A 246,461-nucleotide genomic window follows, 5' to 3' on the forward strand; every position below is an offset into this window, starting at 1 on the left:
AATTACTGTATCTTTGATCAAATAAGTGCAGCCTTAAAAGACTTCTTTCAAAAATTTTGATACTGAAAAGTATTTCTTCTTATTAAATAATTACTATTGCATGTTGTGTATTTTAAAGCCTTTGTAGACTCTAAAATCTCTTGAAATAAATCTCACATTTATGCGGAGCATTTCAAATCACTCATCTACGAAGCTGAGTTAAACAAATGACATACTACAACCCCGTCTGTGAATATAGAGCAAATCATGTGATCCACAGGCCTCGAGGTAGAACTAATCAACCAGTTTGTACAACCCCTATTGTGTGGTGTATAAATGAAAACCTATATATAATGAAAAAAAAAGAAAGACACTGAAAGGAAATTACACTGGCAGAGCATAAATCATATTAATTATAAGGCAACACCATAATAAGGACTCGTGGAGGGAAAATGAAATGATCAAGGCTCATCTCTTGCTGGAGTTAATGAAAATACTAATTGCCTGATGATAAACTGAGAGTAGGGAGAGAGAAAGGGAGCACATTTGTAGTAATCGAGAGGTGATAAAGTTTCCATTTTATGCTGAGTCATTCTGTTTGACTGGTTAATTGAGCATCACTGCACAGATTTTATTGGTCAATTACATCCCAGCATCTGATGACTCAAACTGTACCATGCTCAATTATTTATTACTGATACTTTCGGTCCTGGAATGGATGCTAATTACAGTGATTTTACCATGAGTAAAGAGTGTCCTAAAACCTCCTTAATCAGAGTAAAATCACTGTAACATGCAGTGGGAACAGAAAATACGAATAATATAAATATGCAACATAATACAAAATGTGCCACATACACTAATATTCAAAAGTTTGTAATGATTTTTAAGTCTGTTATGCTCTCTGCGGTAGCATTTATTTAATACAGTAAAATTGTGAAATAATATTACAATTTAAAATAACTGTTTCGAATATATTGTAAAATGTAATTTATTCCCGTGATGCAAAGCTGAATTTTCAGCATCATTACTCCAGTCTTCAGTGTCACATGATCCTTCAGAAATCATTCTAATATGATGATTTGCTGCTCAAGAAACATTTCTGATTATTATCAGAATTTAGTGTCTGCTTTACAGCATGTTTTTCACTGAGCATTACTGGAGGGTTTTAGTGCAGTTGATGGTGAGATTATCTAGTCCCTGCCTTCAATCAAGAAATACACTGAACTCCACGACACACACACACACACCTAGATCATCCCTGCAATCATCACAGGGACCCTCTCATGCTGTCTTTGTTTAATTTGCAGTTAATATCAGATTTTGCCCCATTGATTTCCTCTCTGTGTTTTCACTCTAAATAATTCAGTGACATTCTTCACCTCTCTCTCTCTCTCTCTCTCTCTCTCTCTCTCTCTCTCTGTATAGTCATTTAATGCTCAATAAGTGGGTTAAAATTGGACAATGGTGGATGGGACCGTTTTGATGTGTGGCGGTGTGGATTTTGTCCCCTTGAGGTGCGTGGATGGGGGTGTCAGGGGCCGTAATATGGGGGAGCTGTGTAAATTTAGACAGACGACAGAGCCGCAGTCAATCAGGGCAATCAAGACATACATCAATAGTGGTTTCCCCTGTTTGAGCAATGGATAATGGACAGAGAACAGAGAGAGAGAGAATATAGTGAGGCTGAAGTCAACGACTTCACACAACAAACAGTGGCGCTCAAAAACTCCTTGTTGTACCCAATGTATTCAACAAAATATTACTGGTTAAAGAAGATGCGGTATTTTACTGTAAAATCACATTAAATGTCCTATTAGATGTTTAAGCAACTTCACACAACAAACAGTGGCGCTCAAAAACTCCTTGTTGTACCCAATGTATTCAACAAAATATTACCGGTTAAAGATGATATGGTATTTTACTGTAAAATCACATTAAATGTCCTATTAGACGTTTAAGTGACTTCACACAACAAACAGTGGTCAAAAACGTGTATTCCACAAAATATTTATATTATGTAGTACAGTTTTTCACCATAAAGAGTACTTTACAATTAAAAGGTTTTTACCGTAAGTTTTATAGTCTTTTACTGTTAAAATTCAAATAATTTTATACCTTGTAGTGCATGTCAGACGGTCCACTGATGATGTTGTTGGTGTCAATCTGACCTCTCATTCTCCTTCATTTCCCGCCCTCACCCTGACAGCTTGATCAGGTCGACCGGCGTTAGGGGAGCGTTGGGCCGGCGTAGCGAGAGCGTGAGGGCAAATCCAGCTCACCGGGGCTCCAGCCGTACCTGTCAGTCTCAGACATGGGGGGGGCTGGAGGTGTCCCTGGTGGCCTCTGGTTAGAGACAGTTCTCACTCCCGATGACCCGCGGCCGTCTCGCCCAGACACAGAACCGACATGCTAATCAATGATGGTCTGTCAGGATGACGGGCTGATAAGACGAGACGAAAATGACTGGGAATGAACTGCAGCCGTTTCAGGGTGTTGCAGGTGTCTGCTCTGGTTTGGTCTAGAGGAGTGCTAGGAAAGTAATGCTATATTTGGCCAAAGATTTCCTTCACGTGTGCAGTCTGAGGAGTTTGTCAGAATTAATGTGTGTTTAACGTGCACAATAATAATGGCCAATAATAATGTGTGTGTGTGTGTGTGTGTGTGTGTGTGTGTGTGTGTGTGTGCGTGCGTGTGTAACATAATCTAATGGATGATATTTCAGTCTGGCAGCAGGATGTTAATGAGATCACACACTCACCCTCACAAATACCCACATATTTTTACTTTAAAAAAAACCTTTAACCTAGTCTAAACCTACTTTGTTTACCCACTCCAACACACATTCTATACAAGCTATAATGGGACATTTGATAGACCCAGCACGTTTTGTTTTTCTGTCATAGTGTGGACTTTTGATTTCTGTCGTCGTTATACTGATCTATTTATTAAGATGTTTAATTTCCCCTAACCCTAACACTGCCAGTAGCCATTTAGCATTTTTATTAAAGGTGACCTACTATTCTCTTTTTCTTGATTTTGTTTTTGGGCTCTTGCTTGAATGTTCAAAAATCATTATTGCAGCACCTCTCTTCCCAGTCTGTTAGTAACGCTCTGTTTAGTTCCTTCTCTATGAAGCCCCTCCTTCTCAAAAGCTCAATGTGCTCTGATTGGTCGGCTGGACCAGTGTGTTGTGATTGGTCAACCGCTTCGAGTGTGCTTTGGGAAATGCCCTTACCATAATGGAGTGTTTCAACACATTACTAATGGGACTTATCCAGGCCCCACCCCTGCATTTGCATATGCCTTGGGCGGGAATTATTTAAATGAGGAATATTGTGACATGTTCATTTCCAGAAGGAAACTCAAGACTATAATGGAGGCGTTTCAGGGAGTTCAGAAACAGTGACACTGATATAGAGAATAACTCCTGCTGGAGGGACTTTGTGATTTCTAACTTTGCGGACCTTTTTCATGCTCAAACAGCAACATTACACACTAAAGAAAGATGAACATGGTTAAAAGCATAATAGGACCCCTTTAAGACATTATTTCATGATTATTAAGTTGGAATTTGGAAGGTCATTTCAGAATTTACAATCCCCATTTAGCTGCAACATGACCCACACTGCACACAAAAATCCTTTTTTTCTGATAAACAAACATTTTTAGAAAAATAAAAGTAAAAAAAATACAACTCCACAAATTTCGGCTTTAAGCCTTTTATTTTGCGTACGCATACATTATTACATACAGTATTTTTATGGGTCAATTCAATATAATCGTCCTGATACACAAACTGTCACAGATCAAAACAAACACTGTTACTCTGTTGCTGACATTGGAGACATGATCAATTATTCATTAACTTCTTCTCAATAACTACCAAAATATTTAAAATATTGTTATTTAATAATTCATGCACAGAATATGAATTCATGCACAAACTCATGAATGATGTCACAGAGTTCAACAAACAAAAAAAAAGAAATATCTTTTATTAATTTTAAATTCAAGCAACATTTTGATGTTTTATGAAGAAAATATGAAGGATGATTGTCAGACCGTTGCTGTGCAGTGACTGTTGTGAGTGGTTGTTAACCAGTTGCTAGGGTGTTCTGTTTGGTTGCATGGGCGTTGCTAGGTGGTTCCGTAATGATTTTTGACACTATAGTCCATAAGTTGTTGTTTTTTTGAAGTAGTTGTACAGTTAGTACACTTGAAGTAGCACACATCTCTTCATCAAGATAAATGTGATTTGGGGATGTATTGTAACACAAACAACACAGGATGAGTTACACAGGGAAGTAATACTTAGGGATAGAGGTTTGTTCAATTGACTAAACCTTAAAGTGATTTGAACCGAGCTAACAGGGAATGCTCTCAACTTTAGGTAAGGTTCTCCTAAAGTTATGAACAAACGTTCTTCCAGTAACGTTTGTTCAAAGTTACCTGGTCTTTAATAATGTTCCCAAAAACAATATTTATACATCGTTCATGAGTGTTTCTTTATAAAATGTTTTAGTTGGATGGTTGTCTAACATTTTTTAAATGTTACTACTTGTATGGGCAGAGAACGCTCAAGAACGTTCCCATAATTTTTGAGTAATGATAAAATGGAATGTTTCCTTAACGTTCACATAACCAAGAATTAAAAAAAAAAAAAAAAACATTTAAAGTGCCCCTATTATGCTATTTTAAAGGTTGCTGGTTTTGTTTTGAAGTCTACAATATAGGTTTACGTGCATTTAAGGTAAAAAAAAGTGAGAATTTATTTTTCTCATAACAAACACTGCTACATCACCTCTTTTCTCACTGTGTCTGAAACGGCTTGATCAAGGATTCAGTCTCTCTAAACCCCTCCTTTCCAAGAGCCTACTCTGCTCTGATTGGTCAGATGACTCAGTCTGTTGTGATTGGTCTACTGCTTACAGCATTTGTTGGAAACGCAACTCCCATTACCATATCTGAATTTCAGCTCCGGAGGCTTCCTCAGAGCTTGATAAATAGTGACAGGAACAGGAATGATGTCATAATTTTACCATATCAATTTGAGAGTGGGTCCTCATACTTTGGAAGTGCATGCAAAGCGGATTCGCTTTGGCAGCGCAGAAAACAGTGTCTTTTCGGCATGTCAACAACATGAACCGAACTCTGAGCCTGAGGGGCAAAGTAGACGTTGTTTGCGGGCAGCCAATGAAGACCATGGGCTGGCATTATGCAAATTAGTTACAAACCTACATAGGTTCAAACAGGAAGTGAGACTGGAATTAATGACGCCTTGTTTCAGGCAGTTCTACAAACAATGATCAGTGATTTATAACCATTTATACAGCTCTGATTTTGTCATGTGTTGAGATGTTTCATCTCTCAAATAGCAAATAAGTGTTGTGCATGCTGACTGACTGCTAAAATACACATCCAACTCTTAATGCTCTCTGTGTGTCTGTCTCTCCTTCTCTCCGGGTGCTGTAAATGAGTTGGGCTAACCTCTCTGACCACACTCTTTCCTGTCTCTGCTGAACCACACATCTCATCAAATATTTAATGTGCTCGGGAGTGACCGACCTCTCTTCTCCTCTCTTCTTCTTTTCAATTCATTTTTTCCACCCATCTATTCCACTGTCCCTTTCCTGTCAAGTTCAGTCCTGTCCTCGTTCTGATCCTCTCCTCGAATGCGTTGTTCTTAAAGAAACAGTTCACCCAAAAATTAAACTGTCAATGCCTCAATGATTGATTCAGAAAAACAGTTGCTGATTTCTGAACCACATACTTCCATTACTACTCATACTATTTCTGCCACAGAAAGATGTGGTAAAAGTAGTACGGGTAGTATACTAGTATGCAGTTCTGAATTCAGCAAGTCACTTGTGTTTTTCCTGAAAAAAATCAGTATCTTTGAACAAATTTGTTGAATGAATCATTCATTGACAGTACGGGTGAATCGGAACTGCATACTACTAGCATACTATTTTTTACCATATCTTTATATGGCACATATTAAGGGTAGTATGCTAGTGTGGGATTCCAAATTTAGCATGTTTTGTACCTGGAATGAATTGGTGTGTTTGAACTAATCTCATAAATGACTCTCATAAAGGCACTTGTTTCGTTCCTCTCGCATACTCTGTTGATTAGGTACTCTTTTTGAATAATACTTTCTTTGCGAGCTCTAAAAAAGTATGTTCTGTATATAGTATGAATGTGCGTAGTATGAATGTAACCCGGATGTACATTCGCCATGTTGTCATTATCATGTGACCTACCAGGATCAGTTGCTTCGCTTCACTGCCATTCACAAATCCTCTCCCGTGGCCTCATGGGATAGTAAAGTGTCCATCGTATGCACACTTCAGAATCTAACCAGAGGTATAGGTCATCCAGGTAGGTTTGGCCTACTATTTTATGAGTACTGTGAATTTGGACATGCTTTTTTGTTGCATGCTGTTTTCCTCCTTCTATACAGTAGGGAAGTATATGATTTCGGATGCAGCCAGTGTGTTTCAGCAAATCATTTGAGTCAATGACTCACTCATAAAGAAAATCACTTGTTTTGTTTCTCCAGTGTGTTTGAACGAATTGGTCGAATGAATGATTCAATGACTCACTCATAAAGATAAAGCCACTTCCTTCCACCTACTGGTATAATGATGCATCTGCAGATATAACCTGAATAACTGAGCATATAAACCAGAATCAGGAAAAAACTGCTTTATATTTTAAATTCAGTACTGATTAAATGTTTGGGGTTGGTTAATTTTTCATGTTTTTGACTCTTGTGAAATTTTATTACAATTTAACAGAACTGTTTCCTATTTTAATATATTGTAAAAATGTAATTTATTCCTGTGATCAAAGCTGAATTTTCAGCATCATTACTCCAGTCTTTAGTGCAGGGTTCACCAATCTCGGTCCTGGAGGGCCACTGTCCCTGCAGAGTTTAGCTCCAACCAGCTCCAACACACCTGTTTGAAAGTTTCTAGTATGCCTAGTGAGACCTTGGCTGCGTTCAGCCCCGACAAAACGTTGCACAACGTTTTTTTAAACAGAAACGGTGATGCGTTGAACACACTGTTCTGATGACGCAAGAGTTGCAACTATGGCAGCTGAGAAGGCCATTCTTTGTGTTCTTTGTGAAGAATTTTCAGAGCCTGATGAAGTCGGTATAAATATGTGTTTAATACTACAAAATATGCCTGATGTTACAGTTACTGCACTTGCCGCCCAGAACAAAAGAGAACATCCCAATCGAGTGAAGGGATTGCTGAAACTGAAATGGAAGCACACATCTTACCTAATTCAGACTAAAACACATCTATTTAGCCTCACATACTGACTTTATTTGTAGTTCACACTGTTTTAATACCCTGTATTTTCTTTCTCATTTTTAGGAAAATCACTTAATTACCATTGTTTATTTCTATACCAAATGTCATACACTTGCAATGAAGCTAAAAATATAAACAACTACATCATTATGTTGATATCCTATATTTTTACAATAAAACTTACGACAAACATGTCTTCTAATATCCTCAGTTGTTGCGTATACCGAGCTGCATCGAACACATTTGTAAATTACTTTCCTTGAACCCATTGTGCGAGTTCACTTTAATACCACATGCTTTATATACATGTTGCTGCTGATTGGACTGCAGTTCTGACACACCCACCAAACAAGAGAAAACGTATCTCAAACCCCGTTGCACACCGGTGCACGCCGTTTCCAGGAAACATGACGTTCAACCCGGAAACCGTAGCAAAACGTTGCGCACCGTTTTGAACTTGAACGTGCCCCTTGATTAGCTGGTTCAGGTGTGTTTAATTGGGGTTGGAGCTAAACTCTGCAGGACAGCGGCCCTCCAGATTGGTGAACCCTGCTTTAGTGTCACATGATCCTTCAGAAATCATTCTGATATGCTCAAGAAATATTTATTATTATCAACGTTGAAAACATCTGTGCTGCTTAATATTTGAGTAAAAACTGATAATTTCTTTTGATAAATAAGATGTATTTATTTATTTAAATATAGCTTTAAAATTGTGGTCACTGCAAACTGTTTTTATATTAAAAAGATCTGTGTGAAGATTCTTCAAAACTTTTTTTATTATTCCACAGAGGAAATAACAGTATATGCAGGTTTCTTGTCTTCTCTTCCCTATTTTCATCCCCATCTATCATTTTTCTCATTTTCTACACAGTCTCGCTCTCATCTCTTCATCTGTTGTCACATGACCTCTCCAGCCTCTCATTTCCTGCCCTCTCTCATCATCATCATCATCATCATCATCATCATCTGCATGTCTGATGTCAGTTCTGATGTCACGTCCACCGGCTGACGCCGACCTCAGACTGCAGGACATTCCAGCCTATTTCATTCCTCTTTTTGCATATGGTTGGGCATTCTAGCACAGTGCCACCAGATCTGCGGCCGGTGTCTTGTTTAATCAACACTGATGAATATTTGATGGTGTGGTGGTGAGCACAGGGGTGGCCCAGGCCGGTTCTCTCATTATCTACACACACACACACACAGCCTCCATCTCAGCCGGCACCACACACACACACACACACACACACACACACACACAAGGCCTTTAAGCCTTGAGCACGAAGTTTCAAACTTCCACTATACTCAAGCTGATGAATATATTCAGTCATTCATCGCCAGTTCACGCTTATCCAGATTGAAATGTGACGACTCGATGAGTTTATAGTGGCACAGTGTCGGCCCGTCCTGTCAGATCTTGTTTGGGATATGTTTCATGCATAATGTATCGCATTAGGTCTATCTTTACCTCTGCGTGCAGACATCTGTGATCGATAAGCCATTCATTGGGATAAATGATCAGCTGCCTATTTTTTCCCTTGTAAAGATCGTGGAAGTTTCTACTAGAGATGTTTGATGTCGTTCCACAGACAGTATTGGCTGGTGATTCCACTGCTGTGTTAATATCCTCAGTGGTTTAGCAGAATTAAGAAAAACGATTCATCTTTGAAAGAAACGTAAAGAAAAGAAGAAAAGGTCCTATATAGAACCTTAAAAGGGTTCTGTCAGGCACTTCATACATAGAACCTTTAAGGGGTTCCCATCATGGGTTTTAGTTTTAATTAATTGATTTTGTTCATTATTACATCATTAAAGGGCCTATATCTAAGGATTTCCATATATTAATGTGAACAGCTTGTAACAAAACCTAAAAAACTAGACTTTCCATGATTTCTTAAGTTGTCTATGAAAGACTGATTTTTATGTGAAGGACTCAGGATGTTTTTGCCGGGAAAATCAAAAGGATGTGACGTTTGCGCGCGCTCCTGAGAGTCTCTCCTCTTTTCCATTCAATGACTTATGAAACGAATGCTTATAATGTCCAGGATAAAGCAGAAAGAGTCATTCTGTACTATAGTCTAATGTCAATGTGTCATGCAAAGAAAAGGGAATAGTACAAACTATAGTCTCACAAAGCCAGATCTATATAGTCTCAAATTTACTTTATAATCAAACTATCATATCAGTGTAATTTTAGGATATACCTCCTCTGTTGAACATGATGCCGGCTAATTGCAGAACTTGTGCAAACATTTCCACATCGCTATGATCAGATGTGTTTTTAACTGCTGTTTTTCTTCCACTGTCATTTTGTTGTGTAGCTATTTATTGTTATTGAGGAAAGCGCGCAGTATTCATCTAACATTGCTTTCAGCAGCGTGGACGATTTCTGGATGTTGGTTAACAGTTTATTGCTGCAAAAGTGAGAAGAATGGAAAAGAACTTCACGGTGACTATATATCGTAGCATTGAATCACACTCAGTCTCTTGTACGTTACACGAGCAATAAGTTGCTGCCTGCAGTTCACTTAACGGCCAGTGGTGTCGCTAATAACAAGGGTTTCTGAATTCTACAAATAGCCCCTTTAATTGTAATTACATTTTATGAATAAAACAGCTCTTACACAATTTATCACTAGAAAAATAATAATTTAAACATTAAATTAAACGTTATACTCGTTAAACATGATGTAAAACATTTCTGCTTATATAGAACCTTTTGGCAAAAAGAGTTCTTTCAAACTGAGTCAAGAACCCTATAAAGAACCCCACTGAAGTGTGTAGTGACACACATTTTTCCATGGTATTATAAATATTAAAATTAAATAGGTAATACAATATTAAAATGTCTATAATCTTTAAAGAAACTGCTATTCAGTGGACAATCTGATTTTAAAAATGATTTGTGTGCATTAAGGCATAAACCCTAATGCAATGAAACTCAAAGATATCTTAATGGAGTTCTCAGTTATGACACATTTGAGCATCAACTTTGTCTTGGATGTTTCTCCATAAATAAAAATAGACACAAATGAGACAAATGTTAAGATCAAGTGAGAATATAGAGCTATATAGAATTAATTTGGATAGATCATTTGGTCTTGGGATGAGAAATGTTTGAATTCTTATTGAACTCTTTTGATTGCAGACATTTGTATTTTGTCAAATCTGTGTTTTAAGACATCGTCTTAGAAATCTTAAAAATCTCTTTTTTTAAAAGCCATATGAAACTGCTGGGGTCTTTTTTATTCAGAAAAATCTGAAAAACAGGAGCCAGGGGCAAAAGTCTCCATTCTTTGCTGTCTGAAATCATTGATACATCTTTTTATTTTTTATTTTATTTCTTTTGTTTTGTTTTGTTTTAATTATCTTGTTCACTGCATCATCTGGAAGCGTGGTAGAGAAAACTAAAATCGATTTAGAGATGTATAATAACACGTCATCCACAGTTTTCCAGCACTTTCTCCACGCTCTCTTTGGGCAATCAAACGGCTTCAAAACTCAATCTGAAGGGCCCATTTGTAAACAGTGTCACCCAGAGCTGGTTTGTAAATATCTCCACGCTTTGGTGAAGAGGGATTGCTGGAACAAACGATGAACTCCAGAGGCAAAATGAGGATAATGATGAGGGGCCAGTGTGTTCAATAGAAGGTCAAAAAGTGCAGGGCCCGGGGCCATGAGAGCGTTAAAGAGACAGGGTGAGAGAAAGCACTTGACATTTATACAGCCCATCATAAAGAAACAGACTGACAGCTACTCTAACAATCCAATGGGAGAGTCAGATCAGCCACCATTCTCACGTGCTTAAAGCTACAGCTGGATAATGTTTGGCAGGAACCTTGCTGGCTCTTTAATTTCTGTCAGTTTGTTCTTGAAGGGGAGTATCTGGAGTCGAGCTGTCTGCAGTATTTGATGCGCAGATAAATGCAGAGAGCGGAGCAGGTTTTGATCTGCATAAAGACTTTAACCTCTATTTCCTCTCAGCTGCAGTAAATGCCGCGTGGGGTGTGTGTGTGTGGGGGGGGGGGGGGGTCAACCTTGCTTATCAAATATTTTTCAACTTAAATGACGGATTTATTAAACAAATAGGTTTTTGGTCTGTCTCTGAACCCCTTGTGATTGAAATATGGCGTTGTGTCAACAGCCCGCCTCCACTCGAGGCCGGCGAGATGCTGAAGATCACTGAATAAATACAAGTTTGAAATGAACACAGATCCGGAGGATTCGCTCTCCCAACCCCCTGTCTGACATTTCCGTCCACAGGCCATCCTTCATGGACATTGTTATAACCGAGACTGAATGTGCTCTGTGTGCACGTGTTTCCCATAAAACAGGCTGCTTTGGTTGCTAATCGACAAATTGCTAATTACATTGCCTATTAAAATAATAACAATAATAAAAAGTTGACATCATAATGTCATCCTATAGTCATATAAAAGATTATTTGTTTATTTAAATGTGTTTAAAATTATAGGTAGCCTAAAAATATATTGGGTTGCAATATATTTTGTAACAGTACTGAGTCAAATTAATTAACAACATGTACTTACTACAGGGTTAGGATTAGGGTTTGGTTGAAGGTTAGTTGCATGTAATTATGCATAACTTAATGTTATTACTATTGGTAAGTAGTATATGTATAATGCCAAAAAGTTGCATACTGGCTAAATCATTTTAAATTTCCTTAATACAATAAGTGAACATTTATGGCTGATAAATAATTTCCAAATCTGAGATTAATAGTTTTATTTCAAGTTCACCTCATATCTGCATTAGATTTTTTTCTGCTCAGTGGAAGAAAAAAAAAACCATCAAACAATTATTTTGAATTACTTTTCGGCTAGAACAATTATAATTTCTTTTTATCGAAGGTTAGAATGATAATGATCACTGCTCGTTTAACCGTGCAAAACCTAGACAACAGAAGAGACCTTTTTTCTCTCTCTTTCACATCCATCCACAGAATGTTTCTCTTTTCGCTTTAAATGGGTTAGCCGGTGTTCTTGTTGTTGCTGTTTGTAGCAGCTGAACTTTGAGGGTGGGATGCTGTTGAGTTGTGTTGATGAAGTATCTCTTGATTAATAGATCCATGAGGCAAACCGGCTGACATATGGCTCATGAAGCAGCTGGGATCTGTACCTGCGGCATCCCCTCCGGCCATTAACATATTAGAGGCTTTAGTGCAGGCAGAAAGACAGCAGCAGCCTAGAGCTGTTTGATATAGACTCTCAATAATGCATTACTCTTCAATCTGCGAGGAGCTGTTCGTGGTGCTGAAATATGGCGCGTGCGCTTCTCAATAGAAAAACGTAGTTCGAAGTTTTAAATTAATATAAAAAGGGGTTGCACTTTATTTTACAGTACGTGCACTTTCAGACTTACAGTGTTCTTAAGTACTGAGTAGTGTAAGGTAATATGGGTTAAGTTAAGGTTTAGGGGTAGGTTCAGGGTTAGTAAGTGTCATTACTACAATATGTTCATGCGAAACAGGACTGTAAAATAAAGTGCTACCTAAAAACGGTGTGGGAGGGATTAGCGAAATTAAATTAAAAAAGGAGTAAAATGAAGTCTCCGACATCACTGTAAAAAGCAAGCTGCTGCTAGCTGACTTATTGAAAGAAAAAAAAAACATATATATATATATTTTTTATTATTATTATTATTATTTTATCATATTAGCCTATATTATTTTATTATGTAGTCAGGTTGATGCAGTCGATTATTTATTTGACTTGTATAAACGAGTTAATTTAGATTTTACCTTGAATACATTTTAGATTATTTAACAAAATATTTTATAGTGTGAGGGAAGAAACGGATTCGATATCAAAACTGAATCCCAAGGCAAACAGCGAATAGCCGAATAAAAATTACAACAGCAATAAAATTACAGAGAATCATTTTTTGGAAAGATTGGTTTGTAGAAATTTTCTATATAAAATAGAAGAAAAAAAGACTGTATCTGAGGTGTGAGCAGTGTTGGATGCCATAAACTCACTTAAAGCTGAAAATGAATATTTCTCTCACTTAATATGCTGTCGCGCCAGGAGAGCGTCGAATTGCAAAACGATCCAAAAGCAAGACTAGATTGGGAGACTTTCAGTGCCAGTCAAATCATCTTTTCCCAAAGAAAATGTCCATATACTCACTGCGTTCTTCTGTTCGTTGCCAAAAGCCAAACAGGAGCAATAAATGTTTCTTTCTCCAGCAGCAGCACTGCATCTGCGACCTGCTTTCATCAAGTGCTTCCCTGAAAAACCCCGATAGCTGTCTGAAAATATTGCATTTTATATCAGCAAAGCGCGATTAATATTGCATCACCTACATATAACATATCTTTTTTAAAGGCAGCAAAATGTAAAGCTCCCCTCCCCTTCCCCCCTGAATATCTCTTCAATATTACAGTGAGAAAGATCTGCAGTGTCATTTGTTTTTTTTATGAATAAACAAACTTTTGAAATTAGACGCGTTTCTTTAGTGAGACTGTTTGGAGACGGCCTGTATCTCAGGCTTCATGAAATGTTTATTATCAGTTCGGCGGGGTAAAACCCCTCATCTCACCTACAGCCTTCAGGTCTGTTTCGAGGAAATAATACCAAGAGTTTTCGGCTGCTATTATAAGCTGATATCGAATCGCAGAATTCTATTCAGATGGAAATCTAATGTAATGCTCATGTTACCTCATTTAGCAGACACGTGCATGGCCAAAAATTCCATTTGTTTGACACACTAACACCCCATTAGGGCGCCGATAACAATTACCGAGCTTTTTAATTAGTGTCTTGTTGTATTCCGTTTATTAATTTTCCAAACCACAGAGCATGAATTATTTAATAAACCGTAGTAAGGGTATAGGCCTATTCAAATGTAATGCTAAAGGAGAATCATGGCCGAAATCGTGCGACATTTATTAAAAAGTATTATTATAATTTTTTTTATTAGGCTATTTTTCATTAGACCATTTTGTATCTTATGTATTTACAATTTTGTCTGCAATTTATTATGTTTAATTGAAGACATTTTCTCGTCTCGTCAGTAAAAACGTGAATTTCGTGATAAAAAAAAAACTATTTTCACTGGTCTAACGGAATGCAGTCTGAGAAATCCAGATCATGGAAATGAAGAGCAATAAAAATGTATAAATAATGCATGTTTCTGGAGTAATGACTGTATATCAAATATTTGTGCTGATTAGAAAGCCACTGTAAGACAAAGAAAGAAAGAAAGAAAGAAAGAAAGAAAGAAAGAAAGAAAGAAAGAAAGAAAGAAATGCTATTGGATCCAGGGTTTGGTTAATATTTAGTTGATTTTTTTTTTTTGCGCCATTGCATGTTAATTATCTTTCACGTTTTAATTATGGCATACAACTTTTAAGTCCATATTTTCGCTTTTTTTCTTCTAATATGTATTTTAAATGTAATTGTGCCATATATGTATCTATAACTGTGAACATGTGTATATCTCTGATAATTTCCAATCCTAATAAACATTCATATTTTATTTCATTTCTCATTTATGTGTAGGCAAAATATAAACAAGTAGCTAAATATGTCTGAGATTTGTCTGTGCTGTAGAATAAGATACACCCCAATGACAGCCTCCACTTTGATTTTCCATCGTTTATTTAGAAGATCGCCGGGACTGGAGCCCTGCAGCTGGATTTGGCTAACAGAATGAGAGAAGTTTGGATGAGAAGATGGAGAGACAGCAGACTGTTGGACAGGTGCACAGGTATGACAGAGTGATGCGCACGTGGCCGCTGTTTGTAAACATACGTGTGCACAAAATAAAATCATTACAACCTTTTTTTTTTTTTTCTCAGGAACAATTAACACGACAAACAACGTTGTGTCTTTATGTGAAAACAGGCATTAAACAGTGACTCACACCATCCACAAAGGTCTACCAGTAGATACTCTATGTAGTGCTTGGTACATTTTTTTTTTTTCTTTCAATGCATAGAATGTTTGCACTGCAAACCAAAGTATACAAACCAACGAAATTATATTTCAGGACAATTTTGCTTTGTAAATATAATCATCTTTATCATGCGAGTTAACTAATATCCGCAGAGGAAGAATTCTGATTTGCCAAAACAATAATAAATAGACTAAATCATAAGTAATAAAATAAAAATAAAAAAACTGGGAATTCAGTTTTGCACGGTGAGCAAGTGTCATTTGTACGTATATTTATATATATACACAAAAGCATTAGAATATATCTAACCAATCTAAATAACAGTAGATTTCAGTGCAATTTCAACAAATACGAGCGGTGGTTGCCACCTTTATTTAAAAGGGACTCTGTATACTTTTCTTTTCCTGTTCAGTTCTGTATTCATCAGAGCAGACCTTTGAAATACTGAATGTTCATCAGCAAGACTGTGGAAATGGGATCTGCTTTTAACACATTTAATAATCAAAAATATAGCAGTTCCCTGTTACGAATGAATAAGTACACAAATATGCTGAACATAAATAAATAAATCAATACATAAATAAATAAATAGGATAGAATTAAACTATGAGGTAATCCATCAATGGCTATTTTTCGTCATTCGGAATAAACGTCATTGGGGCAACAAAAATAAATGTAGAGTTGAACCGCAGAAAAGTAGTTCGTCTGGATTACCTGTTATTTGCATACTTCACATTCACCAGTACAGTGAAAAGAAACATGAGTTGTGAAAATCAAACGGTACTAATCATGAGCACACGCGCTTGAGCCAAAGCGATTTTCCTTGGTCCCCAAAAGTCAGTTTTTCTGTTTTGTTGTTTGTTTCCCTACACAAGTATATAGTCCATCAGTGAGCCGCGGAAAATTTCAACCTCTTCTGTTTTTGTCTTTGGTTGCAAAACCATACTCGCACCACGTTCTTTTTGAGGTCCAATTTCTCGGCTATAGCCGCGATTTTCTCCGAGGACGGCCGAGGCTGGACCGCGAAATACGCCTCCAGAGATCGCTTCTCCGGGGCCGCTATGGAGGTCCGCTTGCGCTTCTTCTCGCTGCCGTTGAAAATGTCGGGTTTGCTCATTTTCTCGCGCTGGGCGCCCTCGGCCTCCTCCAGCCACGCCTGGAGGATGGGTTTGAGCGCGATCATGTTGTTGTGCGACAGAGTTAGAGACTCGAAGCGACAAATGGTACTTTGGCTCAGGGAGCCCACGCCTGGGATCTTCAGGTTGGCCAGCGCGCCCCCCACGTCCGCCTGAGTCACCCCGAGTTTGATCCTCCGCTGTTTAAAGCGCTCCGCGAACGCCTCCAGCTCCCTAGGGTCCGTGTCCGAGTCGTTGATGGAGGGCAGTCCGTTGTTGAGGAGTCCCGGCGCGCCCTGGTGCGCACCGCCGTGGTGGCCCGGTAAGAGCCCGTGGTGAGTGAGCGGCGAGTTCATGTTCATAGCAGCCTGGTGGGACAGGTGGGTGAGCCCGTGCATGTGTGAGTGCGGGTGGGCCGACGTGGAGATCAGGCCCCCGCCGCCGCCTCCTCCGCCTCCTCCACCGGCCCCTTCGTGACCGCTGGGCATCAGCGCGAGCGACGGGGAGCTGATGTGCTCCATGAGGTCGGGCGGCTCCAGGTTCTGGTGGTGGTGGTGGTGATGGTGGTGGTGGTGGTGGGCGAGTGGCACGGTGGAGGTGGACGAGCATGGCACGGTGTTCATCGTGTGGTACGTGGCGTCGGGCTTGAACGGGTGACTCTTACCCTGGGACACGGCCATGTCCACGGCCGCCAGAGCTTCGGCGCGGGCCAGGAGCGTCTCATCCAGACTGGCGAAGATGTTGCTTTGTAGCTGGAGGAGTCGGAGAGAGAGAGAGAGAGAGGGCGAGAAAAACAGAGAAACAGAAAGAAAGTGGAGATGTCAGCTGGGGAATAGTGTCAACACATAACACAGAGAGAATATTCCTTTTAAGAGGCTTCCAGTCATAAAAATTAATACAAAAAAAGGCTGAAGCCTGAGCCTTCAGTGAGCATGCCTTCAGAAAAGATCACAGGCGTGCGGATGATTGCTGTGGAATACATGAAAAAAACATTAAGGCAGAATGTGCGCCTCCAGCGCTCCTCCTCGCGCGCAGAGGAGAACGCAGGAGAAAAGCAGAAGTTTGGAGCTCGTTTACCTGTGGAGTCTGCAGACAGGCTCTCCTGATCGCCTCCGAGCTCGAGTGCAGAGTTGTGTACTTGTGCTCAGGTAAGCTGGGATGCATGGCGAAATGCGCCTGTTTGCTGTTCATGGACATCATGTTTGCGCTAGATCCGGTTTAGATAAAGTGCACGAAAGGAGGATAAAACCCAAAGCGAGAGAGGCCAGGTCCTCCCGCCTCCTCTTCTGGCGTCGGGCGGATGCGGTAGCGCTCGCTTGCTTGCTGATGGTACAGAGAAGATGCCCGCAGTGTGTGTGTGTGCGTCTCTGTTTGGCTCTGCTGTGTGTGGATGAGGAGCGCTCTTACACCTGAGTCCCTCACATCTCGTCCGGCAGCCTCGCCTATTCTCGCGAGACGAGCGCGATTGACTCTCTTCTCCTCCTCTCTTCTCATATCATCGCGCCTCTTCTCGTCTCATGTCCTCCTCGAACTGTAAATCGGCCTAATGACGGAGAGGGGGGCTTCCATACCTGTGGATTCTGTGCGCATGCGTGGTGCCTTCACTGATTTAGAACGTTGTTTGTTGCTTTAAACGGAAACAGTGTAACCGCTAACATTCGATATGCAAATGAGGGCTGACTGTGTAAATGTCTGAATAATAGATTTGTTTTTCTTCTTCTTCTTTTTGTAAAAATACATCCAAACTAATCAGACACTTTTAAGTTGGGCATAATTCAGTTTTTTTTTTTAAATAAATAATATTAAAATGTTTATAATAAGCATATTTATTTTAATGAATGAAATTAAAGCAAAATGGAAACATGAAATATATAGTTTATCTGCGAAATAATATAGCCTAATTCATTTTATTTTATTTGTATTAATCGTTTGCAAAAAATAAAATGCATCAATAAATTGTAACCATTGTTGATTCCATATCTATTCGTTTATTTCAGTTTCAGGAGAATTTGCAAACGTGAATATTTTAATTTAGCTAATGTTTATGGTTGCACCGCGTTGATTCATTACGCAACAGATAAGATGAAGGGAAAAAAGAAAAAAAGAATTAATAATTGCATAATATAAATATATAACGAAAATCGTTTTAGACATTTTAGATATAAATATTCATACATTAGCCTACAAATGACGTCAACAGAAATTCGCAGACATCAAAATATAATCTGTATTTATATCAGATATATATTGTATATGAATATTTAAATTTCACTCACGTTAACGCGTCATGGTGGCATTGCCTTGATTGATTACGCAACTTTAACTATCATGTATATTTCACTAAACTCTAATCACTGCATGAATTTTTAATTTTTTTGAAGTGTTAATTCACTAGCATTAATTAATTCTTTAAAAGACTGTGAAGGATGTGGGTAGTAAATGGATTTGTTTAGTATTCTGGTGAAGACACATGAAATAATTCAGCACTGAACACCGAAAGACAATGTGTTTGCGTGCACTATTACTAAAATTACGACGTTTACTGTTGTTATCATAACACTAAATTAAAAGGTTTTGAAAATGTGAAAATTAAACTATAAATTAAAGGCATACAAAAGTTTTTTTTAATTTAGATAACACCCAGGTACAAAAACATTTACTAAAATAATGAAAAATAGAAAATGACTTAATATTTTCAAATTGTATGCACAAATAGCATTTATTGTTTTCACAGTTTAAATACAGATTTATTCAGAATGCCAGGTAATGAAATTCGATAGAAAAAAATATGTTTAATTTCAAGAGAAAAGTGTAATGGTAACATCTTATCCCCTCAGGATACTGAAATGGTTTTTATATCATACAGTAACATGATCCAGCGCACACTGCTGTCATCATAATGAACAGTGAGGCAAATTTGTAATAAAAAGCCCTGATGGAACAGAAAGGCTGTTAAATCTTGTTGTTATCTTGAAAAGTCATTGAAATCATGCTGGAAGATCATGCTGTAAAATACTGGAAATGTTTCTGCTTCTACTTTAGTTTGGAGAGTTTGGAGGGGCTGGAGATGGACAATCCTGTGGGACACTTGCGTTTGGTGGGCTGGCTGGGATTTTCCACCGTATCTCCAGCTATGTCACTGACCTCAACATCACAATGGGTGGTCTCCTGTGTCAAAGATGTGGTTTGGTGCTCTCCTGCTGTTCCAGGATCAGCCAAGAGGTTGCTACAGAAATCCAGTTCTGGTATTTGGGTGGCATCAAAGTCTGGCGAGCGTGAGGATGAGGATGATGCCAGGGGAAGCTGAGAGACCTGACTGTTGGAGCTCTCACCCTCAGCCATCATAGAGTCCAGCTCAGAGATCTTGTCCAGGTACGCTGCATCCATACAAGCCTCACTGTTTCCCATAGGGTCCTCGGACGGCTCCAAATTCTCTCTGTTTTCATCCAGACGGGGCAGCTCAGGTCCGCAGTCCATCCAGCCTCCACACAAGACCTCTCTGTCTGAATTCACAGCGGTCTTCTGACTGAAAGGGGCGCCTTTGTTGCCTTGGAAGGATTCTGGGCTTTGGCTGATTGAGGAAGAGCTGGCTGGGCCCTGGCAATCATCAAAACTCAGTCTTCTCAGGTAAGTGAGAGGTTTGAGACCTAACTTTCGGTCACTGCACACCACAGGACTCTTCAAGCTCAGAGATCTGAGAGCCGAGGAGGGTGTAGAGGGAACCGTAACATCTTTGAGTCCATCCTTCAGTGGACTCAAGGTCCCTCCTAGAAAACACGCATCAGATGTAGTCAGGAGGTGCCCGTGGTTGTTGGGAAGCTCTGAACACTTTCGGTCCAGGTCTGTACAAACAGAAGTTTCCTCCATTTCACTCAGGCTCCTTCGCATCAGGGCAATCCTTTCAATCCCTCCGTTTTGAGTCCCTCCAGAGGCAGCGTTTGAACAAACACTTTCTTCAGACTGAGGGTCATCCCTCTGGTTCTGGGCTTCAAGCTCTTCGATGTATTTATCGCTGCGCTCCAGAGCTCTTTTCAGCTGGGCCACGTCCCGCTCATACTGATGAATTTTGGCCTCGAGAGCTGCGACTGTATACCGGCCAAACCTTAAAGTAAAACACAGACAAACCACAAATAAAATCAACTTTGAAAGATTTGAGTTACTAATACTGTGTAAATATCCATAAATATAAAAAAATAATATTTTATTTGTTGTTGTCAATGTTTAATCTAACTCAAAATGCAAGTCAGTACACTTCACCAACATTGTATAATGAACATTGTGCTTACTTTTGAGGAGATCTGCTGTCCACTTCTGCTTTCAAGTGCATATTTTCCTGGATTAGGTCGAAATTTTGGGACCGCAGAGTTTTGTTAGCCTGAGGGAAAGAAGCATGTTTCTTTCAGAATAGTTGCTCTTTTTTTTTTAAGCACAGAAGACAAATAACACCCTTTCCCATATTTCCAATGGTCAGTGAAAATGAGAATATAGAGAAAAGCTGGGACTATATACATATGCTCTAGATGTGGACTAAGCACCAAGCCATTGCAACCTCATCTCTTTACTGTAATATGATATAGATAAGGGTTTTTCAACAACTGATACCAATGCTGATGTTTAGAGAGTAGCCCAAATAATGCCAAAAATATGTATAAAATAGTTAGATGATCGCAAATGAGACAATTTCTCACATTAAACAAATTTCATTTGACATGTTTCCTCAGAATATACAACAAAATATTTGACAACAGAAAATTATTATCCACTGACAAGAGATTGAAAATAACAATGACCAAGTGAGCACAATCAATGCAGATTATCTCAAAACGGCTAAATTATGGGGCGATATTTCTAATTTTGCACTTTTTTTGGCCAGTGTCTAATCTCTTTTTTCTTTTTTTTTTAAACAATTCCATTCATACTTCCTTCAGCTTTTCGAGGTCCTGTTTGACATTCCTGTAGAGGTCATTGGCAGCTCTCAGCTTATTGGCCGACTCCTCCAGAGCGCTCGGGTCAACAGTACTGCTTTCGCTCTGAGGAACCAAGACCGTGCTCGGTTCCAGAGCTGTCTTAAGTTGCATCTCAAGGCTCAGGTTTTTGCTTTTCAAGTCCTCGTTCTCTTTCAAGAGGGTTTCGATTTCATCCTGTAAGACAGATGATTCATAAGCTCTGGCTTTCATTGCATAGCTTGGTCCTTTTTTTACACTGCCCAGCAGTGAGTTGAAAAGTTGGAAAAGGAAAAGTTGCTGTTTGGATTTAAATAGTCAAATGCTTAAGAGTCTATGATTGGATCAGTGATTATTATGTTTCTAGCATGTTAGTGTTTGGCAACATTTCTTGTGTAGGTTTTCATTTCTTAAACAAATATGTAGGAAGACACATCATGGCCAATGTCCAGATTCATCAGGATCAAACTGTGAAAGAATGGTTGGGAGGAGCATGAAGAATCATTTACACATATGAATCAGCTCCTCTGAGTCCAGACGTTAAACTCATTGAAAGTCTTTGGGATGTGCTGGAGGAGACTTTACACAGTGCTGGACTCTTACATTGACATTACAAGATCTTGACAAAAAATGTATGCACCACTTGATGGAAATAAATGTTGTGATGATGTTATTTCCATCAAGAGGTGCATTGCATTGTCATCCTGGAATATGGCCATGATGTGTCTTTCTACATGGTTGTCTAAGAAATGAAAAGCTACACACTCCAACAATTATGCTTAGAAGAACGGTTGCCAAACATATAACATGCTAGAAACATAATATTCACTGCAACAATGATCCAATCATAGACTCTTAAGCATTTAAATCCAAACAGCGAAATTTTTTGGCCGGACAGTGTATTAAAACGTGTTGAAGATCACATGAAATCCAATTTGGAGTCTAGAGGCATAAACTCTACTCTAAATGATATAAGAAATTTCAATGCAGGAAAGACATTTGTATTTATCAAACCATTTCATTGGGTCTTTGAGAAAAAAATACCTCATATTCTCGCAAAAGCAGCTCCCCTCGAGTCTTTCGGAGGCGTCTCTTCACAGAAGAGCTCTCATTGGATTCACTGTCAGTTGTGGCTCCTGTGAGCATTAACACACACACACACACAGAGGAGAAAGGAAGAGAGATAATTAATCACATTCATCCTACCTAAAACAAACAAAGTTCTATAGCTTACATTGAAAAAATAACAAGATATGATTGTGAGGTCTCATTACCAATGATTTCTCTGCAGGGGTTTTCTGGGGTGATGGCCACTCGACAGGTGGGACATTGACTGCTCTTCTCCAGCCAAACTTTGATACAGTTGGAGCAGAACACATGGTTGTTGCAACAAATGACCGGCTGACGCACCTTTGAGGTGTAGATCAGAGCAAACCAAAAGGTAAATGCAACATCATGACTGTTAACATTAAAGGGATAGTTCACCCTTAAATTAAAATTCTGTCATCATTTACTCACCCTCAAGTTGTTCCAAACCTGTATGGATTTATTTCTTCTGCTGAACACAAAAGAAGATATTTTGAAGAGTATGGGTAACCAAACAGTTGATGGGCCCCATTGACCTCCATAGTATGGGGAAAAAAAATACTAAGGAAGTCAATGGTGCCCATCAATTCATACAGGTTTGGAACAACTTGAGGGTGAGTAAATGATGACAGAATTTTCATTTTTTTGGGTGAACTATCCCTTTAACATTCCTGCTTATCTAGTCCATATCATCTGACATCACCCTCAGTGATTATTTCAGGAGCACAGTGTTCAGGTGAGTGCTGGAATTGTCAGTTTTGTTAATTTGTGTTTTGGGAGAAAACTCAATCAGATTTAGAAATAAGGTTTCTAAATCTGATTTAGAAATAACGTTTCTGTAACTCAAAAAAGCGATAGTTTTATTAGGAATACAACTATCGCTGTTTTGAGTTACAGAAACGTTATTATCTGTACATGCGCGTATTTTTACACAGTATCTTCACTGATAGATGATAAAAGAACTGTGTATTACATTAAAGTGGTTTTAATTTAAAGACCGAGATGCATCAACAATCAACAAACATGAAGTACACGCGCGCACTGCACGACTTTGTGTTCAACTTCTGCCGTATTTAAACTAAGTGTATTAAAAGTGTTACCTTTCCGAGGCAAATCTGGCAGGATATCGGTAAAGTCAATGAAAGAGTGACGTTTGGAAAACTTTGCGCCATGATTTAGTCCTCCACAGAGATTAGAAACATGATCCAAAACTCCCTCCAACAGAAACAAAGTAACTAGCAGCACACGCGACTACGGCAAGCGCAGAGTACTAAACTACAGCGAAACGCGTCTGTCTCAGACTACTGTACGTTCTCACTGTGGTGAGTAGTGTTAGACGATTGTGGTTATTAATGCTTTTACAAAGCAAAGTTTTGTATTTATAGAATTTATGGTCTCTCCACGAATTCCTCCGTATCTAGTATATCACATTTACTGCTAAAAAATAATCTTGACGTATTCCTTCAGTTACCAACAGCAACAACAATGCTGTGTTCACGCCATGTCGTAATTACGGTAGTTTCGAGATGACAACAAATATCACGATATCAACGTTGATATCGTGATATTTGAACGATATCAACACCTAAATGAATATGCAGGTAGGAGTAGGAGCTCTCAGAAAATCCTCAGTTTACAAGCTGTAATTACGAGTTCTACGCGGACGTGAACGCTTTATACAAGTTGGAATTTCGATCTCGTAATTACGGTAATTACGAAATAGCGTGAACGCACCTAAAAATAACACATTTATAATGATAAAAACATTATTAGTAGTTAATATATTAATAAGATGGTTGTTTTGGTTGTGGTTGTGCATTATTATAAGCTACACTTATTATAGTCTGTGCTTAATTCTTTATTTATGGTATTTTATGGTAGGCTACAAGGTGATTATTGCTGCAGGTAGACCAACTTGGTCAGTGTAGCCTAGGCAAAACATAATTGTTGATGTAGTCATGTTTGGGAGGAATACATTTATGTACAGTATATGGCCTGAACAAATGTAGCCTATTTATACTTGAATAAATTGCATCTTAAATCTTAAATCACAGTCTGGTGTCTGAGTGATCAGGTTGCTCTTAAGGGCATTGACACTTGGTATTTTCACAATGAATCACTATTAGATCAAAATATTTGAAAAATAAAATGTATAGAGTGACCAAACGTCTAAATAGCAATTAAAAGCCAATCTGTGTAGATTTTTACTACTCAGAATGCTTCTCTGTCCCTCCTGTTCTGCTTATACGTCTCTTTACGCCGGCTCTTTGTTTCAAGAGTTTTATTACAACAGTGTAAACCGTTTTACTTCATTTTTATTCGATCTCATAATTCATTGGTCATCGCCAAATGATGGCTTTATTATCCCATAATGACAGACCCAGTGGCTGAGCGCTTGTGAGATAACTTCATTAGCATCGAACTGATGCAAAACAATGTTGTACATTGATTGCATCAAGCGGACTATTGGTGCTGCGACTACATTACTGTCATTTGTTGCAGGTCTGTCATGTCAACACAGCCCATGGAGACTTCACTTTGTCTAGACTATGAGTAGTCAAACTGTACGCCAGTAGGTCTGAAACTCAGATTTAGACATCTGCATGTAGAATCATTCCTGAAGAGAGAGTTTGCACACATTTGCAAGCAAAGGCCAAACTGCTGAGCACACTCTTACATAATAACATAAATTTGCCTTGTTTTCTTATTTTTACAGAACCACCTCCCCCCTTTTGTCTCTCCTGTCAGTGAGATCAGCATCTCAGAAATACACACAAAAATCGCTTGCTACTCACTTTATCGTTCGTAAGTGGAACAAGAGCTGTGTCAACAAGAGACGTCCATTTCATCACAAGTCTCCAGTGAAATGATTCATCCAGAGCAGTTGGATGACACAAAAGTCTGCAAAAGGGCCCATTCGGAGATGACGTTGCTAATAGAGAGGTATGGGTTGATTTGATTAGCTGAGAACTCATTTATTATATTATACACTACTGTTCAAAAGTTTGGGTTCGGTGCATTTAAAAAAAAAAAAAAAAAACTTTTGGAAGTCTTTTATGCTCACCAAGGTTGCATTTATTTGATCAATAATACAGTAAAAATGGTAATATTGTAAAAAATTATTACAATTTAAAATAACTTCTTTCTATTGTTATATATCTTAAAGTGTAATTTATTCCTGTGATCAAAGCTGAATTTTCAGCATCATTACTCCAGTCTTCAGTGTCACATGATCCTTCAGAAATCATTCTGATATGATGATTTGCTGCTCAAGAAATTTTACTTATTATTGTCAACATTAAAAACAGATGATACATTTTTTTAGGGTGCTTTGATGAATTGAAAGCTCAAAAGAACAGCATTTATTATTAAAAAGAAATATTTTGTAACATAAATGTTTTACTGTCACTTTTAATCAATTTAATGCATCCTTACTGAATCAAAGTGTTAATATCTTCTTTTTTTTAAATCTTACTGACCTCAAACTTTTGAACTATAAGCATGTTGATTATGGTCAGTGTGTTTGATGCATAACAATGTGTTTGAAAGACCAATGAGAGGTAGAGAAGTCTTGTGAAATTTGTTTGAAAATATTTATTTGCAATTGCACGTGTACAAATCTAGTTCAGATCATATTATCGGAACAGTTCAGATACTCTAAAGATTGTATTTTGCCCACATATGCTTCAGACAATGGTTTGTAATCTTTCCCCCATTAATTGGTGACAGTCAATTAATCACAGCTGGTTGAGAACCGCAGGATCTATTGATCTTGTCGGAGGCCTTATTTTTCATCCCTTAAATGACACAGATCGGCACATTTGCCTTGGCCGGGTAATGGAGGGTGGCGAGCCAGTGACCCGTGTGTCAGGCCTACATGTGTCCCATGCTCCCCCATCATGAAATGGCATCTTTACCATTTAAACTGGAAAGGTTTAGACTGCCCTAAGAGCAAGGCGCTGGGACAGGCCTTGCTCCGCTGCTCAGCTGACCTTTCTGTTTAAAGCTTAATCACTGGCAAATGCTTACATTAATTAGCCTGCCCTCTATCCCTCTTCCTCTATCCCCCCTCCCCGTCCACACACACACACACCAACGTGGCCATCATGCCAGTGGTTTTTGCGTCGCTGGCAAACCAGAATGAGTGTAACCTACAGTCGTGCACATCTTGAGGACATTAAGACATTTCCCCCGCACTCCTGCAGGCTCCGTGTATTGATTAGCGTGGCCCCTGACCGCGATCGCTGCGGTGCGAGAGAGTGTGTCATGGAGATGAGGGGCCCCTGCTGTCCATGAGGCTCTTTCCTAAGCCACAGTCGAGCCGCAGCTGACGCCCCCTCCACAGCTCAGGCACCTTTCATTGCCCTTTCGCAACCCTGCCCTTTAAAAGTCGGAGTGGCATCCGGTTCTTTACATTTTGTATCATGTATTGAAGCTCACTGCATCTGGAATTATCCATTATGTGTCAGAAACTGTGCTTTAAGCTATAGCAAAGGAGGAGTAAAAACATCTTTGGAGACGTTCAAACCAGATGTGTTCCCGCGTAAAGATTATTTGTGTAATTCGTTTTTGTTAAACCACTCCAGCTTAAAACACAGACCCCCAGTTTCACAGACATGGTTTAAGCCTAGTCCCAGACTAAAATGCATGTTTGAGTTGTTTTAACTGGAAGCAACCTGCATTGACAAATCTTAAAATATGTCAGTGCCATTGTATTGTCTCTCAAGATGTACACAAGTAATGTTTTTTTTCTAAGGCACGTTTATAAAAGCTACTTAAATGCCCTAATTAAACTAAGGCCTAATCCTGGCTTAACCTAAACCCTGTCTGTGAAACCGGGCCAGAAAGAACTATAAATAAGTATTCTGTGGGATGATTCCTCTTTAAAAACTTTGCTCTGTTTGTTATCCTGACCAGGGACGGGGCCAGTAGTTTGTTCAACCAATGACAGATGGGAAACGTGTTTGGAAACAGGCATTATTTCTGCAGTTCTGTTTGTTGACGGCTTGTAGCTGACAACATCTCGTGACAATTCGTAATTTTACGTTTTTTGTGAGAGAACGCAAAAGCATTGACTTAATATATATATTATTATTTTTTTCACCACCATGTCCCTTAGGGGCTCTGTAAGTATTGAAGAAATTACTGACTTTACAACAAATATTGACTACTGTTCAATAGATAAATGTATTTGAAAGAGGTCTCTTATGCTCACCAATGCATTTCTTTGATCAAAAATACAGTAAAAAAGTTGTAACGCATTTGAAAATGTAATGTGATGCAAATCTGAATTTTCAGCATCATGATGCCAGTCTTCAGTGTCACATGATCCTTCAGAAATCATACTAATATGCTGCTGCCGCTCAAGAAACATTCCTGATTATTATTACTGTTAAAAACAGGTGTAGAAACTGAGATACATTTTTGTTTCAGGATTCTTTGATGAACAGAAAGTTCAAAAGAGCATATATTTGAAATGGAAAGCTTTTATAACATTATAAACATCTTACTGTCACTCGCTGAATAAAAGTAATAATTTCCTTCAAAAAATAAGAAATCTTACTGCCCTTAACTTAAGCAGTAGTGTAGACTTAGAGCTCTCTTAAGACGCTTGTCCTGCCCTCAGATTCATCTGATTAGATCTTTTTTTACAATCTGACATTGATCTGCAGGGTTGCATGTCAAAAGTGGATTTTTAAAAGCTATTTTTAACTTAGACACAAATAAAAATAAGAAAAAGAGTGACAGCGACCAAAGACATCTATATGGCGCATGCAAGTTAAGCATAGACTAAACACAAGAATGCATTCTCTAATTCAAAGACCAGGCACAAAATGAATGCATGCATAAAAACACTTCTCTAATGGAGAGCGTGGGATGCCACCCCAATTGTTAGTATCAAAGTCTGTTCTCTAGCTGTTTCCCACCACCCCCTTCCTCTCTCTTTCTCTCTCTCCAGCCTCAAATTTATTCTCCTCCGCGGGTGCAGTTTTAGTGGTGGGCCATGCGTCGCTGTGCAGAGAGGAGCAGCGTGCGCTGGTTTTATTGCATTGCCTACAGGCTGGTTGAGCCACACGACTCGCTCGTGCCGCCCCCCCCACCCCTCCACACCACAGATGAGGCTCCACTCAGCCCCGACAGTCCTGGGCTCCGCTACACCCCTCTTCCTCCATCCGTACCTCTCTCAAGGGGCCCCTGGGAGCCGAGGGTGGATTATTATGGAAATACTATCATCCACTGGCCCTCTGAAGCTCAGCTGGGCAGGGCCATCATTACATGCACTGTGGCAATCTGTTCTGGGAAGGGCGAACGCAAACGTCACGGCACAGATGAGAGTGGCATGCATAGATCACAGAAAATGTGATTAAAATGTGTGCGGGTGAAGAATGCAAAAAACATCATGTGGGCATCTTATATCAAGTGCCTTCAAAATGACCTCCATAAATTTTGTACTTTTTGCCTCCGGTTTTATTAGGGCGTGTAACTTACGTGTAAATAAGACTATAAATACATTTTCATCTCAGATATTTTATGTCCACCTGCATTACAGCCGGTTTCTCCGCATCACAGGCCTAATGCTGTTGTGTTACAGCGCTGATATCAGCGTAATCTGTGCGGCAAACGTCGCCGGTTTTGTTCCTGTCGAGGAACGGATGGTGTGTCCGTGTATCAATCATAGTCTCCGGTCTGAGCGCTGACCAGCCTCTGAGTGATTGCGTTTAGTTCCTTACGAGATATTTCTGCTGTGCTTGTTATCAGATTAACCCGCCCACTGAGGCTTATCATTCACTGCCCAATAAACGGGGTCAGTCACATCCATCAAATTACTGTACTCGCGCTTTCTGCCTCCATCTCCTTTACTTGCTCAAGCAAAGCTTATTTGTGAATGTAAACAAAACAGTAACATAATCATCACTGGTTCAACCTGAGTTATAAAATCCTCATTTCATTTATTTGTAGCACATATACTGTCATAGATTTGTAGAAAAAGTCGATAAAAGAGCATAACATATTCTCATGCTTAAAACAGAGGTGGTTGGCTCATGGAATTTGTCACAATGATCCATTAAAAATGCATAGAACCTCATTAACTTTTGCAGAGACAGAAAGCTCTGTCTTACAATCTTTCTTTTTATATCACTTCTTTTTATATATTTTTGCAATATTGGATTCAAGGCGACAGCTTTATGAGTCCAGCATGTGATCTTTTGAGTTTAGCGTGTGAAAAAACTTATTTTTGAGAATATGCAAATTGAATGTTGAGATAAAATATTTGAAATTTAAATAAATAAATAAAAATTGTTTATTTCTTTTTATTTATTTTAAATTGTTTGATTTGTTTAATACTTTATTTCGTTTTTTTTTTATAATTAGAATTATTTTATTATTATGCAGTTTTTTAATTAATGAAGTTAATTTGTTTTACCGCAGGGCTGTTTAAATGAACTAGGCAAAAAAAAAAGTGATTAACACTGATGAAAAATAAAAAATGGTTAATCACATCACTAACCATTAGACACACTGAATATACATTTTCCAATATAAACTGTAACCTAAAATCTTAGTGTTAATTAACATGAGCATAATTGACATGCACCAATCTCCAAAATGAAAAAGTGCTCATTTTTAAAGTCACTTCTAATTGTGGCCTCACGGCATGTGCGTAGACATGCAAAACACGCGTCTTGTAATCAAACACACTCTGAGCATAAGGGCTTATTAATTATTAGTGCCCACTTGACTTCATATTGTGCTGCTGGTGGCCTGGTCAAAGATTATAATTACCACTTTGCTGTTTGTATCGTATTCATCTCCTCTTGCCTATAGTACTGTATTACTCTCAGCATCTCCCCTTCTCTCTCTCTTTCACTCTCTCTCTTTCTCTCTCTCTCTCTCTCTCCCGTACACAAGACCAAAAGTGCAGGCACATCATTTATTGATAAGACAAAAAGAATGTAATGAAATTATCAATGTTCTTGAATTAATTATGAACATGATTAAGAAAGCTAAAATCTCAGGAGCCGGGATCTCATTACCCATTCAGTCTCAGGGATTGCTTTCATTCAGGGAGAGGCAAAAGAAGCCGTCCACCCGGCCCGGCTCGAGCAGTCGTCTCTCGCCCCAGCATGGAGCTCCTCTTCACCCTGCTTCTCTGTCCCTGATTTACTCCCTCCCGCTCCGTCCTGCTGGAGCCAAATGAGATCCACGACCGCTGGCACGCAGAGAGGTCCTGACCTTCCCCTCTAGATACCAGCTCCTCACTGGAGGTAAGAAACACAAGCTGGTTTTACTGGAGTTTAGCAGTCCTGGGAATAGTCTGTTTATACTGGATGGTATTGTTCTAATTGTGGATAATTGCTTATCTACTTTTCTGTTATTTAAAGTTTTTTTTTAGTGAAGCTGTCTTATGTTTGTATGGAGGGTGTGTGTGTTTCTTTAAAGTCTGAGGACACACATACAGTGTAAAGTGTAGTTTTTAAAATCCATTGAAATTTAAGTTTGGAATTTGCATATTGACTTTTATTAAAGGAACAGTAACATTTAAGGCCACAGAATGTAAGAGGCCATGCAAACTATCATTAAACATGAGTGCTTTGACTGGAATAATTTCAGATATATTTAAATATGGTTATTGAGAGTAATTTCTGGCAAATTAATACATCTAATTGGCATTTTATATATGTATTATTATTGCTCTGCAAAATTAAATTGGCATGCTTTATGAGTAAAGTGCAGTTTTTTTTCAAACAGACTTCTGTATAAAGGAAAATTCTTAAAATGTCTTCTGGAGTTGTAAATGTTTTGTTCGGTCCGATAAAGCATTCAATCAGTTTTGTATTAAAAGTTTTCCAATTTTCTTCGGGTGTCTGTCGCGTCAGTCATTCAGGATCTTTGCATTATTATCGTGCCTTCGCTGAGTATTTATTTTTTTACCTGCTTGTTTATAGAATGAGTCGCTCTTGTGGAGACGAGTGTGAGTGTGAGAATGACAATTGGTAGTTTTTTTGTTTTTTTTCGTTTCTTTGGTCACATGGGGAAATGTGCGCCAGTATATGGGCGTCCCCAAAGGAATGGAGCTGGGGTTTCAGAGTCCCATCGCTCCCAATGTCTCTGTCTTTCTCCCTTCCTGTCTGTCTTTCTCATATCCCTGTTTTCTTGCCTCTTTTTTCTTTCTCTCAATCTCTTGTGTCTTCCCATCATCAGGCTCCAACACACACACACACACATTTACTGCACTCCTGCATTGTAAAGCCACTCCATAAGGGAGCGGTGTGCAGTTGGTGGAGAACTTGTCGCATTGTGATGATACTTTCTCAACTATTTTGAGGCCCTGCAGTAAACATGTATATGTGTCCTGATGTCTTTAACATGACCTAAACAGCTAAGAACACACCAAACTGTCATTATTCTTCTAGATGAGAAGGTTTATATGTATGATATTCGTGTTTTGCCCGGTCTCCGCGGATAAGAAAGCCTGTGGAGGATAATGAGAGCTCTCTGGCCTGAGGATTGATCCGTGTATTGGATCTCACATAAGACTGCTGTTACTGGATATTACCCAGCGCTATCGGCCAGCCGTGATGGCCTCGTGATAAGAAGTGCTTACCAAAGGGGAAGCTCCTACAGGGCAGATACGGTTTCTCAGCCGCCCTCAGGGGACCGTCAGCCTCATGCTGCTGAGCTCAGGAACTTTTTACCTCATCAAGTAAATTCAGACCCTTATCTAGTTACCAAGCAGGCCTCTTCCAGTCGAACAAATATTTCTGCCCATTGTCACTGTCCGTGCTGGGAGCAGTCACATTACAGGGCAGCTGCTCTTCATTGATAACCTGGGAAATTTGGGAGGTGATGGATTTGTTTGGGTAATTAGAAGCTGGAAAAGTAGTGGACGTGCTAAACTTTATCTCTTAACAGTCTACAACACGAGTGCTTTCTCTGGGAGTCATTACTTTTAAGATCCGAATTCACGTGGGACGAGAATTCCCAAAACAAATTATTCAGAATTTACAGTCTGGATTGAATTTGTTGAAGTTTTTACGTCCTTTAAAGATAATGGCTCTGTTGACAATGCAATCTACGTCCTGTAGCGCAGTTTAGTGTGTTCTGGACCTCTAAAAGATGCTAAGCTCTCAGATAATGAAGTGGTCGGCACGTAATGTGCCATCTCGACAGTTTCATCGGGAGTTTTTCAGCCCTTCGTCGCAGCGTTTAGGGCCCAGCAGAGAGGCGATGTAGCACTCGCGGCAGAGTTTGTTTCCACCGCTGCGGCAGAATGAGCCAGGTGGCATCTGGTACCCGTTGCCTGCCAGCGGAGGAGGGCCCAGATGGCGCGTTAAGCAGGCTAATTATTTCGACACAAAACTCTGATAACGCAGCCCGCCAGGGTCCAGTTTCCCTCTTTTGAATCTTACTCACCGGGCTTTGTCTCGGAACCGCCCTCCCTCTCTTCCAGTGAATGTGTCCTTGCGGGGTTGAGTAACTGGATCCCACAAACTGGTGGTAAATTGTGAGCGATCCCATGCAGTGGGAGGTGACAGCTGTAATGTTAGTCCTGCGAGGTGTCGTGGTACAAAACCACACACTGGTTTTAGTCAATTACATTAATACATGGATGGAGGAAAGAACAAAATCCTAAAATCTGTTGTGCTTCCACTTGCTTTTATCTGAAATGTAGTCAAACTTTGCTCAGACATATCTTTAGGAAGGGTTGAACTGTGAGCCGTGGCCTAACACTGTGTCTCTTAGGTAATGAGCTCATAAACAGGTTGTTGTTCTTATAGGATCACTGACATCAGGGAAGAACCATGGTTAAATGCAAATTAATGCAACTAAACATATACTAACTAGGAATATTCTCGATCAAAAGTGACTTTAAAGACTTTTATAACATTAAAAATTATTTCTATTTTTTTTTAAATGTAGTTAAAGAAAGAATCAGATGTGATCAGTCTTATTTAGTCTTTGCTAAATAAAAGTTTTAATTTCTTCTTCTTTTTTAATCACTTACCTCAAACTTTTGAACGGTAGAGTATCACAGTTTCCACAAAAATATGAAGCAGCACAACTGTTTTCAACATTGATGATAATAATAATAAATGTTTCTTGAGCAGCAAAAAAACAAAAAAAAAAGCATATTAGAATGATTTCTGAAGGATCATGTGACACTGAAGACTGGAGTAATGATGCTGAAAATTCAGCTTTGATCACAGGAATAAATTACATTTTAAAATATATTCAAATACAAGATAGTCATTTTAAATTGTTAAATTTTTACTGTATTTTTGATCAAATAAATGCAGCCTTGTTGAACATAAGAGACTTTGTTCAGAATCTTCAAATCTCAGACCCTTTTGAACGGTATTGTATAATCATGTATAGTTATAATAGAAAAATAAATAGGCTTCAACTTTTAAAATGGTGGGTGAAAATGCTTCCTTTGTCTTTTGTTGTTAGCATAAAAGATTGTGTGTCCAGTTAGACACTAGCCAAATTGGGCAGATATTATGTATTGGATAATTTGCAGAAAAAATATACTATTTGTGCCGCCCAGAGAGTTTTGTACTGTCAATAACATGAAAAAACTGAAATTCAAACAGAAATTTTCCGTTTTTATCTACATTAAAATGGACAGTAAGCTACATGTTATTTGACCAACAGCTCATTGTAATAAAAATATTGATCAATATTGTTAAATGTTTGATTTATAAGGATAAATTTGCGTACTTTTTGTACTGTATAAATCATTTCCGATAACGTAAACAGCAATAAAAGTAGGAAAAAGGCCCCAAAATTGTATTGATGGGTAATATAACACAAAACGTTTGCCACACAATATTTGAGAGCTCAGCACTGTGGGCAAATAAAAGCGTAGTTTTGGCGGTGAATGGTCACCATTTCCCCATCCATTGACTGGGCTGTTACTGTCCAGCGATAGGGCCACTGAGTAATGGGTCAATAAAGGCCAAGTCAGTGCAGAGCACCTGCTATCAGAGCACCGCAATAATGCCGCAATACCTCTCGCTTTCCCTTAAGAGACCGCGGACCTCGTCATGCAGTCCAATCCAAAGTCCTTCTCATAATAAGGGTCACTTACTAAGTCAACATTAAAAGCCTATTCCATTAGGAGTCCAAAATTACACTGGACTTTAATGTCTTCAAACACCAGCAGTTAAGAGCGAAACAGCTCATGTACATTAGCAGCACATGTTGAAATAGTCATGAGTTTATTATCGAATCACATGTTTGGCAACACAAATGTTTTTATTCATGGCATACATCTGTTTCCAAGTCATGCTTTCCACATGCCTTATGATGGCTCTTTTGGGAACTGCAGATTGTAGAAAAACAATATTTACTGCACGGTGAATTTCCACCTTTGAGTTAAACCCTTCATTGATTGTGCATTGGGAGGCCGTCCCCCCCAAACCATCCCCCCTCCTCCTCCTCCTCCTCTTCTGGTGGACAGAAACACCTCCACCTCAATAAAGACAAGGTGCAGGCCTCCGACTGATAACCTGCTGACTCCTACATCACAGGTTTCCCCTCTGAAATTGAGTCCTACATCATGATCAATTGGTTGATGTCATGGATGAGTAATGCTACTTTACACACGTTATCCCACACACACATACACTTTAATTAACACACTTTCACTCAAACTGACCATTTTCCTGGGCTTAAGCAGAGGACATACAGTCCATTATGTAGGATTTTGTCCGGTACACATATTTTGGTTCCGGTACAGTCTTAAATTAAAATAATTTGTGTGAATTGTTTGCTCCAACCTACAATTCTAGCATCATATTTATTTATAACATAATGAAAACCTACAAATTATGCTTAAAAGCCTATATTGGGAGATTTGTAGGACAGCATAAAGTAACCATGCACTCTGTAACTATTAGTTTATTAACTGTATTATTTTTATGTGACATGTATGCATTCTTGCATGATATTTTAACAGCAATCTTTATAGTGCACAGTGCATCAAATACAGTAATACATCAATAGCAAGCTAGTGCAAATCATATGTGCAGATAGAGAGAAATGTCAAATTATTTTATAAAAAAATTTCTGAATACTGCTGCAGTGACATAACACTTTTAATGTTCATTTCATCAATGATTTTGAGTGTCCATTGATTGAGAGAGACAGTGCAATTTATATTTATTCTCTATATCAGTGTCACTGTTTCTGAACTCCCTGAAACGCCTCCATTGTAGTCTTGAGTTTTCTTCCGTGAACGAACAATATTCCTCATTTAAATAATTCCCACCCAAGACATATGCAAATAAAGGGGTGGGGCCTGGTTGAGTTAGTTAGTGGTGTGTTGAAAATCGCGGTTTTGGTAAGGGGCGGGACTTTTCCCAAACACACTCAAAGCGGTTGACCAATTACAACACACTGGTCCAGCCGACCAATCAGAGCACATTGTGCTTTTCAGAAGGAGGGGCTTCATAGAGAAGGAACTAAACAGAGCGTTCCTGGCAGACTGGGAAGAGAGGAGCTGCAATAATGTCAAATATGGGGAAGACAATGTGGTTTTTGAAAAAATCAAACATGAAAACATAATTTAGTAGACCCCAAAAACAAAATCAAGACTGAAAAAGGGCATAAAATGGTTTCGGAAACTTTGAAAATCGCGAAATTAAATACAAAGTAATAAATTAAATTAAATTAATAATTTATTAATTTAATAAATTAATTAAATTAAAATTAAAACTAAAATTAAAAAATTAAAAACTTTGTATTTAATTAAATTAATTAAATACAAAGTAATAAATCAAAGAGGACAATAAAGAAAAGAGTCTGTCATAATAAAGTTTTCTGAATAACAGGCATATCAGTGTTCTTCAGAGACATTTGTGCTGCACAGTATTTGAGACGACTGCATTATAAAACACTATGATCTCTGAATTTGTGACACCCTCTGTGTGAAAGTTAATCATTTTCAGAGCGTGTCATTGATCAGTATTACATCTGGAGACTGGCCTTCTGCCTTTTCCCCAGGAGTCCTGATTCCCTGTGAATTAGCAGCAATAAAGCTATAAAACTGTTCATTTATAACTCCACATCCCTCCGCCTCTCTCTTCCCTCTCTCTTCCCCCTCCTTCACTCCCTAAAGTGTCTCCCATCTGCTTTTGGGACTGTCGCTTGCCGTCTTACAGCAGGAGTGAGATAAGCACAACATTTTCCTGTCGATATGTTTCTATTAGCCTCCGACGCTCCATCCATCAGGAAAGTCTTCTGTTTTTTCATTCAGTGCTGAATTTACCAAACTTACAGCCTAGTTTGACTGTAGGGAAGAAAAAAGAGAGATGTGATGTGTTGAATGTCTGATCTCAGGACAACTTTTGCTGGACTTTATGCATTTATAAAGTGTTGAAGATACATAGTCTACAGTCAGATACACAACGATACACAAATGAAGTACTCGAGTAAAAGTACAGATACCCTAATAAAATATGACTCTAGGAAACGTATAAGTACTCATTTTCAATTTTACTTGAGTAAAAGTACAAAAGTTATTGTTTTTTAATGTACTTAAGTACTGAAAGTAAAATGGATTGATTGATGAACCATGTTTATAATTTATTCTGTCCAGTACTAGTCATTAGTCAGCAATAATAAGAAATATTAGTGCAAATGTTTAATATGCAATGATGTGCAAATAAGCAAACTTTTTATTTTATTACCAAAACTTATTAAACATTATACTTATTATTATACTCATTAAACATTTTACATCAGATTTAGTTTGCAACTGACCTAAATATGATGAGTAAATTATCATTTACTAAAATTCGGCATTAGTAATGTACATTTCATGCCACTCAAGCTCCTACAATATCGCAGTTCATTTTGAGCGAATCACTGAATCAGTTAGTTGTTGACTTGTTGACTCCAGAACAGCTGCGATCGAATCAGTCCGATTCGTGAATGAATCATTCAGTGCAATTTGTGAACCAGTTCAACAGGTTCATTGGGAAGAATCGGCTCATCCATGAATTGGACATCGCTATCGTTTGGGTATCAGGTGGTGATTTCTTAAGAATTAATGAGGAATGATATGTTTTTATGAAATGAAGTGCTTTGGAATGTAGCAAAGTAAAATTTTCCCAAAATAAAAATACTCTGAACAAGCACAGATACTTGAAAATTGTACTTAAGTACAGTAACAAAGTAAAAATATCGAAATCAACATAGCCTATACATTGCTAATTTTTTCAGTTTTTTCACATCAGTCTATTCTTGTGGTATCCGCTATTTCAGATAAACCCGTCTCTTAACAGCACCTAAAAAAACACTTTTTTGCATTGTAAGAAACCTTTTTATGTCTAAGTTCTTCACTTTTTACCTTTTAACAAGTACTTCAGCCATCAAAATAGGCATGATGTGAAGGACAAATGGACTTGTAACAGGGTGGATTTTCAACAAGCCATTAGTGTCAAGTATCTTCATCCGTAATCCACTTTAAGAGCATGAAGACAGAAGCACAAACCCCACTGAAGAGGACTAAATCAAACATGCTCTATTGATACTGCCAAAGGTCATGACCTGGAAATGATGTCCCCTTTTGGTCTCTAACCTTTACGCGTGGTTGGGCTATAATGACGTTGCAGAATAGCAGCGAATATTGAGATGTAAGTGACAGTTAGTGTTAATGTCTCATTTAAACACAATAGACGACACAAGTCACAGTGAGATTGCTTATTGATTGCTGGTTAACCGTTTGGATCATGGAATCTGTCTATTTGAACGGACTGTTTTTGTCTTTTTTTAAAGCTCATGAGATTCTGTCATCTTTTACTTGTTCTAAATCTGTATTATTACATTTTTTGTGTGGAATATGAAATAAGATATTTTGAAGAACTGTCCTTTTGTCCAAACAGCATTGGATCCCACTGAATTTCATTATGTACAAGATAAAATATAAAAATTGCTATGAAGAGCCAAACCCTCCAACTCTGGGGCAACTGAAGTGAAGATCAGTTGACAGCAGCATGCAGTTATCTGCATTTGTGTGTGTGTGTTTTGCCACTGTTTTTGCACACAGGAAGATGAAAGATTGATTCCAGACAGATCTCTCCTCCACCTGTGGTTCACCTCAGATCGTCTTTTAGCATTGAGATGAGAGATTCGTTTTAAAGCACACTCTTTAAGGGATGGCCTACTTCCCGTAACGGGCCTCAGTTTGAAACAAAAGCACTACAGGAACTACATCTGAAGCTATTGATTCAGTAATGTCATAAGAGAGAGGGGAACGCAAAGCATGAATGGGCTGTTAAACAGCAAAACCAGAGACAGCCGAGTTACTCACACTGCGCTCAGGGCTAAATATGAAAGATTCATTTTGGAGTTTTCTCACTTGTGAATGCTGTACGTTTCTGCCTGCTACGCTGATAAATGCAAATCCCACAATGCCAGCAGATGTACACATATACACACACACACACACACACACACACACACACACACACGCGCACAGATACCTGTATTGTGAAGATATGAGCATATGGCTGTGAACGACATGTGGGTTTCCAGGGGACAGTTTTCCAGATGTATGCAGACAAAAACATGTCACATGTCTCTCTCTCTCTCTCTCTCTCTCTCTCTCTCTCTCTCTCTCTCTCTCTCTCTCTCTGGCAGGTGTCTTGTACACACTGACTGTTTAGTAATTGATAATCACAATGCCTGTGAGCATTAAGCAGAGCAGTGAGGACCCAGATCTATCTATCTATCTATCTATCTATCTATCTATCTATCTATCTATCTATCTATCTATCTATCTATCTATCTATCTATCTATCTATCTATCTATCTATCTATCTATCTATCTATCTATCTATCTATCTATCTATCTATCTATCTATATTGATTATGATTATCTATTGATTATTCTGAATTTATTAGAATTTTCCATTCATTTTCATTCTACTTCCTTGCAGTCAAATTTGAATGAGAAATTCCGCATCTTCTTGCCACTTTAATTAAAATTCAGGAATTGAAATTGAATTAAATTGTATTGAATTCTAAACGTATTCATATCTAAATTGTGCACAACCCTGGTAGCAGGACGAGCTACTAATGTTTAGTATGAACAATATTAACAGTGATGCTCTATAGTGGAAATATTAAAGACAAAAATATAAATAATATATTTTTTTACATTCAAATCCATTAGCTGTCATCTAGTGTGTGACAAGTGAACTAAGGTTAAGCTAGTGAGTGAAATGGTGTTTTGTGTCACAGCTCTTCTTTTATATCATGTATGGCTGAAATGCTGTACTGATCAATTGTCCAGGACCGGAACTATCTGATTTATAATTTCTGATAAGAACTCCCTCCCAGCCTTTACCGTTATATTCAGCCCTCATTATATCATATTTACCCCAAACCCCCTGCAGCCACCATGTAATCCGCAGATAATCACCCCGGCAGCAGTTTTTCTTCCTGCCTTTTTTGTTGCAATCGCTTCTTTTTCTTCAGCGTTTTTTTTCCTGCTGTTACTGGTTTCTCAATTCTCCACAGGAAATCCAGTCTTCTAACAGGTCATTTAAATGCTGTCTCTCTTTCACATTATTGATCGGGCGGCCGGCACGGACGAAGGCAGGGTCCTTGAGATGTGTATCTGTCTGGTAAGGGCAGTTGTGTCTACCATGAGCTGAGACACGGCTCTGACCTTGTGCTGATGTGCTAATACTGCCAGAGGAAGAGTCTTTAAGATTTTTTTTCTTGTTTTTTGTCTTATACTCAACAAGCCTGTGTTTATTTGAGCAAAGGTGCAATTGTTACAGTGTAATTATATATTTAAGTACTGAGTAATATTAAGTAACTACATGTACTTACTATAGGGTTAGGGTAAGATGTTACCGACTTTTGTAAACACAAAATAGGATTAAAATAATGTTGAGTGCTATTGTTTGCTTTGTTTGACACAAAATACTAGTTTACAAACCTAATTCTGCCGAATCTGTTAATGATTAATGATTCATGACACACTTATAAAGACAGTTGCTGAACTCAATTTCAATTCCTGAATTAAAACAAATTGGTTACATTTTATTTTGATGGTCCCCTTTAGACATTCTGTTGGCTAAGTGTTGCACCTACATGTCAACTAACTCTCATTAGAGTATTAGTAAACTGTTAGAGGAAGGGTTAAGATTAAATTGACATGTAGTTGCAAAGTTGCTTATAGTGAGACTCAGTAAGAATATCTGTTGGGGAGCATCAAAATAAAGTGTTAGTAGATACTAAGTCTACTAGTTGACATGTAGGAGCATGACTTGTAGTCAGCAGAATGTCTAAAGGGGACCATCAAAATAAAGTGTTATTACTTTTGGCAGTAAAATCAAATAATCAAGAAAAAGATGACAATGGCCGATAATACTTCCTGCTCAGTCTTCACATTGTAAATGGATGGTCAGATCAAGCACACTACATGGGTACAGTATTCCTCACTGCTGTAAACTGCACATTTTGCCAAATGTAGTATTCTACAGTATGCATATTTCAAATATGTGACCCTGGATCACAAAACCAGTCACATGTCGCACGGGTATATTTGTGGCAATAGACAACAATACATTGTATGGGTCAAAATTATCCATTTTTCTTTTATGCCAAAAATCATTAGGATATTAAGTAAAGATCATGTTCCATGAAGATATTTTGTAAATTTCCTACCGTAAATATATAAAACATTTATTTTTGTGAGTGAATGCAGCACAATCGCGAACATAAATGGACAACTTTAAAGGTGATATTCTCAATGTTTCAATTTTTCAATTTTTCAATTTTCAAATAGTTGTATCTCGGCCAAATATTGTCCCATCCTAACAAACCATACATTAATGGAACAATTATTTATTCAGCTTTCAGAATATGCATAGATCTCAATTTAAAAAAATTGACCCATGTGACTGGTTTTGTGGTCCAGGGTCACATATATCCTTTAAACTGTTGTTGCAAATTACATACTATTTGACAGTACTAAAAGAAGCCAACAGTATATGTGCATGCAGTAAGATGTCATAAGCTCGTATTCCATTCGGAACATTTTCAAACATTCTTTGAATATCCCACTTGTACAACAATCTCCCATCAGCAGTGTCTTTATCATTCGTATGATTAATATAATAACTCACACATGCTTGTTTTTCATCTCAGAGGCCTTCATTTCCCGGCCCACTGTTCCTTTCTGTTTTCTTTTTCAAATGCTCATGCTATGAAGCACATTCATTAATAACCAGCCTTTGTTCTGAGAGATTTCCATTATCGCTGCAGAAATCTATCACTCTGCATTTCCATCTCTTAACATGCCAGTTTTAATGAGCGACTGGGACTCCAGAGCGATTCATTCAGATGTAAAACTAATGGAACGAACTCTGCCCGGTATTTTACTGAGAGAATTGGGAAAATGGGTCCTTTTCCTTTATTTCTACATTGATTCATAAGATATACCCTAGAGTGGGTTAATCCTGAAGCCTCTTTTGCAATATCCACTAGAGATATGAGTTTGTCCTGTCTGTGAGCAGCGCGGCATCTCTGGCCTCCAGGCAACCCGTGGTTTGTGGATAAGACTCCATTGAGCATGGCTTGCATGCAAAAGGGTGAAAATGAAGGCCTTGGTGTAGAAAGGAAATGGCTCTAGCCTACTGACTACAAATACAGGGTTATATTAACCCTGAAAAGGGGCATTCAATGTTATATATGCTGCAGTCGCGTGTTTTCAGTGGCCTTTATGAGAGTTTGCTCTCTAGGTCAGTGCTTCCCAAACAGGGGTGCGTGTAGCCCTTGCTATAACACACAAATTGTTCGATAAAAATATAATTCAGTGGTCAAATATAATGGTCATGCATATTTTTCAACATTGTTAGTCATTTGAATTATTTGATTCGTTTAAAAATGCTGCTTCATTCAGGATTTGTCATTATATGAGTGAGTCAGTGAATCATTCACTCAGCAGATTTATTCAGAAACATTGATTAGTTCAGGAACGAAACACCACTACTGTGTTACTTGGTGATGTGCTGTGGCTTCGTTTGGATCGGTTTTCATTGGCGGCACAAAAACAGACAAAGTAACTGGCAATATTGTGTTTAAAATGCAAGTTATGGAATATTTACTTGTTTATTAAACTGGTTCTTTATTGGTCACATACTGTAGTGAAATGTCCCACAGAGCAAAAACAAACTATCTAAGAACTAACAAGGCATTATTTTCAAACATACATAATAGAAAATTAGAATATATAAAATCACACAATCATACTGCCGTCTGGTTACTCCAATAACTTTCTAAGTTCTAACATGAGGTTTTGAACCAGCAACCGAAGACCCTGATACTGTTGTGTAAGAAATATAAGAAATGTACTGTAGTGAAATGTTTTTTTTTTCTCTTAGTTCCCTGTCCCACAGAGCAAAAACAAACTATCTAAGAACTAACAAGGCATTATTTTCAAACATACATAATAGAAAATTAGAATATATAAAATCACGTCTGGTTAATCGTTAATAACGTCCACGTTTGGTCACGTCTCCAATAACTTTCTAAGTTCTAACATGAGGTTTTGAACTTAATAGCTAAATTCCTAAATGTCCACTTATGCAAAATTTGGACTTTGCGAAATCATTGTAATGCAGCCAAAGATAAATTATGAATTTTGTATGATGCAAAAAAATCATGCATGAACAACCCAGCAGTATTTTACATAACTCTCTGTTGAATTTGTGGCCTAATCACCAATATATATAAAGACACCACCGTCTTTAAATTTGAGCATGAAATGCAATGACCCTAAAATGGCATGGAAACTGTTGTAAAGGTTGGGTTTTATTGTTGCAGTGTAGTTGTAAGCACCACGGTTTGTTAGCCAATCAAATTTGTATCAGTATTGGATTCCAATGGTTCTTCAGAAAGCAGTTCAGTGATAATGTGTAAACGGTTATGCTTATCGACTTAACAAATAGTATTATAAGAGGAAAACAGACTGGAATTGCTCCCCTGTGCATAGAGAATACATACTCAAGAAAGACTATCTGCTCGTATGATAAGACTCTTTTCTTACTGATGATGTGGACATCATTACCGTTGGTGATATGCAGACTTTAAGTCTATATTCAGTAGACAAATATTATGGTTAGTGCAATTATGATTTGGTTTTATGGAGGCATTGTGTGAAAACAGATTCCACCATCCCTAGTATTAAATCAGAATAAAGACATTTCTGAAAAATGTTTGTTGCAGAGTTATTATCAGTAACTAAAACTAAAACCATAAAAAAACACTCACGCGTTACACTGTCAAAAATGATATGATCAATATGTCATGACAGCATTTGTTTTTACATTAACTTTTCAACTTTAAGGTACGTTATACAAGATTCAACTCATTTTATCGTGTTTTCATTGTCAATTTAATATAATTAATGTAATATAATTTAAGTTGAAATTACTTGTACAGTCAAGTTGATTGTACTTAAAATTTAAGGCAGCAATTTTTTGTACAGTGCACTTAAAATAAAATAAACGTTAATCGAAATAAAATATTTTTTTATTAACATAAACTTATTTTATTTCAGCTAGTTGCAAAGGCAACATTTCTCATTTCCCTTTAGTTTAACTTGAACTAAAACTAAATAAACTAAAAATAAAAAATAATAAAACTATATCACTGTAAAAAATGTTGCTGCAATTAGTTATAACAGCTAAAAATATGTTGAGATAACCTAAATATCCAACTAAACTAAAGTGAACTAAACTTAATATTTTAAGTCAAGCAAGAACACACTTTTTTAAGTTAAAACAACACATTATTTCTTATTCTAATGTTGAATTTTAAATAATAAAAAAAAATGATTGCTGTGATTATTTATCATAGTGTAGACATTTAAAAAAAATACTAAATATTAAAGTAAAAAAAATTAAAGTAAAATCTAAACGTAAATATTAACAAAATATCAATGGTACTAAAAAGCTCTGTCTTGTCAGTATCATCTGGTCTGTTGCTATAGGCCCACAGTCTACTGCTATTTTATTAATTGTTGTACTTTCTAGCACCCAAACAACATCCTGGCCGAAACTTTCTAGTGTCTGTTGACACGTTTAGTCATGAAATATTTCTTTTGAGTGTTTTTGCCCGTCATTCTCTCTCTTGATAAGTGCTCCAGCTAATTCAATCCAGACGGAGGGCTGTCGCTGCACATCAGTAACAACCTGGACCAACATGTGCCATTATAATACAGGACTCTGGCCTTGCATCATATGAAAAATATTAATGGAAAAAAACATATCCTATAGCATGAATGTCCTGTAATGTGACAAAAATGACCTTAAAGGGGAAATAAAAGAATCTATCACTTATGGTCTTTCTCATCCACAGAAATACCACCCTTTTCCCACTGTGTCCAACATTTTGCACTGTTTCTAGATCGCTCGTGACATTCCAGCACTGATCTTATAGCTGTCTATTAATCTAGAGCATTACGATCCTGCAGTCTCTCTGCAAACAGCCAAGCAGCCCGGAGAGGCTCGTTCAGTCTCTCACCGGCCCCAATCTGATTACACCGCTGTGAGGAGCTGTGGCCCGGGGCCAGGAGCGGCGCGGCCCCGGATGACGCCTCACACCTTTCCAGTGTGTCGTAATTATGCCGTGTGGTGTCGAGCAGGTGCCGACAGATGTGCAGTACAAGGAGCCCTGAAGCAACGTGATCCGGACCTGTGAAATTTTATAGCGTTTAGATCAGGCAAATGGGTATCACGTTAAATTAATCGAGCGGATAATATGACGTATGGAATTCCAGACAACACTGGATAAAGAGCTTGTTTTGAATTTCAGGAATGAACTGATAATGTTGGATGGAAATGTTTCATTCTTAAAGAGTTCACCCAAAAATGAAAATTATGTCATTATTTACTCCTCAAGCTTAAATTCAATCTGTTCTTCATATAAAGTGATCGAGTCTCTTCAGAAAATTTTAACCGCTCGATTCATATGGATTAGTTTTACGATCTCTTTACGAACTTTTTGAAAGTGGTAGTTGCGCAGCTGTCAATGGAGGGACATCAAAAAGATCTTCATTTGTGTTCCGGAGATGAACGAAAGTCTTACGGGTTTGGAACGACATGAGAGTGAGTAATTAATGACTACTATGAACTATCCCTTTAAGAGTGAATTTCCTGAAACATCTGGAATTCTGGTATTACTTTGCTTGAATCAAAAATTAAAATGTGCTTAATTCTTTCAAAAAAAATAAATAATAATAAATGATTATATTGTTATTTTAGATTAAAATAAATCCTTATATATATATATATATATATATATATAAATTCTATTTTTTTCTTCTTTTTTTATGTTGTGTTTGATTCAACATCTCTATGGACTTTTTTTAATCATACCGTTTATAGGGGTCGGTAAGATTTTTTTAATGTTTTTGAACAAAGTGTCTTATGCTCACCAGGGCTACATTTATTTGATCAAATTTACAGTAAAAACATTAATATTGTGAAATATTATTACAATTTTAAATAATAATGTTTTCTATTGTAATATATTTTAAAATGTATTTTATTCCTGTGTTGAAAGCTAAGTTTTCAGCAGCCTTTTTTTATTTATTTTTTTATGACTTAGTTTCAGTAGCCTGGTAGAATGATGAATGCATTTTACAAAGTGAAAATATTGCCTGTAGTCTCTCAATTAATATGAGGTTCACTGGATGTATAATTCTTAAAATGTTTGGGTTTTTATAATGAATGGCAGCTCGTCACGTCGCAGGATCTGTCAACTTTCCAATGTAAACAGGCCAAAAACAAAGAGTGCACATGAATGTGAGATGTGAAGAATGGTATTTAATAAGATGTGAGACACTGAACCAAACTGAAAGTGTGGAGTGAATCACAGATGGCACAGAATCAGGAATGATGACTAGTGTTGGATTAATTATGGAGTCTATGGCTATTGTGTTGAGTGAGGATCATCAGAGCTTGTGGCTCCTAACAGGAAGTGTCACATCCACATCGGTCAGAGTCATGTAGTTCCTGAAAGCGTTCAGACAGTTTCTACATCTCTCACACTGCTGAGGCATGACGGCTTGTTCACAGCTGACGGTTGCAGGACTAATGTTGTCCTCAGATCCTGCTGGGAAGTGCCTATATGAGTTTGAAAGTCCTAACTGCTTTGCAATGTGATGTCCATTTTATTCCAAACAAACATAAATGCACATGTTCTGTTTTATCACTTCCTGACTTCGGCCTACACACACATTACAGTTCAAAAATATGGAGTTTTTATTTATTATAGTCTCTAATGCTCACCAAGGCATTTATTTGGTCAACATTACACAGCAATATTGTGAAATATTTAAATAACTGTTTTATTATATGTTAAAATGTCATTTATTCCTGTGATTTTCAGCATCATTACTCCAGTCTTCAGTGTCACATAATCCTTCAGAAATCATTTTGCTGCTCAAGAAACATTTCTGATTATTATCAGTGTTGAAATGCTTCATATTCTTGTGGAAACTGAGACATATGTTTTTTTCAGGATTCTTTGATGAATAGAAAGTTAAAAAGAACAGCATTTCTTTGAAATAGAAATCTCTCATTATGAATGTCTTTACTGTCACTTTTGATCCATTCAGTGTGTCGTGCTTAATTCAAGTTTTAATTTCTTTAAAGAAAATTAACTGTAGTGTATATAAATGGTATGTGTGTATTTTTTCAATGTGTTTGATTGATCTTGTCCCAGTTTAATGTAAACAAAGAAACTTATATTACATTATATTGTAAGTGGGGTTTCATCAACATTACTCTGTTTGTTTGAACAGCCTGATGCTGTTTGTCTGAATACCCAGCCTGGTCTCATTGTTAATACGTAGGTATTAATACGTAATTTTCAAAGATAGAAAACGTACTTTTTTGTACGTTTGGATAGATACTGAAACGTATAATATGGACGTATCTGCAACGTTTAAACGTAACATTATTACGTTTTTACAGCTAAAAAACGTAAACTATTTACGAATATTTCATATCATAAAGATAACTGTATAATTTCCTTTTTACCATTTTATAGATTATAAATGTAAGATCCGGTAAACCCTACTCCCACACCTAAACATACCCATTTTATTGACAATATTAAAAGGATAAAACGTAATGGACAGATGTGTGTAGGGAATTGGGAGTTTTATTAACAATATAGCATTCAAAAATAGTTTGAGCCACTAATCCTACCCCTACCCCTAAACCTAACAATTTCTTAAAACTACGTTGGCTAACTTACAATTATAAAGAAAAACAGACAGACACGTTACGTATAATCACAATCATTTATTTATTGAGAAAATGTCAAAACCGGTACCAAAAGTCGTTCACATGACGATGTGTCGCAGTCCTCTCTGGCAGTATATAATAGTTTTGTATGAGGTAACGTTACAGAGCAGAATTTAAGTTATTAATCCATGAAAATGTTAATCCGGTTTCGGTTCGCTGTTCGCTCTGTGAAGGCGCGCGCGCTTCTCCATTTCAAATGTAGCACACCAACTTAAACACGGCATGTCGCAATCTGTGACGAAGCATGCGAGAGCCAATGAGCGTTTGATATCACTGCCGTAAAAACATGTCGTAACGCTTCGGGCGCAATTTTTGAATTTGAGCGCGGGATTTGACGTTTACGGTCTCTGCTGAGAATGGAGATGAAGATCGCTGGATAAAGGGCTGAATTTGGATCTGTTTCTTGCAAACAATGTATGGATTCTAAAGATTTGGATTACATCAAGCTAATAAAATTGATGTCTTTTGTGAATTTATGTTGTGTTTTAGTGTATTATGGGTCTATAGGAGAAAACGCCTTTTGTGTCTCACGGTAAATAAACCAAATATTACAAAATGGTTAAACGATTAAAGAAGGTATTTTTAAGGTTTTAAAGTGTAACATTAGCCTAGAAATCTAGACGCACCCTAGCGGCAGCAAAATGTATTTCGCAGCCAGGTGGGTCTAGCAACTCTCAATAGACCTTCTAGCTGCAAAAACCTAAATTGGGTCAGGCCAATCACGTCGTGTATAGAGTAGGCGGGGGCGGGCTTAACATATGACGACAGAGTTGCGACGGCTGCCACTTGAAAACAAAGAATGGCAGCTGCTGATGGAGAACAACGGTCTTTCGAATCGGCTTTGGCCGCGACTCTGGAGGAAGTTTTTCTTTGAGAAAAAGAGCAAAGAACGGCACTTAAGTCATTCTTAAAAAAAGGAAGATGTGTTCGTCGTTTTGCCGGCCAGATATGACAAAAGTTGAATCTATCAACTAAGCTCCGCTGTTGGGAAAACGCTCTGGTTGGTTGAAGCGCTGTCCTATTGCGTGCAGAGGGAATTTGAAAGACAGCCGTTTATCCCGCCCCTCGGATTGAGCCGTGTCTATGGTGAGTTGCCAGACCCAACATCTTGATGTAGGTCTGGCTTGCCAGGCTAGTGTAACATTATTCTTGTTTAACACCATGTAGGCTAATCCTCCAAAACGAGTTTGCAGCAGAAGGCACGAACAGAGCAAAATGTTATTATTTATGAGTAGCCTAACGTTATTATATGAGTAACGTTAAACTGTATTAATAAATGCGACTGAAAAATTAATTGATAAGACAATTGAATGCAATAGAGTCAAAACATTAATGCCACGATTTGAATATGCATAAGTTAAATAGGAATACGTACAAATTTGTACGTCGGTAAAGTTGTTTAATACATAAATAAATTACGTTTTTGTGCTGTCAATTACGTGCATTTTATACGTTTTAGTGCTGTAAATACGTCAGTATTATACGTTTCTGTGTGTATAAAACGTAAATAAATGTAAGTATAGTAGAACTACACTTTACGTAAAAATACACACGTATTCTCATGAGATCACGTTGGAATATCTGTACAATAGAGGACAATTGTTTGAAAAAAATAAATACAATCTGTAGTTTTAATTATGACCGAACCAATTAGATTCCGCCATTTTTAACGGACTCAAAAATACATGAATATGTGAATGCATTCACATGTGCTCATCTTGTAAATATATTTATCCCAACACACCCTGAATTCAGACGAATCTTTAAAAAATGAATTTAAAGTCACCATGAAATCAAAACGGACAATTCTTGTTTTTATGGAATATTGCTGTATTCATTATAAATGATTTATCCAATTTATATTTTTTCATGTGCCCTCACAATCTTTAATCAAAATAACTTCCCCTCCGTCTTGCAGTGCCATCTCTTCTCTTCTCTGATGACACGTTTACTGGCTCGATGGCGGGGCCACCTGTCACTCACATGACATGAGATCGACCAATAGCAAACCACAACCATCCAATCAATTCCTCATAGACAAAATCAAGTCCCGCCCAACATTTGTTCTTGTTCAAGAAGCTACTTGACTCGGATATACGTCACAATAGGGAAGAAAAGATTATCACAGTTTCCGTTTAATGCTGGCTGCTATCTGATTGGTTGATCAGCACAGCCAATCGACCACAGGACTCATTTGAAGAGCTTTTGTCGCACAGTCTATATTTCTTTTGCAATACCTTTCATGTGCTTTAATAATCATAGATGTGATGTGATCACATCCTCTGATGGGTGATGCCATGGCTGATGATGTAAGCGCTCTTTATTTAGAGCCTTTATCTCAGAAGAGCCCGCAGTAACACAGGGAGGATTTCATTTCTCTCTGCGGACGGGACAGGACAGGAGGGGAGGAGGGCATATCTCTTACAGTGTGGCCTGGGCGGCACAGGACAGATCTCTTTACTTAGCAGCTAATTGATCGAGGGGAGGGAGGATGTGGAGTGTGTGTGTGTGTGTGTGTGTGTGTGTGTGGAGGGGGTCGAGAGGTTGATGGTATATGTGTTCTGCCCCATCAGTGTACTCACTCCCCCCTAACCCTGCTATTGATCATGTAATGGTATGATCCGCAAGCCTTAACCTTCTAATCTCATCTGGCTGCTGCACATCGGTGCCAAATTCTGTCGATTCACCTACAGATGGTAAAGGGAACGTAAAACGTAAAATTGCAATGGCAGTGTTGCAGGAATGTGGGAGGATTTCTTTGCCTTTAGGATAACGGACTCTCCATTTCCTGCAAAAGGTCACTCAGTTAAAGTAAAGTACTACCGTGGAACTGTTAATTACTAAATTCCTTCTAACATTCAGGAAAGTAGGCTACATTAAATCAGTGGATCTCAACTTCTGATTTGTACAATAAACAACTTTTCAAAAGCAAACAAAATGTTTTTAAGATCGAACACTTCGATTTATTAATGTTAACTGCATAGGCCCAATAATGTACAAAATTATTAACTTGACATGAATAGAAAAGCTGAAAGCTGTAATGCATTCATGGTGTCAGCAGCCAATAATTCACTGTCAAAATAAACTGTGGTCGGCAAAATGATAATGTTTATCCACTCTTGTACTTAATCTGGGTTTATTTTTACTTGTATTTACTTATATATTTAGAATAGATATATTCATGGTTTTTGAGTGCATGGATGAATTCACAGCAAAATATTCTGTAAAAGTTGTAAATTAATCAAAGATTATTGGAGTAAGTTTTACCAGAAAATATTTTTCAGTCTTTCAAATTTTCACATTTAATTCAATGTGTTACTTTCCGTTTCTTTGTAATTATTTGTGAAATTTACTAGCAATTTCTAAGTGAAAATTGTTTCAAATAAAATTCTACGAGTTTGATTGGACATGCAATTGTCAACAGCCGGAGTGTTTTCTCTTGATTTATTTTGCTGTCCAAACTATATTATAAACTGTTATATGGTTGGTTGTATGTTTAGTTGCAGTAATTGTATTAATTTATCATAGTTTTTTTCCCCCTTGTGTTCTCAATTCTTAGACCAGTTTAAAACCACTGCTTTAAAACAAATAAAACATAATTAAAAAATAATAATATAAGATTAATACGACCTTGGATTACCGCTCTTGCAAAAACTACCCTGGTATTGTCATCATGGTACTGTCCAAAACTATCTAGACCAGTAATACAAGATTATTGGAGTAAGTTTTACCAGAAAATATTTTTCAGTCTTTCAAATTTTCAAATTTAATTCAATGTGTTACTTGCCGTTTCTTTGAAACAATTTTCACTTAGAAATTGCTAGTAAATTTCACAAATAATTACAAAGTAAATCCTACAATCATTTTTGTTCAGTGAGTTTCATTGGACATGCATTTGTCAACAGCCGAAAATATGGGAAGTGTTTTCTCTTGATTTATTATGCTGTCTATATTATAAATATTACTATATAATTACAATTACTTATTAGTTTCATAATATAGTTTATAATTACTATATTGTAAACTATTATATGGTTGGCTGTATTTTTAGTTGCAGTAATTTAATTATTTTATCATAGTTTTTTCACCTATTCTTTGACCAGTTGAAAACCACTGCTTTAAAAAAAACTCAAAGTAGAAAAAATAATAATATAAGACTGGATTACTGCTCTTACAAAAACTACCTTGGTATTGTCATCATGGTACTGTCAAAAACCATCTAGACCAGTAATACAAGATCCTATAAATCTGTCTAGTCTAAGGCAAGTGTAAAACGGCCCGTCTCTCCAGGTCTTCCTAAAACCCAAACACTCGTTTGGCGTTTGCTGTGATGTGAGCATGTGGGCGGGAACTTCTTGTGCGTGAAATAAAACCTGGCTGGAGTGGCTGCAAAGACGCGCGCGTGTGTGTGTGTGTGTGTGTGTGTGTGTGTGTGTGCGTGCGTGCGTGTGTGTGTGTGTCTACCTGTTTGTATTGAATAGTGCCCATTAATAATTTAGCTGCATGGCTGCTGGCTATTATTACAGGAAAATAGTGCAGTGCGTTTGGACACATGCCTCCTGCTTGTAAGTCAATAGAGAACAGTTCACCCAGTAGGACCAGGACAGAACACTCTCAAACTCGTGACAAACCTCCAGCTTTATGTCTTTGTCTACAGTTTCCACTGTAGAGCACTTTGAATTGCGTGGAATGAAGCTCATTATTATCACAGTGTTATTTTATTAATATACGCTGGAGAGTATCTCATAGGAAAAAAGGTTTTATAAATGTTTGTGACAGCCAGATTAATAAGGGGAAAAATCCTTTTGTTTAAAAAATGTGGCTGATCATATTCTGTGCTCAATCGTGTTTTGCATGAGAAAACATTTTATCCTAGAAAACCAACTAGGTTAAAGAAAATACACCATTAAAAAGTTTTAAGTAATTAATATACTTTTTTTTAATCAAATGAAATCAGTAGTATTCAGCAAGGATGCATTCAATTGATCAAAAGTGACAGTAAATACATTTATAATGTTACAAAAAAATAACCTTTTGACCTTTCGAAGAAACCTGAAAAAAAAGTATCGAGGTTTCCACCACAATTAAGCAGCTCAACACTGATAATAATAATAATAAATGTTTCTTAAGCATGAAATCATCATGTTAGAATGATTTCTGAAGGATCATGTGACACTGAAGACTGGAGTAATGATGCTGAAAATTCAGCTTTGATCACAGGAATAAATTACATTTTACAATATATTACAATAGAAAAATTATTTGGAATTGCAATAATATTTCACAATATTACTTTTTATGGGCTACTGTATTTTTGATCAAATCAGAATGGTGAGCATAAAATCCTAAAAAAATGTACCGACCTCAAACTTATAACAGTATGTATGACCCAGATGACATTAAATACAGGTTATGGGTTTGATACAGTCAAATCTGGGTCCCTGAGAACCAGAGATCTAAAGCAATGACATTCATACATATTTAAGTGTGGCTTAACTGTGCAAATCCACTGTACGGGCATTTGTGCATGAGATCTGTCTTAGAGGAACTCTCATCTGAAATCTTCAGATGGTGAAGTGTGTTTCCTTCCTCTCATATCTCCATTCCTCTGTTCTCTCTCTCTCTCTCTGTGTATAGAGAAGACCATTTGTTTCTTTTTTGAGAGTGTATGGATGTTGTAGTGTGTGCTGGGCTGTAAGGTGAAGGGTTTAGATTGAGGGCAGATTTTGGCCAGTTCTGTATGTTTGATACGGTCTGTTATCGATACCGGGCCTGGATGGAGTCGAAATTGTTTGGCGAGTTAATAGCGGTTTGATGATGTCACTGTCAGTGACCTGGGGAAAAATTGACCCCTGTGCGGAAAGAATCGCTAAAATGCCACCCGCGCAATTACCAACTACAGGCCCCAGCGGCCCGCTGCGTTTTGTTTTATGTCCTTCAGAGACACACTCGCACACAAGCTCTTACGCATGGATAAAGACTCAATCCTTCGCCGCCTCCCTCCCTCCCGCACACACACACACACACATGCATCTTCTAACACACTTATTTACAATCAGAAACACAAATACTGGTCATTTGCATGCTGTCTGATAAAGCCATTCACATTAGGTTTATCAGTGACCTGCATTTAAGTGTGTGTGTGTGTGTGTGCCGTCAACAGAAATGGGGCAGTTACTATGACGATGAAATTTCAGGCGCATAATTTATTCATTAAGTGTAAGACAGCATTACATCACCTCGCACTCACTCTTTTCACGATTTAGAGGCACTTTTCCCTTTTTTCATGTCGTTAATGTGGCTTTTGATAGGCCCGTTTGGAAACAGGAAGCTTTTTTGGTTAGTATCCAATAAATGTTGTTGACAATCAGTGGGAGTTTTTATGACGGCGTTTTGCGGCACCTGCCTGCATTTGTAACGCTAACAACTCTCATATGATCTGGAAACCACACAAATGCTTCTAACATCGTTTCTAGGATGTTTGCGAGCACATCCCTCTTCAACATAACAGTCCAAATAGGCTTGTAGCACATCTATTTGTTTTATCTGTGTATTGTTTTTTTTTCTATCCCTTTCTGTCCTTTAAAAAGAAAAGACGGAAGAAGGAGCGGAAAGAGAAAATCCTCAGGAGGCATCTATAATTCATGGCTTAGCTTAGTGGCTGGGAAAGAGCGCCATACTGCTGTTCTGAGCTTTATTTGCTGATACCCCCCTTTTCTCCACGCACTTCCACTCACTGGCTTTACACGGCCACGGATTGACTTTACACGCAGGCAAAAGTTGGGTCAGCACAGGTGCAGGTGCAGGGTTCAGGCTCTGGACTCCCTCAAAAATGTGCAATTCTAACTATTTTTATTAATTTGCCTGAGTTTTTATTTCAATCAAAGTCATTATGCAAAATCATAATTGGTACACACTCTCATTTGACTTATATTATGCATGCAAATTTGTTTTAAGCATTTCAACTGGCGAGTCAGGACCCCAAATGGGGTTTACCAGACAGGTTTCCCAGACATCGACATAGTGTCGTGTGGATTCCATGTGTACCAGATGTGGACCGGATCTGGGCCGTGTGGATTCCATGTGTACCAGATGTGGGCCGGATCTGGGCCGCGTGGATTCCATGTGTACCAGATGTGGGCCAGATCTGGGCCGTGTGGATTCCATGTGTACCAGATGTGGGCCGGATCTGGGCCGTGTGGATTCCATGTGTACCAGATGTGGGCCGGATCTGGGCCGCGTGGATTCCATGTGTACCAGATGTGGGCCGGATCTGGGCCGCGTGGATTCCATGTGTACCAGATGTGGGCCAGATCTGGGCCGCGTGGATTCCATGTGTACCAGATGTGGGCCGGATCTGGGCCGCGTGGATTCCATGTGTACCAGATGTGGGCCGGATCTGGGCCGACACTATGTTGCTGTCTGGGATTGTTCTGATTGGGTCATGGACAGGAGCGACGAGCAGTGCTTATGCAAACAATAAAATGCAACTAACCACCAAAGTTAGGATAGTTAAATCAACAGATTTCAGGATTTTTAATAAAAGGGAGAAGAAAATGTTTCCCACATTGTTTGGTTTTGAAACTTGATCCTGTTTCGGTGCAAATTCTGTCACCTGCGGATAATCAAATTGTTAATGATTTTGCATGTTGTTGGGACTGTGCAGTTCATGGAGAGTTGAATACCTTTCTTTCTTTCCTCTTGTGTGATAAGCAGTTGTGGTGCTGTGTCGGGTCAGCTCTTGATGTCCTGAAGCAGGAGCGGATGGGAAGCACCGGTTTAGTGTTGAACTCAGATGAATGCAGTTCCCTCTCTGTTTGGACTGCTGTCCTCCCGTCATGAATAATAGAGTTGAGGAGTCCCGTGCGTGTGCCATGGCATTGTTCACAGTTTGTGTCACACCAGCGCATGGTTAACTAGGCAAAACAAAAGCTTTTCAATATTTCAGTGAGTTTGAGCTGCACACACGTTCACACACACTGAGACATGCAGAGCTTTGACAAATAAATCATATTTGCATACAACACAATGAAGTTCAACTAACTTTTTTAATTATTTAGAAATGTATTTGATTTGATTTGGATGATGAATGCAACGTTTTTAGCAATGTACGCAATTAGCAAAAACGCTTACTAAATTTAGCTATACCTTTTTAATCATATGAGTCATTTCTACAATGCAGTATAATCATCTTACGTTGTTGGATAAATAAATATTTGATACGTATTTTATCAGAATCACAATTACATAATTTAGTGACGATATGAATGAATTTGAAATATTTTCAATTCTTTGGTTTAATGGAGATGGACACATAAAACTGGCTATTTCAAGTGTTTCAAACAAAACAAAAATCTTGAGAATATTGTTTAAATTGGTTTAAAAGTACTCTCTATCTTTCTGTAATCTATTTGATTATTCTTTTGTGTAATCAAAAAAAAAAGAAGCAGCAAAACAAAACAATTTCTGTATTTACATCATTCTCCAGGAAGTGACATCATTTTGGAGGGAAAACAGCATCAGTATTAGCAATAGATTTGATGAATTCTGTGATGTTTAGTGGTTTTATTTGGTTTGTCTCATGCTAGAACATTCAGTCTTGTTTGAGAAAATTATTGAAATTTGTATAATATCAAAATTTCAAAATGCTAAAATAATCAAGCAATGAATTTAGCAAGTTATTTCCATTCGGTTCATTTTCTTGCCACTGTGTAAATAATTTTAACAATTAATAAAAAAGCTTTACTTAATGAACTTTAAGTGTCTGAACTTGACCATTTATGAATAACGATTCTACATATATTACAACTTCTTTACCAAAAAAGTTTGATGTTTAAAAGGTAAAGCATAACAGATTGACTCCCATCAATTTTCAGCAAAACTAACTGATAAAGGCTTTTATTAGAAATGAAAAGATATGGAACATTTGGGATGTGTGACACACACACAAAAAGTGTGCTGCAAAATAATAAAATTTTCTGCTCAAAAATCCTGACTTGTATACCTGTTTAGTGGTTATACTTTTTAATGTAAAAAAAAACATGTTTTTCCAGTATCCGCATAAAATGATGTTATTGACTTCTATGATGTATCCTAAAAGCCAGATGAATTAACCACAATGCTGTGCTGGACTCAACTCTTTGCATTTTGATTCTGTTTCATATTCCATGGAGGCGTTTTAGTCTTAATGTGCATCTAACAGGAGCTGTCTTTGATTCTGGATGGACCCACTGGCCATATATGAAGCCAAAGCTTCTCCCAGCCCTGATTATGGCTCATGGTGGTATTGTTATGCAAATGTCGCTTTGCATTATTGAGCTGAAAGACTGTCAGAGTGCAAAACAGCCAAAAACTCTAAAGACTAAAGAAATGTGATTAAGCATATAGACTGTGCATACATGCAAACACTCACATTAAAAAAAATGTATGCATTTCACATTAGCCGATAAAGCAGAAGTGTGTCAGTCAGAGAGACAGATTCAGATACTATGGCTCTAACCAGGGGCCCTTAATGGCCCTCACAGCCTCCCAGTGAGTTCCCTGCTAATTACTCACTGCTTAATTGAGCCTGACTCAACATGCTTTAAATGAAATTCACACACTTTTGGCCTCATCCAATCAGAATTTAGATTTGGAGCTATGCGCTTTAAAATATATTGGTTCTGGTGAGAGGTTGTACACTTAATAAGGCATGCATCTGTTTTCATGTGGAGGTTCTGGTCCGAATGACATCACCCCTTCAGCTCAGCCCTCATGAGATGACCACATTAAATCAATGTATGGATCCTGCCACCTACTGCCAATACTGAAAATCACATCCAACAGCTATTAAGTGAAAAGCAATGTGTGCTATTCATCAACACACTCACACAGGCTTGAGAGATAATGAGGAGATTTACTTTGTGCTTCATAATATTTAAGGATTTCAAAGGCGTTTAATGTTTCACTGTCAAATTGAAACATCTTGCATCTGATATTTGAAATGAAAATCTTTTTTTTTTTTTTTTTTTTACCCAGACAGGTTTTATAACGCCTCATTGAATTAATTTGGTTGTGTTCATGCAAAACAAATGTTAGATGTGCCATAACAAGATGTGTGCTTTAAAACAGAATATTGCTTGAGTTTTTATTCACAGAATAATTTAATCATTGAGTCAAATGGGAATTATCACAAAAAATGAACCTTAAATCTTAATCTATTATGTATATTATATATATAATATGATTATATAAATACAGTAAATCAATATAAATCAAATAAATACATTTAATATATAATATTGAAGATATTGATTAAATAATAACATATACACTAAAAACATTTTTAAAGAAATCTTACAGAAAAAGTCTCTTATGCTCACCAAGGCTGCATTTGTTTAATCAAAAATACACTAAGAACAGTTCATTGTGAAATATTATTACAATTTAAAACAACTGTTTTCTTTGTGAATATATTGCAAAATGTAATTTATTCCTGTGATCAAAGCTGAATTTTCTTCAGTGTCACATGATCCTTCAGAAATCATTCTGATATGATGATTTGCTGCTCAAGAAACTTTTCTTATTAAATACAAGTATTATTATTATTTTGAAATGTCGTGTATTGATCTGTATATTTAATGATACTGTGTGTTCAATGCACTGTACGTACTGTATGCACTAATACAGAGAGACTGGCCTCTATTGGACATCATCTGCTATTGCACCTACATTAAGTCAAGCAATGGCTGATGTGTATGATTCATTTTTGATCTAATTCAGCCATTTCTGATCTGAAGTGTTACCCCAGTGTAAATACACACACACTAGATCAGATGTGCAAAGTTCATTAGCAGCTTTGGTGACAGTATTGACATGTTTCAAACCGTACAGGTCTTCATGTAGATCCAGCACGGTTTAACCACTGGGTTAACAAGCTCTTTGATCCTTAAAATCTCAATATTGCTCATGGAAGCATAAAATGTATTTCTGATCAATGTATTTGATTCATTCGGTTTGACTGTGGCCTTGTTAACCAATCAGGGTTGAGCTCAGTCGTTGGACAGTAGTAGTGGAGCAGTGTTGTGTTTTTCCTTTAAACAGGAGTTAATAACTGTACTCGAGAAGAGAAACACACACACACACACACACACACAACTTCCACATTACACACCAGGGAACCTTTGCAGACACTTATGTTACACCAAAGTCTCAAAATGAAAGAAACGCCTAGCCGTTATTCAGAGCGCTTAATGATCTCATATCAGGGTGTGTGTGTGTGTTGGTGTGTTTATTTGAAATTTAGCTGCGGGTAAATAAAGACAACAGCACAGCACTGTAGACATCCACAGGGGTTGATCTTTACGGCTCTCAGATCGCCTGTTCACACTCAGTTTGAGGATCCACTTTTATGGCACACGATGACTGTTGGTTTAGCGCTCAGACTTGTTAGCAAGTGAACGCACAGGCTGCTTTTATGCTTTTGCGTCAGATCAGTGCCTATTTCTTGAGGTTTTGACAGGTTTGTTGGACACGTAGATGTCATTATACTTTAGATTCCCATCCCCAGAGGAACACTGTTTTGATCAGATGTTGCTCAGGAGATTTTAAGCCAGCATGAAATCAAAACTGACCATTTTTTTAGGGAATATTTCAGTATTTATTATAAATGAATTATCTATTTTCTTTTAAATTCATGTGACCTCGCGACCTCAAATCAAAATAAGTTATCTGATGCTTCTCTTCCTGATGACATGTTTACTGGCGTGAGGGCGGGGAAACCTGTCACTCATGAGTTCGACCAATAGCAAGCCACAACTATCCAATCAATTTGCTATTGGACTAAATCAAGTCCCGCCCAAAAATATTTCTTGTTCAAGTAGCCATTTTACTTGGATATGCATATGCGTCACAATAGGGAAGAAAAGACTTTCGCAACTTCAGTTTTTGCCGAATTTGAAGGTAGGTATGTGATTTTTGGAAAGGCTAGCTTTGAAAGCATAAGATCCCACCCTCCCAAAGAGAGTCTCAGAGCGTCTCCAAAACCATGTCTACTGCAAATCACACATAATAATGAACATAAAAAACTTAGATAGCTCTGACCTGTACCACCTGACTGCTGCAGATTCATTTCGGCGTTGATCCCAGAAAGCAAAATAGTGTCGGCCCAGATTCGGGCCACATCTGGGCCATGTGGAGTCCACGCGTACCAGATGTGGGCCGGATCTGGGCCGACATTATGTTGCTGTCTGGGGTTGATATTTGAGTCATGATCCGCTCCAAGTATAACATCACTGGTTTCCATTTCTTCCAAATTACGATAGTTATGTCGTGAATGCAAAGCTAAAAGCTTAAAAGCTAAAGACCTGAAGTCTCCAATTGCTCTCCATTAAATCACATTGCTGTGTAGAATGAATAATTAACATTTCAAAGATATGCCATTTGTGATTTTTATGTCTGATAGAATAAATGTTGCTCAATATCTTTTATTTATCTCTGAACCATGCTGTACTGAACCTTTTGTGTCGTCTAATAGGCAAACAAAAGCTTTGACGTGTCTCATTCAGCTCCTTGGAAACTCTTTATTGCACAGGCTTCATTCAGGTCAGCTTGTTAAGTGGCTAATTACACTGCAAACACAATAACGGCTGACACGGGACGCTTGTGAGAGAGGGACCCGGAAACTCTTCAGATAGCTGACACACACACACACACACACACAAGTACATTAGCATGTCCTAATGTATAGGGGCGTGGCCTGAAACCTGAATACACACCACAAAATAAGGACTTTGGGTACTCATAATGTAGGTCAAACCACACCCACACCCACACACCCACACCCACACCCACACCCACACCCACACACACACACACACACACACACACACACACACACACACACACACACACACACACACACCCACACCCACACCCACACCCACACCCACACACACACACACACACACACACACACACACACACACACACACACACACACACACACACACACACACACACCCCTGACCCACACTAACAGTTTAGAGTGAGTTTAACCTTAAAAAGCCTTTATTCCATCTACAAGTTGAGAATATGGGTGATGAATGAAGCTAAAATGACCTTGATAATTTTTCTTTTTGCAATAATATTTATTTGTTTATTTATTCATTAATTCATAGAACTCTTCATATCATTTGTTTATAATTTCCGTTTTAAATAAAACATTTGAGTGATGCCACAAACAAACAGTTGAATCTTAACTCATTCTTATGAGCCGATTCACGGAAGTGAATCAAACTTTCAACTTGTAATGTTTAGTTTGTTTGTGAAGTCAATGTGAAGCACAGTTTGAAATCCATTTTTCATGCATAATTGGAGAAACGGGATATTTTGAGAGTGCAAAATAGTGTCGGCACCGAACCGGGCCACATGTGGTGCATGTGGATTCCACGCGTAACAGATGTGGGCCGGATCTGGGCCGACACTATGTTGCTGTCTGCGTATTCAGTAAGACAAAAAGCTTTAACAAGACTAGATATTGTCGTTTGGGAATTGACTGAATCGTAAAAAGCAAGCATTACATATTAGAACGCAGCGGATGCAGGAAAGGACAAATACGAGACTTAGTGACATCAACCATAAAGCTGCATTTTAATAAAAGCTTATGAAGACAATCATTTGTTTTCCTTTATCACTTGGGTAGAAGAATCATGCACATTAAGATAAATAAAAAGAAAAACATGCATTAAAAAATAAATAATTAAATAGGGTCCATTTTAATTTCATGTTGCGTTTAAATCAGTGGCGCTATTAAAACCTTGTCTTGTGAAACCAGTCTAACCGCACGGCCTCTAGGAAATTGAACGGCCAAATAAAAAAAACATTGCAAACTACTGCGAATATTCAAAATATCACCCCGGCCCTAGATGAGAGCATTTATACAAAATCTAATCTGAGATTCCTTCATCTGAAATGAAATACAACCAAATTTGTGCTGAGACACCCAGCGTTCCCTACATACACAAATAGTCCAGAGCCTCCAGACAGCGTCTGAATTAATCTCAACAACAGCATGAAAAACACTGCTTATTGATACTGAGAGCCTGTGGGAATGAAAGACATGTATGTGAGGAGGACAGGAGACGCTCTGCTCTTTGTTGACAAAGTTGGGTAATTAGGGGCAAGAGCCCATTAAAGGAGAATATTCAAAGGGTGATAAATGGCTTTAATAAAGGAGCAGTGTATCCCTTTAACAGAGACAAATCCTCCCCATCTTTCTCACGCGCTGATAAAACACGCCACACACACATCTCTTTCATCTCACCTGCCCTGGACCCAAAGCACTTCGGTGTGCCTTCTGTGTGTGTTTCTGCTTGTGTTTTTACAAACGAACACTACATCGCGAGCGTGGCGTGCCTTTCTCAGATATAAATCTTGTACACGGAGCGCACAGACATTAATTAGGTCCATAAAAGCCTCTCTTTGCTTGCTGGGTAGAAATCTGACAAGCCAAACACTTTAAAGTTTTGTGAATCATCTCTTGCAAATTGAGCGGCGAGGAAGCTCACAGGCCGAGAGGAAACGGCAAAGAGAAGCTCTTTTATGAGTCCGGCATCTGGCCGGAGCGCTATAGCACATCTCTTTTAGGGCCTGTCGGAATATCCCCACAAAAGCCTAGAGATAAACCTGAAGAGAACTGGAAAACAAGGACAAATGAGAAAGAATGGATGGGTTATGTCTGGTATTGCCATACTACTACTACCTGAACTGGTATGCATAGTGTGTGGCATTTTCTGCAAGCATGCACACTGTATATTTGCTGAAATATGTAGTACACAGCTGAACATACTGAAAATATAAGGTCAAGTAGTGAGCATTGCATTGTGGCTTTTGCAATGTGCTTTGCATGTATACAGCATATTTGGCAAATGTAGTAGGTCATCCTGTTATATCATGCAAACCAAACAGAAAATTCACATACTGTGCTCAGAAAAATATAGTAGATAGTTTAGCAGTAAGTGGTTTTCTGAATGTATAACAGATGCATGAAATTCTCTGACAATACACGTGTAGACTTCTGTTGTTTGAAATATTTGTCTTTGCATGCTGCATACAACTTTGCATAGTATTTAAATAATTATATATATTATGCAGTATACAATGCATACTAACAGTAAAAAAATAAATAATAACAACACTTTTATTCAGCAAGGACACATTTCTTTTCTCACCAATAGTGAACAAGACAGTAAAGACATTTACAATGTTAAAAGCTATTTCTATGTTGTTGTTTTGAACTGTTTTCATCAAAAAATCTTGACATTTTATCCTGAAATGTATCATGGTTTCCATGAAAATAGCAGCACAACATTGATAATAATCAGAAATGTTTCTTGAGCAGCAAATCATCATATCAGAATGATTTCTGAAGGATCATGTGACCCTGAAGACTGGAGTAATGATGCTGAAAATTCAGCTTTGAATCACAGGAATAAATTACGTTTCAAAATACATTTAAACAGAAAGCAGTTATTTTAAATTGTAATAATATTTCACAACATTACTGTTTTTACTGTATTTTTGTTCAAATAAATGCAGCCGCGGTGAGCAGAAGAAACTTATTTAAAAAACAAAAATCTTACACAGTAGTGTACACAATCTACAATACTTCTATATGTTTACATACATATATACATACACAGTATATCACTATATATCATATTTATATAGTATATCTTTTAATCTTAATTAATTTATTCCATCATGTTTCGATTAAAAAAAATAATAAGATCAAATGAAAGTATCTTCACTTGTTAAAAATAAGACTACAGGGAACCAGATTTGCTAGAATATATATTTACCACGGTGTATTTGATACTGATTGCATATTTTAGAAAACCTGGAATGCTGTATTGACCAGCATCGAGGACAGAAACTAACTAACAAAACTAACTAACTAACTAAACTAACTAACTAACGTGTAGCATGTAGTAAGCTGTATATCACACTGACTGAACATATCCACTGAAACGTGTGTGTGTCAGTCACTGTGTAGAGATCAGGCTGTTCTGTATTCAGTGTGTGAGGAGCTGGAGTGTGTGAGGTCTCCATCAAAGCACGAGTCTCACACCTGCACTTGCACACAGGGCTTCATCTGCCATGACACCCGTCCCGTCCCGGACCCTCAGACCCTCTCCAGGGCACGGCGGACCCTGGCACACCGGAGAGATCACATCACCTTCCTGAAAACACACACAGCCAATTAGAAAACAGAAGAAATGCTAATGAACCTCCACCTCTCCATCTCTCTCTCTCTCTGTCTGTCTTTCTCCTTTTCTTTCTATCTTCAGGTTCTTCGCTCAGTGATGATTGACAGGAATTGATCTTCTCAAGGTTCAACTCATCAACTGAATGACAGCTACAGATCAAATATGATATGAATGGTAAGATAATATGGTCCTTTTTTAACACTTTCACAGAATGGGCAAAAAAAAAATGTGTTTAAAGGGATAGTTCACCCGGAAATTCTGTCCTTTATTACTCACCCTCACACAAATGCAGATCTTTCTGATGAAATCTGAGCTTTCTGTCCCTCCGTTGACAGTCTACGCAACTGTGACGCCCGAGGTTTAATTTGAACTTTCCCAGCAAGGGCAACTTTTTTTTTTAAAGCCACCGCCAGCGTTTTTGATCATTTCCACAAAAATGTTGTGGCCCTAACAAATATTTTGTTGTATGAATATCTGAATATATCAAAAGAAATAGCAGAGCCTCTGCTTTTAAACATTTTATTAATCAATCCTTTTTTTAATCAATATGAATGTGTGTAAGGTTCATAAAAAAAGCAACATTTTTTACAAAAAGCTGAGAAAATTGTTCTTTTTTTTCTGAAGACCACAATGGGCATAAGCAATGCTTCTATCACTTGTTTCTGCTTCTTCGCCTGTGTTTTGATCTGGAGATTCTGCACTCTTTCAGAAGATGAATAATAGCTTCCCTACTGTTTAACACGGAAAAGCCGGAAAATTCCGTCATTGGCTGGGAAAGAGTTAAGAAGCGACGAGAGTGCTTTGTTGGTGCTCTTGTGAACGCATTGCAGATTAATATTTAGAAAATAAAGTGGTAAATTATGTGTTTTTGCACAAAGCAAGCACACTTCGCTTCATTAAATTGAGGTTAAACCACTGGAGTCACACGGATTACTTAAACGATGTCTTTACTACCTTTCTGGGTCTTGAAAGTGGTAGTTGCTTAGCTGTCAATGGAGGGACAGAAATCTCTCAGATTTCATTAAAAAAAAATCTTAATTTGTGTTCCGAAGATGAACGAAAGTCTTACAGGTTTTAAAACAACATGAGGGTGAGTAATTAATGACAGATTTTTTTGGGGTGGGTGAACTATCCCTTTAACTCCATTTTTAGACAAACACGTGAACTTCCCACTGCCATTTTGAGGTGTGTTCAACTTTGTCAAGTGGACGAGGGAAGTTTATTTGGACAGAGCCTCGACTTTGACTGAGGAAGCGAGTCTACTCATACTGTATGTACACTTCAGGCAGATCCATAGACCACAATGCAACACGATTGTGACGTCACAACAACAGCATCATGGTGCTCACACTTAATTTACCCAAAAGTGATCAAGGGCGTTTCCATTTAAACACATTTGAGGGTTCCAACAGTAGTGGGCACTCGTGCAACGCAAGCAATGACACATCCGAGTGAATGAGACGGATGGAAGTTAGTGAGAGAAGGGCATAACATATATTAAATTTTACTTCAAAAAGGCCGCAGTGGTCCGTCATCTTAACCCACAGCTAAAGTAGATCTGCAGGTTAACAACTTTTACCAATTTACACACAATTATAAACTCATTTCGAGAGTCATTTTGCTTTTTCCCCACCAACAGGCTACTTCCAGATTAATAATTCAGTTTAATAATCAAGTCCCATTAGTGGCAGTAATACTCGCATCTATAAACTGTGGCCGTCATGACAGTGACTCAAGCTCTCCTGACTTACATAACCTTTATTAGTCAGGAATGGAGTCAGATACCTTTCCAAAATAATGGCAAACATGATAAGTGACAGTATTATCTGGGATACTTAACGTAATGTTCCTAACTCCATAGCATGAAATGATCCACTCAATAATGACAAGAGTAATGAAACGCATCGTGTTTTGAAAGCTAGCAGCATCTGTTTTCCGCATGTTAGCGATCTCCTCTTCCAGCGAGGGACGTAATTAACCTTGCTTATAGAAAGGTTGCCTATTTGAATTACTGCGTTTTTGTTATTTAGGAAGAAAATCATTTTCTCGGCTTCATATTGGATGAAATATTGCCTGAGACATAATTTTTATTCGGAAGCAGCTCGGCGCGAGATATTATTTAAATTACCTCTCCTTGGGCTAAATTCTGCTGAAATATCTCCAGTTTGATTTATCATGCAGTCACAGTGAGAGAATGAAGCATATGAGGGTTTTATTACGTCTGCGCTCCTGCATAAAATGAGTCTGACTGAATCCTGCAGTCACATTTGGACACTCGATGTGAATTATTACAGACACAAGCCTGTCCACCTGCCAATTAGACCCGCTTCATGATTCAAGCTGATTTAAATATTGTCATTTGTCTCTTTGCTCTGTCAGGCTTAGGTTTGTAGGTGATAATACATTTTGTTGTTGTGTTTTTACAGGAAACTTGCACTCATCTGTCTAAAAGATTCTGCTTAAATGCTTAGACAAATATAAATTGTACATACACGACCATTCAATTGGATAAAGAAATGAATATATGTTTATTCAGCATGAACGCATTAAAATAAGCAAACAAGTTTCAAATGATTACTTTTTATCCATCAAAGAATCCTGAAAAAAAGCTGCATCGCCGTTTCCACAAAATTATGAAGCGGCACAACTGATTTTAACAGTGATTATAATCAGAAATGTTTCTTGAGTAGCAAATCGGAACGATTTCTGAAAGGATCATGTGACACTGAAGACTGGAGTAATGATAATATTTCACAATCTTACTGTTTTTACTGTATTTTTTATTTTTTTTTAACGCAGCCTTGATGAGCAGAAGAGACATCTTTAATTAAAAATCTTACCGACCCAAACTTTTGAACGTTAGCGTATATGTGGGTCTCACGGTTATTTTTTTCATTTTTTAGTTATGTCTACTCAAACTACACAAAACAGTCCCAGCTGTCTTTTTGTAATCCAGTTGTAGATTTCAGTGCACAGATAATTATTACTGTATTTTACGAGCTGATAAGAGATAAGCAAACATTTCTGACTTTGTGAAAACTCAATTTCCCATTATTCAATTTTAACGCGAGGCCATAAAGCTGCAGAATCAGTTGTGACGTGTTGCCCTTTAAGACTGTCATGTTATATTACCTTGCAGATCACATTTCATGAGTGTCTCATTAAAATAAACTCGCTGTGTTTTATGTGCACGTAACAGACAGATGTTGAGCTTTTAAAGTGTGATGAGACAGTCCTCGAGGACACATCAGGACATTTGTCTGGACTGTCATATTCAGGGTCTCAGAGTGGGACAAGTTTCGAAACTGATGAAATCTCGGCACATGTTGTGTCCAGTTTGCATATTTGGTCAAAATGAAGTCAAAAGATGTCGCTTTGTGTTTGTTAATTGTTTATGGATCACGTTCATAGTTAATGTGATTTCTCTGAACTTGAGGACAACTACCTCTTTCAGCTACTAAGATCACCAAAAGTCAGTCAAATACATAATGTACAGTATTTCAAAGCAGCTTTACAGAAAATAGAGGTACTAATATCAAATTTCCACAGGTCCTCATTTAGCAGTTTTGTTTGCAGCTTCATAGAAAAGTATGCCTTAATATATTCATCTTTACTTAAAGCAACAGCAAAGCACTTTTCCTCTTCAGTCCCCCTACAGGTTGGAAGCGGAATTGTCCATTACCGCTGTCGTAAATAATTTAGCCTACCGTCGCACGCACACTATTTATCCAGCACCGGCTTTGGAAATAATGATGTCCAGAGACAAGGTAGAGTGTGTTGCATGATTTTATGAAAGTATGATGTATTGCGACATCAGAAACAAAGAAAAACAAAATAATGACATTGCTTGCTATTTTTTTGCTATTGTAACGCTTGCCGTAAAGCAAGTCAAATTTGTAGTTTCTTATGTCTCATTCGAACTACAGATCCGCTACCCGATCTAGCGGTTATAGCCGAATCCGATAAAGGGTCGCAAAGCGAATGCAGAAGTGCCGTTCACCCTGTTACGAGTTGATGGACCACTGAAACCACTTTGGAAACATTATTTTAAAGGTCCCGTATTATGCCCCTTTTCACAAGATGTAAAATAAGTCTCTGATGTCCCCAGAGTGTGTATGTGAAGTTTCAGCTCAAAATACCCAACAGATCATTTTTTACAGCATGTTTAAATTGTCATTTTTTAGTGTGTGCCCTTTAAATGCAAATAAGCTGCTGCTGCACGGCACAGGGGGCGGAGCTTCATGAGCTCGCGCTCAGTCTCTCAGGACAATCTCATCTCACGGAATGATGATAATATCAGAAACTCTCAGTAACGGTGTTCATTTCGAGTCGGACAATAATGCCTACAGAGTCAGAGTGCTGTATAGAGATGGAACAGGTATAGTTTAGTAGTTTAATTACGGTTATAACGTATTTGTCATCTGCTTGTATGTATCCATTATTTATTAATAACCTACAAGTCTGCTGTCTGAATGATGATCAAACATATACTGATGAGTTTAATAAAGTTTATTGTACATCACACAAAAGATGAAGCATCAGTTTTACTTCAGAAAATCACCGTAAGAGCCGAGTAAACACAGTAAGTTATAAGAAGTGCGCAAGTACATAAACGAATTTCGGTAGAGTTGAGGGAGCATTCCTGTGGGCGGAGGTTAGTCAAAAAACTGTTCTAGTGACGTCATTAAAGAAGGAAGTAGAGGGATGTAGTCCAAACGGGCCGTTCGATGTAGGCGACTTCTGTTAAATAAAATATCTCGCTTGGCATTGAACTTTGAGCTTTATAATTTTACAGATATTATTTATGCTCTAACAGCAACATTACACACTAACTAAAGTTTGAAACATGGGATCACGAAGAACGGGACCTTTAAGGTACAAAAGAATCTTTGGTGTTGCTTTAAACTAATCATTTTCATTAATTGAAATGAAACTGAAATAAAATATGTATCTTAGACGAAAAACTTCCGGTAAAATCTCAACAACATAATATGTGGCAATGTCTTATGAACAGTATTTTTATGTGAAAAAAAAAAAAACATCTTTAAAAAAAATTGTTTATTCACAGTTACATGTTTTTCATATTATTTTACACTCGACACATAAAAAAATTTCGGATTTCAAAAATACAGAAAAAAGTCTGTCAAAATAAAACAGTAAAATTACATATATATTTTTACAGTGTAGAAATGTTGCCTTTGCAATGAACTGAAATAATGTTTAAGTTGAAGTACTAAAACTTAAATAAAGCTAGTTTAAAAAAACTTTTAAAAAAAGCACATGAAAATTGACTAAAACTTAAAATGAAATGATAAAAATGAAAGCTAATTCAAAATATGAATATCAAAGCATCAGATACAAGTATCACACCCAGTGGCATCAACAAATGCTGCTTAATCTTAATAATACACAAATAATACTAAAATAGCACTGGAGTAAACCAAAGCTGACTGGTGAGGAATGAAAAAATACAGTTGAATTAACGAATTTGAGCAAAAAAACTTACACTTATTACAAAAAAAATAAAAATTTGAGTTCCACCTGCCAGTCAGGAATCCAAGTGTTCCTTCTAATGACCCTCATAAAGCCAGTGGAAGAGGCCCGGGACCCGGGACCCTCGGCCCTCGGCTCCGCACTGAATTATTGAGCGTGTCGTGGAGGCTCTGTCCACACAATGAATTACAATGTGAATCCTGCTCTAATTATGACTCTTTCAGATGGCAGACGGGGGAAAATTGAACCTGAATATTTCATAATCTGCATCTCCTCTTCAAATGAGAGATCATTTTGGAATCGCATGCTAATTTTTGTCACGGCCCTGAGTTCCCAATAACAGTAATTGGAAAAGTCTCTGAAGGAGTCGTTCATTACAGCCGGAAATGATTAGCGCTGATGAAAACTACAGTAAACCTCCTCTTTATACCAGCTGTTGTCATTTTCTGCTCCATAACCGTTTATGAATATAGGCCTAAGTTAATATTTAAAAAAAATGACAAATGTCTGTACTTGTAGCAGAAAATTACATGAACATCCCTTACAAAAATTCAACACAACCATAGTTTTCCATTTTCTTCCAAAATAAGTTTCAGTAATTGTGTTTGTCATTTTTATAATGACAATATAATTTTTAATTTGGTTTTAGTTCATCAAGTTAAACTAAATGAAAATGGACAATGTTGCATTTGGCAACTAGCTGAAATAAAATAATTTAAAGGTTTTTATATATTTTTTTAAGTAATGTTAAATTTTTTGTGTAATGTTTTTTTTATTTTTTTTTTATGGTTTTAGATTTAGTTTGAGTTAAAATAACCCTGTCATCTACATTAAATACAATTATGTCTTGGATAATCTCCTTCTGTCATATTTGTCGGTTCATTCACAATGTATTTAGTATTTAGATAAGATGATTATCAGTATAAATGTGCTCTGACTCTTCTCGTAGAATGCCAGTGTTGTTTTGAAGTTATCTGTTAACTGAGTATTGACTCTCCCCTGTGTGTTGTTCTGTTTGTCTGTGTGTGTGTGTGTGTGTGTGTGATGAGAGCGAGAGGTTACAGTTAAGGTCACTGTTAATGCTCACGGGACACTACAAATAAACCAACTGGAGCAAGAACAAGGTGCATGTCTAAATTTTACATGTTGTGGAATGTCAAAGCCATGAATTAATAAAGATCAGATAAAACCCTTTGTGTGTGTGTGTGTGTGTGTGTGTAAGTCACTCAGTCTTTTAACCCCAGTCAGAGATGTCAGAGCTCCTCGAGGTAAAGCAGAAGGAAGTGAAGGAGAGGGAGAGAAACAAGTAAAGCTGTAGGAAAACAGCAGCGAGGTCAGAGGGACGTGAAAGATCTTGTTTGTAAGTAAATATCTGAAGGTGTGCCGATGTAGTGCCAGCTGATGGAGTGAAAGAGGCCTTCAGATACCAGTAACCTAAAAGTCTAGTTTAAAATATATTAAAAAACACTTCATTATGTGTTTGAAAAACATTATTTTAAAGTTCTATATACTCGTATGGTGTAACCATCCAGTAAAAAATAAAAAAAATAAAAAATAAAATAAATAAATCACATACACATACTAACCCTAACCTATACATATATACACACATACATACACAAATACATACATTTATACACACACATATACATATATATATACACACACACATCTTGAATACATGTAAGTGCTGTTCACTACGGTTCAAAAGTTTGCGGTTAATACGTTTTGGGTTTTTTTCATGTTTTTGAAACAAGTTTCTAATGCTCACAAGTCTGCATTTTTCTGATTAAATATTTTGTAAAATATGCATTGTGATTTTTTTATTACAATTTAAAATCACTCTTTTCTATTTGAATATATCTTAAAATGTAATTTATTCCAGTTATGGCAACGCTGAATTTCCAGCAGCCATAAATAAAATTTAAAATAAATAAATAAATAATAATAAATAAAAAATAATAATAATAATAATAAATATATATATATATATATGTGTGTGTGTGTGTGTGTGTGTGTGTGTGTGTGTGTGTGTGTATATATGTGTATATATATATATATATATATATATCCTTAAAAAAACACTTACTGACCCCAATCTTTGAACAGAAGTTTACTATAAACCTATGTTGTATAAACCCAATGTTGTCATTTCACAACTTATCGAATTCATTCACATTTTAAAGCGGCGCTATGCAGCTTTGCCGATTTCTTCGCTGTTTTCTCGCTTTTTGCTCACGGGTTTCTCTATAGAGCTCCCCCTACAGCTTCGGAATAGATATTTGACAACACTGTTGTCAAAACTCGTTGGCGACTCTTCCCCCTCCCATCTTCTCCCTCTGGTCATGTGCATTTGTTTTCGAAGAAGCCGGCGAACGCACCGAGCCATTTTCCACTGAGGTATGTATGATACACAGAAGGCTAGCATATAAATGTTTAGATAGTGTATGTGTGCAGTGCCGTAAAGCAATTCGTTACATCGCGAGACCTGATATCACGCGATACTTCCTGCCCGCCGGCCCATAGTTGCAAGGGTGGTTTTTCCACTCACAAGCGCTCGGGGGGTGCGAGAAGACCACCATTCAACCTGAAAACAGTCATATAACCATTCCAATGACTCCGAAGCTGTTCGGTTAAGATAAAAAAGTTACTTAGTTCACCTTTAATACTTCTAAAATAGTTCTAGTTCTTTAGAAAAATTTAAAGAAAACAAAACATTGATCTGAAGAACCCATAATGAAGAAAGAACCATTTAAAATGTCAAAATAACCTTATTTTTAAATTGTACCCTTTCCAAATGTTAAAGGTATTGGGTAAGGCAATTCTGGTTGAAACTTCAGTCAGGTGGTACAACTAGAGCTCTGGAAGTTGTTTAAGTTCATTATTATTGTAATGTTTTGTGCTTTGCGATTATGTGTCGTCTTTAGTGACGCTTTACAGACTCTGCTCTGGCTGTGTGTGTTCATGTGTTTTGAAGGAGGTTTTGGAGACGCTCTGAAGGAAGGGTGGGATCTTATGCTTTCAAAGCTAGCTTGCTATTACTAGTCTCTCTGAAATTGCCTACCCTACCTTTAAATGTCATAATTACTCCATTTTGGGCTTGTCTCATTCTCAGATTTTTTAAATATCCTCTCTCTATATATAATCACAGCACACTCTTTTGTAGAAAAAGCTGATTGGACTTGATTTGACATTTTATGACTGTCTGATATATTATTGATACCCATCTATACTGAATGCTGCTAGCTGACTTTTTTTCTCCAAAAAGTGTGATGTGATTTGTGACAAACGTTTTAACCATAGACAGTAAAAGAAATGGACACAGCGACCCCATTGGATTCAACAGAGAAAAGTGAAGTCAATTAGAAGCTCTCACTTCCTGGGGGTCGAGCGTACTGCGCAGACTCAAACTGAGCTTGACGACGTAGATGTGACGTGAGCAACCCTTCTGTCTTCTAGTAGCTGTGCCGAGAGAAATCTGAATCATTCCCTTCCGAAACTTGCAGAGACGGAGAGTGTGAGTAGGAGCTGTCCATGAGCTAGGAGCAGGAGCAACTTTTGCTAAGTATTCTGATTAATTATTTTGTCATTTTGCCTCCACGTCCCCCCGATTGCCCGCGAGCTTCTCCTCCCGTCTATACGGTAATCTCTCTAGTGTGCGACAGAGAGTCGCGTGGTTATGACGCAATCGTTAGCCTATTTTTACAAAAACGGCTTCTACAGGGCCATAACGTAAGATACAAGGTAATGGAGCTTTTTATACATTTTCGTGTTTCTTTAGAAATAAATAATGGACAAATGGAGTCTTTAAACGCCTCAGATGTAAAGTTATTCGCTGTCAAAGTGACGCCAAAATGAATGGGAGTCAATGGAATGCTAACAGCAGGTGATGGTCCGCTAATCAATGGCGGCTTCCGGGGAAGCTTCAATGTTTTCCGAAACATTGGCCCCCTGGTTTTAACATGGATGTTAAGTTTGAAGAGTTAAAGGGACAGTTCACCCACACATTTTAATTCTGTCATCATTTACTCCCCCTCAAGTTGTTCCAAACCTGTACGAGTTTCTTTATTCTGTTGAACACAAAAGAAGATATTTTAAAGAATGTTTGTAATCAAACAGTTGACTTCCAATAGTAGGAAAAAGATACCATGGAAGTCAATGGTTACCAACAGTCTTCAAAATATCTTTGTGTTCAAAAGAAGAAAGAAACTCGTACAGGTTTGGAACAACATGAGAGGGAGTAAATGATGACGGTTTTCATTTTTGGGTGAACTGTCCCTTTAACAGCCAAAAGATTCACTGTAATATCACTATAGAGTCCAGAGCCATGTCTACTGTTCTTCTGCCTCACTGCTTCCAACAACCAGCCCTCTTCTTATCAAGAACCATTTTTCACTGTAGGCTTCTAGACCAGAGCACACACACTGATTCACTATTCTCCCATCGACCTCTCCTCTCCTTCACCATGCAAATCAGACAGGAACAAATGTCCTGACTCAGTGGGGACCCTCGACCCGAAGTGTTTAACTCCACAGCCTCCCATCTCACTCATTCCCGTCTCTTTGATGTTCTTTAAATGAGCTTTCCAACTCCACTTCAATTTTACAAGGCCATTATGGGGAGATATAATGTGAGGGTTAAATATATCGGGGCAGACATTATGTGAAAATAATTAGTGCTGATGAATAATGCACTAATTCAGCTGATGAGGGATGGTTAGCAGAGTAATGGAGTGAGGGGAAGGCGGTAGCTTGACAAATGAAATTAAAATATTTAAACACTGCTTTATGATATTACGGGAGAGATCTCATCATCATCATCATCGAATCCCTCTCACCTCCGGCACGGAGCGCACGGCTATTACGGCTGACGGCTCTATTCGAGTGACATGTTCACGGTAATGTGACATCCATAAGTCACACGGCCCATTCGTCAACGTGAACACAGACGACATCAGAGCAAGGACAAGACTCGCGCACACAATCACGTGTGTTCTCAGATCAGAAAAGTCTGCAAAAACAGCTAGACCAGCAAAGAATAGGACAAGGTCATTATGCTGGTCTAAACTGGTCAGCTGACTTTACACATTCTGATTATAGTGATTTTTCTGGATGATATAGCGATATCAGTTACCATTAAGTGAAGTGTGGCACTGGATTGAAACATAATGACTTGACAAAGTTTCAAACACTCATCTTCTTCGCCATTGGTTGAACTGATAATCTTATGCTGTCTTCAAGTGCACCTGGGAAATTCGTACCATAGTGGCGGGAATTTGTTATTACGACATGTCAGAAACATAGAAATACAATACAAAACAAACCCAGCTAACTATTCACCAGCAAAATATGAATTTCTATCACTTGTTATCAAAATTAAATGTTTTTGTTACATAAAGCAAACTGAAAAAGTTGAGTACTTTAAACCATTTACTATGGACTTGCTTTCCGCTCACTGGTCTATAAATTACAGATATATATTATTGTTAACATTATAGATCAATGTTTCCACCATGTTTCATATAGACACTCCATATAGATCTCTCAAATCGCATATCATCTAGAATTCTGTGTTTCCCACTTGTAAATATGACTTCACCTGTTCATTCATGATATTTTCTACTCTATTTGAAGGGTGCATCAGGTCCAGTCAAGCTACGCAAACAATCCGATTGCAATTCCATTTGCTGCCACTAGTGGTGCAGAAATTACACACTTCTTATTTAAAGGAATACACCACCGTTTTTTGAAATAGGGCTTATTCACTTTCTTTCCTACATTTAGATAGGTGGGCAAATGCATTTTTGTCTCAGTGCATGCATTGTTTTAGTTTGACAGGGTCGGCGCTAGCTTAGCTTAGCATAATGAATGGAATCCTTTGTTGCCAGCTAGCATGTCCTGAGTAAAAGTGATATAAAATTTTTTAAAAACCCACCTAATTACTTCTTGTGGTCTGCGTATTCACAACAAGTACAAATAGTGATGCAGATTAACACTAGGCGATTTCCTAGGCAGATATTGACTTATATATTAAGGACTATATTAGGAAGAAGCACAGGCGAAGCACTGCTACTTGGGCGTGATATCTCTGCGCCTAAGCAGCAGTGCTTCGCCTGTGCTTCCCCCTAATATAGTCCCAAGTCAATATCTGCCTAGGAAATCGCCTAGTGTTAATCTGCATCGCTATTTGTACTTGTTGTGAATACGCAGGCCACAAGAAGTAATTAGGTGGGGTTTTAAAAAAATTTATATCACTTTTACTCAGGCCATGCTAGCTGGCAACAAAGGATTCCAATCATTATGCTAAGCTAAGCTAGCGCCGACCCTGTCAAACTAAAACAATGCATGCACTGAGACAAAAATGCATTTGCCCACCTATCTAAATGTAGGAAAGAAGGTGAATAAGCCCTATTTCAAAAAACGGTGGAGTGTTCCTTTAACTTAACCTACTGGTGTGTTGACGGGTTAATAAGAATGTTGTTCACCCCTAACCTCAGCCCTAAAATCTGGTAGATAGGAAATGGATGTTGATCTAGGAATATATCCTGCTTGACATTTTTATTTTCTCAATAAATGTAAGTAAAAAGAAAAAGGAAATATATTGGGGGGAAAAAGACTGGGAAATGTTGCAAGTTTGAATCAAACCTGCACATATGAACTCTGATATCCAGGGTAGGTACCTTAGTAGGTATTTGCTAAATCAGTTATCACCATTACTATTAAGACACTAAGGACGATAACTAGGCCTATAAAAAACAATAAATATATAGTTCTAAAAATCATTCAAAATATGAAAAAAAAAGTAGTCTAAACCACAAATATGACGGTAACAGCACAGAGTAAAGATATCATTGGAATAATGTTCAAAATTATGTTTTTTTATAGCTGATGAACAATAAAAACATTGGCAGCCAATCAGAATCCATCCAGCTTTAAAGAGCTTGAGCATTTAAAGCGGCAGACGACAGAACATGGCATAGGTTAAAGCAGGTCATGACTATATGTTAAGATATATTTTAGAAATAGATATACTTTTAGTTATCCCTTAGGGGGAAATACTATATCTATCTCCAGTTGATCATGACAGATGTGAATACATGAGGTTAAATATCTTCCTCTGTGGCTCTTTGAATACTCATCCGAATCAGAGCGCGCTAATACAGCGGGACCCGGGACCCGAGTTATTTACGACGGAGCGGCCCACCTCATTCCCCTCGTTACGATCACATTTTACACCCATCATCTGACAATGAAGTGGCTGCACAATAAATCCCTGCTTCACTGCCATTTCCCAGTAAATTGCCTGTACAGAATCAATATGGCGGACGAGGCTGCCGCGTCCAGATAAATGACAAGAGTATCGATAGATGGAGGAGAGCAGAAGAGTCAAACAGACAGATGTGTGTGTGTGTGTGTATGTGTGAGTGTGAGTGTGTGTGTGTGTGTGTGAGTGTGAGAGAGAGAGAGAGAAGGGAAAAGACAGTCACAAGAGTACAATGAACACAACATTACTGAAGAAAGTTAAAGTTGCTGCCTTAAATTTTCCAAGTACATTTAAAGTAAGAGTTAAAGTAAAAACATGTCATAACTTAATGATCATGTTTTTTTTGTTTTTTTTTTACAGTGTAAAGACATTGACAGTTACAAATGATTTCTATTTAAAATTAATGTTCTTTTGAATTTTATATTCTTTAAAAAATCCTGAATTTTTGTTTTTGTTTTAAAGAATCCTGAAAAAAAATAATGGTTTCAACAAAACTATGAAGCAGCACAACTGTTTACAATAATAATAATAATAATAATAAATGTTTCTTGAGCAGCTAATCAGCATATTAGAATGATTTCTGAAAATTTAGCTTTGCCATCACAGGAATAAATTACATTAAATTATATTCAAATAAACAGTTCTTTTTAATTGCTATAATATTATTTCACAATATTAGCCTATACTGTTTTTACTGCATTTTTTCCCCAAATAAATGCAGCCTTAGTGAGCAGAAGAGACTTCTTTCTGAAACTTACCGACCACAAACTTTTGAGAGTACAGTGAGCTGAATCTGAAAATATTCTTTAATTTGATCTTTCAACAGGATTAAAGTGACCAAAATGATGAAGACAGGAAGAGATGCCACAAACAATCCTGAGCCAATGATGAACGGGATGCCTGAAATTATAAAAAAAAAAAAAAAAAGGAAAAATCTTCAGTTTCAAAATGCATGTGACGTGTTCTTAGAAATGTAATTTTTGTATTTGTCAGATTTTTTTAAAAATTATTTTCTGTAGGTATTGATTGAATGTTTCTAAAACGTCAAGAGGTTTAACCATTAATTAAAATGTTTTCTAATATATTTATCGAGAATTATATATTTTGTTTTTTATACATTCATATTTTTAAACAAACTTCTCCATTGCTTTTTAAGAATTAATAATTATACCAATATACTAAATAAAGTTATTTTTTATTTGAACCTTTTAGTTATTTTTACTTTAACCTTTTAGTTAGTTTTACAAAAATATAAAAATAAATGTTAATTCAGAAATTGATAATGTTCATCATTGTTTTCTGTATGAGCTGAATTGTTGTAAAATCCCTTTAACAAGAGCCAGTTCCATAATGACATCATCCAACAGGAAGTGACATCAGTTTGGAGAAAAAACAGAACAAACATCAGTAAGTATTAGCAATGGATATGATCAATTGTCATGTTGATTGCATCATCCTGTTTGATAAAATATTACAAATAAAAATCATACTATCAATATTTCAAAAGATGGTAAAAACGATATATTATAATAATACATCATTAACTGAGCAATGGCTCTTTATGTCCATCCTGCTCTTCTTCTTGTGTAAATAAATACGTGTTTGAGCGTGAAACATTTTTTATGGAAATACTTCCACTTAAATGACAACACAAACATACACATTTTTAAAATGTTGTAGAGTTTGAAAGGTAATGCAAAACTGGAATGGCCCTTAACAAACATTTGTATGGTCCTTCTAGAAGTAAAGGAGACCTGGTGAACTTTTGAACACTTAAGAACGACTCAAACCATATCAACTAACTATTCACTCTAACTTTATCAAACCAATTTCCATTCAGTTAGAATGAATGTATAGTAATCAAGTGCCAATGTCTGGTACCAATATGGCTTCCGGCACCTCTAGATATACGAGCGTTGAGGTCTGATAATCTTAATATCTGCAAGATATGGTTGGCCGTATATTAGAATGAACAACTGTGAAGTCAGGAAGAATCATTACTGGCCTTGAGCTGACTTACACTGAAGCTGATATTTCTGAGAGCGAGAGACGGAGGCAGAGAGACGGGGGAAGCATCGTCTCAGCTGGCACTTTTTATTAAGCTCATATTTTGCGACTGTCATTGGCGCTGCATTTGACTTGTAAAACAGACCTAATTACAGGCCCCAAATATGCGATTGGCACATCAAACGGTAAGCTACAGTGACGGCCTCCCCTGTCCTGGCTCTCCTCTCGCTCCCGCTCCTCCTGCCGCACTAAAGCCACTGATTATGAGAGAAACATTAAATGGGAATTACTGCAAAACAATTTACCCGTAATGTAGCAGTCATATCTGCGCAGGCACAGGAAAAACGACTCAAATATAGTCGGATTAATAATACATGCTTTAATTAAACAGCTTGAAGGTGCATATAACAGGGACAGGAGACGAAAAGATTGAATCTCCATGCGGCAGATCTGAACAGATGACTCGCGGTGAGTAAATATGCACCCATGAGCAGTCAAAGAAATCATGATAATTCACAAGATGTTAGACTGAGTGATAAAGGTCATTCCATTCATGATCAGAAAGACATGATGAAGCATCTGAGATGGTGCATGGTGATAAGAAATCATAAATATATGGTATATGGTACAGGAATTGACGTGCTCTTCATTTGTATCAGGTTCCACATTACCCCAAAGAGTAAAGCAGACAATAAATTAAAGAATATATATTAATATGTGTTCTAATACTTTTGCAAGAACTTATGACTACATATTTGATCTGATAATGATTTGATTTTTAACAGAATCTGACGTGTTATAACTAGGGCTGTGAAACGATTAATCGCGATTAATCGCATCCAAAATAAAAGTTTGTGTTCACATAATATATGTGTGTGTACTGTTCATAATTAGTGTATATATGTATATATATATATAAATGTATATATAAATACACACACATGCATATAAATATTTAAGAAAAATGTGTTATTTATATATAAAATATTTATATTTATTTATAAAACAAATTATATATAATATATATACAGTATATTTAAGCAAATATTTCTTAAATATATACATGCATGTGTGTGTGTGTATTTATATATACAAAATAATTATGCACAGTACACACACATATATTATGTGAACAAACTTTTATTTTGGATGCGATTAATCACGATTAATCGTTTCACAGCCCTAGTTATAACCATTCAGTTTGGTTGGAATTGATTCAGTTTCAATTATTTTGGTCTAGTTCATAATAATCTTCAAATAAATGCGTAATGGAAAGGACTAGACTGGAAATTTGAAGTTGGTGGGTTTTATGAAAAAGAAAAAAAAAAATGAAAAAGGCTTGTGTTTTGTGTATGATATTGGTTACCATAATTAGATTATTATGATTAGATTATGCAATAATCTGCCAGATCTACAGTATATTGTCTCCATGATGCATCAATGCTTTTTACATAGTGTCTACCAAAATATCATAGTAAGCACTGTTATTGTTTCTACAGTATAATCTTGAGAAATTAATATGATCTCCATCAAAGAGTGTTACACGCTTTTAGAATCGTTGTTTCTTTTGTTTTTACAATGAAGTAAAAAGAAATGTAGGAACTCTGCTATTCAGGGAAAAACTATGTTGACCACGCTTAATTTCTAAAGTATGCAACTAATAATTATGGACACAAACAAACTGATTTATCTTTTCAGAAGAAAATGTGTGTGGTACTTGCCCATGTTAGACCTTATATTATGTTCCGGAACATTTTTAGTTGACGGAAATACTGGGATGTTTTTCTTAAAGAATTGTGGGTTACCCATTATTTTAAGATGTCCTGTTACAGTGTAATTATACTGAGTAATATTAACTTTGTAGGGTTAGCACTGGTTTACGGTTAGTTGCATGTAATTAATTATGCATAACTTATAGTTAGAGCAAATGGTGGTTTGTTGTCTCACTAGTTGCGTCATCAGGTCCTGCGCTCCTATTGGTTTATGATTTGCCGACTGTCGTAGGAGAAGTCACACTACAGGACTGTGCGTCAAATCTTCTAATGGGCCTTTCACACAGGACGCGGTATGCGCGGCGCTGCGCTATAAAACCCATTCATCTCAATGGCTTGCGCCGTGCAAGGACGTTTTGTTGCTGCGTCGACCAAAGCGCAAGCGCAGCGGTGCGCATCATTGGCGTGCTCACGCGCACGCCGCGGTCAAAGTTCAAAATAGTTCAACTTTTGCCGCTGCGCTCTGTGACGATTACCAGCGCGGCCAATAGAATCGGGGGATCCAAACAAGCACGGACATCAAAATGGATGAAAGTAAATTATATTAAGACATCGTATGGTATGAACGATCGTCTCATAGACAGACAGATTTACATTAAAAATAGTTGTGTTTTAACAGTCAGGTAACTTGTAGGTAGACAATGTGTGTAAAGTTTTTTCGCGTTGTATCTGAAGGGCAATACCGCGCATACCGCGTCCTGTGTGAAAGGCCCATAACACTGCCACAATTTGATCGCAACGGTCATTAATCGGCCGTTGGCTAATATGTCAAACTAGTGATCAAAGACTTCAGATTTTGGCCTAGGATCAGAGGAATCTTTTAGGATTCTCAACATTTGTCCCAGGCCCTGTTTACACCTGGTTTTAAGATGTGTTTTGGTCGATCGGATCAAAGTAGACGAGAAAGACATTCCCGTTTACACCTGGTGTTTTAATCCATTTCTTTTGTCCACTTTCAACCACTTCTGTCCTGATTTCTTCGAGGAATAGGTCTATGGGCTGGTAAATAAATCTTTTCTTTTTTTTAAGATCTTTCGATCTAATGGACAAAATAACCTTGCACAATTTACATATGAATGTGACCCAAGACGTCAGAAAAACACACAGAGATCATCAGCTTTAGTTTCTGCTCTGACAGCCACAAGACCAGCCGAACGCTGGGAGTGTGTGTTAGAAATCAGGAATGGGGAGAGAACATTGTGCTTGGTACATTTTTCATCTTCAAACCAAACTTAGATCTTCAGTCGACAAAGTTTAAATCCCGTCTGGCTGGAGCTCTTCCCATAATGTTTACGCATTAGTTCAGTAGACGGAGAGTAGACGGTCTTTTGTGGCTGTTTGAACACATTCGACCACGAGCGTTTACACTATGAAAGCAATCCAGTCAAATGTGTTTTCGACTCCCTCTGGAAGTGGTCAAAAGTGGACAAGCTCAAAACCTGTATTTAGCTTCATCCACTTGTGATCGGATCTTAATACCAGATGTAAACAGGGCCTCAGACGGCCAAAATCAGTGTGAACCTGGCTTTAACAAATACCATTGATGATAGAATATTTGTATTATTGGCACCTGGCTGATAGATGTGAATAAAGGTCTGGTGTGTGTATCCATGTGCTCACAGGTCTGTATACCAGCACACTCTCAAACACAAGCATTAGAGCATGTCTTCTGAAATCCTTCCTCTCTAATTACTGTGTGAGGTGAGTACTGAGACCAGACCTGTGTGCGTGTGCTGTTATTGCTCCAGATAATAAATTGCGTGCTACATTGATAAACTAATGCAATTACAGGCAGGGTCACAAAGTCAGCTAATTTACAGATAGCAGTGTTTGGGGGTGGAGGGGGATGTTGAATAGCCCCTGGGGTCCTGATGCAGTCTCTTTATTTCCACTCGGAGTTTAAAACAGCGAAGTGCAGCAGGATTGATCCTTCGAACTGCGTCGGACTGACCGTTATAACAACAGAAGGTCAGAGATCTTTAACAGAGGCCAATTATTTTTGCAGATAGCATCCAGACAAAAACAGGCTTAGGAATCAAAGCAAGTGATTGAAAACTTGCTGCAATAACCAGGATAATTATTTAATTGCTTTAAGAAAAGTTATTTAGAGAGGATTCAAGTCACATCTGGTCAACTTTCAGGATCAAATTAAAAATAATCTAAAAAAAGTAAAAAATAAATAAATATGTATTTCACCAACATCACTCCATATTCTTTATCTTCCAGTTACGGTAACATAAGGAACCTAAATGACTTGAGATCATTCTAATCTGTCATCTTGTTTCCAGAATGTGTTTGTAATGTAATGTGACCTTTGACCCATAATTAAATTGACATCTTTAACCTTCGTTACAGCCTGTCACATCTGTGCAAATCAGAATGTCAATACATCATTGGGTTTACATTAACTGCACAACACACAAGACAGTCTTGGAGTGAAGTACACATATAGGGACAATCAACAAGGTTTATAGCTAGTGTGTGATGTAATTTTATTATAACTTATTAAAGCTCTTCAGTAGAGTAGATTTTGCACTGTTGTCGTCATTATGGCTACATTTGCAGTAGATCGACACTTTTTCTCTAGTTCTTTGATTGATCTCTGAATGGCAGTGTGCTGCAAATATGCAGTTGTGCACAAACGTTTACATACCCCTAGCACAATCTGCAAAATGTTCATATTTTTTACAAAATAAGAGGCATCATAAAAATTGCATGTTATTTCCTTAGTACTGTCCTAAAAAAGGTATTTCACATAAAGAATATTTACATATAGTCCATAAGATAAAATAACTAAATTGAGAAAAATGGGCAGTTTAAAAAGTTTACTTACCCTTGATTTGTAATGTGTGTTGTTACCTGGATGATCCTCTACTTTGTGTGTGTGTGTGTGTGTGTGTGTGTGTGTGTGTGTGTGTGTGTGTGTGTGTGTGTGTTGTTCATGAGTCCTTTGTTCATCCTGCCCAACGTTCTTCAGAAAAATCCATGACCAGGGTAAATTGTACTTATTTTGTCTTCTGAATAAAATGCGATCATGTAAATACCAAAGTGTTGGATAAAAGCAGCAAAATAGCTAAATCAACTGCAAAGGATTAGTTCAAAAGGTTTGACGTTATTGCATAATAATTACAATGTAATAAGATGCAATAATGATGAATTGTATCACAGAGTATTGTCCAATGAGCAGGAAAACATGCAACTCACAAAAAATTCTGGCTAAAGCTCCATATTATATGAATTACACTCTTGTTGAATCTGCATAAAGTTAATTTTCACAAAATAAGAGGCATCATAAAAATGTCATGTTATTTCTTATCTAGTACTGTCCTGAAAGGTATTTCACATAACATATGTTTACATATAAAAGCTGCAAACATTAACTGAAGCTCCAGAAGGAAACACGATGCATTAAGAGCCGGGCGTGAAAACTTTTGAACAAGATTGAAAACAATTTTTTATTTTGTTTAAAGGCCCTTTTTTTCATTTAGAACAGCTCTTCAGAAGCTACAGAAGATAGTTACACATTTCCCAGAAGACAAAATAAGTACAATTTACACTGGTCATGAATTTTTCTGAAGAACGTTGGGCAGGATGAACAAAGGACTCATGAACACACACACACACACACAAAGTAGACGATCATCCAGGTAACAACACACATTACAAATCAAGGGTAAGTAAAATTTTAAACTGGCCATTTTTATCAATTTAGTTATTTTATCTTATGGACTATATGTAAATATTCGTTACGTGAAATACCTTTTTTAGGACAATTTGCAATTTTTATGATGCCTCTTATTTTGTGAAAAAATATGAACATTTTGCAGATTGTGCTAGGGGTATGTAAACATTTGTGCACAACTGCATATTTGCAGCACACTGCCATTCAGAGATCAATCAAAGAACTAGAGAAAAAAAGTGTCGATCTACTGCAAATGTAGCCATAATGACGACAACAGTGCAAAATCTACTCTACTGAAGAGCTTTAATAAGTTATAATAAAAATGACATCACACCAGCCAATGCATATTTAATTAAAAAAAGGGTTTTGCATGAACGCATGCGTGAATATTTACACTGACAGACTTCACTGGGGTATTTTTAACACAAGCGACGGCTGGATCTGCCCGCGGTCTCGTGTCCTGTGGCACCGAGACTCACGCACCCCTGACACCAGTATCTGGGATGATCCATTGCCCCTGGCAACACAGGGCCTATTCCCAGAAGCCCCTCTGATTTATGGAGCTAATTTTGCCATGTTGCTGGGGAATCTGGGATTTGTGGTTCAGCTGAGGGCAGTTGTCTGCATGACAAGGCCACTGTAAAGTTCAAACAGCCAAAGCTTCTGTCAGCACCTTTACCGACGCCACAGAGTGAGACAGATGGAGAGACTCTTGACAACTCACCCGGAGAGAGACGTGCGCAAAAAAAAGACAAGCAAGCGCAAAACACAACTACAGTAATCTGTCATTACTAGCGCTGTGTTGATATTCCTTATACTTCTGTAAAATTGCAATTAATTCATCTTAAATTATTTTTACCGTGGTCCCACTAGGGGGCCTCAGCAAACGCCCAGGGGTGCCTCAATAACTTCATTTTAATAATTTACTTTAAATATTTAATTTTAGTTGTACTGATCTTAATTAAATGCTAAAAAAATACTAAAAATAAGAATGCACAAATGTTAAATTGATATTGTATTTGTTTTTGTTTTTTTAATACAACAGAAGCACATGCTAACTTAAATAGGAGAGCCTTTGAATATTGTCTTGGTCATACGGGGACCTTGGAGTCAAAAACTGATGATACACATACAAATTGCAGGAGAGCTGAAAAGCTCTTGCAAAGTTAGCATTCTGTGGCATACAAAAATTCAAGTGTGGTGATCTGCAAATTCATATGATGAGAATATGCAAACCAATATACAGTGTAGTATGTAAACATCATAGATTGAACTTTTAGTCAATTTGAAAGAGCACAAATGGTAATACTTCAGTTTAGTGTCCTTGTCACATGTTACATGTACTTAACAATAACAGATCATTTTGCATAACAAGCAACTAACCCTAATCTTATAGTAGGAACATGCAGTTAATATTGCAATGTAAAAAATTATTGTAATTTTAACGGTAAAATATTGTAAAAATGCGCCATTTATATATTAGCATTTACCTTCTTGGCTTGTGGAAAAGCTGCTTGTTCACGTGATGAATCATGTGACTTTGACAACCACGAGAAAAATTTGGTGATGAGAGTGTATTACAAAGGTACAAAACCGATATTAGTACAGGTTGGTATATTAACTTTATCAGTTAATGAAATACAATTTGGTAACACATTAATAACAGTAAATTATGCATAATTACATGCAACTAACCCTCAACCAAACCCTAATCCTACCCTAACCCTATAGTAGGTACATGTAGTTAATTAATATTACTCAGTACTTAAATATATAATTACACTAACAATGACACCTTAAAATAAAAGTGTAACCTACGATTTCTTTTACTGTAAAAATGTTCCTACTGTATTTTTTTAGTACATTTCTGCCAACCACATCTGCCTGTTTTTTACTGTAATTGTATAATTACACTGTAACAAGGACACCTTTATATACACATTTAAGTACAACCGCACAAACTTTAAAGCTGAGAGTTTGCAGTGTGGCAGGAATGTTCCAGATTTTGAATGCAAATCATTTGCGATTTATTATTATATACAGAAGCCCTAGAGAGTGACATCATATCTAGTTCATTGCATTGCTGGTAGAAATTTTGAATGCTCAAAGTCCAAAATTAACACACAGAACAACATTGCAAAAATTTAAATTATTGTCATTATTTACTCACCCTCATGTCTTTCCATATAAAAACATATTCTTTTGTGCTTGTGCTTTTGTGCCTAGTGTATTTGGTACGACATGAGGACATTGGACAAAGTAACCCTTTAAAGGTTTAAGTTTACCATGTATTCTTGGTTATACTTTACTATAAGTAATTTACACTGATAAAACTAATCTAATTTAAGCATTTTAAATTTGTCAAATCAGTGATGTCATGGTTGCATATGGCAGCTAGTACTCCTGTCTACCATTCATCTTGCTTTACTGGATCATTTTACCAAAAGAAAAAATAAATTATGCATTCTTGCAAGCAGTGGCATTTGTTTTGTCTATACCGACTGCCGCCCAGTGGCATGAAACCCAGTTCAGGGAAACTCAGTCTTCCTGTTTCTCAGATATCCAAACAAGAAAATGCAGCCACATAGATTTCTCCTCAGGCCTGTATTATGATGTAGAGTTCGAGATTTAGTCTCAAACTGAGCTCTGCACGTCTGGCCGAGGGGGTTTGTTTTTTTTAAAGGATGTCGGGGATAAACACTAAATTAATCATGTTTTGGCTGAACTTGCTGGGGACTGAAATTTGCTTATAGAGGCTCGTGATCACATAAAATATTAAAGACTTCTTCTCAGCACTAGCAGAGGGTACGAGAGAGGTTGGGCAGGAGGAGGCCACCGTCACCCATCGCAGACCATAAAGACGAGCACATTTTAATGAAACAAACCAATAAATGAGACTTCAGAAATGAATGTGGGTTATATGTAAATTCACATAAGCAGGACAAGTTATGATTTTGCATACATTAAAGGGATAGTTCAGCCAAAAATGAAAATTGTCATTTACTCACCCTCAAGTTGTTCCAAACATGTATGAGTTTCTTTCTTCTGCTGAACAACACAAAAGATTATAGAAGTCAATGAATACGGTCAACTGTTCTTTAAAATATACCAACATTCATTAAATATTTTGTGTTCAACAGAAACAAGACATTTACACAGGTTTGGAACAACATGAGGGTGAGTAAATGACAATTTTTCATTTTTGGGTGAACTATCCCTTTAATTACCTAAATATACAAGATGGAGACTAACAATATAAGTCTCGATGCCATTCTAACACATCATTTACTTCACCGGTTAAGAAATAAACCCATTTATCTTACTGACACAAATTACAGATTAAAGAGTCTTTACAAATGACGAGGCCAATGTAAACGCGTTAGCTGAAGCTCTCCGACACGCTATAAACTCGTTAGCCCACGTTTTCTGTGGTAAACACATTACGTGGGTTATCCCGCCGGAAACGCATTCGCCTCATGGACTCACAGCTCACGATGAGTCCCAGTTTAAAAAATACATCACTTCATTACAGAGTAGTCAGGCTGCGGGAGTCCCTCAGATTAAATAGCTCTATTTAAGAATCGCGATTTACATCCCTCACACCGTGAAAATCTCCATAGTAACGACACACTAACTGACCCAACAAAGCTTATTAAAATGTTATATTACACTGGTATAGAGGTCAAAGGTCAACTTTTAACTAGGGGAGGAATGGGACACACACACACTCACTTTAGGCCTGTGCGTTGGTGAGAGATCAGGTCCAGGCCGTGGACGGAGGGGGGATTGGGAGAAGATTGCAGCATGAGGTCGTGTAGGAGGGGGATCGCGTCCACTTAAGGGCCCCCTTGCTGGGCCGGGGCGAGGTTTAGTTGGTGGGGTAAAGCTGAGCTTCATGGCACACTCCAAGTGCAAATCCAATTCTTCACAATTAGCTGAGTTTCCATGACAGGCACCAAGGTGGGAGAGCCACATCACCGACTGCCACAGCTCTGATTGGGTAATTCGTTCTCCACTATGCAAATGTGATGCTCGGTGGTTGTAGGGGGCGCCGGATACAAGTAACCAAGATGGTGTGATGGCATCAAGGGTCAACAAATATTGTAAAAACAGGTTTTAGTGTCCCTGTGGGAAAATAGGTGGGCAATTTTATCATAAGTTGACAATGAAATGTCCAAAAACTAGAGAGAGGCCATCAAGAACGCAACGAAATCCATACCGACATGTTATGTTTCGGTGATCCGATGTAGTTCAACCTTCATCCATAATAATTGTATTGCTATTGCATCATCACACATGGCCTAATGGGCAGAAATGCACAACAGTTACAGTTAGTCACCAAAACAGAAAAAAGATTTCAAAAGAAATGTATAATATATACAAATAATATTGCTTACCTCATTTCATGCTGTTCATGCTACATACCTGCTGGTACTGTAGTGCATGGTGAATTTAGGAAATTTGCTCTTTTTGTGAGGATTTGGGGGTGGGGGTTTGAAATGGTCTTTATTCAGCTGTTCAGATTTTTTTTTTTGTTCTCAATGCTGCTTTTGCAGCAGAGCTCTCAATATTTTTTTCTTTTTTTTGCAGCTGTTATTTTTTCTAGACCATTTCAATTCTTTATTTTTTTTACATTTCAAAATTAAACTCAAGTGATGAATTCAGCAGCAAAGAATTCATACAAACCATTAAAATTCATACATAAAATATGTACACAAAAGCTACATCCTCATCGGGCTGATTATACTAAGGAAAGCGTACAACATGTTTCATAACAATGCTTCAAAAATGCTCTGCTGTGGTCTTTGAAATTGAAACATTCTCCATATTACTTTCAAACTGTAACATTTCCAGAACTGTTCAAAAGAAATTTGGGTCAACATACTGACCGTAAAAAACTAAAAATAAGAGCAAAAGTTAATCAATGCTGACACGATACAAAACAATCGATGAGGGTGAAAAACCAAATCACTCATGAAATTTCACAACTCAGTTATTCAAATTCACAGCCTTTTGACAGATGATCTCTATGTGCTGCTCAGGTTTGATAAGTAAAATAAAAAAAGCGAATGAAATGTAAATTAGAATTTTAAAAACAACCATTTCAAAAACACAGAACTCAAGAGTGGTGCAGTGCAGCAGGACTGGACAGAAGACTTCATCTTCATCTACGCCATGAGCGCGACTCGTTATCGTCTTCCTCTTCATCATCGTCCTGCAGCAGCGAATCGTCCACCAGCGAATCCTCTGGAAACTGTAACCAATCAGAAAACACACTCAGAACCAAATGCATGCTCAATGATGAAACTTTTCCAGGAGGTCAGTCACAAATTGCTGGTCTAAGTGACGTTACATACCAAATGTTTTGTGCTTACGCCATGGGTACATTCACTCTATATGTGAGCTCTATGTAATCAGAACTGTTATTTACACTCAATGACAACGATCAAACAAGGAGTAATACGAAAATATACAGTGGCATGTGTCCAGTATTTATTAGGCAATACAAAAATGTTTACAGTTGCTAAGAAACATCACAACTTTCCAAAATAGAAAGTAATTCTAAGGTTGTGTGGTCACAGGTGTGCATGACATGTATTGGCTAATTTGGGCCTGTTTACACCTGGTCACTTCATGCATTTTCTCTGATCGGATAGCTATCCGATCGTGAGAAGACCAGGTGTAAATGCCCTCCGAAACGCTTTAGAGTGGTCTGAGATGCATTCCAGACGAAACTGGACGAGTGCAAATGCATCTGGTTGTTGAAACCACATATGTAAATTTTGCTCCTCCCAAAAATGTTAAAAAATAAACGTGAGCGTGTTTATAGGCTATATGACATGTTATAGCCAGATATGACAGCGCTGCTGTAACATGCATCAGTGCAGATGAGTAGCTGAGCATCTCTTCACCAAGCCAACGCACAAACTGCCGCAAATGAAGTCGCAGACGCTCAACACACAATCATCTTCATTAACAGAAGTGAGACTAGATGATCTTACCAGTGCTGATGCCGCTCTCTCTCCTATTGCGCTCTTTGATCTTGAAATTAGCTGATGATAAATAAAATGCAGCTCATATCTGTTGCTTTCGTTGACGTGAACTAAAATTTGCATATAGCGCGGAAATTGAAGTTCGGATTTATGACCCAAGGGACCAGGAGTAAACAGGCCCTGTGTAACAGTTGTAAATGTGGCTCATCCAATTAGAATTTAGAGTAAGAACTGTTTTATAAAAGTAGTTATCTTAGATAAAGCTGTACATGCACTGATGACTGCATTTGTAATAAATAATCTGATATTTTGGTTTGTGACTAATATGTTCCAAACAACAACAAAATTAAGATGAAGAACCTTTCAGTATGTAAAGTATTTAAGCTATTGAACAATCCAAAAATGTGTATACCGCAGAACTTTTTAACATATACAACCGTTCAAAAGTTTGGGGTTGAAACGATTTTTTCATGCTTTTTAAAGTCGTCTCTTATGCTCACTAAAGTTGGATTTATTTGATCAAAAACATTAAGGGAAAAAAAAAAAGTAATATTGTGAAGTATTTTTATAGCATAAAAATATATTTTTTATTTTAATGTGGTTGAAAATGTAATTGAAGACTGGAGTAATGATGCTGAAAATTCATAAGTGTCGCATGATCCTTCAGAAATCATTCTAAAATGCTGATTTGATACTCAAGACACATTTCTGATTATTATTATTACCAATGTTGAAAACAGTTATGCTGCTTCATACTTTGAAGAAACTGTGATGCATGCTATTTATTTGAAATTTCCGTAACATTGTAAATGTCTTTACCATCACTTTTGCTAAATTAAATGCATCCTTGATGAATACAACTATTACATTTCAAAAGATTCTTACTGACTCCAAACTTTTGAGCAGTAGTACATCAATTTTGCTTCATTTCACGCAAAAATGATTATGTTGTAATACATACAGTTAAATGACTTTCATACCTAATAAAAGAAATACAAATAGCTACAAAAAAGACTGACCAAATACACTTCAAGTGAACAGTGATGAAGGGCGTACCTCCTCATCCTCAGGTTCAGCCTCATCCAGGTCTGTTGTGTTGAGGGAAGCCGTGGGCTTGTGCCAGGCCAAACGCAGCTCCTGATTATTTAACCGAATGCCGTGGATGGCCGCCTGAGGAACAGAGTTGAAGTTTAGAGTCCACATGAAGGCGTACATGTACATGCACATATGCATGTGTGTGAATATGTTAGTACCTGTTCAGCCTCTGCGCGGCTTTTGTACGTAATGATGGCACTAAGACTAGAATCCTCCATCTGGCAATCTTCAATCTCCCCATATTGCTGGAGGTTAGTGGGAAAAGTGGTTATGAGTATGAGACATCTCTCATAAGCAGTGTGATGCAATGTGCCCTTTAAAGATACTCACTGCGAAGTGCGGCAGCAGGTCCACTCGATCTGCCTCAGTGAAACCGCTGATCTCTAAAGCTTTGGGTCGATGATCCACCACAGCGTGATTTGGAGCTCCTCTCCCGCGCCCTCGAATACCTCGGCCGCGGCTCCTCATGGACCCCCGACCCCTGGAGTGGGCCCCCCTCCCACGTCCTGAGGTCAAAAGCCCCCTTTTGGCAGCCTGAATATAAAGAGCAGATCTAATACAAGCTTACAGAGTTTAAGTAGCACTGTACTGCCACCCGGTGGAAGGTCTGAGAATGAGTATAAGAAATAAACCAAAACCAGGAAGTGTTCTTTGCCAGATTTGTTTACAACCTAAATCACAATTTGAATAAAAGTTTTTTTTCTCATGCTACTAGCTACACACTGCAAAGTTTATGGATTGACATGCATATATAAATGTAAAATTGAATTTGAAAATGCCATGCGTTGTCAGTGATAACCATTGCAATGAGACAAAAAAAAATATATATATATTTTGTTTTTAGATACTACAAGTCAAAATATATATATATATATATATATATATATATATATATATATATATATATATATATGTGAATTAAGTTTTGCAATCTAATAAACCTGCTACTTGTTCTATGTAATGTGTGATGTGCTTATTTGCTCTTCAGGGGTTTCTTTGTCCATTAAAGAATTTTCTTTGTTATTGCAACAACCACCACTTTTTGTAGAAAAATTGCACTTTTTTTCTATACTGGTACAGTGGTGCCCTCAAGTAAATATGACTTAAATTGTTCCTTTAGTCTTCATTTCGTAAAAAAAAATGCAGTAAGTGGTGACTTAAGTCTAGATTCATTTTTAACTGTGTTGATTTTGCAGTAAAGAATTATATTCTATGTAACAATCCAGACCATGTCTTTTTTTCATGAGGAGCAAAAAAGTAATACCTTTTTAAATGTTTTGAGAGCAAATGCAAAAGTATCAAGATATACATTTAATATTATCTTGGAAAAATCTACAGAGACATACATTTTAGCTATAAATACAAGAAATAAATAAAAAAGTGAGGTGAAGAATGGAGTTTTTGTCTCCTTGTGAAATACCTCTAACTGCAGCTGAGTGTATTTGATCTTGAGTTCGGCAGTATCCTCTCCTGCCTGTACTTTCTTATAAAGGTCCAACTCTGTGTCCAGGAGCTCCTTCTGGGCCTGCAAACGACATGCATCAGGATATACATGTGCAGGATAATTCATGTCTTGATTATCATGTTTTGTTAGAGTGTGTGTGTACCTGGGCTTTGCTCTTGAGCGTGGTCTTCAGGACATGAGCACTGGACAGTCCTTTTATCTCCTCCTGGAGTTTGGTGATGCTGTTGGTGAGGGTGGTGAGGGTCTGCATGATCAGAGCTTTATCCTCCACCTTCATGGACTTGTTCTTCTCTAGCTTAGATATCAGCAGCTGAAAATGACACACACAAGTCTCAGTCAAAGTTATTAATGCCAAACCCCAGCCAAAAAAAAGACGAAACACAGCACGCTGTTAAAAATGGAGAACATTAAAGTAAGTGATTACACGTTTATGTATAGTGTTATCTGCCGCGTAAGCCAAAAAACAAAAACAAAGACGATGTGACCGTTTACTCAGCGAGATTACTCTGGCGTCGAGTAATGATGCTCATTAAATATGCCCTTGTATCCAAGTTGCACCAATCACATCGGGTTATCTGATATAGGCGGGCCAGAGGCGAGATGACGACAGCGCTGTGACGTCGAAGTCATTAGTAAACATTGCAAGATAGCTTTGGATGAACACCAGTTGTTTGAAATGGCTTTGGCCGCTACAATGAACGAGTTAGACTTGGCTTTTTATCTAAAACAGGAACAGAAGACGGCGCTCGAATCGTTCCTTTGCAAGAAGGGCGTTTTTGCTGTTTTGCCGACCGTATACGGCAAGAGTCTAATCTACCAGTTAGCTCCGCTGGTAGCTAAGCGTATGGGGCTTGTTGTGATTGGTCGTATTGTTATCCAATTGCGTGCAGTGAGATTTTCAAATGCATGCTTGGTGCCGCCCCTCGAGCTGGCCGATTTTCATTAGTCGATGCCAGACCATTAATCTTTCAGATTTAGGTCTGGATTTCCAGGCTAGCTGTTCACACTGTCATGAGATAAAACAGATCTGAATCACATGCGAGCGAATCTGATTTGGGCCACATTTGCCTGCAGTCTGAACGTAGCCTTGCATTGGTTTGAATCAAAACACAGTAAAAACAGTAATATTGTGAAATATTGCCATTTAGGGTAAGGGTTAACTTTTCTATTTGAATATATTTTAAAATGAAAAATATATTCAGTGAAGGTTCAGTGTCACATGAACCTTCAGAAATCATTCTAATATTCTGATTTGCTGCTCAAAGTTAACATTTCTGATTATTATCAATGTTGAATTGAAAACAGTTGTGATGCTTCCTTTTCGATGAATAAAAAGTTCAATTTTGATCAATTTAATGTGTACATGCTGAATAAAAAATACTTTTTAACTTCTTCAAAATCATTAAAACAGAGCTGTTCAACTCAGAAAAGAAAAAAATATTTGGTTGCTGTCACTAATTAATATAACATATGCACAACAAGACAAAAGGGGAACAATTAATGACGCACCTTCTGAGTCTGAATGTGCTTCTCCAAAATCTCCTGTTTCTTTTTTCTGACGTCCTGCTGAAGCTTCAGCGCCTCCTGGTGGAGAACAACAGAACCAGAGTTCACAAACACTGCCAAAACAAGCATACAAAAGCAAGCTACTAACAAGCACAATTACACAAACCTGTTTTCTTTTCAGGGCATCTTCAGTGCTGACCCTAGTCCCAAATGGCACCCCCTTCTGGCCAGCTTTCAGTGCATCTGGGTTATAAACAGTCTTAGTCAGGCCATGTGATGTGGAAATGACCTGTAAAGAAATAAAATAAAATAAAAACCTTTACATTACATATAAACAATTAGAAGTTTCTCAAAAGAAGCCAGTGGTTCACAATATGAAATGAACAGTCAGAACATATTCTACACAAACATGTCAAAGTAAGCTGAAATGTGGACTAGACTTTATAATAACAGTACAAAGCCTGGCTGGGGAAAAACTAGACGAAAACAAACCTTTCCTCCAACGCCAGCTGGTTTAGCGAAGCCAAGACGTTCCTTCACTGAAGCTTTGGTTGTATTCTGCAGAGAACAGAAAAACAGACATGCTGAGATCTGAGACAACGTGGAAGACAAAGCGAATCAACAACATTACAGCCTGACAAATCCACATGAACAAACACAATCACCTGTGGAGGGACGTTGGGACCCTGTGAGGGCTCAAGGTGAGCTGTGGGTAGGGGTCCGAGCCGGTCTTTCACTGACTGTTTCAGTGTGGTCCCTGCAGGCTCCTGGTGAGACTGTACGCTCTACAAACAACAAACATGGCTTCTATGATCAGATTTTGCAGCTGCAACCATCTGCTATTAAAAGCACCACTGCTGAGTGTATTGGGCAAACATCATGCCCAGCACATTAAGATCATGTGACAATATTGTAAGAATTTGCCCTAAAAAGCAAAAGGGGTGTGTACTGCAAACAGTATAAAAGTTTTTTTGTGTTGTGGAAAGAGGTATTAATGCATGCATCATTGGTTGTAATTAATGGCCCATTAATATATAGCTAAGGACGATTACTAAGTGAACTGTTCGTTATAGTGTTTAATTAGTTTAATTTTTATTCATGATGTGTTTAACAAATTCTTAAATTCTAAAACATTCTATAATAGGATTACAAAAAAAAAGGTTTTAAAATTTTCAAGTGATTTTAGTTTATGTAAAATAAATATGAATTGTATTGACGTGATTGCATGTATTGTGCATGTGTTATTTTATTTTTTATATATTATATATATATATACAGTGAGGAAAATAAGTATTTGAACACCCTGCTATTTTGCAAGTTCTCCCACTTGGAAATCATGGAGGGGTCTGAAATTGTCATCGTAGGTGCATGTCCACTGTGAGAGACATAATCAAAAAAAAAATATCCAGAAATCACAATATATGATTTTTTTAACTATCTATTTGTATGATACAGCTGCAAATAAGTATTTGAACACCTGTCTATCAGCTAGAATTCTGACCCTCAAAGACCTGTTAGTCTGCCTTTAAAATGTCCACCTCCACTCCATTTATTATCCTAAATTAGATGCACCTGTTTGAGGTCGTTAGCTGCATAAAGACACCTGTCCACCCCATACAATCAGTAAGAATCCAACTACTAACATGGCCAAGACCAAAGAGCTGTCCAAAGACACTAGAGACAAAATTGTACACCTCCACAAGGCTGGAAAGGGCTACGGGGAAATTGCCAAGCAGCTTGGTGAAAAAAGGTCCACTGTTGGAGCAATCATTAGAAAATGGAAGAAGCTAAACATGACTGTCAATCTCCCTCGGACTGGGGCTCCATGCAAGATCTCACCTCGTGGGGTCTCAATGATCCTAAGAAAGGTGAGAAATCAGCCCAGAACTACACGGGAGGAGCTGGTCAATGACCTGAAAAGAGCTGGGACCACCGTTTCCAAGGTTACTGTTGGTAATACACTAAGACGTCATGGTTTGAAATCATGCATGGCACGGAAGGTTCCCCTGCTTAAACCAGCACATGTCAAGGCCCGTCTTAAGTTTGCCAATGACCATTTGGATGATCCAGAGGAGTCATGGGAGAAAGTCATGTGGTCAGATGAGACCAAAATAGAACTTTTTGGTCATAATTCCACTAAACGTGTTTGGAGGAAGAAGAATGATGAGTACCATCCCAAGAACACCATCCCTACTGTGAAGCATGGGGGTGGTAGCATCATGCTTTGGGGGTGTTTTTCTGCACATGGGACAGGGCGACTGCACTGTATTAAGGAGAGGATGACCAGGGCCATGTATTGCGAGATTTTGGGGAACAACCTCCTTCCCTCAGTTAGAGCATTGAAGATGGGTCGAGGCTGGGTCTTCCAACATGACAATGACCCGAAGCACACAGCCAGGATAACCAAGGAGTGGCTCTGTAAGAAGCATATCAAGGTTCTGGCGTGGCCTAGCCAGTCTCCAGACCTAAACCCAATAGAGAATCTTTGGAGGGAGCTCAAACTCTGTGTTTCTCAGCGACAGCCCAGAAACCTGACTGATCTAGAGAAGAACTGTGTGGAGGAGTGGGCCAAAATCCCTCCTGCAGTGTGTGCAAACCTGGTGAAAAACTACAGGAAACGTTTGACCTCTGTAATTGCAAACAAAGGCTACTGTACCAAATATTAACATTGATTTTGGCGTTCAAATACTTATTTGCAGCTGTATCATACAAATAAATAGTTAAAAAATCATACATTGTGATTTCTGGATTTTTTTTTTTTAGATGATGTCTCTCACAGTGGACATGCACCTACGATGACAATTTCAGACCCCTCCATGATTTCTAAGTGGGAGAACTTGCAAAATAGCAGGGTGTTCAAATACTTATTTTCCTCACTGTATATATATATATATATAGTGAGGAAAATAAGTATTTGAACACCCTGCTATTTTGCAAGTTCTCCCACTTAGAAATAAATATATATATATATATATATATATATATATATATATATATATATATATGTATATGTATATGTATATGTATATGTATATGTATATGTATATATATATATATATATATATATATATATATATATATATATATATAACACATACATACATACATACAAGATGACCAGATCAAGTTTTTTGTGCCCAAGATCCAATCAGAGCACTGGTCTATATAAATGACTGGAATAAATTACATTTTAAAATATTACAACAGAAACCAGTTCATTTAAATTGTAACAATATTTCACGGTATTACTGTTTTTACTGTATTTTTGATCAAATAAATGCAGCCTACTTTCAAAAACCTTAATGTCTTAACCTTTTGACAGGTACTGTATGTGTGTTTATTTTATTGTATTTATTTATACGCGTGTGTGTGTGTGCGCGTGCGCACGTGTGTTTGTTACTAAATCAATTTGTGATAAATATATGTTAGTTAGTACCATCTTTAAATCAAATTCTGATTAAATATATATTTATATTTTTAGTGGCACTGGTCACTAATCAACCCCATATTGCTCGACAGCTAGTTCTAGAAGTTCAATTACACCAAGTCATAGTATGTTTACTGGAGGTTTTCATACCGGATGTGGCGTGGTGTGCATGTGTTCCACTGTGTCCTCTCTGTGCCAGTGTACTCTGATGAAGCGGTTGTTGAGTACCGCCTCTGTGCTCTGCATGGCCCGCTTGGCTTCTTCAGGGGAGGCAAACTGGATCAGCGCCCCTTCTGGGTCATTATTATACGCCACCTGAAACAGAGGAGATATGCCTAATAAGCCTGTACCATCAACATATCACAACTGTTGATTTCTAACCACAGGCTGATCTGATCTACAGTACCTGGAGATTGACTATGGTTCCAAACTTGCTGAAGTGCTCATTAAGTTTGCTGATGTTGTTGAGCTCATGAGGAATCTGACGGATGGACAGTTTGGTGTTTATTACAGAGTAGGGCACTTTTCTTTGAAAGCCGTGGTGGTTGGGTTTGTTGAAGTTTGGTCTGAGGAGTAAAAGGGACACGTCTCAAAATATATACACAAGGTCAAAAAACAAAAATAAAAAAATGAAACAGTCTGAAGAGATGCAACAAATGTACAATGCACCAAAAAAAAAATCATGATTATTTTATTTGGGTGCATAAACTTGAGATTTGGACTGAAGCATTTTTTGCAGAGAGAGTTTTTATAAATACACTGTAAATTTCCAGCAACATATGCAATTAAGAGGCTACAGAGCAGTGTTAATTTCGTTAACGAAAACTATGACGAAAAATGTTCGTTGACGACCTTTTTTCCCCCGACTAAGACAAGACGATGAGAGACGACACCCACGTCATTAAACGATAACTGTGACTATATCAACACATGCAATATCGTTGACGAAAAAAGACGAGACTGAAATGTGTTTAAACATTTTTAAAAACCAAAACCACTTGTTTGTGTCAAATAAAGGAGACAACACATTGACTGTTTTTTTTTACGAGCGTTCATACTTACGGTTGCCAGATTTGAATAATTATACCCCCAGTCAGAGCTTTTCTGTTAAAAGAACACGTTTTCTACCCGGTCTTTTCAATAGTATCTGGCAACCATGCGCGCGCGCTCTCGACACTGCTGAAGAAGCGCGGATGATATGAAAACACAGACAAGTAAGCTGGAGTTTAGCGATCTTCATTTGAGATTTTCTACTTAAATTAAAGTGTCTTTCAGTCGTTCTGTGTTCTGCCACGAGCCGTTTGCGCTATCTGTGCTACGTTCTGCGATCAAAATATAGGCTGATATCCAGCAGTGTTTTTAATGTTGATCATATACGAGCAAGAATGCAGTGTTTTCTGAATATGCACACGATTTCAAATGAGACATTGATTTTATACAACAGTTCAACAAACAGAAGGGTAACATTAAACGATTTACTACATTTAAAACAGTATTGTCAGTAGGCTTATTGCTCTATTTTGCAACGAAAGCCATAGCAGAACTGCAGCACACAGCGGTGATTCATGAACGATTCTGTGGCTTAGAATGAATCGTGAGATTCAATGACCCATTCATAAAAATAATGTTGTCCCTTAATGGAAAAAGTGTGACTGCAGTCTAAGTGGAAGAGAGGGGGTACCAGGGGGTAGGGCACTCTAAAAACCACTGAACTAAGGAAAAGGGGTATGTAGAATTGCACAAGTGCTACTCCTAAAGAGTGCAATGTCAATACAGCCTGTTACCTTAATTTACATTTCTTAACTGAATTGGCCTAGAGATAAAAAATTTAGGACATTTTTTGTTTAAAGACTACATATAAATAGCTACCAAAATTAATGTAGGTAACTGCAGTTTGACCAAAAGTTGACAAAAAACACAATGACTTTTCGTCAACTAAAACTAGACTAAAACTATGAAAGACAAAATGACTAAAATGTGACTAAGACCAATAAGTATTTTCGTCTCAAGATGAAAACTAAGACTAAATCAAAAATGGCTGCCAAAATTAACACTGCTACAGAGGTAACATATTGGTACATTTAATTAAATAAATGCACCAATCATGGACTGATATTTACATTTTGAAACAAAAAAAGTGCATCTTAGTTTTATGCTAAATCGTTAATTGTTTATGTAGATAATGTTTATAACAACAACTTACTTGTCAAACCAGGGTTTCTTAGCAAGAATTGCTCCATCATGCGGTCCTGCTCCTCTCTTCCTGGAGTCTGATTCTAAAACTATCCGAGTGCTGTTGTTGTTTGACATTTTCTCTGAAAGAATTACACACACACACACACACAAAGAGGGAAGTTAAAAGATAAGAAAATCTAATAGGAAGTGTATTATATTCATGAATAGGGGGTTAAGCTGAGAGGCCAGTGCTCACGGTTACCTCTGTGGGGCAGATCCACCTCACCCATGGTCAGACCAATCAGATTGGGCCGCTGAGCGTTGACTCGGTGTCTGTACATGGGCCGCGAGGTCATGCTTGGGGCTTCAGGATTATACACATCTGGCTCAAATGAGTCTACAGTTCAATAACAACAAAAACAGTTATAATTTAAAAAAAAACAATCATCAGCAATCAAAAACAATCATCAGCATTGTCATAACGTGTCCCGTGGAGATCAAGGGGAGGTGGTAGATAGGCTCAGGACTCAGACATCATCCAAAGAAGATTTTTTATTAAATGCCAGTGGAGAAGTAGGAGTGAATAGATTCACAATGATGTGTCAAAGAACAAAAATTACAAAAAAAACCCCCAAAATAAATATACACTTGACTGTATATTTGCAAACTTTGATGTATCAACAAACAAAGAAAAACAAATTGCTACAGGCAGCAAAATCTTCATGAATACATTCAGCAATATGACCCCATCTTTTCCTCCCAAGGTTCAGTTTAGACTGTCTTATACAGCCTAGAGCAGGCTCATTACACTCAAGACCGTACCAACTGCAGGGGCATCAATACTAAAAACCTTTGTAGCCTAACCATATGACCATTTAACTTAAAAAAATGTAATAATTAAAATAAACTCATTCAGTAACTTAAACTAAATGTAAACACCATAAGACATTTCTCCATGCCTACATTACCAAAGGTTAAGTTCCCTTCCCCATTAATAGAAATGGTTTAACCCAACACAAGAAAAAGGGAAGCTGTGTTCCCGCCCCTTCCTTTGAGGAGTCACAGGAACAGGAAATGGTGAGTAGACAGCATGCGGGGTCACTGTTTGCAATATGGGGATAAATACAGATTTGAAATAATAAATAACAAAAATGCGTAACTACAACTTGTCTCTGTGTGGTTAATGAGAACAAACAAAGGAAAACTATAGTAGACATAACATGTTGTGATGACCGCTGATATGTGCACCTATCTGCAACCAACTCAAACAGCATGTCTTAAACTTATTATAAATGAATGTTATAGAATAATGAACTGCACCATAGTCAAAAGAAACACAAAGCCATAAATAACAAATATAAAGAAACATAAGCCCATAAACAGTTTGTAAAGACTTCGGCAGTGATGACGTCATCTTAGCACCCGTCATCACAAGCATCTTTATTTATTTAGTATGTAAACTACCATTAAAGACTATGGATATGCGAAGACGGTTCACTCCTATAACTTGTGAATGGGAGAAACTGCAACATGCAATATGGAGGGATATGTCCCGCCTTCTACATAAAAGAACAGATCTCTGATAGGTAAAGTTATTGCGTCACTGCAGCTGCCGTTAAAAGCTCCGGTTCCCAAAGAAACCTGAAACTTGTGCTTAGGACTGCACTAGCTGGTCTAGCCTGAAAAATAAGCCTTTTTGGCACTATTTTAGCATAAAAACAACATTTATGGGACAGCTCATGTACGACTTTGTTGCTGATTTGAAATATGTTATTTAATTGTGAGTTCAGCAAGCAGTTTTTGAGATTTCAGATTCCCACATTCAAATAGGACTTGTTCTTGGATGCTTGAAATAGGTAAATACGGCCGCCGAGTGAACAGACTGTCCTTGAAAGGGACTTGACTACCATTCAAAAGTTTGATGTCAGTACGTTTTTTTTTTTTTTTTGAATGAATAGATTTTTATTCAGCAATTATGTTACAAAAGATTTCTATTTTAAATAAATGCTGCTCTTTTAAAGGAGACATATCATGCTTTTAAATGGTTCCTTTTTACATACAAATCATACATTTGTAGTCTATATAAAGCGGAACTGCAATGCTTGGGTCTGAATTCCTCATTATTATAGCTCCACAGGCCCCTTTTCTACCCCTTTTCTGATGTGTGTCTGAGAGCAACTCGTTTTGGTGCGGTCTCTTTAAATACAATTGAGACACTTCATACCCCGCCCACATTCGGTTCAACTCCACCCCGTTCGGCCATTTTTGTAGTCTGATAGCAGAGATACGATTATCTAGCGGCACAGAAACTTTTTATTCACACGTTATTAACAAAATGTCAACAACAGAAGACTTGTCCAGCCAGCCTTACATGTTCGAGCCAGAGTCGGAGCCGGAGCGAGATGAAAATGAAGAAGGTCTCTGCTCGTTCTTTCAGTTAAACATGCGCCACAAGCGCGGCAGTTCATCTACATTAGACGGTGTAATGAAGCGTGTGAGTTACTACATCCAACAACCGAACATCTTAACTTACCCTCTCGTAACTTCTGCATCCTTTAGCTTGGACTACAAAATTGCAGCGTGAAATAAAAATGGCGGATTGCTCGAAGTGTTGGGCCGGAAGTCAATGTCCTTATTTGGCAGTTCCGCTGCAAATACTGTGACGTAATAGTTCAAAAAACGTCATAGATAACAGAAAAATCGGAACAGGTTGAAAAATATGACCAAAACAGAATATAAAGATATCAACGAAGCACCTGAAGAGAATAATTTCATCTTTTCTGTACTTCTAAACACTCCAAATATACAACAAAATGCATTTAAGGGCTAAAAAAGTGCATTTAGCATGATATGTCCCCTTTAAACCTTCTGTTCATCGAAAAATGTATGATGGTTTTCACAAAAAATATTATGCAGCACATTGGTTTTAAGCATTGATATTATAAGAAGAAACCAACAAGAGCACCTAAAGGGACAGGGTGGTGGCAAAAAAAATTTTTTTTAAATCTTTTGCGTTCCCCCGAAAAACTTTGCGTTCCCTCGCAAAACCTGTTGTGAGCTCGGACAAGTGTTTCCGAGCTCCGTATGTTAACAATGGAGCGGTTCATAGCATTTTAACTTAACTCAAATTAAAAGACATGCGGTCAGTGCTTAGTTCAAGGAGTTCAGTAAAGTTGGCAATATATTCACAGAGATTCGAACTTCCCGGATCAATAACTCGTGAGCTAAACGCTGTAAAAACACTAATGACACCTATTTGCAATCATAGTAACGTAGACAACGAGCTACAACCCAATTTTCCTCAAAACGAGCTTTATAATATAAATTGGTCTCTGATCAGGCGGCTGAGAGACAAGTCCAAAGGGATCGTCTGCAAAGTGCAAACCCGAGTCCCTTGCCGCCACCTATTGCTGTAATAATGTAACCTGCACTGACTGACAACCTGTCTAAATGCACGAGCAGTGCTGATACTAGTGAAATATCAGCAGTTTTAGAAAGCCTCGTCCAGTCAGATTCGAGGATCGGAACTAACTGTTATACATATGACAATAGACCAACAAGCTTATTGTCAGTTTTATGTTCTGTTATGTGGACCCTTATTTTGACATTCTGTTTGTTTACTTTAGTTCCTGTTTCGGTTTCATTGGTTACTGATTATGTCCTTGTTTGATTCTATAGTTGTGTATTAGTTTCACATGTCTACTTTACTTTTCTTTGTTCTAACCCTGTTTATATAGACCTGTGTTTCAGTTGTTTGTGGTCAGTTCTCGTTTATGCATTGTGTGGTTTGCGTTATTCTCCTGCACGTTCATTCAGTGTTTGGATTATTAGTAAAGCCTGTTTTGTTTTTGAATCTCCGTCTTCAGGCCTGCTGACCACAATCTAACACTTATTTATAAAGTTAAAAAAAAAACTTTAATCAATAGATCGTTATCAAGAGAGACGTAATCAATATAATTTATTTTGAAATGAAGGCCGGCTGGCTATATGTTATTTCTGAGATATTCCACAGCGTTGAAGTGTGTTTTTCCTCATCCATTTGTCCATCAACTTATAGCATTAATCAAGGTTTCTTTCACCAAAACCAGTCATAATTGACATATATCCTCAAATGGGCAACCCGGTCTCACCCCAAAACGTCACGTACTGACGGGTCTTGACCAAACGGCAACATACGACGAAAAGGGTACCCCTAAAACGTCCATATGAGACGAAGACATAAGCGCACCAGCAGCGCTTCCTAGCGGTACCCTAACGCATACCTAAACCTACCCATAACCCGAATCGTCACATATGGACGTTTTAGGGGTACCCTTTTCGTCGTATGTTGCCGTTTGGTCAAGACCCGTCAGTACGTGACGTTTTGGGGTGAGACTGTGTTAAAATGGGTCAGTTAATATAAGTTCAGGCTCAAGATATGACAGTCTACATAAACACCTTCAGAGTCAAGCAATCACTGTATTACTGTATTAGACATGACACATCTATGAGCACTAACCTGAAGTGAACAGGGGTGGTGGAGGCTGTGTGATTGGAGGCCGGATCCCTGACGTGACTATAGTCGGCACAGAGCTGGTCATGGAGTTCGGAGGAGCGTCCATACCAGAGGGCTGCAGGGCCGGAAGAGGAGGAGGAGGACCTGAGAAAGAGGAACAGAACATTTATAAAAGACATTCAACAAATAAAGGGACCTATTATGCCCTTTTTCAAAGTCTTTATTTTGTTTTAGAGGTCTACTAGAATAGGTAGAATAGGACCATACAATGCAATATTAGGTGCATTAGAAAGCTAATTTAATGCATTGAAATAACTTATAATGCTACTTGAACTGTGTATAATGGCTTCAAGTAAAGTGTTACTATAGTGTCACACCTGCTACAGGCGGTAGGCTGGGAGGCATGGCGCCCGGTGGAGGCACAGGTGGCCTGAGGTTCACTGGTGGAGTCAGGAGTGAGTGAGGGGGCGGCAGACCCGGAGGAGGTGGGCCATCCACTCCAGGAAGAGGCGGAGGTTGGAAAGGTAGTATGCTGGGAAGATTAACATCCTCCACCACCACTGGATCACTTCCATGATCGAAAGGACACATGTCTCCTCGCATACAGAAGCCTTTCTCTGTCAAGACAACCAAATCAGGATGTTACTGACATAAGAAAGATGGTTAGTCTGAACACTGTTCACCGATTAGGGTGTTCAAAATTCTATACCATCATAGTCACGACAGCGTTTCCTTGGTGGGCCGCCTCTGCTGAACGGCGTGTGGTCCTGTGGGAATTCTGACCAGCTCTCAGTGGTGTTGTTCCCATGGTGTGTGGGGGCGATGACGGTGATGGTGCTACTGAGGGTGGGCACTGGGAAATGAGCAGAGGAGGTCCCGGGTGTGAGAGGTGTGGCGGTGTAGCCATCGGTGGTCGGACCCTCCTGACGTTCAGGGCGGCTGTGGTCGTATTTTGCCTTTACAGAATCTCGCTCTAGAAAGGCAAGAAGAGTGTAAAAAAAAAAAAAGCACTGTAAATGGTGCTGTAGTGTGAGATTTGTATGCAAGTACTGTACAGTTTAAAAGGAGTCAGTTTTTAGTAATAAATGAATACTTTTATACAGCAAGGATGCTTTAAATTGATCAAAAGTGACAGTTAAGACTTTTATTATGTTAGAAAAGATTTCGATTTCAAATAAATGCTGTTCTTTTGAACTTTCTATTCAAAGAATCCTGGAAAAAGTTTTCACAAAAATATGAAACAGCACAACTGTTTTCAACATTGATAAGGAGAAATGATTCTTAAGCATCAAATCATCATATTAGAAGGATTTTAAAGGATCATGTGACACTGAAGACTGGAGTAATGATGCTGAAAATTCAGCTTTGTCATCACAGGAAAATAGTACATTTTAAAATATATTCCAATAGAAAACAATGATTTTTAAATTGTAATATTTCACAATATGTGTTTTTAATCTAATAAATGCATCCTTGGTGAACATAAGAATCTTCTTTCAAAAACATTTTTGCAATATTTTTACTTAACACTTCAACAAAAATGACTGGTTTTAGTTTTTTTGATTTAAGTAAAAATATTTCATGCAGTCTATATAAATACGAGTCACAAAATATAATGCTGTTTAAAATAGTTTTAGATGGCACTATTTCATATCAAGTGCACACATACAAATTCAAATGACAATAAATATCACCACCAAAGTAAAGTGCCGTCACACCTCTGCTTCTGCTCCTAGTGCGAGTCCGTGAGCGAGTTCTCGATCTGCTGCGGTCCCGGTCTCTGTCCCGATCTCTTTCTCGGTCTCGGTCGCGAGTGCGGTCCTTACTCCAGCTGCGACTACGACTCCGAGTGAAACTGCGACTGCGTTCTCTTCTGCGGTTGTAGCGTTCTCGGTACGAGTCTCTTCTGGGTGGGTTACGGTCATACTCTCGTTTCCTGGTGCGGTCATCTTTCTTGCGTTCATCTATTCTCCTGTACATTCATTTAAAATAGAACAGAAAATACAGATGAGGTTAATAAACAAGGCAGCTTAATATATGTGCGCGTGTTAGGCATTTTGGGAAAGTTAAATGTGTATAATGTTAGTCTCACCTGCTGTCTCGGCTATACCTGGAGCTAGACGGAGGACTGTGGTTTATTCTCCGGGTGAATTTCTTTTCTCGATCCTCATCTCGGCCGAGCTGCTTGTAAAATAATCAAAACCATCAAACACAATAGAAAACAGACATCTAAGGTAAAATTTCACAATAAAACTTTAAAAGTTTGGGGTTGGTAAGATTTTTTTATGTTTTTGAAAGTTGTTGTCTTGTGCTCACCCATTTATTTGATCAAAAATACAGTAAAAACAGTAAAACTGTGAAATATCATTAATAATTGCTTTCTATTTGAATACATTTTAAAATGTAATTTATTCCTGTGATCAAAGCTGAATTTTCAGCATCATTGCTACAGTCTTCAGTGTCACATGATCCTTCAGAAATCATTCTAATATGATGATTTGCTGCTCAAGAAACACTTTCTGATTATCATCAATGTTGAAACCATTTGTGCTGCTTCATATTTTTGTGGAAACCGTGATACATTTTTCAGGATTCTTCGATTATTAAAAAGTTCAGAACAGCATTTATTTGAAAGAGACATTTTTTTGTAACATTCTAGATGTCTTTACTGTCACTTCTGATCAATTTGAAGCATCCTTACTGAATAAAAGTATTTCTTTCTTTATAAAGAAAAAACAAATCTTACTGACCCTAAACTTTTGACTGGTAGTGTTTCATCATTGAAGGACTGTTTTTTTTTTTTTACCTCCTCTCTCTTTGATTCATCTTTCTCAGTGCGCTGGTGAGGTTCGGTTCTGCTTGTGGAAGTCAGTTGCTCTGGTTGAGGTAGGTAACTCTTTGCATTCACAGCTTCAAAAAGTTTATCCACAAATAGCTGTGTCTCTGAAAACAAAATCAAACGTACGTTAATGACATCAAGGGTTCGGTTCTGACAATGCAGCAATATAAACACAGAAATAAGTGGCATGGAAGTGAAGCAGCTGTCAGCCGAATATCATCAAAGTAACTTCAGAAAATTATTAACAACAGCCACCTTGACATGATCCTACTAGTTAGGGTTCTTCCCCTGGTTTTAGCAAAAGCCACTTAGGGAACTGCACATCTTCAGAACATTATATTGGATTGTACCTTTCTGAAGGAATACATCCAACTGGTCAATGCATAGTGCTTTCAACTCCTTCTCAGATTTGTCTTTCTTCACCAAGGCAACCACATATTTCGCAAGAGCAGAAGGGTCAGCATCACATCTGCGGGACAGATACATATACTTCAGTTAGAAGATTACACTTAAATGATCTTCAGCTGCACATAAAGAGTGCAAAATGCAGTTCTGTCCTTAATATGACATCCTACGATATCTTTACAGCAAATGTAAATAATCTGTACAATAGACTCAACTACCAACTGCTAGTAACTCATAACTAAGAAAACCAGATTCAAGCATTTAGCATTCAAGCATATAGTTAATGCTACTATATTGTTGTACTAACTGCAATACAACTTCAAAATTAATATACAAAAAGAGAGTTAAATCAATGCATGAGTCAATGCATTTGTCAGTTATAGTCGCATAAAACTGAACCCACTGACATTCAGGAAGATTTCAGTCAAAATAATTATGCAGCATCAATGTGCGAGGCTCATTTTAATGCACAGTACATCACTTACATGGGTTCAAGAGTCTTCGAGAGCCATGTCTTCAAGGCATCGAGGTTTTCAATGATCATTTTTCAGGGGAGGGCTGTTTTTCTGCAGCTGTGCCCCTGTGAGAGTGGTCAACAACAGTGAGTTTGTAGTCTAGTCAGGATATAGTAATGTGTTTGTACTGTCAGGCCTCATGCACTCACTCACTCACCGCCCTCATAAACTCCGGCTGGAATATCACATCTAATTGTACAGCAGTCAGGGAAGACAGCCGGTAACTGAGAGCTTAGATACGGTGTTTAATTTAAGAGTTGGTTGTGGTTGGTTTCTCTGCCGATGTGAACGAACTGTCCGCCACACTTTCTGCTTTCTTACTTTCGAGAAATGGCGACTGTTTACTCTCGCGGGCAGATCTCGCGAGAGCACGCCGCCGCACACGGTCACTGCCAGAGAGTTTCTTAAAGGTGCAGGCAGTACCAAATCAGATTTGCTACACTGAATGGAAATATGTTTCTTTAAAAAAGATCTCAACTTTTGTGTTATTTGAATTTATTTTATACATTTTACCCAGCATGGCATGCGACCATTAACCGACATCAGACAACCGTGAACTTAATTTTATTATTATAATATTTATTAGTATTATCTAACTTTTATTATTGACCTAACTTATTAGCTAAAATATCAGGGGATACTTAAATTAGAGCAGTAGGATTTCTTTCGAAAGGAAATTTAAAAGATAAAAAAAAAAGTGATAGCATGGGGACAATCAAAGAATTATGAATAATTTACTGCCATCGTGAGAATAACATGTAATCAATAAAAAAAAAATAAGAGCATTTTAAAATGTAACAATCTAATCACAAGCACTTAATTTTTTGAATATATATATATATAAGTATATATAATAAGTATATATAACTCGTGTGTGTGTATATATAATTATTACAATTAATACAATTATTTTATTTTGTGACGTAACCCTGTATTCTTCTAATGTTCTTTATTTTTAGGACACTCTTGTCTGCATTATTATTTTTGTATCATGCATAGTCCTGTTTCACACTAAAATATATTTGTCATGTCATATATGATTCATTAATGAAAACAAAATCTAAAGATTTGCCACTGTGACCCTGTGATAAATAAAATAATAAATGATAGTGTAAAGATTCACAATGTCTCATTCTAATGATGTAAAATTACACAAATCATCAGTTCAGTTCACTATCATTCAGTTCAAAAACAACTTGAGAGTTTTCAACAGGACTTTAATGATAAATCTTCACGTATAACAAAGCATTTTCTCTGTACAGATCAAGGAGACATTTAAAACAAATTTGCCGTACCTGGAAAGTGCCACAAAAAAAAATACAATTCATAGACAGAAATAAAATTCATGCTGTACATTTCATACTGGATTCATAAATAAGCACAGATATACACACATCCATTAGTGACGGCTAAAATAAAAGCAGCTCAGTAAGTCACAGGTCTGACATGACGGACGAGTCGCTGCTGAAGTTTGTCTGGCTGTCCACAGGGGTCACGAAAGGTCATGCTATTGAGTCATTGATCATGGAGTCGAATGTCCATGACGAAAGAGAATAAAAAGGCACTCCATTCGTTTAAAGGAAGAAAAACACATATACATATAAAGAGATATGTGAATAAAAACAGCCATCTTGGGAATCTCCGGTTAAAAAAACAAACAAAAAAAACAGTGAGAATCTAAGAAAAGCAGGATTTAAAAAAAGAACAAATCCAAAGAAATCATAGCATCAATCTAGATCTCTCAGTATAACTATATGAGCAACCAGCAGAATCAGGGAGCACTTTGTGACAGGAAATAAAACAAACAACATCCCGATTTAGACTTCAAATCTAAACTTCAGCACCATTGCAAACTAAAGCACAAATATGGAAGAACATACAACACACACCAAACAAAACCAACATCCTGATAAAGACGTCTGCGTTTTGGTATTAGTATCTTCATTAATATCTTCATATTATTGATCACTTATACGTTTCAAAACAACCGTCCTTTAGTAAAGGAATGAACTGCGTCACTCAGAAAGACATTAGTGTAAGAAAATGAGAATTAAAACAAACTAAAATAAGCCCTTTCAAAAAAACACTACGGAAAAGATAGCCTCCACCAAAATACCTCAGTTATTATCACAATGTGAATGTTGTAATTTGGTATTAACAAATGGAAAAGGCTTCTTAGACTTCATATGCTTTTACCATTGTGACTATAATTAACTACGCCATTTTGCCAGAAACTATGGTTACTATGGTACATTTTTGTAAGGGAAACAAACACACACATCCTACGGTGAAGAAATAAAAACTGCATATGGAGGAGCAAGAATTCAGACGTCAATCAGTAACTGTGAATTCTCTAGAAGGCCTGGAAGTTTACCTGCATAGTAAACCAAGACTGCATGGCTTAGAAATAGAAAAGAGGAGGGGAAACAGCGTCTCACCTGACTGTCGAATTACACGGCATTGGTTCTAGCTGTCCCGTGGCACACAAGTACCCCCGCTCCCCTATGTAGTGCTCGGTTTGGATACTAGGAAGACTGCGGAGCATCGTTTAACCAGTGGAATGCTTCAATAAGTGTCATCGGAGGGACGAACCGTATTGCTTACTGTCTCACAAAGCCCTTCGAACTTTTCCCACTTTGTATTTGTAGTGTTTTATCCCCCAAAAAAAGAACTGCAGATGCAACAAATCAAACTGTAGAACTGCATATACATCCACAACATTGAAATCAAATCTTGTATTCTTCATTGTAATAACTACATCGTAATTCAAGTAATGAGCATTCAACAGTTATGCAAACACACACACAAAAAAAATAATCAACCTTAGCACTCCACACACATCAGTTTTGTTATAAAATGAAGAAGTGTATGATGTGTTGGTCTATTGGAACAGAATACGTCACACGTATTGTGAATTATACTGGTGTAAATGATCGTCCACCTGTCGAGGTCTGTGCCAAAGCAAGACTGTGCAAATAAATAATGCCTGCGTCCACTGATAAAACAGATCGAGGAACATACAAAAGATCACCTATGAAAGGCCACTGAAACTAAATGAATAAAAAACACATAAAATGCATATCCGGACATAGACAGATATTGTTGTAATGATGCTGATGATGACTGTGGTAATGGTGATTAACATAAAATGGGCGGGGCATATGTGGGCGTGGTGGAAAAAGACAGGAGGGCGGGGTCAGGAGGGTCAACATTAGGGTTTTCACAGAATTCAGACACACATAGTCAGATGGTGCCCGCACCAGTCCAACTACACGTTTACGCCAACACATACGACATGTACGAGGGAACATGCATACGGCTGGCTCTACAACACACAGATTTGCATACAGGTGCTAAAAAAGTCCTTCTTATTGATTCAGAGAGAGGAGAGCCATCCTCTGAACTGAAACAATGAATTTGGGTGATTGACAGGGCAGTGGGCCAATCAGGCGGGAAGGCTGTGATTTAGGGGGCGGGGTCAGGGCTGCTCTTGGGTGTGATACTCTGTTTCTCCAGACGAGATCTGAGTGAGACGCTTACTGGAGCCCCAGAGTTTCCTCGTAATCTGGCCAGAACGCATCTGAGGAACGGAGAGGAAAGGAGAGAGGAGAGGAAGGGGCAGTGAAGGATAAAAGGAAAGAGGAGGTGAACAGTGGGGAAAAAAAGATGATTTATGAGTGCATGTGAGATCATCTGTGCTGGATTCACTTTGAGGTTAGTTCAAAATCAAAAGGTACTTTTCAAGTGAGGCAACTCAAAAAAAGATGAGATAAGGAAATGATAATTGTATGTACTGACCATGTATGTACACAAACCCAAAGGCCTGAAATATACTCTATGAAAGTACGCAAACACAGACGGAAATGCTTTGCGAATGCATTTCAAGCGAATGGTCCTGTTGCACATAATTAAAAATGGCAAACTGAATCAGCGTTTTCCATTTTCTTTGCCTGAGGCCGAGACTAACCTCAGAAATCAATGGGGAAATAGAGTTAACGTCAAATGATGCGTGATAATTCAAGGAAATCAAGTGTGATTAACTTAAACTTGCTAAGAAAGATTCTCTACAAGCTTGTTCCACTATGAAAAACGTGAACATAGAAGACAGTTTGTATTAATGTCCGTTATAGCACCCCTTGTGGAAATGCTGAGAACGGCAAACGTACATGCTCTGAGTTACGAATTTAATTTCGGAAATCACTGATGTGTGAAATCAAGCTTACGTAGATAGAAGCGTCTGTGATTATGTACTGATGTAGAGAATGTTTCTGGCTGTATTCTCCAATCAAAACAAATCAATTCTAATCCAGAAACCCAAATGCTGCTATTCAAGCTACTGATATTTAAGAGGAAATCCTTGAGAACGCTTTGCATTGTTTGAAATATTAAAAAATAGCTTCAGTGTTTGGCATGAATACCTGTGCATTCAAGCACATCGAATAATGTCCGTAAAGAAAAAAAACAAAACAACAATCATCAAAACCCTCCTCTAATGATTTTACAGTTTTAAAATTATTCTAGAATTATCATGACACTACGAGTTATTTATTATTACTACTACCGTTGGCATTGTTAGTAGTATCATCTCTGGTTAGGCTACAACTGCTAATAGAAAACTAAGTAAACAACATTTACACAATTACCACTGATTATACAACAAATGCTCAAGTTAAAAATCATTGGCAATAGTTTCAATGCACGTTTACATTTCTATGTTTGTGTGTGTGTGTATTGTTTGTTATGTTTATGTGATTGACAGTTTGGGTATGAAATTGCTGAAAAATGTGTTCAGATGTTATCAGCTAAATCTGACAGTACTATTGTTGGGCATGTCTTAAAAAAAAACGTAATGTTAAAAATGCAGATTGGAGTTATGGTTTTGGGTTTAAATTAGTCTGTAGTCCCTATTTAGATAGCTAGGTAAACATGTGCACTTCATGTATCTGAACTTGACACCTGCTAAGTGTGTATTTGTCTCAGATGACGTCATGGCTGAACGTGTTCTGGTCTCTGAGATGCAGCAGGCGTGCGGGCGATCGCACCCGGAGTGTGTTCATGAGAGGCGAACCCTCCATCCTCTGGGTGATGTAGTTCCTGAAGGAGTTTTTTACCTCCGCGGGTTTCCCGACGCCCACCACGATCAGCTTGCCATCATTGAGTCCCACCAGCATGTGAGATTGTTCCTTGGTCACAGACACGCTCTTGATTGGCACCCGCATCGCCATCGGCGACACACACAGAGTCAGACTGCCGTGATAACCAGGAGAAAGGGTGTGTTATGATCATGTTACAGGCACACTTACGATCTGATAGCAATCATAAAACATAACAAACACAATTACTCGATTACCAAAATAATCGTTACAGTCCTAATGACACTCAAGAGCCATTACTTTCTGGCTTCAGGGAATTTAAAGGATTAGTTCACTTCAGAATTAAAATTTCCTGATGATTTACTCACCACCACGTCATCCAAGATGTTCATGTCTTTCTTTCTTCAGTTGAAAAGAAATTAAGGTTTTTGAGGAAAACATTCCAGGATTTTCCTCCATATAGTGACTTCAATGGGGTCCAACAGTTTGAAGGTCCAAATGTCAGTTTCAGTGCAGCTTCAAAGACTCTACACGATCCCAGCCGAGGAATAAGGGTCTTATCTAGCCAAACCATAAACATTTATATACTTTTTAACCACAAATGCTCGTCTTGCACTAGCTCTGCGATGCGACACGCATTACGTAATCACGTTGAAAGGTCACGCGTGTTCCGGTTCAAAAAGGTATGGTAGGGTGAAAAACTTCACCTCATTTTCTCCTCCAACTTCAAAATCGTCCGACATCGTTGTTTTACCTATTATTTATTATTTTGTAAATGCCGTTTGACTTCGTCTTTGCACGTTCGCTTTGTAAACACTAGGTTGGTACTTCCGCCTCCGTCACGCGTGACCTTTCAACGTGATTACGTAATGTGTGTCGCAACGCAGAGCTAGAGCAAGATGAGAATTTGTGGTTAAAAAGTATATAAATGTTTATGGTTTGGCTAGATAAGACCCTTATTCCTCGGCTGGGATCGTGTAGAGCCTTTGAAGCTGCACTGAAACTCACATTTGGACCTTCCAAACTCACAGTTGGACCCCACTGAAGTCACTATATGGAGAAAAATCCTGGAATGTTTTCCTCAAAAAAATTAATTTCTTTTCGACTGAAGAAAGACAGACATGAACATCTTGGACGACGTTGGGCTGAGTAAATTATCAAGAAATTTTAATTCTGAAGTGAAGTAATCCTTTAACTGCTGAAACTGCTTGGTTTTAGAAAGCTGATGCTTGTTTGAGTTCACCTGTACAGATCTCTGACAGACAGGAAGCCCTGCTCGCTGCCGATGACAACATGTTCTCCTGAAACACACATGTCTGTCACCTGCTCCTTCAGAGGAGAGCTGCACAGATGCTTCCCGTTCACAGAGTACAGGTGCAGGGCGTTCTTATCCTGCAAACACCACACACAAAGAGGATCGCTTTACATGAGCACAAAAACATGTGCGGGGAGAAGAGGAACTGAGTCGTGTTTGATACCTTCAGTGTGGCTTTGCCCTCTATGCAGGTGTGCACCACTAGATGTCCCTCCCAGGACACAGCCAGGTGCATGATGGACATGGGCAGAGAGCTCTCACACGGCGGCCGCAGAGAGCGCATGTACTGACCTCTCCGAACAGAGTGAATCATCACCGTTCCATCCTGTGACACACAAATGCCTTCATTTTTATGGTTCTACTTTTTTTCCTCCTTGAAATCCCATTTTCTGCCCAAAAAATCTGATAATTTCTTTAAATACTTTAAGGAATTATATATGTAAATGAGCTGTATTATTATTGGTTAACACAATGCCACTGTTGATGTCAAGTTTATGAATCCTGAATAGGTGTGAGAAGTAAACAGTTGCTGTGTCCCAATTCACGTATCCATCCTAAATAGTATTTAAAATTAGAATTAGTGTGTCTCAGATCATTGTATGTTGTAATGAGTACTGATACCCAGATGGTCTATTCGGACTATTTCTGTTTAGAAACCGAAGTGCAGATCATTGCACACTCTAACAGCATTGGATGAAGATTCAATTAGAACTACAATTTTATCCACATTATATTTCATTTGCAGCAATTGTGAACTTTTACAAAGATGCGCTTGGTCGTTAACTTTTAAACGCATCATTATGCAAACACAAGGAGAGTCGCTGCATGAAAGACACACGACTGGCAGATCAACGTGCGTTTCTCTCCAATACGGTAGGAAATTAAATTAAATTGAATATGGAGGATTTTAACTGTGATAAGATGATTGACAGGGCAATTAAAACAGTGACAGGAAACAGAGCGGTCTGTTAAACACAATTATGATGAAGTAGTTTGTCCCTAAGCTTACCTACTATTCAGCTACACACTCAAAAGTATGTACTTTTCTTCACAAAAACAGTACATACTTTTAGGGCATAGTACAAGTAGGCGAATTGGGATGCAGCAAGTGTTTTTGAGTGACTGTGTGAGAGACGAGTCTCACCCTTGATCCAGAGACTGCCATGTCCAACTCTGTGCTGATAGACACACTCACAACCTCATCTGTGTGTCCGTATAATACCTGCACTGGCTTAGAGGACAGACCCACCGGAGCACCTCCCTACACACACACACACCGTTAAACAGTTAAACAGAGTCCCAGCACAGCAGTAGAAATACAACCCCCTTCATATGAGGAGAGGACTCAAATGATCCGCACCTGCTGTAACACCTGCCACACCATGCAGGTGGTGTCTCTGGAGCCAGAGATCAGGTGAATCCCAAAGTGATCTGTGGCTAGGCACGTTATGATGTCTGCCGAGACACAAACACAGACACAAACATGCACAAGTTAGCAGAACTCTTTCCTGCAACTCAAGGTTAAAGTGAGAACATACAATCTGGATGCTTTTATTCATGATAAAAACAGACAGACGGAAAGAGAGAGGGGAAGAAGAGGAAGGTCAAGAGAAGCAGTGAGTTTCCATTACCCATGTGGCGGATATGTTGCCCGACTGTTTTGCCCTTGACAAGTGACGTCACTCTCAGGCTGTTGTCCCAGTGGCCTCCACTGAAGAGCAACTTCCCGTCATGAGACACAACAAACAGGTGAGCGGTGACTTCAACCCCGGGAGAGAACGGCCCTGATAGAAACCTCTGAGTCCTACAGAGAGAGAACGATTTTAAAGGAAGTGCAGGGAAGTTAGGAACAGGATGTGAGACGTTAACCGTCAGAGAGACTCACTTTGGACTGGCTACGGTGGGGTCTTTGATGAAGGTGAAATAGTTGGATATGTTCTTGTCGTAGGGCAGCCAGCCATGAGTTCCCATCAAGCAGTTGTGGCTCAGAGTTACCTTGATGACCCAAATACACGTTATTTATGATTAGAGTAACGGCATTAAAGACCATGTGGAATGGTATTTGCAATGCATTTATTTATAGTTTCGGGATTATGTATTATGGCCTTTATTGTAAAATAAACACTGTTAGGGAGATCAGGACTCCAACAGTACATAGAAAATTATATAAAATAATGATATTCATATGAATATAAAATTACTTTGACTCAAATATTTTTATTATACATTTTAATATTTTTATTTTTATTACAATGTACTTTGATAAATTGTCCACAATGAGAGAGGATAATAAAAAAATGTATGTTGGAGTGATCAGGACCCACAATACATTATCTCACTTAATAAATGGCTGCTTACCTAATAAATAAACTCAAATAATTATACACATTTACTTTTATTTATTTAAATGATATATAAATTATTTGAGTCAAAATAATTTTTACATGTAAACGTATGTAAATGCGTTACTACATGCAATGATTAAATGTGCACAATAAGACAAGGGACTTAATCAAAAATAAATAAATAAAAGGGTCAATTCAGATGTTACGCGTCTTTAAACCTGTCTGTAAGACGAGGCTAATGAAGCCCAGACTTACCAGAGTATCTGGACTCCCCTGCGAGATAAATGAATGTGATTGGTTCTTAGGGACAACAGCTTTAACCAGAGGCACGTTATCACTGATACCCTAAAACACAGAGAAGAACCTCCATCAGTCCACAGCTGTCACTCAACAGAACATCACCTAAATGAAGGACTGCTAATTCAGTCACCTCAATGAAGAATGATTTGAGTTCGGTGAGGTGCTCAAAGATGTTGAGAGGACAGGAGTCCAGACGAGTTCTCCTCTTCTCCAGCTCCTCCAGAGAGAGACGCACGGGATGGGGCTCCTGAATGCACATTAACACAGAGCATCTGTCATGTTTATGTCATCTGTACAACGGTAGCACTTTATTTTACAGTCCTGTTCCCCATGTACATAATATGTACTTATTATAGTATTAATAACTGGGTAATAACTAGGTAATAACCCTGAACCTACTCCTAAACCTAACCTTAGCCCATGTACTTACATTGTATTGCCCAGCACTTTCTTAGGTAAGTATACTGTAAGTTCACATACTGTAAAACCCATTTAACACTGACAAGTTAAAATTCTGCCATCATTTACTCACAAATCAAGTTTAAAACAAGGTAAATGACATATGTTTTGTGTGAACTATTTCTTTAAAGATGCTGCAAATGTTCAGTGATCTTCATCTGAGCTTGTAATAACACAAGCATCGGAGTGTCGTACCTTCAGTAACTGACACGGTGTCTGTCCAAAGTTACTGATCATGCCTTCTAGAGCTTTCCTCTCCTTCTCATCTGTGATGGCGTCCAGATCAACAGCCCCTAGAACAGACAGAGACCGTCTCGTTTTGCTCAATTTAAATGCTGCACTATATTAATCATATTTACACTATAAACATAAGTGATCATATGTAGTCATTATCGCAAAATAGACACCAACAGGTTGATAAGGACACTGATGTTATTTCACCCTAAAGGATTCATTTTTGTGAAAATGACAGGCTGTCAATACATTATTTTGGTTATTATATGGCTACTTACCAAATTAATTAATTAATAAGTGTGCATAAATTATGGATATATGTTGAAATTATTTATGTGAGAAGGGACAAAAAAGACATGAAACTAGCACAGCTATGTATGAAATTAGATGTCTGATTCGAGACCACAGTTTAACAGTGTTATTTTAGTATTATTTATACAGTATCATTGTATTTATTAATTTTAAGAATTAGTTTAAAGGACAATATTCATTCACCAACATCATTCTAGCACAGTAATTGTGGTATTTGTACATAAATGGTGCCTTTTTATCATGTCTAGATCAATGCAACTATGGTTTCTATTTTTAAAAAATTGCTGTAGAAATGGTAGTTTAAACATTTAATAAACTGTAGCTGTAATAAAATTAAGTCTGTCATAAATGAAATTACAACATATCCAATAAAAGTTAATGAGCATGTTTACAGGCACACCAATATGCTGATAACTACCAAAACTCAGTTTATTGAAATACAGTGAGGAAAATAAGTATTTGAACACCCTGCTATTTTGCAAGTTCTCCCACTTGGAAATCATGGAGGGGTCTGAAATTGTCATCGTAGGTGCATGTCCACTGTGAGAGACATAATCTAAAAAAAAAAAATCCAGAAATCACAATGTATGATTTTTTAACTATTTATTTGTATGATACAGCTGCAAATAAGTATTTGAACACCTGTCTATCAGCTAGAATTCTGACCCTCAAAAACCTGTTAGTCTGCCTTTAAAATGTCCACCTCCACTCCATTTATTATCCTAAATTAGATGCACCTGTTTGAGGTCGTTAGCTGCATAAAGACACCTGTCCACCCCATACAATCAGTAAGAATCCAACTACTAACATGGCCAAGACCAAAGAGCTGTCCAAAGACACTAGAGACAAAATTGTACACCTCCACAAGGCTGGAAAGGGCTACGGGGAAATTGCCAAGCAGCTTGGTGAAAAAAGGTCCACTGTTGGAGCAATCATTAGAAAATGGAAGAAGCTAAACATGACTGTCAATCTCCCTCGGACTGGGGCTCCATGCAAGATCTCACCTCGTGGGGTCTCAATGATCCTAAGAAAGGTGAGAAATCAGCCCAGAACTACACGGGAAGAGTTGGTCAATGACCTGAAAAGAGCTGGGACCACCGTTTCCAAGGTTACTGTTGGTAATACACTAAGACGTCATGGTTTGAAATCATGCATGGCACGGAAGGTTCCCCTGCTTAAACCAGCACATGTCAAGGCCCGTCTTAAGTTTGCCAATGACCATTTGGATGATCCAGAGGAGTCATGGGAGAAAGTCATGTGGTCAGATGAGACCAAAATAGAACTTTTTGGTCATAATTCCACTAAATGTGTTTGGAGGAAGAAGAATGATGAGTACCATCCCAAGAACACCATCCCTACTGTGAAGCATGGGGGTGGTAGCATCATGCTTTGGGGGTGTTTTTCTGCACATGGGACAGGGCGACTGCACTGTATTAAGGAGAGGATGACCGGGGCCATGTATTGCGAGATTTTGGGGAACAACCTCCTTCCCTCAGTTAGAGCATTGAAGATGGGTCGAGGCTGGGTCTTCCAACATGACAAAGACCCGAAGCACACAGCCAGGATAACCAAGGAGTGGCTCTGTAAGAAGCATATCAAGGTTCTGGCGTGGCCTAGCCAGTCTCCAGACCTAAACCCAATAGAGAATCTTTGGAGGGAGCTCAAACTCCGTGTTTCTCAGCGACAGCCCAGAAACCTGACTGATCTAGAGAAGATCTGTGTGGAGGAGTGGGCCAAAATCCCTCCTGCAGTGTGTGCAAACCTGGTGAAAAACTACAGGAAACGTTTGACCTCTGTAATTGCAAACAAAGGCTACTGTACCAAATATTAACATTGATTTTCTCAGGTGTTCAAATACTTATTTGCAGCTGTATCATACAAATAAATAGTTAAAAAATCATACATTGTGATTTCTGGATTTTTTTTTTTTTAAATGTCTCTCATATCAAATAATGTATTTGAAAATGTCAGCAGGACTCATTCTCCTCTCATATTTGAAGTTTCTACAACTGTGCCACTTGACCTTTGGCTGCACGAGATGAGGACCCATTTTTATATTTCTAGGGTCAAGAAAAAGTCAGAGTTTGTGATATATTTCTTCTCCTACCCTACCGCATGATTGGTTTAAGAACATGCGTTTAAGAATATAACACACTCACTGTTACACAAGAATTGGTAGCAAAGGATGTTATCGGCATTACGACTTCATACCTTCATAAGTGCAGTAATAGAAGACATTAAGGGCCTCCACTGCATCTGGGCCCCTCTGTTTATATCCAAAGATCAGATCAATCCATTCATGCAGATGGGCCGACACATACTCTGATTCCTGAGCAGACACACACAACATCCACATATCCATTATTTCTCTAAGGATAGACCTGAGGCCATCAGCCATTATGAGAGGAATCTGCAGCCAAGAGGTGACTGGGAAAGACGCTTTTGTCGTTCTAGTTTTGTAACCTTTCACAAAGCCGTCACTTTAATAGGACAGAAGCAGCAGAGCAATTGAGAAGAAGAGAGAAACGGATAATAAGAGAGGAGCGTATTCAATTACACATCCCTCCCTGGAGGCTCTCTATTGAGGTTAGTGGAGAAGAGCTGTGATGAGGTCATCAGAAACGGGCTCACCAGGGCTTTGCGGTGCTTGTAGATGAAATCCTCGGGAGATTTGGCCCATTTAGGCAGGATGACATCATTTACCCTCTCTTTAGAGATCTGCAAGCGACCCAGGTCAAATCCTACAGTGAAAAAGAGAACGAGACGATGAAGGGAAACATGACACTTAGTAAGTTGAAATTAAGTTTTTAAAAGTGAAGTATCATTTTATGTGCTTTGGAAAGGCTGCACAAATTTTGTTACAACTTTTGTGTTGGGTCATATTGACTTCTGTTTTTACATGAATCTTCAGTGTTTTTCACACTGACAATTTTTGGCAAATTGCATGGAAACCAATGGAAACAAAGTTCTTAAAGTTTCTCTGAGAAATGTTTACTCTGCTCACCGTTCTGGTTCTCCAAGAACTCCGGGAAGTAAAAGAATTCTGGGATGAGCTCTTTGACATCGTTGGGATTGTCCATGAGGGTCTGCCAGGTCGCAGGAATGGAGTGAAACTGACGGTCAGCACAGTCAAACCTGCCACAGACAATAAGACCAACTTTATTCATTTAATAGAAAAGAGGATTTTGCGAAGATATGGTTTGAAAGCCATAGACACATTTACATATGACTGCCCATGTTTAAATATCAATCAATCAATCAATGGCCAATCATTACAGATGCCAATCTTAAAGGTACAGTAGCAAATACAGGCTGTTTAATTCTAAGGATCAGAGAGAGAGAGAGAGAGAGAGAGAGACTGGAAAATGTCCATGAAAAACTAAAACAATCCTGATTTTAGTACAAGAAAACTTGATTAACAGTATATTGACTTCAGGGAAGATCTTAGAATATGAGGCCTTTAAATGAATTTCACTTCAGTGACCTTTTCTTTTCAAAGCATACAGAAAAACATTGTGACTTGGTTGACAAAAGACACAAGATAACAGACAGAAAAACGCTGACAAGGAATAAAAAGGCAAACAGCAGTAAAAGCAGAGACGCCTGACCTTCCGCTCTGCAGCTGGATGTGCAGGGATGTGAAGGGCTCGACTCTGATGAGGTAATGCATGACTCCCGCAGCGTTCGAGTAGTGCGTGCCGTAGTGGAAACGGTCTATGGTGCCCGTGGGGTCTTCAAAACTCTCATATCTGCAGATCATTTACAAGCACATTTATCAACTGCATTTATTGCTGCCGCAAAAACGACTTTCAAAACATTTGCTCTTTTCCAAAACCTAGTGAGCGGCTTCACTGTCTAAATAGGAAACTTCCTCCTAAACGAGCTCCCTACAACTGAAATGGAACCTAATACACATTATATATAAACAAAACTGTTTATGTTAGATGCGATTAATTGATTTGACAGCACTTAAATAATATTTAGAAAAATGTTAAAATAAAAATGAAAAATAAAGCTAAATAGAAAAACAAAAGCACATAATAAAATTACTAAAACTAAAATTAAAAATGATTAAAAATATATTTATAAATACTATAATAGTATGTCAATCAATCAAAATGTATTTGTTAAGCACATTTAAAAACAACACAAGTTGGCCAAAGTGCTGTACATGTCTAAAATATATACATGTCTAAGTATATAAATAACACTATTAAACAGTGAAACCTGCAGTAAACACTGAGATCTTAGTAAATATGATCTGTTAGAACTGAGAGAACAAGACAGAGACATAAGAGTAAGACAGAAACACACTTCTCTCTGACGGCTTTGGCATTCCTCTCGTTCAGCACTGCCACAGGTTTGGAGAGATCTCTGAACACACGTGGGTCTGACAGATCCAGCTCTTCTGACGTATAATCCGACAGGATCCAGGGAAACTAAAAACACGTAAGATCATTTAGGTAATGAATGAACGCTGATGTGTGAACATACAGTGATTTCACCAAGTACAGCATCGTTGTTGATCCTAGAACAACATTCCAATCAACCAGATCAGATTTGAGGGACATGTTTGCAGTTTATGTCAAATTTAGGCTTACAACCAGAGTTAGGTGCTTCTACATCAGTGTTATTCACATATCATTTCCCTCTGATTTTAGGGATGAGTTATGGGTAGGGTTAGGTTTAGTAGTAGAGATAGGGATAAGGTTAGGACTACATTTTCAGACAGGAATGTTGTTCCAGGATCAAGAAAATATGTTGATCCAGGAATCACGTGACCATACTGCAGTTGAAACAGAATGATGAGCGTGTGTGTAAATGTCACTCACCACAGGATACTGAGCCAGATCATTATACGTCCTTCCTGCTATAGTGTTCAACTGCATCAGGTAGTCAAAGTTTGAGATCTCCCTGTTCACCCATTTCTGATGACCGAGAGAAGTGAAAGTCAGTACTTACTCAGCTCTAAACGTTCAGTCTACATATACAACATCAGATCCCTAAACTGAGAGTGCCTCATACGTCTGCAGTGACCTGTGTGAGTCCAGAAGCTTTGAGCAGCTCCTGCGGTGAGTGAGTGGCCTGAAGAGAGAGCGAGCGCAGCAGCAGCATCCGGCTGTACACTTTATTACGCACCTGTCAATCAAACACAGAAACAACCTGTCAATCACACGAGATCCACCTATAGCAAACCACAACCATCCAATCCACTTCCAATGGACAAAATCAAGTCCCTTGGATATACATCACAACGGAGAAGAAATGATTATCGCAACTTCCGTTTCATGATGACTTGAAATTTTTCTGACCTCCTTCTTGAAGTTCAGGAAGTAGTTGGTCTGGTCGATGAGAAAGATCTCTAACGCCGAGCGTCGGAGGTTGTATCTGCGCAGGTGGATCTCTCTGATCTGAGACAGAGGCCATTTAAAGTCTTGACCTACACCTGAAAATCACAATGAACATCAACACCATCTCTTTCCTCACATACACGACCTTTGACCTTCACACTGCACTTTCCCCGATCCTCCTCACCTTCCTCTTTCTCTGCGCTGCTGTCGTAAAAGTAGATGTGTTGTGTGGTGAGCTCAAGCCGACCCGGATAGACGTCGACCACAGTGACCAGCTCACAGTCCTCTGAGATCACCAACTTCTCCTTCTGACCCGCCTCTTCTGAATCAGCCCTTAGAGAATGACAGCGAGCGTGAAATGAATCGTTTTATTCCACAAAGACATAATAAATTGACAATAAAGACATTTCAAATAATTTTTGTTCTTTTGACCTTTTAATTTATCAAAGAATCCTAAAAAAAAAATCATGGTTTCAACAAAAAATATGAAGCAGTTCAACTGTTTTCAACATGAATAATAATAATAATAATTGTTTCTTGAGCAGCAAATAAGCATATTAGAATGATTTCTGAAGGGTTAATGATGCTGAAAATTCAGCTTTGATCACAGGAATAAATTACATTTTACATTATATTCAAACAGAAAAAAGTTATTTTAAATTGGAATAATATTTCACATTAATAGACCCGGTTTCACAGACAAGGCTTAGATTAAGCCAGGATTAGACCTTAGTTTAATTAGGACATTTAAGGAGTTTTTATAAACGTGCCTTAGATAAAAATAAAAAATAAACATTACTGGTGTGCATCTTGAGACAAAGCAATGACACTGACATATTTTAAGATATCTTAGGTGTAAAGGGATATCACTCAACAATTCTGTCATCATTTACTCACCCTGAAGTTGTTCCAAACCTGTATGAGTTTCTTTCTTCTGCTGAACACAAAAGAAGATATTTTGAAGAATGTCGGAAACCAATCAGTTGTGTTGTGGGACACCATTGACATCCAGAGTACTTTTTTCCATTCTATGGAAGTCAATGGGGTCCATCAACTGTTTGGTTACCCATATTCTTCAAAATTTCTTCTTTAGGGTTCAGCAGAGGAAAGAAATTCATACAGGTCTGGAACAACTTGAGGGTTTGTAAATTATGACAGAATTTTCACTTTTGGATAAACTATCCCTTTAAGCCTTGTCTGCAAAACCGGGTGTTAATGGGTTGGGTTTTTTTGTGTTTTTTTTAATTAATGCAGCCTTGGGGATCTTCCAAAAATCTTTGAACAGTAGTGAACATACAAATCAGTAAACTGATTAATGCAAGTCAAAATTAATTAATGTCAAATTAATTTAATGACAAATTAATGACATTAATTAATGTCAAAATATAAACAGACTAAGCTGTTTAAACAGCAACAAAGGCATTTATATGCAAAGAGCCAAATTAATTGTACCAATTATTTTAATCTTAAATCAACACATTTACACATTAAAGAACAATTTTCAAGGTGTTTCCATGAGATTGCACTTTTTTTTTTTCACTCCAATTATTGTGTAAAAGTGATTGGCTTTTGCTCCTGTCCATCTAAACCGAGACTCACTGATTGGCCGATGCAGGATCCTCCTCCAGGAGTTCCAGGATGTCATCCTCCAGATCACTGACCTTCACCTGCTTCACCGCCTCTAACAACAGTGACTCAGCGTTTACCTGCTGGTGCTGCACACCTGAGGTAACACACACAAAACCAGTTATTTCCCCAAATGCAGTCACAAGATTCATAAAAAGTTCCAGGTTACCATCTTTATATGTGTGTATGTCTTACCCAAGTTGTCTCTCAAGGCACTGGCTTCCCTGTGGGGGTCAAAGTTGTAATTTCGCACCAGTTTGAGTCGCATACGGGAGTAGTTCTCAGCGCTAGAGAGCTTCCAGTGTGTGTCCTTCTGCTGCCTGCCAAACACAAACAGCTGCTTTACAAACCACTTTTTTTTTTTTTTTTAAACAGCCAATAGCTTTTAGTCTGTTACACCCTGGGAAAACCACATTTTAATAGTCTTTAAACATATACACATGCACAAACAGAATCCACTCCTGATCTCTGTGACATCTACACACTCACTTGTCCACCCAGGGTCCTCTTTCACAGAAGAGTCCTCTGCGCGCTGCCCTCCACTGCCTGAGGGTGGCGCTGTTTTGCGTGTGGATTTGTTTCAGCATGCTGTTGTACCTCAGGTTCTCCTGACGCCCTCGACGACTGAACGGTTCCACAAACTGCTCCTGAAGATTTTTGAGGATAATAAAAATGTTTGTGAATGTCTGATAGCCATTAAATTCTGCATTAAATTTGAAGGGAAATAATGTTCGCTGCCTCCATTCTGCTCACCAAGGCTGCATTTATATGATCAAAAATACAGTAAAAACAGTAATAGTGTGAAATATTATTGCAATTTAAAATAACCGCTTTCTATTTGAATACATTTTAAAATGTAATTTATTCCTGTGATGCAAAGCTGAATTTTCAGCATCATTACTCCAGTCTTCAGTGTCACATGATCCTTCAGAAATCATTCTAATATACCAATAAACTGCTCAAGAAACATTTCTGATTATTATCAATGTTAAAAACAGCTGTGCAGCTTCATATTTTTGTGGAAATTGATACATTCTACTTTGCCAAATTGGAAGTTCAAAAGAACAGCATTTCTTTGAAATAGAAATTCAGTAAGAATGTAAATGTATGAAAACACTTTTGTATGTGTGTGTAGATGTTGTGGTACCTGAAAGCGTATCTTGCTCTCTCCTCTCTCTCTGTCCCTGCGGTGCAGATTGAGCATGAACGCCTCATAACAGTCCTTCCAAAAAAGGGCCATGTTCTCATGACCCTGACTGAATGTCTCGATCTCATACTGCTTCATGTAGGGGATAATCTGACGAGATGGATAAACAAAATTTAGCTTTACAAACTACAGGGGGCGATGAAGAGCATGCTATTTGAAACAGAAAATAAGCATGCGAGTTCGACCGGCATGAAATCACAATTAACTGCATTTACAGCTCTTACATATTTATCCAAATAGACCCTCCACTCCGGCGAGCTGCAGTACAGCTGGAAATCCTCAAAGAACGACGGACTTCCGTTGGTGTCGGGGAGGGAAGGGAGGTGCAGCTCCATGTACAGGAGTTTGTGGACTTTAGACAGGAGGGTACGGAGAAGAGGCACTAAAAACGAGTAGGTCTCCTCCGTCCGTTCCTCGCTCACGGAGCGCCTGAGGATTCCCTCCACGCGGCCCAGAAGATAACAGGCCTCGTCCTGAGAGTCCACCGTCTTGGTTTGTAAGATGCCATTCAGTTTGGCCGTAGCCATGGCGCACACCTGCCGGAAATGAAGAACAAACAGCGTGAATAAATGAAAGATTTTTAGTATCAGATATTGGTATTGGAGCATGTTTAGGAGTATTAATACCAATAATTACTACTGATCAAAAATGTGGGGTCATTAAGATAAAAGTTTGGAGCAGACTATTTACATAAAATGCATATAAATACCAGGTGTCACTTTATATCTCCCAATAATATGTCTTAGTAAGATGAAGTTTGCATGCTTAGTTTTATGATCAAAGCTCTGTAGTTTTTATTGTGGGAGAAAAACATATAATGCAATGCAATACAACGATGATTAAGAGATGTACAAATAAATATTCCTGACCTCAAAAGCCTGATGGATCATATTGGATACTCACATTTAAACATGATAAAATACTTATGGATAATCAAGTAAACCTAAATTGCTTCCATCCAGAATATGTTCATCTTGAAATACTAACAATATACCAGTAGTTACTCTAATGTTGACTTTAACAAAAAAAAAAATCATGTACCATGACCATGAAAGTTTTTAAAATTCATCTATAAGACATTTTACTTGCTAAAAAAAACTATGAACTACCAATCAGAAGGCATGTAGAAGATTTGGTCCACTTTAGACATTCTACTAACTATAAGTGACTTTGCAACATGTCAACTAACTCTCATTAGAGTATTAGTAGACTGTCTGCTTAATATCTGCTAATACTTTTTTACATTCTACTGACTATAAGTACATGTCAACTTGTTCTACTCACCCTAACCTTACCATAAGAGTCTACTTATACTCTAATGAGAGTTAGTTGACACGTAGTTGCAAATAAATGAGAGTTAGTTGACATGTAGTTGCAAAGTTACTTATGGTTATTAGAATGTCTAAAGTGGACCATCAAAATCAAGTGTCACTGAAGAGTGTGTACAACATGTTCTTTTCAGCTTATGAGGTCTCACCTGCGGATCTTCCTGAGCCATGAACCCGAGCAGCAGCCGTAGTCCCACCTGAGACAGCTGGAGCCACTGCGTCCCTGAGGCGTACCACACCATCAGCCCGTCCATCAGAGTCACCGTCTCATCCAGAACCTTCTCAGTCCACAGGGCGGGATTCACCAGACCCTCGGCCTGTAGGAAGTCCTGCACCACGTGAAGCAAACGCACTGCATTCTCTGTGTGCTGTGGCAGCGTGGCCGTCGTCGCCTCGCGGTTATCCGTTACGGCCCATTCCAACATCCTCTCCATCAGACTGGACAGAAAGAGGTTAGCAAAACCATTAAAAGCCCAGTCAGACCACGGACGATAACTAAAACGATGAAGATATAGTTCTAGAAATTGTTCTGAATATAAAAGAATAGCAGAGAGAGTCCACACTACAACTATAGCGATAACAGCACAGAGAAACTATATAATTGGAGTCACTTTCGGAACAATTATTTTCCAGCTGATGAATGATAAAAAACATTGACAGCCAATCAGAATCAATCCTGCTTTAAGAGCTCGAGCATTCAAAGCGGCAGATGACAAAACTGCAGCACACGCTTACAATAAACAGAACAATATCTGCTGGTGTGGACGCTAATATAGTTATTCTCTGTGTGAACGGGTCTTAACACTAGTTCTAGTTATAGATTGATTCTGAGTGCTAAAATGAGAAGCAAAACATTTGATTTAATGGAAATTTTGGTTTTGGCTGAAATGCTTTTGGAGGGCCGAAATCATTGACTAAAATGGTGACGTTTAATTAGCGCTTCTCCTATAGTGCGTTTTGACTGTTTCTGTGTATATTCCGTGCACACAATGTGGATACGATACTACAGGTAAACACGTCAGCTGTGTGGACGCTAGGGCTAGGATGACAATATCGATTTCTCGTTTTTAATCGATCTTCATTTTGATGAACTGAGATCTATGCTTTTATTCTCTGCTGTTTTCAGTTGATGCATGAGCAAAACTTCACTAAATATATGTGCTTTAATAATCGTAAAAAGCTTTGTACTTTAATACTTTTGATCTGAAACAAAGTCATAGCTTTCAAATTATCAATTTTAAAATGAAATTCAAACAATAAATGTGGTTTTGTGACAGATCGCTATAGCGCCTCAGTGCAAGCGGCACATGAACAGATCATCTTTATATAATCATCATTATAGCACAAAATAAACATCAGAAGTTGTTGAAAGAAACAGAACAACCTACCGAATATAATATAATGTCACATGTAATTGCTCAAATAGTTTTAACTGCAGAAAGCCGTCAATAAAACAGCTTGTAAACAATATGTTAGGTAATGTTACATTTAATTCAGAAAAGCCATTCAATGTCCATAAACTCGTTAGCCAGCTAGAAAAAAAACTCTAGAGAAGAGCATTTAGCACAATATATGCACAATATTACATATTAATTCTATTTTTACTTCATTATTTAATGCGTGTTTGAATAAATCTGTCATGAAAACAATTACAGCCACCATTTAAATGTTTCTTTTTCAACAACTAATTGGGGAATAGACAATTATATTTATTATTATCATTAAAAAGTTGATATTAAAACTGCCTTATGTGCAATTTAAATGTTTATATAAAAAATTGTTACATTTAATTAATTAATGAATTGATTATTAAATAAAGTATTTCTGTTTTTGTTGATAATAAATGAAAACTTTTAATAAAAACTTAAAGTTTGGTTTCAGTAAAAAAAAGAAATTGTGCATCATTAGTATTTATCTGCAGTTGCAAGGAAACGATCTCGATCTGTATTCTCACCTGAGCTTGATGTGGTCGACGGGCAGCAGCAGCTCATTGGCAGTGCCCAGTTTGGTGAGGGCAGAGAACACCTGACCCCTCTCCAGCCAGGCAGTGTCATCTGACCCCTCCACACCTCTCCACATCACACACAACACGATCTCCAACAGCAGACGAGACAACTCCTCCTCCGTACGCTGGGCGGAAAATCAATCAATCAGTCAGTCTCATTTCAAATGAAAAAAAACAATGGCTCTGGCTAATAAAGGTATTTTTTCATTTCATTTAACTAGACATTTTTGGTGTGTTAACCTACAAAGTCCTTCACTTTATTACAACTACATTTAAATTATATGTAATACAATTATATTTAAATAAAGTCAAAAGTTTGATCAAAAACAGTAAAAACAGTAATGTAAATGTAATGTAATATTTTTGTGGAAACCATGATGCTTTTTTTTTCAGGATTCTATGATGAATGGAAAGTTTAAAAAAATGCATTTATTTTATAATATTTTGTAACATTATAAATGTCTTTACTGTCACTTCTGATCAACTGAGTCCTTGCTCAATAAAAATATTAATTATGAACGGAGTATAAATTATGTTAGTGTAAATGTAATGCATTATAGGTAAGAAAAAGTTTGTATAAAATGGCAGAAATAGCACTGTGATAAAAGAAAAAAAAGTTTAATAAAAATGGGTTACACTTTATTTTAAGGTGTCATTGTTATAGTGTAATTATATATTTAAGTACTGAGTAATATTAAGCAACTACATGTACTTACTGTAGGGTTAGGATAGGATTAGGATTTGGTTGAGGGTTAGTTGCATGTAATTATGGATAATTTACTGTTATTACTATAGTAAGTACATATAACATATGTAACAAGGACACTGTAAAATAAAGTGTTACCTAAAAAGGTAAATGTATTACTATTAATCACTGGAATACACAACCATTCCGCCAAGTAAATTAATTAATTACCCTGTAACAACTCTGCACATTCTTGCATTAATGTACCATGTTTTTCAATGAGACTCATCTATAAATTCTGTTTTAGAATCGCTTGATACCTTCATTATAATAGTTACTTCTTGTTGAGAACTTACAGAGGATGAAAAATGACAACACTATTTGTACGAGGAAGTGATAAATGCTCCACTTACGCACTCAGAAACACACATCAGATCTCTAGACTCACCTCGCTGTTAAAAGACTCTCCCAGGGACACATTGTCACTGAACAGGAAGTTGTCATCATTCAGAGAGGAAGCTCCGAGGAAAGGTTTATTATTCTCTAGGGGAGACGGTGTGCTAGGCATGCTACCAGGAGTCTGACTGCCACTGTCCCCGTGATCGAACAGATGCACATGGGAAAGGTCCAAACTCAAGACCCCTGCTTTCCCGCCCCAGGCTTTGGGTGTGGGCGCGTCCCCTGGCGTGTCGGAGAGAGACATCAGGTCTCCGTTGTCCAGGCTGTCTATGGACCTGCTGTCTGAGACGCTGTCTCGCTCTTCGTTCACGCTGCCGCCGAGAGTCCTGCGCTCCAGCGGCGGCTCCACACGCACTCCTCCGCTGCTGCGACTCAGCTCCAAACTCCCCAGGCTGGCCGCGTCACCTCGACCCGAACCAGAACCTCCGTCGCTCCCGGGGCTCCGGACGAGCAAGCGCATCAGAGTGCCCTGCCAACACGTCTGCTTGGAGATCTGCAGCGCCGCATCCGGATGAGACTGCAACAGCGCATACAGCTGGGGGGAAAAGAAAGAAAAAGTGTACAGGTTGAGATCATTATAATATAAATAAATATTTTTGTCCTTTTTTTATTTAATTTAGTGCACATTTGAGTTGCAGTTAAGTTTTCGTTCTTTTGCAAATTCATGTTTTTATTTTAGTTAAAGGGAAGTTCACCCAAAAATGTGTATGTCCCATGTATGAAAAAAAAAAAAAACAAAAAAAACAACAACAACAACGTTTGGTTGTTTCTTCACACAAAGCAATTATCATTCATCAGCTTTAAAAGCCTAAATACAAAGCTCAAGTATCATATGTGACCCTGGACCACAAAACCAGGCACTTGGGTCCATTTTTTGAAAATTTAGATTTATACATCATCTGAAAGCTGAATAAATAATCTTTCCATTGATGTATGGTTTGTTAGGATAGGACAATATTTGGTCGAGATACAACTATTGAAAATCTGGAATCTGAGGGTGCAAAAAAATCGAAACATTGAGAAAATCTGTTTTAAAGTTGTCCATTTAAGTTCGCGATTGTGCTGCATTCACTCACAAAAATAAATGTTTTATATATTTACGGTAGGAAATTTACAAAATATCTTTATGGAACATGATCTTTACTTAATATCCTAATAATTTTTGGCATAAAAGTAAAATTGATCATTTTGACCCATACAATGTATTGCTGGCTATTGCCACAAATATACCCGTGCGACTCGTGACTGGTTTTGTGATCCAGGGTCACATATGGATTATTTTTGGTACTTCTATAGTGTATTTTGTTCTTTTAGATGGAAAAGAAACCATTTTGAAAAAGAAGCTTTGTGCTCCAATAAAAAAAAAATTCCCCCAATAACATTAATAACTGTGATATGTACATGTGAGAACTGGAGAAAGTGCTCTAACCCTCTTGCATACGGTCAGACGAACACTGGGCCCAGATTTATGGGTCAGCTGAATCACAGCCATCAGATCTTTATAGTTCACCACAGTATCTGGAGGACAGAGAGTTTAAGGTCAAAAAGGAAAAACAACATTTCACATCACAAATTCACTGTGGCCTTTATCAATTAATTGTGTTCTCTATATAAAGTACATGTGCATAGATAAGTGCTGGACAATATAGATAAATACATCAAATCTAAATTTAAAAATGTATAAATATAATTTATATATACTCATAATTGAATCAAAGTTTTAAATGTGTGTGTGTGTGTGTGTGTGTGTGTGTGTGTGTGTATGTGTGTGTGTGTGTAAATATACATATACACACACACATTTACATATACATATATGCATTCATAAATGGGTGTGTGTAATACAGATATATATAATATATACATATATTATAAAAAAAACTTTTATGTTAGGATGTCATTAATCGATTTGACAGCACTATTAAATATATAATGATTACTATTTTTATTATATTATATTTTATATATTACACACTTCATGTATTTGCAAAGTTCCTTATAGTCAGTAGAATGTCTAAAGTGGACCATCGAAATAAAATAAAGTGTAAATTTATTTTGCCACCAAAACTCTTATAAATGTATCATCAATATATGAACCGCCCAAGCCAAGCAAGGACTCAGAGTGTGTGTGGAGTCAGGTGGTGTGTGGATTAGAGTTCATCAGACTGACCAGTAGACAGCACTTGGTGAAGGAGGCACTTGATGAGGGTGGAAGTGAGGTGGAGTTCAGAGAACAGCAGACTGAGGCCAGAGTATCCCACATCCCTCAAACGCAACCTCTGCTTACTCTTCTCATACACACGGTCACACTTCAGCATCCGCTCAAACAACTGCAAAAACACACAGAGTTTGGACTAAAGCAGCCATTTAAATGTCACTATACATACTAATAATACATCTATTTGACAAAGACAGTATCTTAAATTTTTATTTAATACTAATTTACTTCATTCTCAAATATTAAATAATGCATTATGCATTAAAGGGAGACTTCACCGATCAGCATTAAGCTTTGTATCAGTAGAAACCCGGTAGTATTTTTGAATGACCGTGCTTCCCTCCCTCATGTCCCCCTGAGACGAGAGATTTCTGTATTGTGTGTCTGGAAAAAAAACTCTGATGACGCTAAATGACGATTTTTTGACCGTGTTTACAAACTAAAGGGCGGGGCAACCTGTCACATGACATGAGATTGACCAATAGCAAACCACAACCATCCAATCAATTTCCAGTGGACAAAATCAAGTCTCGTCCTACATTTGTTCTTGTTGGAGAAGCTGTTTCACTCAGATATACGTCACAACAGGGAAGAAAAGACTGAATATTCTGGTCTCCAGACATACTCAGCTCTATTCTTCAGGGTAAGTCTATGGGATTTGTGGGCCTGTTTTGAATGGTTAGAAATCTAACATATTTTGCATGAGGTTTCACTTGCAGAACAACAAGTGATGCACATACGTTATCGTTATTTTTGGATCTCTAACCTCAAGCATGAGAAGCAAACACCTCTGATAATAATGTGTGTGTTAAGCGCACCTTGAAGACGTGCTCTCGGAGGCGGTCGGAGTGTTTGTTGTTGAGCAGCAGGGCGTAGCAGGAGTCGGCCGATCCCGGCTCAAACAGCAGCAGGAAGAGCTGGTCCCGTGCGGCGCTGGTCTGAAGAAGAGTCAGCAACAGCTCCAGGATCACACACAGCTACAACACAACACAAGCACTGCGTTCATTTCATTTTCATGTTTATTGCTAGTAAGTGATAAGAGCAGGAGAAACCGGAAGAGACATTGATTAAATGAATTGGCGGGTCAGTAAATCCAGTTTGTGGTTAAGCACATTGAGGTTTAGGAATAATTAAAATAGAGAAAGACAGACGTTCGCTCTAATGATTAGAAAGGGCAGATCAATAACAATAAAAGAGAGTGCTTCTTTCCTGGACACATGCACAAAACACTCACACAAACACTCAAACATCACGTATAACTAAAAGCTATCTTAATTCATATAGTAAAGCTAAAATAAATTCTTAAGAAATTGATAGTCAAAATAATCCAAAGTCTTTTTCTATTTAACTTAAAGTATGTAAATAATGCACTGCAGTGGTGATGATAAAGTACACTCTTTTTAAGTATGAAATAAGATTGTACACCGTTTTAATTTTACAAAATATTTCTTTTTCAAATAAATGATTTTCTTTTGAACTTTCTATTCAGCAAAGAATCCTGAAAATACATATTAACAAAAATATTAAGAATTTTCAACATTGATAATAATCAGAAATGATTCTTGAACAACAAATCATCGAATTAGAATGATTTCTGAAGGATCATGTGACACTGAAGACTGGAGTAATGATGCTGAAAATTCAGCTATATAAATTATTATATATAATTATAAATAATATAAATTATATTTTACAATATATTCAAATTGAAAGCAGTTATTTTAATTTGTAATAATATTTCACAATATTTCTGTTTTTACTGTATTTTTTATTGCCTTGGTGAGCATAAGACAAAAAATAAATAAAAATCTTACCAACGCCAAACTTTTGAACAGTGTTGTACTATTTTCAGGACACAATAATCCTAATTCCGCTAATATCTTCCTCTTCTCACCTGTTCCTCATCTCCAATGGCAGCGATGTATCCCAGAATGCTCTGGATCTCATCTTGGGTGGTACCCTTGCTGATGTAATACTTCAGAAGGCCACAGAGAGATGCTCTGATTGTCTTAATGTCGTCCTCACTCAGATCTGCATCTTTACTTCCAGAACTAGAAGGTAGAGGGAAAGAGAGAATGGATGAAGTGATGAGAAAGAGGCAGAACGGTCATGAGGTGATAACATCACAGAAAGGACTGAGGGATTGTGGGAGATGTAGTCTTACCCATAGTAAAGGCGAACTGTATCCAGCAGGAACTGCACTCCATATTTCTTCCTGAACTGCTTCCTGCTGTCTTTGATGACGGTGGACATGTACTGGATGTGACCTTCACCACGACAAACACATCATGCTCATCACTAATGTACAGGAGCCTCAGTCACAACATGTACACATCATAACTGCACAACAGTGACCGACAACTTTTCAACAGCCTAGTATTTCTCACATTCATTTTCTTCATAGGGATTTCAGAGTTTTCAAATCTCTCCTCCAGATTATGAGGAGTTTACTGTTGTTCTTCAATGGGAATTAAACATGATTTTTAAAAATTAATTTGATATCGCACTAACTTGAGGCTTTTACAGAATTATATTTATAATATCTTGAACAAAATAAAATACATAAAAATAAAAAATAACAAAATAAATAAAATAAAGCAACTCAAGGGCTAATGGTTAAGGAGGACTAGGAGTGGCACTTAAAAATAAAATGAAGGAATCAGTTATCAATGTAATAAATCAAACATAAAAATAAATAAATAAATTAATAGACATAATAAAACTTATACGTTTTAAAATTTTGTTAAATAAAATAATTAAACTTTAAATTAATGAATAATTTTCAAATTGAAATATAAAGACATATACTGTATAAAACTGTTTATATAATTTATATATATGTTTTAAAATGTAGGTTAATAAAACCATAAAGTAGAAACCATAAAATATAAAAAAAAAATTATATTGCATTTAAAAAAAACACACATTTGCCAATTGCTTTTTTATGCATTGTCAAACAAGTTATAAAAAATAAATTTTGCTATGGAGAAAATGAATGGGATTTTGCACAAACATAAATTACAGCATGAATTAAGCACACACACACACAAACAGAATGTGTGTCCCAATACACATGTATACACTATTCTATGATAATGCGAGTAGTGTGTTCACACTGAAAATTTCAAATAGAAAAAAGTGCACTTTATATACTGGGATGATGCACTTAATTAAGTCGCAGCTTTAATTACATAGCAGAGGGGGAGGGGCTATCAGACGCTGATGTTGAATGACAAAATAACCTTCTAAATTCATACACTACATGGTTGAATACATAGTGTAATATAAGTGCAGTGTCTAGTGGGACAGGACTCGAGACTGACCGATGCGCAGGGGGAAATCTCCTTGGTTCCAGATGCTGAAGTTGAACAGCAGGTGTGTGTGGAGCTGCTGCAGGAGCTGCGAGTTCTTCTCATACGTCATCTGCTCAATCAACAGCTGAACCGACACCAACACACTCACGTCCACCAGGAACGCTGGCAACTGCACACAGACACAGAACCAGACGGCTAAATCAAGACATGCAGAGGGAAAGACTGAGAATTCAAGAGAAGGAGAATCATGGGTACCTTCTGCAGCAGAGCTCCTAAAGTGGCCACACCATGCGAGTGCAGAAGTGTTTCCTGGTTTATGGGATGCCGCTGCAGGAAATGCTTGATAACCAGCAAGAACGTCGCTACGAGATTCTTCTCCAGTCTGGCCTCTGAATAATTAATGTCCACAAACATCACACGACAACATTGTTAAGATGTATAATAATCAGAAATACAGAAAAGGGGCAATTGATAAGATCTTTAAGATGCAAAAGATCAGTAACGCATTCATTCTGTCTACCAACAGCTAATAACAGTGTTATTTTAGGATTATTTACATACTCAAATTTTCACATATTTTAGTAATAATCATAAGCTTAAACACTCAAAATTCACTAAAATTGGACACTGCTTTACTATGGAAACTGTTCATTTATTACAATTTATCACAAAACTTCAAATTTGGAACACAAATTGGTTAGACAAATGGCTTTGAATTTCTAGCAATTTTAGAATATTTTAAATTTTCTAGATATACTTAAAAAATAATAATAATAATAATAATAATAAAAAATAAAAAAATAATAATATATATATATATATATATATATATATATATATATATTGTGTATAAAATATTTTCTTTTAGTTCAGTTCACAGGTTAAATTAGCTTTAATTTTTATATTTTCACTTTTCATTTAAATTTTAGTAATTTTGTTGTGCTTTTGCTATTTTTTTGTTTCTTTTTAGCTTTAATTTATATTTATTTCAGTTTTAGTTGAAGTAAATAAGTTTATTTAAAAGAAATTATGCTATATTTATATTTTATTTCAGCTTTATTTCTGTTAATTAATAAGACATTTAACAGTTTTAGTTACAACACTGTCTAATGACGAGCGTGTGCTCACCGGACGCCCTGTTTGAAGGCAGTATGACCCAGTCTCCCTCAGCGGGTGTGACTGAGTCAGGGCTGATGAACTCTGACCCCGAGCGGTCGACGTGATGTAAATCAGGGGTTAACAGAGTCAACTGTTCCAATACTGGAAGCAACACAGGAAGCCCTCCAACACAGTTGATCATGTCCTACAAAAGACGAGAGAGAGAGAGAGAGAGAGTATGAGCAGGTGTTTAAGGACAAGGAGAGTTCTGATAGATTACAAACATCAGAGATAAAAAAAAAAAAATGTATAAAGGACGGGAACGGCATACATACTTTGATATCCCAGTTGACCACTTTATTTCCTGTCATGCGACCATGCAGCATATTAGGGGACAAATCCAGACATATTGGGTTCCTACATGCCTGTATATGCAAGGGAACAATGAGACACGTGATGCGAAAATAAAACATTTTCAAGGGTTAGTCCACCCAAAAATGAAAATTCTGTCAGTAATTAATCGCCCTCATGTTGTTCCAACCCCGGAAGACTTTCGTTCATCTTCAGAACACAAATTAAGATATTTTGATGAAATCTGAGAGCTGGCTCACTCCTTCATAGGCTGCTAGGTAATCGATATCTGCCGTCCCAGAAAAGTTAGTAAAGACATCGTTAAAATAGTCCAAGTGACTCCAGTGGCTCAACCTGAAGTTTATCAAGCGACGAGAATACTTTTTCTGCGCAAAAAAACACAAAAATAACGACTTTATTCAACTATTGGTTTTCTTCTGTGTGGGCCTCTGAGTGAGTTCACGTAGTGTAACAGCGCAGCGCTTCTTGTACGTCAGAACGTAGGCTCACTATTGGCCAGCATCACACACATGACCAGTGTCGGCCAATAGTGAGCCTACGCTCTGACGTAAAACCCAGACGCGCTGCGCTGTTACACTACGTGAATCACTCAGAGAAACACAGAAGAAAATGAAGAGTTGAATAAAGTCGTTATTTTAGTTTTGTTCTTCGCAGAAAAAGTATTCTCGTCGCTTGATAAACTCCAGGTTGAGCCACTGGAGTCACTCGGACTATTTAACAATGCCTTTACTAACTTTTCTGGGATGGCAGATATCGATTACCTAGAAGCCTATGAAGGAGTGAGCCAGCTCTCAGATTTCACCAAAAATATCTTAATTTGTGTTCTGAAGATGAACGAAAGTCTTTCGGGGTTGGAACAACATGAGGGTGAGTAATTACTGACAGAATTTTCATTTTTGGGTGAACTAACCCTTTAAGTAAAAAAAAAAAAAAAACGCAAATATAACATTCTATTGTACATAATTTCTACTGTATACAGCTCAGTCCTAGGTGACCTACATTGACCTACATGCACACCTCACCTTTGGAGAATAGTGTAGCAGAAGTTTAGGTGCCAAGTCTCCGAGTTCAGCTTCTTGGCTTTTAAAGGGAGAAATACAGTTTGGTCCTGCGCTACAGAGGGCTTTGATATGACTGGCTTGGAGGGGCTCGTGGAAGACCATGACACTTCCCAGCTGCCCTTGCAGTGAGGTGGGACTCCCCCACTCACTGTCCTGAGTCCCGGCGGAAATGAGTTTGGTGACGGACTCAGGTTTGGTCCCTAGCAGCCCACCCCAGCCCGGGAGGATGGCGCCCAAAGACGTGCGTCCCGAGGAATTACCTCCGGAAAACGGAGGATCTGGGATTTGAGAGGGAGGAGGGGTCGTGGTGCGGTGACCCGCTGACCCGATACAGCATGACGTGAAGGCCTGAGAGAGAGAGAGAGAGAGAGAGAGAGAGATTCAAAGATAAATGAATTGACTGAACAGACACAGAGTTTAAAGAGGTCCTATTTTACTTTCTTTACTGTGTAATGTTGCTGTTTGAGCATGAAAAAGCTCTGCAAAGTTACAAAGTCCCTCCAGCGGGAGTTATTCTCTATATCAGTGTCACTGTTCAATCATAGACTCATTCTTACATACTAGAGCTTGTACGCACATGTACAGTCTTCAAAAACGGCTTTTTAAATCTCTTAACAAACTAAAAGACTTAAATGACATTTGCATGTATTCCAAATAAAATATACAGATTGTACAGAATGTCAGCTTGCTTATTTTGCTCAAGATGAGGATTTATTAAGCCCACGTCATAAAAACCAGAAACTCTGCTTCACAGGTGGAGAGCTGTCGTTCCAACCACACAACTTTGGAACTATGGTTTCGGGAAACACAGACTCGTTGAACTATGCTGATAATGACGGAACTTGCGACCATAGTTGGCTAACGATGCTTTCGGGAAACACACCCCAGAGCGTTTATTATTTGAAAAATAAAGCATGAAAACCTATTTAAGTAGAGGCCAAAAACAAAATCAAGACTCTGAAAAAGGGTATAATACCTTCTCTGTTCTGTTTCACTTTCTGAAATGCTGCTAGGGTGGTTTTTAAGTGGTTTTTCATTAAGAAACGGGACAGAATCGGTTGTTTCTCTCACCTCAGTCATGGTTGGGTATTTTAAAGGTGCTGATAGTTTCTGCTGTCCATCCACAAAGATGTAAACCAGACTCTGGCCAAATGGCCTCTTCCCCGGCACGTGGACTACACCAATGCTGTGCTGCAGGTCAGATACAAACATCTCATTACAACTCAATTTCACTTTGGTCTTGGACAAAGAACTGGGTTGTCCATGCTGTAACAAAATACACAAATATTTCTTTGGTCATGTGACTCACCCAGAGCGAATCACAGAAGCAGTAGTCAGGCAGCATGACGGTGACGTATTCTTTCTTAGTGCACACGGCAACCACAAGCACTCCAGCTGAACTGATAAAGGCCTCGAACCCGGTGCCGCCCGGGGTGAAAAAACTATGCACATAGAAAAACATAAGAACAAGCTTTTATAAAGCAGTCCACATAGTGAAAATGAATTAAATATTACATTTTAGGAGTATTTAGTATTTAGGAATATTACATGTAAATATTTACATTTTTCTTCAGCAAGGATACATCAAATTTATCAAAATGACAGTAAAGACATTTATAATGTTACAAAAGATTTCTATTTCAAATAAATGCTGTTCTTTTGAACTTTCTATTGATCAAAGAATCTTTAATATGAAGATTCTTTGAATATGAAAAATATGAAGCAGCTCAATGGTTTTCAACATTGTTAATAATAATAATAATAATAATAATAAATGTTTGTTGAGCAGCAAATCAGCATATTAGAATGATTTCTGAAGGATCATGTGACACTGAAGACTGGAGTAATGATGCTGAAAATTCAGCTTTGACCACAGGAATATATTACATTTTACAATATATTCAAATGGAAAACAGTTATTTTAAATGGCAATAATATCACAGTATTTTTTATTAAATACATGCAGCCTTGGTGAGCATAAGAGACTTCTTTCAAAAACTAACCTAACTTACTCCAAACATTTGAATGGTACTGTATAAACATTATTTTGCCCACTAATTTATCTTGTTTCCTTTCCCACCAAAATCACCATCACACCCAGTAATCTCATTTATTTCCATTCTTACCTGTACAACTGTTTCCTCTTCTCTCCTTTACTGGACGGGTCCAGCTGATCTTGGTCCATTGACAGCCAAGCAAAGAAGCTGAAGGCGTAGCCTGGCCATCGGAGGATAGTCGGCACGGAGATGCCAGCCATGGGCGGTGACAGATCAAAATACTGCATGGCGCTCTCCAGGCCCTGTTTACGCACCATCCCCAGCAGCGAGCGCAGAACCGGACCCACATACGGGTGAGCGCGGCCCGGTTCGTCCTGCCGCAGGAGTCTCAGTAGATTCTGGAGCTCAGTGGAACTCAGCGATTGACTGCCTAAAGAACCCAACAGCCCCACCAGACTCTCGGCACAGGCCCGGTGTAGCCGCTCGTGCCTCTCCAGAGCCGACAGCAATCTGAGAGTCATGGAAGAGTTGACGCAGGTGGCTCTCGTCCGCCGGTTCAGACCGCAGATCCGCCGGAGCCAGTCCGCAGTGAAGATCTGCAGCTCGGCAGAGTCCATCTCTGGAAGCCACTGGATCAGGAGCAGGAGAGGGTCCACGTTACTGATGCCCAGGAGGCCCACGGATGAATGTTCACCTTCAACAGCCTGTGGGAATACAAGGACGAAAGGAAAGGACGTGAGACGTGAGACGACTCCGTTCCAAAAGTAGTAGGCTGCCCACTCAAGGTAAATTTAAAGGCATCAACGTGGTAAATAGTAAGATCACTCGAGACATTTGCTAATACCAAATGTGAACAGTAGGGGTGCAATGGATCGCTGTTGCTCCGTGATCCGTATGGCTAAGTTTAACCATCATAGACTGAAAGTTTATCATTTGCATGTTTTTATTTTTTTTGCCTTATACATCTCTTTTAATTCCTTTTATAGCTGTTTTAATTTCCCTTGCTTTTATTTTGTGATTGTTTTAATTCCTTTCTGTGTAAAAACCCATTGATGTTTGGTTTGTTAGGATAGGACAATATTTGGCCGAGATACAACTGTTTGAAAATCTGGAATCTGAGGGTGCAAAAAAATCGAAACATTGAGAAAATCGCCTTTAAAGTTGTCCATTTAAGTTCGCGATTGTGCTGCATTCACTCACAAAAATATATGTTTTATATATTTACTGAAGGAACTTTACAAAATATCTTCATGGAACATGATCTTTACTTAATATCCTAATGATTTTTGGCATAAAAGAAAAAACAATAATTTTGACCCATACAATGTATTGTCGGCTATTGCTACAAAAATACCCATGCGGCTTATGACTGGTTTTGTGATCCAGGGTCACATTGTTATTTGTATACCTGAATACTACTGATAGACCTTACTTTATTTGTGTAAAGGTGACTTGACGAGAAAGAAAGAGGCAGAAAACATCATGTGACTGACTCACAAGAAAACCGGAAGTGTTCATCTCACCATATTCATGAGTTCCTTCAGCAAGTGTCTGGACGGCTGACCCAGTGACACCAACACTTCATACAGGTGAGTGTAGCCAATCCGCTCCTTAAACACTTCCTACAAGGAAACAAAGTTGGCTTTTATTTATTATTTTATAAGTTTAAATTAGTTGCTGAATGGTTCAAATTCACAAGTTCAAGATCCTTAATCAACAGATCCTGAAAGAATAAGAATAACCTGGAACCAGTCCAAAAGAATCCTAATGGATTCAAATACGAATCAAATAAAAATTCCTAATGGTTATTAATCTTTGATCTGTAACAGATCTATAACAGAAAAAAATATTATATTCACAACATAAATGTACATTTTTTAAAATCCCACATAGTTCCAAGTATTTCACGATCATGGAAATCCTGTCGTAAAGGTCCAATTTATTTTACTGCTAATTATATGCATATTTACACTACCATTCAAAAAAGTTTGGAGTCAGTATTTATTTTTTTCTTTAAAGAAATTAATAATTTTATTCTGCAAGGATGCATTAAACAGATCAAAAGTGACGGAAGAGAAAGTGCTATAAATGTAACATGTTTTAAATAACAGATTTATAACAAAAAATGTGTATTGTTACAAAAAAAAAATCTCAATTTAACATTGATGATAATCAGAAATGTTTCTGGAGCAGCAAATCATCATATTAGAATGATTTCTGAAGGATCATGTGACACTGAAGACTGGAGTAATGATGCTGAAAATTCTGTTTTACATCACAGGAATAAATTACATTTTTACAATATATTCACATAGAAAACAGTTATTTGAAATTGTAATAATATTTCACAATATTACTGTTTTACTGTATTTTTGATCAAATAAATGCAGCCTTGGTGAGACATCTGTGCTTGAAAGAAGTCTCTTATTGGCGATCACAAGAGACTTGTGATAAAAAACATAAAAACAAGTACTGACTCAAAACTTTTGAATGGTAGTGTATAAAGAAATATGTAAATTTGTTATATGTGGAATTCTATTATTACAAACCTTTGCAGCAGGAGACTTGTGCATCACTGTCGAGAGGGTTTTAATCGTTGCCACAGCAAGAGAGTCGAGTCTCCCTTGGAACACCTGATTGGAGGAAAACGCAGTCAATCAAGAGATACAGCCAATGGCTAAAGACTTACAGTGTGCCGTGTGTCCTGTTCTATTCCTGCCCTGTCGGTTCACTTTGCCATGCAAATAATGAATGAAAAGCCACGATGAGGAGCTTTGTTCATCACCAGAACCATGCTTACATGAATAGGCAGGAATAGAATCAGGCATAAATTCTAATTTATGTTGATTATCTGAGTGAAATTGTTTGAGTTCTGAGCCTCTGATTAAGATGACGTCAGATCATCATCACTGCTCAGATCTGAAACTAAAAACTCCCCATCACCAAACACACACACTTCCTATATATATACATAGACATCAAAACCCCTCCACAACACAAAAGAACTCTGTCCAGCCACGCCTTATCATGAGACTCCTGATTGGCTGATTGCAAAAATCATGTGATGTTCGTTGCAATTGGCTAGTTCATAACAGATGAGAATAAGACAAAGACCGGCTGGAGAGTGACAAGAACTGAGCAGCAATAAACAGAATAAGACATGAAATCACGGAGGTCCTTCTATACAGCGATAAGCACACACAGCTATAGGCCGATAATCTCCACCAGCAACACAAGACTGCTGAGGTCACAGCATTCAACCCTGTTACCATAACCATACCACCAGAGGAAAGGTCGAAGGGGGAACGGAACGGGAGGGAAACAAGCAAAGCAAAATAAACAGAATGAGATTGAATGATGATTATTGAAAGCATGACTGAGTAAATAAACTAAAGACCACTCCATTACAAGCTTCCACATTCACAGCACTTTAAATGCAGAAATGGACTTCTATATGATTGTTTTGATACCAAAACAGGGAAGTGCTGAATGGCTTGTGAAACAGGGCTGACCATTTACTGTATGGTGGCAATAGATTTAGACGTGACACTCTGTATTGTCAGGCCACAGTACGAAAAATGCATGCAATATGGGTGGGTAATATAAGCAAAAACGTATATTTTTGAATACAAAATTTATTACGAGATTCTTAAACATTTTGGTTGATTTATCACAATATAAACATTTGATAGAAAATGTATCCAAAAACCACTGAAAAAGTTCATATAAACTTAAAACTAGTGACAGACCAGCATATTAGCCAAATTAACATATATTAACAGAAACAGAATATATATTCCATAACATTTTTATATTATACATATATACATATTATATACATAATATATTCATATATTTTTTTTTTTTAGTACAACTTCTAAAAGCTAGTTTTAATTTCAGTTATTTATATAGTTATATAATATACTTTATTATACTGGATTGTTTATAATATATATTTATTAGTGCTGTCAAACGATTAAAATATTTAATCGCCATTAATCGCACATTTTTATCTATTCTAAATGTCCCTTGATTTCTTTTTGTCCCATTATTTTTTTTCTCATTTTAATGCTCTCATCAACATGGAAAAGTGGATCGGCTTGCTTTGTGCAAATGTTTTTTTATTGAAAACAACATTGGCATTTACTTTAATGTTCAATTTCACACTAACATTCACACTTGGAGCAAATAATCGCATTAGAGAATTCGCATCAGCTGTGTGCTTGGCCATCAAGTGGTATTTCAGACTGGACGTGCTGCGATGATAGCTCAGTTCACAGCGACAAAACACACAGATCACTTTGGTCTTGTCAATGGAACAATTTGGCAACTTTTTAAAAGTAAACTTTCCATTCAGAATCTTACTGCCATCCATTTCGGCGTCTCACGCTCGCCATCCACTCAAAACGTAACGTTAGCCCAAACAAAGCCCAAACAAGTGTGTGCGGCGTGACTGTTGTTTTGCTTCCGGTCTAGCTAGATCCGGTGTGGTGTTGTAGTTTTTCTAACGTTACTAGTTGTTGCCTAGTCTGCTTTTTATATATCGTCACCTTCCTAAAATAATTGCCTAAGTCATTTTTCAGGTTTCTCAGAAAACACACAAAAAAAGAAAAATAACTTCAGAGGTTCGTTCTTCTTGATGCAGCTCCCATCTTGAAAAGCTTGTAAAATGGCCTTTTACAATTTTAAAATCGCTTGTAAAATCTTTTGACTTAGGCCAAATAAAACAGCCTAAGTCACACTCTTGACATAGGCCATTACACTACAGGGGTAGAACTGCATGATCTGTTTTAAAATTAAAATTTTAAATTATTTTATATCTATATTATTTGTATTATATATAATTTATATTAAGATGTAAGTTCCAAGAATTAAAAGAAAAATAGTAACAATCTGCTCGTTTCAACCAGTATATCACCCACCCCTGCAAGTTTATATGTGACTTTTCTGACTCATAGTAACCCTGCTCAGGTGAGCGAGAGGGGAGGGGGTGGTGGTCTTGTCCTGGAGTGGTCATGCAGGCGGCGGGGGGGCGTAAGTGAGCGGGAGTGACAGGAAGCACATGGGCGGTACCTGAATCTCACTCTCTCCTGTCAGTAACCTGTTGGTTAAATCTTTCTGGTCCTTGTCTGCAGCTGTGCACCTAGCGTTAACCAGCTGCAGGGCAGAGCCGACCGCAGCAAGCACAGCCGGTCAGATGAGAGGAAAGGGCAAAGGGTTAAGGTTAAACGGTAGGAGGTCAAAGGTCATGACCCTAAGTGTTCCGTCGCTAAAGGACAGAAACATGCATGGATAGAAGGCAGTGCTGCAGTTTAGATACGTGTACATGCTGTAAAGTGGTAACTATGTAAGCACAGTAAGACAGTTTTAATAGCAACATACTAAAGAGACAGTTGAAACAATTTTGCACAAAGCATACAGTTCTTTAAGGCAAAGAAAAACAAACACAGGATTGTAAACATTTACACAAGAAACTGATTGGCGAGATGAATTCTCTCATGTGCATAAACACACACAGAAAATCCTGCAACTGAACAATCAGTTAAATGACAATCGATTCTGACAGGATCTAAAACACACTCAAACAGACGGATGTTCCTGTCAAACACTGTAATGAAGGTCAGATATTCATTATTAACATCCTGTAAAAGTCCCTTAGTGTCAATAGAGCTCAACAGTTGGGTTCTGGAAATTACCATTAAAAAAAAAAAATCACCATCTTAATTAACCCTAACCCTAACGTTTAAAGAATCACATTTAATTGCTGAATTCTTACACAGTTGAAAAAAAAAGTGCAAAAATTCTATCTTTCAGCTTGTCTGCAAAGGTACACCTTAGTGCCATATTTACTGTAACCCTAAAGGATGCATATTATATTAATATGTAAAGGAAATAATATGTACCCTTAGGGAATTACTTTGCACCCTTAGGGTACTTTCACTCTTTAGGGTTAGATAATTATATTTTTATAAGGATAATAAGTTATTATAATTATTAGTATCTTGTTTTGCAGGCTAATAGAGGCTGTTCAAAAGTTTGGCGTCAAAGTTTTTAATGTTTCTGAAAGTAGTCTCTTCTGCTCACCAAGGCACTTATTTAATAAATAAAAAAAACAGTAAAAACAGGAATATTGTGAAATATTATTACAATTTCAAATACCTGTTTTCTTTGAATATATTTTAAGGTGTAATTTATTCCTGTGATCAAAGCTGAATTTTCAGCATCATTACTCCAGTCTTCAGTGTCACATGATCCCTCATAAATCATTCTAATAAGCTGATCTGTTGCTCAAGAAACATTTCTTATTATTATCAACAATGTTGAAAATATTGTTGAGCTGCTTAATACCTTTACTTCTTTGATAAATAGAAAGTTCAAAAGAACAGCATTTACTTGAAATCGTAATATTATAAATGTCTTTACTGTCGTTTTGATCAATTTAATGCAGGATTAATTTCTTTAAAACAAACCTTTCTGACTGAGCTCAAACTTTTGAACAGTATTATAGGTAATGTTAGCCAGCAGCTTTCTTACCAATGTGTAAGTTACCATGAGATGCTAATCGTAGCATTAGAGCATAAGAGACAGCAGTGGTGTTTTCTGATAAGAAAATATATGAAGAAAACACAAAAACCTAGATAATAAAGTATTCACAATGGCTTATTATGGGAATAGTAGCTCATTCATTCCCACATAAAAGACACCAAGTACAAAGTCTTTTTCCCCACAGGCCTTTTTTTCTGATTTTCAAATACTGATTCATCTCAGAGTGGCTTAGAAGATTTCAAGACTCATAACACTTTACTAAAGTGAATGCTTCCAAAATAAAGGGGCCTGACTAAGTCATTGTTGAGCTCTATTTGTGCAGTGTACTGTAGTGTAGTGTAGTGTAGTAAGAGGAACTCACCTTACTGTTCTGCAGGAGTCGGGTCAGATGCTCGAAACAGTTGCTGTTGAGAAAGATGGCCTGCAGAACTGGTCGGTCGGAGCACTCAAACATATCCTGAATGGTTTCTGAGTGAAATGGAGAACAGGATTCAGATCAGCACTGCGGTCAAGTGCAGACAATTAAAATAGGAAGTCTTTTTCTTTTTAAATTGGGTCTACTAGAATAGGTTTACATTGTTTTTCACAAAACTGACATTGTTGCAGCACCTCTTTTCCCAGTCTGTCAGTAACTCTGTCTCTATGAAGAAAAGCGCAGTGTGCTCTGATTGGTCAGCTGGACCAGTGTGTTGTGATTGGTCAACCACTTAGAGCGTGTTTTGGAAATGCCCCACCCCTTACAATAACCGCGAGTTTCAACACACTTCTCTGACTAACTCAACCAAGCCCCGCCCCTTTTTTTAGCATATGCCTTGGGCATCAGTTATTTAAATAAGGAATATTGTGACGTGCTCGTTCCCAGAAGAAAACTCAAGACTTCAATCAAGGCGTTTCAAGGAGTTCAGAAACAGTGACACTGATATACAGAATAACTCCCACTGGAGGGGCTTTGTGATTTGTAACCTTTCATTAACATTGCAGTCTAGAGAAAGTTGGAAATGTAAAGAGCATAACAGGTGCTCTTTAAGGAACACAACACGAGAGACCGATCTACTCACCAAGCATGTTCACCTGTAACCCAACAAAGCGGCTCTCCCAGTGCCGAGAGCGGGGCGGCGTCGGATGACCTTTGACCTGCGCTGTGGCGGCGGGGTCTGAGTTGAGCAGTTTGAAGTAGCTCTCGAGCACGGAGCTGATCTCCACCTGTCTCTGATCGGAGCTGCTGGCCAGGAGCCGGTGCACCACCTCCCTCAAACAGCCCAGAGTCAACAGAGCCTTCCTGTCAGGAGCCTCGCTGTCCCAGTCCTCCCCATCTCCACCTCCGCTCAGACACTCGCCTGTTCCCAGCACTCCCAGCAGAACCTCCATAGTGGCCGGCGAGATGGCCAGCAGAGCGTTACGCTGTCGAGACAAAAGACACATTAAAAGAGACACAGAAAACAGAATTTTTTGCATCCCGTTTAGGGTTTGAATTTTAACGATTCCGATTCTTATCGATTCCAATAAGGTAGATTGCATTTTTTTTTTTTTTTACGTAGATATTCACATTTATTCTAGATCTTATTGCAAAATATTTAATTGTAGCTGAATACCATTAACAAAAATCAACAGGCTAAAGAATACTCACACAAGGAACTTTTGCCTTTGGTTTTAAAATACCATTTCACAACTAGCCTAACTAATATCAATTTCAAATTATTAAACACAAGTAAACACTCAGTAATTAAAAAAGAACAAATAAACAAATTAGCAATCGCACAAATAAATACAGCTGAACAAAGTTACAAATGAAATAAACAGTTTAAGATTTTCATGTATTCAGAAACAAATGGAATCAAATGGAAAATAACACTGCAATTTTATAAATAAAATATCCATTAAAAATATAGTTACAGAAGTTATTCAGTCAAGAACAGCGAGTAAATTTTCTCTTTGTCTTTTGTTGTTTGATTAACGTTATTATAGAGACGGCAGCAGGAATATTAGGCTGCTGTCCCTTTAAGAGCGGCACAAATCCAATATACTGTTATGCGTTTTCTTTGTCAACTGTTTACATTCACTTAAGACATAACCAACTGTGTTTACAAGGATATTTGGACATATTTTTGTGTGTATTTGTCCGTTCAAGTGCAAAAAGACAGCGTGCGAGTCATATTAAAAATTTGCACACAAAAGGAATCGATGAGAGGAAATTCAATTTATCGAAGTATCTGATTCCAGAATGGAAACGATTTTCAATTCCGATCCCTATTCAAGTTCGATTGCAATTTTAATTGTAAAAGACTGTACTAAATTCCGATCATCTTTCTTGCAATTAGTCAACTACAGAATTTCAAACTGGAATTGGTCTTCTTTTATTTATTTATTTGCATATGGTGGAAATATCATTTTACCACCATAACTGATGTCACTTTATTATTTGATCTAAAACTTCAACACTACTCTTTGGCTGCAGTGGTGTACACAAGTGGATATGAGCTCACCTGTCCACCCGCGACAATGGATCCAAACAGGTGCAAAAGACAACATTTCAGACTGTCCTTCAGGTGCTCACTCTCCTGAAAACATTCTGAAACACACACACGCATGAATGAAGAGGTGTCTGCTTTTTATGCAAATGACATATGGCAACAACAACATGCTGAATTATTTTCTTGTATGCATCCTGTGACACTTTACTACTCTGGGTCTCTTCGGTACAGAATGTTTTTCACACATTCCTCAGTGCTACGGACTGAGAGTGAAGTATTGACTGCATTAAAGGATAACTCTCGCCAAAATTGAACCTAGGCTCTTTTTGTAAATTTACCCGAGGTAAACTTTTGTGTAACTTAAAGGCATAATTAGAATGGAAACGCCACTTTTAAGTTTGACTATATTTTCGTTTTTGGTCAAATTGCCTTGTGAATGGGAGTGCTTGGGGCACTTCTATGATAGCATCAAAATCGCTATTTTTAAAACACTAAGAAGGCTCGACACAACATGAAACTGTGCTGAAGTATCACCAGGGGCTCTACACATGAACTCCAGCATTGACTACATTTTTTGTGTACACAAAGTTTACTAAAAAGAAAGGTTTTGTATGACTCACTTTATCAGTTAGTGTTTTTGTCAGTCAAAAATAGTCGATCTCCGAATGCACGTAACCGGGAGGAGAGTAAAGATGGAAAGCTTCTAAAGCTTAGTTCCATATAAATTCATGGATAATTTGTTGTTTTGTCGTTAGTGAAAATCAATATTGACCTTGTATTTGAAAAAGGATCCTCATATAATAATGAAATGATTCAGTGATACAGATCGACTATTTTTGACTGCCAAAATGCCGGCGGCCGGGAAGAACAACAGCTACAGTGAGTTGTTCAAAACCTTTCAAACCATTCAAAAGGCATTTTGACCTAAAACGAAAATACGGTCAAACTTAAAAGTGGCGTTTCCATTCTAATTATGCTTTTACACGAAAGTTTGACTCGGGTAGATTAACAAAAAGAGCCTAGGTTCAATTTTGGCGAGAGTTACCCTTTAAAGGATTAGTACAGTCACCAACACACTGACACTTCATGTCTCTGGCTTCACCCATTGACATAGAGATAAGCAGTGTGAGGTTATAAGACACTGAGTCCGCTTTGTTTAGAGAGCGCTGGTTATGTGTCATCGCTGAAGGCCAAATGATAAAACAGCAGATTTGATCAGTCATTAAACAAACCACAAGCCCCACGGGGTTCATCCAAAGAGATAGACTTACGGTAGAAGAAGGGCACAAACTCTACAGTGAGCGGTGCAGCTTTATATTTCTGTCTGCTTCTTTCCACAGTACTGAGCTGCTGTCTGCAAGAGCGAGCAAACAAACACAAACAAGATAAACAGACCCATTACTCACACTTCACTTGGTGTCAATGTCATTTCACACGATTATGAATCATGCCACAGAGCAAAGATTCCCAAACATTTTTGTCAGACGAACCCCTTTGCTCTAAAACATTTACTTACAGTCCATCCTGAGATTTTAAGGTAATATTTCAATAATTTTACAACACATTTGATTTGCATGTTTACAGTTCTCTGATGAACCAGATAATGGTCATATAATGGTCACATGACATGCGGGAAAACAAATAAAACATTTCAAAAGCGTTCATAAATGCAAAAGTGTAAAAGTGTTTTATAGATTAAGTTGGATTATTTTTATATTTTAATCATATAAATATTGATTGTTTTAATCATAATATACTACTTTAAATAATTAATTATAAAACATTATGACAGATATAAAATGTTAGATAACATAAATTAATTCAATACAGATGCAATATTTTGTTACTTTAAGTGGCAAGTGTGCCACAAGTCCAGGTTAATTTCTCCTGCCCTCAAATAACCTTTGACACACACACATGCACGCACACACACACACACAGAGTGGAAGGAGAAAAGCTCTTCACAAAACTTGCAGAACCAGACTAGACTGTGTTTGTTTATTGGTCAAACACAGCTGTGTTTTTCACTTTATATGCGTTTGCCTCATTTGACGGTTTGTATTTGCGTGGGTCATATTACTGAATAACAGGGAACTGCCTCTGACTGAGTGTTTTTGGTTAGCAACATATACACCATGACTTCACACACCTTCACATACAGATTCTTCACCGGCCTGTCATTACTGTAGTGTTGGATAACTGAAGCAACAACATTTACAAAGCATTTTACTGCACACAATGTAATGTATGTGGTGAAATGAAGTTATTTCAGAGGTGAAAAGTTCAAACATTTTGATAAAAGATTACAAATGCAAACTTTTTTTTCTTTAAAATAACATGCACTGACAAATCATTCACAAAAGGACCAGGAATGTATATTAAGAAAGTAAATGATTTACTTATTCAGTGAAGGATTTTCATTTAACGTTGACTCACGGCTATTTGACACATTCCAGCTCTCCAAACAACACTGGTTTATTCTACAGATTAGCAGTCTAATAATGCCCTATTCAGTGTGTATGAGGAAACTTCTGGATTAGTGCATGCTAGAACAAAGGGATTAACCATTGAGGCATTGGCACTGGTTGCATATCTCACCCGTGAATGCGATGCCTCCAGTTGTGATAAGGATCATACAGACTCTCACAGAAGGACAAAGCGTGACGGACAAACTCCTCGGCTTGTGTCTGATCAGCCAGCTCCTTCTCTTTCGTCTTACTCTTCAGCTAAATACAGAGACAGAATTGTTGATTTACTTTATTACTGAGGAACAGGAAGAAGAGAAGAAAAGAAAGATGAAAGACAAAGAGAAAATTATAAGAGAAAAAAGCTAAATGAAAAGGAAAGGAAGAGATAGCTGAAAACAGGTAAAGGAAGAGGAGAGAAAAGTAAGAGAAAATTAAAAGAAGAGAACAGGAAAAGGGCAAAAAAAAGTCGAGGAAAGTGAAGAGGAAACAGAAAGAACAAATAAAGAAGAAATTAGGAAAATAAATGAGGAAGAGGAAAGGGAAGATAAAAGAAAATGGTAAAGGGAATAAAGAGAGAAAATAAGGAAGAAGAAAAGGCAGACGGAGAAGAAGAGAAAATGAGAGAAAACAAAAGAGGAAAATAAAAAGGAAAGGAAGAGAAAGATGAACAGGAAACAGAAAAGGAGAGAAATGTAAGAGAAAATGAAAAGAGGAGGACAGGAAAAGGACAAAAAAATAGTAGAGGAAAGGGAAAAGGAAACAGAATGGCAAAAAAATAAGAAATAAGGAAAGAAATTAGGAAGAGGAAAGGGGAGAAAAAGGAAAGGATAGGAAAAGGATGAAAAAACGAGAGGAGGAAAGGGAAGAGGAAATGACATGAAAGGGAAGGAAAAGAGAAGAGGAAAGGTAAATGGAAAGGAAAAGGAAATGGAAAGGAAAAAAGGAAGAAAAAAGCAAGGAAAAAGAAAACAAAGAGGAAGTGGGAGAGGAAGAGGTAAACACATAGAACAGTTTGACCACCATCAAATAATGGTCTCAGTAGAGCCCCTTTCACACAGCGCGTTGATCCCGGGAAATTAACTACAATAAAATTGCTAGAGTGCCTTCTGTGTGAACGCAAAGGCTACTTTACACGTCACATCCTGACATCACGTGTCTTTACGGGATCTTTACGGGGTGTGTGTGAACGCACTCACAGATTCCGGAAAATCATTGGCAGTGTGAATGAACCAAAATCAAATGATCCCGGGACAAATCCAGGGACATATTATCCGCGTATTTTCCGGAATCCCTGTGTGAAAGGGGCTTAAGAAAAAATAAATGGAAGAAAGCTTGGTTTTAGAGGGAGTGTCAGACCTGTTGGATATAAAGCGTCGTCATGGTGATGATGTGGTTTATGTAGGAACAGGAGCCGATCTCTTCCACATTTGACAGGTTCCTGTCAAACAGATCACACAGCTGTCAGTGAGGAGAAACTCTGTGTGTGTGTGTGTGTGTGTGTGTGTGTGTGTGTGTGTGTGTGTGTGTGTGTGTGCGTGTGTGTGTTTGAAGCTGTATTGGATAGACCGCCGTATGACAGGACCATTAGTTCTAGCTGTCAGAGAGATTCCTCTGCCACCCCTATGATCATACATCACACACTGACTGCTCTGTGTGTGTGTGTGTGTGTGTGTGTGTGTGTGTGTGTGTGTGTGTGTGTGTGTGTGTGTGTGTGTGTGTGTGTGTGTGTGTGTGTGTGTGTGTGTGTGTGTGTGTGTGTGTGTGTGTGTTACAGAGTGGACGTGCATGTTGAATGTTTACTGAAGAAGAGAAATTTGCCCCAGGAGCAACACTATCTTTCACTATGTTTGGGGTTGGTAAGATTGCTTAATGTTTTTGAAAGAAGTCTCTTCTGATCACCAAGGCTGCATTTATTGGTCAAAAATACAGTAAAAACAAATAAAATTGTGAAACATTATTACAATTTTAAATACCTGTTTTCTATTTGAATATATTGTAAAATGTAATTTATTCCTGTGATCAAAGCTGAATTTTCAGCATCATTACTCCAGTCTTCAGTGTCACGATCCTTCAGAAATGATGATTTGCTGCTCAAGAAACATTTCTGATAATTATCAATGTTAAAAATGGCTGTGCAGCTTCATATTTTTGTGGAAATCGTGATACAGTCTATGTCTTTGCTAAATTTGAAGTTCAAAAGAACAGCATTTCATTGAAATAGAAATTTAGTAAGAATTTCTGATTATTATCAATGTTGATATTTTTGTGGAAACTGTGATACTATTTTTCATTGATGAAGAGAAAGTTCAAAAGAACAGCATTTATTTGAAACAGAAATATTTTATAACACTATAATAAATGACTGTGTGTGTGTGTGTGTGTGTGTGTGTGTGTGCAAATGAGCAGCAGCTGCCATTCGAGCAATCGCACTGTCAGACCCTGAAAAGTCTCGAGATGTCGCTGAAAGTGGAAACCACACATGAACCTTCAGCAGCAGGTGCTCGGAGAACTCATGAAACATTCAGCAGGACCACGAGTGTCCAGTTTCTGTTTCACTGAGATTCAAAGCACTTCGTATTTTCATAAGAGAGAGACTGTTAAAATGACTTCATCTTTAGTTAGTTTGCCTTTCTACCCAAAATAGCGATCTGTTTCTGTATTAGTTTTTTCTTCGTCACCCAGTTCCCTCCCATCAGTCTCAGAGTCTGACCTGCAGATGACGATGAGGAACTTGAGGAGCAGGAGGGCTAAGGTCTGCTGTTCGGGCTCCAGTCCCTCGGACGCTTTCTGCACACACTGGAGCAGCTGCAGACGCAACACCTGCAGGATGTTATCAGGAAGCAGCGTCATGACGGGGGGCGTCTCCTCCAACCTGCAGAACCAGTAGAAATGCACAACCATTATTAAATGCCCCATATGTTTTTAGTGTGGTGCTTAAGGCCCTGTTTACAGCTGGTATTAAAGGGATACTTCACCGATTAGCATTAAGCTTTGTATCAGTAGAAACCCGGTAGTATTTTCGAATGACCGTGCTTCCCTCCCTCATGTCCCCCTGAGACGAGAGATTTCTGTATTGTGTGTCTGGAAAAAAACCTCCGATATTGTCATTGATCGTCATCAGAGGCTTTTTTGTCCAGAGGCGAGAGACTACAGCCAGTAGGAGGAGCTCGTCCCGCATGTGTTCAACCCGCCCATAGGGGGATCTCACGATAAAACGCCGTCTTTTCAGTTTCGAGTCGACTAGTAGCCTAGTTGTGTCATTTTATTCCGATACTGCCCTCTGTAACCGGTAGGCGTGGCTTGGGAGGCAGCGAAGGGCAGCGAAGCAAGTGCATTCTGGGAGTTGTTGTCTTTCATCCACATGAGCCAAAAATCATTTTCTGGCTTTTCTCAGTCTAGAAGGCACCAACTTCTAAAATAATTTCACATTTCTACTACATAAATGACCCAAATTAAATACACATCATCTTTCCAGCGGTGAAATATCCTTTTAAGATGCGTTTTGGTCGATCGGATCACAAGTGGAGACGCTAAATACAGGTGTAAACAGGATCTAAAACGTTTTGAGCTTGTCCACTTTCGAACACTTCCAGAGGGAGTCGAAAACACATTAGACTGGATTGCTTTCATAGTGTAAACGCTCATGTGGTCGAATGTGTTCAAACAGCCACAAAAGACCGTCTACTCTCCGTCTACTGAACTAATGCGTGAACATTATGGGAAGAGCTCTAGCCAGACGGGATTTAAACTTTGTCGGCTGAAGATCTAAGTTTGGTTTGAAGATGAAAAATGTACCAAGCACAATGTTCTCTCCCCATTCCTGATTTCTAAAACACACTCGAAACGAAAGCTGATGCTCTCTGTATGTTTTTCCGTCGTCTCCAGTCACATTCATAAGTAAATTGTGTGATCCATTAGATCGAAAGATCTGAAAAAAACGGTATACATTTACCCGCACATAGACCCTCTCCTTAAAGGTCCCGTATTATGCCCCTTTTCACAAGATGTAAAATAAGTCTCTGATGTCCCCAGAGTGTGTATGTGAAGTTTCAGCTCAAAATACCCAACAGATCATTTTTTACAGCATGTTTAAATTGTCATTTTTTGGGGCTCAGAAAAATGCACTGTTTTAGTGTGTGCCCTTTAAATGCAAATAAGCTGCTGCTGGACGACCCAGGGGGGGGAGCTTCATGAGCTCGCGCTCAGTCTCTCAGGACAATTCTCACGGAATGATGATAATATCAGAAACTCTCAGTAACGGTGTTCATTTCGAGTCGGACAATAATGCCTACAGAGTCAGAGTGCTGTATAGAGATGGAACAGGTATAGTTTAGTAGTTTAATTACGGTTATTATAACGTATTTGTCATCTGCTTGTATGTATCCATTATTTATTAATAGCCTACAAGTCTGCTGTCTGAATGATGATCAAACATATACTGATGAGTTTAATAAAGTTTATTGTACATCACACAAAAGATGAAGCGTCAGTTTTACTTCAGAAAATCACCGTAAGAGCTGAGCAAACACAGTAAGTTATAAGAAGTGCGCAAGTACATAAACGAATTTCGGTAGAGTTGAGGGAGCATTCCTGTGGGCGGAGGTTAGTCAAAAAACTGTTCTAGTGACGTCATTAAAGAAGGAAGTAGAGGGATGTAGGACAAACGGGCCGTTCGATGTAGGCGACTTCTGTTAAATAAAATATCTCGCTTGGCATTGAACTTTGAGCTTTATTATTTTACAGATATTATTTATGCTCTAACAGCAACATTACACACTAACTAAAGTTTGAAACATGGGATCACGAAGAACGGGACCTTTAAAGAAATCAGGACAGAATTGGTTGAAAGTGGACAAAAGAGACGGATTAAAACACCAGGTGTAAACGGGAATGTGTCTCCCTCGTCTACTTGTGATCCGATCGACCAAAACGCCTTAATACCAGGAGTAAACAGGGCCTTTGTGTCATTTTGTGATGCTTGACTTCACTGAAAAAAATGGTAACACATTACAATAAGGTTCTATTCGTTAATGTTAATTAATGCATTAATTAACATTAACGAACTATGAGCAATATATATGATACAGTATGTATTAATCTTTGTTAATGTTAATTAATAAAAATGTAATTGTTCATTGTTAGTTAATGTTAGCTCAAGTCCATTAAATAATACTAATTTAAGTTGAATATTGAATAATGCATTGGTAAATGTTAAAACTAACACCCACTAAGATGAATAAATGATTTACAAAATATTTTTCATTATTAGTACATCTTAACTAATGCAGTTAACTAATGTTAACAAATCTTACTGTAAAGTGTTACCAAAAAATGTAAAAAATGTTCACTCTTTTCACAAATTTCACAATTAAATGCAAGGAAACAGCAAGTAACACATTGAATTAAACTTGAAATTTTGAAGAAAGACTGAAATATTATTTTCTTGTAAAACATGGTCTAATAATCTGTTTAATTTACAACTTTGATAAACAATTTTTTACAGTGTAGCTGCATGGAAAATAAAGACCAGCATATTGGTTTTGAATGAGCAATTGATGACAGAACAGTAATTTTACAGCGGACTACTTCTTTATAGCACCTCTGGGATTTGTAATTCTGCAATCGTGACTGTAAAGGCAAGTACTGCACTATACGAGTGTGTTCTTCCAGCAGAGAGAGAGAGAACTATACAGTAATGAAGCAGATCTGTGCGAGAGCAGCACAGCTGAAGGAGAGAGAGCGCTGAGACTAATAAACCCATTACAATCCAAAGTCTCTCTCTCAGTCTGTCGGTTCCTGGCTCTCCTCTCGCTCTGCATTACGTAATGTCATCTGACAGTATAAGCACTTCATGATCACATGACCACAGCTGGGAGAGCCAGAGTGATTTTCTCATGCCACACAATCTGCACTACCGCCACATAAATCCTTCAACACTCTCCCTCTTTCTCTCTCTCCTTCTGTCCTTCTGTAAATCTCTTACCCCCCCCCCCCACCCTTTATCTAGTTCCCCGCTCTTATTTTTTCCATGCATTCATGTGCACACACACTAACACACACACACACACAGACTGGGCTGACTGAATTCTCTGTATTGCCTCTCACTTGCATCAGAACATGATCATGATGGCAGGGCATTTGTTAAAGGCACACTATGCAAGACTTGTACCTTAATATAACAGCTTGGAAATCATTTCGATGGTAAATGAACTCGTAGTAGGGCGAATCATCCCGATAGCAAAGCGGGGGGGGGGGTGTGCCGCTGTCAAAACCAGCAATGCAGGTTTGAGAGGTTGCGCCCCGACAAATCTCGTGAGAATCACGACTTGCTTTACGGCACGACGTCACATACATCAACATATGAAGCAGCCTCTATGGAAGACACTAGCACGCATTTCAGACGTGAATCATGGCAGAGTCGACGAAGAAAACGAAGAAAGCGCGGTCGGAAGAGTGCAGAGACAGCTCTGCGTGAGTGGTATTTACGACAGTAACGTTAAATACAAGTACTCCACAGAGACTCTGTTTGACAAAAACGGAAACTGCATAGTGTGCCTTTAACTATGGGTCATTATCCACAGACACGCATGGCCGCCATATTAGGCATTATGATTTCTCTCATTTATATATGTACCAGAGGACCATCTCTGCCCTATACAGTCTCTGCTTCTGCACAGTTTCAGGAAAATCCAAGTGATTCAGGATGCAAAACTACACAGTAATCAGTGGACTGCCTGAATAAGGTGGACCAGACTTGATGCAAACAGTCAAAAATCTGGACATGCAAGACTCTGGCCCTTATTTTAGTCTAGAAAAAGCTGACAATTGGTGACAAGGACCTGTGAACTAATACGTAACCCCATTCCTGATCTGTCTTCATGAGGTTTAAGTGCCTCAGACTGATGGATGAACGTAGCTGGACTGCAGTAAAGTCTACCTGGTTGGCGGTTTCTCGAAATCCACATCTATGCATCTCTCATAGGAGCCGATGAAGATCTCCAACCAGAGTTTCAGGTAGTCCGGGTCCTTCTACAGGTTTCAGAAAACAACAGAGAGAGAAATGTTTAAAGAATTATTCATTGAAATACAATGCATTTATTAATTTGGCAGATGTAACTTTATCCAAGTTATTTGCGTTGTATTCAGGTATAGCCTACATTTTATAAGTTCATGCATTCCTTGGGAATCAAACCCTTGACCTTGACGTTGACTTACAGGAATGCATTTAGTTATCAACAGTTATCTAAGGTGTGTCCAAATGTTTGAGGTTAGTAGGTGGATTATATCAGGTGTAACACGAGATACCTGACGGATAACAAACTGGCCTGACCACATTTCTACCTGGAACACATTCCTACATTCCAGAACACAAGAGTAGTTTGACCAGGAACAACGCTCCTTAGAAATATCCACATACAAACCTGTTCACCCCGTTCAGAATTAAATCTCGATCAATCTAATGAATTTATGGAACACGTCACGCTCTAATTGATGTGGCTGGAGTGTATCACGACTCAATGTGGCCGTTTGTGAGGTCAATGCTTCAGCTGTGTTTCACTCAGACATCCAGAACAGGAAATCATGCTCAAAAATTCCTCTCGGTGAGATCATCAGAACAGCTATGCAAGTCCATGCCAAAAAACAACTCGCAATAGCTGACCAATAAGACACATGAACAACACAGCAGAAAAATGTCAGTTTTTGACTCTTAAAAACACAAAAAAGTGAGAATATGAGAAGAGAAAGAATATGTGCATAATAATCATTTGGGATCCAGAGGCAAGAGACAGATGTCTGGATGTGGCCAAAGGTGCACACACCCTGTTTATTTAGAGCTCACGCCACAGAACGGACACTGCCTCGCTCCTGATGCCCTCTCCAGCTGAAGGGTGTGGGGCGATTCAGTCACATTCTCCTACGTACTCATGCATGTCAAGTTCCCAATTAAAGGGCTTTTTCTTCCTTAAGCACTAAACATTAACTCGAAGTAGACTTTTATGCTGTATTGCACGCCCTGGGGGAAAGTATTTTGTTGTAACTTGCACACCTGAATGAGTCCTGCATTATAATATTGTTACTTGACTTGTTTGATCTTGTAAAATCAGTGTAGATTACAGTTTAAAGCCGGCATGAAACAGAAGTTGCGAATAATAATAATCTTTTCTTCCCTATTGTGACGTATATCCGAGTGAAGAACGGCTTCTTACAATAACAAATGTAGGGCGGGGCTTGATTTTGTCCGTGGGGAATTGATTGGATGGCTGTGGTTTGCTATTGGTCGATCTCATGAGAGTGACAGGTTGCCCCGCCCTCATTGTCAGAGAAAAGAAAAGAGATAATGCCTTTTGCAATTATTTTGATTATGAAGGCACATGAATAAAAAATAATGATGTGCATGGATAAATCTCTTATTATAAACAATGCAATATTCCATAAAAGACTAAGAATTGTCAAATTGATTTCATGATGACTTTAATAACTGTAATTTCAGCATCTGATAAATGACTACTTAGTACTAACAGTCTCATCCCTAAGGCTTCTTTCAGAAATGGTTATGTATTCATAGACTCTGGCAAAGAGACTGGGCAATCCAAACCCTCACTAATGCCAGGCATATGACCTACAGCCACAACACTGAGCTCACTCTAATCACATGGGCTAGACATCCGTCCATTCGACATGCCATCATAATTTGACTTCTAGTATGCAGGATAGTCTCTCCCCTGTCTGTTATCCTCTCTTTCAAGAAATTACATGCTCAAGCTTGAGATGTTGTATATTTATTTCCACAGATATTGCTGCCTCACCCCTCAATTTGTAAAAACATGCATTTACAAGCCTAGCAAACAACTAGGCAAAGGTTTAAACCTCTCAAACCTGACTCGCTGTCTACAGGCAGAAGCCTTCTAAAGGCATTGTTGTGTTAGCATGGTTGCTAAGCTAACAAGCAGATACTCAGAGTGCAGCAGGAATAAGTCCAAAGTAATGAGTTCGGGTTCCATCATCAATTAGGTTTTCTTTTTTAGTAGGTTTTTGGTATTAAATGTCTGAAATATGGTTTGTGGTTATCACAAGCTCAATGTTTTATCCTACAACGTTAAATACATTTAGTAATACTTTTTGTGAAGCTTTTACTTGCCTTAAAAAAGTGGTTGCTATTGCTAATGCTAACAAGTGGCTAAATGGGACTACAGCGGTTGTCTGGAAAATTAAACATCATCAGGCAAACAGTTAAACTCATCTAATTGCTAGTCCACTTTTACAGCCTCGTTTTGTTTATAATTGCACTCTTGCTGATTATTTTCACTCCTTCCAAACTTTCCAACATGCATTTTAAATAAAAACCGAAAGAGTTGTCGTAAGCTTACGGTGACATTGACATTGTGCAAGTGCTGTGTACTTCGTTTATAGCCTACGTTTAGCTTTTTACTTCTGAAGATTGTATTTAGGCTTCAAAAAAATCATAAAAGTTGTGTTCATTTGTGAAGTTTATCTTGGTTACAGAGAAATTTGTTGGTTTCAGAGCAGATGGAAAAATCCTATTTTGTTTTTGGCTAGGGAACCAGGATGATGCTCTTCAAATTATGGGCTGGCCCACAAAATGACATCATCCCTACCAAACTCTAACACACACAAAATAGCTTCCCTACACTTAATATAAAAAATACATATATTCCTTTTATTATAATATAAAATCGTATCTTGTTACTGATCTGGTTACATTGTATTCTGGGGTCGGTTTCTCCATGAAGGATGCATATTGCCTTTGTATTTGGGAGAAACAAGATAGCACAATTATGATGCTCACTGCTAACAGCCTTATGTCGGGGATGTGCTAATATGATGCCTTAAAATGCTGTCTAGGTGGGCAGCTCAATTCAGGTTTTGGAACAATGCGACTACTTCATATAACACCTACACATCAACCTCCATGCTTTAGCACGTGACCTAAGCGATATCCATTGCAAAACTAGGCCATAGGCCATCACCAGCTAAAAAAAGTAAATTCACAGGAATTACATTGATATTAATGCATGCATAACTTGCATAAAATGCATAAGAATGGTTTTTAAACCCTAAAAGATGAGAAATTATTTTCTGAAGCAATTCTTTCTCTGAATTGAGGTCACTTGAACAGACATCTCTACGTTTCTTCTTTCTCATCTAATATCGTACATGTTCATTTCAGTAGTCAAATAATCTTTCACAACAGGATCTCGAGTTCCTGTGAGGATCGTATAAGGATTGTTACCATGGTGAGGAAAGAGGGTATTTTGAGTGAGACGGCACAGCTTTTTCCAGTCTCTCTCTCTCTCTCTCTCTCTCTCTCTCTCTCTCTCTCTCTCCCCCCACTATCTCGGTTTTACTTTTCTCTCACGCTTAATTTTGTATCCCGCTGTCCTTATCTCCTCTCCCTCTCTCTTGCCGTGTGTGTGTGTGTGTGTGTGTGTGTGTGTGTGTGTGTGTGTGTGTGTGTGTGTGTGTGTGTGTGTGTGTTGCAGTGCCCTATGAACCTGCAAACCAGACGAGATGGCGAAAGGATAACAAGGCAAAAGAAACCAGTCAAGATGATTTACAGTATGGAGCTCATGATAAACATGCGGATTCACTTCATCAACATCTGCATTATGAGCAACAGCACAGGTGTGTAGAAGTTCTGACCTGATCTCAGAGAGGTTAGACAACAACAGAGTTATGAGTAGAATCATAATTATGAGTAGAATCATAATTGTGCCTCTTTAAATAGGACTAATGGCTGAGTACTGTACGAGTGTGTACGTGTATAAATAGCGCACTGCCCTGTAAAAGCCGTTTATAGCCATCACTGAAGGACAAGCCCTGATAATCACAGGTCTTAACTGGGTCAAAGGTCAGCACACAAGTAGCTCCGTCCCATTCACAAGACAACTGCTGCTGTCACACTGTGTGTTCAGTGACTCTGTGCAGTCTATCATTATATCAGAGGGTGTGTGTGTGTGTGTTTATGGGATCCCGACTGTAACCAGGAAACACAAAGACCAGCTTCTATTAAACTGCTCGAGTAAACAGACCACATGAAAAGAGAGCACTTTCATCATGCATGCTTCATTCAGTTTCAGTCCGTCCGGTTCTTCCTTCAATCGTTTTCATCTCGGTCTCATTCAGTCATCGACATTTGTTCATCTGGCATTCTTGTCATTCAGGCAGACAGCAAAGAGGCTAAATCACACGAAACCACCAACACTGACCATGGAGACTAACCCAATTTGGACAATAATTGTTTTTATGGGGTTGTAATGGCGTTTTATTATTTACATGTGCTAGCTGCTAATTTAATTACTGTCTGAACTGGAAACATCAGTGTTTTTTTTCTCCCACAACCCAAGAGAAAATAACCTGATCCAAATGGCCTGCTGGTTTCTAACAAACTGGATTGAATTGAATTCCAGTCTGATTCTCCAGTATATGTTCGTTTTCTTCAGTACTGGGTGAGATTATTGATATCTATGCATGTTCTCTATGTTTTGTGAAGAGATGAAACAGAATAGAGGATGTGCAAGATTGTGCTCCAAACACATGTCCCAGAATGCACAGCAAAAGCCGCTGTATTAATGTCTTTCGACATGCATAAATGTAAATCTGACAGACATATAAAAGTTATGATTAGGCTGCATTAGCGTGCTTAAGAGGAAATGTCACTTCACGCTGCGTTCTGAAGATCACAGGCTGGTTAATGCATGAGAGCAGAAACCATAAACAAAAGCAAAGGTCATTTCTGCAGCAAACAAAACCACACTGGACTTGTGACTATCAGCCCATGACGGACATCATGTTAAGGACGAGCTGGCGGGTTGAACATCTCATCGTGAGCGCGTCAAGACCGCACAAATATTTGAGTAAAAACTGAAACAAAACTGTTGTTCACAGAATATTATGGCAGCTTGTGTCTGCCAATAATCAAATAAATAAATAAATAAATAAATAAATGCAACTTTATCTCACAATTCAGACTTTTTTCTCACAATTCTGAGTTTATATCGCGTAATTCTGACTTTTTTTTCAGAATTACGAGAAATAAAGTCAGAACTGCGATATTATAGACTCACAATTGCGAGGAAAAAAAAGTCTGAATTGCGACTTTACATATCTTGCAATTCTGACTTTTTTTCTAAGAATTGTGAGATTCTTTTTTTGTTTCGGCGTTCGTCAATACATCATGCGTCGGGTCAGATGCGTCGGGTCAGAGGTCACTCGTCATGCGTCGGGCCAGATGCGTCGGGTCAGAGGTCACTCGTCATGCGTCGGGCCAGAGGTCACTCTTACGCCGGAACTAGACTTGCGTACGGCCGTTACCGGAAGCCAATCATTATAGTTTATAAAGTTTTAATATGGATATTTCTCTAACAAAAACACATGGCTTTGCTTCAGAAGGCCTTTATTAACCCCTGGACTCGTATGGATTACTTTTATGATGGATGGATGCGCTTATTCGCCTTCAAAAACTACCATTCACTCCCATTATGAAGCTTGGAAGAGCCGGGATATTTTTTAAATATAACTCTGATTGTGTTTGGCTGAAAGAAGAAAGTCATATTCACCTAGGATGGCTTGAGGGCGAGTAAATTATGGAATAATTTTTGGGTGAACTAAAGGGACGAGTGTCGCAAATTAGTCTTCACTACAATCACTAATGATACTTCCATTGGATGGCTGTTGTTTCAGTTTTATCTATGTATATTGTTATATAAATAAAACAACTTCTTCTTCTTCTGTCCCTATTCAAATAAACCATAAATAAATAATTTAAAACCTGATTGATAAGTGAAACGTGCACATGGCTTATTCCAGCTTTTTTATCCCTTTTAGACCTAAATCACACGCCCGCTGCCACAACCGAAGGCTAATGTTCAGATTTTAAGTGACAGGTCATCTGGATAAGTCCTGAGTCCCTGTGGACAGCAGCGGCTCGGAGGGGCTCAGGGTCTAATCACTGTATTACGCTGACATGACAGACCCACAAGACACTGCTGACAACAGCAGACTCTCCTGAGGAAGCAAAATATATCCTCTCTGGAGGAAACGATAGCGCTCTGGAAAATGTGTTATTATTGCATTTGTTTTGGATCATCATTACGGTGTTAAATGTCCTGTAAAGCGACCTAACGTTGTCGCAGTCTAATGATCACAACAGTCTCAATTACAACGAGCATCTGACAATACGAGCGGGGCGCTAACAGTTAAACAACTGGACTCGCAACACAAAACACAAAGACAAGGAAGTGTGCTATTGTGTTTAACTTCTCACCAAAGATCAGTCTGCAGCTAAACAGTGACGATATTGTTACAACTAAAATGATTAAAAATCTGCAATTAAAATAAAGCTGAAATAAAGTAAAATATATTAGATTACACTTCAACTAAAAAAAAGAAAAGAAAATTTGAAGAAATTAATCATTGAAAATAATTAATAATCGAATTAATTAAGTTCAAGCTGGAGTACTAAAACTACTTAAACTGAAATAAAGTTAGAAATATAAAATAAAATAAAAACTAATACAACATGAAAACTGAAATTTAAAAAAAAAAAATATATATATATATATATATATATATATATATATATATATATATATATATATATATATATAATAATATATGAATAATAGTAAAATAACACTGACGCGATATTGCAAAAACAATCTAAAGGGTGAAAAAGTAGATGACGTTATGCACAAATTTTCTTTAAAAAGTGCCATCGCCAACTACTGGCCTGGCATGAATAATACAGCGGTTTTAGTCGTTTTCGCAGATCAGTGTGAACGGAGATCGTTTTGACAACATTGTCGCCTCTACGCAAAAAGACGTAAAGGAAAACCTTTTCCATTTATAGAACAGCGTTGTCATGTATATGTACCCTAAGGTGACACAATTTCAGAGGACGTCCAAATGATCTAGGACCTTTAAAGCTAAAATGAGTGGTTTCTGAACCACTAACAAAAATGGAATTGCAAAAAGAATGTTTTAAAACAGATTGCCTGAACACTCCCCCTGAACACTGCCATTGGTTAGCACAACAATTAGCCCCGCCCCCAAACTCACAGCATTGGTTGAGCCAATGTTGCACAAACAAACAATCTCACTTTTAGGGGAAACTGCCATATTACAGGTTTACATATAGTTAAACTGGGTTCAGAGAAAGTATTATATATTGCAAAACAACACATTTTTTCTTCAACCCGAGAGAAATGCATCTGGGGTCAACGAGGAAGAATAACCAGAACACAATCCGACACTATGCACTGAATTATTTTGAGTTAAATCTGATTACATGACATCACAGAGGGAGTTGGTCGAATCTCCATCAATGATCAGACGGACTGAACATTCACGACCACCTGAGGTCAATGGATCTCTCCAGAGGGCATTCAGATGTCATGACGAGCGTTCACACACTGTATAGGACACAGTGTACCAGCCATATGCACTGCGCAATAAATAAATAAATAAAACCGCGCTCCTTCTTATGTGCAAAGGGATTATTTGGTCATGCTTAGTGATGTGCATTTGCATGAGAAAAGAAATGCATTAACTCTGTGAAAGTGCATCCACTGCAAGCCGTTTACCTTATTGCAGTACAGCATCCAAACCTCATACAGTCTCTCGGTCGATGCCATTCTGCACTGCAAGCTGTGAGCATGTAGGCAGAAACCTTCCTGATGATAACGTGATCAATATTCCCGAGTCCTCATGGTGTTAACATCCTGGCGGAAGGAGTTTGCCCAAAAACCACATTCGCTCGTGGATCACAAATCCCACCAATGGGTGAACAGTAGTCTGTGTTAATCCAGGGTGACAGATCGTGTCATTTCCTCTGTGCACGGTTAAATCTCATCCATCATGTGAACGATACGAATCCCAGATGGCTTGGACTTGTGCGTTTCCGGCACTTTTCCACCAGCAGCTTTCTGATATTCCCAAAAATTCCTCTGCTCTTCCAAGCCCTGTCAACAAATAAGAGCACACATTAAAAACAAGATGCTGCATGAATGCATTGCAATTCCCAAAAGCACATTTGCATGCCACGGATAACAGTAAATTTGCAATGCATGACTCTGAGAGAAGGAAAAAAATCCCAAAATAAACAGAGACCCATGACATCATCTCAAGCCAACTCAACATGTTCACAGAGCCAACATTATATTCCTGACTTTGAAAGAGCAAGTCATGTACACTATATTTTAACTCCAGCATTGACCATATCAGATCATATTATAATGTGTACAGTTATTATTTATATATATGCCCAAAAATGTGCAAATAGTGAAAGAGTTGATCTAGAACTCTAGGTGTTGTTATTGTATTCTATAGACACTAGACAAAAATACACTAGACTCTAGATTTAGACTCTTTGAGGGTGTCAAAACATGCAACACTTGTGCAATTCTGTAAAGAATTGACCAACGGCATATTTATTGACTTAGATTTAGATATAACACTTATGAAACCCCCAGTAATGGCAAGACTTGTCATTTTATAAACAATAGATCATAATGACAACGGCATATACAAGACTAATAAGATCTTCGCATTAATACATCAGTTTCCTATGAGTCTGAAACTCACCTGCCTCAACAAAAGCAGCCCGTCGAAACTCCCGAGCCGAAGCTTGTGTTCTGGTTACGAATCCAGGAATGTTGCATGAACCGAAAGCGCCACTGACATTTAAACCCGGTCAGTCTAAACACCCCAAACTGGCTTTTGACTCATCTTGTAACCAGATCAGCCTGACAGCCCGGGTGCATTTGACGAATATCATTGCACTGGATTGCGACGACTCATTACAAAGCCACAGCACGGGCTCGGGAAGCTTGAAGGTGTGTGTGTGTGTGTGTGTGTGTGGGCACGCGCGCGCGCCTGTGTATGTTTTCTTCGCAGATGTTTTACGACAGGCCGCACTCCTTTACGTTGCCTATGTGGAGCTCATGTGAGTCGCAAAGGCGTGGCTGAAACTCGCGTTCATTACGTAATCTAATTAATATTCATGATCACTATTTTATCTATTCGTCAACTGATTAGCGATCACATGCCAACGTCAGAACGTTTTGCCCGTCGGCCAATCAAGTAGGCTCACTGCATAAATATGACCGTGCGTAATTAATATTAATAAGATGCCTTCAACTTAGATGGACAGGTAAAAGTATGTGAATATATTTTTCTTTAATATCTTTGTTATTGTTGTTATCCTCATATGCAATAGCTGATGTTTAACATGTTATTAATGTTTTATGACGCTATGTAATTCATTTGTATCTTTCGAAATGTTACATGTATATTTTGTTGAAAATAAACGTTTTAAAAAACTTAAGTTCAGCCTCAACAATTCGTTAGTCGCTGTTTTTAAATCTAAAATTCGAGTAATTCAATCTATAATTCCTTTGTAACGTTTACGTTATTTTGACATACACACATTACAAAGAGTAGGGCCTAATATGTAAAATAAAAATAAAAATAAAAAAGTGCAGAAACTCTATATATGATATATGAGCGCTCCCTGCTGGCTAAAGAGCGCAAACACAGAAATACTTCAGTACAGTTCATCAAATGCAACACAAATTGTTGGAAATTAAATATTACTTTTGTGATCTCAAAAATAAAAATCACATAAGTTAGATAAATTAGTAAAGTTACAAGGGAAATAAGGTCAGTAAATGATCAAGAATAATTAAAGGTTAACAAATGAGACCCTTATTGTAAAGTGTTACCGGTAATTATTTATCTGACATTATTATTTATTTGGCAGGAACTTTAAGTTTAGAATTTCACTTTGATTCTACTGAAATAAGAAAAGGCAAAAAGAAAAAAAATGACTGGACACCAACAAGTTAAGAAACAGAGTAAGAATATATTTATCATATGTCTAAATACAGTTAACATAGCAACAAAAAAAATCAGTGAATACAATATCGGTCACAGGTGAAACTGCTCAGGCCTTCAGTTTGATCATGATTGAGTTCCAGAGCACATGTTGAGGCAGTGTTGAAGGCCGTTTGAACAGCACAGCGTTGATGGTTTGGTGTATTTCTTCACAGGATTAAAACATGTGCAGTTTCTTCATAGAGAGGAAGAGGAGGAGGGTTTTGGAAATCTGAACACAGAGATACACACAAACACATGTACTGTACACACACCCACACTTTCACGGTCACAGGCTGAGTGGGTGATGTACTAGTAACCTTCTCTCTCTCTCTCTCACACACACACACACACACACGTGACATCTGGCTCCCAGCATTCATGGCTCAGTTTGATGACCTTACTCATAGGAGCTGGATCAAATCCAGTGATCTGCAGTTAGTTCATGATGTGATTGGCTGCTGTGAACATCAAACAGGAAGCTCTGATCACACACTGACATCCAAAATCGCATACTTCCTATACTACTATAGTATACTATAGTAGGTGAAAAACAGTATGTGACAAAAGAAGTATGTCTAAATTCACAGTACTCATAAAAGAGTAGGAAAAAAGTACCTGGATGACCTACTACTTCTGGCGAGATTCTGAAGTGTGCATATGATGGACAGTTTACTATCCCATGAGGCCACGGGAGAGGCTTAGTGAATGACACTGGTAGGTCACATGTTGATGACAACATGGCGAATGTAGTACGTCCAGATTGCATTCATACTACACACACTCATACTATATAGAACGTACTTTTTTACCGGTCGTGAAATAATTACTTGTTCGAAATAAGTACCTACTCAAGAGAGTGGATGCAGCCATGGTCTAATGGGAATAGCATACTAACAGTACATACTGTAGTATGTGCACAGTGTGCATTGAATACTTGGATAACCTAGTACATTAGTCAGAATGTGCAGCATACAGATGAGCGCACAGCATTGAATAAGACACAAGTCACGGCGTGTCTTTCTTTCATTTTTCTGTCCATAATGAAAGTAAAACGTTGCATAAAGTGAAAAAAATCACAGTCAATCTGAGCATACAGTATTTGACACTTTAAAGACCCATCAAATGGCTTGACGAATGCAGTTTAATTTCCTGTTTTTAAAAAGGACTTGCTTGTCCCAAATAGCTAATAGTAGGGCTGCACGATTTAGGGGAATAAAATCTACTAGTGTTTTTATATATATAAAAAACGGAGATAGTGAATAAATTAAAAAGCTATAGGTTTGCTGTGCTAGTTTGTAGGGCTGCACAATTTTGCCAAAAAAGTAGTGATTATATATCAATATGAGTATAATAATAATAATATTACTAAATATTACTATTGTAATGTCACTGTAAAATTTAAAAAATTGACTGTGAACCAAGCCGCTCGGAAACACTGTCAACACATGCAGTGCATATATTTATTTAAATAAATAGCAGCCTTTGTGATTTGATAACCGCACTATATCACAATTTCGGTTTTATTTTAATAATCGTGCAGCCCTAGATAATAGGCTTTTAGTTTAGGTCATAGACATAAATTATGATTTTATACTTGCTATTGCTAGTCAGGAAATGTCTAGGCAGCTGGTATGTGCTCATTCTAGAGAGCATTTGATTGGCTAAAAATGTAGATACGCCCATAAGTGCAAGATGATGTCATCAATATTTTGGTCCACAAAAGAGAGGGAATTTAGACCAATGAGATTTCACTGTGGGTGGGCTACCGTAGTATGCAAACCAAGTGAACGACAAAATGTAGCAGCTGGTTAGGATGGGTTAACATGGAATATATGTATCGCTAGTTGCCTGGGTCAAGGTTCGTGTGAGAAAGGAATTGGACTAGAGAGGGACGGCGAGGTTTAGGAGAAGTCCCACATGCCGTCCTCTGGCTCGGTGTCGGTGGGAGTCGGGGTGTTGCAGGTCTGGGTCGGTGTTCCTGATGGAGGTGTGTCTGGAGGACAGGACACTGGCACGGCCGGATACATCAAACTAAGGAAAGAGTCCCTCGTGTGTTTCTTCACCTGGAAAACACACAGATCAATGCATGAATTACTCAGACTGAAGATTTAGTGAAAGCTTGATGAAAAGGTGAATGTACCTGTCTGAAGAAGGGGTGGCTGAGGAGAGCAGTCGCAGACGGCCTGAACAACAAACACACACAATGCATGGGGTTCAGTAAACATAAAGAGCCACATTTACTAAACAGGGCAAATTAGCATGAGAGCACAATTCTATATAAGCGCAGATGGGAGTGGAGAGTTCTGTGCGTAAATTAAAGAACAGACGCAGCCGGAACATTTCCATAATGAACAACGCAATCTACAAAATTACCGTCTGGTTTAAGACATGCTTTTCAGGTGGTAAATATTATAATGGCGCAAATACTAGTAATTTGACGAGCGCAAACCTTAGTAAATCACCTTGCACGATTCATTTAAATACTCTCGTCCCATACATTTTGTATCTGAAAGGGAAACTTCTACAAATGCATATGCAATAAAGTCAGCCGCAAAATCTGTCCACGCCTTCTCAGCGCTCATTCTTCACAGCGTGTCTTTAGTAAATCCTGACAGTGGTGTTTTAATGCCAAAAGAGGGTTTGCGCTTGTGGAAAGTGTCTTTGCCAAAAAGGCAAAAGAGATATCTGTATCTGCTCTAGACAAGGTGAACATTTTTATCACCATACCAATAGCAGGTGAATAAAGTAAAAATAAATAAATAAATAATTTTTTTGTGTTTCATTAAAATTATATATATATTGTGTTATGACTATGGAATTATTTCGCCGTTTTTTATTTGCAGCAAACCCCAACAGATAAATGTGTCACACTGTATAAACTAAACTTCTGAGAGTACATTTTTGTTGATAAAGGGGCCATATCAAACTTTATTTATTACATTTTCCCCTTTAAGTCCACTTCTAATGTTACTAAAGTTTTTGTGCAAAAAAGTCACAGTAATAGAATAATAATAAATTGCCATAAAACCTTATGCAAAAAAAAAAAAAAAAAAAATTATAGTCAGTAGTAAATTATTATGTCAGGTTTAGAGGAGTTATTCAGGTCCACAATACTAATAAAATATAACCCTAAAGTTTAGGTTTTTGTATTATTACAATTTTCCACTTTTAGTAAAGTTTTAACATTTTTAATTAGAAGAAATCATCATATTAGAATGATTTCTGAAGGATCATGTGACACTGAAGACTGGAGTAATGATGCTGAAAATTCAGCTTTGATCACAGGAATAAATTACATTTTAAAATATATTACAATAGAAAACAGTTTTTTACTGTTTTGACTGTATTTTTGATCAAATAAATGCAGCCTTGGTGATCAGAAGAGCCTTTACAAAATCTTACAGACCCCAAACATGTTGAAATTCTTCTAAAAGCTTGATCTGTCCATTCTGAGCTCTGGCAGTGTCGTGTGTTTGCGAAGGGTCTCGCGGTCTCTACCTGCGCTCAGGCTGCTGCTGCAGGCACAGTTGGACCAGGTTGTGCAGTGTGACCGAGTGGTTTTTGGGGGCGGGGCTTTGAGGTCTCTCCGCAGTGGCAGTACGAGTCAAACTTCCAGTCGCAACACTCTCTCCGATCCCAGAATCCACACCGGAGCGAGACACCTTGAGCGCCCCCATGTCTCCGAGAGGGTAAGGGGGGACGTCGAGGAGACAGCAGTGAGAACCCCGCAGCTTCTGAAGCAGCATCTGAAGAAGAAGAAGAAGAAGAAACAGGAAGTGAGTGTTCAGTAATCATAGTTGCTTTGCTCACAGATGGCACACGTGAAGAACGGCAGTACCAGAGTGGGCGGCATGTCCTGGAACGGCACTCTGCCACTGACCAGCTCACATGCCACGATTCCCAGACTGTAGATGTCTGATTTCACTCCATAACCATGAAGATCCTTCATCACAGAAAGAGAGACACAAAAAACCATCATAATGACTCAATGAAGCTATACGTTTAGAATTGATGTTGGTCCTGACCTTGACCGGGCCTTATAATTAGGAATGGACAAAATATTAGTACTGTATTGGTTATCGGCCGATATTAGTGAACCGATTTTTTTATTTTTTGTGTATATATACACTCATATACTCATACACACACACACACATAGACTACTTTCAAAAACAACTTTTAACCAGTAGTGTATACGTCAGAAATCATTCTAATATGCTGAGTTGGTGCTCAAGAAACATTTCTTATTATTATCAATGATGAAAAGAGTTGTGGAGTGTAATATTTTCGTGTAAATCTTAAAATTAATTTTTTCAGAATTCTTTGCTGAATTGAAAGTTCAAAAGAACAGCATTTATTTGAAATAGAAATCTTTTGTAACCTTTTGTAACATTAGAAATATATTTACTGTCACTTTTGATCAATTTGACGCATACAAATATTAAATAAAAAAATATTAAAATATTAATTTCTTTAAAAAAAAATCTTACTGACGCCAAACTTTTGAAAGGTAGCATGTATAACAGACAATTTTGGATATTTAATTGTGCATGCTCATATTTTACATTTAGATTGCACCTGTTATAATCAAACGCTCAATTCCTATATTTTTTTTATATATATATATATTGTTTATTGTTTTATGCTGTCTTTAATGCCGCTGTTTGGAACAGCTTTCTCATCAGGATTGTCACCTGTCGCAGAAGCTCCGGGCTCAGCCACGGCAGGAGAGACGGACTGTGCTGAGGCATGTCAAACACAGCTCTCATCCTCTTGCCATCCTTCATCAGACTGTACACACTCTGAAGCCCTGACAAACACACACGGCCTTCAGCTGACAGCAGCACATGACTCGCTTTCACACCTCTGCAGGAGAGAAGAGATGAGATGAGAAGAGACGACAGGAGACGAGGCCAGATTAAAGGGATAGTTCACTCAAAATTTCTGATTTGTTCCATAATGGGTCGTTCCAAAGCCATAAGACTTTTGTTCATCCTCGGAACTCAAATGAAGATATTTTTAATGAAATATGAAGTGATTTCTGTCCCTTCATTGGAAGACTTTTCACCCAAAACTCTGACAGTTCAAATCATTCATAAAGAGATCGTAAAATAAATCCATATTTATTGAGCAGTTTAATCCAATTCTTCTATTGCTTTATATGATGAACAAATTCAATTTAGGCTTTTATTCACATTTAAACATTGATCACCGAACATTAACAGAAGCTCAAACACGCTGCGTGAAACACGAGAATGAACCTCATTGGTTCTCACGCATCAAGCAAGTATGCTTGAGCTTCCGTTTACCATATTTGAACGCTCATCAATGTTTATATGTGAATAAAAGCCTAAATGAATCATATAAAGCGATCGTATCTCTTCAGAAGACTTGTGCTGCGTCCCAATTCCCATACTATCCATCCTAAAAAGTATTAGAAATTAGAATGAATGTGTTTAAATCATAGTATGTTGTAATGTGTTGATACCCATTTGCTCTAGGTGCAGATCCTGATCCGTGCTCACCCTAACGGCCAATATTACCTACAACCAATTGTGGTTTGGACGAGGATTCGATTAGAACTACAAACACGAATAAGTGTTTAATAAAACTACAAACATGGCGGATGTGCGAGACCGATAGTTAAAGGGATAGTTCACCCAAAAATGAAAATTCTGTCATCATGTACTCACCCTCAAGTTGTTCCAAACCTGTATGAGTTTCTTTGTTCTGCTGAACACAAAGGAAGATATTTGGAAGAATGTTTGTAATCAACCGATCTCGGTCCCAATTGACTTCCATAGTAGGAAAAAAATATACTATGGTAGTCAATGGGGACCGAGATCTGTTTGGTTACAAACATTCTTCCAAATATCTTCCTTTGTGTTCAGCAGAACAAAGAAACTCATACAGGTTTGGAACAACTTGAGGGTGAGTAAATGATGACAGAATTTTCATTTTTGGGTGAACTATCCCTTTAAGTAGAGAGGTTTAGATAAAGGGGTTTGAGTGATTACCTAACGAAAATATATTTGTTCAATGTTATCCACATTATATTTCATCTGCAACAGCATTGTGAACTTTTATAAAGATACGTTTGGTCGGTAACTTTTAAATGCAGCATTATGCGTTTCTCTCCGATACAGTAGGAAATTCAATTAAATTGATATGGAGGATTTTAACTGTGACGAGATGATTGACAGGGCAGTTTAAACAGTGACAGGATGCATGTAACTAATAGACAGAGCGATCCGTTAAACACACAATTATGAAGAAGTAGTTTCTCCCAAAGCTTGCCTACTCTTCTGCTACACACTCAAAAGTATGTACTTTTCTTCTCAAAAACAGTACATACTTTTAGGGCATGGTATAAGTAGGCGAATTGGGACGCAGCATTTCACAATCTCTTTATGAAAGTTTTGAAGCATTAGAGCTTTGGGTGGATAGACTTTCAAGGAGGGACAGAAATCTCTCATTTGTGTTCCGAAGATGAACAAAAGTCTGATGGGTTTGGCATTACATTTGTTTCATTTTTGTGTGAACTATCCCTTTAATTCAAGCCTCTGTGAAACCGAGCCCTCGTGCGCTCACCTGTGCACGTAGCCCATGTGATGCAGGTACTCGAGCGCTCGGAGAACTCCGTACAGCAGGTACGCCATCAGAGACTCGCTCATTCCATCCGGAAAGTATGACCGGAGCAGAGAGTCTGCAGAACCTGAATGAGACACGTGCAGAGAAATCATGAGGGAAGGATGAGGACAGAAAAAGAAGGTAAGAGACAGATGAGTGTGGACTCTTACCGTAACCCATGAGAGGAGACAGAACCCAGAGCTGACTGCAGGAGCTGAACACCAGTCTGGACGTGAGCAGGTTCGGGTGACGGAACCGTCGGGACAGCAGAACCTCATTCTGCGATTAATATGCACAAACTATGAATGCACAAGCACATAGGCTTTTCTGAGAAAAAGTTGTGTGTGTCTAAAATCTGAAAATGCCCTCACAATTACAGTCAATCCTCTTCAACCAACGCGAGGACAATCATCATAACAGGGCCAAAAATAAAACTCTCTTGCTCTCGTGTTGTTGCAAACACCAATGCTGTTATTTTTCTGAATAATGACGTCAGCCTGTTTCTCAAACAAATCATGGTATGGCTTCAAAAACCTTAAAATATAATACACAAGTCTTATGGGCTACTTTTTATAATGTTTTTTGTCATTTTTGGAGCTTAACGGTTATTTCATACACCAACAGTCATTATGAAAATAGCCTCATGTTACAAAAATGATCATGAAGAATTCCCTTTTTTTCATTTTACTAAGAGTGTGAACCGGTAATACAGTACATATGTATTTTTTAATGCAGTATGCTTTCATTAATATAATCTCATTGATTTTTACTACAACAACATTCATGCTAAAATAAATTTATATTATTTTCTAATAATGTTATATTATATAATATATACTGTTACTATTAACATTTCAGATTTAAAAGCTCCCTTCATAAACAAAAACAGACAAAATCAATAGAAATGCCAATACCATAAAAGTCTGAATGATATATTTTTGACTATTATTTCATATGTCAAAGCTTCATTTTTAAATAGTAGAAATCAATGGTGAGCTCTCATCAGTGTATTACACACCATCAGCTGCAGCAGCTCATCTTCTGTACACTCGTCCAGGTTTGTGTTTTTTACTGCCACCAGCCGGCCAGACGGTGTGTGACGTGCCATGTTCACCTGACTGAGGTTATTAAAGCCCCGGCCTGCACAAAAATACACACACACATAAGCATTAAGTACAGAGTAAGACATATGGTAATAATACATGATATAAACGAGATTCCAGGGAATATAACTAACTAACTTAGGTTACTCTTTATTTTAAGGCGTCATTGTAACAGTGTAATTATATATTTAAGTACTGAGTAATATTAAGCAACTAAATGTACTTACTATAGGGTTAGGGTTTGGTTGAGGTTTAGTTGCATGTAATTATGCATAATTTACTGTTATTACTATGGTAAGTACATGTAACATATGTAACAAGGACACTGTAAAATAAAGTGTTACCCTAACTTATATCATACTATTAAGTAAGACATGATCCCTACCCAGTTGTGTCAGCAGCTGATAGTGGGCGGAGTCAGTGGAAAGATCTGTGATGTCATCTCCATCCGTCAACACAGAACACGGAGAGACGTCACTGCTCTGTCACACACATAAACGACAGCAACACACGTCCACATATGAACAAACACGTCACACATACGTGAGTTAGATGTTCGCTAGGGAATTCTGGTGAAGACTTCAAATGTCAATAGAACATAATGAGACACTTTCTGTCCTGAGAATGACACTCATGTGATGCTGGAGGACCGAGCAGAAGATAGTTGGAAGAATATCCACAGGTCTCAGATCAGCTTTATCCTGCATGATAGTATAATTGTCAGGTTTGGCATAGACGAAGCAGACAGAATGGCAAGTGAAATGCTTTAATTTGCAGAATGGATCGGTACAGCGAAACAGGTGAGTAAACAGTAAGTTGAATGTCAGATGATAGCTTAACTGAAGTGTAACCAAGTCTCTCTCTCTCTTTCTCTTGCAGATGATGATGAAGGAGTTCCTTAGAAGACGGAATGGTGACTGGCTGAGAAGATCGGGATCGAAGGTAGGTATACAGGTAAGTATGGCAGAGAGTCTGTGTCATGTATAGACGAGATCAGACAATGACTGAATGTTTGTAGCAGGTATATATGGGTGAACTGATGATGAGGTCCAGGTGACGGTGATTAGTAATCAGGTGACAATGAGCGTGTGAATGACTGAGTGGGCGGAGTGAGGGAATGAGTGGAAGGAGATGGTGATGGAATCCTGACATACCCCCTCGCTCTGATGGAACCAAAAGTCGACAGCTGGAACCTCCGAGGGCTCACCTGACCAAGGGAAGAGAGGTGGCTGATATCCGAGGAAGCACTGAAAGGGGGTGAGCCCGGTGGTACGCTGAGTAAGGGAATTCTGAGCGTATTCCGCCCAGGGGAGGTATCGGTTCCAGCTGTCTTGGTACTGGTGGCAATAAGTTCGCAGATAACGTCCTATCTCCTGAATCTTCCGCTCAGTCTGGCCGTTGGTCTGCGGATGATATCCTGAAAAGAGGCTGACAGTGACCCCGAGGAGCTTGAAGAAGGCGTGCCACACCCGGGAGATGAATTGGGGTCCCCTGTCCGAAACGATGTCTCCTGGAATGCCGAAATTTCTGAATACATGATGAAACAATGCTTCAGCTGTTTCTAAAGCCGTGGGTAAACCAGGTAAAGGTATCAGCTTCCAGCCTTTGGAAAATCTATCTACAACGACGAGCACACAGGTAAATCCACCGGATCTAGGAAGGTCAGTCATGAAGTCCACTCCGATGTGTGACCAAGGGCGTCTGGGTATAGGTAGTGGCACAAGTTTACCCTCAGGTAGTTTCCTGGGAGTGTTGGTGATGGCGCAGATTGAGCAGCCACGGACGAACCTGGAGACATCTTCGGAGATGGACGGCCACCAGTACCGCTGACTGAGGAGCGAGAGGGTACGCTTGCTACCTGGATGTCCAGAGCCCGGAACTGTGTGAGCAGAGTCCAGAAGGGGAGTACGAAGATGTTGAGGTACGAAAGTACGCCCTTCTGGACCTCCTGGCGGAGCAGGATGGCGAGAATTTTCCTGAGAGATTTGCTGGTCGATGTCCCAGAGAATGGGACTGAGGATTAAGGCTGGAGAGAGGATGGTTTCAGTACTGAGGTCCTCTGAAGATGAATGATGGAGTCTGGAAAGAGCGTCTGCCTTGCAATTCTTACTTCCTGGATGGTAAGTAACAACGAAGTTGAATCGAGTGAAGAAGAGTGCCCAGTGGGCCTGGCGAGGATTCAATCTTCTTGCCTCACAAAGATATTCCAAGTTGCGATGATCTGTAATTACTTCGAACTGGTGATTTGCTCCCTCCAGCCAATGTCTCCATTCTTCTAAAGCCAGTTTTATGGATAGCAGTTCCCGGTTGCCGATGTCGTAGTTTTGCTCCGCCGGGGACAGCTTTTTGGAAAAGAAGGCACATGGATGGAGTCTGGGAGGCTCACCCTGCCGCTGTGACAGCATCGCTCCAACCCCAGTGGAAGATACATAGACCTCAACAATGAAAGGAAGTTCTGGATTGGGATGGATGAGGATTGGTGCTGTCGTGAAGACTTCTTTGAGGCGATGGAAGGCTTGGATAGCTGTGGGATTCAAGGACAGAGACTTGGGTCGATTCTTTAATGAAGATGTGAGAGGAGCACTGATGAGACTGTAGTTCTTGATGAATCTTCTGTAGAAGTTTGCAAAACCGAGGAATCTTTGAAGTTCTTTGACAGATGTGGGTAATGGCCAGTCTTGGATTGTTTCCACCTTCCTCTGGTCCATCTGGATACCATGCTGATCTATGATGTAACCCAGGAACTGAACAGAGGTGATATGGAACTCACACTTCTCCAATTTCAGGTAAAGCTTGTGTTCTCTCAGTTTCTCTAGTACTTGAATGACATGACGATGGTGTTCAGCAATTGAAGATGAATAGATGAGGATATCGTCAATGTAGACAATCACAAAGCGGTTGAGGTACTCACGGAACACTTCGTTCATGTACCCTTGGAAGACCGCTGGAGCGTTGGACAGCCCGAAGGGCATAACCTGATATTCATAATGGCCAGATGGGGTGACGAACGCTGTCTTCCACTCATCTCCATGCCGTATACGGATCAAGTTGTATGCACTCCGAAGGTCCAGTTTCGAAAATATGCGAGCCCCACGCACCTGCTCCAAGGCAGCTGGGACCAGAGGAAGGGGATAACTGTATTTGACGGTTTGAGAGTTGAGATGACGATAATCGATGCAGGGCCTCAAGCCTCCGTCCTTCTTACCCACAAAGAAGAAACTTGAAGCGGCAGGGGAGGTCGATGTGCGGATGAACTGTTGTTGTAAAGCCTCCTCCACATACTCCTCCATGGCCTTCTGCTCCGGGATGGACAGTGGATAGATACGACCTTTAGGTAGAGTGGCTCCAGGTAGCAAGTCGATTGCGCAGTCCCATGGCCGATGAGGTGGTAGTTTAGTAGCCAGTTTCTTGCTGAACACATCCTGGTACGCCCAAGCGGGAAGGAAGTCGACCGGAAGTTGAAGCCGGCCGCGTGCCACCATCTTGTAGCAGAACTTCACCTGCTGTTAGCATCCCATTGACTCCCATTCATTTTGGCGTCACTTTGACAGCGAATAACTTTACATCTGAGGCGTTTGAAGACTCCATTTGTCCATTATTTATTTCTAAAGAAACACGACAATGTATAAAATGCTCCATTACCTTGTAGCTTATGTTATGGCCCCGTAGAAGCAGTTTTTGTAAAAGTAGGCTGACGATTGCGTCATAACCACGCGACTCTCTGTCGCACAGTAGAGAGATTACCGTATGGACGGGAGGAGAAGCTCGCGGGCAATCGGGGGGACGTGGAGGCAAAATTACAAAATAATTAATCAGTATACCTAGCAAAAGTTGCTCCTGCTCCAAGCTCATGAACAGCTCCTACTCACACTCTCCGTCTCTGCAAGATTCGGAAGGGAATGATTCAGATTTCTCTTGGCACAGCTACTAGAAGACAGACGGGTTGCTCACGTGGTCCGTGTAACGCTTTGCTCGGTTTGAGTCTGCGCGTGAGGAAAGGAAGTGCTAAGAAATCGCTAAAAATGGGCTTCACTTCCAATGAGATGGCTCTGTCCACTTCTTATACTGTCTATGGGTACGCCTGGTACTCCACTGGAATCTCTACTTGATGCTCTACTTCAGGGCTCTCAACCGAGGTGGAACAAACAGGAACTTTAGACCTCTTCTGAGGCGTCGATGATGAAGAAGGGATTTTCTTGATGGATGACAGACAGGACAAATGGCAGGACTCACCCCAACGTAATACTTCACCAGATTTCCAGTGGAGCGTCGGCTGATGTTGAACTAACCAGGGGTGTCCCAGGATGAGCTCAGCGGTGGACTCCTCCAGCACCATAAAAGAAATCTCCTCTGAATGAAGACAACCAACACGCAGCGTCAGAGTAGGTGAACAGTGACGAATTCGACCTCGACCCAGCGGTTTTCCCTGGATGGTTTGTACATGGAGGTCTTGAGAATTGCGATGTTTGCGGATGTTAAATTTTTGGAGAAGCTGTGTGGAGATGAAATTCCCCGCCGAACCAGAGTCAATAAGGGCTTGCGCTGAGACACAAATACGAGAAGTTAATACATGCACAGTGGTGCGATTTAAAGCTTCAATTTTAGGTGAGACTTGAATTGTGCTTACCGCTGGGCATGGAGGTCGAACAGGGCAAGAGCTGAGAAGATGATTATCAGATGCACAATAGAGACAGAGTTTATGAAGAATTCGTCGTTGACGCTCTGAAGCTGGAAGATGGGCGGAGCCGAGATCCATAGGCTCTGGTGCTGGAGGAGTGACTGATGGATCTGTGGGCGGAGGACATACAGTGGGAGTCGGAGAATCACAGGCTGATAGTCTTTGCGAAACTCGAAGGGATTTTTGAATTAATTTCTCAATTCCCAGACTGTCGTCGTAAACCACCATCAACTGACGAATGTTAGGGTTCAAACCATGACGAAAAGCTGTGATCAATGCTGCCTCATTCCAACCACTGGATGCCGCTAAAGTGCGGAATCGTAAAGAGAAAGTACTCACAGAAGATTGGCCTTGACGAAGATTGTAGAGTTGATCATGTACTGATAGATCGGCAGCTGTTTGACCGAAAACTTCTTTGAAGTGTTGTATGAAACCGGAGAGGGATTTGACGACTTCCGAATCCGAATTCCACAGAGACTGTGCCCACTGAAGTGCTTGCCCAGACAGAAGTGAAATGATGAAAAACAACACGAGCTGAATCGTTGATGAATTGATGTTCTTGCATGGAGAAATACAAAGATACCTGAAGTAGAAACCCACTGCAGTCCTCCGCCTCACCGGAGAATGTCGCTGGTCGGGCCATGGGACACGCTGAGGCAGTGAACGAAGCAACGGGCGCTTGAGGAAGTGAAGCTGAAGAGGCGTGTTGATGAATGGCGATCGGATTTACAGGTGAATTCGCTGTGGATTCCGAAGGATTCTGCATGGTGGTCTGATCTTCTGTCAGGTTTGGCATAGACGAAGCAGACAGAATGGTAAGTTAAATGCTTTAATTTGCAGAATGGATCGGTACAGCGAAACAGGTGAGTAAACAGTAAGTTGAATGTCAGATGATAGCTTAACTGAAGTGTAACCAAGTCTCTCTCTCTCTTTCTCTTGCAGATGATGATGAAGGAGTTCCTTAGAAGACGGAATGGTGACTGGCTGAGAAGATCGGGATCGAAGGTAGGTATACAGGTAAGTATGGCAGAGAGTCTGTGTCATGTGTAGACGAGATCAGACAATGACTGAATGTTTGTAGCAGGTATATATGGGTGAACTGATGGTGAGGTCCAGGTGACGGTGATTAGTAATCAGGTGACAATGAGCGTGTGAATGACTGAGTGGGCGGAGTGAGGGAATGAGTGGAAGGAGATGGTGATGGAATCCTGACAATAATGACTGAGAAACAGGGTTATTACATTTAACTAAAGCTATTAAAAACATGTAAAGCTGAAATAAAATAAAATCTAAATCTTGCCTTGTCTTGGTGTTGCTACTGCCATTGAGCTACAGTAGTAGTGCTTTGTAATTAGAAATTAAAAAAATATTAAACTCAGCAATTAATTACATAATTCATAATGCTTTATGAGAGTTCACTCAGTTCCTCATTAGTTCAAGTCTTAAACATTGGGGGTTTTTCTTGCTTTGAATAAATGTCATATTGAATTTCATAAGCAAGTCTTGTTGCAGAAACAGAACATGCATTGCATCACTGTGAACTTTAAGGGGTGATTGAGTTATGTTCAAATCTCTTTGCAATTAAGCCAGATTTGATATTATTCACGTAGCTTCTATAAATATGTCAACACTACAACAGTTTATACTTTAGCTAACTTCAGCACATAACTTTATAATTGAATAATACTAGTAGACCATGTATAACAATTCTAGACCATGAACGGGACAGTGACTCAGCAGGGCTGCAATAAAAGACTAAATATTTCTGTCACAGGAGGGGAATCACAGACGCCTTCAACATTCAGAGAAAGACATGGGACAATAACACAAGTGAGCTTTCATCCAGATCGATGGGACAGAAAAACTGCTTTGTGACGCCCAACACAATAGATCCACTCAGAACACACTTGAGCACAACAACAATCTGAAACTCACTGGAGCTTGTGCTGAATATCCAATGACGCTTCAATTGGCACGAGTGACGTGTCCATCATCGCAAGACATAGTGTCTGCTACAGGGACTTTCACACTGACAACTATCTGCAGCGACAAACTGACTGGAAGTCATTCATTTTAAATAAGAGTTGATGATTTAAAGCGACGTGGGCAACAGAGGCCGTTGGCAATGCGACAAAGTTAAGCTGAGTTAAAAGTTCATAATGGATATTTAGGTATCAAACAGGACACAGATTTAAAATGGAATTATTATTATTAACACAAACATGATGATATTAATAATGTTTGAAATGTGATGATTTAAAATATATTACAATAGAAAACAGTTATTTTACGTTATAAAATATAATTTAACCTAAAATTTTGTTACTGTATCCTGTTTTTAAGCACATAAATACACCCCTGGTGAGCATTAATATTATGTGTGTGTGTGTGTGTGTGTATATATGTGTATGTATATATATATATATATATATATATATATAATCTAAAATCTTTCATTAACCTTTCATTGAAGTAAAAGAATTGAAAGTGGGGGGTAAATCACATTATAAAATAAATGCTTTTCTCCAAAAGATGCTGGCCATAATTATTGGCTCCCTGTAATTACATTCTTTTTGCAACCTCCTTTTACCAAGATAACAGATCTGAGTCTTCTCCTATAATGCCTGATGAGTTTGGAGAATAACTGACAAGAGATCAGAGATCATTCCTCCATAGAGAATCTCTCCAGATCCTTCAGATTCCCAGATCCATGTTGGTGCTTCTTCTGTTCAGTTCACCCCTCATTTTCTATAGGGTTCAGTTTAGGGGACTGGGACGGTCATGGCAGAAGCTTCATTTTGTGCTCAGTAACCCATTTTTGTGTTGATTTTGATGTTTGTTTTGGACCGTTGTCCTGATGGAAGATCCAACCACGGCCCATTATAGATTTCTAGCAGAGGCAGACAGGTTTTGATTTTTTATCTGTTGGTATTTGCTGAATCCATAATACCATGTATCTGAACAAGAAGTCCAGGACCTCCAGCAAAAAAATAGGCCCACAACATATAAGATCCAGCAGTGTATTCAACCGTAGGCATGGGGTACTTTTTATCTCTGTTTTCTCCAAACACATCTGCTGGGTTTGCTGCCAAAAAGCTCTTTTTCTGTTTCATCTGACCATAGAATCCGGTCCCTTTTGAAGATCCAGTCGTGTCTGACCACTGAATATGCTGGAGTTTATTTTTGGAGGAGCGAGGAGGATTTTTCTTTAAACCCTCCCAAACAACATGTGGGGATGTAGGTGTTGTTTGATTTTTTTTTTAGGCTTTCTGACCCCCAAGACTCAAGTAATCTCTGCAATTCTCCATCTGTGATCCTTGGAGAGTCTTTGGCCACTCAAACTTTTCTCCTCACCGTACATTAAGACAATATAGACACACGTCCTCTTCCTGGCAGATTCGTCACATCTTTAGTTGATTGGAACTTCTTAATTATTGCCCTGATGGTCAAAATGGGGATTTTCAATTCTTTAGCTATTTTCTTACAGTCACTTTCTATTTTGTGATGCTCAACAATCTTTTGCTGCGCATCAGAACTATATTCTTTGGTTTTACTCATTGTGGTGGATGATTAAGGGAATTTGGCCTTTGTGTATTCGTCATATTTAAACTCCTGTGAAACAAGAAGTCATAGCTGGACAATTTCATGTTCCTAGTCACCCTGGTGTGCTAAATAAAGGTAAATATTAATGGGAATATACTTCAGAAATATTTTACTCGTAAAAAATTCTGAGGGTGCCAATAATTGTGGCCGACGTGTTTTGGAGAAAAACTTTTATTTCGTAATGTGATTTCCTCCCCACTTTCAATTCTTTTACTTCAATGAAAGGTTTGATTTTTGCAAATTTTTTGAATGAAAGATCAAAAGGATAAACAATGCAGATTTATTTTTTACAGCCATTTTTGATTATATTTACCAGGGGTGCCATTAATTCTGACCACCACTGTATATACATACATACATACATACATACACATATATATATGTGATTTTTTTTTTATATATATATATATATACTGATCATTCAATAATGAAACAAGTGAAGTCTTTATGAGTGAGTCACTGAATCATAAAGAATCACATTGAATCACATTGAATCATTGAATTCATTCAAACCAATTTAGTTTATAAATTAAACATTTTTAAATAGACTGCAACAATTACAAATTTGTCAGAACCTCCATTAATTGACGTTATTTTATTAAGTTGTCCGTTCAGAAACGAGGTTGAATCGTGATCTCTATTAGAAAAAAAACACAATTGTGATTCTTAATTTATCCAGAACCGTGGAGCTATAATATATATAGACAGATAGATAGAAACACAAACACAAATATAATACAGTATAATATTGACAGTATTGCTTGTAGATTAAATAAATAAAAATATATCTGACACATATGTTTCGTCACACAATCACTGTGTGACTACTACACCTCTTAGAATTGCAACTTCCGTAAATTCCTCTTCCTGTCATTCCCATGTAAACTCTATTTCAACACCCTGGATTGTGGCCAATTCAATTCAAATTCTACCTGACACCACATTGAGCCAATTCCTGAAATTTACAATTTTGACTCAGTGCTGCTAGCGACCAACAATGCAATAATTTAATCACGGTCTGTGTCAATTCCCCAAGAGTGAAAGTCAATGCCTGATGCCTTCACACACACCACTGATGATCTATTATTAGACTCTACTGACCGAGCACTGATGGCTGATGTCTTCATACTGCTCCTCTATGCTGATGGACTGGACGTGTGAGTGGGACGAGATACAGGAGCAGTCCTGAGGGGAAAAGGGGAGGAAAGATGAGACACAACCCCCACCCCACAAATGAATATGGAGATGAATATGAACATCCAAAGTATGAATATGCATTAAAGGGTGGGCTGAAGGGCAAAGCAAGACGAGGCAAAAGGAAGACATGATTATGGAAATCAAACTAGCTATGTTTGATTAAGCTTTGGTTACAGGAATGTTCCAATGCAAAAAGTCAACATGAAAAAAAATTAGACAAATACATGTTACTTCCTTAATGTGACGCATTACTGAGTAAAACAATATTTGTAATCCATTGTCCATTGTAAGTGCAGTACTGTAAACATGAGGGACGAATCATGCTTGTAGAACCTGTTTTGAATCTGGAACATTAGGAGCGAGACATTAACAGACACGTGATGATATTAATAATGAATTTATATATAATTATGAATTATGATTATTATGAATAATTGTGGAAGAACACTTAACGGCATTTTCCCAGAATGTTCTTTTAAAATTTCTTTTAAATTGATGTCAAAATGTTCTTTTGTAACATTAGTTAAAAACAACGCAATGGACATTTTGTATTGATGCCAAATTAACATCTGTTTTCATGGCTATTAATCACTTTGACAGTATTTATTTATTTATGTATTACTGAGTGAAACAGGATCCATTGTAAGTGTATTACAGCAAACACGCTTTTTGTGTGTTTTTACACACTAAGGAACAAGTCATGCTTAATATAGACCTTATTCACAGCAGTGCCATCTTTGATTTACATCCAAGCGAATGAAAGCGAGGCTGTGAGGGACAGACGTACATCTCTTCAGTGGGTTGTACTGTTATTTAAATGTGTTTTTGAATTGTTCTGCTGATGAAACAGCAAAAATATCTTTCCAAGATGTTTCAGTCGACAAAAAACCTGAGCTGTGGAAAGTGATTTAGGAGATTTACACAGCTTTTTACAGCGGATTGAAAACACGGCACATTTATCTATCACTCACAGCCTCGCTTTCATACCTGTTAATTATGCACGATATATTGGACACCATATCAGTATCGGCCGATATGTTCATTTTTAATGTTATCGTTATCGGTCAGATAAGAAAATTTGTTCTATAACATCATTTACATTTACATTTGGCAGACGCTTTTATCCAAAGCGACTTACATTGCATTTCAAGGTACATTTTACATTCTTTATCAGTTCTTGCTTTCCCTGGGAATCGAACCCATGACCTTGGCGTTGCAAGCGCTAACGCTCTACTGTTCGAGCTATATCTTAAAGCCGATAAATAATGGATTATTTCCTTTAGCTGAGACACTTCAGATGTGCACTGTTGGACATGACGCTTTTGAATTGCTTGAAATATGATTGGAATCACTTCAAAAAATGAAAATACAGTGAAGTGCAACATGTGCAGCGCTAGTCTGTCATATAGGCTACATTAAATTATAATGAGAACTTTGAGAAGTGCTTGGGACATGTCTTTTAAAGGTGAGACTTTTGTTTTTGTAATCAGGCTCTCAAAAATCATATAAAAATTTTGATTTATCGGCCAATATATCAGTTTTAAGCTTTAAAATTTAAAGAATTATTGTTATCGGCCAAAATTTTCATATCGGTGCATCCCTAACACCTGCTCTGAATAAAGTCTATAGAACCTTTATCCAGAACATTTCTTCATGAGTGAGACATTGACATAATCCTCTTGGATTCAGAGGTGAGGTGGAGAATTGGTGGATATTAATGAGGGCGTTTATTATTAAATGTGCTGATATCTAGGGACTAGAGAAGAATCAGGCCATGGATTTTGTTCAGTGAACACCTTCAGTCCATAAAAACATCCCGAAAGTGAATACTAAACCCACTCCAGAATCAAAGCCAAACATTTCTGATACCTAAAAACAAGACCTGCATATATAAATAAACACAGAAAGCATGAATCATGAGCGTAGCACAAACAAGCTGGGTGTAAAAAGATTCGACTCTCACCAGAAACGACATGAGGTGCTTTTGGCTGAGCTGATGCTTCACTGGAGTTCATTTATCTGATTCTGGAGACAGTGAAAAAAAATGAGTGCATCTGGAAAAAATACTTCAGTGGCTGTTTCCAGATTGCCACGCTGCATTTGTCATTGCAAGAAAAAAACTGCATGAAAAGCACAATGTTTTTCCGCTTACCTGGCTTTGCTCGGATTTCACTGCATAAAAACACACAGACTTCATCTCATTTCATGCTGCTCCATTAGAGTCCTATGAAACAAACCAAACGCTTTCAAGCAAATATCAGATTTTCAGGGCTTAAATAACATTGCATATGATCCAAATCCGTAGCTTTCATTAGAATTGCACAGTATTTTCTAACTGAAAGCTTATCGAGCTGATTATTTCTCAACAGTCTGATTTCAAATATATCCTGTCTGAAATTCCTCAGCATCCGCGCATGGACCGGCGCTGTCCCCACGAACAGAGCAGCCGGATTCAGTGTCTGCTCCGCTTGAATGAGTCTCTGAGTCTGACCTCCTCTCTGCTCCAGACATCATCATCATCTTCTTCATCTTCAGTTATCTCGGCTGATAAGATGTCACATCTGTCTAGACGCATCAGCTCTGATATCGCCACAGATGACATTGGGAACTACTGTCCATTTTGTGTCGTTACGTAATTACTATTAGCAGCATCGAAATGAGTTCATGCTTGCCAGATTACACTTTATTTATTTAATAAGGAAAATATTAAAGATTATTACATATTTACAGCAAAAGACGAGGCTTCTTAGTTAGATCGCAATTGTAAATTAAATAAATGCATACTGATGCACAATGCAGCAGACATATAGATCTACATCCACAAATTGGATGAAATCTTAATTATTAATTATGTAATTATCAGAGCAACTAACAACATGGTGCCCTTCCTAGTCCTTGACAGTGAATGCATGTAGGTTAACAGGGTTAAGAAAAGAAAAATATTCAAGAAAGAGCCATGGTGCACTAGAAGGCTCTAAAATAATCTGGACTTTAACATTAAACCCAACTTGTTTCATATAAATTTAAATAATGTTGCATTAGTGCATTTGGTGACTGTACTAAGGAATTATGACAGTAATAATGCACGTTTAACATTATTTGCACGTGCTACCATAACTATTGTTTTATCATATCATACATAGCAATAATTTGCTGGGTTTGATGTGACGCTCAAAGCCATATATAATAAAAACAACTCACCATTGTTGAATGTGGATGGAGGTTCATCTGTAAACTGATTTTGTACCCTTGGTTTTGACGGCGAGCGTCACTTCTGGGCAGTTACAGTCACATCACAGTTTTATTCTATGAGTAAAATAGAATAACGCGGCGCCTCTAACATTTAATAACATTTGTAAGTTGACTTGCCAAAGCTTTTCTTCACAGTCCCAGCTGATCACGCTCCGGAGATATTTACATAATAAAGGTCTTTCATACATGTCGTAAATGAGCACCAGAGGATTGTATATAATAAAAGTCTCTTAATAATTCCACTAAACTAGAAGGCTATACATAATAAAAGCACATACTCTATCCAATTAACTCCCCTCTACCTTTTAAATATTTTTGTAATAATAGGAAGTGATCTTAAAATAATTAAAATAATTTAAATTTGTTTTCAAATGGGACCTATAATATGTAAATAATTAAGATAATAAGATAAGATAATACTTTTATCACAAAATAAATATATAAAATAATAAGCAAAATAAATATATAAAATAATATAATTCCTGACCCCTCTAATGTTTACAATTTCTCTATTATCTTATTATTATAATTATTATTGTAATTATAATTATTATTATTATTATTTTGTTTGTATCTGTTTAACATGTGCTGTTTATGAAACACTGAAAATGTATAATAATTATTGTAATTGTGTGACCCATTCAAAATATATAAATGAATAAATATCTCTGGGACTTTTATCACAAAATAAATGTCGCGGAATATATGACGTATTTATGGATCACTGACGCCAGATTTGCCCAAACTCTTCCCCAAATACCCCTCCCTCCTCGCTCTGTTCGCTATTGTCTCAAACGCTCGAACTGACAGGAGCCACATGTACCACTAACGCTCGGATAAACGGATTTTACGTGAACCAAAGGTAAGAGAGGGAGATATTTTCCGCTCTTTCACAGCTGGTGTACAGAGATGTGTGTGTGTGGGATGAGTGGATGAGTTTGACGGGTCACGGGATGTGCTTCTGCTCATATGGCCGTTAGGATGCAGATCAATGCATGTAGTTCAACGCATATTGTTCTCTGTTTGTTTTTTAACGAGTGTTCAATAGACGGGTTGGTGTGTTTTCTGTTCTAAATCTGCGCATTTTAAAGATCTGGATAATCTGTGTGACATCTGCAGGGATTATGAAATCTGTTGCATCAGATCAAATGGGCTTTATCATAGAGCATCTCTGTGCTGTATTTGTGTTCAGATGTTATACATGATTTTCATCACATTCATCAAGCACAGACAATTAATAATCCATCACTAACATCTGATGATTTATGAATTTTAGTTTTATGAACACGACCTGTTAACAGAAGTTCATACATGAGTGATTTTACGATTATGTATTTAAGTATTAAGTGTATGTATATATGTGTGTGTGTGTGTGTGTGTATATATATATATATATATATATATATATATATATATATATATATATATGCATGTGTGTATATACACATACACACACACACCCAGAGTACATATAGACCTATAGCTAAACTCAATAATAACAATAATAATATTTCATATTTATACTGTATTATCTGATTGTTTGTTTATTGTTTGACAACAGATTTAACAAGTTACTTTAATTAAAAGAAAAGAATGTAAGCTAAAAATGAATTTGTTTATATAACATTTTGATTCCTTTAATGATGCCGTACATTAATTGCAAAAATTGCAATAACAGACATCAGGCCTCATGTGTTTGACTTTAATAGTTTCCTTTCAGTCATATTTCAGACTTAAACGCGAGCCCTCTGATCTCTCACGTGGTTTTTGTTTTGTTTTAGTTTGTAACCGTTCCATGATTGCAGATTGGGAAGATTGATGAACAGATGCTAATGGAGGTTTATTGACGGTTCTCCTCTCCCTTAAGCATCCGAGAGGCTGAGAATAAATGGGACGACGTGTAATAGCTTATTTCAGGTGTCATTTAGATGGAGCTTGTTGGAAGTCATGCTGGCAAAGTCCTGAACAGCAGAACCACACCTTCACAAATATACCTTTACTTTTGGGATGCGTCAATAAAAGGACAGTCTGATGTGTTGATATATGCTTGTTTTTCCAGTGATGCTGGTTTTGCATTGAGTCAGGTTGGGATTATTAATAACTCTGTGTCCGGCTTATGGATTTGAATATCTGTTTCCTGTAATGGGCTGGTCAGACGTTGTGGGCATGAGGCTCGATCGATATTAAAAGAACAGGTTGTCATCACAATCTCTGCACTTCCCAAGAGACAATAACTTCCTGAAGTAAGACAAAAAAAGAGGAAGAATATAAATATCGTTGTTGGGAATTATATTTGACAGAAAGGCCTTGCACAGCTGCTTATCTCCTGACTATAACAAGAGAATAAATCTGTCACGTTCCACACACAAAAACAAGGATAGGATCCAAATGCAGTAAGTATTATTTATTAGGGTAATCCGTACTCATAAACAGTCCAAGCAGGGGTCAAAACCAAAGTAGCAATCCAACATAAACAGGAACAATACAAACAGCAAGAACAGAACTCAGAAGTGGCGTGAAAAATACAAGGACTCCGTGACACACACTAAAACAGACAGGGTTATATACACAGGGAATAGACAATGATAATGGGAAAATGGCTGAGTGCAATGATCAGTGATAAGGAACAGCTGAGTGTAATGATGAGACAAGGATCGTGGGGAATGTAGTTCAAAATGTGACAGACACCGTGGGGAAGGAGGACATCTAGTGGACACCTGGAGAACACAACCTGACACCGTGACAAAATCAAGTTTTCAGGTTTAATAAATAGTTTTTGGGAAACGGTACAACACTGAGGATTAAGTGCTGAAGATCCTGTTCTGAGGATTAGTTGCAAGTGAAAGCAGATGAGATGGTCAGTACAGTATTAGTTACAGTATAATATTGACAAAATATTAATAAAAAATATGTCTAAACTCTGAAGCTGGAGTTTAACTTGAAATGTATCAGCCAAGTAATGGTCATTACAGGAATTTGTTATATTAAATTGTTCCCATTATTATTTGTAATACATTGTAATGCATTTCTATTCACTTTCACTTTTGTTTGTGGTACAACCGGTCTGTTTTGATCTCTCTATATACACACACAAACACACATTTGAGTTTAACAAACAAATGCACATTGTTACAAAACCATGTGAATACAAAAAAAACTTCATCGATGGATCCTGAAAAATATATATATCACAGTTTCCACAAAAACAGTAAGCAGCACAGCAATATTTTCAACATTTATAATGATCAGAAATGTTCCTTTAGCAGATATTTCACATTTATACTGTGTTATCTTGATCATTATTTGATAAATCTTCTTTTAAAAACAATGTTACCGACTCGCTCCATGAATCACCTGCTGCAAACATGAGTGAAACCTCACACTGAGGTTGTTTGTAAGTTGTGCTGTATAAAAGGGTCTGCGTGAATGTGAATATAGCCTACTTCTCTGCTATCTTTATTTATTTTTCTGCCTTGTGATTTATAGTACATTTTTGTAAGCAGACTTTTGGCTCTCGTCTTTTATCCGTTATAGAACCAACCCTTGTTTTCCAAATGAATACCATGTTCTGTAAACCTCATCAGGCCTACACTTATGTGGGATTTTCTTCTCTCCAGACCTCAAGACAGGAAGTTCATGTGTGCTCCTTTAAACCGTTCTGGAGCCTTTCTTTTTCTGAACAACAGGAAGTGCCCCTCACTCGCCCCTCTCTCGCCCCCCCTGTCCTGAGGAAGACAGTCACGCTTTAGAGACAGACAGGCGCACCAAAAACTTTCAAGTCACACTTGAATCAGTGTCACTGCATTAGATCCAATCTGCACTCATAACTATGTATATGTTACACTATCATAATAATTATTAGTAGTAGTAAAAGTATGAATTATGCATACAGTTTTTATTAATAAATAGCAATAATAACAGTAATAATACAGTAATAATCACATAATGTGAAACAAAAAAAAAAAAAAAGGAAAAAAAACCTGTACATTATGAATATAAAAATAATAATCATAATATTCAATCATTATTGTTGTTGCTGTTGTTATTCATTATGCATATTTAATTTTCTTTTAATAAAACGAATTAAATTGGTTCTGATGTATTGTATACTTCAACATAAATCATCATTAAAAAAATATTAAACCTTTCTTGTAATGGACAACTGAAGCCTTTCACATAGCTCTCCAAATGACATAATGGTTCAAATGTTAGCCTGGATTATTGTCTCTCGCTCGGTCTCACACAGGCTTGCTGGAGCGGAGAGATAATCTGCCAAACAGCTGGAGGAGAAACACTGAAATGTCAGCAGAGAGCGAATGAGGAGTGATTATATACATGAAAACACATGTGAAATGTGAAACACATGGCCTCTGAAATGTGCATATGATTATTACTGTAAATGTCATGGTATTTTCTGTGTCCTTCAGGTATAGGCTGGAGTCTGCGCATCTCCATGGTGTCTTAATGCAAAACAGGATGTGACATCAGCAGCCTTCACGTCTTCTGCTCGTGCGGTTTGGGCATGAGTGAGAAGCCCCGCCATCATTCGCCCAGCTGACCAATCAGAATGTTCGAGGTGAAGCCCATGAGCGTTGAGAAGAAGGACACAGCTGCGGGAACAGGTGTGTGTGTGTGTGTGTGAGACACAGAAAGAGGAAGTCACATCAGGCTGAGTTACTACAGTAAACTGCTCCACTGAACCACATATTCACCCAATCGGAAATATGTTACAGAGCAAAAAGAAAAGGAAGAGAGGGAAATTAAACTTAAAGGGCTCATGACATGATAAAAATCAAATTTGCCTTGATCTGTTGACAAATAAGAGGTCTTTGTACCATTAAAACTTCCAAAATTGCATGTCTTAAAATGTCCTCATCCGTACAAGAAGAGCAATTCATTTGAACATGTGGGGATTTCTGACATCACATGGGCAAATACATTTGCATAGGATTGCCTCTAGAGCAAGACTAGTTATACATCATCACACCATTGGCCCCGCCCACTGGTGTTCAGTCACTTAAAGTCGATATGAAACAAGTTGTCTTTTTTTTTCCCTATTGTGACGTATATCCGAGTGAAACGGCTCATCAAATATGGAAAAAATGTCGGGTGGGGCTTGATTTGGTCTATGAGGAATTGATTGGATGGTTGTGGTTTGCTATTGGTGGATCTCGTGTGAGTGACAGGTTGCCCCGCCCTCACGCCAGTAAACGCATCATCAGAGAAGAGATGTTGCTGAATTTAACAGCACATGAATTAAAAAGAAAAAAACGATGTGTATGGATAAATCATTATAATACTGCAGTATTCCATAAAAAAATACGAATTTTCAATTTTGATTTCATGGTGACTTTAACCTGTCTGTTTAAACATCCCAGCATCAGGAACAAGATGAAGGTTTATTTTTAATGGCGTCCCAGATCGCGTGTGAGGATTATATGTTTGTTCGGAGCGTTTGACTGCAGATTGTCTTGTAAACGAGGCACAGTGTAATGGAGAGTGCGCAAAGAAACATTTATTGAAAGATGAAGCAGCAACTGTATTGGATCTGACAGCAGCTCCATATAGCTTTGTCTGTAAATGATGGTTTTATATGGATAATGTTTTCGAAACACTTATTCCTGTGCAGTAGTGTGTGGGCGTTGATTATTTTTTCTTATGCAATGACTTTAGCCAATCAACAGTGGCCATTTACTGACAAGCCAGAGCTTTTCAGAGAGGATCAGAATGAGGGTTGAAAATAAACATATTTGCAAAATATATTACTTATATAATCAAGGAACATATTGAAATAACAATAGAAATCCATATATTTCCCCTTTCATTTTAAAATCAATGCAACATTTCCAACCAGTCCAATATGTGATATGAGAATTTTTCATTGATTGTGGTTTTGCTGGTTGACATTTATTGTTATATTGTGTTTTTTTTTTTGTCTTGTGTTGTTCAGACTGAAAGTGTGTACTTGAATGTTTATCATTATTGTAGTATAAAGTGCGTCATGTAATTGCTCTCTAATGGGTTATTTCAGGGTAAATTTAGCATTTAGATTGTCAGATTTAATTTCTAACTTAAGCTCAGGATGTTCAGTTGATTTTAACGTGTAATGTAAACGTGGATGGTCATTTGCAGTGACATCTAGGGATTGGTCAGGATGATTCATTAGTCATGGCACAGAAAAACATGATGCAGAATAATTAGACAATGCTTCCTCATCGCGGACTAATGAACTAGTCGTTTAGTAAATCCAGTGAGTAATTAATTTCATGTTTTGCACATTACGCCACAAAGTTGCAGAAGTTCCAAACGCTCTGTGGAGGGAGTTTAGAGTTCTGAAAGTTATTATTTTTTTATCTCAACAGATCAAGGTAATTATGATTCCTCATAATATGGCCACGTGTATCCTGACCTGAATGAACAGCAGATGGTGTGCATGGATTCAAAATGTCTCTTCTGACATTGTGAAGTTCATTGAACTCCTGATTGAATGTGAGTTCTTTCTGTGTGTCCTGTAGATGAGGGCAGTAAGGTGTGTGACGGGGGTGTCAGCAGGGATTCGCTGTATCTCTACGAGGGTCAGGACTGGGTCATCTCCCCCTCCTGCTCTCCAGAGGAACCCAGCGCCATCTCACCCATGCTGGCCGAGGAAACTTTCCGCTACATGAGTAAGTCACTCTGAGTGTGTGTTTGCAGCCAAACACGTGTGCATGACTGTTTGGTTGCTATGTCTGTCAGGATTGCCATTGTTGTGGAAGCTAACCGCTGGTAATCTTCAGGCATTTTTTAACGAAAAATGTAATGTTTTGTTTTTAAGAATTTTTTACTTCATTTTAATGGTACGAAACTTGGTAAAGTTTTTACCACTTTCTTGTGTGAACACAAAAAAAAAAAAAAAACATGGATGTGATTCAAAAAGGTTAGATGGCCTGAAAAAAATTAGCCACACTTGTACTTCTCATGGTCAAAAATGACTGCATTGGAAATGAATGGGAATCGAATTTCAACTAGTGGAAACGTTTGGTAGTGAACACAAATAAATCAAAATAATTATTGCTTTGATTTACTTGCCGTTTTAGAGCAAAACATGTTTTGGAAAATATATATCTCATATAAAAATTAAAAATAGTATTTGTGCATTTTCCAGAACGATAAACTCTTATACTTTTAAACATTTAAGTTATTATTATTATTATTATATATATTTTTTTTTTTCAGTTCAGCAATAATCTGCCAAGTTTCTTCTTTCTTCAGACTTAACTCTGTGCTCTAAAGCATTTAAGATTTAACATTTAAGAAATTTCATTTTGGTCTATGCTCAAATAGATGTTAACAGGTAATAAATGGATTATAACTGCTGCATAAATCTCATTTAGTACCATTAAATTCCCTTAAAAAAATATGAAATAAAAAAAATGATCGTACATTATTATTGTTGTACAGTCCTAGAGTTTTATAATTCATTTAAAAAGAGTAAATAATTCATGTTGTCCTTACTCCTTAGAAGATTTAAACCTTTTAAAAAGGATCATTTACATGAGTTTCCAGAACAATCCGATTCCTTAAAATCAATCAAACTTTCCAATGTTACATAATGGAGAGAGGAAATTTTAGGACATGTTTGTTTTTTAACTTCAGCTCTGCTATAAAGCTGTGTGTGACACAAAATTGTATTACTTAATACTTACTGTATTACTTATTACTTGTAATACTTATATGGTATCAGAATAATTATTTTATAGTTGCATTGTATCGGGACACCTCGGGGGCAAAAGTGGCAAATCTACATTATCTGAAATCTACAGCTGAAACATGTAGTTTAGTTAGTTGCATTGCTTTGACGGCCCCACACGGTTGCGCATATGCTGTGTGTGTGTGTGTGTGTGTGTGTGTGTGCCCGTCCCTGGCAAGGGCACAGGAATTCAGTGGTCAGGTCTCTTAAGTGCAGCTGACAGCGTCACGGGGCGGGAGGGAGAGGGGCAGATGGATGGAGGGATGAATAGAGAGAGAAGAGGTCATGCCGGTGCTAAACATACAACATGAGGAGCTCTATGATCAATGTGCTGCAGAAGGTGAGACGATATCGAGATTTGTACATGCACTCATCATAAAGAGGTGTGTGTGTGTGTGTGTGTGTGTGTGAGCGTGTTGTTTTATTTTTTAGTATTTGTGCAGACACTACAGGACTTCTGACAATTCAAGGTCATCTATAACGGACAGGGCATGTGGGGTGAACTCGCGCGTGTGTGTTTCTGTATGAATGCATTGTGTGTTGTGTCCATCTGTTTGTGTAGTTGCATGCAGGCGTTGTTAAATGCTTCGTTTGAGTTTTTGTGGCAGTTTTGTTGAGGGTGTGTGCTGGCTCGATTCTGCAGTGTGTACATGAAGTGAGAGCTCGCGTGTCTCTGCGTCTCTGAGATCAGCCAAGTGTGCTGATGTCATCTGTAAGAGTTCATGTTGTGCTGATGTCATCTTTAAGCTGACCAACATGACACGTGACATGCTTTGTGTGTTTCCTGCAGGATTTAAACTTGTCCATAGTAGGCCTACATACTACATTAGCTCTGTTTCAAAACCTAGTGTGTCTACAGTCGTGGAAGTTGCTGTCATAAAACCTCCTTAAATGGAGTTTAATGTTTGCAAAACTTAACGTTTAAGGGTTTTTTTGCACATAGCTTACACAGATACATTCATTGTCTTTAAATTGCACATTGTTTGGATGACAACACTGGCCAGGATGTGGAATAACAATTTTGTAAATAATGGATTAAAATTCATCTTTTTTTAGTATTATTATTATTCAAGTTTTAAGTCAATTGTTTCAAAGCAGCTTTAAATAAAATAAAAATAAAAGCATGATGTTAATGTTTTTAATATTTTAATATCTTCATTAAGTTGCATTTGGCTGATTAGAGCTGGGAAATAAAGTAGTTTACATTATGTTATGATATTAAAAATCAAGCAGTTGACAGAGATTTGCTATAGCATCGCTTTACGGGAGTATATAGTATGTATGCGAGTAATTTTGGATATATTAATATATACAACAATACATAAGACCTGTGCAGTAATATAGTTGACATATTGGCACCATGAATATTTGTATCTTCGCAATAATTAATAATCAAAGATATAATCAACAGATTCATCGATTTATTAACAGTTGTTAGTTATAGGCCTGCATGCAATAGTCGTTGAAATAATCTATTTTTATTGATGCTAAACAAATTTTGTTTGTTATTGATACTTTTCATATGCATTTTTTAAATGCAAATTTTAACACAATTTCTCTCGCTTCGTCTTTTTTCACTGAACTTTTCGCAGTGCTCATCCTTTCGATGAAGGATGTGTGTGATGCCAAATAAACGTACAAATTTGTCCGAATCAGACTTCATGTCGAGAGCACTCCTGTGATGACTTGAAATTCTGCTCACTAAGTTTTGAAACAGTTTTTTAAATATCTAGTGTGACTGTATCTTTAACTACACAAACATCAGAGATATGTCTTATTGCAGAGCCGCAGTGCCAGGCCAGCTGTCTCAGACCGGGAGTTAGGGCAGAGCTGACCATCTCCTATAATACACACTCTCCACTAACCCTAACCTCACTACAACTTTAAACTCCACCCTAGCAAATGGCTAACCTCACCCCACCACTAACCCTACTCTTAATGAGGCTATAATCTCCAGTCTGAGACAGCTGGCCTGGTGCGGCTGTCCTGAAACAGTCAGGACCTGTGGCTCTGCTGTTGGAGACTATTGAAACATCAAGTCAGTGGGTTCAGCGATAACCCATGTGTACGTGCTAGAGCACTAATGAGTGAGGGTGTGTGGGTTTAGGGTAGCTCTGAAAAGAGGAGTCCTGCGGAGAGACTTGTTGCCCTAGTTTCTCCCAGCTGGATGATGATGTGATGCTAAGAATAACCTGAGAAGGGGCAGATGGAGGCTATTTCAGGTTTATAAACTTAGGGCTGAACATGAGAGTGCATGAACAAGAGCTCAATGTCATATTTATAGAGGGACAGACATAATAGAAGATCCTAGTACACCATTTACTAAGGTCTTGATGAAAATTGAACATTTTAATTAATGTAAGACTATATAAACAGTATTGCTGCTATTGCAGGTGAAAACTTGATTCCTCACTCACTTCATAGACTATATTGAATGAATCAACTAGCAGTTTTCACAAAAATACCATAGCCATTACAGTACATTTTTTTGTATAGGAGATCAGCCAATTTAGTATGTGCGTATGCAATTTAATTAGATTGCTTATCTAATTAAATCAAATTAAAGTCAAATCAGATTCCTTTTATATCTGTAATAGGCAATAGTTTAGTATTATTTATATACTATTATTTGATATATTTTAAATTTGAAAGTGTTTTAAAGGGGTGGTTGAGTGTGATTTCACTTTTCTAACTTTAGTTAGTGTGTAATGTCGCTGTTTGATCATAAACAACATCTGCAAAGTTACAACGCTCAAAGTTCAAAGCAAAGGGAGATATTTGCTTTTAAAGAAAAGGACTACAACAAATGGCTGGTTGGGACTACAGGACATTTATCTCGGGTTAGTGACATCACTAACCCTAGAATTTACATAAACCCCGCCCCCAGGAACACGCAGTCCATGTTGAGAAGAGGAAAAGTTGTTGTATAAGAGTACATTTGTGAGTCAGCTCAAACTTTAGCATCCATCTTTTCACATGCAATAGAAAGTCACTCTGTGTGCATCTCACAACAGTTCATATATGAGCAATTTATTGATTTATCATGACAGAATATCCTAATTGAAGATAGTTAACTCCACATCAGCAACATAAATTCATCAACTAACCATTCAGAGACGTCCTGTTGCATTCTACATGTTGTCACTTCTTCTTGAGTCTCTCCATCCTTATCTGACTCCGTTTAACATTAAAGGCAGAACAGTTTCTGTCATTTTAGTGTGTCTGCATGAGGTAATAGCAGCTGCTAACAGACATGAGCTCTTGAAACCCCGCCCTCTGCAGCAGCTCATTTGCATTTAAAGGGCCAGGCACAAAACGGTGCGTTTTTGCAAACCCTCAAAAAGTGACAACTTTAACTTGCTATATAAAAATATCTGTGGGGTATTTTGCGCTAAAACTTCACACACACACTCTGGGGACATCATAGATATATTTTACATCTTGTGAAAAGGGCATTATACCACCCCTTTAATAATTGTATGTGCTTTTGTCATTTTTTTTTTTATTTTTAATATTTCTGTTTAGCTGTATTTTTATTTCCATTGTTCGCTAATTTTAGCACTTTAACTTAAACTTAACAAAATAACTAACTGCATTAAATGGGGTTTTCATCTAATATTTATATTTTATTTTATTTTATTTCAGCTATTTAATAGTTTTTAGTTAACGGTTTATCAACTACATTAACAACACCAGTAAAAGGACGACGGCTCATTCGGGTTTCCAGGTCAAACATCCGTGTTGCAGTGTTATTGTGTTGTGCTCGGTCATGTTGATTATGCAAAAATCCCAGAGCTCTCCATTTATCTCAAATTTGTGGCCAGCAGTTTTGCAAGGGAGAGTTTTGCAGTGGTAGTGGAAGTGAACTGACCGGACTGACACATCTGATGTATTGCTGGAGATCAAAGGTCTCCTTGTGTCTGATAACTAATGCGTCACTTATTGCTGAGGCTCTTCATGACACCATTATACAACAGTTTATATACCGGTATGTACGTCTGAACTAGACTGAGCGGATCAGAGCATCCGTGGCTGAACTGCAGAGTCATGAGTGTTTATGAGGCTTGAGGTTTCTGTGGGAATGGAGGTTTAGTTGGTGTGTGTGTGTGTGTTTGGGTCGGGATAGAGGTATGTGTTGATATCAGTGAAGTAGTGCCATGATGCCTCAGTTGAGTGAAGAGATCCCAGCTCACCATCTCGCATCAGGTAAGGGTGTGTGTGTCTGTGTGTGTCTGTTAGAGAGAGCTAGAGAATGGGAATGGGCTGCACAATATATCGAAATTATCGAAATATCACAAATGTATATATCGTAATATGCATATCGCAACAGCTTGCAATAACTGGGGTCATGAACAAAAGACAAAGAGAAAATCACTCACTGCTCTTGGCTGAATAACTTTTGTTGCTTTAATAAGAATCGGTACATATTTAATTCATACAGTGAAAACTAAGCAGTGTTTTATTTTTACATTTGATTATTCAGTTTCTGTTGTTAAATAACCCTAATGTAGGATAACCTGAAACCCTAAACCCTGTGGTTTACACTGATGTTAAAATAACACTTCTTATGCTACAGTAAAACACTAATGTTCACTTTCAGAGGTTGTTTTCTTGTCACAAAAAGAATGTGAAACACGGATGTAGGTTATATAACTTTAAATATATTTGAAAGATAATTTAAGTTTATTTTACACACTTTAAGCATTATCGTATCGCATATCGAATATCGCATTATTTAATGAGTTATCGCATTTTTCTTCAATATCGTGCAGCCCTAATGGGAATTGATTATTCCAGATTTCCAGTGATTGTATTTGGAATTTTAATGAATGTATGGAAATGGATGAATGTATGGAAATTTGGTACACAAGCACGAGATGGACAATACCGTTCAAAAGTTGTTGTTTTTTGGAAAGAAATTAATACTATCAGCAAGGATGCATCAAATTGAGAAAAAGTGACAATAAAGACACATGTAATGTTACAAAAGATTTCTCTTTCAAATAAATGCTGTTCTATTCTATTAAGAATCCTGAAAAATAATGTTGATAACAAAAATGTTTCTTGAGGAGCCACTTGAGCATCATATTACAATGATTCTGAAGGATCATGTGACACTGAAGACTGGAGTAATGATGCTGAAAATTCAGCTTTGATCACAGGAAGACATTATATTAAAAAATAGTAGTAAAATAGAAAAAATATATATATATTTCACTGTTTTTACTGTATTTTTGATCAAATAAATGCATCCTTGGTGAGCAGAAGAGACTACTTTCAAAAACATTTTAAAAATCTTACCAACCCCAAACTTTTGAATGGTAGTGTGTACACTTACTATTGTTTTATTTACAGTCATTCTTGTTAGGCTGATGTAACATGGGTTAGATATTAAGATGTTTTGAGTCAGGTTAGAGTTTGGATATTTACAAGTTAAATATTTACCAAATTTAACGTAGCTATAGTTTGGAGACAAATCTACTGTGTTTTATTTTGTTTAAATCTAGTTAAGTGTAGGCCATATACCAGATAATCTTTTAATCTGTGTCTCAATCTAAATGATCAGATGATGACTCTGATTACAGGATAATATTGTCTATAATATAGTATAACAACAGGGTTTTTCCTGGGTCAAAAATGGTCTTCGGTGGTGGCGGACAAACACGGTCATCCACACACAAACAGTACAAAGTATTCTACCCATGTGACCTGTAAGCCCAGGACTGACAATACATCCAAAATAAATGCAAAGAAACAGTTTGTAATTTTAACTTATACTATTTATTCATGAAGTAAAAAATAATCACTGTCAGGGCAGATCATAAAAACAAAGTGCTTAGAACTATTTAAAAAATCTGTACATTTATATGTAAAAAGTGAACAACAAAGTACATAGAAAAAAAGTGTCAGGTCTATTATTTTGTGTTTACACCAAGTCTTAATGAACATATAATTTGACATACATTATCAGATTGTTTTGTTCCGCACATTGCTATGGTTATCATTGTCAATCGTATTCAATCACACGTTTAATACATTGCAATATATATATATATACACAGTACTATGCAAAAGTCTTAGGCATGTTAATATCCCCCCCCCCCCAAAAAAAATGGTTTTAAGTCAGTTATTTATATATTTTGCTGTAGTGTGTCAGAAGAGAAATCAGTTTACATTTCCAAACATTCTTTTTGCCATTAATTGTAATAATCCAGTGAGATTTGTGTATGCACAAGGAGTCTGACAACAGCCGGTATGATCTGATCTCACCATCATCGAGTCCGTCTGTGATTACATGAAGAAACATTGGGGGGATATTAACATGCCTAAGACTTTTGCACAGTACTGTGTATATATATATATAAAAGTAGGAGGCGGGAACCGGCGAACATTCAAAGACTTTTAATAAAATAAATAAACAAATACAAAAACCAAATTAAAGACACACATAATAAAACAAAACATCAAATAAAACAGTCCAGGCCTGGTCCTCTCTCGATCTTCACTGTCGTCGCTCCTCCTGTTATGCTTCCGTGAGAGATACGAGGCCGGTGCGTCGCACAGGTGTCGCTCATTATCAATCACGCCACCGGCCTCGTGCCGTTCTCTCCAGGCCCTCGGCCTCGTCTTGCTCACCACAATATATATATATATATATAAAATTAAGAAAGCGAGCAAAGATCACTGGCATTATAATCATACTTTTCAAGTGGACTTCTGTGTGTGTGTGTGTGTGTGTGTGTGTGTGTGTGTGTGTTATGACAACCAACTAGTGGGGACATTTTACTGTTCCTCACTAGTTAAAGGCTAATAAATCAGCCAAAACATGTTTTTCTTTAAATCTAGTGTTTTGCACATCTTTCTGTGATGGGTTGAGTAAGGCCATGGAAAATATCGTGAACCTGATATAAAATCAATGGAAGTCTTATGCATTGTCCTCATTAATATAGTGAAACAACTGCGTTTGTGTGTTTAAACCTAATGAGAATGTATTTATTTTAATTCAGGATTGCTCACGGGACAGTGACTGCTGTCAGGTGCTTCATTATTCCTCCATTTTCCCTCTCTCTCTCTCTCTCCACTGGTGATGGTGTCTTTCATTTGGTCTGTCAATGTTTACCCGAATTCCTCAGCATATAATACTTCTCTCTCTCTTGCTTCTCTTCTTCCCTCTCTCTCGTTCTCTTTCTCTCATTCCTTCTGCAGCATTTCTAGCTGTTGGTTCCTCTTACCCCCATAATGGCTCTAACAGCCTCTCTAAAGGTAACACACGGTCTGTCTGATGCTTTATCTGTCTATATTCCACTCATCTGTCATCTATTCTTACAGAAAGCCTGTCCTTCCTAGTTTCTGCTTCTATTTTTGAGCTAGTATTTGACCTCGGACAACCAGCATGTGTAGTCTGGTGTGTTAAATGCACTGCAGTGTCCTAGAGCCATCTGAAACTCACATTAAAGGGGTCATATCATGGAAAACGCTATATAAAACTCTTATTTAATATGTAAACATCTCTGTTATTTACAACTCAAAACTCCCTCTCCATTCCACCTGGAACATCTATTGAAACTAAGCTGAACTGTGAGCACATTAACATAAGAAAACCTACATTAACACATAAATTCATAATTTGGCATTGTTACTCATTTCATATGTGAAGAGGTTAGCCAATCACAGATCTGTAATGGATCTAATTTACATAAAGCCTTAAAGGTACAGTAGTCAAATCATGTCACAGCAAGCAATGTATCTATCAATGCTGAATGTGAACATTGCAAAAGTTTGCAATTTTGAGCAAACCGGTTTCATTGATTATCGATTTGTTGCAGTGCATCTGGTTTGGGCACAGGTTCTCGCACAAATGGGAAATTAAAAGGAAACCCTGTTAAATAACATTTGGTGCAACTTTGACAAAAGTTATTAGTTAGCCTTAAGGAAAAAATAAAACGTCTAGAAAATGACCCCTTTAAAGTTCTAGTGTTGATATGCAGTAGAGAGCAGTACATCTGTAGTGTAGAGTAAACTCACTTTAGATTTCGATCCATGTACACTACTGTCATAAGTTTGAGATTTGGTTTTCTCTTCTGCTCACCACGGCTGCATTTATTTGATCAAAAATACAGTAAAAAGCAGTAATATTGTGAAATATTATTAGATTTTAAATTTACCGTTTTCCATTCTCATATATTTTAAACTATAATTTATTCCTGTGATCAAAGCTGAATTTTCAGCATCATTACTCCAGTCTTCAGTGTCACATGATCCTTCAGAAATCATTCTAATATGATGATTTGCTGCTCATTAAACAATTCTGATTATTATTATCGATGTTGAAAACAGGTAACATTATAAATGTCTTTACTGTCACTTTTGATCAATTTAATGCATCCTTGCTAAATAAAAATAGTAATTTCTCTCTCTTAAAAAAAGTGTGTAGTGCATGCAATTACTAGTGAATCTGAATACATGTGTTTTTGAATGCACTTTGGGTTTGTGCATGACATCACTGCAGTGTGTGTGTGTGTGTGTGTGGTGCATGTGTAGAGCTTGCCATATGGCATGTGGGTGTTTCTACACCTTCCTATTTTGGTTTGTCTTTCCGAGAGAGGAAAAAAAACTATTATTTTTCTTCTCTTTATTTATAGAAAAAAAATATTTATTTACCTGTGCACCGCTAGTGTAGTTGCCAGTATTTGTAGGATTTCTTTCAGGATTTTGTTTGTGTGACTCTTTGCCTGTCTCTCTCTCTCTCTCTCTGTAGTCCTCAGCGCTGACCGGGTGGAGCAGATGACCAAGACCTACAATGACATCGACGTGGTCACACACCTCCTGGCTGAAGTGAGTGATGTGATCGTTCAGCAAACTGTGATAAAGTGCTTTGTCTAGTTTGCTTTTGATCGTAATGACTCTTGATTGGCTGTCTGTTTGCATTGCGATGTCGTCCCGCAGAGGGATCGCGATCTGGAATTGGCCGCACGGATTGGTCAGTCTCTCCTGCAGAGGAACCATGTGCTGCAGGAGCGAAACGAATCTCTGGAGGAGCAGCTAGCACAGGCTGTAGACCAGGTACAACACGCTTTCACATGAAAAATTGAGGCTAAACGTGTACAAGTAGGATTTCGAATTTGGATGAATAAATCAAAAGTAGTGTAATTGCGAATGCGATATGGACTGGTGTCTGTGAATATTTAACCGCAAAAAGACCACTAGTGAAATATGAAGTCTGTATGTTCTGTTTGTCTCTGTGTTAAATCGTTAATGTTTTATGCATATATTTGATAAACACCGTTTTTGATAGTACATTTGTATTAAATCATAAATCCAGAAAAATTAACATACAACATAGTATTTCAGACAAAATGAAAGATTTCATAGGGCCTTATTATTGAAAAAAAAAATAGGGATGCACGATATATCGGCCACTATATCAGTGTCGGCCGATATATGTTCATTTTTAATGTTATCATTATCGGCCCGATAAAAAAATTTGGCCGATATATTAAAGCCAATGGATTATTTCCTTCAGCTGATGGTTTTAAATTGCTTAAAATACGCTTGGAATCACTTCAAAAACAGAAAATACTGCAACATGTGCAACATGTGCTACTCAAGTCATATAGGCTACATAAAATTATAATGAGAACATTATTATAATTGTGTGCTTGGGACATGGCTTTTAATGGTGAGACTTTTGTTTTTGTTATCATGCTCTCAAAAATGATTAAAAAAAATTGGATTTAGATTTATCGGCCAATATATCGGTTATCGGCTTTCAAATATGAAGGATTATCGGTATCGGTCAAAATTTTCATATTGTGGCTAAAAAATAATTAATTTTATGAATTCAATTGATTAGTTGTCTTTTTGATCATTAAAATGTAATTTAATAATTAAAATGGAACCCAGGAAAGTTAAAAGTAGGGGGGAAAAAACTAATTTGGGAAAAATAAAATGGAATTTATAAAAAATAAAACCGATTTCATAGGGTCCTAAAAATGTAATTTTGGTTAAACTTTTAATAAGTTGTTGTCAAATTGTACAAGTTTCATTCAATTAATTAGATATGCTAAAACTAAAACCGATTTCATAAGCTACAGCTTTAAAGCAACACACACAAACTCTCTGTATCAGGTTCATCAGCTTCAGCATGAGTTGGCGAAGAAGGATGAGCTCCTCCGGATGGTTGCGAGCGCCAGCGAGGAGAGCGAGACCGACTCCAGCTGCTCCACGCCGTTACGCCACCAGGGGCCCTCAGGGGCCGCTCTCGCCCTCAGCCAGCTGGAGGCCCTTCAGGCCAAACTCCAGGAGCTGGAGGACGAGAACCTCTCGCTGAGATCTGAGGTGCGGCACGGGCTCTGCCTGATATTACAGGAGCTGACGGGTTTGACGAAAGCGTGACCTCTGATGTTTTACAGGCCTGTCACCTGAAGAAAGAGACCTTCACTTATGAGGAGAAAGAACAGCAGCTGGTGAACGACTGCGTTAAAGAGCTACGTGAGTATTTCCAAGCTCCAAATCAACTTTAACGACTCTGTATAATCAGCAGCATCATAAACCAAATTAAACCTCATTAATGGACACTAAATTTGTGTGCGTTCTGGGATTCCACAAAAAAATCATGCGACTGCTGTTGATTTTGGCCGATGTGCAATTTTGCAGCCTGCATTTTAAAACAGCCTCTGCATTCAAAGACCACTATGATAACTAAAAATGTCTCTCTAGGGTTGGAACAGAGCCTCAGTACATTAAAAAAAACATTAGATATGCTTGCATGCAACCAAATAATCCATTAGTAATCAGATTGTTGGCTCAATCGGACTGAAACGTCTTCATGTAAACAACGCAATCAGTCTGAAAGCACTTGAACGGATTGGAAGGGTGAGACAGACCTAAAACAATCCACTCAACTGACCATTTTCTCAATCGGATTCAAACATACCTGGTGCACATGTGCAGTGCTGTGAATATTTACAAAATGTTTGCCTTAAAAAGCTCTTCATACATATAGTATTTGTCAGATTATATATATATATATATATATATATATATATATATATATATTAGAGATGCACCGATTGATCGGCTGGTGACCGGAATTGGCCGATTTTCACGTGATCGGCCGTGACCGGCGACCGGCCGGTCAGTCTGACAAATGCCGATTTTATGCCGGTCAAATGCACTCGGGCGCCACATGATTAACATCGCGCAACATCAGCATCACGATTCACACGTGCACACGGAACACACATGTAGGAAACCTCGTGAATTACGTCCGTTCAGACCGCAAGCGTGTATTTTTTTTTCGGCGTGCATGTTAATCAATGAGTGCATTCACAACGGGAGCAGGAGCGTCGTGAGCAGTGAAGCGCGTGTTTCGGCGCCGAGTCCATTTGCTGCACTGCTCACGCTCAATTAAAGGGAAAACACACTTTTGACGGACAAAATAGCCTAAATATGGTTTCACAAAAAAAGTGCCCAAAATGCACAGAATTTGCGTGTTTTAACAAGAACTGGAGTAGGCTATGTCAGAAAAGAAAACGAAGACTAATATTTATAGAAAATGTACCCATTTAAACTTGTTTTATTATTCAGTTTGTACAAGTGATTGCAATAGGCATGTGTGTGTGTGTGTGTGTGTGCTTTGAGAAATATCTTTATACTGCAAGGCTATATTTATTTTATTTTTTATTTATATATTATTTTATTGCCATTCCCTGTTCATACAGACGTTTAGTTTGCTAAATACATATATAAAAAAATTATTGGATATTGAAAGTGAAAAGGAAATGGTTCTTCCATAACACTGCACCTTAGATGTGTGTGAATTACCCACACCTGGAGTAATTTATATAGTTCTATTTTATAGCGTTTATCTGTTAAAAAAAATATGTACTATGCAAATAGTAAAATGTTCTATTACAGAAAAGATATAAAATAAATATTTGTGTGTGCTGTGGTTAGAAAAAATGAAATCGGTATCGGCAGGTCAAACTTAATGAAAAATCGGAAATCGGAATCGGCCCAGAAAATTGTAATCGGTGCATCTCTAATATATATATATATATATATATATATATATATTCAGGCATTGGATATATATATATATGCTTATGGTTGCTCTGCTGACATTATTGCAGAGGCGTTCTTCATTTTTTTAGACTTAAAACCTTTGTAATGCACATATTAACGATTATGTGAATCGTATTGCAACGTATAGGTCTCATATAAACAGAACTTTCAGAATCTGAAATCAGATTGGATTCATTCGGATTGATGAAAATTAGTGCGTGGAAACATTCTATTGAATGTGATGTGGGTTCTTTTAGAGTTGTTTATTCAGTGTGTTTGTTTAACAGGCGAGTCAAACAGTCAGATGGTGTCACTGACGGAAGAGCTCTCCCTGAAGAACGAGGATTTAATGAGACATCAGGAGGAGATCGCCCAACTCCTCACACAGATCGTAGAGCTCCAGCACAGAGTCAAAGAGGTCAGCATACATCACGCCACATCTACTTTTACACTACTCTTCAGAGGTTTGGGGTCAGCAAGATATTATTATTATTTTTTTTTTTAAGAATTACTTTTTTTCACCAAAAGTGACCATTTATAATGCTGTTCTTTTAAACTTTCTATTCATCAAAAATCCCGAAATGTATCACGGTTTCAACACTGTTTTAACATTGATAATTTAACAGTGTTCTCAATGTTCGAGTTCATGTGTAGAGCCCCTGGTGATACTTCGAGCAAAGTTTCATGTTGTGTCGAGCCTTCTTAGTGTTTTAAAAATAGATGCTATCATTTTGATGCTATCATAGAAGTGCCCCAAGCACTCCCATTCAAAAGGCAATTTGACTGAAAACGAAAATATGGTCAAACTTAAAAGTGGCGTTTCCATTCTAATTATGCTTTTACATGAAAGTTTGCCTCGGGTAAATTAACAAAAAGACCCAAGGTTGCATTTGGGCGAGAGTTACCCTTTAAATAAATGCAGCCTTGGTGAGCAAAAGAAACTTTTTTTCAAAAAAAAAGATTTTTTTTATCTATTTTTGAACAATAGTGTACGTTGATGTATAATTGAGTATGTCTTGGTTTTCTCAGTTGGCGCTAGAGAAAGAAGAGCTGAGAATTCACCTTCAAGCCTCAAAGGAAGCACAACGGCAACTTACGGCTGAGGTAAAGCTACACACACATACTGATGTAATGAACCGTAAGACAATCCGTCTGCAAATCTGGATTAAGACGGTTCACTCTGTTTAAAAAGCCCTGTTTTACTGAAATGCGAGGTTAAGGGCCTTGTTTGAATTAATCCGCTTGATTTAAGGTCTTAAAGCATTTTAAATATCAGTTTTAAAGTTTTACAGCAAAGCAGCTTAGTCACTGTGATTTAGAAAAGGCCATAAACTTATCCATTCATGTGGTGTGTCTGTCTTATCATTGCACTTTAGCTGAACTTCTGAAATATGACCGTAGAGGCTGGCGTGTTATAATGCGTCACAGGACAGTGTTAGTTAATAAGCAATGCTGTGATCATTTCACTGGAAGTATTATGGCAAGAATGTCTTAAATCTCTCTGTATATCAGCATATCGAACTCTCTCTCTCATTTTTTGGGGCAATATATTGTCCCAGAAATAATTGCAATCAATGATATTACTGTCATTTTAAGACCATTTTGTCTCACTGATTTAATGACGATATAGAAATATAGATATATAAGAGCATAATAATGCAAGTACACCCAAGTGCATCAAAGAGCAATTTTTAATTCTTAAGAATATTCAGGCATTGGAATTAGAAAAAAAATGTATATCCTAAATAAATAAATCTAGGAATGCGCATGATTTCCAGAAATGTTCGATCATGAAAATGATGATCCTGTGACTTAAAATGAAAATATATATTTTCCACTTTTCTCTGATTGGTTATGGCATTTTGGGTGGAACCTTGAGGTCTGATAAGTTAAGGTTGGGATGCAGTCAAGACTGGCTAAAATGTTGGTGACATTCATTCTTATGTTAACAAACAGCAAGCATGTAAACACAATGGGCAATGTCGAGTTCCTCAAAAATGATCGAAATCATGTCCATATATCGTACAATATAGTAATTTTCATAACAGGCCTACTCTACTGTATTATGAGGCATACCAGCTGCCTGCGGAATATAAACAGTTGTGTGTGTGTGTGTGTGTGTGTTAGCTGAAGGAGCTGTCCGACAGAAATGCGGAGTGTGTGGGAATGTTACATGAGTCTCAGGAGGAGATTAAGGAGCTGCGCAGTAAGAGCACTCCGTCTGCAGGCCTGCGCAGACACCTGTCTTATGGACTCTATCCCATGGTGAGAAACACAATCTCTTGCTCCACTCCTCCATCTCTCTCACACACATTTCTTCTTTTACAATCACATCTGTTCTTAAAAGAAACTTATTCAGTAACCTACACATGCTAAGCATTATAATATCCATTGCATTTCATTTGTTCTTTTTATTTCTCATTTTGTTTAGTTTTGTTTTTGTGATTGCTTTGTTTTATTTTGTTTCATTTAGTTTTTGTTTTGTCTTTTTCATTGTATGTATTTTTTTTAATAATTTTTTTCGGTTTTATTTTGTTTAGTTTTTGTTTTATTTCTCATTTCATTTTTTGTTTTGCTTTGTTTTCATTTTATTTTTATATGTTTTATTTAATTTAGTTTTTGTTTTTTATTATTTCATTTAATTTAGTTTTTCATTTTTGGGGGGTTTTCATTTTTGTTTCATTTAATTAAATTTTTTGTTTTATTTCTCGTTTCATTTTTTGTTTTTGTTTTGCTTTGTTTTTTTATTTAATTCCGTTTTTTGTTTTATTTTATGTCTCGTTTCTCGTTTAATTTTTTGTTTTTGTTTTGCTTTTTTTATTTTATTTTTTTATTTTTTTTATTTAGTTTTAGTTTTTCATTTGTTTCAGTTAATTCCTTTTTTTTGTTTTATTTTATTTCTCGTTTCAGTTTTGTTTTTGTTTTGTTTTTTTATTTCATTTCATTTTGTTTTTTTTTGTTTTTTACTCTGTCTCTTTGGGTTAACAGGTATATAATCATTGCTCTTTTATTTTTTGTCCTTCAGGATTCTTTGGCAGCTGAGATTGAAGGTACTATGAGGAGAGAGTTGAGTGTAGATGAAGAAATCGCCTTTGAGGACCAGAGGTGACACTCACCATTCTCCCTTACACACACCGTCACGTTTCTGTAGCCATGTGGTCCTTCAGCAGTACTGACCTTTGACCCCGTCCGCTCTGTCTTTGAAGGTCGACCCACAAGCGTGTGTTCCAGACGGTACAGTCAGTGAATCGGGCCGTGATGAGAGCGGCTGCCGCTGTGCCTCCGATCCCTGGATCCGCTCGCAGCGGCGTGATCATGACACCAGTGCCCTATCCATCACACACACACAACACAGAGGAAGAAGCTGGAGATGTGGACGTCACCAAGTGAGTGTGACTGGAGAATGTATTTATACTTAGGGCTGTCAAATAAAATTTTTAATTTTGAATATTCGTCGAATTTAAAAAGAAAACCTGCACATTCGAATGCAAAAACCGTGCATTCAAATTTTTTATGTGTCAAGAGCATAGACTGTAAAAGGTCAAGAGGCGCGCGAGACATGTTTTCTGAGGTTACTAATGCACTTACACAGTTTTATGCACTTTTGTAACCTAATTTTCCTTGCATGCACATTAAGGAAATTATATTTTATTTAAGAACAATTGTTTCAAAAGTTAATGTTAATGTTAAAAAAAGTTAATGTTATTTAATTTAAATAAAAGATGGGATGCTTGATTCGTTTTATATTTGCTTATTGCGCTCGCTTGCACCCTCTTGTGGGCATAGGAGACAATACAGTACTTTTTTTCTCTGAACATTAAAGCTGCAGTCCGTAACTTTTTTGGGTTAAAAATGATCCAAAATAAATGTTTGAGCAAGTACATAACCAGCCAGTGTTCAAAACTATCTGCTTGTCGTAGCTCGATTCAAAACGGTAAGCTTGTAATAATGTTTTTAATTCCAGTGGCATTGACGTGATAATTGAGAAGCGATCGTGAGCGCGATTTACTGCAATGCTTTTTTTCCCTTAGTTGGTCAGAACAAAAGTGGATGTTACTTGCTTGTTCAAATGATATTTTCCGGTGAAAATTCTTGTGTTGGTCATACTTCCAAAAAGTAGAATCTGTGATCCCGAATGCCAGTATCCACACCGGCGCAGCGACTGACAGCCGCACGTTCTCCTCAAAACATTGGATTCATCCGCGCCTGCCCTAATTTATACCCACAATGCATCTGTGTGTTTCTGACACGCGTGTGTGTGCGCTGCAGAGAGAACCCCCGTCGAGGTCAGCCCGGTTCTCCCGGAGGAAACGACCTGACGTCAGCCGTGAACCGGCTCTCCCTGCGGAGGCAGAACTTCGTGTGTGAGCGACAGTTCTTCCAGGCAGAGCGAGACCGGAAGCTGAAGCTGTTGGCGGAGTCGTCGGACGCAGGCGCGAGCGGATGCAGTTCACCAATGGGAAGCACCGTCTCTTCTTTCACCAACCTATCAGAATTCTCCTTTTCCTCCAGCTGTTTCAAGACATTTCTTCCTGAAAAACTGCAGATTGTTAAACCAATGGAAGGTGAGGATAGGATAGCGTGCCTAAAAAACAGCCAAGTTTTTCTGAAATCGGCATGTACTTCTTAGTTGATTATGTTCAAACAGTTAATTAAGATAGTCAATGTATGGACTATGAGCATTTGGATACATTTCTCTTTTTATGAAAAGGGATTTTGTCATTTTTACTGTCACACTTTATGGTTAATGCATTGTTTAACTGAATTTAAATAAACTAAAAGCATGTATTATTGTTAACGTTCCATCAATATATATTAATGTTTAATTAACAGTTTTCTATTTTAATACCTTTTAATATGTCATTACTGTGATCAAAGCTGAATTTTCAGCATCATTACTCCAGTCTTCAGTGTCACATGATGCTGAATGTTTGTCCCTGTTGTCCTGGATCTGCAGGTTCTCTGACTCTTCATCACTGGCAGCAGTTGGCTAAACCCCACCTGGCCACTATTCTAGACCCACATCCAGGTGTAGTTACCAAAGGCTTCCGCCCTCTCCCTCAAGACAGTGTTTATCACCTGAATGACCTTGAAGAAGATGAAGACCAGGCAAAACTCTCATGGGAACATAAGAGAAAAGAGGAGGAGACACAGGCCACAAAAACAAAAGAGGATGAGGAAGAAGAGGAGGAAGGAATCACATTTCACGTGCGGTCATCATCCACTCCGGAAGAGAAGACCGAGAGGAGGCGTGTCCAAAACCCAGCTAATGCCCCGCCCCTTCCTGCATCCCTCAGGAACTCCCCTGTGCCCATAGCAACGGTTGTCTCCATAGCAACAGCAGTTAACCAGACAGCTTCTCCTACAGTCAGTTCTGGAGTCTCAGGATCAGCAGATCCCCAGTTTGACCTGAATGCCGTCTCTAAAGCGTCCTCTACAGGTAAAAAGCTGTCACTGCAACCAACATGTGTCCATTCCTGAATAATAATGCATGTTTGTTGATCACTTTTTTGTTTGTTTAGCTATAAACCCTGGGAAATATCAGAGCTCCACTTTTTCCACGTACACCTTCACTACCTGCCGGATCCTGCATCCCAGTGACAGCACACAGGTTACACACAGGTAAAACAACGACCAGCCCTAATAAGAACAACTGTTATTATTTTTGCTGTTCTGTTTGGTGACGTGTAAAAATGTGCAGTTTAGTGAAGTAAGGAGCTGACCAATTTTAGTGAGCAAGCAGTGTTATAAGACTGATTCAGATTGCTTATATATATAATATATATATCATATATAATATATAATTTTGTTACTTTTTACTAACCTTTTCTTATCTGGGCTGGGCTTTCTTGTTTGTTTTTTAATCACAAAAAAACACAAAAGTTCTATTTTTGGGCAAATGTAAAGGCCCTTTCATACCAAAAGTGAACTGAATGAGCCTTAGGCTGAAGGAAATATAAATTCACGCCTGTACAGTAGAGGGCGCCGCTCAAACTAACCTTTCAGCTGTGCTGCCATTCTGAATTGCAGAAGAATAGGACGCATGAGAGGGACATTGAACACTTACTTCAGCAATAAAAACAAATGTTTTGTGTATCTATAGTCATTTTTGCTTATTAGTATGGTCGAATTGGATCATCAATGGTCAGCAGCAAACACATTGCTTAATAAAGTGAGATTAAATGCATAAATTATATTTGTGTTAACATAATTTAATTATTGGTTTGCTAATATTCTAAGTTTGCATTTGACTGTTTTTATTCATTCTGAGGAATGCTGAATCTGAGTAAATGCCTGCTCACATTTAGTCTAGAACTACAATAAGCATCATGTTCACACACAACGCCTCTGCACTTACTCATGATTTCTCAACATGGGGACAGAAGAGCTGTCAGTCTATATATGGGAAACATGCATTACTTATTTGAAAAAGGAAATTTAAAAGTAATGTGTTACTTAACTAGTTACTTGAAAATGTAATCTGATTACTTAACCTGGTTAGTGGTTACTGGTAATGCGTTACCCCAACACTGGTTATGGATGGATCTGGTTAATTGTATTCCTGTGTTTTGTTTCTGTTCATCAGCTCTGCCTGTAGTCCTTCTGTCAGCGTTAACACCCCGAGTTCTCTCCGGACCGGTCCCAGTACTCCAGTGACACCCTGCAGGTTGAGTCTGGGTGATTGTTTCCCGGTTCGTCGGCCTGCAGCGCCCCCTGGTGGTCTCGCCAAGCTCCTGCTGGAGAAAGGCATCTCTGCTCAGGGTCCCGTCGCTGAGGCGGCACCTAAAAAGCCTCTTTCCCTCCGTCTTCTTCCCAGCACTCCTCCAAACTCCCCTTCCCACTCCCCATGCCCCTCCCCAGTGCCCTTCGACTCCCGATCCACCTCTTCGGACAACTTTCTGGCATCCCGTCCCGCTGAGCTCTTCCTGCAAGACGTTTACGGGCTGAAACTCGGTCGTGCCTCTCGTCCGGATCTCCTGAGCCCTGAACAACCCTCTCACGGCCAGTCAACCAAACCGGACCGCCACGGCGTCAAGCTCGTGGAGCATCTGCGCAAGCTAGGCTTGGATAAAAAAGTGCTCCAAGGGTCTGATGCCGATGGTGCCCATCCACAGGAATCTGCCACCTTCCTAGCAACAGGAGGCGGCAGCTTATTGGACGGGCTTAGGCGAAATCAAAGTCTGCCTGTTATGGTTGGCCGCCGTAGCGCATCCGTTTCCAGTCCGCCATTTCCTGTCCCGCCCCCTCACCCGACTTCATTGGCCCTTCCCACTCCTCCATGGGGGAACCCAAACGAACCGCGCCGCACACGTAGACCCGCCTCCCTCTCTCAGGCCCCGCCCCACCTGCATAATTAATAAGGATGTGGGAGGGGTCAAAACCGTCAGTTCCCCTTCCTGCCACCCGTAAACAGACCAAAAGAAGCCGAAAGACATTTAAGGTTGTTTTTAAAGCACAAAAAAATGAAGGGAAAGTGTTGATGAAGAATTTAAAGGCCTTATCATAGCACTCAAGAGGAAATACAGACTTCTAATACAATTTTCCCCCCGTCTTTTTCTTTTCTTTTATGGTTTATCTTCACCCCTTTATCCTTATTTACTCTCATTAACACTTCATCGCACTTCTGTTCTGTCCATTAATTCATGAGGCTGTGGAGTTGTGAGGTGGCGGAGAGCAGGAAGGAATACGTACGTGTAGAAGGATGTTGAATGTTGGATGGATGGAAGGAAGGAAGTTTAAAAGAATGCTATAAAGTTCTGGGAATATGAAGGTTTCTGTAGGTTTATTTCGAATTTTCTGTCACTTTGATTCATCCTAGTGAATCATTTAAACGAGATTGAGGTGATGAACACAAACAAGAATGGAATACGCAAGTGAAATGAATGTTAGCGTCTCCACAGCCTCATTTTAGGAGTTTGTCTCGATTCATTCAGCAGTTCCTGAGAGTTTCCTGCGTTATAGACGTTTAGTAGAACATCTGCCTGCCTGTATTGTCGTTTTTATTGTCTGTATTTTTGCATCATTGCAGGTGTAGGTGGAAGATTTTGTGTCCCTCATCATTATAGTGTATATGGACATAAGCTTCTCTTATTTTTTTTTGCACTGAATTAATTGGTTATTGGGAAAGTTTGTCACAAAAGAGCACATCTGGATTGATTTGAGTTTGTTACATGTAACCTTATACTAAATGTTGTATTATTTGAATTATGATATTCAGGGACTGTGTATTAAAGGGAAAGAGTGATCTGTCCATATGTACATTTGGAAGGCATCACTGCAGATTACACTCTTCAAGTTTGGCTTAAGATGAATATGCGACTGAAACATTAATTATTCTTGGAGTTTGATTCTTTTGATCACAGATTTTTTGCTCCAGTTTCTCATTTATTAGAGTAGGATACATTTGATTGTTATTTTCTATTGTCATTCTCTTTTGCGTTTACATCCCTTAAATATAAAACATGCAAATTGTATTTTTAGTGAATACAGAATCCCTACTAAAGTAGCTCTAGAGATGGTCTTGACACTTGACCTTTGACCCCTGGATGAATTCCAATTGTGTCATCCTCACTTCTTTTCACATTTTATGCACTTTTCGTTTTTAACCCATTAAAATAGTGTTTTTAGTAAATATGCATTACATGTGTTATCTAACAATGAGGTAAACCTAGAGTATGTTAATAGATTCATCCTGAGCGATATCTAATATGATTTACTAGCCGTTCAGTTAGGAATTATTAATATATATTTCTTGTTTTTGGTGGAGTTTGAGAAGGGACTCAAGATTCAAAGGCCTTTTTGGGTTTAAACCAAAATTATTTGTCTTACTAAAATATGACTTGTCATTTTATAAGCTAAAACTTGTGTTTTGTGTTTGTGGTAAACTGACTTTTATGCTTTGTAGTAAACACAGTGACAGCACAGGGAAAAGCATCAGCTTGCTGTCAGCTATTCCAGTGAACAAGAACACAAACTAATCTAAACGTGATTCAAACTAAACGTCCGTTTCGGATCACATCATACAACAGAGTAACACCAGCATGCTTGCTGCATATATACATCACTAGCTTTATCTCTAACCCGAGCTGAAGTGTATGGTACTAAACGCATGATTTGATTTAAGTATCAAAGTGTCCTTATTTCCATCCTGCTGTTGATGTCATCAAGCTGCCATTCAGGTCAAAGGTTAATGCTTGAAGATGATGCCATAAGTTGTGACATTAAGCACCAAATGATTTCTTTTGTGCGGTTGACCTAGTAACCACAGCCTTGGTGTGTGTTCCTGTGTTTAGCTGTCAGAACCCTGTATCAGCATCATTATGTTGGGTTTTTTTTATAATAAAACAAACAAAATCAACTTTGGTGTCCCTGACGTTTCATCCTAAGGAGTTTGAAAACTACACAAGAGCTGAAAAATTGCTTTTTATTTATGTTCATTTTATGTTTTAAGTATATCATAGTAACAGTATGATTCATTTCCCTTATTAAATTGTGCAAAAGTTACATTAGATTGTTTTTAATGTAAATTAATAATTGTTAACTTATATTAGTAATTATTTGCCATAAACATACAATCCTGATTCTAAAAAAATAAAATAAAAAAAAACTGGGAAAATACATCCACCTTGTACCATTTTTTGCATTTATATTTTTGACAATTAAGCAAAGTTACAGCCCAAATCCAATTAGAATAATGAAAAAATTGTGATGTGAATTAAATATTTATATTATTGCAGATGTAAAATTAAGCACGTTTTGTATGATTTTTACAGTGGCATTTGTTTTTGACAATTAAGCAAAATGACATACCAATTCTAATTACCATAAGGAAAACAAAATATTGCATAAAACATTAATTCACATTAAAGTAATAAGATTTTTTTATTTTTACTATTGCAGTTTTTATGTATAGACAGTATGAATATCATTGCTGTTTTGCAGTAATGAAAACAATCATTGTATAATTAGAATTACAAACAAAAATTAAACTAGAAGCATTACAGTAATGTGAATTTATTAAAAAAATAAAATAATGGGTAACACTTTAGTTTAGGGTCCAATTCTCACTGTTAACTAGTTGCTTATTAGCTTGCATATAACTAGGATATTGGCTGTTTATTAGTACTTATAAAGCACATATCAATGCCTTATTCTGCATGACTATATTCTACATCCCTTAATCCACCCAATACCTAATCTTAACCTTACTAACTATTAATAAGCAGTAATTAGGAGTTTATTGAAGCAAAAGTCATAGTTAATAGTGATTGGACCCTAATTTAAAGTGTGACCAAAAAATAATTGTCTTACCAATAGACTTGATTTTTATTGATATTTTTTTTCCTATTGATTTTGCGGTGAAATATGCCCCGGAAATGTTTTTTTTGCGATTCGCTCCGTTCACAAAGGACAGATTTTAATGCTGTCTGACGTGGAGCTGAACTGACCCATAGCGAAGTCGAGCCCGACGCCGACCCCACAGCCCACCCCGAACGCAGCGTACAGCGAGGCTGGGAACGACCCATGGAAGACATGGAGAGGAACCAGCCCGTCATCCACGCTGTAGAAACCCAGAGTCCCTGCGGGCCGGTCCAGAAACACCCCTACACGGGGACTGTAGGTCACAGGGATCTCCTCCTTCTGATTGGCGTGCATGGCAGCACAGCACGTGTCTGACAGCTCCAAGCTCCACGATTGGCTGTTATACCCAAGCCCCGCCCCTGGAGCCGCCCCTTTGCGGGGCATTGAGGCACTGGCCACACCCAGAGACGAGCCCCGCCCCCTCCACTCCACCTCCCAGTAGCAGCGCTCAGAGGAGAGGACCTGGACACACAACACCTGCGTCCAGCAGTCGAAGCGCTGAGGGAGGTCCGGGAACGCCTGGGACGTCTGGTGAAGAGTGGCTACAGTGTCTCCGTCAGACAGGACCAGGCGCCGGTGGGCTGTGTTTGGGTCCAGGGTCAAATCACAAGCATCTAATGGAGACCGAGAGAGAGAAACAGATGAGAAGGAGGGTCTGAGAAAGACTGGACAGAAGCTAGTGATAGATAATAGAAGATAATCAGACGTCATGAGGAGGAATAAACTCACACTGCAGGATCTCGTCTCTGGTCCTCGGCTCTGGGGCCTGAATACTGTCAATGCTAATTTCTCTCACTGTAAAGAAAGATTGAGACAACCAACAAGCTGTGAGAAAATATGATCATTCAAATATTTAAGAAAAATATCTATCCACCTGTGTGCGCGTGTGTGTGTGTGTGTGTGTGTGTGTGTGTGTGTGTGTGTGTGTGTGTGTGTGTGTGTGTTCCATCCATCCATCGTTATGCATATAGTATAAACTGTAAAAGATAACGTTGTAAATTCTCACATGTGGGAAAAGCAGGATTGATGAAGGAATTGTCAGTTGGTGAGTCCAGGAAAAGAGAGGGATTCACTGCACAGAGAGAAAGACAGAAACAGTTTGTTTTCCTTCATGTAATTAATTTAACAAACCTCACCATGATGGAATAGGAAAAGCTACAACCCATAAACCGTCAGGCATTACCTTGTGTTGGCTCTCCCCCTACAGAGAAAACAGAAACACATTTATAAATGCATTTTGTTGAAACGTCTGTTCTGCTCACCAAGGCCACATTTATTTGATCAAAAATACAGTAAAATATTATTACACTTTAAAATAACTTCTCTGTGAATATCTGGAAAATATAATTTATTCCAGTGATTTCTTTGAAATATAATGTGTCCTTGTTGAATAAAAGTATTAATTTGTTTCAGAAAAATGTTATCTAATGACCCCAAACTTTTGAACGATTGTGTATGCTTTATTCATTTATGTTTATTAATTGTATAAATGTTTTATTATTTAAACGGTACAATTTAGGTTTTCCATGACCAATTTTCATCCTCTGTTGTTTCAATGTAGAGTATTTAAATCTATAAATTCAAATAATTTACAATCTACATCATTTTATAAATGTATAAAGTATTTTAAATGGTTAATTATTCACATTAATAAAGCATTTAAACTGTAAAGTATAATTTCAAATAATTCTTTAATCATCTGCATAAACTGATTGACTTACAGACACTGGCAGAGGCGGGGCTACGCGGCATCACTGACTCCGCCTCCTGTATAGTGGGTGTGGCCTCTTTCACTGTGATGGTACAAATGTGACAAAGGTTTGGTACAAAGGTGGTACAAAGGTTTGAAATCTAAATTTAGTCGAAAGATTTTCCTTTGTTTGAAACATGCCTGAAAACAACACACCATAGCAGACAAAAATAAGGACATTGAGGTACTTGACATTTGACCACAGTTCACATGAGACTATGAGCAGGAAATACAGGCGTTTATCTGGATGCTAGACAAACCAGTATGACCAGTAAAGATTTCTTGACAAGCCTTACCTTGGTTTCTTTGTGTGTGGGTTTATGTGGGTATATTTAGGGTACACATTTGTCCCTAGAAGTTAGTAAGCTTTATATTAAAGCAATAGAAATCATATGTAGTCATTTAGACTGCAAAGTAAACGTGTGTATTCTTGAGCTCACCCGTGTCTTGTCTCTTCTTCCTGTTTCTGGGTAAGAGAGAGCTCAGACTCCATCTGTCCGCTGATGAAGAAGAGAATGAGGAAATTTAAGAATAAAATCCTGAACTCAACACTTATTCCAGGCAGAGTGTGTGTGTCACTCACATTGTCTGGCCGGCTGCTGTCGGTCCGCAGCGTTTGAGCTTTGCTGTGAGGGACTCGGACTTTCTCCATTGACTGTTAGAAGGAAAACAGGCATAAACATGCTATTCCCAAAGGAGTCTGTTAAATGTCCATGATGGGACCTGAATCAAACGGCACCTTGCTCTTTGTCCTCTCTCCTCAGTCTCGGTCTGATTGAACTCAAGCTCCAGCGGTCCGCTGAGAATTGAGAGTAAAACAGCTTTAAAACATTGAAACCCTTCATTTAAACCTAAATGACAGTGTGTGTGTCTGTACGTGTGTGATTTCACCTGGCTCTTCATCACGTGTGCTTCTGCTCTGTGTGCTCTGACGTCTCTGAGAGCTTTGATTTTCTCTTTCTAGAACAGAATCAGGACTAAAATCATATTGATAAAACACAAAAATGAACAATAACACATGAAGTGACACTAGCGTGAATGGTAGGAAATGTCCGAATTATTTTTTTTTTACTCTAGAATCAGATGGAAAAAAAAGAAATTGTATTTCTGGGACCATTTAGACTAGAGTTTTTCTGAGATATTTTCTCCTCTAATTCTCATTTGTATTAGTATATGAATTTATTATTTAAATTGCATCTATAATATTTAAAGATTTACATTTATAAAGTATTTAAATGGTACTTTAAAGTTTATAAAGTATTTGAAATGGTACTTTAAAGTTTATAAAGTATTTAAATTGTTTTTCCATATGAAGATCAATGTGCCAATGATGAAGTGATAAAAAAAAAAAGTTTATTACAGTAATTTTCATAGTCTAATATTAAAGGAAATAAATAATGTATTATATTAATAATAAATAATAGTTGAATCATTCAAAAGTAAATATATCTAGTAACACAGTATGATAATGAGACAGTGAAGAAAATGTGTTTGATTATCATTAAAAAAAAGTATGTAATGAAAAATTCTTTATCGTAATAAAAATAGGCTTTAAAAAAAAAAAATAGGATATGACGTGTACATCTTTGTGAGATTCGTCCAATGAAACCCACCCTGCTCTCTGTTTTCTCCTCTCCGTCTCCCTCTTCCTGAACTTAAACTCCGGGTGTCTGCTGAGGAATCAAACACACAGTGATCAAAACTACACCGGACAGATGTTTGTCTTCAACAGATGTTCTGTCTTTATTTCTCCTTCTCACCTTCAGTGTTTTCTCTTTCCTCTCTTCTTTGTGTCTCTCTTGGTCTCAATGAACTGCGACTCCTGTCGGCTGCAGAGTGAGAAACTATAAATGACAAACTGCAGATGATTACAGACATGACACAGGAGTACGAGTGTGTGAGACGCGTGTCTTACTGTCATCTCTCTCCTCTCTCGCTGGTCGGGCTGGTCTTTGGGAGTTTGTAACACCTCTGTTAACTGCTGTGCAAATATAAAAACTATTAAAATCCTACATACAGTCACACAAACATTTCTGTCAGAGTAAATCATATCACTTTGAGCAAACTGTCTCACCTCTTGGCTCACTGTTTCTCACGGCTTGTGGACGTGTGTTCACTGAAGAAAGTACAAACAAAAAAAAAACCTTATGGCACACCTGATATTTGACTAAATTAAATTACATTAGGAACTTAAAAGTTTTACCAGATCCTCGTGTGCTTACTGACGGCAGCGGTGGGGGTCCTGAAACATATTCACATACATTAGATATTCTATATTCTAAGACAGAAAACAACAATGCACTGGTTTCATTCATTGTTTTCATACCTTGCGCACGAGCAGCTCTGGTTCCTTTTCCAGAAAACACTGTGATGAATACAGGGTAAAGTGCTGAGAAGGTTTATAGACAAATGACACCCGAAACTAGGACTCAACCAAACACTGTGTTGATCATATTATTTATAATATCAATTTTGTGTTACATACACACACACACACACTCACTCGCCACTTCATTAGGTACACTTGTTCAACTGCTCATTAATGCAAATATCTAATCAGCCAATCACATGGCAGCATCTCAATGCATTTAGGCATGTAGACATGGGCTGTGTTTGAAATCGCCCTCTATACCCTCATTCACTCTCTCCTCCATTACTCCACTAATATAGTTCACTTGAAGGAGTGAATGAAAACGAGTGAGTGAATTCGGACACTGTGCACCGGAAGAGCTGCTGATTTTGCCTAGTTTGTACTTGCTGTTTAATAATCATTTGAAATTTAGAAAACTGGCAGCTCCAGTAGTAATGAAAAGATTTATCTTGAACTCTGTCATGGAAACTAGCATGTATGAACCTTAATTAAACAATTTAAAAGGAATTTATACCTGTATGATATATTACGCTTTATTGAACATGACAATGAGTTCACTATAAAAAAGAAAAATAATTATCACTTTATTTTAATATTTTGTAATTTTTTTTATAATAAGTTTATTTTATATTGTTTTATGTATTCTTATAATTATTTTTATTCATATGACTGGCATCATTTTATCTGTCTCTGTTTTTGTTATTTATATTGTTGCATTGGCATTCCACTTTGAAATTGAAAAAACTATCAGATATGACCTTTTTTTTCTTCTTCTTTTTTTTTTTTTACTAAATGCAGTGAACTCAAAAATTGACTTACGCTTCATTAAGCCTCCTGTTTTCTGGCCGTTGCGGTCTGCCACCGTGAATGGTGTGGTGTTGAACACTGAGGAGAAACACAGATAATGACCCTCCAGTGACCCTGTACTTGACAGCATTAGTTCAGTGTTTGTGTGTACCTGTCTTGTTGATCTTGTCCAGCTCCTGGTCACACATCTCCTCCACTTTCTCCCTGAGCTGGACAATGACGCTCCTGACGGGATCAAACGTGGCTTCAGGGTTGGCGGTCACAGCTCCCAACTCTCCCCCCTCCAGCGGACAGCACAGAGACTGATACGTCTGTGGAGACCAGGAGAAGAACACGGCATCAGAGACAGTATGAAGAGATTATTCATTTGCGTCTCTTAGGTCCTGTTTATAGCTGGTATTAAGATGCGTTTTGGATGATCAGATCACAAGTGGAGACACTAAATACAGGTGTAAACGGGGTCTAAAACATTTTGAGCTTGTCCACTTTCAGACACTTCCAGAGGGAGTCGAAAACACATTCGACTGGATTGCTTTCGTAGTGTAAACGCTCATGTGGTCGAATGTGTTCAAACAGCCACAAAAGACCGTCTACTCTCTCCGTCTACTGAACTAATGCGTAAACATTATGGGAAGAGCTCTAGCCAGACGGGATTTAAACTTCGTCAGATGAAGACCCAAGTTTGGTTTGAAGATGAAAAACGTACCAAGCACAATGTTCTCTCCCCATTCCTGATTTCTAACACACACTCACAGTGTTCGGCTGGTCTGTCAGAGCAGAAACTAAAGCTGATGCTCTCCGTATGTTTTTCTGTCGTCTCCGGTCACGTTCATATGTAAATTGCACAAGCTTATTTTGTCCATTAGATCAAAAGATCTGAAAAAAAACATACATTTACCAGCCCATAAACCCTCTCCTTAAGAAACAATAGAATCACCTAGTTGCATAAACTCCCACTCGTGCAAGTCTGGAGAATCATGACTGTTAATGAAGAGGGAGGGATTATCATTAATTAGCCAAAGTCTGTAGAGTACAAAAAGACCAAAGGGCAGTACCTCAGCAGTGTGACTAGCTGTTGAACAATGGCAGGAAGTTGGTGTGTGGGTCAGTCTCTGGCACTTTGTGTTTGGTTCTGTGCGTTCAGTCATGCTGTTCCGAAGTGGAGTGATCTGCCCCAGAATCCTCAAGCTCTGATGTTCCAGCAAACTGACCAGCGGTTTCAAAAGCCAGTTCAACAACAATCTAGTCAATGGTTTCCTCAACAGGTTCAAAAGCCAGTTCAACAGCAATCTAGTCAATGGTTTCCTCAGCAGGTTCAACAGCAAACTAGTCAACAGTTTCCTCAGCAGGTTCAAAAGCCAGTTCAACAGCAAGCTAGTCATCAGTTTCCTCAGCAGGTTCAAAAGCCATTTCAACAGCAAGCTAGTCAATGGTTTCCTCAGCAGGTTCAACAGCAAGCTAGTCAACAGTTTCCTCAGCAGGTTCAACAGCAAGCTAGTCAACAGTTTCCTCAGTCAGTTCAACAGCAAGCTAGTCAACAGTTTCCTCAGCAGGTTCAACAGCAAGCTAGTCAACAGTTTCCTCAGTCCGTTCAACAGCAAGCTAGTCAACAGTTTCCTCAGCAGGTTCAACAGCAAGCTAGTCAACAGTTTCCTCAGCAGGTTCAACAGCAAGCTAGTCAACAGTTTCCTCAGCAGGTTCAACAGCAAGCTAGTCAACAGTTTCCTCAGCAGGTTCAACAGCAAGCTAGTCAACAGTTTCCTCAGTCAGTTCAACAGCAAGCTAGTCAACAGTTTCCTCAGTCAGTTCAACAGCAAGCTAGTCAACAGTTTCCTCAGCAGTTTCTGCCTAAGCAGCCAGTGGCACAGGCAGAGCCCCTTGACAAATGTACTGTAGCTGATTATGAGCAGATCCAATGTGGACCCCCTGGTATCAGTGGTGCTGAGTGTGCTGCTATCAACTGCTGCTTTAATGGACAGCAGTGTTACTATGGGAAGGCAGGTAAGAGTGTAGAGTCAATGTAGAGGCATTCATGTTAAACTGATCCTCAGCAATAACCTGCTCTTGTAACTCGTTCCAGTGACTGTCCAGTGTATAAGAGATGGTCAGTTTGTGGTAGTGGTGGCTAGAGATGTTACGCTGCCTCGATTGAGCCTGGATTCAGTCCGTCTCCTGGGTGGAACTGATCCAGCTTGCAGTCCTGTGGGATCCACACCTTTCTTTGCTATATACCAGTTCCCTGTCACTGCATGTGGCACAAGCATGATGGCGAGTAGCTGATTGTGGTTTTGTTCTGCATGGCTTAGAATGGATTGGATGCTAACAATGTTACTATTTGCAGGAGGACAGTGGATATGTGGTGTATGAAAACAGAATGACCTCCTCATATGAAGTGGGTATCGGACCACTTGGTTCCATTACAAGGGACAGCCATTTTGAGTAAGTGATGTATGCTTTATCATAAATGTGAATCATTGACAAATGCTACAAGCTCACTGTTTGTTGTCCAGGCTTCTCTTCCAGTGTAGGTACTCTGGTACCTCTGTGGAAGCTCTGGTTGTGGAGGTCAACACTGTTCCTCCACCTCCACCAGTAGCTGCTCCTGGACCCCTCAGGGTGGAGCTTAGACTGGCAAATGGTCAATGTGTCACCAAAGGCTGTGCAGAAGGTAAGTGTTGGTCCCAAGTATGCCTAAAGCCTTTCTAAAACTCCAGTTTCTAGTTAAGACACTGCATTCTTCCTCAGGGGACGAGGCATACACGTCCTACTACAGTGATGCTGATTATCCAGTTACGAAAGTCCTGCGGGAGCCTGTGTTTGTTGAGGTGCGCATTTTGGAGAGGACCGACCCCAACATTGTCCTGATGCTGGGACATTGCTGGGCGACATCAACCCCCAGTCCACTCAGTCTACCCCAATGGGATCTTCTGGTTGATGGGTGAGTAAGGCCAGTCTTTATCCATCTAGTGTGCTGTAAGGCATTTCTGACTGCCTCTTTGCCTTTCAGATGCCCTTACCAGGATGATCGTTACCTGACCACATTGGTTCCAGTGGCTGGATCATCTGGTCTTCAGTTCCCAACCCACTACAAGCGCTTTGTTGTGAAGATGTTCACATTTGTAGATCCAGCATCACTGGCTCCTCTGCAGGAAACCGTATGCTCTGCAGCCTTACCTCAACCCTTAATATTAGTGCTTTTTACAGTGAGTTCTATGGCTTAACCCTTTCCCCCTCTGTTAGATCTTCATCCACTGTAGTACAGCGGTGTGCCATCCCTCCTCTGGCTCCTGTGAGCAAAGTTGCACTAGGAAAAGTGAGTGCTTGCTGTAAGTTGACTTCAGGAACTGAGAATTTATTTAAATGCCCCTCATGCTTTTACCACTCTTTACAGGAAGAGACACGCACGTCAAGACCATCTCTAGTGGGCAAACTGTGGTGTCTAGTGGACAAGTTAACCTTGTCAAGTGAATTTAAGTGTTTTAATAAACCTCATGAAACTCAACATGTTTCTCTTTGGTATTCATTTCTGTTTGGCGTTGGCTGTTTCATGACTGTTCTCAGTTTGACTTCTGCACTACTAAACCTTTTTCTTTTGTGCATTGAGTTTTGTCTTGAACTAAACAAGCCAAGTTTCTGCCTAAGCCATTTAACTTTACTATTTGCCGAGTTCTAGTTGTTAACTTGGGCCCCTGTTCATGTTTCACATATCAAATTAAGGTTTTAGCTTCTGTCTGTTTGAGGCTTTACATATGACTTTATGGCTGGACTAGCATAACTGCATATATTGATGCCCAAACCCCTCTGAGGTCACTCGTTGGCTTTTTTTTTTTTCAGTCACGCAGTATAGAATCATATCTTGGGATAAAGGATGAGTGCAGGTTGAGTTTTTGGTTTTTTTATCAGGCTAGTCCCAGTAATGTAGACTACTTTGACTTTAAGCATTTATCCCTTAACTGTTGTATCCCAACTAGGTAGCTGTCCAAGGCTTGTTTACACCTGGTACTAAGAAGCATTTTTGTAAATCAGATCACAGGTGGACTGTGGTAAATGAAGGTGTAAAAAGGGGCTTTTTTTTTTTAGCTGCTTTATTTTTGGCCACTTCCAGAGGTAGTCCAACACATTTGACCAGATTGCTTTCATAGAGTAGATGCTCATGTGGTTGAATGTGTTCGAACAGCCACAAAACGATGTACTCTACTGCTGACCTAGTATGTAAACATTTAAGTGTGCTAGCAGGTGTGATTTAAAGGGATACTTCAGCATTAAGCTTTGTATCAGTAGAAAACCTGTAGTATTTTCGAATTACTGTGCTTCCCTCCCTCATGTCCCCCTGAGACGAGAGATTTGTCTTTTTTTGTCTGGAAAAAAGTCATAAAAAAAACTGTTTCAAAGAAAAAAAACAATCCAGAATAGCTAAAACATCTAATATAAAAAAGGCTGAATTCAGAATGGCAGAAATAGTACTAGCATAGGGAAAAAGGGAAAAATTGACTTTTTCCCTTTGAAGAAAAAAAGAGGCGGTTTAAAACACCAGGTGTAAACGGGAATGTGTCTCCCTCGTCTACTTGTGATCCGATCGATCAAAACACCTTAATACCAGGTGTAAACAGTGTCTCAGGCAAGTGGCCTTTCTGTCTTTTAAATTTATGGAAGCCCGCAAACATTGATTTTAGAAAACCCCACATGTCCCCAAAATAGATTAACCAGTGGTTCTCAACAAACTTCAGATCTTGCTGTGGACAATAGAGGGGCCTTGAAGTCAAAAAGGTTGAGATCCACTGGATTAAACCATGATCTGACCTTCAGGAAGTAGATGTTGTCCTGGCAGTTGATGAGCTCTTTGAGTTCTCCATCTTTATTCTTCAGCTGTTTGACTTCGGCCTCCAGTTTGGTCACAACGTCCTGGGTTTCATTGAGCTTCTCCTGCCCAGCCGAGACCATCACGTCCTGGAGAAGATCCAGCATCCGCTGCACTGACTCCTGGAGCTCCGACAGGACCGCATCAGCCTCGTCCCGCACCATGTCTGAGGAACGCTACACACACACACACACACACACACACACACACAGTGAGGATCCTCCAGACTGTGATCTTGAGCAATGGAACTCATAAAACCAACAGAATATGCATATATAATGTTGTTTTGTTGTGGGAGTGTCATAAATATTTACCGTGAGCGTGTCTAAGACTTTTTTCATGTCTTTCAGTTCTCTCTCTCTGTCCTGGAGTCTCTGGTGGTTCTCAGACAGAACTGCGCCCAGCTCTTTCTAATTCAACAACAATGATCAACGCACAAAACAAGTGTTTAGAATAGACTGGAATGTGGACTGGAATGAATATGGAGTAGAACAAGACTAGGTCATGAATACTAAAGCACACTTACACATAAATGCAGCACTTCAGAGTAAAAGGTGAGTCATGTTTTTCATACAGTGGCAGTGAAAGAGCATTATTCTGAATGATGTCACTGCCTTCCTTGCATGTGTGATCATTTTCCAGGCTCACTGACGTTATGACAGATGTCAAAAATATAATGTCCTCAAAGCAGTTGTTATTCAAATGGAAAAAGCTTGGCATTTGTGTACCTTATAGAAAATTGCTTTAATAAGAGATGCTTGTTGTAACTTGTATATTTGTATATTGTAGCTTTTGAAAACAATGTGACCAATAAACATTCAACACCTTAATATTCATCAGTATTATTGATCTGACAGCACTGATGCTGTTGTGTGAGAACTGAACTGAGCTGGATGATGATATCGTTTTGCAGAACTGCTTTATAGATGAAATGAACTAATTTGATATTTGATGATCTTTACAACTGAACTGAATCAGCACTGAAGTGACTTCAGTTGAACAACAGCCAAAATGAATAACAGTTATTGTATAAAGCGCTATAGAAATAAAGGTGACTTGACCTAAAGTGGCCTGAAATTTCCTTTAAATAAAAGCATTGTCATATACAATGGTATAATATAATATAATTCATTTACCATACTTATATCCGATAATAATATGGTTTTATAATGGGGATTTATAAAAAATAATTATAAACCAATATGACCAATATGGTATTGTGCATGCATCCTTAATTATAATAGTGCCAAAAACATAAACGATAAATGTTGACACCATGTTAGGGTTATCAATGTACCAAAATGACTCCCATTTATGAACCTTTTACTGGAATGTGTGTGTGTGTGTGTGTGTGTGTGTGTGTGTGTGTGTTGGTATATGTGGTTTACATGGACAACACGCCAGACATTTCACCTGGGCTCCACGGACCTAAGGGTAATACGGGGACTATGCCAAGGTCCTCGTAAATCAAAGAGTGTAACTGCATTTGTTAGTGTCTGAACAACATATATTCTCTTTTTCTTTGAAAGTCCTCATTTACCACTTGACCTGATTTTGAGTGTATCCCAGTGTATAGAACAGCGACCCCACAGCTGGGTTTTATATTGCAGTTTCATACACATTTCTGATACACACGGTGCATTTTGGCGGGCCGTCTTGTGATTGGCTGGTTTGCGCATGTGGGCGGTAACAAACGGAAGTCGACGGGAAGCTCCGCCCACAGCACATGGCCCAGCTGTCGCTAATTAAATACCTAATGGACCACACCTCGGAAGTGTCAGCTCGACGTCGTTGGATTTACTGGATTAAATACATACAGGTAATAATTATATTTATAAATATAGTTGCATTTTTGCATTAAGTGTTTCTTATTTGCAAGAAATTGTAACTTGTAACTTACAATTACTGTAAAATGCTATATATTTACCACAATGTTAGCTGAGCTAGCTTGAGTGGCTATCAACATATCCTGCTCATTAAGCCTCAGGCTAAAGAGGTGGAGGACAGCAGGTAGAGATGAGGACAGAAGTAACATTGCCAGCAAGTCAAATTTGGTAGTTTTGTTTTTAAAATGAAAGCTAGCTAGGTTAAGTTGAGCTTGTGGCTACCGCATGGCTTAATGAGCAAGGCGTAGCTAGTTAAAGCCTTAACTTTTATTACAGACATTGTGTTTGTTTTATAGAATTAAATACTTTCTTAGTAGCCCACATTATTTTTTTTAAATATGAAGTTGCAGTGACACAGGAAGGCTGTTATATCATTAATATGAGTACTTTCAGGCCATTAAATAAATGTAATGTGTTTATGATGTTCTGTTAGTGTACTAAACCTGTAAGATAAATTAATTGGTACCTAGTAACCAACCACAATGATCAATATACAAAACATGAGGGGCAACAGACCTGACAAGTATCTTGTGCAGTGTGTAGAGTGTTATATATATATATATATATATATATAAGTTAAAAACAGTGTTTTTATCTTCTTGACTTCATTTAACTAACTTTGTGAAATTGTTAGTTCTCATATAAGAAATGCTTTAACCATAGAACATTTCACATACCAAAATACTGTACATTTTCCATCTAGCTTCAGGTGGAACATGATTTTTATAGCTTTTGTTAGCACCACCTAACCACACCATAGATGATACTGACCATTACAGAATGTTAGAACAAAAACAATGAAGTCATCAAATGCTGTGTTCATCAGAGTGTAGTTTTCATAATCCACAGTCTACTATAAATATATATATAATGTATAATATTATTATTATTATTATTATTATATATTTTTTCCTTTTTACAGGGCCTTGATGATGAAATGGCCCCAAAGATGTGTGGCACCACAAATCCCCCTTCCACAACTGAAGAGGTATGTCCTCACAAAAGATAGATTTTTATTAATATCTTGCACTTGATTGTTAATATCAAAGACGTTGTCAGTGAGTTTTAAAGCAAGGTTTTCCTCCGTCTTTCTGTCAACAGTAGAATGGTTTATTTTTTTACTCAGACGTCAAATGTCCTCTCTAGTATCACGCTCCCAGGACTTTCTCTTTATTGTCCTTTGTCTCTGTTTCATCTTCTACAGCTGACCACTGAGAGCAAGTGCACCCATACAGCCGCCAGCCACCCGAATCAGACTAGTCCAGAGCTCAGCCCACTCACCAAGGTTGGAGAGGTAAATTAAATCTCATGTACAACTTATTTGTGGCAAAATGTTAAATCTGCCAACCTATTTCAATGTGTGTGTGTGTGTGTGTGTGTGTGTGTGTGTGTGGTCGCCTGAGCAGAACATGCTTTATGTGGACAGTCGCCTGAGCAGAACATGCTTTATGTGGACAGAACATGCTTTATGTGGACAGTCGCCTGAGTAGAACATGCTTTATGTGGACAATGGAATGGAAGGACATTTGTCTAAATGTGCCTTTTCAAACTTCAGTCAGTATAATATCTGAGTGTATGTGTATCAAACACTGAACCCCACCCAAACATGACTTGGGAGGTCCATACAGTTTAGAGGGTCCCGTCCCCAGAGGCATCACTTTGGTTTTTAAGAACACTTGGACTGCCTGCATTGGATCTTTATGTTGGTTTAATGTGAATGCTAAGTCGTTTGGTTACATGTAATGGAAAGGCACCCATTCAACAGCACTGACGAAAATTCATGACAAGATGTCATTTAAAAGAATCATAGCAAATCTAAGAACTATAAAAGACTAACCCCTCACTCCATGTAAAAGCTTAGTCAATTATTCTAGAATTGCAATCATTCTACGAAGTTGGCTGACAATAGATAAACAACAAAGTAATCAAATGCTGTATTCATCAGAGTGTAGTTTTCATAGTCTACAGACTGTAGTCATGTGGCCTGTTCAGTGTCTAAAGAACCGTTTCAGAGACTACATGTTTTCCACAAAACACTCACTGAAATACAGCCATGATATCTTTTCACTGAATGCTACACAGGGAACATCTTGTCTTGAAGATATTTATTATAATTTATCTTTTTTTTTTGTTTTTTCCTTTTTACAGGGCCTTGATGATGAAATGGCCCCAAAGATGTGTGGCACCACAAATCCCCCATCCACAACTGATGACACTGAAGAGGTATGTCCTCACAAAAGATAGATTTTTATTAATATCTTGCTCTTGATTGTTAATATCAAAGACGTTGTCAGTGAGTTTTAAAGCAAGGTTTTCCTCCGTCTTTCTGTCAACAGTAGAATGGTTTATTTTTTTACTCAGACGTCAAATGTCCTCTCTAGTATCACGCTCCCAGGACTTTCTCTTTATTGTCCTTTGTCTCTGTTTCATCTTCTACAGCTGACCACTGAGAGCAAGTGCACCCATACAGCCGCCAGCCACCCGAATCAGACTAGTCCAGAGCTCAGCCCATGCACCAAGGTTGGAGAGGTAAATTAAATCTCATGTACAACTTATTTGTGGCAAAATGTTAAATCTGCCAACCTATTTCAATGTGTGTGTGTGTGTATGTGTGTGTGTAGTCGCCTGAGTAGAACATGCTTTACGTGGACAATCGCCTGAGTAGAACATGCTTTACGTGGACAGTCGCCTGAGTAGAACGTGCTTTATGTGGACAATGGAATGGAAGGACATTTGTATAAATGTGCCTTTTCAAGCTTCAGTCAGTATAATATCTGAGTGTATGTGTATCAAACACTGAACCCCACCCAAACATGACTTGGGAGGTCCATGCAGTTTAGAGGGTCCCGTCCCCAGAGGCATCACTTTGGTTTTTAAGAACACTTGGACTGCCTGCATTGGATCTTTATGTTGGTTTAATGTGAATGCTAAGTCGTTTGGTTACATGTAATGGAAAGGCACCCTATTAGTTATACTGGGCTAGAAGAAGTCAGCTCCTGACACTGAGGCTAACCACAAATTCCCCATCTACAATTTAAAAATATGAAGAAGGTATATCTTCATATAGGATATGCTTTAAATAAGCTGCATTCAAACATTCAAAGGAAAAAAACAAAAACTCAGATAATATCTACAAGGGCTAATTTCTGTACAAACCTTCAATTTCAATCTCATCCAGTGACTTCCCCTGGATGCTACAAAGGTTTCCTTTCTCCATTTGACAAAAGCAGTTTGGAAATCTTAGCAAGTTGTGTTGTGGGAACTGGTAATCTGTAGAAGTCGCGGTGAACATGAATGTGTTCATCAGAGTGTAGTTTTCATAGTCTGTGGTCTACAATATTTTGTTTATTTGTTTTTTTCCTTTTTACAGGGCCTTGATCATGAAATGGCCCCAAAGATGTGTGGTACCACAAATCCCCCTCCCACAACTGATGACACTGAAGAGGTATGTCCTCACAAAAGATAGATTTTTATTAATATCTTGCACTTGATTGTTAATATCAAAGACGTTGTCATTGAGTTTTAAAGCAAGGTTTTCCTCCGTCTTTCTGTCAACAGTAGAATGGTTTATTTTTTTACTCAGACGTCAAATGTCCTCTCTAGTATCACGCTCCCAGGACTTTCTCTTTATTGTCCTTTGTCTCTGTTTCATCTTCTACAGCTGACCACTGAGAGCAAGTGCACCCATACAGCCGCCAGCCACCCGAATCAGACTAGTCCAGAGCTCAGCCCACTCACTGAGCGGTAAGGTTGGAGAGGTAAATTAAATCTCATGTACAACTTATTTGTGGCAAAATGTTAAATCTGCCAACCTATTTCAATGTGTGTGTGTGTGTATGTGTGTGTGTAGTCGCCTGAGTAGAACATGCTTTACGTGGACAATCGCCTGAGTAGAACATGCTTTATGTGGACAGTCGCCTGAGTAGAACGTGCTTTATGTGGACAATGGAATGGAAGGACATTTGTATAAATGTGCCTTTTCAAGCTTCAGTCAGTATAATATCTGAGTGTATGTGTATCAAACACTGAACCCCACCCAAACATGACTTGGGAGGTCCATGCAGTTTAGAGGGTCCCGTCCCCAGAGGCATCACTTTGGTTTTTAAGAACACTTGGACTGCCTGCATTGGATCTTTATGTTGGTTTAATGTGAATGCTAAGTCGTTTGGTTACATGTAATGGAAAGGCACCCTATTAGTTATACTGGGCTAGAAGAAGTCAGCTCCTGACACTGAGGCTAACCACAAATTCCCCATCTACAATTTAAAAATATGAAGAAGGTATATCTTCATATAGGAAATGCTTTAAATAAGCTGCATATAAATAAGATGCGCTATAAATAACAAAATACAATGCAATAAAAGGGTAATCATATGTATCAGGTAAATTAAATGTCACATTGGTATTGGATTTAAAATTAGATATCGACATGTTAATATGAAATATCTTTCTGTCCAAACTATGTGGCGTAAATATGAAATATCTTTGTCCAAACTAAGTGGCATAAGTAAACACTACAATAAAATTTTTTGCCAACAGTGTCAAAAACACCGCCTTGTGTGCGCAACAGTATCCTCCTTGGACAAGTGTGTTCGTTGTGTGGGACCCGTATCTTCCTTCAAGTGGCTTGGCTATCGATGCACAGGTTAGATATTTACTGAATTAGTATAGAGTGTGTTGTGCTCTAACCACTTAAATAGACCTGCAGTGTTAACATTATTTTACTCAAATGTGTTCCAGTTTGTTCAGGGGTCTGGCATAAATCCTGCCTCAAGCAAATTAAAAGAGATGACTTTAACAGCACAGCACAGGTGAGTATCTACTAAGTGAGTGTTGAACTTGAACTGTCTATAAGATTCAATCACCATGTAAAATAATTTGCTTTCTCACCAATTCAGGCGCAGCAGTCTCCTAAGGCTTCTGATGATGAACTGCTGTCAGTTCAGGACAAAGTTCCACATCCAGCATTGGACCAAATATCATCTGATGATGCTGAGGACATGTCTGACAAGGAATACATACCTGATTCGGAGTCAGAATATTCTTTGTCATTACTTGCTAGTAAAGGAAACCTTTGCAGCATCCAGGGGAAGTCACTGGATGAGATTGAAATTGAAGGTTTGTACAGAAATTAGCCCTTGTAGATATTATCTGAGTTTTTGTTTTTTTAGATAAACATCTAGACTTGGCGTAGTTAGCATCCCTTTCCAAGAAAAAAAAAAATCACCTTTCATGTCCAAGTATGAGTCGAGGACTACTATTCAGAAATATAAACTTAAGTCTACAGTATGGCTGGACAGTAATTCAAAATTATGTTTGTGTAGGTGCAGTCAAATTACTTTAAATATTAACCTAATATCATATTGTGTAATCATTTATCTTATGTGCTCATGGACCACATTAAACATAAACGCAGGTATAATAGCTCAAAACTACTCAAGTAAAAATAGTTACTTTGCAAAAAGTACAAAACCAAGTACTATCTTTTCCTTATTTGATGTGGCTATTTCAACCACAGATTTTTATGTCCAGCTATTTATGAGAGTTTTACCAGAGCTGTAAACTATTTGAGTAAATGTAATTAGCAACTGTACTTGAGTATATTTTTGGCTACTTTGTAGTTGTACTGAGTATCAAAGATATTAGCTAATTTTACTCTACTTGACTACATTTTTGAAGAAGTAAATGTACTTTTTACTCCAATACATTTGTGATGAGTAATGCAATTACAAATTACATTTTGCATGGCACCTAACTTTTCTTTATGGCAAAAACAAACTGCTGCAGAAAGTGATATTTCCATCTAAGTGGCAATGACTGAACTATATCTTGTGCGTTTTGCCCTTAATCACCCAAACTTTTCAACAAGTCTACTTTACGCGAATGCGAGTGCATTAGTAGGTGCTAAATCGCAGACGTTTGATTTAGATCAGGACTGCAGCCAGTGATGAGTCCAAAACCAGCACATCCAGTGCAATTAGACTTTGACTATTTAATTTTACTTAACAATTTTTTTTATCCACATTATTGACAAGGCCTTTTTGAAGGATATTGGTTTACGTGTGGCCTTTTTGTGCACTTGAGCTTAACTGAGACTTGAGAGTTTGTAAACGCTTAAATAGATAGTTCACCCAAAAATGAAAATTGTCATCATTTACTCACCCTCAAGTTGTTCCAAACTTGTCTTTGTTCTGCTGTACTAGTCAATGGCTGGCAAAATCTACTTGGTTACAAAATATCTATCTTTGTGTACAGCAGAACAAAGAAATGTATACAGGTTTGGAACAACTTGAGGTTGACTACATGAAGACAGAATTTTCATTTTTGGGTGAACAATCCCTTTAAGAGGCTGTTGTGTCGACCCTGATTTATTAGACTATTGAGGTGTTCAGTTTTATTTAGATTTTAGAAAATAAACATGACTTCTCATTTTACAAATCAATTGTTTCTTATTTTCACCTGCCTGTCTCAGGTGTCAAGGACTAGTGCATCTTTGAGCCTAGATTTAGTATAAGTAATACTAAAGTATTGTTAATCACTTTTACTCGTATTGGTATTGGTGACTTGTAATCGAGTAATTTATGCTGCAAGGTATCTGTCTTTTTACTCAAGTATGGTTTTCAAGTACTCTTTCCACCTCTGAGTTTTACTAATGCCATTTTCCAGATGAGATTGCGTTAAGTGATGCTGAAGACAGTGGGAGTGAATCTGATGACAGCAACACAGATCTCACCGCATCAGAGCTTGGAACTGTGGAGCCTATGGATATTGACTCTACAACCACAGAGCAAGACCATGACATGGGAGACTTTGGTATGTTAACTCAATTCATAGTCTCTGCTGATAAAATGTATTTTTTCCTGTGACAAAAGTAACTTGTTAAATTATGTTTTCAACAGGATCAGTGTCATTTGTGTTGTCCACAGTAGGTGAGTGTACCTCCCTCTGAAGGTAAGATTCAGATTCAAGAGGTTTATTGTCTATGCACAGAAGAAACACACTGGTTTATACCCTACAATGAAATTCTTACTTTGCCCAACTCCCTTAAAGGGATACTTCACCATTTTTTCATATTAAACCATTATTCCCTTAACTAAGATGAGTTGATGCATACCTCTCTCGTCTCAGTGCGTGCACTTAATCGCTCTGGCGCGCGGCGACAGTTTGATAGCACTTAGCTTAGCCCAGTTCATTCATTAGGGACCAAACAGAGATGAAGCTAGAAGCGACCAAACACCTCCACATTTTCCCTATTTAAATACAGTTACACGACCAAGTATGGTGACACAAAATAAAACGTGGCGCTTTTCTAAGCGGGTAAAAAGGATAACTATAATGTATGGCGAAATAGCACTTCGACTCGCGCAGTAAAAAGTCACGTTGGTTCTACTGACAGAAGTGAGAGGGAGAGGATTTTTCAAGTGTGACTTTTTACTGCGCCGAGTCGAAGTGCTATTGAGTCCCAAGTGCTATTCCGCCATACATTATAGGTATCCTTTTTACCCGCTTAGAAAAGCGCCACGTTTTATTTTGTCACCATACTTGGTTGTGTAACTACTCGACTTACTGTATTTAAATAGGGAAAACGTGGAGGTGTTTGGTCGCTTCTAGCTTCATCTCTGTTTGGTCCCTAATGAATGAACTGGGCTAAGCTAAGTGCTATCAAAGTGCTGCCGCGCGCCAGAGCGATTGAGTGCACGCACTGAGACGAGAGAGGTATGTATCAACTCGTCTTAGTTAAGGGAATAACAGTTTAATATGAAAAAACAGTGAAGTATCCCTTTAACAGAAGGATTATTATGCACGTCTTTGTGATGTTTTCAACTATCAAAATGCAAGAGTAATCTTAAAGAAAGAGATATGAATAAATAGCCCTAAATTTAACTGTACTGCATTTGTACAAGACATCTTGTCTGCAAGGGAGCATATACACTTACTTTATTATCAGGAAATGTATACTGAATTTGAGATAAAAGTAAAGTTACCTCCTTCTCTTCACATGTTCTCTTGATTGCCCATGAGTACGTTCTATTAATTCTCTTTTTGGCAAGTTGGTTAAAAGACTAAAAATAAATTGGTCTGGATGACTGAGACACAACATGCCACAAAATCTGGAAGATTAAGAGGTTAAAAGTAGTATTAAGCTGATTGTTACGTACAGTTTCAATTTCAAGACTAAACTTTCAGACCAAGTTCCAACACTATTTAGCTAACCTTATGAAATCAGATTTAAACTGAGAATCAGACCTTAAACCCCATAGTCTTGGTTTCATTTAAAATACAGTGTGTTGAAGTACAATGCCAAAATTACTTAAGACATGTTACTAATTGTAGTATTACTTACTGTTAATTTAGTTACGAATTAATTCAAATAGCAAAAGGTTTGGCCACATAAATAGATGAACAGCAAAGACATTCTAAAAATACACTCCATATTGTCCACACTCTAATGTGGGTTAATAAAGTTGGTGAAATCACATCGAGTGAGACACCAACTGATACCCAGAGTGAATTAAGAAAAGTAAACTGCAATTTCTTGTCTACTGTGGCATTAACTGAACTCATGTTTTGATGGCTTCAACTGGACAACACATTTTGTTTGTGATTTATATTCTTTTTTTGTTTGCCTATCTTCCAGGGAATTATGCTGATGAGGAACATGGATCCAGATGAGTGGCGAAGAAAGTGTGGTCTAAGGCTGAGGTCGCCGCAGTAATGCGACACTTCAAAGGTCATGTAAGCATGGGAAAACTGGCCACCTAAACTGAACGCAGTCACTGCAAACTGGTGGAAGACCCCGTGTTGGCACAAAGAACAGTGCAAAATATAAGGGACTTTGTACGAAATAGAGGAATAGCTGCACAGAGGCAGTCAGAAAAAAAAAGATTTAAATACACTGACAATTGTGGTGGTGTTTCTATGTTTGTGTTAAAGGAACACGCCAACCTTTTGGGACTTTAGCTTATTCACCGTATCCCCCAGAGTTAGATAAGTCCACACACACCCTTCTCATCTCCGCGCGGCCTGTAACTCTGTCTGACGCACCCACCGCTAGCCTAGCTTAGCACAAACGCTGGAGGTAAACGGCTCCAGCTAGCATACTGCTCCCAATAAGTGACAGAATAACGCCAACATTCTCCTATTTACATGTTGTGATTTGTATAGTCACTGTGTGTACGAATAACAAGGTCACATGATACACAGCCGTCTTCTAACCGTATACACACTGGGAACTATATTCTCATAGATTTTACTATATAGAAGGCGAAGCACTGCTGGCTGGAGTGATTAGCGCAACCCTCTGAGCGAACTCTCTGCTCCTCACCACGGGCTTCTCAGGTCCTGCGAGCAAATCCCTCCGCCCAAGTAGCAGTGCTTCGTCTTCTGAGAATATAGTTCCCAGTATGTATACGGTTAGAAGATGTCCATGTCTCATGTGACCTTGTTATTTGTACATGCTGTGACTATACAAATCACAACATGTCAATAGGAAAATGTTGGCGTTATTTTGTCACTTATTGGGAGCAGTATGCTAGCTGGAGCCGTTTACCTCCAGTCTTTGTGCTAAGCTAGGCTAGCGGTGGGTGCGTCAGACAGAGTTACGGCACACACCGAGATGAGAAGGGTGTGTGTGGACTTATCTAACTCTGGGGGATACGGCGAATAAGCTTAAGACCCAAAAGTCCAAAGTCACAAAAGCAAACTGTTAAACAGTTTTTAGTTTTTTTTATATTTTATTTATTTTTTGTTATGAGCAACCATGGGTATTTTGAAGTTGGGTAAGAATAACTTATTTGATTAAATAAACTTAACTTAATTTAATTTAATTAATCAATCAACAATTCTATTGATCAGCATTACCAAACGTGGACGTTTTACACTAGAAACAAACATTGATGTATTATTTTAATTGAATACTGTGAAGCTGCTTTGATACAATCTGTAATGTGAAAAGTGCTATATAAATAAAGTTGACTTGACTTTTTTCCTCAATTCTCATTGTCATGGCACTGGTGTTGTGTGACAATCTATTGTTTAGCTCTTACAGGCTGTTATCTGGCTGTTAGTCAGTGTCACCAACTAACAATGGTGATGTTAGAGTTGTGCAATGAAATAATAATTCAAGTCCCATTAATGCTTGGTGGTGTCAGGTTAATGTGTATTTATGTTAGTGTATTTATGTTAATGAGCAAGTGACGTCATTGTCCCTTTAAAGTCCCAATAATGTTTGTTTTGGTCCTTATAAGTCACATATTCTTCAAAAAGAGAAATGTCTCTATAAACCACAATAGGTTTAGGGTGGTGTGTATCACGCTCTGAAGGGTGTATCTGAAGTCTAAAGTGTCCTGAATTTTTTTCAATTTTTTTTGAGTGTTTTAATCGAATTCTCATAGCTCTAGGACCTCAGGAAAGGGTAGTCCATCTAAACCACCACCGGGCCTGTTTGGAGAAAAAGTCTGGCTAATCCACATAAACCAGTATGTGTGTGTGTGTGTGTGTGTGTGTGTGTGTGTGTGTGTGTGTGTCCTGGTAAACCCTTCATTATGGAGGCAAAATGTCCCCACAAAGATTGGCAATATCCGAAATTGGGAAATGTTTTGGTCCCCATGAGGAAAACAGCTTATAAATCATAAGTGTTGTTTTTTTAAAATATAAATGCAGAAAGTTTTCTGTGATGGGTAGGTTTGGGGTTAGGGGATATAATATACAGTTTGTCCAGTATACAAATCATTATGTCTATGAAAAATCCCCATAAAACGTGAAAATTGTGTGTGTGAACTTGGTTCCCACCTGTTTCTCGGAGCGCTCCGCCTGTGTGGACAGGCTCTCGTGGCCCTTGTGCTGGTTACTGGTGCAGAGCCAGCACACGTACATCTGGCACGAGCGGCAGAAGAACTCCTGCAGGTACTTGTGCTCGGGGCAGATCTTCTCACTCAGGTTCCCGGTGGGCGCGATCAGCTCGTGGCTCTTCATCTTGTCCTGCATGTCGTGGGGTTTCAGGTGAGTCTCGCAGAACGATGCCATGCACACCAGACACGTCTTCACGGCCGCTGTGGGCGCCGTGCACCGGTCACAGGGCACGGCGGAGGCGGACAGGGGTTTCGGGGCTCCTTTGCTCCGTGCGCGCGCGCGCTCTGACGCGGAGGATGCCGCGCGCCGCGCGCTCTTGATGGACTCGCGCCCGGAGGTATTCAGGGTCCCGCGCCGGAGCTGCTCCACGGCTTCAGCCAGCATTGTGTTCCGGCAGAGAGTGGGACGAGGGTTGAAGGCCTGCCGGCATTCAGGACAGCTGTAGGTTCCGCTTTTCCTGCCTTCATTATCCCAGTAATCCGCGATACAAGCCTTGCAGTAACTGTGGCCGCACGGGATGGTCACGGGGTCAGTGGGCAGATCCAGACACACGGGGCAGTTAAACTGCTCCTCTGTCCACACACGACCGCTCATTCCGAGGGTGTAAATTCAAATTAATGCTATAATAAAATAAAGCTGAACCTAATCTACTCCACACACACACCCGTGATTCAGTGTGAATGTTCCAGCTGTGAGAGTGTCTGTCTGTCTCTCCGGTTTGACTGGCTGTGGGTGAGACACTCACTGAGCAGGTTTGGGGAGAAAAGCAGGCCTGAGTACAGTGCATTCCTCTTCATTTGCATTACAAGTAGGCCTATATGTAGGAAGTAAATGAAAGAATAAAGCCAAATAAAGTATAATATATCTTCTGAGGAGAATATTTGCCTTTGCAACATTTGGTGTCATACTAGACTGTTGCCAGGGTGTTGCTATGCGGTTTCCGGGGTAGGCTAAGTCAAAAGAGTCCATCCTCAAGTTTCTGTGTTCCGTTTTTCCCGGTGAAAATCTTAAGTCCAGTCAGTTAGTCAAGAAATAGCCAGTATTTGGGTAACTTTGCTGCGGGTTTATTATGTTTCAGTGCTTAAAACTTCTGAGGAACGGAATACTTTTGTGAGAGTAAGTATCTCACCATTTTTTCATCAAGTGGCCCGTATTATTGGATCCGTAACACATTGCAGAATTATATTTGACTGAAATGCCTGTGTTGAAATATTTTACTCTACAGTTATGCTCCGCAAATGATAAAACTGCTAGATGGCTGCATTGGCTGGTTGTGCAGAAATGATGACAAGGACCAAGAGGGAGAAGAAGAGTAATGTAAAATTCATAAAATTGAGGTTAAACCACTGGAGTCACATGGATTACTTTAATGATGTCTTTATACCTTTCTGGGGCTTGAAAGTGGTAGTTGCTTAGACTGTCAATGGAGGGACAGAAATCTCTCAGATTTCATTAAAAAGTGTTTCATCATTTGTGTTCCGAAGATGAACGAAAGTTTTATGGGTTTGGAACGACTTGAGGATGAGTAATTAATGACATAATTTTAATTTTGGGGTGAACTAACCCTTTAAAACTGCAAATAGTTCCTTTTCAAATAGTTAAAAAATAAATGATTACCACTTCCGCCAAAGGACTTTTTTATTTTATTTTTACCAGCAGTCGATTATGAAATTTTATGATATTGAAATAGTGTGTAATTCATACTCTAGTACCCTAACTATCGGCAATAGTATTTTTCAAATAGGCTACTACTAATAAATGTTAATAAAGTATCTCTCACTCACAAATGCATGTTAATGTATAGCTAATGCAAGCAATCTATTTTCTAGTTTCTCATCCGTTTCTCCTTCTTCCTTCATCCTGTCTCCCCAGAACTAACAGTCAATCAAAAATGTCAGAAGCCATGAATTACTGAATGTAAGAGTGTTCCAGCAGAGGGCGGCGTTGAGCTTGTAATGCCGAGAGAGGAACGAGCCTTGAATCTCTCATGAATTATTTCATTTCCACAACATCACCCACCGGACCTGAAGGAGACAGTATTACTGGCTCAGATGACTTTTGTCAGAGCTTGAAAGAAAACAGCAACATCAATACTGGAAAAGGAATTCCAGTATATCCAGGATCTGATTCCAATTAGAAGCGGCTCCAGATTATGTTACATTTACAAATAGGAATCTTATATGCATGTTTATGAAAGGCTTGATTTGAGACACACACTCACAAAAAAAGTTTATTCAAAGTCATGCCTGTGAGATGATTTAAACAACAAATATTCTGGCTAAAATTCCTTCCATGATTCTATATCAGCCATTTAATAACAAGTTTAATGAACTACGCATGTAACCCATTAATCACAGTTTGGCTAAAAAAAGCTCTGTAAAAGTCATTTCTATTCTACAGAAGAAAAACAATGTAAAATATACATATATTTTATCAAATATGCTATATAAGTAGGCCTATATAAAATCAGGAATTATTTTAGATTCAACAATTAGATTCAATTCAACAAAGCATTTTTCCTGCAAAATACTGTTATTTGTTCTACACTTCCACTTTTACAATAAAAAAAAATATATAAATTATGTTTTTTTGTAATGAAACTTTTTATATACCATTTAAAGGATGTTTTTACGGGATTTTACAGAATCTTTAAACGCTCTTATGAGACTAATGTTCTGTGCAGCTAACATGACTGTTACTGTTTAATATGCTAATGTATTGGGTATAACCTATTTTAGGCATAACCTATTCAGGTAAACTGAGCAACGACAATGTCAGGTAATTTAGGAGTGCCTAAATTCACTCTGCTTGCTCTTGAATTGTGCTTTTGAAGATTAGAAGCTAAAACACACACTCTGTGTGTTTATGTGTTATGATAAATGATAAGGAGTGCTTCTGATGGGCCCTGTAATAAAAACTCTAAATTATGTTCCAAAGCAATTAATAAACCGCTCTGAATGGAGATGTATACCATGCATTTACTGTTTACTCATTTCACAAACTACTTATCACAGAATAAAATGAATCCATAAATAATCAGGCTTGTTAATGAGACTTTATGTCTGTTGAATTTGTCAGGAGTCAGATAGTCGATAGTCTCTGTGCAGAGATTATTCATTCCCACAGCAACGTGTTATACTCAGTTTTTGTCAGTCTGCTCTCTGACGCTGATGAAATCATACCGAACATGTCCTTCAGGGACTTTCAGAAAATATAAAAGATATCTTTACTCGCACCAGCATTATGTGTGTGTGGAGCGAGTTCATTACATCTGTAGAAATCAAAATACTTTGGCAATATAATCAGCATTTCTTAGAATCCGCGTGATGTTCTTGAGAAGTTTCTTGTTCGTGCGAGTATGGTGCGTCATGCATGTCAAGTTGACGCTGTGGCTCCAAAACTTCTCAGCTGTGTTCAATCAACACATCCGTGACCTTCTCAGCTGATTTCTACATAACATGCTCATCCTGACTGCTCCAAAAATCCAACATTCACCTCTCGGATATCAACAAATGGCAGGTATTCCTTCTTGTTTTCATGTCAAATACTCAGAAGCGAAACGTCTTAATGCGTTTTGGTGAAATATCCTTATTTTACACAACAATGAAACTTATTTCTTTTAATTTGACTGTGTTTTCCCTCTCTGCTTCATGTGTGAATGTGAGTGTGGGTGTTAGTTCAGGAGTGTATCCTCTGAGCAGCTTTCATTAGTGGTGTATCTGGAGGCCACAACAGGTCTGCTCTGATAACTCTCTCCAGCTGCTGGGTAATGCTTGGTTTCCTCCCATTAGAGAGGAAAACCTCCAAACAGCAAACAGCTCATTAAAAAGCCATATCACTTACCCAGTGTTAGAACCGCAGACAACATTCATCAGAGGGACTGAAGACTCAGCCTAGAGGACACGACATAGAGAACACTGACGCTCTGTAATCAACTCTACACGACCGCTAATGACCAGAGTTATTCACCTTTACCATTCACACACGATACACAACTGCAGATATCAACCTGATAATGTTCAAATAGATAGATAGATAGATAGATAGATAGATATAGATAGA

General features: G+C 38.1%; 10 protein-coding genes across 29 annotated transcripts; 3 read left to right on the forward strand and 7 right to left on the reverse strand.

Annotated features, from left to right (window-relative positions):
* Nucleotides 1–14,909: 14,909 nt before the first annotated feature.
* pou4f1 (POU class 4 homeobox 1) lies at nucleotides 14,910–17,729 on the reverse strand. The gene is made up of 2 exons (XM_084129889.1): nucleotides 17,423–17,729; nucleotides 14,910–17,097 (listed from the first exon to the last, which is right to left on the reverse strand). Exons 1-2 carry the CDS (start codon nucleotides 17,543–17,545, stop codon nucleotides 16,117–16,119), a joined length of 1,104 nt encoding a protein of 367 aa, XP_083986015.1. The 5' UTR covers nucleotides 17,546–17,729; the 3' UTR covers nucleotides 14,910–16,116.
* A 1,219-nt stretch (nucleotides 17,730–18,948) lies between these two features.
* Nucleotides 18,949–23,646, reverse strand: obi1 (ORC ubiquitin ligase 1). Its single transcript, XM_084127916.1, has 6 exons — nucleotides 23,475–23,646; nucleotides 22,563–22,698; nucleotides 22,333–22,424; nucleotides 21,265–21,486; nucleotides 20,632–20,720; nucleotides 18,949–20,447 (listed from the first exon to the last, which is right to left on the reverse strand). Exons 1-6 carry the CDS (start codon nucleotides 23,544–23,546, stop codon nucleotides 19,379–19,381), a joined length of 1,680 nt encoding a protein of 559 aa, XP_083984042.1. The 5' UTR covers nucleotides 23,547–23,646; the 3' UTR covers nucleotides 18,949–19,378.
* Nucleotides 23,647–62,878: 39,232 nt separating this feature from the next.
* On the reverse strand, nucleotides 62,879–88,674 carry LOC311092254 (uncharacterized protein). Of its 5 annotated transcripts, XM_084128795.1 has the most exons (5): nucleotides 88,401–88,674; nucleotides 87,914–88,306; nucleotides 87,190–87,226; nucleotides 77,479–77,620; nucleotides 63,783–63,937 (listed from the first exon to the last, which is right to left on the reverse strand). In XM_084128795.1, the coding sequence occupies exons 2-5, from the start codon at nucleotides 88,154–88,156 to the stop codon at nucleotides 63,925–63,927; spliced, it is 435 nt and encodes a 144-aa protein (XP_083984921.1). In that variant the 5' UTR covers nucleotides 88,157–88,306; nucleotides 88,401–88,674; the 3' UTR covers nucleotides 63,783–63,924. The 5 variants fall into 5 exon arrangements, with proteins under 5 accessions (XP_083984923.1, XP_083984922.1, XP_083984924.1 ...); XM_084128797.1 differs by lacking the exon at nucleotides 77,479–77,620 and having other exon boundaries at nucleotides 62,879–63,937; nucleotides 87,190–87,229; nucleotides 88,401–88,662; XM_084128794.1 differs by lacking the exon at nucleotides 88,401–88,674 and having other exon boundaries at nucleotides 87,190–87,229.
* On the reverse strand, nucleotides 88,663–108,451 carry rbm26 (RNA binding motif protein 26). Of its 9 annotated transcripts, none has more exons than XM_084128788.1 (24): nucleotides 108,254–108,445; nucleotides 108,067–108,161; nucleotides 107,527–107,645; nucleotides 107,144–107,280; nucleotides 106,430–106,518; nucleotides 106,056–106,309; nucleotides 105,047–105,310; nucleotides 104,715–104,954; nucleotides 104,341–104,481; nucleotides 100,105–100,239; nucleotides 99,871–99,982; nucleotides 98,074–98,233; nucleotides 97,818–97,982; nucleotides 94,906–95,025; nucleotides 94,733–94,798; nucleotides 94,407–94,529; nucleotides 94,244–94,318; nucleotides 92,877–93,044; nucleotides 92,690–92,794; nucleotides 91,600–91,803; nucleotides 91,428–91,514; nucleotides 91,231–91,344; nucleotides 90,184–90,234; nucleotides 88,664–89,435 (listed from the first exon to the last, which is right to left on the reverse strand). In XM_084128788.1, exons 2-24 carry the CDS (start codon nucleotides 108,123–108,125, stop codon nucleotides 89,346–89,348), a joined length of 3,078 nt encoding a protein of 1,025 aa, XP_083984914.1. In that variant the 5' UTR covers nucleotides 108,126–108,161; nucleotides 108,254–108,445; the 3' UTR covers nucleotides 88,664–89,345. The 9 variants fall into 9 exon arrangements, 8 of the variants coding, with proteins under 8 accessions (XP_083984919.1, XP_083984918.1, XP_083984916.1 ...); XM_084128786.1 differs by having other exon boundaries at nucleotides 106,430–106,521; XM_084128789.1 differs by having other exon boundaries at nucleotides 108,246–108,428.
* An 841-nt stretch (nucleotides 108,452–109,292) lies between these two features.
* nbeal1 (neurobeachin-like 1) lies at nucleotides 109,293–168,284 on the reverse strand. Of its 4 annotated transcripts, none has more exons than XM_084128271.1 (53): nucleotides 167,964–168,284; nucleotides 166,964–167,341; nucleotides 159,298–159,389; nucleotides 155,071–155,232; nucleotides 153,717–153,798; nucleotides 152,491–152,618; nucleotides 151,164–151,246; nucleotides 149,905–149,990; nucleotides 148,480–148,822; nucleotides 147,783–147,889; nucleotides 143,425–143,508; nucleotides 142,399–142,497; nucleotides 141,005–141,579; nucleotides 140,188–140,320; nucleotides 139,950–140,069; nucleotides 138,840–139,226; nucleotides 137,781–137,870; nucleotides 137,476–137,650; nucleotides 136,603–136,736; nucleotides 136,357–136,516; nucleotides 135,198–135,300; nucleotides 134,928–135,084; nucleotides 133,852–134,010; nucleotides 132,986–133,145; nucleotides 132,245–132,333; nucleotides 130,805–131,350; nucleotides 129,621–129,796; nucleotides 127,816–128,104; nucleotides 126,563–126,874; nucleotides 126,279–126,428; nucleotides 125,621–125,778; nucleotides 125,327–125,451; nucleotides 125,105–125,228; nucleotides 123,690–123,838; nucleotides 123,467–123,600; nucleotides 123,192–123,293; nucleotides 122,987–123,082; nucleotides 122,469–122,593; nucleotides 121,763–121,903; nucleotides 121,159–121,289; nucleotides 120,786–120,895; nucleotides 120,366–120,483; nucleotides 117,804–117,901; nucleotides 117,280–117,396; nucleotides 117,105–117,194; nucleotides 116,390–116,499; nucleotides 116,136–116,308; nucleotides 115,865–115,959; nucleotides 115,649–115,765; nucleotides 114,668–114,829; nucleotides 114,433–114,581; nucleotides 113,208–113,343; nucleotides 109,293–111,676 (listed from the first exon to the last, which is right to left on the reverse strand). In XM_084128271.1, the coding sequence occupies exons 2-53, from the start codon at nucleotides 167,012–167,014 to the stop codon at nucleotides 111,575–111,577; spliced, it is 8,094 nt and encodes a 2,697-aa protein (XP_083984397.1). In that variant the 5' UTR covers nucleotides 167,015–167,341; nucleotides 167,964–168,284; the 3' UTR covers nucleotides 109,293–111,574. The 4 variants fall into 4 exon arrangements, with proteins under 4 accessions (XP_083984397.1, XP_083984396.1, XP_083984395.1 ...); XM_084128270.1 differs by having other exon boundaries at nucleotides 123,180–123,293; XM_084128269.1 differs by lacking the exon at nucleotides 167,964–168,284 and adding an exon at nucleotides 145,949–146,032 and having other exon boundaries at nucleotides 166,964–167,149.
* Nucleotides 168,285–169,222: 938 nt separating this feature from the next.
* Nucleotides 169,223–189,874, reverse strand: stradb (STE20 related adaptor beta). Its single transcript, XM_084128799.1, has 13 exons — nucleotides 189,669–189,874; nucleotides 188,620–188,691; nucleotides 188,431–188,492; nucleotides 186,372–186,455; nucleotides 177,375–177,471; nucleotides 176,905–177,026; nucleotides 176,057–176,165; nucleotides 175,848–175,971; nucleotides 173,951–174,122; nucleotides 173,095–173,199; nucleotides 172,755–173,002; nucleotides 171,397–171,439; nucleotides 169,223–171,319 (listed from the first exon to the last, which is right to left on the reverse strand). Exons 3-13 carry the CDS (start codon nucleotides 188,440–188,442, stop codon nucleotides 171,158–171,160), a joined length of 1,278 nt encoding a protein of 425 aa, XP_083984925.1. The 5' UTR covers nucleotides 188,443–188,492; nucleotides 188,620–188,691; nucleotides 189,669–189,874; the 3' UTR covers nucleotides 169,223–171,157.
* A 592-nt stretch (nucleotides 189,875–190,466) lies between these two features.
* trak2 (trafficking protein, kinesin binding 2) lies at nucleotides 190,467–218,872 on the forward strand. Of its 3 annotated transcripts, XM_084128977.1 has the most exons (16): nucleotides 190,467–190,581; nucleotides 194,147–194,341; nucleotides 196,235–196,384; nucleotides 206,207–206,283; nucleotides 206,395–206,511; nucleotides 207,577–207,786; nucleotides 207,861–207,939; nucleotides 209,802–209,932; nucleotides 210,544–210,618; nucleotides 211,642–211,779; nucleotides 212,540–212,619; nucleotides 212,721–212,900; nucleotides 213,784–214,079; nucleotides 214,472–214,954; nucleotides 215,037–215,136; nucleotides 216,101–218,872. In XM_084128977.1, the coding sequence occupies exons 2-16, from the start codon at nucleotides 194,287–194,289 to the stop codon at nucleotides 216,870–216,872; spliced, it is 2,943 nt and encodes a 980-aa protein (XP_083985103.1). In that variant the 5' UTR covers nucleotides 190,467–190,581; nucleotides 194,147–194,286; the 3' UTR covers nucleotides 216,873–218,872. The 3 variants fall into 3 exon arrangements, with proteins under 3 accessions (XP_083985103.1, XP_083985105.1, XP_083985104.1); XM_084128978.1 differs by lacking the exons at nucleotides 190,467–190,581; nucleotides 194,147–194,341; nucleotides 196,235–196,384 and adding exons at nucleotides 197,704–197,788; nucleotides 204,655–204,711; XM_084128979.1 differs by lacking the exons at nucleotides 190,467–190,581; nucleotides 194,147–194,341; nucleotides 196,235–196,384 and adding an exon at nucleotides 197,660–197,788.
* trim25l (tripartite motif containing 25, like) lies at nucleotides 217,587–243,123 on the reverse strand. Of its 2 annotated transcripts, XM_084128986.1 has the most exons (20): nucleotides 242,340–243,098; nucleotides 229,977–230,072; nucleotides 229,605–229,838; nucleotides 224,956–225,115; nucleotides 224,817–224,882; nucleotides 223,953–223,991; nucleotides 223,830–223,868; nucleotides 223,701–223,742; nucleotides 223,542–223,607; nucleotides 223,387–223,455; nucleotides 223,240–223,299; nucleotides 222,518–222,586; nucleotides 222,366–222,425; nucleotides 222,210–222,281; nucleotides 222,067–222,126; nucleotides 221,598–221,669; nucleotides 221,060–221,077; nucleotides 220,883–220,948; nucleotides 220,606–220,671; nucleotides 217,587–220,490 (listed from the first exon to the last, which is right to left on the reverse strand). In XM_084128986.1, the coding sequence occupies exons 1-20, from the start codon at nucleotides 242,991–242,993 to the stop codon at nucleotides 219,916–219,918; spliced, it is 2,583 nt and encodes an 860-aa protein (XP_083985112.1). In that variant the 5' UTR covers nucleotides 242,994–243,098; the 3' UTR covers nucleotides 217,587–219,915. The 2 variants fall into 2 exon arrangements, with proteins under 2 accessions (XP_083985112.1, XP_083985113.1); XM_084128987.1 differs by lacking the exon at nucleotides 221,060–221,077 and having other exon boundaries at nucleotides 221,586–221,669; nucleotides 242,340–243,123.
* Nucleotides 225,866–228,306, forward strand: LOC311092335 (zona pellucida sperm-binding protein 4-like). Its single transcript, XM_084128988.1, has 8 exons — nucleotides 225,866–226,805; nucleotides 226,885–227,072; nucleotides 227,146–227,243; nucleotides 227,315–227,472; nucleotides 227,550–227,742; nucleotides 227,812–227,959; nucleotides 228,045–228,117; nucleotides 228,196–228,306. The coding sequence occupies exons 1-8, from the start codon at nucleotides 225,887–225,889 to the stop codon at nucleotides 228,270–228,272; spliced, it is 1,854 nt and encodes a 617-aa protein (XP_083985114.1). The 5' UTR covers nucleotides 225,866–225,886; the 3' UTR covers nucleotides 228,273–228,306.
* Nucleotides 231,018–240,537, forward strand: LOC311092336 (uncharacterized protein). 2 transcript variants are annotated; one of them, XM_084128989.1, is made up of 11 exons: nucleotides 231,018–231,481; nucleotides 232,471–232,536; nucleotides 232,753–232,842; nucleotides 233,697–233,771; nucleotides 233,988–234,077; nucleotides 234,919–234,993; nucleotides 235,210–235,292; nucleotides 236,088–236,193; nucleotides 236,289–236,359; nucleotides 236,447–236,666; nucleotides 238,215–238,354. In XM_084128989.1, exons 1-11 carry the CDS (start codon nucleotides 231,389–231,391, stop codon nucleotides 238,227–238,229), a joined length of 984 nt encoding a protein of 327 aa, XP_083985115.1. In that variant the 5' UTR covers nucleotides 231,018–231,388; the 3' UTR covers nucleotides 238,230–238,354. The 2 variants fall into 2 exon arrangements, with proteins under 2 accessions (XP_083985115.1, XP_083985116.1); XM_084128990.1 differs by lacking the exons at nucleotides 233,697–233,771; nucleotides 233,988–234,077; nucleotides 234,919–234,993; nucleotides 235,210–235,292 and adding an exon at nucleotides 240,187–240,537 and having other exon boundaries at nucleotides 238,215–238,361.
* Nucleotides 243,124–246,461: the final 3,338 nt, after the last annotated feature.

Source organism: Abramis brama (genome assembly GCF_963993115.1).
Source record: "Abramis brama genome assembly, chromosome: 11".
NCBI classification, from domain to species: domain Eukaryota; kingdom Metazoa; phylum Chordata; class Actinopteri; order Cypriniformes; family Leuciscidae; genus Abramis; species Abramis brama.

Bases quoted from the DNA above. Each gene is read 5' to 3' on its own strand.
- rbm26 (XM_084128786.1), bottom strand. From the start codon at position 108,125: ATGATCATTGAAAACCTCGATGCCTTGAAGACATGGCTCTCGAAGACT. The intron at 99,983-100,104 runs GTAACCGTGAGC...TAATTCTTTCAG, and splicing joins GGTGGATCTGCCCCACAGAG to AGAAAATGTCAAACAACAAC. The intron at 92,795-92,876 runs GTACACACACAC...TGTCGTTTGCAG, and splicing joins CGCTCAAGAGCAAAGCCCAG to GCCCAGAAGGAGCTCCTGGA.
- trak2 (XM_084128977.1), top strand. From the start codon at position 194,287: ATGTTCGAGGTGAAGCCCATGAGCGTTGAGAAGAAGGACACAGCTGCG. The intron at 209,933-210,543 runs GTCAGCATACAT...TGGTTTTCTCAG, and splicing joins TCCAGCACAGAGTCAAAGAG to TTGGCGCTAGAGAAAGAAGA. The intron at 214,080-214,471 runs GTGAGGATAGGA...CTGGATCTGCAG, and splicing joins GATTGTTAAACCAATGGAAG to GTTCTCTGACTCTTCATCAC.
- trim25l (XM_084128986.1), bottom strand. From the start codon at position 242,993: ATGAGCGGTCGTGTGTGGACAGAGGAGCAGTTTAACTGCCCCGTGTGT. The intron at 223,608-223,700 runs GTGAGACAGTTT...ATATTTGCACAG, and splicing joins GAGAAACAGTGAGCCAAGAG to CAGTTAACAGAGGTGTTACA. The intron at 222,587-223,239 runs GTGGGTTTCATT...ATTCTGTTCTAG, and splicing joins AGGAGAAAACAGAGAGCAGG to AAAGAGAAAATCAAAGCTCT.
- LOC311092254 (XM_084128794.1), bottom strand. From the start codon at position 88,156: ATGTGGCTCTCCCACCTTGGTGCCTGTCATGGAAACTCAGCTAATTGT. The intron at 87,230-87,913 runs GTGAGTGTGTGT...TGTGTTGTTCAG, and splicing joins CACCAACGCACAGGCCTAAA to CAGAAGAAAGAAACTCATAC. The intron at 77,621-87,189 runs GTGAGTAAATGA...TTATAATTTCAG, and splicing joins ATGTTTGGAACAACTTGAGG to GCATCCCGTTCATCATTGGC.
- nbeal1 (XM_084128268.1), bottom strand. From the start codon at position 167,014: ATGGCATCGACCGAGAGACTGTATGAGGTTTGGATGCTGTACTGCAAT. The intron at 125,452-125,620 runs GTGAGTGTGTAG...TGTGTTTGGCAG, and splicing joins AGAGGACCCTGGGTGGACAA to GCAGCAGAAGGACACACACT. The intron at 117,195-117,279 runs GTGACTGAATTA...TCTGTGTTTTAG, and splicing joins TCAAATCATTCTTCATTGAG to GGTATCAGTGATAACGTGCC.
- pou4f1 (XM_084129889.1), bottom strand. From the start codon at position 17,545: ATGATGTCCATGAACAGCAAACAGGCGCATTTCGCCATGCATCCCAGC. The intron at 17,098-17,422 runs GTAAACGAGCTC...CGACTCCTCCAG, and splicing joins CCTGTCTGCAGACTCCACAG to CTACAAAGCAACATCTTCGC.
- LOC311092335 (XM_084128988.1), top strand. From the start codon at position 225,887: ATGGCAGGAAGTTGGTGTGTGGGTCAGTCTCTGGCACTTTGTGTTTGG. The intron at 227,244-227,314 runs GTAAGTGATGTA...TTTGTTGTCCAG, and splicing joins ACAAGGGACAGCCATTTTGA to GCTTCTCTTCCAGTGTAGGT. The intron at 227,473-227,549 runs GTAAGTGTTGGT...ATTCTTCCTCAG, and splicing joins CACCAAAGGCTGTGCAGAAG to GGGACGAGGCATACACGTCC.
- stradb (XM_084128799.1), bottom strand. The intron at 177,472-186,371 runs GTCAGTAGAGTC...TGTGTGTGACAG, and splicing joins ACATCAGCCATCAGTGCTCG to AGCAGTGACGTCTCTCCGTG. The intron at 176,166-176,904 runs GTGTGTAATACA...TATTAATCGCAG, and splicing joins ATGAGCTGCTGCAGCTGATG to AATGAGGTTCTGCTGTCCCG.
- obi1 (XM_084127916.1), bottom strand. From the start codon at position 23,546: ATGGCGCAAAGTTTTCCAAACGTCACTCTTTCATTGACTTTACCGATA. The intron at 21,487-22,332 runs GTATTTTTTTCT...TCTGTCTTACAG, and splicing joins TGCTTTTGCGAGAATATGAG to GATGAAATCGAAACCCTCTT. The intron at 20,448-20,631 runs GTAAGCACAATG...TTTTACTTTAAG, and splicing joins GACAGCAGATCTCCTCAAAA to GTTTGGCCGGTATACAGTCG.
- LOC311092336 (XM_084128989.1), top strand. From the start codon at position 231,389: ATGGCCCAGCTGTCGCTAATTAAATACCTAATGGACCACACCTCGGAA. The intron at 232,537-232,752 runs GTATGTCCTCAC...CATCTTCTACAG, and splicing joins CCCCTTCCACAACTGAAGAG to CTGACCACTGAGAGCAAGTG. The intron at 234,078-234,918 runs GTAAATTAAATC...TCCTTTTTACAG, and splicing joins CATGCACCAAGGTTGGAGAG to GGCCTTGATCATGAAATGGC.